The following is a 288,358-nucleotide window of genomic DNA, read 5'->3' as shown; positions in this document are numbered from 1 at the left end:
ATACAAAAGGCTCTTTAAAACTGTTCAGTTAAAGTTTATTTGAGTTTGGGTTTTCTTCCCCCATACTTTTGACATTAATGTCTTGATAGTTCACACTTTCCATCCATTCCCAAGAGATGGCTTGTGAAACATTTCTAGTGCAAGGATGTGTCACAGCAGGTGGCATTCATAAAATGCAGTGTCTAACTGTCTAAAAAGAGCACAAAATGTGGTCTAGAAAGCAGCTGCTGAGTGTAAGCAGGGGCAGGCAGTGAGTTGCTGCTTTGAGTGTACTAATAAACGTGAGCCAAGTCAAATGTTTCACAGACTGCTCTCTCTCCCTTTCCGCCTCTCTCTGGTCTGTCACAGCAAGGGAATAGGCTTCGCCTTAGCTGGAGCAGACATTTGGCTGTTACTTCTTCTGCCACCTGAGGTTGGTGTTAAAACCATGATGCACTGCTGCGTTCAAAGACTCACGTCTATGCTGAGTGTTGGCGTTCTTCTCCACTTCTCCCACGCTTCTCCAGTCACCTGTACTGCTTCACTGGCTATTATCCTTCACTCTGATCTTGTATCTGGTGGGGTCCTGTGCTTACACTTCAGATGGATCCAGGCACACATTTAGATAAATTGTGAGGTGCAGAACCTCTGAGATTTGAGCATTTCTGCATCTAGCTATCTTTCCACTCTCATCCCCACAGTTTACTCACATAGATGGAGGTCAAACTTCTTTACTGTCTTAACAAAACAGAATGAGCCAAGAGCGTGATCTCACATTATCTGATGTGATGAGAGCTTCCATGAACTAGATAGGAAGGCAATTTAAAAAGAATTGGATTCTATGTTGCCTTTGTTCCTTACTTTTTTCTGAGCATCATGTCATGGCAGCCGTTAGTGCTTTATGAAGGCATTGGAAAATTAACTTTGTGGTGCCAATGGCCTTATGGAGAATGAGGTGAAATTTAGGAGTGTCTTTAAGCAGTACAAACGGTTTGGCAGTAGACAGTTTCACTTAACCAGGTTGGCATTTATTTATTTGAAGGGAATGCGAGGTCTGGTGGAAAAGGGTGATTATTTGCTGCTTTTTACCAGAAGATGTGAGATTTTTTATTTTGGAAGAAATAAAAACCAGCCAATTTTTGTCCAGTGATAAGAAACCACAGTGGCACAACAGGTTAGACTACTGAGCTGCTGAACTTGCTGACTGGAAGATTGGCACTTCAAATCCACAGCGTGGGATGAGCTCTCGCTGTTAGCACCAGCTTCTGCCAACCTAGCAGTTTAAAAATATGCAAATGTGAGTAGATCAATAGGTACTGCCTCAGCAAAAAGGTAGACAGCGCTCCATGCAGTCATGCTGGTCACATGACCTAGGAGGTGTCTATGGACAACACGGGCTCTTTGGCTTAGAAATGGAAAAGAGTACCACCGCCCAAAACTACTACTACTACTACTACTACTTCTTCTTCTTCTTCTTATTATTATTATTATTATTATTTAGGAAATAATATATGGATTTGGTTCAGAATATTTAATTGTACATTTATTAATAGATGCTCAAATCTATTAATAAATGTTCTAACAGATGCATGTGTGTGTGTTGGGGGAGGGGGGACACAGATTAAAATGCAATGGATAAACAGGATATGACTTCTGATAACATTTATAACCTTTGATGCACCCCAACTTTAAAAAATATTTTGTCATGGTATGGGGAATATTTTGCTCCAAACTAACCCAGGTAATCCCCAAAATGCATGGAAATATATATATATAAATGTATCTATCCCCTCTCACAATTAACTTAGGATCTTGTACTATCCCCAAATATTTTTCCTTTGCAGTTCCTTCCAAAATGTCAACAGGATGCCACTTCCTGTCATGATTTTGCGAGGGATTGCAGAGAATAATGCATGTATTTGGGTGGGGGAATGGGCCTCTTGCCCTCATGCAGATGACCGTCTCTGTGTTATAACTAGAGCAAAAGTAGACAAACAAAATTATAACTAAGTTAGAGAAAAGAGTTTTGATGATATTTTATTAGAATGACAAGATAGAAATAAAGTCTGACCTGTACAAGCCTTGTGATAAAATGTACTGGATTGGGGTGGAGGAAAGGTTTGTTTTTCTTTGTCCCTTTGAGGAATTAATCATAATGATCATGGGAACTTGAAAAAAAAACTTGTGTAAGATTCTTTCCACTGCCTATTAGTCTTGATCAAACAGTTTGGATTGTTGCTTGCAACATTGCATAGCATTCGCCTATTCAATCAATATGACCGGCTGATCTCCCTTGGATGCCTTTTGTATCCCAGGCCTGAGCTACCTAAGGAGTATCATTTGCTCCGGGGGACTTTGAACTCATGCCTGGCCAATTCCTTTCACTTTCTCACTTTGGTATTTAATATAGCTGCAGAAAGAGGGGCTGTTGATTCTCAGAGCTGGATGCTGCTTCTCCCTGTATGAAACCAGAAGCATCTGCTTGCCACATCATGACCATTACCATGGCAACAGGATTCGGCTTCCAAGAGGGTTAAGGAACATTCTTCTGGATCTAGTTATCAGGACTTGAAACCACCATCGGTTGCTTGCTCAGATACATGTTTCTATAAAATTGAGGCAACTGGTGACTCTTGTGTCAGTGAGATGGTGAACCTGCTGTATGCTAATCTATCCAACAAGCTGAACTTATCTTGGAAAGAGTATTCAGTACCTTGGATAGCTCCTTTCAAACATGAATGAACATTCTGCACTGATTCACTACTATGCTGGTGCGGAAGCCTTCAATTGCCACTGTTATAAAAGCATGCAAACAACTTCTCTCTGTTCAAGATGTCAGTCCTCTGTGGGTAAGGAAGTGGGATGATGTTAGCTCAGATATGCTAAGGGATCCTTCTCCTAATGCAACTCTCATTCTATTCTGTTGGAGGATAGACTGTGACCTATCTGGCAAAGCAAACCCCTTCCCCATATGTTTACCAAAATCTAGTGAATACAAGCCTGGGTTGAAATCTGGACTGAAGAGTGTCCCCCCTTAAGGTACTCAGGAAAAGGATGCAGAAGAGATCACAACTCTTCTAGAGTCTGAACTTCATTAGATAATTGAATAGAATGGGAATCTACGAGGGTTCTCTGGAAAGTATGGCTACAGGGTTGTTGTAGGTTTTTCGGGCTGTATGGCCATGTTCTAGAATAGTGGTTATCAACTTGTGTGTCCCCAGGTGTTTTGGCCTACATCTCCCAGAAATCCCAGCCAATTTACCAGCTGTTAAGATTTCTGGGAGTTGAAGGCCAAAACATCTGGGGACCCACAGATTGAGAACCACTGTTCTGGAAGCATTCTCTCCTGAAGTTTCACCTGCATATATGGCAGGTATCCTCAGAGGTTGTGAGGTCTGTTGGAAACTAGGAAAATTGGATTTATAGTATGGTTACAAGATTTTTTAAAAATACAAAAAATGAATATATTTTAATAAAACTTACATGGATTGTAGCATAGGTATTGTATTATTTTTCCATATAATCACCATTCAGTTCAATACACTTTGTCATCTGCAGGATGATTTTTGATGCCTGTGTCATAGAAGTTTCCCTCCGCTTTTTTCAGACAGTTCGTCACTTCAATTTTCACCTCATCATCATTGGAAAAGTGTTCTCCACCAAGGTGTTCCTTCAGTTTAGTGAACAGATGAAAGTCACTGGGTGCAAGATTGAGGCTGTGAGATGGGTGGCTTAAAATATCCCATCCAAAGAAAGTCAACAACTCTTGTGTTGCATGAGCAGTGTGCGGACGTTCATTGTCCTGAAGGAGACAGGCTCCTGCCATCAGTATCCCACAATGTTTGTTTTGGATGGCTCTGTGAAGTTTCTTCATGGTCTCACAATATATTCCATACCCATTTTGTCACATGCTGTCTTGGCATTATGCCCTCTCCATAAACTGAAATGATTTCACGATGAATCACAGTGGTGTTCATGCCCTTAGCATTTAGGTAGTGCATTACAGCATGAACTTTGTACTCGGAGGGAAACAGAATGAGGATGCTCATCTCTAAACTTCACCACAATGCCAGTCAATGAGCTACTGACAACTGGCACTGCTCATTCGCTTCTGCTGGCTTCCCGCTACAAGGCAGTGATACCAACTTCTACTGTGAGAGCTACGTGCCTTGTAACCTTACTTTCCGGATAACCCTCGTAATAGCTAAGGACTGATAAATACAAAGAGATTGAATAAGAAGGGATGTGGCTGCCAGTCAGGAAGTTGGAGATTAGTAAATTTGGGTTGTGAACAACAAAATTACTGAGGAAACTGGAATAACAGTGAGAAAGAAAGGGCAGAAAGCTGAGGGGAGGGGAGAGAAAGTTATGTATTTCCCTCCACTATGCTCTGTCTGAAAAAGAGAAAGGACAACCTTGTATCCACAGTATCAGATCAGGGGCATTCTTAAAAGTCAAGCAGACCCTTCCTTCCTTCCTTCCTTCCTTCCTTCCTTCCTTCCTTCCTTCCTTCCTTGCTTCCTTCCTTCCTTCCTTCCTTCCTTCCTTCCTTCCTCCCTCCCTCCCTCCCTCCCTCCCTCCCTTTTTTCCTTCCTTTTAAAAAAGAGTCTTTAATCTATTATAATAAAACTTTAGAGAGTAGAACCTGCTAGAAACAAACACAGAAAGCAAGTTCTAAGTTCCCCTTACCCCTGGAATCACCTAAACCCAGTTCATACACTTAGAATAGAGAAGAATATACCACCAGACCCTGGACATTTTAGTCTTTTGAGACCCCAGGCATAGTTCTTTCTGGAAAGGGTCCAGGAGAATTGCTGAGCCGTGCCTTAAGGTGTTATTTGAGGCTATGGCTGAGTCACTTCACATTCCCTTCCTCTTCCTCAATCCAAAAAGCAGAAACCGAGGCCTTCTACACTGCCATATAATCCAGATGATCAAAGCAGACAATCCAGATTCTCTTCTTTGAACTGGATTATATAAGTCTACAGTGCCCTATAATCCTGTTCAGAGCAGATAATCTGGATTTTATATGGCAGTGTAGAAGAGGCCCAAGTGGGAGGGTAGCTCCCCCTGCCGCCATTTTCTCCTCCTCCCTAGTAAATAGGTCACAGCTTGTCTCTTGTACCAAATGGAGTTTCAAGGGGATGTTGTGTAATATATTGCTTTTAATTACATACAATTGGAGGAGGAATTTTGCACTTGGATGGGGCTGTTTTGTTAAATGGCAGGTTTCCTAGTGAAGGGGGCGTGAGTAGCTAGTTGGAAGCTGCACTTGAAACACAAGAGTAACATAAAGCTCAAGGAGCTTGCCAAGAGCTTTTTGCTTAAGGATGTGGTATTCTGGTAAAGGCAGAATAAATCAGGGAACAGGTTGTTCAGACCAATGCAATGCTATCTCTTCAGTGCCCCCTCCAATTCTGCTCATATGTTTTGGAAGCATTGTTGACCTTGGCATGTACTAAAGCATGCCTAAGTTTGGACAATATGCACATTTATTTAAAATTGGTTAAATTAATTAAAGGCTTGATGATTAGTCAATGGTGTTTTAAAATGGTCTTTGTTCTCCTTTCCAGGGAAGAAGGCATACTTTCAACCCATCTCATCCCAAACTCATCATTATCATTACGCATATATGTATTCACTTATTACTAACAGGGCTAATGTAAAATCATTTCCATTATAAAATGACAACAAAAGCCAGGATGATCCTGATGCTTTTAGCCACTTAGTGACTATTCTTCATAATGCCTAATGCCTCTGTGAGATCCAGGACTGATGCAACATTTCTTATTGCACATTGTGCCCCAAGCCAGTTATGCTACACTAGGCTCCTGTTGTTTAAGAGAGAACACTAGCTAATGCCATTTTCGTTCTTTCTTTTTAAAAATATTTATTTAAAAATTACATTAAGAACTACAGAAACTGAAAAAAGAATAGAAAACTAAAATACAGTAAAATAAAAATTCAAAAGTGCAAATCAAAAAGAAAAAGAAATTCAAAGAGGAAAGAGTAACTTCTGATCTTCCTTTCAGCAGTTAGATCTGCATGTCTTCTTCTTCATTCCTTACTAGGGCTGGGAAAGGTTTAGCTGAGGCCAATGTGGCCAATTCCGTCAGTCATATCCAGCACAGTCAGTGTTGAGGGATGATGGGAGTTGCAGTCCAATCAATATTTCAGGAGCCATGCTTTCCCTGACTCTGGGAGAGGGATTTAACAGTGTCTTTTTGTGTGCTTTTACATTGTTTTTTATTTATGGTGACTCCATTAATATCATAGAGCTTTTTTACGCAAGGAAAACTCAGAGGTAGTTTTGTCAGCTCCTTCCTCTGAAATATAGCCTCCAGCACCTGGTCTTTGTTGATAGTTTCTAGTAATGATTGTGCTTAACTTTCAAGATTGGATGCCTTTAGTGAAGTGTTTCTCAAACAGTGCTCCTCCAGGTGTTTTGGACCAGTTTCCAGAAATCCCAGCCAGTTTACCAGCTGTTAGGGTCCTTTGATCATGAAACATGGAGCCCCGGTGGTGAAATGGGTTAAACCCTTGTGCCCACAGGACTGAAGACTGATAGGTCAGAGGTTCAAATCTGGGGAAATCACAGATGAGCTCCCTCTGTCAGCTTCTGTTCCCCATGCAGAGACATGAGAGAAGCCTCCCACAAGGATGGTAAAACATCAAAACATCCGGGCGTCCCCTGGAAAATGTCCTTGCAGACAGCCAATTCTCTCACACCAGAAGTGACTTGCAATTTTTCAAGTCGCTCCTGACACGGAAAAAACAAACAAACAAAAAACTCCAAAGCAAGCTGTTAGGAATTGTTGGACCTGAAGATCAAAAAAATCTAAAGAAGCTCAGTATGAGAGTCTCTACTTTAGGGTATTTTGGTTCTGTAGAAGCCCTTGAAATAATTTTAGGTCCCAGGGAACCCCTGCATATGAGTTTTACTTACAGCTCAATCCCCCAGCCCATTATGATATTTCATGGAAACCTTAAAATTCAAGGCAACCATCCATGAGAAACCCCAGAGTGCAGAGATTCAATTAACTATTGAATGGAGAGTCAACATGTATTCCTTGCAAGCTAATCAAAGCAGTGCTGGATTACCTAAGGCTGGGTGATCCACAGTTTCCTGACATTTTGAATGTCTTTTATAATAAGTACTTTAATCCCAGTCTTTTGCTAAACAAGTCTTAGTGAGTGTGCCTACAAGATGTCTGTTTGCTTACGGCAGCCCCATGAATTCCATAGGCTTTTCTTAGCAAGGAATATTGGTTTACCTATTTCCTTCCATGAGCAGGGCTGAGGAAAACAGTGCAATTTGGGGGTGTTGACCCCTCCATCTTGAATCTCCCTCTGCTGTTCATACATTTCTTTTTTCTCCCAATACCCATCCCAAATTGCTTCCTTTGCATCCAAGTTTGTGTTCACCTGGGAATTGTCATTATACGGCAACCCCAATTTTTATACATTTTTGGTCATCCAAACCTGTAAATGATTTTGGTTCTTTGAAGGGTGTTGTAGTTTGGTAGTATCATGAGAAGAGATGGCGGTAATGCTTGGTAAAGTGGAGGGCAGTAGGAAGAGAGGAAGACTGCACTCCAGATGGATGAACTCAATCTAGGAAGCCACGGCCTTGAACATGCAATACTTGAGCAGGGCTCTTGACAAAAGGACAATTTGGAGGTCTCCCATTTGTGGAGTTACTATAACGCAAATTTAATTAGATTTATTTATTTATTTTGTTTCAAAAGCATTGCATAAATTAGTATAAAACTGATAAAAAATAGAAAGAGCACAGGTGGCTAAATATCTTTTGACCAAAAACAGCAATAGCATTGTCTGTAGCCTCCAACAATTCGTCCTCTGTACATGAGACAGGGCACAGTGGATAAGCATACAGATGCAGAGTTGTTTGTTCTGCTCCATAGTCACACAAAGTGGGGATTCTTTTAGGTAGTGCCATTTTGCCAGATTGTCTTTTGATCTGCCCACTCAGCTTCTGAGTCTGTCCAGGGCTTCCAAGTTGCCTATTCTTGGTTTGCCCCTGGAGGAAGACCCTTGTGGGGGGCCATCCAGTTGGGATTTTCTGGTTTAGCTGCCCTGAGGGATACCCTTGCTGTTGCTTGGAGGATGCCAAGAAGAGTGGTAGTTCTCATAAAGCTTTTCCTTGATTTGAGTCTACTGGGAGGAGGCTGGTAGCCATGTAATGGATGGCTTTCACAGTGTTCAACCTTATTTCTCTCACATTTAGCAACAACTTCCCATCGCACATTGGGGTGGGGTGCCAGCTAGCTTGTAGAGCTTATCAACTGGTGTAGGTTTGAGACATCCTGTGATTATTCTGCATGGGGGACACAGAAAGAGCCTCCTCGAAGACTGAGTAAATACAGTCAGGCGTTCCCCGGGCAACATTTCTTGTAAACAGCTAATCTTTCCAAACCCCAAAACATTGCTTATTTAAACATTTAATTTGATAGCAGGTAACAATAACAAAACTAAGGGCACCAGAGGTAACTCATAATCTGCTCCAATGTAGAATGATTTCCAAATTCAATTTTGATTTGGAATATTACAATGGTCTGGGGGATTGAGCTGCAAGTAAAACTCATATGCAGAGGTTCCCTGGGTCCTAAAATTATTTCAAGGGCTTCTATAGGACCAAAATTACCTAAAACAGAACTTTAGGCATGTTCTCGGAAATGACTGATTTGCCTAGTTATATATTGCAACCTCTTCCTTGCCTCAGTGGCTGGGTTTTTGCTTGGCTCACACAGGAGGCTGCACTCTGAAGCTTTCACTGGTTCCCTCAGGAGGCCATAATGGGTTTCTTTGGCATTGCTAACTTGTTATCATAAGGGAGAAATCTGCAGCTAAGTGAAGTGTCCTGTTACCTCTGAGCAGGCCTGGAATGGAGAGTCCTTTTCCCTCCACTTTTCCTAGACAAGTCCCAGGAGCAAATGATACGGCTTCACCACCAAGAAGGTGGTGAAGTTGTTCCTCAATTTTCATCTCTGTAAAGCAGCAGTTCTCACTCTGTGTGTGTGTGTGTGTGTGTGTGTGTGTGGGCTCCCCTCTGCTCCACCCTGCCTAGTAAGCATGTGGTCTGCGGGTCCTCCTTGCTGGCACTTTAAGCTTTTCCTGCATGCCAGAAACAGGTTGCACTGGGTGGCCCCTGGAGTTCTTCTTCTTATAATTATAATTATTAATATAATTACTCGTAATATTATTATTTCAAAGGCTGGATGGTCATCTGTTGGGGGTGCTTTGATTTGTGCTGTTGCTGCATGGTAGAAATAGGTTGAACTGGATGGCCCCTGGGGTTGCTTCATTATTATTATTATTATTATTATTATTATTATTATTATTATTATATACACAACAAGATTAGTACACAGCAAACACGATCACTATGCTGGCTTTTGTATTGGGTCATACGTCGGACACTTCCCAAGTGTCTAGGACTATGTGATGTATCAGCAAATAATGTGTGCAGATCCGAGTAGGGTGGCCTTTTGCAGCTGACAGATGGTGATGTTGTCAGTGCTGATTGTTTTTAAGTGCTGGCCAAGGTCTTTAGGCATTGCATGCACTGTGCAGATCACCACTGGGACCACCTTTACTGGCTTGTGCCAGAATCTTTGCAGTTTGTTATTTAAATCCTCATATTGTGTAAGCTTTTCCAGTTGCTTCTTGTCAATTCTGCTGTCGCTAGGGATTGCAATATTGATTATCCATATTTTGTTTTTTTCCACGATTGTGAGGTCAGGAGTATTGTGCTCCAAAAACTCTGTTGTTGTTGTTGTTGTTATGGCTAGGTAGCCCCGGGGTCTTCAGAAATCCTGTTAAGTTTATGTTGGTTAAAAGTGTTCTTCATTTTAAATATTATATTGTTCTTTCTTTCTTTCTTTCTTTTTTGCACTGCAAATAAGGTATGTGCAGGCCAATTCCATTCCAAACCCACCAATATTCAAATGTTGGTATATTGGGTATGGCTGCCTAATTTGATGCAGATCCATCATTGTTTGCATTCACAGTGCTCTCTGGATGTAGGTCAGTGGTCCCCAACTTTTGGTCCTCCAGATGTGTTGGACTTCAACTCCCAGAAATCCCAGTGATCTTACCAGCTGTTAGGAACTGTGCAGGACCAAAGGTTGGGGACTACTGATGTAGGTGAACTATAATTCCTATAAATCAAGGTGAACTTCCCCCAAAACCCTCCTGTATTTTTTCTTGGTCATGGGGGTTCTGTGAGCCAAATTAGGTCCAGGGCCATTGTTGGTGGTGTTCAGAGTGCTCTTTGATTGCAGGTGAACTATTAATCCCAGTATCTACAACAGCTATAAATCAAGGTGAATTCCCCACAAACTTCTCCAGCATTTTTCTTTGGTCATTGGGGTTCTGTGTGCCAAATGTGGTCCAGGTCCATTGTCAGCGAGGGTCACAGTGCTCAGGCTTGATGCAGAGTGAACTACAACTTCCATCATGTGAAGTCAATCCCCCAAACTCCTCCAGTATTGCTGATTACTTCTGCTCTGTTTGCTGTGCAGAGTTGAAAAGAGCTGAAAATAGTAGCAAAGGGTTAAGGGAGAGGCAGTGGGTGGGATCATGCAAATTCCACACCAATGGAGAGAGTAAGAAACACTGGGATGTTGCATGTTATAACCTGTAATGTCATTAGAGGGAGGGTTTTGGTGCTTCCTCAGCACTGTGGGTTAAAGCTGTTTGTGGAAGCGGGAACCCCAGCCACATACACACATCCAGGTTTTCACAATTATCAGGTATATAGATAAATAAGATATAGAAGACAGAAGATATAGATTCTCTTCTACATCTGGTATGATCTTGGTCAAGTCACATAATTCATATGCAATGAGATCAACAGCTTTTCAGCTGTGTCTAAGAAGAAACAGGGGGCGTATTCATTTATCTCCAGAACATCATGCCTCCCCCCCCCTCCCAAAATGTGTTTTGTTGAAAACCAAGATGCTTATCAAGGGCTAGAGATTTTAAAATGCCAACAGCTGGAATAACAATATGCATGAAGGCCTACAAAAAAGGCTTTAACCTTGGAAAAATACAAACAAAAAGGGTGGGAAGAGAATAATTTAAGAACTAGTAACTTTCCCTTTCCTGAAAGGTGATTGGCTATTGCCTGAAGAAATTCTGTTAGAAAATGTATTTAAATATAAATCTAAGGGGTGGTTTTAAAGTTCAAAGTCTATATGGTACTTTAAGGGTTCCAACTGTCAGAAAACGGAGCTTATGAATAAACATAACTCTGGAGGCAAATATACAGGACACAACAAATATACAGGACATGGGCAGATTGACTTTTTACTTTAAAAAAATGAAAAAACAGCAATGCTTGTTAAAATATTTCTCAGCCAAACTCTGCGTTTCAAAACAGAACTACCGGTAACAGGAATACGTCTTATGGTGTAGTTGACACATGAAGACTTTGATCTTATTTAATGCTGATGCAGGTTGTAGGACATTCTAGAGGACTATTCTGGAGATTTGGGGGGAATCTACACATGTCTATGCAATCATGGGAGTTAAAGCGCTGAAAATGTTGTTGTTGTTATTATTATTAATAATAATTATTAATTATTATTATTATTATTATTATTATTGCAATTAATAAATGATCCAGTCTCTGTTCTCCTATCTCTTCCTGCTTTAATATGTCTAAATGGCTGCTTTGTAGGCTCTTCCTTGCAATTACCTTGATACATGTGTGCTACCTGTGTGTATTCCAAGAGCTGAATGGCTGGTAATTAACTCCATAACTCAAAGGAAGGGGGGGATCCGGCCACCCTTGTATTGAATGAATGCAGGTGAAAAGACAGCTCAAGGAAGGCTGGAGGTGAGGCTGCAGAGACCCAGGGTTAGCACTCATGCTGGCTCAGCAGCTAAGATGAATCCTTTTGCTTCATTTAGGATGGTTTCAGCAACCACAATTGATCAGGTAGACCAGATACATCTAGGGTAGCCAGACAGAAAAGGAAGACGAATGGAGTGCCCCCTTAATAATAGCCAGTGTGGCTCTTTCATTTTTTATTTTTTGACCCACCAATAATAACTCAGGACTTCCACTTTATTAACCACTGTGCATAAATAGAGTTGAAGCGGATGAAAGGATGTGCATGTTTCATCTGCTTAAATTCACTGACAAGACCTAGGAGCCATGTCTTCTTTTTGTGGGTGTATCAACCCTATAGTCCCTGGAGTCCCTGGTGGCACAGCAGCATAAACCGCTGAGCTTCTAAACTTGCTGACCAAAAGGTCGGTGGTACAAATCCGGGGAGGGGTGTGAGCACCCACTGTTAGGCCCAGCTTCTGCCAACCTAGCAGTTTGAAAACATGCAAACGTGAGTAGATCAATAGGTACCGATTATGTGGGAAGGTAACTGCGCTGCACCACTCTCCAGAATTGATATGACTGGACTTCATGTCAAGGGAAAAGCTTTCCCTTATCAATCTTAGAGGGAAAAAGTGCTCTTAAACACATCAGAAAGCAGATCTAATAACACTAAACAAATTCATTTTAAAATAACCAAGATACCCACACCCAAATAAAATCTCTCCTTGAGTTAAATCTTTTTGCCAGAAAGTCTCTAGTATGGTCACTAATACAATGCATTGTTCAAGTCTATCAAAATAAGGAAGACTGAATCCTGTCTCTTGTATGTTTGTATGTTATATCACAAATGTTCTGGAGATCAGATGCGGTCTGGCAGAGGGGAAATGACCAGGTCAGTCAGCATCGTCACTCCCAAATAACAGATCCAGTGCAGATTTCTGTTTATATGTAAGAAGTGTTCTGGCACAATGGGAAGATGTGGGGGAAAGAGCCAATTCTGATTCAGAGCGAGAGCTGGGGTCAGAGTGTGGTCACTGTCCCAGCCATTACCTCCTTGTCAGAGAACAAGCTCCCTGCTTTTGCCAGGTTCTAAACAATAGCCTAAATGCCCACGAATCAAGGCAATAAAATAAAAACCTTGTATTCCCTCTCAGGCATGTGTGAGCTTAAAAGCTTTCATGGCGCAGCTTGGTAAAAATAACTCTTGTGTGCTGCTTACAACTGTTGGCTGGTTGTGCACGAAGGCTTTTCACATAGTTTTGCAATTAACGGGAACAGATATACAACAAAAATGTTGCGCAAGGCTATGACATGCAGCTATACCCGCTCATATAACCCTGTCCAAACTGTCTTTCAGAACCCAGCTTTCGTTTCCTTAAGAAGGTGTGGAAAGAATCCTCATCTGAGCTGTATAGAGAAATATGGGGAGTGAGGGAGGGAGGCAGGGAGAGAAATCTTATTTAAAGACTCCCACCTGCAGTGTGTATACGTAAAGAGACAGTCAGGGACTGGAAAAAAAATGAACTGCACTGTTTTATGCTCCTCACTTCAGTTAAGACTTTTTATTCCAAACCATCACAAATACATCCAGATATTGTCGAGAATACAATAAAATATAATATTTTTAGGAGACAATCCTCCTGGGATCCTTCTTTCCCCCTTGGAGTCCTTGAGATTACGGATGGAAAAGAATTTGCCATTAGGAGAGATATTGTGTGAATTTTATCCAGTTGGTGATCTGCAAGCCTATTAACAAAAACATGTCTGTAACTCCTGGTATTCCATTATTCTCAGTAAACTGCAGGCATCCGAGTTCTTGTTTGTTAGTTTTAAAAACATCTATGCTAGTAATATGTGTAAGTAAAAGTCTGACTATTTGAAAAATATACAGACATACATTAGAGTTAATTGTGATGGGATGGGTGGGGATTGGGGAGAGATTGCAGGCAAAATTATTGACAACTTTCCAGGAGAGGAGAAAATATATCTTAAAATATTTACATCCTGCTTTAAATCTGAGAATCTCAGGGCTGAGTACAATAAAATCAATTTGAACAATTTAAATTATACAAGTAAGGCTAAAAGCATAGTGAATCAATTAAATACTTAGAACAAAACCATGCTTTAAAAACAACAGTTTATAAAATGACCCCCATATTTTCTAGTGCCGTGATCCTGGGCTTTGCATGGATACCTAAAACCACAGACAATAGCAAACCATTCCATTAGGACTTCTCGTCCAATATTACCATAGAGTCATGCTGAAACATCCAGAGTTTCGGGGTGCGGTGTCATCGGTATGTGGATGATGTCCAACTCTGTCACTCCTTCCCACCCACTACTAAGGAGGCTGTACAGGTCCTGAACCGGTGCTTGGCCACTGTGATGGTCTGGATGAGGGCGAACAACTTGAAATTGAATCCAGACAAGACAGAGGTACTCCTGGTCAGTCAAAAGGCTGAACGGGGCATAGGGTTACAGCCTGTGCTGGATGGGGTTACACTCCCCCTGAAGGTGTAGGTTTGCAACTTGGGTGTGATCCTGGACTCATAGCTGAGCCTGGAAACCCAGGTTTCGGCAGTGACTGGGAGAGCATTCGCACAATTAAAACTTGTGCGCCAGCTGCTCCCATACCTTGGGAAGTCTGACTTGGCCATGGTAGTTCATGCTCTGGTTACATCCCGTATAGACTACTGCAAGGCTCTCTACATGGAGTTGCCTTTGAAGACTGTTTGGAAGCTCCAAATGGTCCAACGGACGGCAGCCAGGTTGCTAACAGGAGCGGTGCTCAGTTGCGCCAGCTCCACTGGCTGCCAATCTGCTACTGAGCACAATTCAAAGTGCTGGCTTTAGCCTATAAAGCCCTAAACAGTTCTGGTCCTTCTTCACAGGTTCAGCTGGCGGGGACGAGAGACAGGGCCTTTTCAGCGGTGGTCCTATAGCTGTGGAATGCCTTCCCCAGGGACATTAGATCAGCCCCCACTCTCTTAACGTTTCGTAAAAAAGTCAAAACCAGGCTATTTGAGTAGGCTTTCCCAAATGCTGTGTTGCTGACAAACTCTGATCTCAGAATGACTGGACAACGCGACTGGATAACGATTTTGGTAATAGATGCAGAGGATTTGTGTTTTTATTGGTTTTATTATTTAGTGAATTTTTATCTATGTTTAACTGTTTTAACTGTTTTTATATTATTGTGGGCATCAAATTGTGCCGTCCTGTAAACCGCCATGAGTCACCCTCGGGCTGAGAATGGCGGTATAGAAATATAGTAAATAAATAAATAAATAAATAATGTTGTTGAAAAATAGACCCCAAATGGTGAACCCCATAGTCCATGATGAATTAGGGAGGCTGCATGGACTTCATTTCCAATTTCAGATTTATTTTCATTAAACCGCCCCTGGAATGTCATGCAGAAACCGTACACACCTCAGAGGATAGCAACACCTTAGTTAACATAATCCCCCAGACCCTCTGGTGATAAAGTAGGTTAAACCCTTGCGTTGCCAGGACTGCTGACCGAAAGGTTGGCAGTTCAAATCTGGGGAGTGGGATGAGCTCCCATCTGTCAGCTCCAGCTTCCCATGCGGGGACATGAGAGAAGCCTCCTACAGGATGGTAAAACATCCGGGCATCCCCTGGACAACATCCTTGCAGACAGCCAATTCTCTCACACCAAAAACAACTTGCAGTTTCTCGAGTCACTCCTGACACACACAAAAAGCCAAAAAAAAAAAAATCCCCTCACAATAACCTAGTAAGACATATACAACATGCAGAGGGCTTACGAAAGAGCCTCTGGGTCTTCCCCTCTTTTTCCCTGATCTTGTTTATTCCTGGAAATGTTTCCTCATTTCTATCAACTAATCGGACACCCTCCTGGGGTTCCCACTGAAATTATCAACACTCTGAGTGCCTTTTTGTTTACCCGACTGGCACCCATTATATTAACCAGAGCTGAAATATCAAAATCCATTTCAGCTCATTATCTCTTGGCACACCATATTCCTATCTGATTGCACCCCTCTTCTGGATGGCTCAATAAGCAGACACAAATCTTCAAAATAATCCAATGACAGTTCATTAAACTTTCCCGCCATGGCTGGGACCAACCAGCAATTATGTTGGACGGAGCCCCAGACCAACCAGGGCACAGATCATAGCTGGCTACATTTTGGACCAATCAGAAGCTGGCAAGATAGTCTTGAATAGCTGTCAAAGTGCTACAAGGATAAAAATATTTATGTCTGGTAGTAGCTGTGGAGAGGAAGAGCTTGAGAATTACTCTGAGTGGCATACGTGCAATTTACTTTTTTATTTTGCATCAATCTGCCTGAAGCTGAAGTGGAATAATAAATAGCAACCTAGGTCAAGCAAAGCATGCACATCTACTATGGTACTTGACTGCTGTATGCAAATCTTCCAAAGCTAAAAAGTAACATTTTAATAATCCAGCAAGTAATTAATGTTTTCAGACTATGATATCTTTTTTGTTTAGTTTATAACCTTGCCACATGGCCCTTTTGGGCTGTGCCGTTTTGCTGGTGAAAGGGAAGGTGTGTGGGGCAACTCGTGGTAGCTCACACAGCCTCCCTCCTCCCTTCATCACATGGTGGGGACAGGAAGGGTGGCAACACGTGGCAACGTGCATTGCCCTGCCCCCATTTTTGCCATCACATGGGGATTTGGGGAGGGAAGTTGGAACTTTTCTCCCCTGCTGCTTCACCTCCACTTTGGGAGGAAAGTGGGTGGGGCTGGCTGTGTGTCATGTGATGGCACATGGCAGGCCCCATCCAAGCCAATGAAATAAAGTGGCAAAATGGGGCATTTTTACCTCAGTTGAGTTTATAATGGCCTTGATCCTTAATATGCACACATTGCTTTTCAGTATAATGGGAAGACTGTTATTCATTACTAAGAATGTGCCTACACTGTAGAAACAATGCTGTTTGACACCACTTTTGCTGCCATGGCTCAATGCTTTGGATTCCTGGGAATTGTAGTTTGGTGAGACCCTAAATACTCTTTGGCAGAGAAGACTGAAGTCCTTGTAAAACTATTCCTCTTGTGACTGCTCTACTTCTAAAGTTATTAATGATGGAGAACAGGGGCCTCTGGAAAAGTGTCTGGCCCCTCCTACACTGCCCTATATCCCAAGATCTGATCCCAGACTATCTGATTATCCCAGATTATCTGGTAGTGTAGACTCATATCATCCAGTTCAAAGCAGATAATCTGGGAACGGATTCTCTGATATAGGGCAGAGTGGAAGGGGTCTCAGTAGCTGAAGACACAGCAGTGATGTCATCATATGTTGCCTCCAGAGAGGCTCATCATGCATGGGGCTATTGCAATGGTTCCAAGTCTTTTTTTGACCAGGGACCACTTGGACCAGGGACCACTTTCCAACATCAGTACTAAAAGGGTTACAAATCAGTTTTTGGTCAACTTTAGATTTGGTTTGGGGTGCTGATTCAGAAAATTGCATTGGATAGACCACATCAGCTCTAATTTCTGATATAGAATATATACCATGGTCAGTGACAGGGAAGGAGTGGCAGGCAGTGAGAAAGGAGTAGAAATAAAATAAATAAATAAGTAAATAAATAATGATGAAGGAGCCTCAAAGACCAGATTTTCATCCTCGCAGCCCACTGGTAGTCTGCGGCCCACAGGTTAAGAACCACTGGGCTATAGAGACATTGCCAGCTGCTTCTCCAACATCCCCAAGTTACATATGCAGGCAGAGGTGGCCCTAGGTAATTTTCAATGGTAAGCAAACAGTATTTTGGCTCACCCCCCCCCCCCCCCAACCAATCACTGATATATATTTTCTATTCGTCGTGGGAGGTCTGTGTGCCATATTTGGTTCAATTCCATCATTGGTGGAGTTCAGAATGCTCTTTGATTGTAGGTGAACTATACATCCCAGTAACTACAACTTGCATATGTCGAGGTCTATTTTCCCCCAAGAGCACCTCAAGAGCGCCCCTGAGCAAAATCAACTATACTGCAAATGCTTACTTTGCCTAATGAGTTGAGCCACCCCTGTATGCAGGAGTAAACCAGAGTATGCTATTAAGATTATTACTGCATTGTCAAATGGCTCTTATAATCCAATGTATTTGGGGGGGGGGGGGGTGTAGTGCTTACTCTTCTGCTAAATATCATTTTTCTGTGAGGAGGAAAGAAGATTTTTCTTAAGTGAATATGCAAGTGAATTGTTAATAATCAATTATGAAAAAAATGATTGCCTGAAAAGATGAGAAATAACATTGGTGGAGTACAAAAGATGAGAATCTGATTGCAAAAGTTAAATAACTAAAATCTCTACAGAGGGGTAATTCTATAACAGAGGATGCCCTATCCATTCCTTTTTGGACAAATAAAACTTTTTTTCTGAAGAATCAGATGTATAAATTTGTATTTGATCCAGACGTTTTAAAAAATCATTTCTCTTTTTGAAAAGAAAGGAGCGGAATCTCATGTGAATGGTTGTCTATATGATTTTGAACAAGGAAGGAAGATGAAGAATGTCAGAGAACAGAGAACTGTCCGTTATAAAAGGATAGGGTCCTGGCTTCGCTATTTTTGGAATGAGTAATCACAGTTTTTAAAAAAAATTATAAAAGATAGCGGCCTCAACTCAGTTGTTAGTTGTTAGTTTTGACTGGATTCAGCACATCAGAGTAGTGAAATATATGTGTCAATTTGTCAAGTTCCTTTTGATTCAATGAATCTATTTTAGCCGGTATTAACTGTTGGATTTAAGCCATTGGGTATATACTGGACAGAGTAATTACGTATGTTATTTGATTGTATTTGGCAAGCAGAATGTCCTGCTTTTTTTTACTCTATTAGTGAATGATTATTATGGCCTCCAGTCAAACCCTGCTCATGACATCAATTTAGATAGCTAATACCCCAGAGGATAGGATCAGAATCCAAAATGAGCTTCACAGATTAGAGAGCTGGGCCAAAATGAATACAGTGAATTTCAACAGGAGAAATGTATGGTAATACACTTCGACAATAAAAATGAAATTCACAGGTATAGGATGAGTGATACCTGGCTTGGAAACACTCCATATGAAAGTCTTTGTAGACCATAAGTTAAATATGAGTCAACAGTGTGATGCGGCAGCAAGAAAAGCAAATATTATCCAAGGCTATGTCAAAAGGAGGAAAGTAATGTGTGGAAAGAAAATGCTGATAAAGCTTGTACTGCAAGAGTTTGCCTTCCCCAATTCTTCTAGTATGCTCAGAGATTGAAGTTTTGACTTTTTTGTAGTAAGACTATACTTTTTTGTGTATTTTCTTATGCACAATGGAAGTAACAGTCCCACTCTGCTCTGCCTTGGCCAGACCTCACCTGGAATCCTGTGTCCAGTCCTGGGCATCACAATTCAAGGAGGATATTGACAAGCTGGAACGTGTCCAGGAAAGGGCAACCAAAATGGCCAAAGGTCTGGAAACCAAGCCCCAGGAGGTATAGCTGAGAGAGCTGGGATTGTTTAGCTTGGAGAAAAGAAGTCTGAGAGCATTTTAATTAAATCTGTGAATAATCAAATCTGCAAAAGTTGACTGATGGAGGGTGACCACAGAGTCACATTGGAGGATCTAGAGATTTCTAGAGAGGTGTTCTGTCTGGTTAAAAAATAGAACTTATTTTACTGCATTGTAATAGGTGGTCTGTGGTTTGCTCTTCTCCACACTTGCATGTCATGGAATCAACTTTGTAGCCCCATTTCTTAAAGTTAGCTCTGCATCTGATGGTGCCAGAGTGCAGTCTGTTCAGTGTCTTCCAAGTCGCCCAGTCTTCTCTGTGCCCAGGGGAGAGTCTCTCATTTGGTATCAGCCATGGCTTGAGGTTCTGGGTTTGAACCTGCCACTTTTGGACTTTTGCTTGCTGAGGTGTTCTTGTGAGTATCTTGGTAGATCTTAGAAAGCTGTTTCTTGATTTAAGGCATTGGCATGCTGGCTGATATCCAAACAGAGGATGGTCGGAGATGTCACTGCCTTGGTCCTTTCATTATTGGCTGCTACTTCCCAACTGGTGTCAGGTGGAGCAATACTGGCTAAATAGTACAATTTCTCCAATGGTGTGGGGCACAAACATCCTGTGCTAATGTGGCATGTCTCATTATGAGCCACATCCACTGTTTTAACATGGTGATATGTATTCCACACTGGGGGTGTGTATTAAGCAGTAGAGTAGCAAAGCACAAGGGCAAATGTCTTCACTGTATCTGGTTGTGATCCCCAGGTTGTGCCAGCAAGCTTTTGTATGATATTATTTCTAGCACCCACTTGCAGTATGCAGCCATCATGGTGTAGTAGTTTGAGTGTTGGACTACAACTCAGGAGAAAAGGGTTTGAATGTATGCACAGTCATGAAATCTTCTAGGTCACCTTGGACAAGTCAAACATTGTTTGTCTCAGAAAACCCTGTGATAGGTTTACCTTAGGGTGTGCATAAGTTGGAAATGACTTGAAGAAACACAACAACAACAACAACAAAATAACAATATATATTTGTGAGAAGGAGAATCAAAACTGTCTATTAGGAATATTCATTGGTTGGCACCATTTGATATTAACCCATTTCAATTTCATTGAGGTTTTCACATTGCTACGCATGCTGGCGTTGGGGGAAGCGATCAGGAATGAATGTTAGTCACAGCTTTATTATAATCATTTAACAACAGTAAATGGCAGTCTTTATTACTAGTGAATAACATTTCCATGAGGCGCTGTACCTATTTTAGAGAGCCTTGGCTCATGTTCCAAAAACAGCAGATGCTTTGGAAAGTCTACATCTAATATCACTGTCATCTGGGAACATTCGTTAAACGAGTTCCGCCAGAGCAAAATATGAACTTTTCAAAATGCATAAATGGGTGATCAGTGATTGTAACTCGAGGAAGAATATAACTTCATCTCCAATTCCCTCTGTCTTTTGCACACACATTCATCAGCCAATATGTTCTACGGTTTTAGGCAACTGTTCTTAAATATCATAAAAGGGATGAACAACCAGAGCTCTGTCATTGGCACAGAATACACCCCTAATTAACCGCTCTCTCTGCAAACATAAATTCAGCTGTTTTCTGATGAAGTTTCAACATGACACCATCTGTCCAAAGTGGTTCATATTACTTTCTTTCATATCATGTAAGACATCACAAAATACTAAAGATAAATACCATTGGTTCACCCTGGCGGATGTGCCCTCCTCTCTGCCTTATTTATCTAGGCAAGTCAACATTGCGTTCTTCCAGACTAATCTGAAGAAGTGTGACTTCTCATAATATACATCCCTGGGTTTTGTGGCATTTTGCCTATTGTTGTTGTTTCAATGTTAACTTGTTTCATTTTGGGTGGGGAGGCTGGTTGGAGAGATTGCCAGGATTTGTACTAAGGCTTTTGCAAATGTTTTTGTTTTTGTCTGTTTGCTGAGGTAGTCCTATGTTTTGAAGGGAAGATGTTTATCTTCGCTGAATGATTCCCCCCTCCCCCCTTAAAGCTACATGTTTCAGATTTTTTTTAAAAATCCACTAAAAGATGGGAATAAAGCATTGAAGATGGAGCCAGGAATTGTCAGAAAATAATCTGGAACAACACAAACATCATTTCAATTATTTTAAGTACCCCTGAGAACTACAGCATTAAATACCACAATTTCACAATAAATTTGCCTCACCTGGAGGAGGCCACATAACAACCAATACAGCATTGTTACAGCTCAAATTAACAATGAGATATAATAAGTAAGACATAAAACATCTAGTGCAAATAACTTTGGTCAAGGAGAAGGATATAAGCACGTCTCTTGAAATATCTTTTTCTGGAACTGTAGATGTATGAGAGGAAGTTGAAATGAAAATAATGCCTCTGCAAAGCAACTCATCTGCTCTGTACCCCTGAAGACCTAAGTTAATGTTAGAGTCCACCTACTCTGTAGAATTAATGTAGTTTGACATTACTTGAACTGCAGTGGCTCAGTGCTATGGATTCAGGGAAGCTGTAGTTTGACAAGGTATCATCTGCCAAAGAGTGATGGTATTTTACCAAACTAGAACTCCTAGGATCCCATAGCATTGAACCAGTTAAAGTGATGTCTATTGGGATTGGAAAAGCAATGCCATTATGTAATGGGTTAGCTGAAAAGGGATGTGTCAGCAGCTGATTGGCTGGGCATGCCAGAAGCTAATATTCCGATTGGCTGCTGCCTCTGGCTAGCTGCTGAGACCAACGGTTCTAACTGTCATTCTGCCATTTTCTCACTTTGGTCAGTGAAGAAAAATTGCTGGCTGCCAACTGTCTTGATGACCAATGATTTTAAGGCATGAGGCTTATTTCAAAGACTATTTAAACGATTTTATTCCTCTGTTTCTCTGCCTGAATCCAAAGAGACTGAAATATAAATTGTTACCCTGTTTTAACTTTTGAACAAAAGTAAATATACTGTTACCTGTTTCACAAGCCTGAGTGACATTTTATTATACTGCAGGCTATATCTTGGTTTAAATTATGTGGTAAAGCTTCTGCTTATTCACATTTACCAACCATCACAATGTCAAGCTGCATTAATTCTACAGTATAGATGCACCTTAGTTTCCCTGACATGATTTCTCAGATTCTGTTCATCCAGTTTCGAAGGGGTCCATTTGAAGTGTGTAATAGTTTGATATTGGTTTAGGAGTCTGGGAAACCTCACTTGGCCATAGAAACACAGTGGGTGACCTTGGGGAAATCACACTCTCAAAGTCTCAGAAGGCAGCAAAGGCATCCTTCTAAAGAGATCTTGCCAAGAGAACCCCTTAGGATCACCTTACATGGGAAGCAATTTGAATGAACATAATAACCACCACAAGTAATCAACAGAACAGAAATATTTCCACTTTAATCTTGTGATATAGTCTGATAATGTTTATTTGCTTCATGCAGACAACCAAGATTGTGTTTAAATATTTTGTAAAAGGAAAAAGGGAGCAATCCAGTGTGGTGTCTAAGGGAATGAAGCATTGATTTTTATTTTGAATCATATTGAACTACTGACTTTTGCTAGATGTCAATATCTATTTTAAAAACCAAATTTCATATCTAGTTTTCCCACCTAGAGAGTTCAGGAAGTGTTAATCTTTAGGTTGCAGTCCTTATGCTCCTACAAGGGAATAAATGCTGTGACCTTAAGGGGATTTATTTCTGAGTAGACATGTATAAAATTGCACCATCAGTATCTCAAATACAAGAATATTCACAATCTGTAATGCTAGAAAGAAGCTTGTTCAAATTAGAATACAAATTAGAGGGTTGGCAATAAATGTTGAAATATAAGCATTTAAGAATTTTGCTTAATAAATTCTTTCATTGCAAGGCTGGGCAATTTTCAAATAAGCATCAAACAGGGGCACCAGATTGAACATGGGATGAGCTTTAATTGTTAAGAGAGCCATGATAATATTTGATCAGGAGTGGAAGAATTATGATACATCTCCTCCCTCACCCCACAAAGCCCAGATCTGAATGGCTGCCATCCCACGCCCCCACCCCATACAGCCATTTATTGGCTAGTGGACACTGGGCAATGTAGTAGTTGTAGAGAAATGTCCAGCGCTGTCCCTATAGCTGAATCCAGTTATGCTACCTTTTCCTGATGTGTTGGCAATTATGTGTGGGTCTTGGTTCTGCCTTCTCTCCCCTGCTTCAGTTCCCAATAGTGTAGTTACCTTCCTCTGCATTCGTTTTTGGGTGGAGCATAAAAACATCCCTCGGAGGCCAGTCTTAGTTGGTCTATTCCTTTTCCCTGCACAGAGCTCTTTGCTGGACTCCTCCTTCTTTTCTACAGTAGAACTATAGAGGCTTGGATACTGCTTGGATTCTAGGCCTAGCAATCCAAAACAGGCATTGTTAGCACCTGCTTTTGCTGCTGCTGCATTTAGCAGTATTTTTTTTACCACCAGTTCAATGGACAAAAGAAGCTAATAACCAGCCTAAGCTTCACATGAAAGAAGATTAAGACAGTTTAACCATTGCTATGCATCAGAGGCAGGAAAGATCCCAGAAAGATGCCTTCAACCAGCAAGTTCTCCTTTTATAATGTATTGTTTTAAGTTACCTTATGATAGTCCCGGTTGGAGTTAACCCTTTATTCATCTTGTTTGCAGTAAACTCATTTGGTTATCTTTTCACCTTGCCTCAAAGTGCCTCTGTTTGCTAAGGATTTTGATCTCAACAGAAGGTATACAGATAGCCCCTGAGTAAAGCCACACACTATAGTTTTCCCATAAACTCGGGCATGCCATAACAAATTAGAACTGTAGGAGCCAGGCCTGTAGCGAGGGGGTGGTTTTAGGGGTTCAACCCCCCCCCTGAAATGTTTCAGATTTTTTTAAAAAAACCTGGTTTACTCATGAATTTTAACTGGTTAACCAAATCCCCATGCTAAGTCTATGAGATGCAAAAAATTAAGAGTCCCTCCAGAACTGTAAGCACTATCTCAAGCAAATATTGACAATTTATTCACACTGTCATTTCTTGCAACAATAGCCGATGTAGTGAAGCAACCAAGTTGGGGTGTGTGTGTGTTGAATGCTCTCATTAAGGAGTCCAGACTGGGTGGAGGTGGTTGACAGGGGTGGAGCTGCAGGCTATGGAAGGTTGCTCTGACCCCTGCTGTGCTCTTTGCTTCAGCGTGAGCTAGGAGGCAGGTTTCAACCCCACCCTCCCCCCAAATTTTCAACCCTCCCTGAAATTGTCACCCCCCCAAACTTTCAACCCCCCCCCCAAAATTGTCAACCCTCCCCGAATTTTTTTTCTGGCTACGGCCCTGGTAGGAGCCCTGTCCCATATGCAACCTGGAAACCCAAGAGCCAAAAATATGTGTGAATAGGATATACATAGGTTTAAAACACGTGATTACAAAGCTGGTGGGACTGCTCCCCCCTTGAGTTTTCCATCCAAAGGTTTGAAGTTGTCCCAGGTAAAAGTCAGTCAGGAGCTGGGGGGAGGGGAGGGGAGGGGGGAGGGCTAGGCATGAATGGCATATATGATTCCATGATAGAAGATCAAAAAATCATGGAGATGGAAGAGATCACAACAGCCTTCCAATCCAACTTCTGGTCATTTAGATCACTCTTGACAGATGACCATCTAGCCTCCTTTTGAGAACCTAACTGATGTTGGAGGGCCGCTTTCAGCCTACGGGCCTCAGTTTGGAGACCCCTAGTCTAAAGCATTGGAAAATAAGCTTGCTGCCTCCTCAATAAGACATCCTTGCAAATATTTAAACCTCTTACCTTCTGTTCTCCAAGCTAAACATGTCCAGCTCCCTCATCCACTCCTTATAGAGTATTACTTCCAGACGTTTGCTAAAGAGGAAGAGATATCCTCAGTTCAAATTCAGGGAAATTCTGATATTTCAGATCCAGCACTAGAATGTTTGGACAACTGAACAAAACTACTATACTTCACTGTTAGAATCACAAGCCAATTGCTGGTCTCAAGTAGTGTAGGCTCATTGAGTCAATTGTCGAGTGGTGAATCAACACATACCCAAATCCCATTGATTTTATGGCTCTGCTTTTGTTGGGAGTAGCAATAAGATTTTCGTCCCTTTATGCTGCAGCACATTGATAATGCAAGACATCAAAGATTTAAGATGATTCAGAGGCTCCTACTTTGGGAGCTTTTAAACAGAGGCTGGATGGCTATCTCTTGGGGGTGCTTTGAATGTGATTTTCCTGCTGCTTGGCAGGGGGTTGGACTGGATGGCCCATGAGGTCTCTTCCAGCTCTATGATTCTTTTTTTATCCAGAAAATGTTTCTGTTGTGGTTTTAAAAAGAATCGCAGAGAAAAGACGGATAGGTACAGAGACATGAAGTGTGAATATAAAAATGTGACCATGAGCAATATTTGAACGGTCACTGACAAGTGTTTGAAAAACTATACCTTCGAACTACAAATTCCAGGATCTCCAGGCCACATGAATTCTAGACTTTTCCCCATACTGATCACTGCTGACGGCATGGAATTGTCCTCCCTGGCACGGCCTCCTCGCTGCTCCTGCAACATTGACAGCTCCTTGTCTGTTCATTGCAGAGCCTGCAGCTACTCTTTTTAGATGCAGGAAAGTTACTATTGAACTTTCTAAGATTTGGCTGGAGTTTCATTCTCTAAATAAATCACAGGCTTGAGCAGCAACGGCAGAAGTCAAAGGCTCTGGTTGTGCTGAGCCAACAAAATTGTCTGGGTGTATTGCTTTGCCTCTGCTCTTTCCTGATAGCTCTTGCTTCCCTTTCAGCTATCTCCACCCTGCCAGTTTGTGATATTAAAATAAATCTGTAAATTGATTTATCTTCCATTCTATGACACAGGAATTTAAGTTTCCCCCCTCTTATTTTCTTCCACCAACCCCCTCTCTCTTTCCTAAGCAGCTGGCCTCAAGAGACATGTTGCCTAACTTTTCTGTCGAGTGCCCATTGCACAGTGAGGCTGTGTGAGTCAGGGAGGGACCCCATCCCTCTCTCTCCCCTCCCTCGGCTTTCATGTATTAAAGATGGCTTGGCTGACGGAGAGCCAGCTCATGGCCTCAATAATTGATGCATTGCAGTGCTTACGTTCTGTGGGCTCCTCCTGGGTGCCTGCCACAGCTGTAGCTGCAACACTCTAACAAGTTCAGAGCGATGGATTTATCCTTCTATGGCTACTTGCAGGAACTGAAGGGGGCACAAAGGCGAGTAACCGAGGATACTGAAAAGGCCTTGTAAGAATCTCTTGAAATGGCGAGCTCCATCTGATGTGTTTTCAGCTACTTTCCGTACTCCCCAAGGCCAGCTGGAAACATTTCCTTGCTTGAGGAGAAGCAACAAATGGCACTCAAGGAAAGCATACGTATTACTGAAGGCCAGTCAAGCTAGATTGGCTCCCCAGGCAAAAGATGTCATAAAATGCACTCCTTCCCCAAACAGCGCAAATATAAATACTAATGAATTTAAGGACAATTTTATGACATTTCACAGGACTCAAAATCATCTGCCTTGCTTTGTCTAACTGTAGAGCTGGCTCTATTGAGTCTTGTTATTTTTTAGTAAATTAGAGTATCCCACTACTTTGATAACTGAGTGTTAATGAAGGACACTGAGGACTCAGATTGACAGCTAAAATATAGATCTGGAGCTTCCAGATTTCTTCGAGACGGCATTCTTCGGATGGGTGGCGATGTTGAATGGAAAGGAGGCCTATACTCCAGATGTCACTAAATGATCCAGTCAATGGGAATAAATTGGCAAATAGATCTCCATCAGGCGAATCAAAACAAGCCTGGAAACTTAAAAAAAACTTACCAGGCCACCATTATGGTGGTCCTTCCATTTTCTGGCATGTAAAAATGATCAGCAGGAGACTTGGGCGGGGGGGTATTCCTCCTAGCCTCCCCCCCCCCCCCCAGTCTCCTGGCATGTCATTTCTACACACCAGGAGGACAGAAGGACCACTATAATGGTAGCATGGTATGCATTTAAAGTTTTGCTGGAGGCGTCATTTGGGGGAATTAGTAATTATTACAAATATTCTTTCTTTTTTATATATTTATTCATATCAAATATTTATTGAAATTATTTACGTTATTTAATATTATTTATTTTATTAGTTACAGTTATATCCCATATTCTTCAAAGTAGTTTACATTAGAGTTGAAATGAGTGATTGGCTCAAGGTTTCATGAGTTTCATGGTTCCCTGAGAAGTAGAACCTGAATTTCCCAAGTCCTAAACCAGTATTCTTGTCAACACCCCAAAGTCTCTGTAAATGGAAAACGTTGAGAAGCAATAAGTACCCAAACTTTTTATTTTGATGATGAATCTAGATGCAGTTAGAAATTAGTTTAAGAGCATGAACATATAAATGATTTGCATGCACTCATGCATGCCTTACTTTCCAGAGTGGTGTTCCTTGGAGCTATTTTATGTAAAATATAATTAATAATGAAACACCATAAAAGCCATGGGTTACTTCTCTGGACACTTGGACACTTTTTATCAAAGTACGTTTAGGAAAGATGAGGCTCATATTCTTATCTTTCTAATTCCATATCTGTAGTAGAACATTAAGTCTAGGGCTAGTTCACTCACAGATTCAGACAGTTTTGTTCTATGGATTATTCTACCAAATTAACTACTCGAAAGCAATGATTCCTGAATGGTAGAGCTCCAGATGTTTTGGACTTCCACTCCCAAAAACCTCAGCCACTTTGCCCAATGATCAGGAATTCCGGGAACTGAAGTTGAAACAATCTGGAAGATCAGAGTTTGGGAGACACTGTTTGAAAATAGCAAAGCAATATCACATAATGCAGGGATGGAAACTGTGGTCTCCTGATAGTAGTCCCTAGCATTCCTCACTATGTACTTATGCTGGCTAGAGAACTGTTAAGAACTGCAGGTCAATGACAACATCTGAAGAGCTAGACAATTTCTACTCTGATCTAATCTGACTGAGCAAGAGACAAGCTGTCTTTCTGCCTCTTCTTTCTCTCTCCTGGATCCTTACTAATTTCAACCAGCTTGTATTTCAGAGCTGCCCCCTCCTGAGCCCCAGTGCCCGCCTCATATGCGCACACACCAATGGCCCAGGTGGAAATCAGGTTCTAACAAGCAGCTTCCTGTGGATATTCTTTTAAAACAAGACTTCAAACATTGTTATTCTCAGCTTTCACTTCCCTGGGTTTTATCTCCACTACATCGCAGCTAATTTAGGAGAACTGCTGTGCTGGAGGGGGGAGAGATTTCCTTGGGATCCAAATATGCTTCTGAATTGGTTCAGACTTGCTGCTTTGCTTCACTGTACTTGTAGTGTACACAATGCCAGTGAATAAGACAAACATTCAGTCTTACCTTTCTTGCTCTTGATTGAAAATGCATCTCTCCGTATTGAGATATGGCCTGTAGAAAATATGTGCCATGACTCAATCACCCATCACCTTTGGGCCAGTCTATATCAACTAATCCCGTAGATCCCCGACTGTGCAGAGGATGACAGGATCCTCAGAGCTGCTAGTCCTTTGTTTCAGTTGCCTGGACATTATAATCCTATTGATATGGAGCCCCCGGTGGCGCAGTGGGTTAAACCCCTGTGCCTGCAAGACTGAAGACCGACAGGTCGCAGGTTCAAATCCGGGGAGAGGCGGATGAGCTCCCTCTATCAGCTCCAGCTCCTCATGTAGGGACATGAGAGAAGCCTCCCACAAGGATGATAAAACCATCAAATCATCCAGGTGTCCCCTGGGCAACGTCCTTGCAGACGGTCAATTTTCTCACACCAGGAGTCACTCCTGACATGACAAAAAAAATTACTATTCATCATCTGGCATGACTATCTATACACCAGGAGGTTATGCTATGTTCTCCAACAATGACCTTTCCCTTTCCCAGGAACAGACCACTTAATCCTATCAACATGGACAGTATTTCTCCTTTTTGACTCAATGGACAGCAGTGCAGGAAGTGCTGGACCCATTCACTGTGGACTCATATTGCAATTATCTTTGCAATAAAGTAATGGGACCTGATGGCCCCCTTCCTTTGCCCCTTGGCCTGATCCCTTCAGAACTGTTTGCATTTCTTTGTCTTCTGGACTGATCTCCCCCTTTCCACCATTGGAGAGTGGGAATCTGCATGGGGAGCGGGGAACACTCTCCTATTGGTTGGTGGGCACCACAATCCCACATCTGCAGGGAATCCTCCCTCAGCTGTCCCTGATGTCAATGGAGCCCAGCCGATCCGAGTTAGGTAGACATAGTCCAATCTTATCTTCTACATGATTTCTGATGGACTTTGTAGGCAGCAACAATGAACTTATTCAGACTGTAGAAAGGAAGGTTTTTGCCAATGATTCTATATACATACTTACCTAGGGGAAAACACTATGTAATGTAAGGCGACTTACTTCAGAGTAGACATATATTGGGTCCACATAAATAGCATTCTCCCAGCTCATGTTTCTTTTCCAGATCCTATCTCAGTGGGATTGAATAAAAGGCAGTTGTGGAACTCAAAAATCCACTTGGGGTTCTTTAGAGATGCTGGGTCACAATTTTGTCTTGAATCCTGAATGACATTGCTTTGTGTTGCAGTGCTGAGTGGTCACAGAGATTCACTCAAACATACGAAAGGCTTAATGTTCTGAACCTTGGTTTATTCATCTCATTTCTCCTTTAGGCATTTTCAGTACTTAGCAAATGTGAAGCCCTCTGAGGGGCAAATTAAAAGAGCAAGCATGCTTAGCATGTCCCCCTCATTCCCTTGCAAACTTTGCTTTTCTGCCAGTGTGCTTCTTAGTCAAAGAGCACCTCTCTAACTCCTGCTGCATTAGGACACAATTTTTAAAATAATGGATTTAAACATTTTGGAATGATTATGAGTTAGTTTGAGTTAAAGGCACAAATGGAAAGAGAAATGAATTGGAATTCAAGCCTATGGAAATGTTTTATGTAAGGTATGATGACACAGTATTGTTCATTGCAGTACCACAATTCCTCTGAGCATGTCAGTATTACTTGTACAAGGAGTAAGCCTGATGCTGCTTAAACTGCCTCCTTAGTCCAAAATCATATATATATTTAGATTTGATAGTAAGACATAGCAGGATGGATATTCAGTATACAAAAAGTTAAAATGATGTAAAATAGAACTTAAAAATATCTTCTCACGGGAAAAGAGTAGAGTTTGGGGAACTTACTCTCTGGGACTATCATTCCCAAAATACTCAGCCATTAGGGAATCCTGGAAGCTGTAGTACAAAAGGTAACATTTTCAAGCTCAAAGGAATAGAAGATGGCAATGTAAACAGAATGAGCCTGGAGGAGGGCCATAAAATCAAGGGGTCATTCGAGGGAATGTGAATTCTTTTCAGTTAACATGATCCCCCTAGGAGGCAGGCAAATGCCTTGGCAATGAGACTTCTAAACTATTGCTTATTTTCTAATGATCAACTGCAAGAAACAGAACATGTTAGATACAAATTGCATAAGTAAAGAGCCTTGTGCATGATAATAAACAGATGTCTTCCACCACTTGAAGGAAGAGCTTTGCTAAATGCATGCAAGGCATATCGATTAGTTTGATCTTGAGATCAAGGATATTCCATTACAAAGGCCCATCTCATCTTGTTGATTCTTTTTGCTGAGTATTTAATCAGTTCAGTTTGTTTAGTAGGATGTTATAAATTTCATAGCTGACTGTCACATTTGTCATCTTCCCAGTAGTATTAGTAACAGAAGTAGTAACAATCAATAAAGCCAAGGACCTAAGTCTGCAAGACCTACACAGAACAGTTGGCTCACATTCATGGGGTTAACCTAAGTCAAAGTTGACTTGAAGACAGTTCACAACAAATAAAAGAAACACTATAAAATGATACCAGTTACAATAAAATATGTTTAGAGTTACAACAACAAACAACAACAATTTTATTACAGTCCATAGACCCATCATTTAGGGTTACAGCCTAAGTAACTGTAAACCTTTTTTTCTGAGAACACAATTCTGGGGACATAGGAGTAACTGAGGGAGATCCACAACTTTATCACATTGGCTGCTGGAATTGCCATGATTCATGGTGAATCTGGTGGTACCCGTAGGGAACCCGTTGCCCCATGCAATGCATTGCTTGACTTATGCCAAATTCCATCCTGTGGGGGAAGCGTCCACCACTCGGTTTCCCCCATTGATCCCAATGCAACATAAGAAGCCTCCTGCATTGCCATCCTCTCCATTTACACCAAGGAGCCCCTCCAAAAATAGCTCTACATTGTGGGATGGGAGCCGACGGGCTCCATGGGACAAATGGAGAGGAACCAGTGAATGCTGCTGATTTTATGCCTGTTTGATGAGGTTGAAAGTCTCAGATTCTACTATTGAAATTTCTGTGGAGACTGAGGCAAAAAAGGTGTTGAGTAGCTCTGCCTTTCCCTATCCTTTGTTAGCATTTCACCACCTTCTCCCTGCTGAAGCCCCACCTTTTCCTTTTTCCTCATTTTTCTACTGACATAACCAAAGAACCCCTTTTATTGTTTTTAATGTCTCTTGCAAACCTGAGTTCATTTTGTGCCTTCACCTTATGAACCTTTTCCCTACATATATTGGTTATTTGTTTGAATTCTTCTTTTCCATTTCTTTGCTTAGTTGAAAGTACTTTGGACATCCATTCAGGTTGTTTTACACTTCTCCTGGTTTTTTTTCTCCTTGCTGGCACTGTTTACAATTGTGCCTTCAGTAGCTCACTTTTAAGAAACTCCCATCCATCATTAACTCCCTTCTCTTTTAGTATTCTTGTCCATGTAATCACACTCAATATTTCCTCAAATTTCCTGAAGTCAGCTCTCCTAAAGTCTAGAATGCATGTTTGACTTCTCTTAGTCTCACCCTTCCTTTTTATCACAAACTCCAGGAACACATGGTTACTCCCACTTAAGGATCCCACCACTTCCAGTCCATTGAATAGATCCTCACTGTTGGTTAGGATCACATCCAGAATAGCTGATACCCTTGTTGCCTCTTCTACCCTCTGTGAAATAAAATTGTCTGCAACACAAATGAGAAATTTGTTGGACTTTGTACTTTATGCAAAGTTTGTTTTCCAACAAATATCAGAGTAGTTGAAATCCCCATCTATATATATAAATTTGTTAGGGGCATCCAACGAGGAAACAAAACTCAAAAACCCCCCAACGAAACTTAACCAAAATTCCCATGCCCATAACACAACCCACAAGGTACAAACATATCTACTCAAAATGAAAAACAACACAACAACACACTCACAAAACGGCAAAACAACAAAACTCAAAAATCCCCCAACAAAACTTAACCAAAATTCCCATGCCCATAACACAACCCACAAGGTACAAACATATCTACTCAAAATGAAAAACAACACAACAACACACTCACAAAACGACAAAACAACAAAACTCAAAAATCCCCCAACGAAACTTAACCAAAATTCCCATGCCCATAACACAACCCACAAGGTACAAACATATCTACTCAAAATGAAAAACAACACAACAACACACTCACAAAACGGCAAAACAACAAAACTCAAAAATCCCCCAATGAAACTTAACCAAAATTCCCATGCCCATAACACAACCCACAAGGTACAAACATATCTACTCAAAATGAAAAACAACACAACAACACACTCACAAAACGGCAAAAGAATAAAACTCAAAAAAACCCCAACGAAACTTAACCAAAATTCCCATGCCCATAACACAACCCACAAGGTACAAACGTATCTACTCAAAATGAAAAACAACACAACAACACACTCACAAAACGGCAAAACAACTGAGCATGCGCATTGGCGCCCAGCCGCAAGTTCCCTGGCGCGCGCACATGCCCTTCCGGCCAACGTTCCCTCTGCGGAAACCATGCCCACTCCAAGCCTCGCTGCGCCGCTTCCCGCACACACACACACCCCTGTCGCACACACACACACAACCCCACATTCCATCACTCCCCCCGCCGCCGCACACACACACGCAACCCCACTCCCCCCGCCACCGCACACACACACACAACCCCACACTCCATCACTTCCCCCGCTGCCACACGCACACACGCAACCCCACTCCCCCCGCCGCCGCACACACACGCAACCCCACGCTCCATCACTCCCCCCGCTGCCGCACGCACACACGCAACCCCACTCCCCCCCGCCGCACACACACACACAACCCCACGCTCCATCATTCCCCCCGCCGCTACACACACACACGCAACCCCACGCTCCATCACTCCCCCACCCCAATCTTACCTCCTTTTACTTCCTTTTACTTACTTCCTTTTACCTCCTTTTACGCCCCCTCCAAACCCCACCCCGCCCCTTCCCGCCCTGTCAAAATCTAGGAAAGACAGGAAGGAAGGAAAGAAGGAAGAAAGAGAAAGGGAGGTAAAGAAAAAGGGGGAAGGAAGGAAAGTTAGAGAAAGAAGGAAGAAGAAAAGGAAAGGAAAGGAAAGATGGAAGGAAAGAAAAGAGAGACAGCAGAAAAGAAAGAAAAAGGGGGAAGGAAGGAAAGAGATAGAGAAAGAAGAGGAGAAGGAAAGATGGGAGGGAAGGAAGGAAGGAAGGAGGGAAAGAAGGAGAGAAAGAGGGAAGATTGGCCACAGCAACACGTGGCGGGTAAAGGTTGTTATTTCTATTATTATTATGATGATGCTATTGTTCCTATGAGACCCTTTTAGGGGGAATGGGAGAGGTGTCAGGTCCCGGAGGCAATGCACTGCATTATTGTTATTGTTATGATGGTGGTGAAATAAAAGGAAATAAAAAGTGAAAGAAGGAAGCAAACAGGGAGGGAAGAAAGGCAAAGGAAGAAAGGGGGAGGGAATGAAGGAAAGAGAGAAGGATGAAACCAAGTAGTGAAAGAAAGAAAGAGGTAGAGAAGGAAGAAAGGAGAGAAAGGGGGATGAAAAGGGGGAAGGAATAGGTAGGTACCTCTCTTTCATAATAGTCCAGATATCTACCTCAACTTTGATAAGTTTTACTATAGGCCACAGCAACGCGTGGCAGGGCACAGCTAGTTACTACTATATCTCTTATTTCTGCATGTTTAGTCATCCGGTTAAAAAAAAATGCTTCATCCAGTTCTTCTGTCTGGCTTGGAGGTATGTAGTAGACCACCACAACTACATCTTTTTCAGTCCTTGTTCCCTTAATTCTTATCCAGATGCTCTCAAAATGGTTTCCAGGATTGAAGTCTTGCATTTCTTCAGAGGTGTTATTATTTTTGACATATAATGCTACTTCCTACCCTCCGTTGTTTGGTCTATTTCCCCAAAATATGTTATGCCCCTTCATTGCTACATTTCAGTTATAGAATTCAGTTATGCCTATTACATCTTAACTGTTTTGTTATGCTAAGAGTTCAAACTCATCTTGTTTATTTTCCATGATCTGGGCATTAGTGTAAAGACATCTAAGCCCATGGGACATTCCCCTTAGCTGTTTATCTGAGATTACTGTCTCCTCGCTGCTTGGTACTTGTTGCGTTTGTCCAACTCTCTCTTTAGCCTTTTGCCCGTTTACTCTGAGCCTTGATAAACTACTGTTCCCAAAGATAATATAATAAACCAAGGACTGCTGTGTGGTTAGAATCAGCCTCAATATTGCACATGTAAGTGACATGGGTATAGGAGAATGGGTATAATTTTCATGCAAGCTTGAACCTCAGTTTTGCTCATCTCACTCTGCCTTTCAGATTTTACAAAGTGCAGGGACCTGTAAAATCATTATCCCGCTAAACTCATTAACTTTCTCTTGTCATTGCTGCAATGAATCATGTACTAGGCCTCTTATGAAAAATGCATGCTGAGAACTTTACAATTAAAAAGCTATAAGTGTTTAAAAGCTCTGGAATGGGCAGGAGTGGTCACCCTCCATCAATATTCCAGCCCCATTATTCGAGTTATGTAAAAGCTTTGTTTTGCAAAACGCTCCTATTTCTGACCCTTGCCTTTGTCACACCAATCATGGTCAAGGCTGTATCGCAAGGAAGCATCTGTTAGCATCTTTCTGGGATGAGTACAAAAGTCAAAGCTTAGACTACAACACAAACTGTTCTTGATATTAGGGTACCAACTGCTGGCATAACAGATCCCACTCATATGCCATTTTCTAGCAATGCTGGTTGGATGATTCTTAAAGTTATATTAAAACATAGCTTTCCTAAGTTCTGTTTTCATGTGTGCTATTGTGGCTCCAATGCCAATTTTTGTTCTTATATGCCTTCATGTCCTTTTGACCCTGTGGTGGACCTGTCATTGAATGGTGAATCCACATCAGATTCTAACCCACATTTTAAACATGGAACAATCCAAGGTGTTGAACTCTATCCCAAAAAGAGATGTATCCCCTTTAGAGTTTGGACTAAAATTTGAAACATACTCACTTCTGACATATGCTTTGTGTGTGTGTGTGTGTGTGTGCACGCGCGTGCGTGCGTGTATGCATTGAGAGCATACTTACAGCTATAGACATATGTATGGTTGGGATAACATCTCCTATTACAGAATAGAAATGACATGAGAGTTTTATTTTATGTTTTTTTCCAGCTTGCTCTTCAGACAATAGAGCCCCCAGAGCAGCCTGCAAATGTCAGAAATGAGTCAGCTGCTGCTTACAGTTGCAAAGACACCCTGGAAGAGGGCTGGGGAGAAGGGAGGAGGAAAACAGCAGCTCCTGGAACTAATTTCTTGGTTCCAAGGTTCAGCAGGTAATGCACTCAGCAGGCTGTGTCTCGATGTATGATGGTGGGGCTGCCAAGTGTTTGCGCTTTCTCATGTGGCTGCAGGAATTGCAGTTGGCAGCAGGAGGGAAGGAGGCTTCCAGCTGGAGCTGAATCCAGGCACCATGGGTGGCAACCGAGTGCCCTCCTTCTCCCTCTGATAGCCCCAACAATGGCATTCAAGCCTTTAAAGGCCAGATTCTGGAGGAGGTGGTGGAGAAGGTGCTGAAAAACTATGGAGGTGCAGAATAGCTTTTCTTTTTTTTTATCTGCACTTTTTCAGAGTTCAAATACTCTGGAATGGGGAATGCTGTTCCTTTGGTTGCATCTCAAGTGGTCTGGAAGTACAGTTATGTGTGTGTGTGTGTGTGTCAAGGTAGTGGAGACCTGGATCAGTTATGCATTTTCATCCACACAGATATTATTTTGACGAAAACAGGTAAAGTTCATGTTGTTCAGATAACAGCAAGAAATCTACAGCTAGACCATCCCTGACAGGTGGCCATCCAAATTCTATTTAAGAAAGAAAAGTCTTTCTGGGACTCTGGAGAGGATCATAGTAGGGAAAGTTCTGCTTGAGTGGAAGGCATGGGAAATAAAATGTGAATAGATAGTCCCTTTTAAAAAAAACAGTCTGGTGTATTGTATAGTGTCTCACAGATGGTAGCATTTGTCACAAATGTTCCACAAAGTGCTGAACAGCTAAGTTGCTCTGCTAAATCTGTGTAAGTGTCACATCCTTTAAAATCTGAGAAGGGCCTGCATTAAAACCTGCTTCATGTCCATTGCTCCTCAGCTCCATTTCCTTTCTCTGGCATTTCTGTGAGACATTCTATATAAAGGAGAGGTACGGGAAACCAGAAAAAGAATTTGACAGCTCGTACCAGCTCAGGCTGCTATTGCCAACTGAGAGTGGGCTTGGACCAACACCTTCTGAATCACTTCCTTTGTTTTCCTCAGGCTCATTCCCCAAACCTACTCAATATGCTGCCAGCTCCATCTTTCAACATCACCAAAGCTTCCCAGACTGCAGTCCTTCCAAATCATATTAGGGAATGCTTGTCTAATAATTATGTTCTCCCTGTTTGTGTAATATTGTGAGTCTGCAGAACGCAGAGCTCATCAGGAGGTGCTCAGTAAGGACCATCAAGTTTTCAGATGACACCAAATTGGGAGGGATAGCCAATACTCCAGAGGACAGGAGCAGGATTCAACACGATCTTGACAGATTAGAGAGATGGGCCAAAATTAACAAAATGAAGTTCAACAGTGACAAATGCAAGATACTCCACTTTGGCAGGAAAAACGAAATGCAAAGATACAGAATGGGGGATGCTTGGCTCGAGAGCAGTACGTATGAAAAAGATCTTGGAGTCCTCGTGGACAACAAGTTAAACATGAGCCAACAATGTGATGTGGCGGCAAAAAAAGTCAATGGGATTTTGGCCTGCATCAATAGGAGCATAGTGTCTAGATCTAGGGAAGTAATGCTACCCCTCTATTCTGCTTTGGTTAGACCACACCTGGAATATTGTGTCCAGTTCTGGGCACCAAAATTCAAGAGAGATATTGACAAACTGGAATGTGTCCAGAGGAGAGCGACTAAAATGATAAAAGGTCTGGAGAACAAGCCCTATGAGGAGCGGCTTAAGGAGCTGGGCATGTTTAGCCTGAAGAAGAGAAGGCTGAGAGGGGATATGATAGCCATGTATAAATATGTGAGAGGAAGCCACAGGGAGGAGGGAGCAAGCTTGTTTTCTGCTTCCCTGGAGACTAGGACGCGGAACAATGGCTTCAAACTATAAGAGAGGAGATTCCATCTGAACATGAGGAAGAACTTCCTGACTGTGAGAGCTGTTCAGCAGTGGAACTCTCTGCCCCAGAGTGTGGTGAAGGCTCCTTCTTTGGAAGCTTTTAAACAGAGACTGGATGGCCATCTGTCAGGGGTGATTTGAATGCAATATTCCTGCTTCTTGGTAGGGGGTTGGACTGGATGGCCCATGAGGTCTCTTCCAACTCTTTGATTCTATGATTCTATGACCTCATCAGACAGACAGGGGGAAAGTGGTGGGGAACATGCTCCTTCATTCCCTACTATCTTTCCTTCTCTTCCCATCCCATGTCATTTCCTATTGTTTTTCATTGTTTCCCCATTTCCGTCCCATGTTCTCCTTTCCATATTCTCAAAGGCACTCTGAACTCTGTTTTTTTATGCTGCTGAAATGGAGTCTCGGGGAGTCCCGCCAGAAATTGCCTTGCATCATGTGATGGACTCTGTGGGACTCCATCTTGACAGCATGAAGAAACATGGAGAAGATGCAGAGAAGACTGTCTGATGAGTTTGAAAGTCTCTTGCATATGGACCCCTGTGCTCTTTCTGCAGTTTTTTGGGGTACAAAAATTCCTGACATGACCATGTTGCCAGTGCAGGCAATGGGAAAGCAGGTGCTTCATGAATTCAACTCCCTCCCATATAGGTGCCTATCTCACCGATCTCAAGTACTATCCCTTAATGTTGAATATTGTAGAGCTTTGAAAAATTACCTGTGGAGACAACAGAGGTGGGAAAGAGGACATGGATCCAGTAAGAATGTTGACCCTTCCAATGAAATCTTCCTCCAGTTCCCCAAATTCTAGTTTTGCCACAAAATCACTGGCATCTAGAATTTTTATACTTGTTGTATCTACATTCCCTTGGTCATTTTGCTGGTCCCATTTCTTTGGCTTTCTATGATGCATTTTAAATGTGCTCAGTTGAAGTTCTAAGTTGTTGCAATGTTAGAAAACTGGAAGCTGAAGGCAATTTTTTATTGTGGGTAAAACTCTTATGTGGTGGAATTGATCCCATTTTGCCCCCTTCCCCCCACAGCTACACCCCACTGAAGACTATAAATCCCAGCATCCCCCAGCTAGTCAAAATATCAGCTATGCTGGCTGGAAGACTGTGGTAGCAGCCTGATTTAGAATGAAAATGACTTTGGAGAAGATATCATTATGTACCAGCAGCTCTCAGAAGGCACCCTAGAAATATTCCAAGCTCCTTTCTTGTATTTTCAGCTTTAGCGTACCACCTCCTTTGTTTAAAACAATGAAAGCAACAATAGATATTTAAAGTGAAACATGGTAACTGTATTCTACCCTGTTTGCTCAGCAAGAAGTGCTGAATTTCACGTGTTTGGGCTAATGACTGCAGAAACTGTCAGAAATCATTTTTACATGTTTGGATTAAAATTAACTTGCATTGTTAAAATTATGCTCTAAATGGAATAACTTTATATATCTGAACATTCTGGTAATGCCTACAATGACACCCATCTCTGTGGTGGGCCTTTAAAGTTTACAATGACAACTCTTTTTCATCTGCCTTAATTGTACTCTCCCCCTTCCCGACAACAACATTTTTGACACAGATCCCTCTGTTTTCCTTTTGGCAGAGACTCCAGCCCGCTGTTGGAGAACAGACTGTCTGAAGCTGTCTTCTGAGCAGTTATTAATGCCAGGTATTGATCTGCAATTTCAGAAAAGGACTACATTAGCCAGGACTGGAATTAAAAAGAAAGCCCCTAGATTGAATGGCTAAGAAAGTCACTATGGTCACCCATCCAGATTAATGCCTCCCTCGTTATGGGTAGCACTTTTCTGTAGAGAAGTCTTGGCTTACAAGGTTTAGTCATATATCTTCCACTGCCATGCAGAAATCTTTTGAACGAAGGACCATAATCCCAAGAGTCAAAGATTAACAGAATTGTGATGGGCCCAAGTCCCTGGCAGTACAAGCATTTACATTTAAAGCATCCCTGATGGGTAGACACTAAACCTCTATTTAGAAAGAAAAGAGAAGAACTTTCCCAATTTTCTGGGATAGTTCATTCCACTTTCAAACAGCTCTCACTGTCAGGAAGGTCTTCCTAATGTTTCTTCAGAATCTCCCTTGTAATTTGAACCTGTAATCTGGAGTAGCAGAAAATAAACACACTCCATCATCCATGTGATTGTAGTTCATTGTTGGCTTTGACCTATGAGGACCTTAAGAATGAAAGACCTCCAAGACCCTTAACATCCATGCTGATTTCCTGTAGATTCAAGGCTGTGGCTTTCTTGATTGAGTCCACGCATCTGGAAGGCATTCTCCCCATTCTCCTACTGCCTTCTTCTTTACTTACCACTTTTCAATGCCTTTTTGCTTCTCTCTTAACAATATAGTGATGCTCAGCAGTGGGCAATAGGTGGCAGCCTTCATTGGACCCTCTCAAGAGCTGTCTATCAAAGTGCTGGTTTCTGATGATTGCCTGAAATGTGTCTCCTTCCTTATTGAGACAAGCCTGAGTAGACCTTGCACTGCTGGGGTGAATGAGGCACTGCCTTTGGAAACTGGAGAAAGAGGTTTTGTGCTTCTCTTTGGAGGAGCCCATAGGTGAAAGCACAAGGGAGAAGAACAATGTCAGCCCCCCACTCCACATCTGTTCTTCCCCTCTTGCATCATGTTTACCCTCAGGCTAGTTCCCAGGCAAACCTCCCCCTGTAAGAACACAGCTAAGGTTGTTCCAAGGTGTCTTTATCACAAGCAAAATGGTGTTCACTGAGGTTGAAGATACAGTTTCTCCAAAGAGGGACAGAGAAGGAACTTGTTGTCCAGCTGACTCTTTGCAATAGACGTTCAGTAATTATCACAGTATCCATAAACACAGGCAGATACTATATGGGGCAATATGAAGTTTGAAAATAAAAGTTTTTTTTTATTTATTTGATTACATCTTTTGTATATAGTATCAAGAGCTTATCATAGTGACTGATTAAAGCCAGATATACCATCCTACTGTTCGTTTGTTTGTTTTTAAAAATAGGTTTATACTAAAAGGCAATAGGTAACACATTGTTAAGATGTTACCTTAACAACCTTACCAGCATAAGGAAGAGTACAATAGCTCTTCTGTTAAGAGAGTTGGAGGTTGAAAACTGGCTGAGTTATAAATATCAAGTTACAGAGCTTAAGTGTGGATAAGCTCTTCAAGGACTATTGTTTTCAGAGTTTATTTGCTCACTGGGGGGATTTCAGACATTGTAATTTTTCCAAATTCTGCATTCTCCTAATGATTGGAAAGAAGTGGGGCATGGGGCATTCTAGATGTTGTTGGACTCCAGGTCATATGCGTTTCTGGAAGATAGGATCCTGTTTGGTCTTCAACATCCCCCAAAATAGTCCTGAATGCTGGAAAACATTATTTGGGTTTTCCCTTCAGCTAGAAATATCCTCTTGGGGCACAGGAGGTACTTTTGACCCTAATGGCTGTTTCTGTGGTGCCCACTTGAAATAACCTTGGAAATCACTGGAAAGTATCAGGAAGTGATTCCTAATTAGCCCAAACATTGTTTCTAGTAGCAACTGGGAGTAATGACTGCAGCTTTCCATGCATATAGAAGAGCCTAGTATGGCCACCAACATACCAACATCTTAGTTCATGCCTGCTCCTACTTTATATACCATTTACGCATTGGGTTCTGGGATGAAATTTTTCAAGTTCTTCTCCCTGCTCCTGCAAGCTTTTGTAACTCTAAAAAGAGCATGTAGTTTATGAACTGGAAAAGAATCTCATTCTTTTCCATTGTCAGTAAGCTGCCAAAATATTTTTAGGTATCATGGATGAATAATCAAGAAAACAATGACCATGACTTTCTCATTTATAATCATTTCGCACAGCTAATTAAAAAGCATTAAACACTGACACACAACCCACTAAATCTGAGGTTGTCATTTTTTTTATAAATTAAGGTTAATAAGTATATGTCTGAACATGCAATAGGGACATTTATTTTTCTTAAAAAATTGGACAAGCTTAAATTCATGATATAGCACCCTTGCCCAACTGGGTTCACTGTTCTACAATGCCCTTTAATTGTTGCACTGTAGTCCTAGAACACCTTTTCACCCAACAGCACACAATGTTCAGATAATCCAATAAGTAAAAGTTTAGTAATTAATAAGTATAAAAGGAAAAAGGCAAGCCAGAAAAGAAGCAGCAAATGTACAAAAATGAATTCCCAGTGAAATCAAGAGTTCATCAGCTTTTGAACTAAGGCATCAAAAAGCAATCCAAAGAGAACTGAGTTAACACAAAGCCAAAGAATACGTAAACAGGGTATTGTTCAAAAGTTATATCCATAAACATAAAAAGGGACACAAGAAAGGAAAAACCAGCAAGAACATGAAGTCATAAACAGGAATCAAACCAAGAGTCTTGAAATAGAGGAACCAGGAATATAGGACTAGAAACTGGGAGCTGTTTCCCCTTTTTACAACATTGTTCCCACTAAAGGCCTGAAAGCCCAAAAACTACTAAAAAGACCTTGATCCCTCCAATGACATCATTTCACACATACCTGTTTTCTCTCTCCTTATCTCTAAGCCTCTGAGAAAAACGAGTTTGTCTTTGTTTTGCATTCTGCTTCCTAATTTCAAGGCAACTCAATCTGGAAAAACCTTCCTCTCTCACATTTTCGTCTGAAAACCTCTCTGACCTATTCTCATGGGAACTGATATCATTTTATTCCATTGCCTGGGAATGGCCTGGAGATTCCAAAACATCTCCCTCCAGGCTCCTGCTATCTTCCACAGACTCCTTGGAAATTACAGGTTGCAACCCATCATCTCCTTCCTCATCCTCTGAGCACTCAGAAAGCTCATCTGATGCTTGCCAGGTTGCAACATTAACACTCATTGGCATACATACTTTTAAGAGCTCTTTGTTGTTGTCATTGTTGCTGTTATGTGCCTTAAAGACTTTTCCAACTTATGAAGGGAAAGTCTATCAAAGGGATTTCTAAGACTGAGAGTCTGACTTGCCCAAAATCACCCAGTGGGTTTCCATGGCCAAGTGGGGATTTGAATCTAATCAACACTGAAATTATTATGCCATTTTGGCTTCCTTAAGAGCTCTAGAACTAGATAGTGTTCATCAGGGCCACTTAAAACAAAGGAATCTCATGCTTCTTCCCATCTCCTCTCAACTAGAAAAATTGCTTGGCTGAAATTTGGACAGATAGAATGTGAGAATGAGAGAATAATCTTCCACCATATAGTTGAGTCATATCTTCCACTTCTCCTCTAACCAGTGCCACAGGATTATACCAATGAATTGTAGAAAGTTTAAGACCTATTATTTACATTCAGAAAAAAAAACTACATGGGATTTTTAATCTGTGGGAAGCTCTCAGCCATTAGAGCCTGTCTTCTTCTCAGGACAAATTAGATGTGAGGACTGCTTGCCATCCTAGGTTGCCATCTCTGCCACAGATGTTTACACAGGTCAACAATCATGTCTGGGCTATCATCTTCTTTCTTCTACATTTGCTCCCTGGCTGTTCTGACAATAATATCTCCTGAAGGGGATATTTAATCATATCTGAGCCCTTCTCTCTCCCTCATCCCCCCAAGAGAAACTTATACCACTCCCTGATATGCAGCACTATACTTGGCCTCTCCTCACTGGATATGTGGCTGTAGCAGCTGAGTAAGAGAAGATCAGCTTTGTCTCAAAGGCATCATCCTTTAGCTTAGTGCACAGGGTAGGCTCACACAGAGAGCTCCCATAGCTTCTTCAGCAGCATCCATGTCATGACGAGCTCAACATGATAGGGGTGTGGTTACAGAGCTCTCTATGGTTACAAAAATCTGTGGATGCCCATTACATGCAATGGCACAGTAAAGTGGCATGCCCCAAATATTAAATGCTGGAAAGAGTTTAAGGATCTCAAATAATGAAAGGCTATAACAGCTTCTGGCTGCACATCAGTTTAGTGTTCAACATGAAGCAAACTCCAGGTTTAGTTTCTGGATTATTTTTCTCAGACTATTTTGTGGTGTGGTTAGTTGAATCTGTGGATATGGGAAACCAGCCATATAATGTCTCTGGCCAATAAGATGAACCCAGGTGCTGACTACATAGAAGCTAGTGGCTACAAAATGTCAATCAAGACACCTACCTGACCCTTCCCTGTGCCATGTACCTTGTGAGCCCTTTCCATGCTTACTTGCATATGTCTCTCTGTAGATGTAGTATGTATGCATGGAAAAGGCTCAGATCAAAGTGTTCAGAGCTAATCTGATCCACGATGTTTAGGAAAATTGATGAAAGAAGGCATTTCTATAGATAAAGTCAACAATATCTATCTTGTAGGAATGTGACAGGAATTGTCTTACACATGTGGGTTGGCCACAACTTGTGAGAGATCATAAATTCAATTGGAAGAGGCAGAGCATTAGAGCATCTCTTTGGTCTCTTATCTGATTATTCCTATAGTTTTTGAATATATATATATATATATATATATATATATATATATAGTTCTAGAGGAAAGGAAAACATTTTTGCCTGCTGCTGGGAATTGCCAAAGAATTGTCCTTGATAACATACATGTTGTTTGCTATTTCCCACTCCCATACTAGAGCTTTAGACATTGTTACATGATGTCTATTTTTATACTGTTTTCTTCATGCAGCCTTTGTTGGCATTTCTGAAAACAAAGATCAGTTGTAAGTCTTTCAGGAGCATGAAAGAGACAAAAACTGGAGGCACTCAATGGAATGCACAGGTTTTCCCTTTCAGCACCATGGACAAAGCTTATGGGGCCCAGCTGCTTTTCTTTGCCAGTTCTGTGCTCAAAGAGAGCTGTTTGGATCTCTCTGGCCTTCACCCCTGAGCTGAGAAGTGGGGAAAGGGAGGGGAGAGCATTTCTTTCCCTTTGAAAACACCTGATCAAGCCTATCTCAGGACTTTATTTCTCCCCTTTGCTATCAGAATAGCACAGTGTTCTTTCTGCTTCTGTCTTCTCAATAGCACCAGCTTCATTTATCCTTCTGTTCATGTTTTGACAGGAGTGGGCCCTCACAATTTTTGTGTTATAGTATTTTCTTATTATGCTGAGTCCTTCCCTTGGTCAAATCACCACTGATGATTAAATGTTAGTCATTTAAACCCGGGTTCCTTGCTCAGCTTGTTTTCCACTCCTACACCCACATCTGCCATGAGTGAAAATTGTGCTGTGTTCAGCCAGTACTCTTTCCTCCTCTTCTATATTTTCTCTCCATGTTCCTTGACCCACAACTATCACGAACTGCTGGAAGTGAGCATGCCTAGCCTCTCATTTTCAAGATTTAGGGAAGGGATAAGGCTTTATTTAAATGGTCAGCATAATCTTCAGTGTTCCCCTACAGCTCCCTTTGGCATTCAGCAAGCACACAGGTGGCATATCCACTTTGCTTATATTAGAATTGTGATTTCCCCCTGGTTTTCTTTCAACCTCTTTCACATCCATTCAGCATTTCATTATAGATGTAATCTTACTGTTGTAATCCAACAATGATTTATGCCAGCTTTGGGAATTTATTACATCCATGGGCCATGTAGAAACATGCAATAGGCGAAACAAGAGCTTGAAAAGTAAAACTAGATTATACCAGATGGGAATGTGTATGAATCTAAGAGAAATAATCATTGTAGTTCCATCTGTCTATGGATGTGTGCAAACATTGTTAACATTATTTCAACACAAATGTAACCTGAAAAACTGCTCATGTTAGCATCACAATTACTGTGAAAACTTGTGTTATGCTCCTTACAGGAGGTTACTCACTGGTTATTGGGGACTCTTGCATGCAACTTAGGCAGCTGACTTTGCAGAATGAATAGTGATGAATGCATACCACAAAATACAAAATGAGGAACACATGTTTTCAAAATACCCTCCAGAAAAGTGTGCTGTGAAATGCAAAATGTCTCCAGAGAAATGCAGCTTTTAAAAAATGTATGCTGAGAAAATGCACATAAATCAATACACAAGTTGAAAAACACATGTTTTCAAAATACATATGGAGAAATACTAAGTGGAAAGTATAAAATGTATTCTAAAAATGTACATTTAAAGACAATCTAGTGTAAGATGGGGAGAGGGGGCACTCTTCAGTATTCAGAATTGAGCTAGAACCAACGTGGAGTGTGATCAGGTCTTGTCAGGCCTTGTTGTTCCATTTCTATTGTGATATGGCATAAGGGCTAATCAATAAAATTACTACTACTACAGCTAGAACCAAGATATTTTAAAAGGAGCTAAGATATGTGTGTGCCTAATGTGAGATGGAAGTTGCCTATTGGACTGGCATATTGGACTGCCAATGGAATCATTTGAAAATGGGGCAGGGGCCTAATGGATTCACACCAAGCTTTATTCCAGATTATACAGGAATGATCCAAGGTGCCAAACCCTATCCTTTAAATTGGGTCAGCATCTTGGATAGAACCTTGAACATCTGGAAGAGGTTTATTCCCTTTCATTCTGGAGTTGGATACTGAGCACAATGATATGAGATTTCTGATCATTCCATTTGAGTCATATCGCAATGCCATCCTGGTTTAAATGGCTGGATCTTTGCCTGACTCTCCAATTAAATTGGATTTGGTGTGCACACTGATGTCATGATGTCTTTCACTTTCAAGATAATGCAGGAGGTGAGGTCGCTTACCACATGTGCCATACTTCCATTTGTTGACACTTTTGCTGACGCTTGAGTAAATTCAAGGGTTTACCATTTAGCCTGTGGATGACAAGAAGTTTGAGCCCAGCTATTGTTGACTAACCTGGCCTCCTTCTGCTGCTGATAACAAAGGGAAACAGAAGTGGCTCCTACAAAAGTAAGAATGTTCCTTAGTGGGATGCCTCCCAGGGATTGCACAGAGCTTGGGAAAGTTACTTTGGTGACTACAAGTCCCAGAATTCTCCAGGCAGTCATGACCATGTTGGCTGGGGGTTTACAAGAATGGGGTCCCAAATAATAATGATAAAACAACAAAAACAACTTTAATAATATTGGAAGTTGTCCCTACTAGAGCAATAGCTGAAAAAGCACCAGATCACTGGATCAGGCAGTGAGATAACCAGTTCAGATCATTGACATCCAAGATTAATTTCTGTAATTAAAACTGAGAGACAGCTATTATAAAGTTGAGGGGTGTGCAATGCTCGGGTGGTGGAGAGGAAAGAGAGAAGATGGCATGGTGGCTGTGTTTTGTAAATTACAATGGGAAGATGATTTCTCCAAGGAGTAAAAATTAAAATCCATCTCTCATTTGGCTGTTCCACACACAGATCAGCTGCATCTTCAGTGCACAACTCCTGCCTCTCCCTTATGTTTGAAGGCCTTGTTGCAATGTACTGTTATTTGGAGACCTGGGTTTTCCAGCTGCTTCATTGTGTTCCTGGATGGTTGTCACCCTTTGATCTGATTGGAAAGCAGCTGCTTTCCAATCAGTCATACAATACATCACGTCGATTAGCCTGGGAAGAAGTTTGGGGAAAGACTATTTTTAAATATGCAGCTGGTAACCCTTGGTATAATGTTGCCATTGCTGGGTAACTGGGATGGAGACTGGTGATGGGAGCTGGAGGTTGAAATGATATTTGAATCAAGCTATCTCATGAAGCTGAGAGATTGGCCCATGAGAGAGCATTTAGTTAACAACTGGCTCTACAGTGTGCTTTCTATTCCATTCTTAATCTCATAAAAGAAAGACTCTGCCTTGCATAAGAAAAAATGAGGAAGAAAGAGTAAAGAAGACAAAAATGAGGCACAGAGATTCCTAGCTATAAGGAAGGACTGACATACAGGCAGACTCCATTGCATATTATGCAAGACAAAACCATTTAGCACTTTGAAATCCCCATGGATTGTTTGCACTTGTCATCTTTCTGAGTGTGGATGATTCTGGCAGAGCTTGGAAACATACTTTTTTTGGATGACAACTCCCCAAATCTCACAGCAGCATGGCTTTGGGCTTACTGGCTGGTAGACTCTGGCAGAAGTAACCTTTCTAAACTTTGGATTTTGGAATTGTGCTATCTGAATGTGTCTTCCCACTTCCATGAGATCACGAACAACACACATTATGGAACTAGAATAATTTGACACCACTTTAACCACAATTCTACGTAATCCTAGGATCAGTAGTTTGGTGAGGTAGTTAGAATTCTGTGCCAGAGAGTTCTAGTAGCTCCCCATCCTATAAATCCCAGGATTCCACAGGATGTTTTCATGGTAGTTAAAGTGGGATCAAATTGCTATGAGTGTTCATTATGAAAGAGAGCTGAGATAGTGTGTGAACCATTTCTCTCCTCCCATCATCTCTTATGAAGGAATGATGCTTGTGTAGGCTCCAGTGACCAAACTTTGATGGATTTTGATCTAAATCACCTATTTACACAGTTTTAGCCATTCCCCATCTGTCACAGAAGGTGCTCCAAGGAATGAATTTGCCAGAACAGGAAACAATGGTTTAGGCCCTCAAAAATGGAAAGTTGAAGGGTGCCATTATTTTTATCTCACACCCTTATGCTTTATGAGTTAACAGCAGTGGGTCTCTTCATAAAATCTGAATCAGCCACTTGAACTTGAAAATGGAGTTATGAAGAATGCTTCCATTCACTACTGCAGAGAGAGGGAGAAGATTAGGTGAAAAGAGAGATCTTGTGGGATATAAAAGAAGGGAAAGCTTTAGGTGCTTTCTTTCAACTCTCATGACGCCCGACTGTGCTGGGAGATAATTCTTAAACTTGGTGTCACAACAGATGATTGAATTAAGAATTCTATACATTATTTGATGGAATTAATGCATTGCTGAGTCCAAAGAATCCACCTGCAGAGGTGGCTCTTAATCTTGCCTCCTTTGAATCAATCTCCACTGGGAGGGAGGATACTGCCAAACCTCCACAGTATTATGGAGAATGAGGTTTTCCATGAAGGGCAGAATAAAGCTCTAGTCCAGTGGTTCTCAATTTTCCTAATGCCACAACCCCTTAATACAGTTCCACATGTTGTGGTGACCCCCAACTATAACATTATTTTTGTTGCTACTTCATAACTGTAATTTTGCTCCTGTTATGAATTGTAATCTAAATATCTGATACGCAGAGTGCATTTTCATTCACTGGATGAAATTTGGAACAAATACTCAATATGCCCAAACTTGAATACTGGTGGGGTTGGAGGGGGATTGATTTTGTCATTTGCAAGTTGTAGCTGCTGGGATTTATAGTTCACCTATAATCAATGAGCATCTTGAACTCCGCCAACAATGGAATTGAACCAAACTTGGCACACAAAACTCCCATTAACAACAGAAAATACTGGAAGGGTTCGGTGGGTACTGACCTTGAATTTTGGACTGTTAGTTCACCTACATCCAGAGAGCACTGTGGGCTCAAACCATGATGGATCTGAACCAAACTTGGCATGAATACTCAATATGTCCAAATGTGAACACTGGTGGAGTTTGGGGGGGGGGGGGAATAGACCTTGACATTTGGGAGTGGTAGTTGTTGGGATTTATAGTTGACCTGCAATTAAAGAGCATTCTGAACCCCACCAATGATAGAATTTAGCCAAACTTCCCACAGAGAACCCCCTTGACCAACAGAAAATACTGTGTTTCCTGATTATTTTGGTGACCCCTCTGACACCCCCCTCATGATTCATCCCCCAGAGATCTTGACCTTCTGGTTGAGAAACGCTGCTCTAGTCAATGCTGAATGCCTTCTTTTTCTTAGTGGGTTAAGTAAGCATAACAGCACCAGAACTGGGCAGATACACAGGATTATCAGTTCAGAGGAAACTCTTTTATTCTGAGGGAGAATAAATGGTCTGCCAGGGACAGTATTGCCAATGCAGACCCCTTTTTTTAACTTCAGCTTTTATTCAACTTCTGCTAGCATCTCTGTTCTACTTTAGGCAGTGGCATGATCAACACATTTGCTAACAGAGTTTGCTGCTCCCAAAGTGTCATTTAATATGTTTGGACAGATACAAACACTGGAGACACAACTGCTTAGTGGGACATTTGCCTCTCTATCTACATACTAATTATTTTCTTGGCTGCAGACTACTGTTTGCCAAATGATTCCTCTTTTTTCAAAAGTTTAATTATCAGATTTCACATGAAGCATGCAGATTGAATATATAAAGGGACTATTTAAGTCTGAGCACAAGATTAGCCTGTAATTGGAACAATAAACAATGGTCTGTAGCTGCAAAAGTTTTTTTGAACTCCTAGAATCCCTAGCCATTGGTCACTCTGCTTGGGATTATTGGAGTTGTAGTCTAACAAGTATACTTCCAAGTCCAGGCCCACTTGTGTCCTCTAGATTAATACCAAAATTATCGGGAGAATATTTTGCTTTAAAACACACATAAACAGCTGGTCTCTCAGAGACTTTCTAGAAGTATGAGTCGAAAGCTAATTCCCCAGCAGCAACTTTAAACAATTTCAACCATTGTTCCATTGTCCAGCATAGCAGATGTTTCTAGACTTCATTTGCCTTGACAGGAGGCTCCTGTTCAAGCCCGTACTGCTGCCCCTCACTTCCCCATCCCTTGATTGAAATGCTATGTGCCTGCAGCCTTTCCTCCTGATCATGTCAGCTAAACCAATGATACAAAATAATGTGCAAATGTGGTCTGAAGCAAGCCTTTTTGTAGAGGAAATTCTTCCTTGTGAGGAGGAGAGCAGGGATACTTCTTCACCCAGAAAAGCCTATAGGATGTCATAAAATGTGGGGATGACTATTTGCTTAGATGGCTTTAGAACAATGTCACCTGGTGGTTTTAGTGCCAATGGGCTGGTGATTACGAGTCTCAGTATTGAAGCAGCTACTCAGGGTGCTTAGCCCCAGCTCCAAAATAGATTCAGAACCTTGGAGAGATCCTTTGATGTACTCACTATAAGCCAGGAAAGCTCCTTTGACAAATAGATCAAGAGAGGTAGAGGAGGAGGAGGAGGAGGAGGAGGAGTGTGTATCTAGTCATTGGCCAAGCAATCTATACGGACATTCCTTGTGCAAAACCAGTTTGAAACTGATGACCACGGGAAAAAACACTTAAGGGTTATTGCTTTTGAACTTCTCATCAGCATCTGGTTGGCTACTGTGAGAAAATCAGAGAGTATTATATTACAATTGATGGAGTTTCTGGTTTGAATAATTTCTTATGTTTTACACTGAGGGCAGTGATTCTGTGAGAGGTGAGTGCTGAACCATTTTTGCCATGATTTTCTGCTAATGTAAACCATGCATATCTTCAAACAACTGCCCGTTAAATCTAGGGTTGGAGGTGAGGAACAGCATATGGAGGCTATTGCACTAGAAGGGTGATTTATGCTAGAGAAAATCTCATTTCCCTCAATCTCAAGTTGAAAGAATAGAAATGGAAGGGGTCTGATGCTAAATTGAATTCTAAATGTTTAATGTGTGGTGTCATGTCTAAATTGGCCCTTAGAGTTTTCTGCAAAAGCGAGAAGTTGAGACCAGTGGTACTTGCACTTTTATTGGTATGGTCTTGGGATTTGCAGTTTTGGATTTTCAGTCAGAGAGCTCTAGGGCTTCACCAAGCAACAAAGCTCAGGATCCCATTGGGTGCAGCCAGGGGAATTAAAGTATAATCCTAGTGTTATGATTATATCATACGGAGGATGCCTGGCTCAACACATGGGGGACGCCTGGCTTAACAGTAGTACATGTGAAAAAGATCTTAGAGTCCTCATGGACAACAAGTAAATCATGAGCCAACAATGTGATGTGGTAGCTTAAAAAGCTAATGGGATTTTGGTCTGCATAAATAGGAGCATAGTGTCCAGGGAAGTCACGCTACCCCTCTATTCCGCCTTGCTCAGACCACACCTGGAATACTGTGTCTAATTCTGGGTACAACAATTGAAGGGAGATGTTGACAAGATGGAATGTGTCCAGAGGAGGGTGACTAAAATGATCAAGGGTCTGGAGAACAAGCCCTATGAGGAACAATTTAAAGAGTTGAGCATGTTTAGCCTGCAGAAGAGAAGGCTGATAGGAGACATGATAGCCATGTATAAATATGTGAGGGGAAGTCTTAGAGGGGAGGGGGCAAGCATTTTTTCTGCTGCCCTGGAGACTAGGACTTGGAGCAATGGAGTCAAACTAGAAGAAAGGAGATTCCACCTGAACGTTAGGAAGAATTTCCTAACTGTGAGAGCTGTTCAGCAGTGGAACCCCAGAGTGTGGTGGAGGCTCCTTCTTTAGAGACTTTGAAACAGAGGCTGGATGGCCACCTGTTGGGGGTGCTTTGAATGTGATTTTCCTGCTTCTTGGCAGGTGGTTGAACTGAATGGCCTACAAGGTCTTAACCACTCTATGATTCTATGATTCCATGAAAAGAGGCCTTGATCAAAACATGCTGATGCTCTAAACTGTGTCAAATTTTAGAGGCTGCATAGCATTAACAAAGCAAATGTGATTCGCTTTAATAGTCATGTAAAACTAGAAATGTAGTTGTTGGTATTTTTGCTTCTACATGCCCCTCATAATTTGAGGCTCTGATTCATAGTGTACTTTGTTGGTATGTAAATCTGGCACTGGGCACAGCTGCAGGCTAGTATAAAGAAGTTCTTGTTCTTCTAAAATGTTTTTCTCATGGGGTTCAAGTTTATCATGGATGATCACTGATGCCAGAGGAGTTTTTTCTCCTTTTACTTCCCACTTTATGAGGGATGAGGAGGTTGGAATGGAGGAGGGGGGTATTTGAGTGCTGGACCACCCACTCACTCACTCACCCTGGTCCTGATCTGGAGTCAGATATAAAGCTAGCTACATTTTGGGTGCCTTTGAGTAGGATCAGCGTTGGTGCAGGATGAGTAAAGAAATGGCATGGCCAACATGCCATCACAGATTTTAATAAAGCAGAGAAGCAGCCATTTGGATACCCAGGAAAGTATTGCTTTGGGATTTTGCAGATAACCCAATCCCAGAGACTGGACCAGGAGTTGGACTTTCTAGTCTGTTAATAATCATAGGCTTGAAATGGGTCAGCAAGCACATCTAGAATTGCCATTCTCCAGTAGCTCTTGGACTTAATTTGTAGCAGCTCAGAGTAGCTAATATATTATCCCACATCCTTGAGATGTGTGGCCTCAGAAGACAAACCAAGCACATTTATCCATAAAAAAGCCAAACTTTAAAGAGCTGGGCATGGCTAGTGCAGGCATTTCCCCCATTTTGTAGACAACCTGACTAAGATATCAAAAGATATACAACAGCCAATTAGAGTTTTCAGGATTCAGACTGTAATGTGCATATATATATATATATATATATATATATATATATATATATTCCCAGAAAGCATTCTGGACCAAGGAAAATTTCCACACTTAACATCCAAGTAATATTAATAGAGATGTCAGATGCATGTGCCAATAGAAGATGCATGGCACCATCTTAAAGCTGCTGGCTGTGCTAAGCCATTTGGATAATCTGGAGAAGAGAGTTTTTCCTTTACCTGCCACTTCCTTCACTTCAGCTCACTCACAAACATTCTGCTTTATGGCTATCTTGATTTTGCCTTGCAGCAAAAGACAGAGATTTGTCACAGTAATGGCTAAAATTAATGCACCATCTATTTGGAATCTGCCATCCATATGAAAGTAATTCTTGTCCACTGGGTTAATTGTTTCTATTGGCAAATTTCCATCTTAAAATTACGTTCCATTACAAGAGTGCGGATTGTACAAGAGTGCCGCCTAAGCTTGTACCGCCTAAGGTCCACATGGGAACTGTTTCAGGATCCAGTGTGATCATTGGCTGACTCCCTGGGTCCTCCAAAGGCCCTAGCTCTCCCTAATTTTTTTTTTGCCAAAATAATTTGGGGACTGGGAAAAATTACATTTTAGGTTCATTATATTTATCTGTTGTCAAATCAACTGAATGATAGTGACCCTGTGAAGAAGACCTCCAGGTCACCCTGTTCTCAGTTGTCCTGCTCAGATTCTGCAGACTCAGGACTATGGCTTCTCTGATTGTGTCTATCCACCTGGAACAGAGTCTTCTTCTCTTTTTTACTATTCCTGTTCTTAACAAGCATTATTCTTTTTATAAGAAATCATGTCTTCTCATGTTATGTCCAAAGCACTACAGTCTTAATTTAATCATCTTGTGTTCTAGGAAGAATTCACACAGATTTGATCTTGTTGTTGTGTGTCTTCAAGTCATTTCTGATTTATTACAACCTTATGGCAACCCATTATTGCTAAGATTTGTTCAAAGGGGTTTTTCCTTTGCCTTCCTCTGAGGGTGGCAGAATGTGACTTGCCCGAGGTCACACAGTGGGATTTCATGGCTGAGTGGGGATTCAAACCCTGCTCTCTAGAATCCATCCTCATGTTGCCTCTCATGAATGTGTTGACTCAAGTCCAGTTACATCATTAGCCACAGTGCTATCTGTAGTTGGCCTCTGCTGCACTGTATTAGCTTGTTGAGTGCCTTCTGCCTTGGGCATGACATCTTCTCATACTATCTCTTGTTCAATTTTGGATAGTCTCATCATAAGGTTTTCATGGTAAAAGATATTCAAAAGGAGGTTTACCAATGTCCCCTTCCACATCATCCTAACAAGTATTACTTATGGTGCCACTGCCATTGCCTCTAAGACAGTGGTTCTTAACCTGTGGGTCCCCAGGTGTTTTGGCCTACAACTTCTAGAAATCCCAGCCAGTTTACCAGCTGCTAGGATTTCTGGGAGTTGATTCTGCTGCCAGGTTGCTGTTTAGCATATCATTTCTGCATCCCTAACAAAGATCTGTCTGATATGGGTGACCCTACTAATGACACTGCTACCATTGGCAAAGCCTCTTGCCTCATAGGAGCAAACAATCTCCCCACCATGGAAAGTAGAATTGTAAAATACTGTTTGGGGGACTCTCCATCCTGAAACAGCTACAGCACCCCAACACTGACCGAAGAGATAACCAGAAGTTATTATACATTATTCTTCAGTCACTCCAAATGGCAGCCCTCTGGAGTTCTGGAAGAGCTGAGAATGGGGCTGTGCAGTGCTATGGGTTCTGGACCACAGGCACCCCTACTCAATACTTTAAGGACAGAGCTTCCCAAAATTGGTGCAGTCTTGCTGAAGGCTTTCATGGCTGGAATCACTGGGTTCTAGGTTTTTTGGGCTGTATGGCCATGTTCTAGAAGCATTCTCTCCTGATGTTTTACCTGCATCTATGACAGGCATCTTCAGAGGTTGTGAGGTCTGAAGCAGTCTATTATAATGCTCTCCTGCACCACAGGATGGACAAGTCTTGCCATTTCAGTCAGAAAATAAATTATGGCAGAAGGCAGCTTCAACTTGTAGGCTGCCTCAGAAAGCCAATGCTTCTGTGCAGTCATCCTAGATGCCTATATTTTCCTCTATTAACCTCTACTTAGCGGCAGAAAGGAGCAGCAGATAATTGCAGCTCTACTTCCTCTTTTCACGTATCTGCCTTGCCCCCTTTTGTTTTTGCATTTGCTTCAAAATGAACAGTTGGAGCACTGTAGTGTTGTTTTTCCAGTTCCCTGGGCAGTGACAGCAGCTTCATAGAACAAATCCTGTTAGCACAACACCATGGGCTATAGGCTTGTTTCTCCCTTCCTCTGTTCTATGTGCCTGCTTGCTCAAAGCCTCACAGCCCTCTTCCAAGTGTGTAATCAGCAATTTCTGTATTTCTTTCCTCCTTAATGAGATTATTAAAACAAGTTTCAGCTCACTGCCAGCAAAAGAACTGCCTTCCCTTTGACACAAAGGAAAAACACCACAGCCTTCAGTGCAAAGGAAAACTCTTTCTATCACCAAGTCTCTGTCCAAATCGATTTCCAAGGAAGCTTTGCCAATTTTACTCCTGCTTCTATTCTCTCCTTACAGTAGAAAGTCATTAGAAAGCAGAAATCCTGGCTTAAATTTTTATATTATCCCTCTGGAATTTGAGATCTGGGTCTTTTGATTTTGCTTATAAAACCTACATGAGAAATAGCTTTCATTATACATACATTTAAATGTTTTAACCTACTCCCTTTAGCAACAATTGAGTTCCTCCTCCCCATTCCAGGCAACCTTCATGCAAGTGAGAACCATCGCTGGAATGGGTTGCAGGAGCCCACAAATGCACTGCTAAAGCAAAGGAAGGCCTTTGTCCTATTGCTGGTCTCAGCTTCAATAGATTAATTCAATTAATCGGGCTAATTTACACATTGTTCAGAAACTGAGAAATTGCCAGTGGTTTCGGGCATACCTAAATGCCAGTGTACACCTGTACATACACATGCACACACACACACAGATGAACATCCACCCAGACAGCATTGATTCAAAAGGAAGCGTGAAAGTGATGTGCTGAGCCTCAGCAACTTCACATGGCAAAAGAAATCGGGGAAAATAAGTGTGTGCATAAACATGGACATAACCTTTGACTAAAACATGGAAATATGCTTGATTCAGTTAATTAGCCCAGTGCGTTCTTAGCTGTGTACCTCTTTATCGTCTGCTCCATTTGGTAGTAGACTCAGAGGGTTTTGAAATGTCAAGCTTAGCCATTCTGGATGTGTATTCACATCATTGACAATCTGCAGCATGTTATGTCTGTGACAAATTTACTCCCCCAGTTAGCCGTCATGGAAATTTTCCATGGATAAGTGCCAGGATCCCAGTCAGTTTCCTGGCTGCCTTCTTCCCCATTCCTGGCTCCAAATGGACCAGAATACGTTTGTCTGAATGCTGGGACTGGTGTCTCAAACAAAAGGTGCATATCCATGTGACCCTGAGTTTGAGAAGCTGTCTTCATCTGGGAGGGCTTGGGGAGGCAAATATTGATGGATTGCAATGCCTATCAACCTCTGTGCCAGCTCATGCGGATGCATACTGCAACTAACAACATCTGCAAGGCTACAGTGCTCAAACTCTCTCTATAGGCTGAGTGGCTGTGCCCATATTTTCCTGGGTGTAAAGCTCAATGGGCCTTAAATTATGGTGAGACATCTTTACGGTTCCATTGTAAAGCTGCAGTTGGTGGCTGCTATGATATTCCTCGTGCTAGGGTTTCACACTTTGTATAGCTTCTTTAGAGTGTGGACTAAAACACACATGAGAACTGGCTGCTAGTGGCTACATGTGTACCTTAGAAGAGATAAGGATTACAAATCTGCAAACTGTAGTAATGATAGCAGCCCATCCCTCCTCTGAGCTATTTTGTTATACCTGCAATAGCAGGACCTGAGAAAACTGCCTTTGTGTTGTCGAAGGCTTTCATGGCCAGAATCACTGGGTTGCTGTGATTTTTCTGGGATTTATGGCCATGTTCCAGAAGCATTCTCTCCTGACGCCCCCCCCCCCCCCCTGCCCCCAACCTGGACATTCCACAGATATACAAATCTCACTTACTTAGTTTCTAACAAACCTCTCAACCTCTGAGGATGCCTGCCATACATGTGGGCAAAACATCAGGAGAGAATGCTTGTGGAACATGGGCAAATTGCCTTTGGATTACAACTCCCAGAATCCATCACCATGCCTGGGCACCTTGACTGGGAATGTTGGAAATTAGCAGAAATATTCAAATTTCTAGGGGCTAGAAATCCCATAATTCTCAACTACACTGCCATATAAAATCCACATTATCAGCTTTGAACTGGAATATATGAATCCACACTGCCACATAATTCAGCTCAAAGCAGATAATCTGAATTGTATATGGCAGTGTACAAGGGGCCTTATTTCCACTCTGCCTCCCTTTTCTTACTTTTTCTTTGGCCTTTCTTTTTTTTTATTCCTCTTTCTACAATTTTTTTATTTCACCAAGAGTGCATCCACACTGTAAAATTAATGCAGTTTGAAACATTTTTTTACTGGCATGGCTCAATACTATGGAATTGTGGGAGTTGTAGTTTTACAAGGTCTTCGGCCTTCTTTACCAAAGAGTGATGGTACCTCACTAAACGACAGTGTCGGGATTCCACTGCATTGAGACATGATAGTAAAAGTGTCCAACTGCATTAATTTTACAGTGTTGATGCACCCTAGGTATTTGCTCAACCAGCAAGCTGTTTTGAATAGTCAGAGGGTTGTTAAATCCCATCTCCCAAGATGGGATCACTGACAACTCGGCAGCTCGCTGTAAATTTATTTATTTGCTCAGTTTTTTTGCAGACAATGTCGCTCTGATCTTCTCCAGCTTGAGTACCATGTTAATGGCAGTCTCTGGTTTTGATGGATTTATTTCAATTGGTGTAGCTCGAGCATGTGGACAAGATACTTGGAGAGGCTAGAGCAACCACATGCATCTGAGACATGCAGCCCATCCTGTCTGGTAAAGGAGGCCAGAGGGGGTTTGGCAGGGTGGGTGAAGGTGGTAGTTAATGCCGCCTTACAGGAAGGCAACATTCCAGTCAGCTTAAAACAAGCTGTAATAAAACTGCTGTTGAAGAAACCACCACTGGACCCCACTCAATTTGTTAACTTTCAACCAGCTTCCAATCTCCCCTTTTTGAGCAAAGTCCTGGAACAAACCTACAGAACCTATCTTGTTCGTAACTTGAGGACTGCCACCAAAAACAGTCCTATCTGATGAGGCAGCTAGTAGGAATCAGGGCTCACCCAGCTTAGCTTGTCTGAGAATTAGCCACACTGAACTCAATAATTTTTTTGGTACAGACATGTATGGAATTGTACTGTACATGTGGCACAAGCACATGTATGCATAGTAGTGAATGTGATTGTATTACACAGTATAAACCATTAGATGTCACCTGATGTCTGGTCCTGCCTTCAGAGAGTTGCACCTTTGAGCTGGGACCTATCAGCATAACCTCCTCACCAAGGAGATCACCTGATTGATTGCAAAGGGTCTAATTGAGCACTCTTGCCGATCCTGTCACGGGGAGCAATTGTCCCTTCACGGTTATCAAATTTGTTTTTCAAAGTCTTGGGTCCTCTTGTTATGCCTGAGGCCCAATTGATCCAATGAAGACACGCAAGGGTGAAGACAGGAACAAAAAAAAAGTTGCTAATTGCCAAAGTGGATGCCAGGGGACACTGTGTAATCCCAGATCTCACATGACTCACAGTCACAAGCATGGACATTTATAGACATTTCACAGACATTTGGAAAAGTGGAGAACAGTAATGGTTGGTGAGGTTTCAGAATCCACAGTTTGATTGCTTAAGGAGGTCATCTGTTCCTGGACACTGACTGGCTGAAAATGTAATGCTCCGTGAATCTTGGCTGATGATTGGTGGAGAGGTTTGGCGGGAATTTCAATAAACTGTCACTGGTTGAACCTGAAGCTGTTTGCTGCCTGGTATGTCTGCTCTCTCTGCAAAGGGATGGTTGGGAAAGGAATACAGGTTGTGTCACGTGGGCAATGGATCCCTTGGGATATTTATATTTTGATGTTTACATGTGTGGCACTGAATTTTTGCTAGATATGTAAGCCACCTTGAATCCTCTCCAGCGTCGAGAAAGGCGAGGTAGAAATGAAGTAAGTAAGAAATAATAAATAATAATATTAGTCTGAGATGTCTTGATGGGTCTGATGGTTGGGACAAAAGGTTTTTGTTTTTTTCATGTCAAGGGCGACTTGAGAAACGACAAATTGCTTGAGAAATGGCAAGAGAATTGGCCATCTGCAAGGACATTGCCCAGGGGATGCCTGGATGTTTGATGTTTGATGGCTTGTGGGAGGCTTCTCTCATGTCCCCACATGGGGGACTGGAGCTGACAGAGAGAGCTCATTTGTGCTCTCCCTGGATTTGAACCTCCAACCTGTCAGTGTTCTGTCCTGCCAGCACAAGGGTTTAATCCATTGTGCCACCGGTGAAAAGGTAAGTTGATGAGTTTATCTCACCGGTGAGATAAGGATATTGGTTAATGGTCAACCCCTGTTTACTGTGGAAGGTGCAAGTCAGGAATGTGTGGTTTTTTGGGTTACATAGGGGAAGAATAGTATTGCTGGATTTTCCAGGAATTTCAGAGTGCAGTCAGGGGACCTTTCCAGATCATCCATCTGGACTCCAATTGAGATTCTATTCACTCTTTTAAAAAAATTTTTTTAATATAAAATGGCTAAATTGTAGCTTGCTTTTTGGATTTTTAAAATATTTACAACTGTTTATAGTGGAAGTCATGGCTGTAGAATCCATGGTGGACCAATTGTATGTTCTTTGTAGTAATTACAGTCTTTATCTCTTTATAGGAAGGATATTTGTAATTTGTTATCCCATGTTTCTGTAGTTACAAGAGATTTCAGATTTCCTTGTTGCAGAATTTAAAGTAGGGGTACTGACCTCTCCAGGGGGCTCTGATCGCACGTGAGGAGATGTGCTACAGTATTTAGAAACTGCCAAACGTGCTCAGATATTTTTATCTCCCTTTTTCAGATGCTTCGTATCTCTATTTAAGCATTTCTAGTTTACAGTTATAAGAGTTCACACATCTCTTCTTGAGATTAAAACATTGCCTTCTCAGGCATAATGCGGGTGCTCAAATGCTTCAGTATATATCCAAATCCTGTTTTATGACATCGTGAAAACTACCCAAATGTGTGTTACTGACACATCGTATTTCATTTCCAGAACCTCGCTCCCTTGTTGCTTTGAATGATCAGTTTGAATAATGTCTTTTCATCTTGTTCCTGGGTTAACCAGGCAATGACTCATAGGTTACCTGGCAACTTCTCCTGGAGGCTAGTGAACTTCGCATGATGCCAAGGCAAGTTTCTGAGTGTATGAATAATAAAATGACCATTGAATCCTCACTCTCTTTCTCTCCCCCTCTGCCACCCCATGAAATGACAAGTGTGTTTTAATCAAAACATCTGAATAGAAGCAATTCACTGCAGTTTTTCCCTTTGTACCATGTTTTCTTTCAGCTCTGTTGGTACCTATCGGCTCACTGTTACCGTGGTGACTAAGACCCTGCAACCTTGATTTCTTGCCAAGTACCTGAGCTCTGATCACTAAATTCTACCATCGTTTTACATGTGAACACTGCCGCCTTTCGATATGTATGAGCTGACATCAGCTGTGCAGTGGGAGCTCAAATTCTTGTGGGTATTTTTGAAATGCAAGGCTACTGTTTGTCTACTTTTTAGATGTTGACCGAAATGAGTTGCTTGATTCCAGGTGGAAACAAGCTGTGGTACCTTCTCACCAAGAACAAATAAATTTTGGCCCCAAGGGCTGCTTTGTTACACTTTCTATTTGTGTGGACTGTGTACTGCAATATTCTCTCTGTGTAATTTTCAAAAGTATCTCCCTAGGTTTCTGCAAACCTTCATCCGATAGCATGAAATAAACAAAAACATCTGCTGGGATCCATAAACAGGAGAAAGGTGTTTAATGCTAAGGGCAATGTTGTATTCAAACCCAGGAAGAGCAAGAAAATAAGTGAGGCTGGACTTAACAAAGACTACAGTTTGTTAATCCAACATCTGCAACATATAATCTGTATATCTTCCAATATATCATAGATGAAAACTGGGGCACGCATGGCTGAGACACGTCAGAATGGGATTGAAAGAATGTGACCAGAGAAGAATATGCAGAATGACCATTTTAAGCATCTCCTCTCCCCAAGATAATTGAGTACAAAGTACTTTTACACTTTGAACTCAGTTTGCCTCAACTGAAGTAAGTCAAGGACAAAGGAGTAAAGTGGGATGAGGGGAGACAAATTGGAACAGTTTCAAAATGGCTGTGAAAATGGGACAGCAGAGGGCTAACAGACTATCCCGGTCAAACTGGAACATTTAGAGGGTATGAATCTGTGGCTTGAGACATTACAAAACAGAGGCCACAGTAACTTTTTGACACTATGGCTTAATGACTGGAAGCAAATGCCTGAATTGCTCCTACAGTTTCTCAGACCCATATGCTAACTGTGTTTAGGAAGGCTGTCCCTCTTATCTTGGCCAAAAGGTCTAATTGGGTGAGTCAAGCATGCCCAAGCAGGTTCAGGTCTCTGCTCACAGAGATTCCAGCCTTAAGCACTTGGTAAGGGGAAGAAACCATAAGCACTTGGTAAAGGGAAGCTTTCTTAATTGTTCTAATACTTCAGGTTCAGAACATTTTGACCAGGAAGAAGACAAGGATATGAGGATTACTGGAAAAGTTGTCCAAAACAGTAACTGTTACCAGCTCTGTTGAGATTGCTCAGCTAAGGGTAATCATTTCTCATACCTTCTCCGCCCTGCCCCCCAATCCCAGTTGCCTCCTGGTTGTGCTCACTTAAACTCAGATTTTGCTTGAACAGGGATGACCCTAATAAACGTCTGTCTTCCCAATCTATTGTAGTATAAAATATGTGACAACAGACTCCTAAAATCAATAACCAATGCTAGTAGGGAGAAAGTAAAGGAAGGATTAGGGGCCAAACCATGTTTATATCAACAACATTACAATCATACTAAACAGTATACTGAGTCCATGTTTTCATCCTCTATTCTGATAGCTAGAGGCAAAACTGGAAGACCCATCTTTTGGAATTGGAAATTCCAACCATATCTTAGAGATGATTGAAATTCTATAGCAGTTCCAGGAGGTTCCAGTAAAGAAAGGCATTTTACCTGAACATAAAGTACTTTTCTGAAAACATTTTGTACAGTTACAGCAGCATGTCATATTAGGGTTTGTCGCTCTTTTTCCAGTGTGGACTATGCTATCTTCCATAAATTCTGTAGTTTCTTCTCAGAGTGCTAGCTGAACAAGTGCATCCACATCCTCCTCCTAATTAACATGCCTGAGCTTCAAAGGTATAATAGCCTTCTGGACTGGTGCACCTAGACAACTTCAGGGACCTTTCACAGTCTTCCTATATACCTGGCTTCTCTGCAGGTGTCATTTTTCCTATTGTTCCTAAGTAAGGTTGATGTAAGAGGATACCTGCTAGAGTCCACAAGTCATACTGGAGTTGACACTTTGCTTTCCCTCTGTCACCCTCTGCTATTTAGCATCATTCCTATGCTTTGCCAGTACCCCCTTTTAGTACTTATGTCCCCTGGTAGCAGGGGGAGGAAGTGGTCTATGCATTCCTGCAGTTGCCAAACGTTCAGCTGGACTGGCAGCTGAATTTTCCTCCAACCCTAATTATAAAATTGTGTTTTTTCTCCACACCTCAAGAAAGCAGGCTTTTAGATGGTGCAGAGATGGCATGCACAGTTTTATCCCTCAACAGAGGAGCATGGCTATTCACCACAGAAATGCTCTCTGTGGATTTGTGTGACAGTGGTGCCCCCAGCACCACTACCTAGATGGCTACCTCTCTTGGGCCAGCCCTGTGTGACTTAACAGCAAAAGAGAAAGCCTCCTAGCCATTGTTGCACTTAGCAAACAGCTGCTGAGTAGGAAAGAGGCAGCATTTAAGGTTCTTATTAGCAATAAGCTTGAGTTAGTCAAGCTGAAGAAGCAGGAACATAAGGAACGATTTACTGCTGTTTGAAAGCTTTTAAATAGGGTGTTAGTGCTTCCAGAAGTGTCTGCTGGCTTCCTGTAAACTAGAGCAGCAACTGACTATGAACAGTCACTCAAACTCTATTGGGGAAAGGCGGGTGGGGGAAGAAATTGTCACTAGATTTAAATACAGCCTCAGAGGGAGGAGGGGAAGATTTGATGTGGTGCCAAGACCTACTTCAGGACACTGATGGTCATCTATGAATAAATAATGACCTTTTTCTAGCTATAGTGACAGAATGTGTGGAGTTCACAACAGGATTATTATCACTGCACTTCTAAAGTCTGCACTGAGCTGGAAAGAGGCGACTTGAAGACAGTTTTTCAGACATTCCGTGGGATATTATCTTTAAGACTTGGACTTCTCAACACCATTCCTCTTCCCTCCACCCCAACCTTCAAAGACAAGCACAAGGGATGCCTTGGTGGAGCCTCTTTTTTTGGAAATCGTCTATGTACTTGAAAGAGAAAAAAAAGGAAATGTGCAACCTTCCTGTGATAAAGAAGTAAGGTTCTTGTTCTTCTCTTTTCTACTGACGTAAGCAAAGAAGCCCGTTTTGTTGACTTTAATGTCAAGCCTGAGCTCACTTTGCACAAGCCTGACAAGTCTGAGCTCACTTTGCACTTTAGCCTTGCAAACCTTTGCTCTCCAAACGGCAAAATCACCAGACAACACCATGTTGCGGGTTAACTATGGACAAGATTTATTATATGTTACCTATCTATCTCTGCGTGATCATCCAATACAATTTAAAATCAACATAAACTTGAACATGAATTTGAACTTGAATTTGTTATTAATCAGATGAGGTGGTGGCCCTGCATGACCACGTCATCTTCCGACAAGGGCTAGACACCATAATTCCCAGATGCAACCCACATGTTGCTCCCATTGGAACTCTTCAGGTAACAGGTAGAGACTGTAGCATACTCCCCCTTCCTGTGGTGCACACCAGGACCTGCATGTGCCTGCCATATGTTTTCTGCCTATTTAAGATCTTCTCAACCCAATTTGCCCTAAATGTGCAGTGTAGATTAGGCAACCCCCCCCCCCCAGAACATGGGGGGGATTCCTACCCGGCCCCTAACGGCGACCCTTGACAAGTACACTGCAGTGGTGGTGGGTGGGTGGGTCAACTTCTTCAGGCCAAGTGAGGTGGGCTAGGCTCAACTCACCTAGGCCCTGCCCACAACAAGTCCTTGCTGGGACTTTTAACTCTTTGTCTTCCCTTCGCCAGAAGGGAGCAAAGTGCTTCCCCATCCTCATGCTGAGGGTGGGAAAGGTGTTTCCTTACAGGAGTTGATTGTTCATTTGAATTCTTTGGTGATTTCTCCCCTTTTCCACTTCTTGTGTATGTCTCTTTTGAGCTTTAGCCCAGTTAGAAGTTTTTTGGACATCCATTCTGGCTTCTTTATGTCTTCTTTTCTCTCTCTTTGTTGGCACTGTTTGCAATTGCACCTTGAGTATTTCACTCTTGAAAAACTCCCATCCATTGGTAACTCCATTATCTTTTAGTATCAGCATCCACGGAATGCCACTCAGCATTTCCTTCGTTTTTGGGAAGTCAACTCTCCTAAAGTCCAGAATGTGGGTTTGACTGGTCTTAGTCTCAGCCTTCTTTTGTATCGCAAACTGCAGAAGCACATGGTTACTAGCCCCTAAAAATCCAACCACTTTGACTGCATTGATCAGGTCCTCCACATTTGTTAGGATGAGATTGGTTGCCTCTTTTATCTTCTGGACCATAAAATTGTTTGGAAGGCAAGCAAGGAATTTGTTGGACTTTGTACTCTTGTCTGAATTTTGTTTTCCAGCAAATGTCAAGATAGTTGAAATTATCCATGACAAGCCGCCACACTGGCAATCTTTAGGAGGAATTTGAAAACCTGGTTATTCCAATGTGCCTTCAGTGATTGAATATAAGATTCTCTCTGACCACACTTTGCACAAAATGTCCTTAGACACACTTTATTTTATGGGTTGTGCAATGAAATCCTTCCACATTCTTGGAGCCTCCACCTTATAAGTTGCACTGTCCTATCTCCCAGTGTTTTTAATTTTTTTTATAATTTTATCCATGCATCTGACCCTGCCCAGTGAAATTCCCTGTGTTTTTAATGTTTGATTTTATATTGTTGTGTTGTATATTATTTTGATTTTGCATTTTATGTATTTTGCTTGTTTCATTGTGTTTTGTGTTATATTGCTTGCATTGTATCGATGGGTGTGGCCTCATGTAAGCCGCACCGAGTCCCCCTGGGGTAGATGGAGTACGGTATAAATAAGAAAGCTTCACTGAGTTCTTCATCCTGGCTTGGAGGTCTGTAGTAGATCTTTTTGAGTCCTGGTTCCCATGATCCTTATCTAGATGCTTTCAAGCTAGTTTCCAGAATTGAAGTCTTGCATCTCTTCTATGGTGTAACTGTTTTTGACATATAAGGCTACTCCCCCTCCTCTCCCCTTTGTTCTGTTTCTGTGAAAAAGGTTGTAGCCCTCGATGTCTAAATTCCAGCAATAGGAGTCATCCCACCAGGTTTCAGTGATGCCTATGTCATCATAAGTATGGTGTTGTGCTAAAAGTTGAAATTCGTCCTGTTTCTTTCCCATGTTCTGTACATTAGTGTAAAGACATGTAAACCCCTGGGACCTTCCCTGAGCCATTTATTTGAGATTATTGTGCTCTTGCTACTTGGTCTTTGTTGTGTTTGTGCAACCCTCCATTTAACATTTTGGTGATCCCCTGCGGTCATGAATAAAGTACTGTTCACAAGGCTGTTGTCCCCCTCCCCCGGTGGACTTATTTAAAGTATGTCTGATGAGGTTTTGCGAGTCTGTGAGCAAAAAACATGTTTTCCTACTTGTGTGAGATGCACACCATTCCTTGCCAGGAGGTCATCCTCCTGGATAAGCAGGCCATGGGTGAGGAAGCCAAAGCATTCCTCCTGACACCATTTTCTGAGCCAGCAATTGGCCTGTAAAACTTTTCTGGCCTTTCTAGGGCTGTGTCTTACAACAGGGAGGAGGGATGAAAATACCACCTGTATATTACATGGTTTCTCATCCACCAAAAGCAGGCCTGCACTTCCCATTGAAATACTAGTAAGTTTCTTCATTTTATTTCCTATATTTTTGCACTACAAATAAGATATATGCAGTGTGCTTAGGAATTCATTTGTGTTTTTTCAAACAATAGTCCTTCCTCCAACAGTCTGAAGGAACGTGAACCAGCCCTCTGCTTAAAAAGTTTGAGGATTCCTGGTCTAACTTCTTTCTTCACACAGTATTTTATCTTACTAACAAATGCAAAACAGTTTACCTGTTTTAAGGGATCTGGTTTTCAGATAGGCAGAAATCATTGCTTTACACCTTAGGACTAATAGAGTAGCTGCTTGACAGATCTGCATCAATCTCTTTGATTGTTCATAGCCAATGTCATGGTTTGCTTTATTCTGTATCCCATTATATTCTGATCCCACCCCACAAAAATCTAACCACTTAAATATCCATGGCATTAATTTTTCTATCAGTGTATTTTAAGACATGAACTGAAATCCATGAATTCTCCCACCAAAATAAAGCCTCAATTTAATCTCAAATGTGCTGCTAGACCTCTTTTCTTTCCATTTTTCTTTTTATAGTTCTCTGAAGAGAAACTCAAAGAATTACCAACACATACTATTTGATCACTTTGCATATCAAAATTAATTAGGCAGCAATTTAAAAAGTAGCTATTCCTTGGGTGTGTTCAATTTTGTGTGGTTTTCTTCCTCCAGCTCCATTCTTCCTGCACTTCTAATATATGTTTTAATAGATATCTTTTATAGAAATACATTTAATATGTGTATTTATAGAATCTTCACAATGTTTATGTGTTTTAACTATGCTGTAACCCAACTCAAGCCTCAAGAAGAGGGATAAGAAATAATAATAATAATAATAATAATAATAATAATAATAATAATCTTCAGTACTTTTAGTATTTTAGAAAGAGGAATCTGGGGGTCCAAAGATAATATCTTCCACTTGAACATCCTTTCCTCCAAAATCCATTAGAAAAGGCAGAATTGACTTCATTTTCCATGTTTCAGGATTGAATTTGGGTTGACTCCACTGTTAGGTAGAGTGAGGTAGCCACCTGAGACAACAGATTTCAGATGTCATGAAAGGGTAGCAGATTTTTAAGATATATTTTTTTACAATTTTACTGGCAAGACTGTGGAGAGGTGCCTGTGGAATTTCCCTCCACACATACCAACCATGCCACACATGGTTGGCTTTAAGTACTATTTCCCCCCTTTATTTGAGTGTATGGTTGAGATACCATTGCCATTCCATCTCAGGAAGCAAAAAGTATTGATTTGGCTGTAGCCTAAACCGTCCTGGCTTTAAAAATAAAAGGCAAAAGCACAAGGGAACTGTGGAAGCATCAACAAGAAAGAATTTCTCAAATGAATTGAAAATTTGATACAGAGACAATTTTTTTTTTTGCAATGGGGCTTCATCCATCTGTTCTCTCTGGGGCACTTCCTTGAATTCCTCTGTCATTGCCTCTGAAAAATGTTTCACATAGTTATTCACCACAGCCAAGGATTTTGTTCTTTTTTCTTTTTCTTTTTGGAAACAAGGCAATGAAAAATATTTTGCCACATTAATTGATAGGAAGGCAGAATCTGCATCCTCCTACTGTGGTGACCAAGCCCTATGGTAGAACAGATTGATTTAATTCTGGCCCTGGGAATGAATGGGGATACTTTAGCCCTAACACACTGTGATGCTCTTTCAAGTATGTTTTCATTTTATTTTGTCCCTTTTCACATCACTTCTTAATTTTTTAAATATTCATGGCAGCTATGTTCTAGTGAGTGGCATCATGGGCTCATCCATACAATGCAACTGGAGCACCTATGGTTCCAATTTAATTGCTGTGGCTTCATTCTGTGACATTCAGGGGTCTGTAGTTTAGAGAGGAACTAGAGGGTCTTTGAACCAGCTGCTTTTGTTTGGCTTACCGTTTGTTTTTACTTTTTATTTACTTGTTTTTTTAATTGTAATAGGGTTTCTTTTAGCACTTTATATTTGTCCACTGTGTATGGTATTTTAAAGGATGAATTGAGATTTTTATTAGTTCAGATGCCTTAAAGAACTTTGTGAGCTGACTCAGCAAAGGTCTTAAGTTTCCTTTCTTACAAATATTGTTAGGCTGTAATTCCCATCATTCACAGTAAGTGGTGGAGGCCAATAAAATTGTAATCCAACATTATATAGAGTGCAAAATGTTTGCTAGTCTAGGCAGGCTTTGAGAAATTTCTGGCAAAGGCAAAATGCTGGAGACCATGCTGGGAAGGGGAAAGGACCAGAGCATTTCGACTAACTGTTGTTGTTGATTTCCATTCTGCTCTAATAAGCAATTCTCAATGTTAGCATCAGGGCCAGGTGTAAGTTTCATGATTAGATTCTTAACATTGTTTATTTAAAATATACCCTCTCTTTCCACTAAAAATGGTTAACAACACTGACTAAATTCTGCATCGGCAGTGGTAGCTAGAATATGCTTTGTTGTTGCAGGTACTTCTGCAGATGTGCACCATAAAATACCTTCCTCCTAAACCAGGCAGCATTCCAGCTGAAGGATTTTCAAGATCCTGCAGATGGAGCATTGGGAAACCATGGCAGAATAACTCTGCTCCTTCAAGCACATTGAGTCAGGGAGTTGGAGAGACCCCATCCCTAGGTCCTGATGCAGCCGGTTTTTTAATGTGTCCTGCAAGTGGGAGAGTGCTACAGTCATTGTTTCCCAATGCCATAATCTATTGTGCCTTGGAAATCTTTCACTTCCTGCTTTTTGGCAGAGGTTTGGACTGGATGACCCACAAGGTCTCTTACAACTAAATGATTCTATGATTCTATGACTTGGGGTACTGCCTGGCTTAAGAGGAAGGTCTGGGGGAAGGGGGCATGTTTGGTTGTTAGTATCTATAAATGTGAACCCAAGACCTACTAGATGGTAAGTCAGGCTTTTGATTGCATTACTATTGAACACAATGCCAGTTCCCCTTCCAAAACTGAATTAAAGCATAATTTGGTTTCTAAAAATCAAATCTAATTAATTAATAAAAGACACAGGACCCAACCAGGTAGGTGGACCAACTTTTAGAGACAACCTAGTATCTCTTATCAAAGCATTTAAAAGCCTGGAATGGACAAAGCCATTTCTTATGTTCCCATTAGATATGGCTCTTCAAGAGGAGTATTAAACATTCACAAATTTGTATGGGAAAATGGAATCTTTCAAACAGACATTTTCCAAGCAATCTAGCACAAAGCTGAGAGAGACTTACTATCTCAAATCTCATCCAGTTGGTGTCCAGGTTGGCGTGTTTATCTAAGTCCATTTACTAATATTGTATTCAGCAGAAGTAACTTTAGCTCATCTAAAGCCTGCCTTTATCAACAAAACTAGTCAGGATTTCTGAAATTGGACACTTTGAGGGTAGTCAACACCTTGTTGCATTCTCTGCTTCCATGTCTCCCTTTGCCTTCTGTCATTATAACGGATGTTTCCTATATTAGTTTAACTTCCTGCCTCTTTTTGGAAAACATCAGTTCTCTCAGCAAATCATAACAAAACAAAAACTGTAAGTTTTTTTAAATCACTTTAAAAGGTAATGTTATGTTCAGAGGAGAATGACAGCCATATCTTCCCTCCGTCTTTCCAATAGGTGGGGTGGCCTTTGTCCTTATTCATTCATGAAGTGGTTCCTCCAAACCTGTGGTCCCTCTCCCTGGCAATCTTTTGTGATTATCCCTAAATGTGGTGAGGCTACAAAGGAGTCTGTTGTACAAAAAAGTATGTGATATAAGCAGTACAGTAATCCATTTATTCTGTTATATACAGATTCAACCACAGGCTGAGACATTAAATTATTTTATAAAACAAAGGTCAGCACACAAACTGCCATGTGTTCTGAACATGTCTCTTTCTCTAAAGCTCAAGGGGACCTGCCCCATCTTTTACAGGATGGATGGGATTATCTCTGCTTTTTTTCGATTCCCAGCTCCCATCCCTAGTCCAAGTAAAGTGAAAACTATGAAGAAATAAATGTCACAGAAGGGCTTTGAGTCCCCGATCACAGTTTTGTTTCGTTCAGAAAGTAGGTGAGATTAGAAAGGCAACTTTAAGGTCTAACCAGAGTTAGAATCAAGAAGACACTTGAGTCTTGGGAGGAAGCCACATGCAGCATGTGCCCCCACAATGTTATGCTCCACTCAGTAATGTGCTTCCCAAGAAGAGCCCCCTCACTTAGTCAACTGCTGCATCCTCTTCTTCGCTCAAGCCACTGGACTCCAGTTCACAGCTTATTAAAGGGGGAAAAGGCTGGCTTTGATCAAGGTTGACATAGGTGACATTAAGATTGATATAATGCTCCCCCTTTAGGCAGGCTAGAATGTGTTCCACTTCTTCGATCAAGATAGTGAAGGTTGGCCGCTCCTCGGGAGTTGGGGTCCAGCAATTCAGCATTATGCTGTAGCTACACAAAACAAATAAATAGTTGCATTAGAAGAATACAAGGAAGCACAAGGAGAATACCAGTCCAAAAACTCTAGCACCAGATCTTAAAGATGGTGCAGTATTTTGGTGTTCTTTAGTTAGTTGTAGTGGTTTGTGTGTTGGGTTATGACTCTGGAGATCATGGTTCGAACTCCCACTCAGCCATGGAAATCTACTGGGTTACCTTTTCAAGACTTGGAGAAAGGCAATGGCAACCCTGTTTGAACAAATCATGCCAAGAAAACCCTGTGATAATTTGACCTTAGGGTTGACATAAACTGAAAATGACTTGAAGGCACAAATAACAATAACCAACCATATGCCTTTTCTTGGACATTTCCAAGTTAACTAATGGAAGAGTCTCTTTCCATGTGCTATGCAACCCTGTTTTTCTCCCCTCAGTTTTCATTCTCCTAAGCACCCTGGCCCACAGGCAATTGCTAATTCATATTCACCTTTTGTATGTTGTTTCCAAGGTTTTTTGTTTTTTTTTTAAATGCAAATATGTCAAATGGGTTTGAGAAACAAAAACACTGGACTTTTATACACTTCACAGTTATAGCATTATCACCTGTCTAATTAACATGTTTCTATCCAATGGAATTCTGGGATATTCATTTTAGGGAGGGTAAATTAGAATTCTCAGTCAAATATCTCTAGGGCCTCTTCAAACAAGAAATCCCAGGTTTCCATAGGAGGCAGCCTTCGGATTTGAAATGAAAAGATAGAACTATAATTGGATATTGTGTAAGGGTTCAGTATCAGAAAACAGATGGTAATCATATGGCTCTAGAATACTTGGAAAAATAGCCCAAATAACTGATGTGAAAGACTGTGAGAGGGAATGCAAGGAGGGTAACAAAGAATTCAGCCCATAAAAATCCAAGAAATATTGTGTCTGACCTTAAAGTACATTTTTGTGGACCTTAAAAGACTAAGGGCCTATATCCCAGGATCTGATCCCAGATTTTCTGTTTATCCCAGATTATCTGGCAGTGTGGACTCATATAATCCAGTTTAAAGCAGAAAACCTGGGATCAGATCCTGGGATATAGGGGCTGTCTGGAAAGGCCCTAAAAGAAATGGTCTCAATTATTTTTAACAAAATGTCTCAGCTTTTTCAGTTTACCATATGTTTACATGTAATTCACCCTGTCTCTTGCCAACACTTAATCATCTGTCAGATAAAACACATCAAATCAAACTCTTGACACCAAAATATCCAGAGGGATCCTATCAAGAAGATCTTGTCAACTGGCGACCACAACTACCACCTCCCTATGCAAGGAATCATCTCAGCTTTAACAGCTCTTAGAATTTTGTTTATTTAGAACATGAATGGGGGCAAGTGAAACCTTCAGACTTCGTATGACCTCCAAGGTTGTTTATGAGCCCCCTTCATCCCGCTAAATATCGAAAAAGTAGAGCTTCTGCCAAAACAAAATTCCCATTGTACCCACTGTAAAGAATGAGGGCATTTGAAGCAAAATTTTAAATATTTTTAAAGAAGTAATGGCTGCAGAAAGGTTTGAACAAACAAGGCTAATGACAGTTAGAATTTTTTAAAAACAGAGTCATCTGCTTGTGTCCTCCATATTTTCATTTTCTATATTAACCTATATATTTGCTCTATCTCATTTTTTGCCTTCCCTCTTTCATGTTATGTTTTTTCCAAGTGAATCAGTAGTATGCTCTTTTTAAAAAAGACTGATTTGTGGGTATCTTGCATATACACAGTTAAAGATAAAATTTAGATCCCCGCATCTTTCAGATATATGACCCAGGAGATTTGCTTGTTTGCGTCCTGCCATAACTTGATCTAATCTATTTTTTCCTTATAAACTCTTATCTTCTCTTTGAGGGAAACCAGCTGGAGCCCATTACAACACTGCTATCACTCCATGTGGCTCAAAGGGCCGGGGAAGCCATCCTTTCCTAAAACAACATTTTTAGGGTCCAACTAAAACTTTATATATACTCACAGAGAATCTGGACAGTATTCAGGCTGGGGCAACCTCCTTCCTTTTAACAAGTAGCGAGTCATGTCATATGGATCGACTTCAGGGTAGGGAGAAGCCCCTCGTGTCATCAGCTCCCACATAAGGATACCAAAAGACCACTGGAAAGAAAAGAACAATGCAGAGTTGGAAAACATGTACAGCAGAGTCACTGGTGGCAATCGCCTCCACAAATGGAGTGAAAACAGTCCTCTGGGTAAGCATTGTCCATTCTCCAACTTCCAACAAGCAATTGCATGCTCTCTAGAAGGGATTGTGATGGATTTCCCCCATGTGTTTTGCCCTTTAAAACTAGAAATCAAACAGCAAAACTTTTGTTCCCCCCTTCCATCTCAATCCATTTATCTCTTGTATTCTACCTTTTAAAAAGAGAGTACTATTTTCTTGGTTTTACTCTTAATATGTTGTCTTTCACGAGGGCAGATACCCTTATTTCCTAAATAATTGCCAGCTCAAATCCAAGAAAACTCAAGAAAATGTAGCAGGGGCTTTCTGGTGAATTTTCCTTCCACCTTGCTATGGAACAGAGGTTGAAGAATGTGTGGCTCTTAAACTGCTATGGGTTTGCAGCTCTTATGAGCCCTAGATAGCATAGCTAATGGCGAGGGATAGTGCAAGTTGCAGTCCACCATATCTGGACACCCTCAGATTCCCCCATCCCTGTTATAGAGATTACACAAGCAGGATGGAAAATGCTAGCCAAAAGCTTCTAGCTGCTCGTTTCCCACATTTATGCACCGCCCATTGCCTTTGCTTGGACTTACTACATCAGACTTTGTGGTAAACTTTTGGGTCTGCAAGCTCTCCAGAGCCATCCACTTCACAGGGAGCTTTGCTTGGCGATGTCGCTTGACGCTGTAATACTCCTTATCAAAAACATCTCTGGCTAGGCCAAAGTCTGCCACCTTTACTGTGTAGGTCTCATCCAGCCTGGAAAGCACAAGGAAGAAAGGGATGGATGTTAGGTGAAACATGGCGGCCATATATACTATATCCCTTTTGAGATGAAAGCCTCTTTAAGCATGTCAGCCATTTCCATCTTTTGTAGAAAAGCCTGCTTACAGAAATTCAAGGCCCACAAATACTTAGTGGTTTTTCATGTAGTTTCTGGAAGAGACACTTCCATAATGTGTTAACCACAAGACAAACTTGAGTATGAAACTATCATTGCAAAAAGTTCTTTTCACAATTAATACAAATGCACCGCACTGATGGACATACTACATGTTACGATAAATACATAGGATGTAGCCAGCTAAAGATCACCTTTGTTTTAATCTAAAATAAGCATTTCTGGCCTTGATCCTCATCAGAACCTGCATGTACAAGCTGGTGGAGTTTACCTTTCCCTTAATCTAATTTCTACTTTAAAATGTTATCCCCAGTCAATTGACAACAACAATGCTTGGTAAAGTGGGAGAGAATGATTATGTTACAAATGGATTGAGTCCACCAAGACAGTTGCAGACCTGAGTTAACAAGGCCTGAGCTGTTGACTATGGACTTCATGCCAATTAACAACAATATGAAGTTCATTCCAGTGGCTAGGCATTAGGTGAGAAGTTTTAACTGGCTAATATTGATATTAGACTTGCTAAGGAAATATGGATGGGCTTTGCGAACAGATCTGTTTTAACCAAGGTTAAGTGCAAGAGGAAAAGAAAAAGGCTAACTGTCACCACAGAGAGAATTCAGTATGAAAAAGAATATTGTGTGACCTTTGGGATTAACTGAGAGAAATAAGTTGGTAACATTAGATTTTGTAGACTAAGTCTACTAAATACTGGAGGTAAATCTCACCCAGAGATGCATACCTACCTCCACACACCACAGGGTTCTGTGTACACCCACAATAATACTTACATACAATTTCTAGCAGCAAGGTCTCTGTGCACAAACTTCTTCTGGGCCAAATATTCCATTCCTTGAGCTACCTGCAGTCCAAAGCCTATTAAATCCTTCACAGTAGGGTTCTGAAGGTTAAAAAAAAGCAAATGCTTAGGAAAAATAAAATTAGTTCTCCATCTGACTCAGAGGTTTATGCTCCTTGCAAGGTCTTGAGCCACTCCTCTGTAACTCTGTCAAGTCAGCACAAATGAAGCTGAGTTCAAAGCTATTCAATACAGGACAAACCTTCAACCCAGAGTTCAAAGACAAAACTGAGTATATCCTTATGCAAAGGGATACTGTAGCACTTTGGAGATTGAGAGAATGAGGTTGGTTCCATAAGGGCTTATCTACATGGCCAAGCAACCCATACTCATGGTGAATAGACAGCTGGCAGTCTTCATGATGCACAGAAGCTTCCTGTGGGTACCCCAGGGTATTTTTTAGCTTTGGTTTAGGCAAAGTTAGAGAATATTGTAGAGTTTGCTTGAAACTCTAAATTATCACAGGGCTTTGGGGCAGTCTGGACAGCTAGATTAGGTCCGATTTGGCCCAATCCCAGTTCAGATGCACACTGTTGTCACCACCCTTTCTCTGTTCTGAGTGATGCATGAAAAAGAGAATGGCTTATACCCAAGTTGCCACTGCTCCTTACTGGTCACAGAATTCTTTCCGAGAACTTGGCTCTTATAGTCACATCTCTGATGCCAGAATGGGGTGCATGTGCAACTGGCAAAGAGGGAGATCACCCCTCTGCTTCTTGCTGATTGTGGGGGTGCCCCATTGATATCGGCAGAGGTCATTGCAGCAGCCAGATGTTGGGATGGTACTCTGTGGTCAGCTACAACCAGCGGTGACATCAATAAGGTGACTGCCCAGCATAGCTGATGCAGTTCCAGCCCATCTGGATAATGACCATGTACTGGATCAAAGGTTGCTCTGGGCCAGATTTACACTGGGTTAACTTGTCCAGTGTAGGTGACTCTTAAGTTTATGTCTCCAGATTCATGGAGTGAAGTGCCTCGGAAATAACCTTTATAAGCAGACTGTGCATGTGAATAACCATAGAATACAAAACCTGTGGCTATGGTCATTCAGGGACGAGAATATGCTGTATGTATACTCTCCTTCATGGTGAGCACATTCATCTATAAATATAGACATGTGACACGATCTTTCCCCCAATTATTGCGTTCCTCCTGCTGAGGGCATGTGGGAAAGCAGACAGTTACTCATAAACTAACTAGGTATGCATATAAAGCCCTACGCAGCATTGATATCCATGCGGGAATTCAGTCTTGTGTGAAGCTTCTCTTTTGCAGTTCCAGTCATTTCTTTTATATATGTATGGCTGTACAGCCACCTAGTGGGTAGATGTTCTCACTGCCTGTCTATCTGCATGCTTGATATGTGTTTTCTCACATGTCCCTCCAGCAATGTTTACACAGGGTGTACATTCAGTACATGTTGAAAGCATAGGAGGGCCTTGCTAGTATTTTTCTACATCTTCAAAAAGTCACATGCTTCTCTGCAGTGGGCGTAAAGGAAAGATGGGAATAATCTCCATGCTACACCCCTCCCCTACTCTAAACATTAAAAAAAACTTGGCATGACAATTTGAAGTAATTAATTGACTACAAAAGGTGCAAGGAAGGAAGGAGTTTTGTTGCTGATTGCTTATGACACTAAGGAACGCATGTAAAAAGGGCCCAAGATATGTACAAAATGGCATTCCACCCTGTGTTTTTAACAGCGCTGAATGAGCTGTCTGAGCGTGAACAGCAGAGTGGGATTGATGAAGAAATCTTCCTTTACCCAAGGTGCAATGACTATAAACATGTTCTACTCCTAAAACTGCAGCTAACGTGAGGCAAAGCATATGGATGTCAAAGTAAACACTGTTCATTTTAAGTGCTTTTCTGTGAAAGCTTCCCTCTGTGCCTCCATCCCAGAAGCCTTGATAAGTGACTACACGCTGGAAAAAAAATTCAAGCCTTGGCTTAGATGCACATTGAAATTCCAGTCGCTGCACATAATCATTCATTAGAAGGGGTCATTGCCTGAGGGTTTGTTCTCAAATTCTTGAGAAGGATGCAGCAAGACATTGCAGAGACTACAGACTCAGACAAGATGGCAGTGGTATGAAGTGTCCGTATCAATCTCATCTTGAAACCTTTCTTGGGAATAAGTTGTACACGCCAAAGGACATGTTGTGTATTTTGCAACATTCCACATATTCTATAATTACAGAAATCATTCCCATGTAGAGAAAAGCAAGAAATTTCCAGGAAAACAATGCTATGTGCATGCGCAGTGAAAGATGCACATTCAGTTCTTACATCTCTGATCATCTACATGAAGATTTCATGCTACGGGCTGCATAAACATGCCTTGCATTTAAATTATGGTACCATAGGACAGGAGGATAGCTTTTAAAACGAAAAGGTATCAAGGCACTGATGGTCAGTTTCACTGTGGGCCCTTCCACACAGCCATGTAACCCAGAATATCAAGGCAGATAATCCACAATATCTGCTTTGAACTGGGTTATCTGCAGAGGCGGCCCTAGGTAATTTTCAATGGTAAGCAAACAGTATCCCCCCCCCCCCCCAACCAATCACTGATATATATTTTCTATTCGTCGTGGGAGCTTGTGTGCCATATTTGGTTCAATTCCATCATTGGTGGAGTTCAGAATGCTCTTTGATTGTAGGTGAACTATACATCCCAGTAACTATAACTCGCATATGTCAAGGTCTATTTTCCCCCAAGAGCGCCTCAAGAGCGTCCCTGGGCAATATCAACTATACTGCAAATGCTTACTTTGCGTAATGGGTTGAGCCGCCCCTGGTTACCTGAGTCCACATTGCCATATAATCCAGTTCAGTGTGGATTTTATAGAGCTGTGTGGGAAGGGATGTGGAACTATATCTCTTTCGATTATTTTGGGTTTATAAATATAACTTCCAGGGGCCCCAGTCAGCATGATAATGAGTTATGCAAAAATACCTGAATAGCCATAGCAGATCAAGGCAGAGATCCAATTTTTCCACCCACATCTACTTCATCCTCACAGTTTTCAAGGTATATTTGAACACTACTGAACGTAATGCGAGAACTACTTTCCCTCAAAGCTGATGTCTGGTTTTGTTGCTCATAGTGATATGCAATACACTAATATGTTTATGTCAACTCTCAGGCAACACCTAAACATCTGAAGAAGCTCTGCTGACTATGACAGAATGAAAATGATCAGCTGACCTGGAGGGTTAAAATGAGAGAAAACCACAAAGCTACAAGAACCAGACACCCTTCTGAGTATATGAGATAGAGTTCTGTGTGAGTGAGGGCAAAAGGCTATTGTAAAAATGTGCAACATCTTTCCAAACAGCAGCAAAGGTATTGATTTTTCTGCATTACCACCATGCCACTGATTTGATCTTTGCAAATAGCTATGCTGCATATGATGAAAGGAGGAGAGCTAGCCACTTCAAAGTGACTCTAGTGTGGTTTTAGGTTTGCATTTCCAAAGTGATGGTGGTTAGCGCAATCAGAAGAAAAGTGAAGCCCATTCCACTCTGAGCAGGATGGGAGGGAGGTGAAACTGAATTGTGTGCCTCTGTGGCAGCAAATGCATCAGCCACCAGCTCACGTTCCTACTTTTTAAGAAACATTGGAGTCAGCAAAATCATCCCCCCAAAAAACCTGCACACAAACCAACTTCTGCTGTTGGGGCCCTGGAGCTCCCACACCCTGCTGCTGCAGCAGGAACTGCTGCAAATAAAATAGTTTGTATGTATGAAATGCTTGGAAGAAACCAGAAAAATGCTTTCGCTAGCAAATTTTGCTTCCTGCAGGATGAAGTTCATCGCTTTTTTTGCCCTCCACACCCAGAAAAAAAGCTTCACTGCCTATCACACAGTCACAAACACATCACAAGAGAGGTGTGAGTGCAAATCCTATACTGATTAAAAAAGATGCTGCAATATGTGTGAGTATAGCATGGTAACAAGGTCAAAAAAAAAACCAAAGAAAGACCATAACTGAAAAAGAGGAAAGAAATAATAAATAATGTATTTTCTTTACCCAATCCTAGAGAAAAAATGATACTCCAGATGTGAGTGAATTGCAGTTTCCATCCACCCTTACTCAGTGGCAGGCATGTAGCCGGGGGGGGGGGGGGGGGGCTGAGGGGCTTCAGCCCCCCCCCCCCCAAATTCTCATGGTGATCCGTGAGAAGGCCTTACTGGTACATTATTTAAACTGTTATGTTTCTTCATGTCATGATCTGATCACCATGCTCAATATATCCCATATGCATGGGGGTATTGGGGTAACAATACAAAAGGTTTGCTAGGGTAGACCCTCTTTCACTCAGACTCAGCCCCCACCGAACCAAACTCACCCCCCCCCCATCAAAATCCTAGCTACAGGCCTGCCCAGTGGTGAGGCGTGATGTGAATAACAGTTCCTCAACATCTGGGGGACCTGAGATAGGTTTAGGATCAAGAAGTCAATGGATTGACATAGAGAAAATTGCCATTCAGAGGCAAGGGCCCTAAATGTTGATCTGATGTGGAAGGCAATACTCACCCTTTCCCCAGAACGGATAAAATGTCGCAGATCTCCATGCTTCATATATGGCAGCACCACTCGAGGGAGTCCCTCCCTAGGAAGGGCAATCCCAATGAGATGGAGGACATGAGGATGATGGAAACTTTTCATCAGAATCCCTTCTTTCAAAAACTCTTCCACTTCATCCAAATCAGTGATGCCTGGGGTGGAGGAGCAGAAAAGAGACAGTGTAAAGACACTGAAGAACATACCATATTTTTGCCACCTCACAAGTGCCAAACCACCAAAAAATTATTAGGAAGTTGTTACTGAAATGTATGAGGGTTCGATGAAGCACAGAGCATTAATATGAAACCTGGACACTGGAGATATCTTATTGGAAGTTCTCATAACACAGGCAAGAAATAAAATCCTAATCCTAAAACCCTAAAGAAGTAATGGACTACCAGAGTTAGAAAACAGAGATTCAGAGATGGATCAAGTTGGTACCTGTGTCTCTCTTCTTTCTAAACTCCAAGAGATGCTTGGTTCATAACAACAAAGGGTTATCACTCAAAGCCCCGAGCTAGTATGAACTCATGTCTCACTTCAGATGAATGAGATACAAGAACATCTCTATCTCATCTCTATCTATCCACTGATTTATCTAGATCTATTCCGACTTTCTCCAGAGGAGGACCAAAGGCTATTTACAAGGGCAGTTTACTGAAAACATTTACAATAAAAATTTAAGAACAATTAAAATCATTCCATTATATGCTCTCTATAATTGGCCCTGGTTAGCATTCTAGCCACAGCCTTTTGGACATGCTGAAGTTTAGAAACAGTTTCCAAAATCAACCTGATGTAGAATGTGTTACATTAATCCAAATGGGATGCAATGCATGGAAAGATTTGGTGTCTTAAGGAATGGCATGGCTGGTGCAGAAGATTATTATTATTATTATTATTAAACAAGATTAGTACAAAGCAAACAAGATCACTATGCTGGCTTTTGTATTTGATCACATTTCGGACGCTTCCCAAGTGACTAGGACTGTGTGATGTATCGGCGAATAATGCATGCACATACAAACAAGTAGGGTGGCCTTTTGCAGTTGACAGATGTAATTATGTCAGAGCCGATTGTTTTTAAGTGCAGCCAAGGTCTTTAGGCACTGCACCCAGTGTGCCAATCACCACTGGGACCACCTTTACTGGCTTTGCCAGAGTCTTTGCGGTTCTATCTTTAAATCCTCATATTGTATAAGCTTTTCCAGTTGCTTCTTGTCAATTCTGCTGTCAGCTGGGATTGCAACATCAATGATCCATACATTGTTTTTTCTACAATTATGAGGTCAGGATTATTTATTATTATTATTGTTGTTGTTGTTATTATTAATACCCTGCTTTATGTCTCTAAAGGGGACTCAAAGTGACTTGACATAAAAGTATTAGTATAACATTTAAAATAAGCAAATATACAAACATTAAAACAGAATTAAACACAAACAGCACTAAAAAAAATCACTGTTAAAAACTATGCAAATATACTGATGAAACCTGGGCATCCTGGTTCAGAGCTGACTCCAGAAGGAAGCAGAAAGTGAGAGCCTGAGATCCAGCCCAGGGAGAGTCCTGCTCCCTGCTCCATCTTTTGAATGACTAGGAGTACCTCTGTCTTGTCTGGATTAACTATCAGTCAAAATTTGGATATTATATATACATGAATAAGGAGGAGGGTTACTCACGGTTGAGAGATTTAACAGCACAGCGTATCTCTCTCTGAGATGAATCTATGTATGTTCCATGATAAACACGTCCAAAATGCCCTGGGTATGGACAGAAATAACAAGCTGTACTACACACACGTGCGAATGTGGAAATCAGCACATCCTGCACAATCTACTCCCTTGAGCTTTTGCAACAGGTTGCAATAGAGAGGCTTTGAATACATATAATGAGAGAGATACTCAGCATTTCGTTCTGGAAGTACTTGGACATAAAATAATAATATTGCAATGGGAATAAAGCCCGAGAGTCTAGTTTACCCGGCCAACAACCATTTTAAGTGCTATTCTCTTTTAACAGATATGTCTGAAGGGCAGTTTGATGAAACCACAAAGTTTGCACTTTCAGCTCTTCAAACAGGAGTGTGTCTAATAAAGCTTCATTTCATTTGCTGCTTTCTGCCCTTCTGCAGGAACAAAATGGTAACTCCGAGCCATCATCAAGCTAATAATTAGCAGGCCCTATGTTATGTGTTTGTTTATTAGTTACTTGCAAGAAGAACATAAAAGCTAGTTTCATACATTAGAACACACCTTTCCTTCCCATCTTCCTCTCCTGCCTTTGACATGGCTGGTTTGAATGTGTAGGGATTTTTTTAAAAATGAAGGCGCCTTGATACTCCCATGTACGACTTCAGCAAAGCAATACAGTTATAATAGAGACACTGATGATCATATCCTTTCTCTCAAAAGTTCTGGTCTTTTATAAAATCAGGCATATTCTGGATCCTCAGAGCAACTAAAGAACCTGGAATTCCAGGTTTGAATCCTGCCACATTGTGCTCTCACAAAAGACATTGTTATTGTTGTGGTTGTTGTTGCTCTTTATATTGCTTTTTCTCTGCAAGAAGACTCACATTAAAAAGTGTAACAATGTATGAATTGAACCCTAACACATACAAACATTAAAATAAAATGAAACATAGAAATATTAAGAATACATAGTTAAAACCAATAAAATTAATCTATTAAACTACACAAAACAAAGCACTCTATGTGCAATAATCACCACCAATATAAAAACTTCTATGTAAGGTATTACAAATTATTATGCATCAGCAGTAAACATCAATGGAATAGATTTTAGATAGATTTCTTATTGCAGTTCAGTTTTACAGATAGCTAGAAGCAATACTTAGGTTTATAGGGAAGCATAAAAAGCCAAGGAGTGATCTGAAAATAGTGCAGAAATAATCAGGCAGTGAAGAAATGGCAATTATCAGACATATTTTAATGTCCTCAAGTTACACAAAAGTTGTTGCACTGAGAAAGTGGTTTCTGGGAAAGATACAATATGCGCTCTATTCTAAAACAATGTGATATTCATGCTCTACATAAAAGGAAAGGCTAGGGTACCGGTATATTAAAATTTGGTATGAGCAGGAATAGCTGCTGCAAATGCATTGTTCTATTGTATTTAAAAGGTTAAGGGAATGAGAAGTCATAAAAGGGAAAGAATTCTGTGTTCCCTTGTATGACAGGGTAATGAAGAGATAAGCAATACCATTTAATGATGTAGTTAGGGGATACATTGTGTACAATTTCTGCTGTTCCAATCATTCAAAGTCAGATATTTAGATAGACTAGATATTAAGTACTAGTAGAGTCTCTGTTAGATAAGCATTTCAGATAAACTGTGATAGATGAGTTCTTCATTTAATTCTCTCTCAGCTGCTAGGAGAATAAGAGGATATGATAAAATTCCAGAAAGCAGAGTTGACATTCCCAGGGGCGCTGCTGTTTCTTCACTTCCAGCATATTTCCAGTGCGAAGGAGAAGGAGACACTGGCAGAGAAGGTGGGGCTGAACGAGGCTGCCACTCCTGTGTCAGGCCAAGGCATACGAATTTGCTGGTCTCAGCCTGATGGAGGGGCACAGGCAAGGCTTTGGCACATGACTGTAATGTGCCATTAAAAGTAGTGTGCACCTTATTTTGGATAAGCAATTTAGCCAAAAAAGATGTGTGTTACATTTGAGTAAATACTATAAGTTCATCTTACATTGTTGTGTGACTTCAAGTTGTTTTCACTTACTGAGATCTTAACACAAACCTACCAGGGGATTTCTGGGGCTGAGAGTATGTGACTCACCCCAAGTCACCACGTGTTTTTCCATGGCCAAAGGATCTCAAAATACCTCTTATGCCTGGGCATATTTGTTTGATGCAGAGTTGCAATGATTAAAACCTTTGAAGTCATGGCTCTGCTGTGATAGCCCCCTTCCATGGCCTTCATATGGAAGTAGAGAGGATGGGAAGGGAGCCAGAAGTTCCTCTGATCCAGCCCCAGTTTCCACCAGGCATGGAATGGTCTTTCAGGAGGGCTATTGCCACAAAACCATGAGAGTGGTGAGTGGGAAACTGTAGTGGAGCTCCACTTGTGAATTATTACACTATGCTGTGTGACATAGGGGTTTGACTTCCAAGTAACAATAAATAAGCACTGTCCCTCTTTAAAAAGTCTGATATCATGGGGTGTTCAACATTTAGACAGCTTTAAAATGTCCTTGTTCACTGGCTATAACCAAATCTTCAACTAGTGATCTTTTTCCTGCCAATGCAGAGGTCAAAGCTGTTAAATGACAGTGCAGTACCACAAACAATGTATTTTTGGGGGAAAAGGGGAGCTTCTTTGAGAGATGTGGGGATGCTGATCCAAACCAATTTATGAACTTTAATATGCCACTAAGAATAAATAAAATGTTGCTATTGTTAATGCAGCATTCTTTATCAAAGAAAATCTTTATCAAAGTTATTGACATAAGTTGACAGGCAACTAAAAGTTATGCACACACCCATTCATTGCTAAACAAAGAATTAGAACAAATATAATGACACTGTGGAGACACTGTGTTAAATGCACTGATAGAAATGTTGATAATAAAATTATGTACAAATTCCCCAGTGTGTTACAGAGCTAACACAGACCAATCCTTGCCATTTTGAATGGATGCAGAAAACAAAGAAACAATGTCCAGTACTCTTAACTTTTTGTTAGATATGCTCACCAAACTTTAGTGAATGGCTAGAATGAGGAAATGAGGGAAGATGTGCAGAATGTTTTTTAAAATTACAACCAGCTAACTGGGACCTGGTAATAATTTCCAATGATAAACCATGCTTTTGGAAAGCAGTACAGAAAACATTTTTCCTGCATCTATTCAAAGCAAATAAAGCAGCTAAAAAAGAAGAAACAATTTTAAAGCACAAACTTATGATTGCTGTTTGATCTTTTGAGGCACCTAAATGAATTACCAAGGTTTTCATTTTCAGACAAGAGTAGACAAACAGACAAGTGGTTGTATTATAAGATTACTGACTGTAAACCGTATCAACTTTTAATCTTAAACAGTATAGTGGCTAATTACTGCTTTGAACAAACTGGGGAGCCCCATCTAAGGATGTGGATTAAACCATTTGATAACTAATGTCCCTCCTTATACCCCTTGGTTTACTCATATCTCTCCTCCCTCCCCCCAGTTAGATTCAGCATTAAACCAGAGGTATTAAAAGTTAAAGAGCATTTTGTTTCAACAAAGTGGTAACAGTGGGTTGTTGTAGGTTTTTCCGGGCTATATGGCCATGTTCTGGAGGCAATTTTTCTCCTGACGTTTCGCCTGCATCTATGGCAAGCATCCTCAGAGGTAGTGAGGTCTGTTGGAAGTAGGAAAAATGGGTTTATATATCTGTGGAATGACCAGGGTGAGACAAAGGACTTTTGTCTGCTGGGGCTAGATGTGAATGTTTCAGCTGATCACCTTGATTAGCATTCAATGGCTTGGAAGTGCCCGGGGGGAATCCCTTGTTGAGTGATTTTATGTGCCTGTTTGTTTCCCCTCTGTTGTTTTGCTGTTGTGATTTTTGAGACCTTTAATACTGTGATCACTACAATCTCTCTAAAGGAACTATCTGGCTCCTGGTGCCATGATTTTCTTGGAGAAATACATCTTGGACTAAACAAGATAAGTGCCAATTCGTTCAGGCTGGTATTGTCGCTGCTGCTCACATTCTTTTCCAATCTTGTGTCAAAACACTGTTTATTCCCAAAAATCAAGTAAAAAAAACTTCCAACATTTTCTCACTGTTCTGGCCAAACAATGAAGGCTACAGGGAATTCCAGTGAGTAGAGCTACCACTTGCACTACTTCATTTGCCTCAAAAAAACTCAAAAACCAACGAGGAACAATAGGAAATGGCCAAAGAAACACTTAGCAGAGAAAAAACAGATAATGTCTACAAGAGACGTTGGTGCTCACCTTTGCCAATGATCTGGTCCTGATGCATGACCAACCGCTCTTCTGGGATTAGAACATCCTTCACTTCTTCCAAAAGCTCTGGCCGAAAATTTTTAATGGAGTAAGATGGCACTCGCATGAAGGGCACAAAAGAGCCATCACTGCTCCCTGTGTAAGAGACGCTTCCAAAACGTGCATCTGAGGAGGCTCTATGTGGGGACTCTGTTTAGGTCATTTCATCCAGGAATAATGGAGAGAAGAATAAAACTAGATGTCAGTAAAATCTATCCCAAATCAATATATTTATTGCCGTTAGTCATAGCCTTTTGAATAGCAAAATTTATTCATTGCTTGATTTCATTGTTTCTGGGAAAAAAAATAATAATCTGCATGTTCCAATAGAGCACCATTGGTTCCTCCCATCAAGGAAGACAAAGGAACCCAGAGAGGATGACAATCATTAAGCTAGCTATGAGCAACATGTTGCCCTTTTTCACATATTTCTAATCATGGCAGCAATACAAGACAAGGGCATGCTCTGTGTGTATGCCCTTCTAGCATGCTTCTAGCCTTAGTTATGTTGTCTGCTTTAAATCAATTCTCATAACTTTTTACAATGGAAGTTATTATTCCAGAAAGCTATTTGCTTCAACGGTCACTACAGTAATAGGAAATTCAGCAACAGTAGAGTGTGTGTGGTATCCAGTGGGTACAAGGGAATAATGGTGCCTCCTGATTTTTCCCCAGTTATCCTTTCTTCTGCTGGACAATGAAAGTATCAGGTGCTCTAGTATAGCGATTCTGTTGTTTCTAGAAACATGGCATGGATTGTTTTAGAAGTAGAACTGGTTCCATGAATCCTGGCATGAACCTGAAACACCACTTAGGGTGCAGAGCTAAAATCACCACTTCATTAAGCCTGCTGGAGCCCCCGGTGGCGCAGTGGGTTAAACCCCTGTCCTGGCAGGACTGAAGACCGACAGGTTGCAGGTTCAAATCCGGGGAGAGGCGGATGAGCTCCCTCTACCAGCTCCAGCTCCTCATGCGGGGACATGAGAGAAGCCTCCCACAAGGATGATAAAACATCAAATCATCCGGGCGTCCCCTGGGCAATGTCCTTGCAGACAGCCAATTCTCTCACACCAGAAGTGACTTGCAGATTCTCAAGTCTCTCCTGACACGACAAAAAAAAAAGTAAGCCTGCTACCCATGCTGAGCACATCCCCTGCTAGAAGTCCTAGACCAGGGCAATGGCTGGCACAGCTGTGAGTTTCATTTCATAGGGTTCCACCATACCTGTTTCAGAATACTAATAGTAATTAATTGCATTTTAAAGGCAGCTTTACCAGCAGCATCCATACAGCCAATGCTGACAGGAAGAAGAGGAATGCTTGGTGTGCCCCTGTTGAGGCTTGAAAGTCTTTCCAAATTCTCAGTTCCTGCCAAAACAAAAAAAAGATGCACCAATCAAATAGCATCCTGGGATTTCCTAGTCATGTTTGTTTTGTCTGTTGCCTTCTTCCCACCATAATCACCTGACAAACCTAGCTACTAAGGCCCCTTCCACACAGCTGAATAAAATCTCACATTATCTGTTTTGAACCAGAATATATGGCAGTGTGAACGCAGATAACCCAGCTCAAAGCAGATATTGTGGGATTTTCTGCCTTGATATTATGGGTTATATAACTGTGTGGAAGGGCCCTCTCACAGGTTTTCTACAAACCAATATCCAGGTCAGAGTTCACAGTTCGATTCCAATTAGTGCTCACTCGGAGTGAACAAAAGCCTTGAGATTTTGAAGGAGTTTGTCCTGGACATTTTGGGATTGTTAAAAATATTCATATAAATGTACTTGCTGTTATTGCTTACTTCTCATGAATTTCTGAGACTAACTGCAACTTTTTCAAACTCTTGCGGATTGTGGGGTTTTTGTTTTCTACCCAGGGAGAGTTTCTGATACAAAAGGAGACATTTCCCCCATCTGTTCCTTCACTAGTTCTGCATGGTCTCATTGAATGAGGATGTGACAAATATTTTCCTCTGCCATTCCTTCCCTCATTACATTTCCAGTTACCAAGTCGAACATTTCCATTGTGCTCTGCTGCATTCATGATATGATCTTTTTTGCTTTCTTCCCTTGAGTTTCTAGAAATGTAATGCTAAAGTGCATGGTAATTTACCTCTAGAACACTTCTATACTATTTAAAAAAACGTGCTGGTTAGAGAATGGGAATATTGTGAAAAGAACATGGAAATGTGAGTTAATGAAAGGGGTTAAAGGGGAAGGAAGGAACCCTCACTCACATTGCAGTTAACCAGACCTGAAGCAGGAATAAAAGGATGGATAAAACCCCAATGCATTTAGGGTATGACTGCATACAGGCATGGGAACAACCCTTATGAGGTGCCACAAGGTATGAAACCCTGAATCAAAATATCCCAACATTAACCAGATCTATTACCTGTCTTCTTCTGTTGGATATATTTTATGAGCAGAAATGTCATGAGGCAGAGGACTAGGAAGGCTAAAATAGTCCCAAAGATAACAGCAACTGTGGAGAAGGAAGAGGCCACCATCACAATGCCTAGGTCCGTGCAGTTTCCATTGACACAAATCTAGAAAAACCAAAAGATTGGTTGGAAGTAGGTTATCATTCATGATAGAACATGACACCTAATGGCCAAGAAGGAGCCAATGGCCAGCAACCCAGTCACAGAAATGGCAAGATTGTCTTGTTAACACACTAAACAATTAGACACACTAGTGAACTTATGCTCCTGCAGGAAACAGGATGCCAGGCGGACAGGGGTTATGCAGACACTTGCAAAGCAACTGTATTGGTTACCTAAAGCTTCTGGTTCCTCTAGGCATGGGTGCCTTGTATGGATGCACTTGGCAGTATATTATGTCTCTTGTGCTAACAAAGTTCATCTTGCCTGAGAAGTTTTCTCCCCAAATGGTAACAGAAGCAGTATGGATCAAGAGAATGGGGTGAGAGATCATGGGAAAGGGTTGGTATAGGGATCCATCATTGCACGGGAATGGTTTGTGTTGGGGAAATGTCTCTTTTCTCTTTTGAGGAAAGAAGCATAGTTGCAGGGAGGGATGGAGTAGTTATTCTCAGTGGTAATAAAAGCATTAAATGACTCTTTCTCAACATCAGGAGATGATGAATGAAAGCCAGGAGCAAGTCACAGAGCATACCCCTAAAGTAGTCAAGATTAGAAGTATTTGACTGCTCCTTCTGGTGGAATTTGATATCCACTCAAAATTCTGAAAAGGGCAACCAGACAAGAAACATCTTTGAGAGACACTGGCAAAAACTGATCCAGCAAAGGCATCTGCAGTCACATGGGTGTGTGTCCAATCCATACAAGCTGTGACATCTGGGATGTGGGTAGTGAAGTGATACCAAGCTGGACACTGTAATGGGTTTCAGCATAAAGTTATACTTCCATAATGTTGTAACTGACTACCCAGTTCCAAGTGCATGTCAAAAGCCCCTAATTAATTGCAGACTAGGATACTATTTTCCCAATGATAAATTATTTTAACTATCAGTGCAAAAAAAAAAAAAAAGCCCGGAATATTGCCCAATATATTGCAATTAAAAAAATCACTTTGGCTTCTTTGGTCTGGAAAGAACAGGCAATTCTTCTTCTTTTCCCTTTTTGACAACTTTCATTAAAGGTCAAAACTAAGTCTGTCCCGAGTTTACAAGTGGATAAGAATATCGGGCGTCATAAGGATGTTCATCAGATTTATTCCAAGATGACGTGGATGAAACCTCAACATGACTTGTTTTAAGGGAATTTTCCCCTCATCTATTCCCTTCACTCTTTCCAGAACATGCACTAATGGATGTGTGAGGAATCTTTTTCAGCATGAATTCAGTTTCAGAGAAGCATGAATTCAGCATGAATTCAGTTTCAGAGAAGTGTTCAGAGGTTGCATTCCAGTAGTAGGAGTGGTAAAAGCCAATGAGATAGGCCCCAAACTCTCAGTAAATTTGAATGAAATGCTCTTACTATCAGACACTGAGCCAACAGCCTTAGCATTTTAATTATCTGGAATGGGAAAAATGTGTAAGAAGGTGGAGAAATCACCAGATTTTGTACCATGGGAAGGGAGTATAGCCCTGCAATGGATTGGGACCCTAAGAAATCTAGGTTAAATCCCAGGGTCATTCTATTCCACATAATGGCATATGCACATAGAAAAGACAGACCTGTAACATTATGTGGACAAATGTAAATACCATCCAGAGAACAGAACATTTCTGACATGTTAAGCTGCCCAATAGCAGAAGCTAAACCATGGACCAAAGGAAAGAGAGTTAGGGCAAGCAGAACAAACAAAATGGGAGTAAGCGCCAAGCAAAAACAAGGAGCACATTGCATGAAGAAGGCCAATGCTGAGGAGGTAGGGAAGAGGATAACAGGTCATCATGACATAAGAAGTAGTTATGGAAAACTCTTGATATACCTGTGCTGGCACACCGTCCGGAGGGATGACAAGATTTTTGGGGATTCGGCATGTGACCTCATTTTTCAGCACACTGGGGTAGCAATCTGCGCTTGCCACTGTCATAGAGATTGGCATGCAACCAGTCAGAGCATCCAGTCCTATGTGCTGTACAAATATATTTTTGAAATACAAACATCACTTGATTAAGAGAAACGATCATCTTTGTCCTGTTCTCAACATTATTCCTAGATGATTTGGCTAACGTCTAAATTACACTGTTAGTTCCAACTTAATCTTGCTCTTAATATATGCCTTTGTCTCTCAAGAAAGTACTCTATGCCTAGTAACATCCTCATTCCTAATTGCCATTTGCTTTCCTCGAGATGAAGATATCTCTCATGACAATCTCTTCCCTTTAGTATAGGGACACCTCTGTCAGCAAGGCCTTTGAACAAGGAAGCTTCTTTTTTCAAATTATGAAGTGCCTTGTCATTTTATTTAATGGGACTTTCCTCACTATACACCACTTGCTTTCTTGGTACCTATTCATCACATACTGTTAACTGGCATCAAAGTGAATAAATATCAGCTGATGAAAACACTGTACACAGGAAGAGCAAAACGTTTAAGAAGTTTATACACACTGAAAACCTGTAATAAGCTTCATTGAGCAGAGATTACCACCTAAGCAAGCTGCTTTCCCCACTTTTCTTTCAAAATTATTGGCAAGAAACACTGTATTTTCTGATTCAGGAATACATCCTGTTGCATCTAATGAGGTTTGTCTTTAAATAAGCATATAAAGGACAGCACGCTGAGTTTCTCTGACATTACCTTTGCTCAGGTCTTATAAGTTACCTTTTCATGCTACCAGTGCCTGGAATTTCCAGCAAGAACGTCCAGACAAACCATTTGTTTATGCGTATTGCCTTCAATATGCTTGTTGACATGCGGCAGCCTCATGAATTTCATAGCATTTTTCTTAGGCAAGGAATACTCGGAGTGCTGTGTTAGTTCTTTCTTTCAAAATATATCTTACAGTACTTGGAATTCCTTGGTGATCTCCCATCCAAATACTAACTAGACCCTGCTTAGCTTCTACAATGAGATAGAATTTATATCTGAATCACAATTAGCTCTTTTCCTCAGGTTACAGTACATTCCTACAAAAGGGCTAGAATTGGGGCAGGGAAATACATTACTTACATGTATCTCAATCTCATCCTCCCCTTGATTAAGTATGTACAATTTGTCTTCATGTTCAAAGGGGTAGATAACTGGCCTGGGGTAATAGAGGATGTCAGAATGCTTGTACCCAGGAACGCCATCCATCAAGATGTTTAGATCTCCAAGTGTACTCCCTGCCTTGTTTTCAGATCGGTAGGCAGGAATTTGGCACACCAGTTTTTCTGCAGACAGGTGGCCCTCACACACCTGAAGACATCACAGTAGAAAACAACATTTAATTTCACCTGAAGTAATTATTGGTCTGTTCACTATCAGAGTATTAAGTTATTAAAATAAGTGAGACCAATGGGAAGATAGGCAAGAAGGCTGCAATGCCTCATGGCTTGTGGGAAGACTGCTTACTACAGGAATGTAATACCATTTTAGCTCTGAAAGCTGTGCCTGGTGTCAGCTGGGGTCCACATGAATGAATACATGAACACAAAGAGAAAGAGAGATGCAGTGCTCTCCAACTTTCCAGCATCTCTAGAAATGAGAGAGCACCATTGCTTTGATCAGCTGGGCTGCTGAGAAATTGTGTGGGGTCCTGCAGTTATAGAAGTGACATCAGGAGGTCCTGGAAACCATCTTGTGCACCCCAAGTTATGCCTCCTGTGAGTAGCATTGTTTTTTCTATAGTTTATGAGTGTGATTGGTTTCCCTGACTTAACTATTTAAGCATGCAGAAAAGAAAAACAAAAATAGTGAAAGATAGCAAAGAAAAATAAGAAATACACATTACATTTAAAAAACAACAACATGTTATTACAAAAGAGAGAATCAAGCACAAAAAGTACATATTTTCAGGTGTAGCTAGGCATTTGTGTGGGTTTATGGAAACATATGGAAAATATCGATTGGTTAATTCACATAGAAGTCCTACAGAACACCATTAAACTCACTGTCTAGTAAGTACATTTAGGGTCACAGACATGCAATCATATTGTGTTTGCTTATCTCCATGAGGTTTACTCACTTTAGCCATGGTCTTTATTTTTTTAGTCACAAATTGAACTTTTGTGCTATACACTGAATCCAAATTGGTGCCAAAGATGAAAAGATTTGATCCCCTGCAAAAAAACAAAAAACCACAAACCATCAGAAAACTATTAAATGAAAGAAAACAAAGAATTCCATAACAAGAGATTCTGAAGGCACATACTGTTTTTAATTAAATGTTTATTAAAATTTATAAACGTGATAAAAACACACAGTACACGTAACACACATGACATCCACACTACAACATGCAAGTCACCCCTCTTGCCCACATTCTACACAAAGTTAACCCTTATCCCACACACCATGCACCCTGCACCTTGACTTTCATCCCTAGTCACTGTGGTACCTATAATATTACTTATTTACCACTCAATCTTGTTTGCCCATAAATTCCTCTTGGGACTATTTATCATTCACTTCTTTGACTCTCTTTCCAGATATGCCATTTCCATCTCTTTAGGAACTCTTCATTATTTTTGCCTGCCAAGTTATTGGATATCTTGACCATTTGCATGTAATCCATTAGTTTATCTTTCCAATCCTTTTTAGGTTAATACTTTTTTCCCTTTCAAATTCCTAGCAATTATAATTCTTGCTGCTGCAAAACTGTATTGGGTTATTCCTTTATCATCTCAATGGAAGCCTTCCCTGAATAAGTCCAGCAGACACATCTCTGAATTTTTTAAGCTTATTGCACAACATTTGTTTCCTAAAATTACTTTACTCCAAAATCCTTGAACATTCTCACAGGACCATCACATATGAAAGAAAGTTCATCTCTGCATTTTTCATCTCCAACACGTATCTTGTTTATATTTATCTATTTTTTGTGAGTAGGACTGGTGTTGTGTAACTTCTATAAAACATTTTGTATATTTTTTCCTAATTGACCCTGCTATTGTAAATTTGAATTCTTTCTTCCAGAGTAGTTCCCAGGTTTCTAGATCTATAACTCTCCCTAGATCTCTAGCTGAAATGATCGTGGTTGATTTTCCCCTATTATCATCTAGACTGTAGCCTAGTAAATATTTGTAAAGTCTGGAGATTAATCCTTTGCTCCCTTTTTCCAGTAAAAGAGAAAGCAATTGGTAACAAAGATAAATAATAAAGGGGAAATAATTACAGACATGAAATGAATTCAGAATATATTTGAAGATTATTATAGAAATATAAAAAAGAACCAGGAAGATGTTAGTATGCAAATGTTAGATGGAAGCCATGAAACTAGACCTAAATATGGAAATCACGCTAGAGGAACTAGCTAAAACAATTGACAAAATGAAACTAAATAAAGCTCCTGGACCTGATGGCTTCCAGGCCTTGTATTATAAGACTTTCAAAGAAGAGCTGGTGCCAATACTGGTTTCAGTTATGAATATGGCTTTGAGTAAAGGAGAGCTGTCAGAGTCCTGATCTGAGTCTATAATAACATTAATCCCTAAACAAGATAGGGATATGGATCAGATCAAAAATTATAGACCAATATCACTATTAAACTGTGACTACAAAATATTTGTGGTGACATTAGTGAACAGACTTAAGCAGATATTAACAAGGACACTACATGAGGACCAGGCAGACTTTCTGCCGGAAGGTACTTTATTCAGTGGACCCTCCAGACATAATTGGACTTTGAATGTGAGGATGATTTTAAATTTATTAGAAGTGACTGAAAATTATCCAAATAGAGATCTGCAGGCATACACTGTTGATGCAGTAAGTCCACAAAAGTACCAACGTGCAGTCCTGCCAGATATGGCCACCCCACAAATATACCAGCTGCAGTCTTATGCAAAAGAGTCCTACATGAACCCATGGTACTTATTTCTAAGGACTGAAATTTTAAACACAGCTCTCTTATTTTGTTAAATGGGATTCTTGCAGTGTAATCTCACATAAGTTTTCTAAAAAGTAAATTTTCCACTGTGTCCAGAGATTATTCCTCCCATGTAAATGGTATAGGATTGCAGTTTAATGGCTGAGGACCTTAGAAACTATGCCTTGAATATTTCTGCCGGAAATATTCGTATTACATGACGCATGTCACAGTAGAATACAACAGGGAGTGCAATGGGATATACAATAGAAGAAAAATATTTCCTCAGAAATGTAATTATGAATGAAAAGGCTGACTCACTCATAGCTGCAGTTGGGGGAGACACTGTGTATCTGGGGGTTTTCTCTGTAGCGGAAGTGCTGTGGAGAAACAAACGTGTCTTCATCAATTATTACAGTCACAGAAGCGTTGGTTAGGTACCTCGCGGAAGGGGTGGTGCAGATGATGTCTTTCTCTCTCTGGCTGGGAGAAAAAAAGATAAATGTGACTGGTTGGCTATATACACTGTCCGCATGTTAGCAGAAGTTTCATATGTCCATTCAGTCCAAGAGATTTTAGGGTCTCACAATCTACAAAGACTGAATTAACACAGTACATGTGTTCTGTGTGGTTCTGATCTGGTTTAGAAGAAGCACTGCAATTGCTTGGGAAGATACGTTTTCTGATAATATCTAGTCTGAATGGACTTCTACATAGAATTAATGTTCTTTTTAACAAGGTAAATTGGTAACTTGCTCCTAGATAATTCTTCATTTTTAGGAGACCTGTTAAAATGGATTAAAGATGGAATATTTCTTTCACAGACTATAGACAGAAAGTACTTGATAGAAAGCTACCATGATCTTCCTCAGAGGCCTTTACTGAGAAAAACAATAATTATGGTAGCCTAGCTCATTCAGAATAAAATATGATAGCAGAATAGTATGACTGGACACTTCCTCAAAACAATAGTCAGCTCCATTCCTTTCACTTGCTGTAACTCACTAGGAAACTATGAGACATAACGTAGCCAGTCACAGTTTTGCATATGAAATAACACAGGAAAGACTTATCTGTTGCACCATCAGAGGTTAGAATGATATTTTTGTACTTTAAAATGTCTGGCTACATTTAGGCAGCGGGCAAATCTAGCTCAGTTATGTGACTTGCTTCCTTTTCAGAGACACAGCTATAGAGTAGAAGTCCCCATTCATTTCTGATATGTCACAAACCATCCCAACTGATACTACACTGTTACAAATTAGGCATATCTAGCTACTATGATTGTGACTATTCAGAAGGGTGCTAAATAGGAATCAACCAATTTTCTAAATCTGTTTGGAACACAGCTCCTTTCTAACAGGTTTTGAACCCAATTCCCCACCTGACAAGTCAACTCAAGGTGCCAGTTCCAGTGCTTAGCATACCTTTCTCTGCTCACCAAGGGACAATCGAGGCCATTTATCAAAACTTTCCTTGTGCCTCCCACCAGGAGATTTTCTCCTTGGATAGAGATCTCTGTTCCTCCAGCCAATGGACCATAAGCAGGGTGAATGGAAGTTATTTTTGGCAGCTGTTGATGGTAAAGAGAACAAACTTTAAACTCATTGAGTCAAGGTCAAATGGCAATTAATTCAATCTGTGTTAAAGAACATTAGGTAAACTATTACAGCAAATCCTGACTACAAATGCAGAAGCAACACATATTTCTTTCTGATTAGTTATCAGCCTGGTAGAGGTTCATAGGGGTGCATCCTGGCATCTTGTAGATAAAGGTAAAGGCTTTCCCCTGACATTAAGTCTAGTCATGTCTGACTTTGGGGGTTGGTGCTCATCTCCATTTCTAAGCCAAAGAGCCGGCGTTGTCCGTAGACACCTCCAATGTCATGTGGCCGGCATGACTGTATGGAACACCATTATCTTCCTGCTGGGGTGGTACCTATTGATCTACTCACATTTGCATATTTTCAAACTGCTAGGTTGGCGGAAGCTGGGGCTTACAGTGGGAGCTCACTTCAGTCCCTGGATTTGAACTGCTGACCTTTCGGTCAGCAAGTTCAACAGCTCAGCGGTTTAACCCATTGAGCCACCAGGGGCTCCAGGCATCCTGTAAGATCTTAGTATCTACAGCTCTAAAATTCTTTCTTGCCTTTACAGTCTGTGAAGGAAATTAAACCTCACATTTGAAAATAAAGCTGTACAGTATAACATTAAGAAGAGTATAGAGAATGGTAGTTCAAGAACATTTGGAGGCCCACATGTTGTCCACTATACACAGTATGAGTGAAGTAGCTATGGCCATGAAGCTCAAGTAGTGGAAGAAATCAACTCACCATAAATGCAAAGCCAGTGAGTACTGAAGTGCCATTGATATAATATGGGATAGCTTTCTTCTCAGCAATGGTGAGCATAACCTCTTGTGGCTCCTGAAGCTTCTCTTTCCCTTTTGGTGACAAAGTGCAGACAATAGCCTCAACAAAATCCTTCCTGTGTGGCACTTGGCTGTACCTTGTAAGCAGAAAGGATGAGAAAGTGAGGTGTGCTCCAAAGGACATGAAGGCTGAATACATTTTAACCCCACAACATGATTTTGTATTCGAACCGTTTCATTTGAACCCTGTAGCTAGCTGGGAGAAATAATTACAAGGCACATGACCTTCTATTCCCAGCAAGTCTTAGGAGCAGAAGGCTTGACTAAGGCCAATGGGTAAAAAAGATATGAGCCTCTTATGTTTTGGGAACATTTCGATAGTAAGGAAATTATTGATATGAAATGCTATTATCTCTTTATTTGTCATAAGCTCATCCTTCTCTGATCTCCAAGGTAATTAGAAAGATACTCAAAAGAAAATCAATATACTTGTGAGATTCTAAACATTGAGCTTTAAAAACTAAACGTCATCAGGTAGGATGTTGCTTGGATTTAGAAAAAAATAGATTTTAACAACAAGAATGCATATGGAGAGACTGGATCATTTTTGAACTATTTATTGGAAAACAGGTTTGGTTACAATAAGACACAAACAGTGTAAATCCTATTATTTCTTCCTGTATAACTATACAAAGAGCTGCCAGACATCAGGTCCAGTTGGCTTGCTTGCTGGTTTTTTAAACTCAGATCAGAGTTCAGTAGATGACTGTCCGTCTGGGACAGGTCATGGAGGTAAAACCCAGTGCTTTAGAGAAGAGCTGACATTGCTGCTTCCCTTCTGCTGTTGAAAAGCTGCCAATGTGTACATTGTGACACGCAGCAACGTCTCCTCTCCTGATTTCAACATCATGAGTGTAAGACTGCTCCTATGTTGCAAAATAATAGCTATGACATCATCAGGGCACTTCACTACAAAAAAATATATCAGAAGGACTTCTAAAAAATTCTATATTTTAACCATAACCGCAAATTTTGGACTATTTTCATCAAAATGTGAAAGTCATATTCTACAGGTTACACGCATAAGCTAATGCTGTATGTATGTTTCTTCTTTTTTGTACAATTCTAGTTTTTACTATTTTTGTAAAGGGCTGGAGGACAAAATAGAGTGAAATATTTTGCAAGAGGAAAGAACACAAACTTTGGAGCGATATGGCAACATTAAGGCAAAATTAAGTAAGGGGAACCAGTGCCCCAGTCATGGAAACAATTTCTTCATTGAAATGCTAATACCTCTGCAAACACAAACACTAGAAACGTTTTATTTAAGTACCAAGCAATTCAGAATTCTGTATAAAATGTAGAATTTCAAATTTGACAACAGAATTACACTCTTTAGTATACTCCTGTTGATCCCGAAAGTTCCAGATAAATACATTTTAAAACAGCAATGTTCTATTTATATTACAATTCCTGCTTAATGGTGCTTGGAAAGCTGTCAAGAAAATACAACACCAAAAAGCCATTTAAGATGAGTAGCAAAAAATCACCCACAAAGAAATCCAAATCTAGGAGCGAAAAAAAACAAGACTATTCACCAAAGCTTCCACACAGCTATATTTTTATAGCTGTCATATGACTAATGCCACCTTCCTTCATGGAGACACCAGACAAAGGATTTTGGCCTTGCATTTAGAATCCGTAAAATCCTATAGTTGGAAGAGACCCCAAAGGCCAATCCCTGTCACACAGAAATGCATAGGCTCCATCTACATTGCATTTAATGCAGATTCAAACTGCATCACACAGCACTGTAGATGGGGCTACAGACAAAGCACTCCTTAGAGATCTTTATGGACTAAAACAAAGGATAAGCTGAGAGGCACTCATTGAGAGCACTATGCTCTTGTCAGTTAGGCTAAGTTCATCCCCATTGAATCTCTTGAATTATAATAAAATAAATTAAAATAAAAATTCTTACTTAAAACCCATCTTTCACCTCAACTTCTTATTTCCCTCAACTCTTAGCTGTCTAAAGGCCTCTTCTGGGGAAAAGGACATGAAATTGTTGTGAGAAGTGTTTTGAGTGTTGTAAAAATGGAAAAGAAAATGAGATGATTTGAGAAAATTGCAAAATTTTCTCAAATCAATATCCTGGAGTGGTACATGACTGATGGACAACACATTTCTGACACCTGGTTTATGATCTAGTCTTTTTGTAAACGTTCAAGGTGGCTGACAACCACCTTAAAAATGGTCTGTCCTTCAAAATTAAATCAGAATAATATTTATCTAATTTTAACACCACTTTTCTGCTTGACTACAACATCTCCACCCCAGTAACCCAAACAGATTTATTTTCCATGTCAGGAACGACTTGAGAAACTGCAAGCTGCTTCTGGTGTGAGAGAATTGGCTGTCTGCAAGGACATTGCCCAGGGGATGCCTGGATGTTTTGATGTTTTACCATCCTTGTGGGAGGCTTCTCTCATGTCCCCACATGGGAGCTGGAGCTGACAGAGGGAGCTCATCTATGCTCTCCCTAAATTCAAACCTCTGACCTGTCGGTCTTCAGTCCTGCTGGCACAAGGGTTTAACCCATTGAGCCACCAGGGGCTCCCAAACAGGTATGTTATACAAATTTACCCAAAGATGCTTAGGGATTTTAACTGAATTTTTAATATCAATGATATTTAATTCTGTTTTAATGTTTGTATATTTGTAGATTTTAAATTGTATGGAAATGCTTATAATGTAAGCTGCTTTGAATCTTCTGAAGGAGAGAAAAATTGGGGTATAAATAAATGTAAACAACAACAACAAAATGATAATAATAATAATCATCATCATCATCATCATCATCCCTGGTGGCAAAACTATCCTTAAAAGACATCCTTAAACGAGGAACAATAACTGACAATCCTCTCAATACTACAAATGGTGATTCTCTATGTATCTATACATAAAATTAACTATAGGAATAAGAACATGAATTAGAGAGAAGAAGGAGAGACTGTAGAGTCTTTGATTTCTAGTTGTTACCTGTTCGCCAAGCTCTCTTCAAACAGCACAGTGCATTTCCTTTGACCCACTGTAACCTTGTAGTCAGTGGGCTTTACCTGTGGAATATCAGTGCCTGAAAAATATGGCCGTGACTGAAATCCCATGCCACAGAGAGTCACCTTTGTGCGGCCGTAAGGTGGGGCATTCCTAGGATGAAACTGTAAGAAGAGAAGATATACAAACCATTATTTGTTATCATCACCAGATCATAACATTTTCTCCTCAATGCCAAAGTCCTGAATATAAGTGAAAACCAGCTGTTACTCCCAAACAGTGGAAAAGGCATACTTGTCTGCACAATAAAAACATACAGATTGACGAGAAGTTATTTCCCCCCCTCTTTCTGACTATTGCAGAGGAGGGAGGGAAGGAGGGAAGGAAGGAAGAAAGAAAACAGAAAGAAAACATGTATTGTCAAAGGCTTTCACAGCTGGAATCACTGGGTTGTTGTAGGTTTTTCGTTCTATATGGCCATGTTCTAGAAGCATTCAAATGCTTCTAGAACATGGCCATATATCCCATAAAACCTACAACAACCCAGAAAGAAAACATTCTAAATTATTATGCAATTCACTTTAGGGAAAGAAACTAAAATAATTGCTTATGTTAAGCTCTTCTTGCTAGATATAGATTAAAAAAATGTATACTCTAGTTAATTATTAAAGTTAATTATTGCTTACATCATAGCTAATCACAATTGTTTTACCTTAATTATTTTAAATGTTCATTACTATTATTCCACATGTGACTTGAGGAATTGGCTTCTATTATAACAGCATTACAAAGAGCCATAAACAGTGATGAGGAGATAACTCAGACAGAATGGAACTCACTTGCCTAAGGCCACCTGGTCAAATCAAATTCAAATCAAATTCAAATCAAAATCGGCATAGTATTGTCTCTATTTTGAACTGATTATAGGAAACTTGACTATATAAATTATTCCAAAAGCCACAGGTAAAACTTTCCATTTTCACACTCTTAAAATATTTCCTAATAAAGGTAAAATGGAAATGCAGATTTGGGATTTTTCCTTCATGGACCAGCACAGTTGCCTTTGCTGTTTATACATAAACTAAGAACTTATAAATGAAGGAAGCATTTGAATCCATGATGGTTTACAGGTTTCCCTTCAGTTACAATTTTAGTTGAAAATGTACAACGGGAAAGTTATTTGAAATTTAAATGATTGAAATCAATTTCTTTAATAAAGTGTTTGTATCCTCCTTTCTAAGTCAAAGTAATTTAGCCTGCTGGCGCCTTCTGATTATCCAAAGTTTACGTTGCTAATAATTATCATCTTAGGTTTATGTTGCTAATCATTACCATTTTTGGTTGCCGAAAAACCAAAAGCTGGACTGCCCTGGGCAAGTGAAGGGGCTGCATCTTGGCAGTGAAGTAATTCTCTATGGATATCAGGAAACCTTTCTAAAAATTCAAGAGATGTGTGAAGACTACCCAGTCCTAAAAGAACCACTGGACATTAATGATCTGCTATATAGAAAGTCAAAACCAAGATGCACTATACTTTCTTTAGTCTTGCTTAAGAATAATTTTCAGAGCCCTCTTCACATTATACAATTATTGTGTTATAATTCCATTTTAACACCCATGATTCCAACCTACAGAATTGTGGAAATTGTAATTCTCTGCAAGAAGTGTATTGCACGTTAAACGAAAAATCCCAGGAATTCACAGAAGGTAGTTAAAGCAGAATCATAGTGCTATAACAGTGTAGTGTTAAAGGGTGTGAGGGAAATAGAGTCAATAATTCCAAATGAGTGAAGTGTGAATGTCCAATATAAAGATTGTACAAGGCCTTAAACTCTATGAGTTGCTTACATCTGTGAGGACTGGAGGGCAGCTCTCCTTGTCCCAGTTCTGCTTGCACTCTTCCCGACGGGTGCATGAATTTCCACACCAGCCACACTGCATAAAACGCAGTGCCTTCACGCAGCGGAGGCAAGTCAGGAAATGTTGGCAGCCTGGACCAATCTTGCTTATCTGGAAGACCTGAAAGATGGACAAGGAGAATTCAGGCTTGCAAAGGGAATGACAGCTACTGTTCTTGCCAACTTATTGACTTATTTATTTTAAATATTTTCATATCACTTTTTCATCATTCTCTTATGGTTGTTTACAGGAGAATTAAAAAATGGAAGTGTTATTAACATTTCTATCCAAATAGGACCTCTTGTAAATAGGGCAAGCTTATGGGTTTGAACATTAAGGCAATAAAAGTATGCAGCTTCATAACATTCTGGTCTTAATAAGGAGTCTTCATCAGATCCTGCACTCTGCTTTACAGTTATCTGTCCAGAACAAGGATTTTCTACAAACTCTAGAATTGCTGGAGATTTGGCAAACCAATAAGAAGCTGGGATGGTAATCATGCACTGTGGAGAGTGAGGCAAAATCAGTGCTGTGTTGAAAATACCAAATGTTCAATTGTTGAATATTCTAGGAGTAACTACCAATGGCCACAGATAATCAGTTTCAGGCTGAATCTACACTGCCATACAATGCATTATATAGTTAGTGTAAACTCATATAATGCAGTTCAGTGCCATTCAAACTGGATCTACAACATAATATAGTGATTTGAGTGTTGAACTAATACAATGTGAGACAAGGGCCCAAATACTGTCAGCCATGAAAACACAGTGAGTAAAACTAGGCAAGTCACATACTCACAACCTCAAGCAAAAGCAACCCTTTCTGAACTAATTCTGCCAAGAAAACACTGAGATAGGTTCACCTTCACGATGCCATAAATCAGAACAAGGATCAGTTAGAAACATTAAGAATGTGTATCCTCCAAATGCAAGTGGTTGATTGGCTTAATATTCTCCCACAAATTCTCTATGATTGAAAACTTTATCAGAAAAAGACCCCTTTAGCCAAATTTTCACTGAAATTAATTCATTTTCTGCATGTATGACTTTTCAAACCAAGTGTGCATGTTTAGCTACAATAATATATTGATTTTGTATCCTACTGAGATATTGGGCAAAAAGGCTCATCACCATTTTTAAAGGTTTCAGAATAATTTATTTCCAGAAATTGGAATCTCCAGCCAGATGAAGTTTTCTACAGTCAGGTGTAAGTGCTTCTTATTTCTTACCTTATTTCCTGCTGCAAACAACAAAGAGTCGTGAAGTTTGCTGACCTCGCGCAAAACTGGCAATTTCTCCCCCAAAGAGAAGTTGGCCACTCTGATTGGGTAAACACTGGATCCCTGAAGCACTATCTGGAAACACAAACAGATGTTTTGATTATAGTAAGGAGAGTTGCAGGGAACTTATTTACTAATTTGGCAAACTTGGACTACTAATAAAGCCAGATAATTGTATCTCCATGTGTGATCTGCTCTGAATACTGAGAAGTGCTATGAGATGCTAAAACAAATACACATTACCTTTGTAATGTAAGGATCTAATCTCCTCATTCTCACTGGCCAATAGTCCAGCATCTCCAGTATAACCCATAATAGCAGTATTAACTAAGTATTTGGTTTCCAGTCATATAACACAAAATATATTTAACACCTTTGAGATAGCTCATAGAACAAGAGGTTCGCCATTATATCAGCACAGCAGATAGATGGGCATATAGCTATAGTACAGTGTTGAAAGTCTTGAGTTTAACTGACCTGCAATATACGTCCATCTGATGTACCGAGGTGACCCACAGTCACATCATCTATTACTGTTACATAGATGGATGTCAGTAGCACATCAGACATATGTCCATTGAAAAGGTCCAATCTGAAGCTATCTGTAGCAATATAGGTGGGCTTCCTCTGGCAGCTGGTGTCCACCACTGCAGCTGAATAGTTGACCTGGTATAACAAAGAACAGAAGTACTTTTAGATAACTGAGAATGTAAGACATTGCAGTGTGAATAGGAGGCTACATCCGCAGAATCTCTTCCTTCTACATTGCAATTAAAGGTGCAAGGGTACATCTGTAGTATGTGCTAATTTTAGTTAAACAAAGGGTTCTGATAGATGGACCCTCAACACCTTATGACCTGTACCAGCAGGGAGAGTTCCTTTGCTTGACCTCTGAGGTGTACAATGCCACACATCTAATGCTCAGAGCCTCTAGCAATCCTCTGTCAGGTTAGCCATGCCAGTTGACCTGGAGAACTAACAAAAGCCTAGCTGATCTTAAGCAGGCACTGCTCCACATTTATTTCCCAGTCTGAGCAATCTTCAACTAGTCCAATGGGCAGCAGCCAGGTTACTAACTGGAGTGACATACAGGGAGCACACCACCTCCTGTTGTGCCAGCTTCACTGGCTGCCAGTACACTTCTGAGCACAATTCAAAATGCTGGTCTTGGCCTATAAAGCCCTATACAGTTCCAGCCCAGCTTACCTGTCCGAACGTATCTCCCTCTACATCCCACCTCATAGCTTAAGATCATCTGGGGAGGCCCTGCTCTTGGTCCTGTCAGCCTCACAAGTGCACTTGGCAGGGACGAGGGACAGGGCTTCTCCGTGGTGGTGCCACGCATGTGGAACTTGCTCCCCGGTGAGATCAGGTCAGCTTCTTCCCTCCTTTCTGCTGTCCAAAGGACCAGGCCTTTGGACAGCAAGCATGATAGTACCTTGGATGCTGAACTGGATTGAAATTGGCTATATGGTTGATGACAATGTTTTAAACGTGTTTTTAACTTAATGTTTTATTTATGTTTTAAACTGGTTTTTTTAGATATTTGTGTTTATATTTGTATTATATTGAGGCTTCTAATTGTGGCCGGTTTGTAAGCCCCCCTGAGTCTCCGCTCAGGGGTTGAGAAGGGAAGGATAGAAATATTGGAAATAAATAAATATTCTTTGTGAGAGAAGTTGCCAAATAGACTCCAGGCTCACCTACTTGAGTGGGAATTTGAGTGAAAAATTATCAATCTTAAAAACAAGTGAACTTAGTTCATAGTCTGCCCTAATTACACTAACCACCTCAGCTTTTGGAATATTGTCCACCTAATTTGGCATCTGATGACTGAAACAGTTTGCTTCTGATTCTGCAAGATCCTTACACTGAGCTGAACACAAAATATCTGTTCTTCCTGTGCTGAGACTACAGAGGATAAGACAGATTTATCAAATCCCATCATTTACTTCTGGAAGCTTTGTCAGGAAAGAGCTTTTTGTTGCTTTGGATGCCAAGTAAGCAACTACCTCCTTTATCCCATTACCTAGCAGCCTATATGTTGCTTACCTTTGCACTATTGCAGTCACCCCTCAACATTTGTGGTTTAAACTACTGCAGATTTAATTATTCACAGAATTCCTGCCTTGATATTCTGAGATATAGGGCTGTGTGAAAGGGCGCTGGGAATCTCTAGTCCACCAGTGTGATCGGCTCCCAGTGGAAGTTAACCATAGGATAATGCTGGAAGACCTAGAAATTCCAAGAAAAATGTCCTCTCAGGTTTAAAAATGTGGTTTATTTGTGGTTTTTCATTTTCATGAAGATCCCGTGGCCCTAATTCCAATGAATGTTGAGGGCTGGCTGTAATTCGTTTACCAAGCACTACCCACAATACTACTATCCTCCAAACCCAAATCACCACAACAAGAGGCTTTTGTATATCATACTACATTTTATGGCTGAACTTATTAGAATTCACACTATTTGTTGGTTAAAATATCATAACAAGATCACAATAGCAGGCCAAATATAAAATGTTTCAGTGGCAAAACACTCCTGTCATCATGGTATCTGTGGATGACTGTACTGTCATTTATTATTCTGGTAACAAATAACAAGCACAATGCCCTAGGGCATTATCTTCCAATGTATGCAGCTTAGTTCATGGTCTTGGTATTAATCCTGAATAATATTTGTGATTTCTAGCACACAAATAACCAAAGGGTGTTTAGCTAGAGTCAGAGTCTGGAAAACATTTAAGCAGCAAGAACAATTGCTACAGAAGAGAGCAGCCAATTACTGTAAATAAACACAGCAAGCTTAAGGACACAAAAGTTACGCAAGGTTCTGTTGTGAAATGGAAAAGACATCTGGGGTTTCAATTAACTCTATATCAGATTAATGAGACAGAAGCAGAAACCAAAGTAAAAGGAAATATAACCATACTAATGACAACCACAGAAAAGAAGAGATATAGAAATTTGAGAGAGGAAAAATAAGCGATTAACTTAATAGTAATCACAGTAATGCAAAGCCACATAGCCCAATTTTTTCTGAAAGAAAAAACCCACAAATAGGATATTTTACAATGTTACTGAACAACAAAACTTGTAACAGTATCATGGAAAAGATCCAATCCAGAGGTAATAAGAAACCATGGTTTCTTGCTATGTGGATGAACTATGGCAAGCCGTCTCTTCTGCAGGCTAAACATCCCCAGCTCCTCATAGGGACCTTTGGACATTTTAGTCACCCTCCTCTGAACCCCTTATAGCTTGTCAATATCTCTTTTGAACTGTGGTGACTAGAATTGGACAAAGTATTTCAGGTGAGGTCTAACCAAAGCAGAATAGAGGGGTAGCATGACTTCTCTGGATCTAGACTTCTTTTGATGCAGCCATTGGCTTTTTAGCTGCTGCATCAAACTGTTGGCTCATGTTCAGCTTGTTGTCCACTAAGACTCCAGTATCTTTTTCACATGTACTGTTGTTGAGGCAGGCATCACCCATTCTGTATCTGTGCATTTCATTTTTCCTGCCTAAGAGAAGTATATAAATTTTACCTTGTTGAAATTCTGTCTTCGCTCATCTTTTTTTCATGTATACATATAAACAATGGACGTTGAACCTGAACTTTGATTTTTTGCTTTTAAATATTTTTTAAAAAAATTCCTCCTAGACTTCAGATATTGTGGAACCCGTTTTATTGTTTCAAATAGGAAGTTAACATTTTCAAACTCTGTGAAGGTTCAGAAATGGGTGTCTATCATGCATAGTGCAATTAATTAAATAATAATGACTCAATGCTAATCAAGCTTGCTAATTGAAACATTCCCACTTGCTTCAAACACACAAGCATTCTTTCTTTCACCCTGGACATTCCAAAGATATATATATACAAACTCCACTTGGCTTGTTTCCAGCAGACCTTTAAACAAATCTCTGAAGATGCTTGCCACAGGTGAAGGTAAAATGTCAGGAGAGAATGCTACTGGAACATGGCCATACAGCCTGAAAAACTCACAGCCACTCAATTAATTAACTTATTAACCATAATAATAATAATAATAATAATAATAATAATAATAATAATAATAAATAACTTTATACCCCGCCACCATCTCCCCGAAGGGAGTCAGGGTGACTTACACATAGGACAGTAAGTCCAACAGACATAAAAGCAAGCAATTCATTAAAACAAAACAACCACTAAAATAAAATAAAATAAGAAATCATAAAATACAATTGTGCATATGTATGTAATTAAGCTCTGACACGACAAATAAAAATACGTAATTAAGCATAGGAGAAAACAGCAGCATTGAGGTGCCATCAGACCAGGTTCAACAAAAAACCAATGAACATAGTTACAAAATGGACATGACCAATCTATAAAAGGCTCAAATATCACATTGCTTTCCACTAAACATCTAGATTGTTTACTTGGATGCTGAAAATGCAACTGTTTTTTAATCAAAAATTTGTCTTTGGTGGTTCCTCACATGAAAGCATAACGATTCCTACCTATGTTATGGAAAGAAGCAGTTTTAAGAAGAAATTGTCATAATATGCCTTACTTTTATCCAGACTTTTCAATAAACCTATGTGGACAGTGTTAAATCACCCTGAGAAAACAACATTTAAGAAACCACAGAAAACTGACATTCTGAATAATCTGACATTCTAACAAGGTAACCAAGGGTATAATTATGGGATGAAGTAGTTTGTAAAAACCTCAATTGAATGAATGAGTTTCTCAGAGGGTAATAGGTATTCTCAGCTGGAGATCATTTCACAGAGAGCCTACCCACTTCTGCTCCCAGGGAAGCTACTATCCTTAAACCAGTTGCAGTCTTGTAGCCTTCTGCCAGTCACAATTCTCTGCTGACTCAGGGCCTCGCCTTTCTACACTCTGGAATGTACCTGGGCTTTCCACTCCCATTTGCCAACTTTTCCATTTCTCCTTGCTATAGATCAGTGCGTTAGAACTGACTGAGACCCATAAATCACAATACGATCCAAAAATCTGACTCTTACTCCACCAGACCAACAGGTTATAACAGAGGGCAGACTTGTGCTCTCTTGTCCCCATGGATTTTTTTAAAGTCACTAATATTAAGTAAGATTTTGTCCCTAGGGATGCTGATGACAAGAGGACTTCAGAAGGGAGGAATGTCAGCATCCCTGGGTGATGATTTAGAGCAGTGGTTCTCAAAGTGTGCTCTGCAGAGCTCTTGGGGCTTTGCAAAGAATACTGAAGGGCTCCTCCTCTCCAAGCTTTCCCTCCTCCGAAAGGGGTATCTGAATTATTTCCACCGAATAATTCAGATACCCCTTCTCGCTCTCTGTTCTCATTTATGATAGATATACATAGTCCTCTTCCCAAAATACACTACTTTCTGTGCTTCTTCACCTGCTATCTGGTGTGCCCGTGTTACACCATGGTCCCTAAACATTGTGGGTTCCTCTTTTTCAACTCTTTCATATTGCCTTTCCCTGTGTGCCAGGCATCCTTTATACAGCAGTCTACAATGATTGCTAGTTTCAGACAGGGACATTTCCCAATCCTACCTAGAAATGCCAGGAAGTGAACCTACCACCTTTTACCTAAAAAGCATGTGATCTGGGTCCTCCCTACTTTTTTTATCAGAACAGTACATAGTAGTGTAAATGTCTTCAGAGCTTTTATTTTCAGTCCTTGTTCTAGTAATCCTCAACTGTGACCTTCACTGTCATAAGCAAACAGTGGAAGCAATGACATTTTAAGGCATTTCCCCCAGTTTGGCCTCTTGAAAGGCTGAGCTGCTAGTTTTTGTTGTGTTGTGGTTGACTTGTTATTTTCATATTTTATTTTGATTTCGTGGTTGTTTTGTTGTGAGCTGACACACATTTCTGCGTAGAAAGTCAGACAAGATTAAAATAATTGAGCAAACAGACAAAACAGTCTTTTCATTCTGATTCTAAGGTCTCTGGGGCTGTTAAAGATAATCTAGTTCATAGCCAGACAGGCATGTAGGGGGGGGGGGGGGGGGCTTGAGGGGCTTCAGCCCTCCTGAAATTCTCATGGTGGTTTGCGAAAAGGCCTTACTGGTGCATTATTTAAACTGTTATGTTTATTCATATCATGATCTGATCACCATACTCAATATATCCCATATGCATGGGTGTATTGAGGTATTGATACAAAAGGTTTGCTAGGCTAGACCCTCTTTCACTCTGACTCAGCCCCCCCTGAAACTCAGCCCCCCGAACCCCCCCTGAAAAAAATTCACACCCCCCCCCCCCCCCCCGAAATTAAATCCTGGCTACGGGCCTATAGCCAGAGACTGGCAAATTATTTTGGGGGATTACATCTCCCAGGATCCTTCACCCAGCATGACTACTTGCTATGCTAGCTGAGTTTGCATTAAAAAAACTTTTCCAAGTTCTAGTCCCTGAAGTGTAATGTGAAGGCAGAATTGTATATGTTCTACCACAAACTATGTCTTCAATCTCATCTGTCATTCTGTTGAGAAATCCCAAAGGCAGAAGAGATAACCATAGTTGGAAGGGACCTCATCAGCCATCAGATGACACCTCCCATTCAAGGCAGGATTTCAAGCCAGAGTGTCCCAGAGAAGGGAACTCTACCATCCCTCTAGGCCAGTGGTTCTCAACCTGTGGGTCTCCAGATGTTTTTGCTTTCAACTCCCAGAAATCCTAACAGCTGGTAAGCTAGCTGGGATTTCTGGGTGTTGTAGGCCAAAACACCTGGGGACCCACAGGTTGAGAACTACTCTCTAGGCCAGTGTTTCTCAAACTTTGCTCCTCCAGATGTTTTGGACCAGCTCCCAGAAATCCCAGTCAATTTATCAGCTGTTAGGAATCTGCTGTGAGCCGCCCTGAGTCCCCTGTGGGGATGAGAATGGGTAGATATAAATGTAGTGAATAAATAAACAAATTGCCACATTCTGCCTGATGGCAAGCCAATCTGGGCAGACAAACATAGGTGAAACATCAGGAGAGATTGCCTCTAGAACATGGCCATATAGCCTGAAAAAACCTACAACAACCCAGTGATTCCGGCCATGAAAGCCTTTGACAATACATTGAACATAGGTCTCTCACCAGTATCAAGTAATGTCAAGTATCCATGTTTTGAGCCTGTTGCCTTTGCCTAGAAAATATAATGAGAATAGCAAAAGAAATTTGTATTTAACCTAACCCATAAATTCTTTCTTTGCCTTCCTAGAATTGATAAAAAAAATAATTTGCCTACAGAAGCAAACGAATTCCCTTGGGTTTTAAAATGTTTTTGTATCAAAAAAGTGGGGAGAGAATTGTAACTCTAGCAAGAACCACTAATTCCAGGACCTTACACAGTCCATATCTTTAAAATGAAGCATCTTCACTGCCACCTGATTTCACCTCGGTGTTTAGATAGATAAAGCATTTTGAACTGTTTTATGTTCTATGAACCAAGATGCTTTATCTTACCAACCCTATGTATGGTGCTCTATAATGGGCTACTTATGCCTTATAGTAGGCAAGATGAAGATAAAGCCAAAAGTTCAAATTGATTTTATTCATGCTGCTCCTGACACAACAACAAGGCATGGTTGAGAAATTAGCAAAAGCCAAGGGCTGTATTTGCCTTATAAAACTCCCAAGGGCTACTATATTTTGCTCTTGAATAGCCAAACTGAGCCCCAAGGGAATGTGATTGTGAGGATTGACACACCACCCTGGTATGCAGGTTTTACTTGTGGCCCTTCCACATTGCCCCTATATCCCAGGATCTGATCCCAGATTATCTGATTATCCCAGATTTTATGGAAGTGGAGACTGATATAATCCAGTTTAAAACAGATTATCAGGGCTCAGATCCTGGGATATAAGACAATGAAGAAGAGCCCTTAGATGCTATGCATGCCATCCAGTGCCCATCTGAACCATCATTTGGCCTGGATTCCAAGCTTCTTTTCTTTTTCTTCTAAATGTAAGACAATAGCCCTTGTAGAAACCAAGATATGAGAGAAAACATGTTAGCATTCTTACATTATATACAGATCTCCCTTTCAGGTTCAGAAAAATGGGGTGGGAGGGAGGGCAGGGATTAAACCAAGGAGGTAAAGATAACAAGGATGCATGGAGAAGAGTCCTATGCATACTGTGCATAGTTTTTTTTAAATGTCAGGAGTGACTTGAGAAACTTCAAGTCACTTCTGGTGTGAGAGAATCGGCCATCTGCAAGTATGTTGCCCAGGGGACATCCAGATGTTTGATGTTTCGCCATCCTTGTGGGAGGCTTTTCTCATGCTCCCGCATGGGAGCTGGAAATGACAGACAGGAGCTCAACCCAGTCTCCCTACATTTGAACCACTGACCTAATGGTCAGCAGTCCTGTTGGCACAAGGGTTTAACCCATTGCACCACTGGGGGCTCCACCAGGGACAGTTAAAAAGACAAATAAGTGGGTTCTTCGGTTAATCAAGCCTAAAAGCCATGATGACTAAACTGAAGGTATTGTACTTTGGTCATATCATGAGAAAACATGACTGAAAAAGACAATAATGCTGGGTAAGATAAAGGCCAGCCATTAAAAAAGGAAGATGAATACAGATGGAGAGACTCAATGAAGAAAGGTGCAGCTATGAGTCTGCAAGCCTGAATAAGGTGAGTGATGATAGGGGGACTTGGAGACCTTTAATTCATAGGATTGCCTTAAGTCAACAACAATGGAAAACTATGTGAGTGAGAGAAGGAAGAGTGTATGGTGTAAGCAGCAGAATGCAAGAAACAAGGATGAACACATTGCAAGTGTGCAAAGAGAGGTGAGAGAAACATAGGAAAAATTGGAGAGTGGGCAGTGCCAGGAACAGAGCACAATAAACAAGGAGGGAATGCATTGTGAAGGTATGAGGAAAGGAGAGAAAGAGAGTAGGAGTAACAGGTCAGGGAGTGGTGTGAGATGCAGGGTGCAAGAAGCATGGGAGGGACACATGGCAAGACCATGGGGGAAAACAAGAGAGGGAGTAGGAGAAATGGGAGAGTGGGTGGCGTGGATGGCAGAGATCAAGGGAAGGATGAATTGTGGGGGTGAAAGGAATACTTTAAAAATGGATCTGATGAGAGTATTACTGGGAGTGTCTGCAGAATGCTAATACTGTTGTTCTTCTGCTTGCACTTCACCAGGAATGAACATGCTCATTTTATATGATTTTCAATTAATTCTGACAGTAACTCTATAAGGTAGGTATTCTAACAGGTAGTGGTGGCTCAAAGGAACATTGGTAAATGCCATGACCAAGCAGAAAACATGGGTTTTCCTGTTTCAAATCTCAGAGCAGTTGTGACTATAAAATATGGTTGGAAGCATTAAACACAGTAGAAGAAAAATGCAACAACATACCTATTTTACAAAATTAGAATTAGAATAATTTGTATAACAATCTTTAAATTAGTACATGAGATTTGAAGAAATGGAATACGGCAACCATAGTGACTTTGTCCTATATCCTCCTACCGAATCTGTTTTAGGCCAGTTTCAAAATCATAAGTGACAGTATCAGACTACAGATGCTTAAAGAAGATTTACATCAAAGTGTAGATAGGATAAAACATTCAAAACATTCTATATTAGCTTCAAAAATCTATAACTCTTAAATGTGCAAACCTATTAATACTTTGAATGCTCACTATACAGGACATCATCACTGACATGCAAAGGACACAGAATATAATCTGGGTTTTTTTTTTTAAACTGCTTCCTATGCTAGGTACAAAGGATGAAGAAGTCAATGTGTTGTTTATGTTTCTTTGTGAATAAAAAATATTTTCAGGCAATGAGTCCAAGGAAAACACCTGCTAATCTGGCAAAGGCATCAGTATTTGTGTTCTAAATGGACTGAAATTACAGCTTCTGATTACTAAGCCTTTAAGTAAACTCTCACTTTCTACCCCAAATGAGCCAGTTTAGGTTATTTGTACTGTGCCAAAATTGTTTTTTTGTTTTTGTTTTTTTGCTTTCAGAAATCCTAAAACTCAAGCTAAGGATTACACCCTGTAGCCCTTTTGTCAACAAAGAAGTTCAACTCTCTCAAAAAGGTGATTACAGCATCACATTACATCCCATTTGGGATAATAAAGTACCCTTTGGAGAAGTCTCTGCTATTTTTAAAAACCCAATGACCTTCATTTTAGCAGACAGGTCTGTTGTGAAATTATATTTTGCAATACGGATTACTTCCCATGGACACTTGTTCTATAACACAGATAAAGAAATAGGCACAGATGGGTTGTTAACTCTCATTGCCACCATGACAGTTTGGAGTCATCTGTCCAAACAATGATTTCTAGCCACTTGTACCTTGCCTTCTCCCATGTACTTTTCATGACACAGTACACATGAGAGAAAAAGGCAGAACGGGTACAGGAAAGAAAGCAGGTGGAACAAGCTGGATGTGTGATGCCATGCTAAATCCAGAGAACTAAATTGTGCCCCTGCTAAGTGTACAGGTCTTCTTTTCTGCAGCATAGGACACACCTATCTGTAACAATGGTTGCATATTCATGAAAGGGATCTATCAAAGTTAAATGACAAATGTAAAAGATAAACATCAGTGGCAGGCATGTAGCCGGGGGGGGGGGGGGAGCTTGAGGGGCTTCAGCCCCCCCCCCCCCCCCAAATTCTCAGGATGGTCCGTGAGAAGGCCTTACTGGTAAATTATTTAAACTGTTATGTTTATTCATATCATGATCTCATCACCATGATCAATATATCCCATATGTGTGGGGGTATTGGGATAACGATACAAAAGGTTTGCTAGGGTAAATCCTCAGCCCCCCTCCCCGAATCAAACTCACCCCCCCCCCCCAATCAAAATCCTGGCTACGGGCCTGATCAGTGGCCAATCACTATTTCAAAAAGTGCCACTTGTAGTAATGCTTGCCTCCTAAAGCTGCATCAGCTGAGGAAAAAAATGACAATTTTATAATACCCTGCAAATGTGTGAAAATTAACTGTGGTTTCATTCCTGCATATTTCATGTGGAAGAACATTAGCTGAAACTAATGCATCTATTACATTTCATAATCTGGTCAGATGCAAGGCAACACTTGCATTACCAGTCACCTTCTTCTCCAAGGAAGGGCTTTTAGTAAAGTGGACCTCCATGCACCTTTATTTTTATAAAAGTTAAGACTCTATGCACATGCCACCTCTTTTCTGGAAAATGTTAAGATTTCAGACAAAAACATGATCACATCAAATTCTCAGGCCTATTTGACAGTCTATCCTGTTTCTTGATAGCACCAGGAGGGATCGTGTTTCCAACTGACCAAAAAATAGGAAAACAAGCATTATCCATTGACATGGATATTTTTCTGATTCTCTCCTATGAGAGTATCTCTTTGTGCCAGGCTTATATCACCCATTAAATTAGTAGATTCATCCACATTAGAAGTGAGCAAAGAAAATGCATACAGAAATGGTGAGCACACTTATACCTACAGATTCTCTCTACAGTTGAACATATATTAAGCATAGAATTGGGAAATAAGGAGATATCATTGCAACTTCTTTAACATAGTAGCAATGAGACGTAGAAAAATTACAGTTCCAAAATAATGTAACAAGTGGGAATAGAAGGGGATTTGTAACTCTTTCTTGCTACTTTTGTAAAATGTTGCTTTTTATTGTTAACAACAAGAAGTTGCTGGGTGGGGGCTTTGCTGTGAAATACATACTGAGCTGTTTTTAAAAAAATACATGGCAAAGTTCTGATTTAGCAGAAACTGTAAAAGAGTTAACTGTGTTTTAGGGGCTGTTCACATGATTGAAAAATCTGCCCAAAGGTCCCCATATCATGTGCCTTCAGCATGCATAAATGCACAGGCTTCTATACATGTGGACTCTTTCACAAATTATGGAGCCAGGCAATGGGGAAGGAATGTCGGTGTTGAATTCTACTTCTGCTCTACTAAGGATGTGAAAAATGCTGTGTTGACTTCATTGCATTTTCCATATGCTGCCTGTACTCCCATTCCACTTTTGTTTATACCAGATTACAAGATATTTTTTCTTCTTCAATAGTAATTCAAATGCATTTTCTGAAACATGTGCAAAAATCAAATACATTTTAATGTACTTCTATTAATATACAGATTTTCCTGGTTTACTAAGGCATATTTGTGCATACTTTCCTACTAACCATTCACATTTTAAAATGTGTGTTTGTCTCAGGAATGGGAAGCAGAACGCGAATCCAACACAATATGTTAATTTCTGAGGGAAAATGTATTTTGTCTCATGAGTCTTCAGAGACATAAAATGGGTTATTTGAAAAGGTGAACTGAAATTCCAAGCCGTAAGGTCACTCTGCACATTTACATAGAAGATATAAAGCTATATTTCAACCCATTCTTGAAATATAAATTTATTTACAAGTATTGCCCTTCTTCAATTGGCTATGTAGTTGTCATATTAAGACCCCCAAAAGTGGTCTCAATTTGGTTTAGCACCAGATTTTTGCACTCTTCCTTCAACTGTTTCGACAGGCTTTTAATGTTTGATATTGCCATTTTTAAATTGTTTTAAATTGCTTTTAAATTTTGTTAGATTTTAGCCATTCTTGTAAGCCGCTCCAAGCCCCAGAGGAGTGGCGGCATATAAGTCCAAATAATAAATAAATAAATAAAACTTCCTAAAATGGGACCCAGTCTCATAATGTAGCTAAAATCTTTTTGTCACCACATTACATCATTTGCTAAAGAAAGACACACACCAAGTTTATATAGATAGATAGATGGATGGATAGATAGATAGATAGATAGATAGAGAGAGAGAGAGATAGAGAGATAGAGAGATAGAGAGATAGAGAGATAGAGAGATAGAGAGATAGCTTTGTTTTTTGGGTGTAGCACACAGGGATTTCACTCTCATGCTGTTCAGGAAGAAATCCATGTAAGGAATTGGAGGTGACTAAGGCTTCTTGCATAATTCTCAGACTACAACCACAAAGTTGCATAGCCAGGGAAATTCATTCATCTTGGCAACAAGTTTGTTTTGGTTGTGTAGACATTATGAGATAGGAAAGGGTGTGCATTCCTCTGGTTTCAACTAGCCAAGTTCTAACTTGAACATTCCAGCTAAAGCTGATTCTGTCCACAGAACCTGCATCTCAAAATACTTTTTTTTAGCTGTGAAGTATTAAGCTAAAACAAATCACTTAGAACTATGTTTTATACAAAAGTTAAAATACAAATTGAATAGCATTAAAAGCCATTTTAAAAAACACACAAATGCAGACAATACAGCGCACACTATTAAAAGTGTCTCTCTCCCCCCCCCCCCCCCCCCATCATAAGTTCACTCCCAAAGACCTGCATTAATAATAAATGTCTTTGCCTGATTCTGGAAAGTTACCATGGAGAGCGCCAGTTTGCTCTTTGCATGATTCCACAATCTGGAGCCCCTTCCCCACAGCTGAATAGAATCCAACATTTTCTGCTTTGAACTGGAATATAAGGTAGTGTGGACTCAGTTCAAAACAGATATTGTGGCATTTTCTGCCTTGATATTCCGGTTATAGGGCCCTGGAAGCCACCATCAGGAGGACTCTCCCTGTGTTTCCACGGAATGGGATGGAAAGAAGAGCCTTTTCTAAAGATCCTATGAGATGCATAGGCACACAAGGAAGAACATGGTCCTTCACATGACCTAGACCCATGCCATATGGGGGTTTATAGAGTGTAACGCACATACTGAAGTCTGTCCTGAAACATATTTAGTGTCATAGTTTCAACAAAGGGATTATATACAATATGAAGGCTCCACATATGTCCTAGGAAGTTAAACTCTGATGTTTGTAACTCAAAAATGTTTGCTGTGGTACATTTGGGAATTAGTAGAAAGGTTTTAAAAAACCAACAATCATGGATGGCATTTTTAGCATCTAGCAATATAAACTTAATAGTTACTGGTTATCCCCCCACAGTCCAATATAAACTAGAATGTATTGTTGAAGGCTTTAATGGCCAGAACCACTGTGTTGCTGTAAGTTTTCCAGGCTGTATAGTCATGTTCCAGAAGCATTCTTTTCTGGTGAAACATCAGGAGAAAATGCTTCTGAAAATGGCCACACAGTCTGGAAAACTCTCAGCAACTCTTAAACTAGAATGTTTTTTCTTAATTAGATTAATGAAATGCCTTAACTCTTTCCCACAGCTTTTCTGTGGGATATATAAACTTTCAAATACTGTCTTGTTATAAACTGTAGCTACCTTAAATTGAGAAACAAAATTAGTTCCTGAGAATTATTTCCACGGTTAGAAAATACTGTCTCAAGCTTTTTAGTCCTGTAATGCAACAAGTAAGGATGCATTTTGAAGAAACCTGCCCCAAGAGGACTGTGGTGTTTCTCCTCAGTGCTTGAATCTGCTCTGTTTCCATGCCACCCAGGAGAACAGGATGTAATGAAACAGCAACTAAAGTATAATAAAGGTAATAGGAATGCTATAAACAGAGTTCAAGCAGAAATGCTGCAGTCTTAAATCTTAAAAAAAAAATAGACAGCTGCAAACAGCTGGTTAAGGCCTCAAACATGCTATTTATTGCTTTCATTTGCAAAAGTTATGTATGTGTTTCTAATACCTGGTGTTCAGAATGTAACTTCTCTAAATATATGGAATTCTAGATTCCAGTCCTGGGTGTTGCTTTCATTTTCTTTCTTCCTGGTGTGAGGAGCATGACCCTCAGAAATTTGTTTATTTCTGTTAATGATCTGATGAGTTTTATCTGAGATCATTAAAACAAGATCCAAAACTATAAAAATCTACAGTATTTGCAGCAATGAAACCACAAGCTATTTTAAAAGGCCTAGTTTTCATCCACTTCCTTCTCTTATAAGAAGAATGCAAAATTATATTGTGCAGTAATAGCAATGTAATAGAATGTTAGTTGCCATGATTCAATCTCACAGAAATCTGAGATTTGTAGTTTTCTATGAACTTCCCTAAACTATAGCATTAGAGCTCTTTGGCAGCAAATTCTAAATTTTTCCCAACACGACAAATCCCAGGATTGTATAAGATAGAAACAAGGCAATCAAAGTTTTACAATTATGCAGTGTGGAAAAGCCATATCAAGATAAACATAAACCAGGAGGACTTTGCAGGTTCCAGACCCAGATATTTCCATAGTGCGTCATCTTAATGTTGAACATTCAAAGATGCAAATTTGGTCAATATGAAAAAAAATGGTATCCCAGAGATTTCAATTCTAATACTATCATGTTACTACAGGCAGAAAATTTGCAGTTCAAATGACATGGAGACAAGAGTATCACCTGAACCATTTTTCATGTGCATTAGGACTGCCCCTTCTAGCTGCTTCTCTAGATATCTAGTGACCAAACCAAAAAAAAACTGCATACATTCAGCAACATTGAGGAACAACATGGTAAGTAATAATGAGAAAATCCATATAGGTGTAATATCTTTCGATGGATTTTGTTAATATAGATTTTTGAATGGCCAACCTTTGTTTTCAGTAGAATGCAAAGACAACTGTTGTCTTTTGAATTCCCTTCTAAATCTTCTGTCCAATTCAGAGCACACACACCAGTTGCACATTCCCACTCCATCCCAGTCAAAAGACTTGGCAAGGGAGAGGCAGATATGATCTTCCAACAGCCTACGCCTCAAAATGGGTGTGGGCCTGGATCTCAGTCACCACTACTGACATAAGTGTTGTTTAACCACTGGATTAGTATTTTTTTACCGACAAAACCGAGCTTTACAAATATGGTGTGATAAAATTCCTCGCCAGCATTCAGTCAGTGTCTTCCATTAAGGAACTCCTTTCCTGCTGCTTTGTACCTTATACCTTTGGTGAAGACTTTGAAGAATGCTTTATAAAATGTCTTTCTTCAGGGCAGATAGTTAATGCAATTATTTATGAAATCTATAGCCAGTCTTTCCTCTCATTCAAAGCAGCATTTATAGTGCTTATTTCCATTTTTATCCTTACAACAACCCTGAAAGGTAGGCAGGGTTAAAGATAATGACTGAGTCAAGAGTGATTTACATAGCTCCATGGGATCACCCCAGTTTTGTTTAACTTTCAATAGTCTCAGTTTTCTTTCATTATATTCATTTTGACAGTGCTACTTTGTTGTACATTTATTTGTGCTTTAACAATAATTCACTTTTTTGAAACCCAGGACAAAATATATTGGACATACTGAATCAATAAATATATCCTCTAACACAAAAGCCTCATTTTTAGTTTCAAAAGCAGCATGTTTATTCAAGTCAACTCTGATTTCTGGAGACACCATTTTAGGATATACTTGGCAACATTAGTTCAAAGGGGGTTGCCACTAACTTTCTCTGAGGTTGAGAGAGATTTGCCCGAAGATTTGCTCCTTACTTACATGAACTCTAAGATCTTCCAGGGAGGCCCTCCTTTCACTTCCACCACTGTCACAAGTACAGGGGACGAGAGAGTGGGCCTTCTCGGTGGTGGCCCCCTGCCTCTGGAATGCCCTTCCAAGGGAAATAAGACAGGCCCCATCCCTCCCCTCCTTTCGTAAGAGCTGCTTACTTTGTATGTTTTGGTGATGTTACTTGGAAACCGCTCTGAGTCCCCCTCGGGGACATGGAGCAGTGTATAAATAAAGTATTATTATTATTATTATTATTATTATTATTATTATTATTATTATTGGAATGATAGTGCTAAAGCAATATAGCATAAAAGTACCCCCATCTCCAGTAGGAGCTGACCCTCCATGAGTTATACATTGCCTAAAGAAAAGCTAGTTTCTTCTTCAAAACTAAATACAAGAGCTCTTTTTGAATCCACTCTGTGCGTCATTTACCTTGAATATTTTTTTCCTTGTGGTTGCATAACTTCTTAAAATCCCTACACTGACATGTATCCTGACTGACCATTCACAAAATCTGGAATGAGCTCCTGTAATGCTGGACTATGCTTCTAATGCCCAGATAATCTATGTCTAGTCTACTATTGCTTTTGCTTATAGAGTCTGCTGGTACAAATGGTCCAGGAACAGGGCTAATGTGATCTTGGTTTACCATTACTTAATTTATCATTTTTAAAATGAACAATGAATTAAATCCTGTGAACATTTAATAGATTAAGGCATGTCTATAAGGGATTAAAACAATGACATGAACCAAAATTAAGAAGCAATGCTGAGGTTACACACAATTGTACCCCTCAATGCAAGATGATAGGAAGTGTTTGCCTTGGGGACTTACGTTATGTGGACAGTACTCCGTATCCTGGTAAAACGATAGGCCTCGAAAGATCTTGTCATGGAAACTTGAACTGCAGCATTTTGTCATTCCACTGTCAATAGCTTCATTGATCTTGCTCACAGGAAAAGCACAAACTGCTGAGTACTTCTGGGGCACCTGGCTTTCTGCCTGGCTTTCAGCAAATACTCCAAAGAGAACCAGTTCTGAGACACTAAGAGTAAGCTCTTCAGCCAGCTTTGAGCCAGGTTGGGTAGCATGGGCTGCCTGTAAGACATTAAAAGTTACCTCCCTGGTGTTCATTTCAAGGCTCCTCTTTCGCTTATGTCCAAAGCGGCACTCCAAATTCAACTCACGGTAATTGCGTACTTCACTCTCTTTACTGTTGAGCCGTGTTATCCTAGTGTGGTACACTCTGGAGTTGAGATTTTCTCTTTGGACGGTCAGGAAATATACATAGTCCTCATCGTTAAAGGAATACACATAGTCAATAGGGTATGTGTCTTGATATTCAGGCAGCACAGTTAAAGAGTGGAAAAGATGGTCAAATCCATCCTGTGAACTCTTCAGTCTCCGTATAGATATTGATTTAGGGCTGTATGTCTCTGCAACACTCACGTTGATAGTAGATGCAATGTAAAAGTATGCAGAAGACTGATCGACAACTACGACTCTTGTTCCTAAGGGACTCGCCACACAATCTGTACACACAGAAGGTTTGTTAAACTGAGCTGAATATAAGCATGAGGTTTTTTTAATTGAAGTAATGTTGCCCTCTGTCTCAATATTATGCAGGAAGCAGATTCCATGTTGTGAACTCCCACAACTGTAAAGCCAAGGTTCAAAAGGATCCAGCACCAACACTTTGTTATCTGTGTCTTCATAATCCATTGGTCCCTTCACTGGGCACAGGGCACAGATTGTACAATTGGGACTGCCCCAGGGACCAGTCACGATGGCAGAGAGGATTTTCATCTCTGAATTCAATATGTAGATCTTATTCCGAACTGCAACAAAGATAGCATTAGCAGGCTCATAGCTTACTATGCTCTGGATGGGACTCTCTGCTATGAATGTAGGAAAGTTGTACTTCACTGAATAATTACTAGTCAGGTTATAGGAAATATATGGGCATTTCCAAGTGTTCCCATTGATTTTTATGGGCAGCAACCCCAACAAGACGCTAAACAAAAATAATGTTCCCATACTAGAGAAGGAAACAATAATAGAGTCCCAAGTGCCAGATGCTACCTCAGTTCTTCAGTTCTGTGCGGATCTGTAATCCCGTTGGTATAAGCTGTCATTGCATTGGAGCTGGAAAGGACAGAAAACACAAATGAGTAATGTGGCAGTGATGTTTACATTTAAACAGTGTTGAACTTTTGGTATAATAGATACATTTTAATTACAGAAAATGATACAATAAACAGAGGCTCAGATTTCCTTGTGTGAAAGGATCAGTTCCAAAGAACTTTCTACATAGAGATTTATTTTTAACTAGCCGTCCCCTGCCACATGTTGCTGTGGCCCAGTCTGTGTATATGAGCTTTGTGTGTGTCTGCGTGTGTATGTGTGTGTGTGTGTGTATATATGAGTGTGGTTATTTTTGGCTTTTTAAGTCTCTTCTGCTGTGTTTTTCAGTGTTTTTATATGTGATGGTCACTTGGTGGCCTGATATGTGTATTGCGTCCAAATCTGGTGTCAATTTGTCCAGTGGTTTTTGAGTTATGCTAATCCCACAAATATTACATTTTTATTTATTTAAAACTTTTATATCCCCATCTTCTCTACCTCTATAGAGGGACTTTATATAGAAGATCTCATATTTGTAAGATTTATCAAACCAGTGCATTATCTTTGTGGATGTAAAATAGCACAAGGTTCAGAAAGTATTGCAATGTGTCTGTAAGAGAACACACAGGAAGTAGCACTAATGGAATATTATCTCTACATAGTCCAGAAAAGAGAACTTTATCCTTCATAGTGTTGTAACAGCCTATAAATTAAGGCCTTTGTCATGTAGCCCTCTACAACTTCCAAGATTCTTCACTGTTGGCTGTGTTGTTTAGTAGGTCAGTGTTTCTCAAACTCCGCTCCTCCAGGTGTTTTGGATCTCAACCTGTGTGTCCCCACATGTTTTGCCCTGCAACTCCCAGAAATCCCAGCCAATTTACCAGCTGTTAGGAATTGTGGGAACTCTGGAGAAGCAGAGTTTGAGAAACACTGGTCTAAGGCTTCTGTGAGAGGTAATCTGGATGTTTATGGTTGTGTAGAAAGGGCCTGAGTTGCATTCAAAAATGTATGAGGGGCAAAACAATTCTCAGCACTACTACAGATACAGCTAACTTTATACTTTAGATTGCTGCTTAAACACTACCGTGGAAGAAGTGGAAACCTAATTTACCATGATAAATAGTGTCATCCAGTTGACAGGATGATATTATTTCTGTTTTTTTTTCATTTACCTTAGTAAATGGAAAAAGCAGAACAAACAGCACAGGCTAATTACACTAATTGGATAAAGGAAGAGATTTTACTTTGTCTGAGCAACTAATGATTCTGCGCTGGCTCCTTGCAATAGTCTATGCAAATTAGTTGCTGGGAGTAAACAATACAATGAATGACATGCAGGGGAAGCACAATGTGTGCAGGATTGATGCAGAAATGGGGTGTGGTGCCTTATTACTTCGTTTTACATACATCATATTAATTTTATTTCTGTTTTAGTTAATGATTGCGAAATGGACAAAACCAAAACTTAGGTCAGCTTTTTCCTTAAAAAAATACAAATAAATATGCTCTGCTTGGTTATAGATGAGGGGTGCAGTTTTGTGTGCACCTTTCCAAGTTATTTCAGAAGTTTTACCATAACTTCTTCGAATTGGTTTCTTTTAAATATTTCTATTGCCACTATGTGTTCCATAGTAATGTGAAACCTTATCCTGGTCATCTCATGGCTCTTCAGGGCCACAGTGTCTGCTTAGTCATGTTCGGAATAAAGGGGAGGGGAAGCAGAGTGCATGCAAGTATATCCGCATGCCCTGATAAAGGCATGTATTGTGTGCTGGCATGAGAGAAAGGTATCAACAGGTAGATTAGAAGGAAGTGGTGTTCACATAAAAATACATTTCTTAGCCCACATCATTGTGAAAGACTCATGAAAATTAAAAGAAAACACTTTCTTTCTCTGCAAAACTTATGTGAAACAGGGGAGAGGTTTATGTCCAAAACTTACCCAGTGTCAAACGTATTTTTCTATGCCCACAACTGGAATTTTAGGCCTATATTAATTAGAATACTAGCCAATTTTGAATCACTTCTCTTTTATTCTCTTTCTTGACTTAACAAATGATATGATAAGTAATCATTAAAATGATAATTCTGAGTCATCAATGAGAAACATGTGCACTTGTATTGTATACATGCCGGAAAGGCACCTGTGCAAATGTGTGTTCTTTGGTGTGTCTGGTAAGTAAAAATGGAACACCCAGATAAAGTTTTAAAAGTGACTCTGGGTGTATTTCAATTAGCTCCAAGGCCCAAATCCAGGTACACATCCTGGAGGAGAACCAGTAACTCAGTGGGAATTATTTAAATATACATGAACCGCATTCCAAATGTTTAAACGAGTCAACTCTAAATTGGGTGCAAGGGTCTCCTATGCAAATTCAATCAGAAGTGTCAAGAAATTCAGTGGAAAAGACTATTAATTCAGCAAGTATAGACCTATGGCCAAAATCACTAAGAACTTTATCCAGCACACAACTGAAAAATCATAGGGAATAAAAGTGAGAATAGGTTTACATACAAGATAAAGGTAAAGGTTTTCCCCTGTCTGACTCTGGGGGTTGATGCTCATCTCCATTTGTAAGTCAAAGAGCCTGCGTTGTCCCTAGACACCTCCAAGGTCATGTGGCCAGCATGACTGCATGGAGTGCTGTTACCTTCCTGCCAGAGCAGTACCTATTGATGTACTCACATTTGCATGTTTTTGAACTGTAAGGTTAGTAGAAACTGGGGCTAACAGTGGGAGCTCATCCTGCTCCGTGGATTTAAACCGGTGATCTTTTGACCAGCAAGTTCAGCAGCTCAGCAATTTAACCCACTGCGCCACTGAGCTTCCCCTTCACAGACTACATCACCGTAAATCTTGATTTGCAAAAGAGTTTTACAGTAGCTGAAAAACCACAACTATCCCAAAGTTCCTTCAGAAGCACATTATACCCGGTATTCCCAGATGGTCTCCCATCCAAGTACTAACCAGGCCCAACCCTGCTTAGCTTCCAAGATCAGACAAGATCAGGCGTGTTCAGAGTGGCATGGCTGTAGGCTTCAGAAGTATACAATTGCTATAGGTGTGATTTCTGCCTCACTTTTCAGCTGTGTTCAAGGGTGTGCAAATGAATATCAATTTCCCCACAAAATCATAAATCCAAGCAAAGAGCACCACGTGATCTGAACAGCAGCAGTTTTACTACACATGTTGAGAATACAGAATTCCAGGAAGTCCAGGGAGAAGCTTTCTTTTTCAACTGTTGTCCAAAGGGCAACTATCAGAACTGCCTCCACTCTGCTTTTACATTTAGAGTGTAATGCAGGAGTCTAAGCATTGGATTAGGACTTCGGGAGGCCAGGGTTCAAATCCCAGCTCATCTAGGGGTGGCCTTGGGCAAGTCATGCCCCTCTCAGTTCAGAGGAAGGCAAGGGCAACTGATCTGAACAAATCCTGCCAAGGGGAGGGTCACCATGAGTTGGGATCAACTTGAAGGCACAGATGCACAGGCTTTACACATGTGGGTAAAAAAGGTAAAGGTAGTCCCCTGACATTAAGTCCAGTCATGTCTGACTCTGGGGTGTGGTGCTCATCTCCATTTCTAAGTCAAAGAGCCAGCGTTGTCCGTAGACACCTCCAAGGTCATGTGGCCGGCATGACTGCATGGAGCGCCGTTACCTTCCTGCCGGAGTGGTACCTATTGCTCTACTCACATTTGCATGTTTTTGAACTGCTAGGTTGGCAGAAGCTAGGGCTGACAGCGGAAGCTCACGCCGCTCCCCAGAATTGAACCTGCGACCTTTCGATCAACAAGCTCAGCAGCTCAGTGCTTTAACCCACTGCGCCACACATGTGGGTCCAACCTGCTAAAAGACTGCATGTTTCAAAAGGAATCTCCAAGGCAAAGGGGAGGCTCTGCTCTGCTCTGCTCTGAAGGGCACGATTTCACCCATTTCTGGGAGCAACTCTGGCACTTTGAAAAGACTTTGTGCTCTTTACAAATCATAGAATCCTATAGTTGGGTGGGACCCCAAGGGTCATCCAGTCCAACCACATTCTACCATGCAGGAAACACAACCAAAGCACTCCCAATAATGGCCATCCAGTCTCTGTTTAAAACCCCCCAGAGAGAAGCAGCATGTTCTATTATCAAACAGCTCTTACTATCAAGAGATTTTCCCTAATATTTTGATGGAATCTCCTTTTCTGTCATTTGAATCCATTGTGTCCTGGTCTACAGAGCAGCAGAAAACAAGCCTGATCCCTCCTTCATGAGACATCCTTTCATTAGATTGCTGTGAGTTTTCTGGGCTACATGGTCATGCTTCAGAAGCATTCTCTCCTGATGTTTCACCTACACCTAGGACAGGCGTCCTCAGAGGTTGTGAGGTCTGTTGGAAACAAGGCAAGTGGGGCTTATATGTCCGTGGGATAATGTCCAGGCTGGAAGAAATAACTCTTGTCTGCTTGAGGCAGGTGTGAGTGTCGCAAATGGCCACCACTGAATGTCCTTGCAGCTTCAAAGCCTGGCTGGTTGCTGCCTGTGGGTATCCTTCCAAACACATCCTTTCACTACTTTCCTGGGGCTGAGGTGGGAGAGGACCCCCAATTGAACTTTCGGCCTCCTCTAAAGCAACCAGTGCCAAGTTTTAAAAGCACCCACTTCTCCTCCACCCCTCTTCCCCAGTAAGGCAATAAGAGGCAAAAATTTAGCCCTGACCAAGGCAGTAACCTCTCTGGTCCCATTCCCTGTTCAGATATCAGCCAACAAGCCAACGCCTAAAATCAAGAAATAGTTTTCTAAGATCTACAGAGAGGCTTGCAGGAAAATCTCAGCAAGCAAGAGTCCAAAAGTGGCAGGCTAATACCTGTAACCTCAATCCATGGCTGATAGCGAATGAGAGACCCTCCCCTGGGCGCTGAACAAACTGTGCTCTGATATCACAAGATGCAGAGCCAACCTTAAGAAATGGGGCCACAAAGTGGAGTCCACAACATGCCAGTGGGGAGAAGAGCAAACCACAGACTATCTATGTCAATGCAGCCTGAGCCCTGCCACATACACAATGGAGGACCTTCTCACAGCAACACCTGAGGCAGTCCAAGTGGCCAACTATGCTCAAAGGACATTTAGCATCATGCCAAGTTTTAAAACTTTGTGTTTTTTAAACACATGACAACGCTACCCTTGGTTCGCTTCTGATACGAGAAATCAATCGCCCTGATCCTGTCCGGACCCGGCGGAGAAAGGCAGCCGAAAGGGGACTCAGGGCGGACCTCGGGAACCAGGAGAGCGGCCGCGCTCTTGGGCTACAAAGTCCTTGTAAAAGTAGAGCCATAGCATCGAGACACGAGGGCTCATGTGGCGCCAAACTGCATTCAGGCCACAATGTGGACGCACCTTCCGAGCCTCGGCTGGGGCCCCAAGCCTGATACTCACCCGCCGCGGCCGTCCTGAAGGGCGCTCTCTGCCGCGCCACCTGCCCAGCAGGAAAAGAAAGGAAAGGAGAGGAGAGGAGAGGAGAGGAGAGGAGAGGAGAGGAGAGGAGAGGAGGGGGCCGGCGGGCGGAGAAGCCGGCGGGCGGGGACCGGGCAGAGGCCGCCCCTCCTCCTCCTCCTCCTCCTCCTCCTCCTCCTCCTCCTCCTCCTCCTCCTCCTCCAGCGCAGCCTTGCCGTGCCCCAGCCCACTTCTGGCGCTCTTGCTCCTTGGAGGCAGGCTCGCCCTTCCCCTCCACCTTTCGCCCCCCAAACTGGCAGTAATGGAGACCTGGCAGGTGTGGATTGGGCTACTGCTTCTTACCAGCTTGGAAACCCGGCTCAAACTTTGGCGGGTGGGGGACATGAGAATAAAATCATGAGTGTGGGTTTTGAAGGTTAGTATGAATTGATGGCACCAGGCACGGGCAGACTTGGGCCCTTCGGGTGTTTTGGACTTCAATTCCCACCATTTCTGGCCTCAGGCCCTTTTCTTTCCTCAGGCCAGGAATGGTGGGAGTTGAAGTCCAAAACCCCCGGAGGGCCGAAGTTTGCCCATGCCTGTTCTGGAATATAACAGCTATTTTCAAAGGTTTTTTTTGTTCAGATTTGTTACATTATCCAAAGGGATTGTAGCCTATAAGACAGGCCCTGGCCAACTTGGGCCCTCCCTCCAGGCGTTTTGGACTTCAACTCCCACCATGCCTAACAGCCTCAGGCCCTTTCCTTTTTCCCTCATCCACTTAAGGAAAGGGCTTAGGAACTGTGAGAGTTGGAGTCCCAAATCCCCTGGAGGGTCCAAGCATGGTGTCCTGGCTTGAGCTCTGGAGATTTAGGAAGCTGTAGTTTTGCAAGGTATGCCATGGCAGTTCAAATGGGCACAGTGGAGATTCACTGTGGAATGAATGCAGTTTGCGCCCACCTGAACAGCTATGACATCATGGGATTTGTAGTTTGGTGAGGCAACAACATACGTCAGTAGAGGAGGCTGCGCTGTACTGTCGAAGTATGGAATGAATGCAGTTTGCGCCCACCTGAACAGCTATGGCATCATGGGATTTGTAGTTTGGTGAGGCACCAGCATACTTCGGCAGAGGAGGCTGCACTGTACTGTCGAAGGCTTTCATGGCTGGAATCACTGGGTTGTTGTGCTGGAATCACTGGGTTGTAGTTTTGCAAAGAATGCAGTAGGCTGCATTCCTTGCAAAACTACAGCTCCCGTGATTCCACAGCATTGAGCCCATGGGATGCCAAAGGGGTGTGAAGCTGCATTAATTCAACAGTGCAGATGGACCCCTGCTTGGAGACTAGGCTTTGAATCCTCAGGGCTTGGCCAGGAAACCCACTGGGCCACTTTAGGCAAGTTGCACTCTCTCATCCTCAGAGGAAGGCCTGCCTCCCCTTTGAAGAGATCTTGATAACCTCCCCCTGCTCCTTCTTCCCTGCGAGCAACAGCTGGCTTTCTAGAGGCACATCCGCCTTCAGCTAGCTTGGTATTCCTTGAACACATGAGGCTAGACTTGCTACAAAATCCCCTGGAATTTTTCCTTCCTCATTTTCGTGTTGAACTCCTTCCTCAACATCGATTCATAAAACAAAGTGTTTCATTGGGAAGCAAATTCCTGGGTGAGAATGTGTTCAAAGGCATTCTTGTTTCTCATTTCATAATCCTCATTCCTGATTTCCCAGGATGGCTTCTGAAACTATGCTTTGCTCAAATAAATAAACATCTTTAAAATGGTAATCCTACAAACCCATGGCCTCTTCTTTCATGGCCACTGTCTCCCACCGGGCTGCTGGGATCAATAAATGGAGGTCACCATGTTGGGAGGAAGGGGCAGGAATGAAAACTAGACCTGAGAACCTGACAATCCACCCACCCAGAGCCTGAGGGGTGGATGGGGTTAAACCGTGTGTTTCCACCCTCCCTTTCTCTAGCCAGGCACGGTTTGTCTCAGCATTGCGTAAAGGGTTGTAATATGAGCTGCAGAGTCATACCCAGTGTGGCGAAAAATGTTTTTTGTTTGTTTCCTGCATCCACCACAAATTGTACGGGCAAAGCCGTCATGTTAGAAAGGGAAACGTGTCAGAAAGGGAGACACGAGGAAGAACAGTTAAGGCATTTCCTGGCAGGCTTGCCCCACACGTGCTTAGAAACAAGGCACATTTTCCCTCAGACAAGGGAGATACCACAAGAGTAGTAACCAATGTGAAATTACTGGGGTCTGAATATAGTTTACAGTTGAAGGAGATGCCCTCTAGATACTGGTTTTATTTTTTCTCTATGTCAGTTCTGGCAAGCTGCTTTAGCTCCTATAAACTCCTGGCTCTTTACTGCTTCCTCATATTTCATGAGGTAATAATTGTACTTGCTTTGGCCACACCGCTGCTAGTATAAGTCAGTGGCTCATATCCGCTGACTGTGTGGAAGCAAATATTACTCACACTTTATTTTTGGATTTTTTAGGGGTTTAGGGGTGTTGCAACCAAGAAAGAAGCCTGCAAAGTCTGGACATCCTGTGAGCTGAAACAATGGACCACAAAAAACACTGGGTTTTCCTCTGCTTAGCTGGAGTTGAGAAGAGACCACAAAAACTTGTTGGTATAGTCTTGAGGGTGGAAGACGGAGTCATGTGAAGAGCACAATAACACATTAGTAATTCATTTTGTCTAGGTGTGGAACACCAGTAATTTTCTTAAAGATATCTCAGCACCTGGAAAGTCCTTGCTAACTCATGTCAAATTATTTATATACATATTATATTTATATCCTGCTCTCTCTCACCCCACAAGGCACTCAGACCGGCTTGCAACTTGGCAATATTCAATGCTGCACATTCAACAAACAATATAAGATATCATATAATAGAACAATAAAACATATAAACAGCATAAAACTGTTAAAACACAATACCCAATCCTCCCACTTTAACAAGCTTTATCGCTATTTCTGATGACTCATGTCATCCAATGAGGGCCTCAGTTTGATCATTTTGACTTCTAGGAGGAGTTCTGGATTGATTTGCTCTCCGATCTATTTATTTGTCTTTCTAACATTTGATGTTCTCCACTGAGCTCTTCTCCAACACTACATTTTAAAAGTATTTATTCTTAGTTTTGGGCCGCCTTCTTTTGTCAGGAGCCAAAAACCCTCCCAAATTCTGACATCTGCTGTGTAACCTTGTAGTGCCAGCTTCCTGTTTTTGAAGAAGAGCAAAATATGCTTGTTCTCATACACTTTTGATATAAAACGTTTAACATTCCAAAAAGCACACTTGATTGTTCACAAAACATTGCAGTAGGATGTGCACTTTAGCCAAGAATTTCAACATTTTATGACAGCACCCCTGTATATGGGAGGTAACAAGTTATAGTGGAAAGAGGTCCGGCAGCTGAAATCACAACTACCTGTACTCTTTCTCTCACCTTTTGAATGGCTGTAGCTTCAAGATGCTAGCTTTCTAGAAAGCATTTCCCCTTGGTTGTCCCTTGTGCACAGGTTTAGTTCTATTGTGCAATGGAACTAACACACTCACATATGCTGTAAATGCCCTTATGTTAACTACAAAAATATTGGAAAAGCTAATTTTGGAATGAACTCCTGGAACTTTTTGTCATTACATTTGGCCATATGAGTCTGAGTCTTTACTAACTCATGAGAGTTTATTTCTGAACTGGTTTTGCCTAGTCATTAAATAACAGGTTACTAATTAGGATTGTAATTAAGAAAAAAATAAGTGACTAATAAGTGTATTCCCATATAGAGGACTAAAAGTAGGTAAGTAGAAATTTGGTACTCAATAATAATAATAATAATAATAATAATAATAATAATAAGCTCAAGTTCTGCCACTGTGAAAACCTCTGAACAAAGTCAAATACTCAATCATCAGCAATAATCGTCATGTCTAGTGAAGTGTAAAGCACTTATTTTTGTTGTTAACCTCTATCTCGTTGACTTTGACTTCTAAGTAACCTTGTCATCAACAGCCTGTTCAGGGCTGGACATTCAAATCCATATATACTAGGGAAACTGTGACTTTATTTTTATTTTTTAAATTTAATTTTGACATAAACAATCTAATTTATTATCATACACACACACACACACACACACACACACACACACATGAAATAGAAAAAAAGAAAAAAGAAGAGAAAGGGAGGGGGAAAAAGACATGCAGTGAACCTTTGGTAGGTATCCACAGAAGTTTGGTTCCAGAACTCCCATGGATACCCAAATCTGTGGATGCTCAAGTCCCATTACATTATGTATAAAATGTATTAAAACAGTGTCCCTTATATAAAATGCCAAGATCGAGATTTTGCTTTTGGAATTTTGTTTGGAATATTTCCGAGCTCTGGATGGCTGAATATATGGAAACAGAATCCAAGAATGCAGAGTGCTGATTGTACAACTAATAGAGCTCTGTCATCAAAGTCTTAATTGTAAATGAAAGAACAGTAAAAAACAAACAAACAAAACAACAACCCCTCAGATACAATTAAATAATTCTACTAAAATTACTAATAACTTTAATTACATATCTTTAATTATCCTTATAACTCATGTTTATTTGACCAACTGGGTCAAATTGGCAATCATAACTTTCAATTCTTCTGTCTTTGGTGCTTCAGCCCTTTTCCAAATTTGAGCAAACAATATTTTTGCTGCTGTTTTCATATATTGAAGAAGTAAACCATATGTACTCTCCAGTTCTTTATCAATAATACCTTAGAAAAATATTTCTGGTATTTCCGACTCTTCATGACTTCATGGACCAGCCCACGCCAGAGCTCCCTGTCGCTCGTCACCAATCCCAGCTCCTTCAAGGTCAATCCAGTCACTTCAAGAATACCATTCATCCATATTGCCATTGGTCGACCCCTCTTCCTTTTTCCTTCCATTTTCCCCGCATCTTTGTCTTCTCTAAGCTTTCCTTTCTTCTCATGATGTTGCCAAAGTACTTCATCTTGGCCTCTATTATTCTTCCCACCAATGAGCAGTCAGGCTTTATTTCTTGAAGTATGGATTGGTTGGATTTTCTCGCTGTCCAAGGCACTCTCAGAACTTTTCTCCAACACCACAGTTCAAAAGCATCTATCTTCCTTTGCTCAGCCTTCCCTATGGTGCAGCTCTCACATCCGTAGGTGACTACGGGAATACCATTGCTTTTACTATGCGGATCTTTGTTGCCAGTTTGATGTCTCTTCTTTTCACTATTTTATCAAGATTGGTCATTGCTCTCCTCCCAAGAAGTAAGTGTCTCCTGATTTCCTGGCTGCAGTCTGCATCTGCAGTAATCTTTGCACCTAGAAATACAAAGTCTGTCACTGCCTCCATGTTTTCTCCCTCTATTTCCTAGTTGTCAATCATTCTTGTTGCCATTCTTGTTTAACTGCCACCCAGCTTTTGCGCTTTCTTCTTTCACCTTGATTAGAAGGCTCCTCAGCTCCTCCTCGCTTTCGGTCATCAAAGTGGTGTCATCTGCATATCTAAGGTTGTTAATGTTTCTTCCAGCAATTTTCACCCCAGCCTTGCATTCGTCAAGCCCTGCACATCGCATGATGTGTTCTACATACAATCTTGAACTAGTCTGTTGTTCCATGGTCAGTTCTTACTGTTGCTACTTGGTCCTTATACAGATTCCTCAGGAGAGAGAGATAACATGATTTGGTATGCCCATACCACCAAGAACTTACCACAATTTATTATGATCCACACAGTCAAAGACTTTAAAATAGTCAATGAAACAGAAATAGATGTTTTTCTGAAACTCCCTGCCTTTCTCCATTATCCAGCGGATATTGGCAATTTGGTCTCTCGTTCCTCTGCCTTTTCTAAACCCAGCTTGAACATCTGGCAACTCTCGCTCCATGTATTGCTGGAGTCTTCCTTGCAGGATCTTGAGCATTACCTTACTGGCATGAGAAATAAGGGCCACTGTACGGAAGTTTGAGCAGTCTTTCGCATTTCCCTTTGCTGGAGTATTTCTGGTAATATTCCAAAATCTCTCTCTCTTTTGATTCACATATGCATATTGGATCAATAACTTTTGCCTTCTTACAAGTCCACAACATATGAAAAAGGAGTTATCCTTATCTTGACATCTTTTATGTTGGTTTTAAACATTATGAGACAGTTTGGGGGCTAGACACCATCTATATATCATCTTACATAGTTTTTCTTTAAAATTACAGCACAAAGTATGTCTTACATCTTTGGCCCACATTTTCCTGCACACATACAAATCCACCTTATCATGTAATATTTTATAGGCCCATCTTCTGTCTCTAGTAAAACAAAAAACTAACAACAGTTTATATACTTCTAAAATTACATGGTCATTACACAACTTACATAAAGCTCATTTTCTCTAACTTCTATGGTGGCATTTCTCTTATCTTGATTAAATCTATCATTGCATTGTATATAAACAAAGCAATTAAGATCTTTGCCTTCCTTAAGAATCATCTTTCAAGATTTAAATTTCAAAACACAAGAGATCATCATAAAACAACCGTCTCCAAGGCAGCAAATATTATCTAAGTAAAAATCTCTGTGTATTACACCAAATTTATAGGACAGCCTTTCTAATACAATGAATTTTGTCTGCCGGACCTATATTTTCTTCCATTGCACAAAAGGTGTTGCATTTGTTATAATAAGAGTCACTTGAAAAAGAAATAACAGCTTTGACATTTGCTTTTATTATTTTATCCAAAACAATACATGTAAATTTCCATATTTTTCTAAGTGACTTTTAATTTCTTTCCAGATTTTTCATAATTGATTTGAAAGAATAAATGATCATTGAAGGCTTTCATGGCTGGAATCAATGGGTTGCTGTGGGTTTTCCGGGCTGTATGGCCATGTTCCAGAAGCATTATCTCCCGACGTTTCGCCCACATCTATGGCAGGCATCCTCAGAGGTTGAGGAGGTCTGTTGGAAACTAGACAAGTGAGGTTTATATATCTGTGGAATGTCCAGGGTGGGAGAAAGAACTTTTGCCTGCTTGAGGCAAGTGTGAATGTCACAACTGGTCACCTTGATTAGCATTGAATGGCCTTGCAGCTTCAAAGCCTGGCTGGTTGCTACCTGGGGGTGTGTGGTTGCTACCCAGATCTATTCCTGTTTGGAATTCCCCTGCTTTTTGAGTCTTACTCTTTATTTACTGTTCTGACTTTAGAGTTTTTTTAATACTAGTAGCCAAATTTTGTTCATTTTCATGGTTTCCTCCTTTCTGTCCACATGCTTGTGGATTTCAATGGCTTCTCTATATAGTCTGGCACGGTAGTTGTTAACAATCAACAACTTACTTAGTTTCCAACAAACCCCTCAATCTCTGAGGATGCTTGCCATAGATATGGGTGAAATGACAGAAGAGAATGCTTCTGGAACATGGCCATAAAGCCCGGAAAACTCACAGCAACCCAATAAATGATTGTTCGTTGCCAAATACCTAATTCCACTTTAAAATGTGAAAGAGCAGTTAGTTACTTCATTGTCCTCTTCTGAAGCACATTTTAGTCAGCAATTTTCTTTTGTTGTAATTTACTTTAAACATGAAGCATATCTCAAATACCTTAATTGCTTCCATAATAACCTTCATTAAATTAAATGGGTTTTCTGACATTACCAACAAATTATCTGCAAAAACTCTCACCTTGCACTTTTCTTTTGTTTACTCTCACCTCAAAGAGTCTATCAACTTGTCTGATAAAATAAACAGTAAAACTGAGAAGGGACTCCCTTGTCTGGCCCCCTTTTGTATTCCAATTTATCAATTGCATTGTCATTTACAAGATCTGGGCCTTTTGAATTGAGAGGATTGTCTTCATTGCCAGAAAAATATTTTCACCAAAGTTGATTATCCCCAATACTTGAAATAAGTACTTCCAGGAAATATTATCAAACATGTTATCTGCGTCTTAAAAAATGATTAAAGGGCCTTTTGTCATTATGGTGTTAAAACAAAAATGACAATTCTCACATTATTCCTTATTTGTCTAAAGCAGGGGAGGTACCTGCTTTAGATACCTCATAGATATTCAGAGAGGTATATTTTTACAATCTTCTTGCATATTTCTTACAGTCATAATTTAGCAGCGAGGTTGATTTATAATTCTTTCTTAATGTCTCATCTGTATTTCCTTTATGAATCACTATATTATAAGCATTTCTTCAATAATATGACATTTGCTCTTCTTATAATAACTCATCAGGAAATGTAACTTTGAATTACCATGAAGTAAACTGATGAAATGCATTTGTTATGAATATTCTCTTTGGATCTTTTTTAAAAAATCATGTTTATTACCACTGCTCTGAACCATCACACATCCAGCCCTTTGCTGCCATCATGTGGCTGCTGTGTATCCAGACCTCTAGATCAGGCATGGGCAAACTTGGGCCCACTGGCTATTAGGAATTGTAGGAGTCTGAAGTCCAAAACATCCTGGAGGGCTGAAGTTTGCCCACGCCTGCTCCAAATGCTGTTCTCCTTGTGCTGAATAAGATTTTCCTTAGTCTATCATTTTCTTATTTGCTCAGAACACCCTCATACAAATTCTCATTTTTCTCTGCTGTCCCAGAAGGTAGAAGGAGGTCTAATGGTTTGAAGTTACAGAGAGTAGATTTCAATTGAACATTAGAAGGATGTCTTGACAGTGGTTCGGCAATGAAAGCAATCATCTAGAGCAGGGGTTCTCAAACTTTTCCAGCCACTGAGCCCTTTTTGAAGCAAAAGTTTCTCATGGAGCCACAAGAAATGTTATATGTGTGTGTGTGTGCACGCGCATGTGTATCAGGGATGGGCAAACTTTTGGACCAGAATAAACTTGACAGTATTTCAGTGGAAGACCCCTGGGACCATCCAGTCCAATCTCTGCCATGCAGAAAAGGCACAATCAGAGCACCCACAAAAGATGGCCACCCAGCCTTTATGGTAATAGGAGCTATCCCAGGGGCCATCCAGTCCAACCCTTTTCTGCCATTCAGGAAACGCACACGCAAATCACCCCCTGAGTCAAAGGTGGAAAAAAAGGGTTTTGTAAAAAAAAGCAAGGAGAGAGGGAAAGGATCTGGGTGGTGAGGGAGGTGAGGGAAAAGGCTTTTGGGAGTGAGGGAAGCAAGGAAAATGGCTTTTGGTGGCAAGGGAGGTGGGGAAAGGGAGGAGCAGGAAAGATGAGGGAAAAATTGGAGGGGGAAAGAAGTGTGGAGCCCCTCAGTATGCTTTGTGGAGCCCTAAGGGCTCTGCAGAGCACACTTTGAGAACTGCATCCTTTTAAATTAAAGTATTTCCTCAACCAAACAGATATTGGCTGGTCAAAGGAGCAGCAATCTTGCTGCTTTTATGCCATCTTTAACTATGTCTGATTTGGTCATTTTGTTGCTACTTCCTTTAGCAATATTTTCAGTTAAAATGGCACTTGACTGAAGCCTAGACTAAGCTGGTTGCTTACAAAGCACTTTCTTTCTCCTTAAATTCTGGAAGCAATATCCAGAGAGGAAGAGGAGTGTTGCTAGACTTACTATCAGGCACCAGCATTTTTATAAAAAGCAATGCAGTCACATGGTAGAGAGAATGCATACCCCGAAAGCCCCTTACCTGGGGACTAATCAGACCCAGCAGTGTCTCTGGAAACAAGGTTATGTGTAAGAAGAAACTAGGAGAAAGGGCAGTGGGTGAGAAAGGATTGAGAAGCATGTGATATGAAAAGGAAAATACGTGACTGAAACTGTTTCTACTTTGAGTTTCTGGAAGAACAAATTGTCTGAAACAGGGATCCAAGGCTATGATACTTGCAGAACTAATGGCTGTGTTTCATCTGAAGTAAGTCCAGCTATCAAACTCTCCGCTACAAGGAAATAGCTCTAGCAAATCATTAAGCAATTATCAATCAGATATTAAATCATAGAATCATAGAGTTGGAAGAGACCTCATGGGCCATCCAGTCCAACCTCTTGCCAAGAAGCAGGAAAATTGCATTCAAAGCACCCCCGACAGATGGCCATCCAGCCTCTATTTAAAAGCTTCCAAAGGAGGAGCCTCCACCACACTTTGAGGCAGAAAGTTCCACTGCTGAACAGTTCTCACAGTCAGGAAGTTCTTCCTCATGTTCAGATGGAATCTCCTTTCTTGTAGTTTGAAGCCATTGTTCCATGTCCTAGTCTCCAGGGCACCAGAAAGCAAGCTTGCTCCCTCCTCCCTATGACTTCCTCTAACATATTTATATATGGCTATCATGTTTCCTCTCAGCCTGCTCTTCTTCAGGCTAAACATGCCCATCTCTTTAAGCCACATAGGGCTTGTTCTCCAGACCCTTGATCATTTTAGTCGCCCTCCTTGTCAATACATTCCAGCTTGTCAATATCTCTCTTCAATTGTGGTGCCCAGAATTGGACACAATATTCCAGGTGTAAACATACAATTGCCAGCTGAGTATGTCAATCTGCCACTATTCTGGGACAGATACCACATCCATCTCTATCATGACTGGTTTGCCTTAGTTAATTTCAGTTCCCTGTAAGGAAGACTTGAGGGTTTAAGTTAAAGGAACCCAGATGTCGCCAAGTAAAAATGTGTTCTCCGAATTGGAAAAGTGAAAAGAGACATACTCTAAAACCAATTGCTAGAAGTAATTTTTTGTTATTTCTCCCCAAATGAATAGTGTGGTTTTGGGGAGAAGGGAGTAAAAACACTTACTGCAAATTCTGCTGTACTCAATTCACTCAACAAAGTTGCAAAGCTCAATTCATATCCCATCGAAGATGAGCACCCAGGAGAACTGGGCCAGAAAACAATATCCATTGACTGAATGAAAAGTAGACCATGGAGGCAAGGCCAGCATCTTCTCAGAAATGAAGTTTGGAAATGGTAGAAGGGACACTTTATGATATTTTTTTAAGGTAAACAGGTATATTGCTAGGACACCCCTGAGTTTGTTCCAGGAGAAGTAGTCTTCATGTTTTAAATCAAGTGCAAAACAAAATACAAAGCTCCTTTTCAGATGTGGACAGAAGGTTCTCCCATCCCTATACCTACTTCTTCCTTATTCATTGCTGTGGGTGTAACTTATGTCGAAAATAGAGAAATTGACTAAAAAGAGAGAGAAATACAGAAAAAGTGGGCAATTTACCATGGTCTGGGGGTGCATATACAATCCTCACCCCTGGACTTTAGCTGGCAATATTATGTAGCTCCCACCGCTGCTTTTTTCCCCTTTTAACAAAAGTTTAACTGAAAAGGCCTCTCATGCTTCTAAGGCACATGGGGGTCATTCTGAAAGAAGGAAATGAGAATGAAATGAGCCATTCTTTTCCACCGTCCTCAATGACATGCTAAAAACTGCCCTCAACAGCCCTGAGAGGTTGAGGTGGAGTGCTTTTTCATTCCTACAAGTTGAGACTAAGGAGGCACATTAGAGCCCCTGAGTGTGTCATGTTGTTACCCTCTTATTTGGTCCTGCCAGAGGTGCAAAGACATTATTTTGCAACTTCACTAGTGCTGAGAAAGAGCTCAATAAATTTGGGTTGGAGAGGACAAGTCAAGTGGTCAGTAAGTCTGTGGTGATAATATAAAGAGCCGGTCTTCTTCCTTGCGGATCCATTTCATAAGTTTGTTGACAGCAGAGAGAGCTGTTGCTTTGGTTCCCAGGGGGCTGAAGCATACATAGAGCTCAAATGCACTTGTCACCTAGAGAAAAGAAATGTAAAACTGAATTATGGCATGCCATCAAAGCAAAGAAGCCACTCAAGTGTTTTTATTGACTATGTTCTGAACAAGTAACCCCCAATTCAACTTGTACATAAAGAGCTGTTACCACATCGGTTATAAAGAATGGTTTGTAATATTTTCAACTGTTCCACCTGTAGCTGAGTGAAGGGGGAAACTATGGGAGATTTTGGGAAGAATAGTAAAAATAAAGGTTTTCACCTGACATTAAGTCCAGCCGTGTCCGACTCTGGGGTGTGGCTCAGAGTATAAACTGCTCTTATGTGGCGCTCATCTCCATTTCTAAGCCGAAGAGCCGACATTGTCCGTAGACACTTCCAAGGTCATGTGGCTGGCATGACTGCATGGAGCGCCATTACCTTCCCACCAGAGAGGTACCTATTGATCTACTCACATTTGCATGTTTGTGAACTGCTAAGTTGGCAGAAGCTGGGGCTGACAGTGGAAGCTCACACTACTCCCTGGGTTTGAACCTGCGACCTTTCAGAACACTGATGCAAAATCCTATGCTTGTAAAATGCTAGTGGAGTTTAGAGTTTAGACCTTGCAGACTTTTTAAGCAATAGAACTTTTAAAAACCATAATAATAGGAGTTGCTGAAAATATTCCTTCAGTGAACTGATTACAAACATGCTACAAACATCAAAAAGCTTGTCATCTTTTGATCAATGACACATCTGTATAATGAAGGGGTGCACCAGTAAGAAAGCAAAGTTACACATCCAGATATTGCTGGCCTTGAGATACCATAATATCTTAACATTATTAGTCATGCTGACTGGGGCTGATTGGAAATGAACTCCAAAACACCCGGATGGCCAAAACTTCCTCCTTTAGGAGTTCCTGTTCCTGCTTTTACTACCAATTCTCTAGAAACTACAGCTGAATCACAGCACTGATGAAGTGAGACTCTCACCCAAGCGAGGAGATTTTCATTTGATCCAGTATAATAGATGTTATGCAGTGGACGGGAGGAATTATGGGCCCGGCTGTGTAAATACTGATACAGTCCCAGAAGTCTTTCTTTTTCCTCCTCAGTAATATAGGGAGCATCAATCTCCGGGCTGGAAAAAAGAATTTGGTTAGAGTTACTTATTATAAAAGATGTGAAAGAGGAACAGCTGCTTCTTGGGGGACAAACATTTATCTCAAGCAGAAGGCTGGACAAGTGATCCTGCTAAATGCTCTCCATATTTCAGATGAGCTATAATTGAAATAGAACATCTAATTAGTACAGCTACAATTTCATTTATAATGGACAATGTTAGGTGTCACTGGGGATCGGGGACTGGAGACTCTCAAGAGATCTAAAATGCATTTGTGCTGCACAATCAGATGTGCTATATTGGTGCCATGGAAACGGTCCTTTAGCTGGAACTGCAACGTGTTCTTGTCATTTAGAACACCCCATTTCCATTATTTATCCCAGAAAATGTTACTAGACTGGTAATATCCTCTTAATAATTATCTCTCACAGCTAGATGGTTGAAACAGCATTTCAATAATCCATCATTTTATGCCTAAACATTTTAAAAGCATAAACTGCTATTATTTTTGCAAGCCCAGAATAGGACATATGCAATCCCTTCAGAGTATTTTAACTCCAGACTGTTGAAACAGGGGAAAACCAAAGAGCAATGTTGAGCTCAATTGTCCAAATAGCAAGTTGTATCACTATTAGGACAGGCAGCAACTTGTCACATGATATCTGTGTTGGATGGGGTTACACTCCCCCTGAAGACTCAGGTTCTCCGCTTGGGAGTGATCCTGGATTCATCACTGAGCCTGAGACCCCAAGTCTTGGCCATGGCCAGGGGAGCTTTTGCATAGTTAAAACTTGTGCACCAGCTGTGCTTGCACCTTGGGAAGCCTGATCTGGCTACAATGGTCCACCCTCTTGTTACATCCTGAACAGATTACTGCAATGCACTCTACGTGGGGTTGCCTTTGAAGACTGTTCGGAAACTCCAACTAGTCCAATGGGTGGCAGCCAGATTACTAACTGGAGCGACATACAGGGAGCACACCACATACAGGGAGCACACCACCCGCTCCACTGGCTGCTCCACTTCCGAGCACAATTCAAAGTGCTGGTTTTGGCCTATAAAGTCCTATACAGTTCCGGCCCAACATACCTGTACAAACCTATCTCCCTCTATGTCCTGCCTTGGAATTTAAGATTGTCTAGGGAGGCCCTGCTCTCGCTTCCGCCTTCTTCGCAAACACATTTGGAGGGGACGAGAGACAGGGCCTTCTCGGTGATGGCCCCCACCTATAGAATGCACTCCCTAATGAGGTCACCTCCATCCCCTGTCTCTTTTAGAAAGAAACTAAAATCACAGTTTTGGGACCAGGCATTTGAACAGTAAGTTTGGCAGCAATCATAATGTTTTGATATCTAACTATGACAGGTTTGGACTGGGTTTTTGGTTGTTGAATCAGATTTGGATATGGAGAAATGGTGAATAATAATGTTTTAAATGGGTTTAGCTTGATGTTTTTACTTATTGTGTAATGTTATATGTAATTGTGCTTGTATGTTGGTGGCATCAAATTGATGCCATTGTGAGCTGCCCTGACTCCCCCCTCGGGGGTTGTGAAGGACGGGGTATAAATGTTGGAAATAAATTAAGAAATAAATATCTGGTACAGATACTCAAAAGCATCTTGATGCTGCACAGCTAAAGAAAGATGCCATCCTGACTGATATGGACTACTTTGAACAAAGAGAAGTAAAATGGCCCCTGCTCTCAGCAAGGCAACCAGAGAAGTTGCTCAGGAGAGACTCTTACCTGGTGAAGAGCCCCGAGCTCTTGGATTTGTAGATGAAGTGCCGGAGGTCTGGGATTCCTACTTGGGAAGCACTGTAGAAAGGTGTGTGCAGTGCCTCCAAGAGAGCATGATAAACACCACGCTTCTTCAGGCGCTCTTGGAACTTGCGCTTACAGTCTGACACAGTAAAAAAGTCCTCACGGTCTGTGGAGATCAGAACCAAGCACAAGTCTGTGTTTTGTTCCAAGTACGAAATGTGGGCATGGAAGAAGCCACTGGAATTGAACTTGGGCAGGCAGATGGGTGTCCAGGCCTCTCCTTCTCTAAAAGAAGAGGAGGAACTGATGAGGTTAAAGAGTAAGTGGAGGTCAATTGGGTGTAGGAATTGGTCCTTTTTTCTCACTAGAGACACCAGCTGGCTCTTGGACAGGAGGATGGAAAACACTAGACTTTTGGCTTTGGCTTGCTGGAGGCAGGAACTCACTGCATCCCGGACTGCCACAGGCATAGGCAAGCAGCGGGCAGCTCCCATCAGGAAGCTGGGGTCCCTGGCCATTAGGTCTATCAAGTTGTTTGTAATACGCTCTGAGCCTGCCAGCAGTCTCCTGAGGTCATAGTTCTGCTTCTGTTGGAAGATGCGGTTGAGCTGGGTCCATGTCAGAAGACTGACAATCTGATAGTAAATATAAAGGAGTTCTTGAGCGATTTCTTGCTCGGATTGTCTTGTTTTAGCCACAGCGACCAGCACCAGTGGACTTCTGCGCACAAACACCACCTTATATCCATCTGCCAAGAAGGAAAGGATAGAGGTGAAGAAAAAATGGTAAACACCTGTCTTATTATTGTGCTAAATCTCTATCAGGAAGCAGTGATGGATTTTTGGGTTAGAATGTGTAGCCCACCAGATGTTGTTTAATTGAAGCTCCTATAAACCTAGCCCTTGGGATAACAGTCTGAAGTTAACATTTTAAAAGGAACTGGAGGCTTCTAAGAGAGACTATTCCTTCCCTTTCTTGCCTGACCAGGTCCAGAGGAGTGTATGAAGGCATTGGGGGCCATAAAAATCACCCTGGGAATTGCACTTGTCCACTTTGGTTGTATCTGGTGAAAAGGCTGCCTTGTTATGTAACAGTTCTGTGAATGCACTGTTTTTAATTGAAGTTTATATTGTAACTATCCTGTTGAAGCTCTTTAGAGAGCTGGCTGCAACGAAACGAGTGGGATAGTGACTAGAGAGATGCTGGTGGAAAGCTTGGGAGTAAGTCTAACCAAACTCTGGATAGAACCTATTTGAAAGCCTATGCCAGACATACCCCAAGGTGGGTCTGACCAAACTTGGGATGAATTGGACCAAATTCGTCTTAGAACCCATTTTAAAGCCTGTGCCAGTGATGGTAAACCTTTCAGAGATGGAGTGCCCAAACTGGGGTGGAGGTGGGGGTGAGCAGTGAGCACTCAGAGGAGGCGGGCGGGCAGCAGGTGAGCAGAGTATGAGCAAAGTGAGCAAGCGGGCAGATGGTGGGTGAGCAAGGGGGGTGGGCAAGCAGATGAGTGCTTGAGTGAGCAAGGGGGTGGGGCAGCAGGGAGGGAGACGAAAGCTTATGTGCCAGGAGAGAAGGCGCTGTGTGTCCCTTCTGAAACATGTGCCATGTGTTTGCCACCACTGGCTTATGCTATAGCATTGCAAGTAGCATTGCATCTGCAAAGAGACATCCAGAGGAACTGTTTCAAGTAATTAGGGGTCTTTTACAGCCTAATCTACAAGACAGCTGAGAACAATCCATTGTAAAGGATTTAGAAAGCATTTTGCAGTTAAAATCACTCATATTGATTTCAGATTGGGCAAGGTCTGATGCATCTAATTCTGGCCTTTGTGTGAATAGTTTTCCATTTATGCAGTGGACAGGAGAGGAGAGAGCTACCACCTGGACACCACCTAGCTTATTAAGCATGCCACAGGACAAGTGGGTAAAGACATTGGATGAGATAGATTGTCTAGATCAGACCTGCACAACAGTCTGGGGGCAGATGTGGCCCTCATAAGGATTTGGTGCAGCCTGCAGAGGCTCTGAGACAAAACCTTAGAGAGGGAGGTCACACACAATGCTACAGCAGAGTAGCAATTGGACCCCGTCATTCCCCCTTTCAAGTGTTTTATCTTGACACATTTCCTTTCTGTATGCACTAAAGTTAACAAACTAAAGTGTGACAAGGGACACCACTGGGATGCTGGAAATGCTGAACTTGGAAATACAGCCTGGGGCAGTTGTTGACTCAGGTTGGAGTTGTGAGGAGCGGAGATGAAATTTTAAGGGGTATCAGACTTTTATTCAGGGAGGTTGGAATCTTGGTTTATGTTCAAATTAGAGTGGCCTTTTTTGAGGGAGAAGGGGGTGGAAAAGGCTATTAAAACCTTTCTCGAGCCCAAAAAGGTTTTAGCCTATTTAATTTCCGTCCCTTAAGACCTCAAAGTCATGCAGACCTGTTGTAGGTCCATCTAAGTCTGGTTTCTAGCCTGGTTATGGATGGAGACAGATTTGGAAGCCTTGGTTGATCATCTGCTCTGATTTGGACAACAGGAATATCTCTGTTGGTTCTGCCAATCTCTTGCAGACTTTCAGTATCATCAACCATGGTAGGCTTTCAGCCTGGAGATACTTTTACAATGGTTCTGTTATTTGATGGAAAAGAGAACTAAAAAAAGGTTCTGGGGAGATTTGTGTTTAATTCTTTGGTCATTAGCCTGTGGGGTCCATCAGGGTCCAGGTTTGCTCCCCGTGCTATTTATTGAAATTTCTAGGAGAGGTTGTCCAAAGTTTTGGGATCAAGGTGCTCATGATACCTGACTTTATCTCTCCTTCCTACTTAGCTGCAAGGTTTATGTACTAAGACAATATCTGCTCTCAGACAGGATAGAAATTAATCATCAGCAACATACAAAAGCATTTCAAAGATGGATAAAACATATTTTCCATTAACGTAAGAGGTTCTGGGAAAAATACTTTTTATCTAAAATTCTCAGAATCCTCGAGCCTACATGTCAACTATTATTATTATTATTATTATTATTATTATTATTATTATTAAACTTTATTTGTACCCCGCTAGCATCTTCCGAAGGACTCGATGCAGCTTACATAGGCCAAGGCCTCAAAACACAACACAACAATACAACACCTAAAGCAAATTAAAAACAGTTAAGCAATATTAACAACAAGCAATAAACAATACATCAAGACACTATAAAACTGGGCCGGGCCAGAGTAATGGGTACAAGATTAAAAGTGCTGATGTGGCAGGAGGTATGTAGGATTATAAGGTAAGGGAATTCTGAGAGTTGGTCTCTTTAAGTAACTTTCCTAAGCTCTCGGTATATCTTGGAAGAAACCCTTTTTCAATGTGATATTGGATACCTGCATGAATAGACCTGATGGCATTCTTCTCTGCTTCTAGGAAGGACACTAGAGCCATCATCACTCCCATGGTGCTGGATAGTGCCTCCTCAGACCCATAGCGGGAATACACTGGCTTTCCTGCCTCGCTTAGAACAAACACGTGCTTCTGGTGCATTCGCCAGGCCTCCATGGTGACATCTTCCTCCTCCTCTCCAGATAGGACTGAATCTCGGCGTGAAGCCTGTGGTGAGAGGTCCAGCTTATCCTCCTCATTCTGCCGTATCTCTTCTTCCAGATCCAGCGCTATACCAGTGAGCTGCGTACTTAACTCGCTGAAATCCTTGCTAATCTCTTCCATCTTTGTCAGCTCATCTTGGGCCCCTTCCATCTGATCGGGTCTCCGGGGAATGACATCCTGATTATCTGTGCCAGTCAGGTCCTCATAGGACTGTGCATGAACAAACATGGCTCCCTCCTGGCCTGCTCCTTATAAATGATACCAGAATGATTAGTTAGTTATTCATCCTCAGAAGACAGGCACACACACACACACACACACAAAGCTACAGCAAAGAAGCGGGCTCTGAAATGCACATACAATGACACAAGCTAACCAAGGTTTTCCTCAACTTCATGCCCAGGTATTGGAACCAGATAGCACCTCTCCAGGCATTTCTAGATCCTCCATCACAATTCTATGGTCAAATTATGATGGAAGTTGGAGGACCTAGAGATACCTAGAGAGAGAAACATTTTAGGTGCATATAAGGCAGCAGAAGTCATCCAAAAATAATAAATTCTGTGACTATTTAGCCCCCAAATGTGCATTTTAATAATATGAAATTTAAGCCATAGTGGATATCAGATTCTTGAAAAAACTCTAGTTCTATAGGTTTTTGTACAACAAAGAAACCCTAAATGCCTTGAACTGTAAAATTATGGAAACTATTGCTAGAGACATGACATTGTGGTTCTCTTTCATGTATTTGAAATTAATTATAAATTGCTTGTACTAAAGAAAATCATATGCATTCTTCAGATATAGTTGGAATTTCTCACACAACAGCTTGGTTCTTATAACTGTGTAATGAATAAAGAATAGTACACTGAATTTTGAGAAATGATTAGAAAAAGAACTCAACTATTTACGGGTTAAGCTTATTCCCAGAAATATGGCATGAGGAGGAGGAAGAATGATTCTCATTGTTCAAAGCAAAATTTGTTCTCTGGAATAATGACAGATGGACCTGGGTTGCATTGCAATCAAAGGGGAGCCTCAGCTGCTTCTACAAGACAGATAATATGTCTGTATCAGGATGGCCCACTAGGGCTTCAGAATAAACACTCAACTGTAAGAGAATCAAACTTGATGGTTAGGGTCTCTGAGCACTAAATCCCCAAACACCATAAGGTGAGCAGTTTCCTTACCTTCATCTATGTCCTACTTTGTATCATCCTTTGCCCCACTGAAATGCAGAAGTTAGCAGTTTCTGTGGCTTCCATTTCCTTTGCCCAATGGAATGTTGCATATACAACGGCTGGCATAAGGTGTTGGTTTTGTGGTTTGGAAATGGTAGTTACAGCACAGTTCATATACAATGTATTGTCGAAGGTTTTCATGGTCGGAATCACTGGGTTATTGTAGGTTTTTGGGCTGTATGGTCATGTTCTAGAAGCATTCTCTCCTGACATTTCACCTGCATCTATGGCAGGCATCCTCAGAGGATGCCTGCCATAGATGCACGCGAAATATCAGGAGAGAATGCTTCTAGAACATGGCCATACAGCCCAAAAATCTACAACAACCCAGTTCATATACAATTTTTTCAAAATAATACAAAACTGCTTTCACCTCAGCCTGATAACCATGATGTTTGGCTATATTTTAGTATATTCTGGAGAGGACCAGAGACATATAGGAAGCCAGGTATAAGAATCATAGTAAATGATTATCTTATATAATCAGTTGAAAAAGTAATAGAAGGCTCTCAAAAGTGGTTCAACCATATATACAAAAAGGAGAATTATAAGGAGGCATTGTCTATACTAATTATTTTATAATAGCTACCACAAAGTTATTCCATGCAGAAAACATTACACCAGCATGATCAATTCTTTGTCTTTTTCTGGAAATAATAACTATTCCTATTTTGCCTTGAGGCCAGGTATTGTGGCCCTCCCAAAGAACAGCAAATCCCATTGTTCCCTTATCATTGGCTAGGGCTGGCTAGGGCTGGTGGGAGTTACAGTTGAACAACTTCTCGACGGCCTTATGTGGCCCCTCCTGCTGCAAATCATCACTTGAGCTGGAGATCATCATCCTGTTTACTGATATTCCACTGAAAATGCACAGGTAACGAGGCAGAAGGTCTCTGTATCAACTAAAAAATCAGGAAGTGTTGATCATAAAACTACATACAAAATGCTGGAATTACTTTCTGCTGAAACCTACCTGGCTCTGTTCCCTGAGCCAACCCTGGTGTAGGACTTTCTGATCTCTCGACATGTTGTCTGTCTGGTGGGACTAATGATCCATTGGGCACATCTCCACTTTTCTGCTTGTAAACATCAGCAGCCATCACCAAGAAACTAGAGGAACCTGCAATCAACAAAGCAGAAGTCAAATAAATCAACTAACAGTCTTTATTGTCTCAACATAATGCAGAACTGCTCAGTCTGAGTGAAAAGGAAAATAGGTCGGAGCTTTTTCTTCTTCTGTTTATTTGTACCCTGCTTTATTTGTCCCAAAGGAGACTCAAAGCGCCTTACATCAAAAAGTATGATCACACATTTAAAAATATACAAATATGCATCATATTTATACAATGGTAAATTTTCAGTGTTCGGTATCCCATAGTTACCATGGGAAATGGTTCCATAAAGGATCCTTGCTACCATTTTTTAATATTTTTGACCTGTGGTTGATTGAATCTGTGGTGCAGAATTCTAAATACCTCATAAAACTATCAATCCTAGGATTCCATAAGATGAAATTCTAGCTGTTGAAGTGATATTAAAGCACTTTGGACCAGGATACTATGTTGGTTCAGTTTTGGAAATATCTGCCAGCAGTGTTACACATACAACCCCTACAGTGAATACCAACATAGTACAATGCATGTGGATCAATGGCCAGTGCACATGGCTGATAATTCTTTGTGCAACTACAATGCACAATGTGCAAAGGTAATGCATAGAGGCAATCACATTCACATACTACCTTACGTACTGTGGGCCTTTGCTGTCCGCTGGGGTTTGGTTCCAGAATCCCACTACAGATAGCAAAATTTGTGGATGCTCAAGACCCACTATATCCAATGTCACAGTAAATCAGTGTCCCTTATATAAATTGGAAAAATGCAATACATTAGAATTTTTAAAAAGCATGGAGGGCCAGCTAGACTTTAATGCCACAACCATACAGTGCTTTTACCACTGTCAGCTGGATACAGTCATTGAACACTATCAGAAAGAAAACCACCTCACAAGAATAGTGTAACTTGCACCTGCAGATGTCATTAACAAAGTGGTTCTGAACCTTCTTAATAGTGCAACCCCTTAATACAGTTCCTCATGTTGTGGTGACGCCCAACCATAAAATTACTTTTTTTTTTGCTACTTCATAACTGTAATTCTGCTAGTGTTATGAATTGTAATGTAAATATCTGAATGTATTTTCATTCACTGGACCAAATTTGGCACAAATACCTGATACACTCAAATTTGAATACTAGTGGGGTTGGGGGGGATTGATTTTGTCATTTGGGAGTTGCAGTTGCTGGGATTTATAGTTTACCTACAATCAAAGAGCATTCTGAACTCCACCAATGATGGAATTGTAGCAAACTTGGCACACAGCACTCTCATGACCAACAGAAAATACTGGAAGGGTTTTGTGGGCACTGACCTTGAGTTTTGGAGTTGTAGTTCACCTACATCCAGAGAGCACTGTGAACTCAAACTATGATGGATCTGGACCAAATTTGTCATGGATACTCAATATGCCCAAATGTGAACAATGGTGGAGTTTGGGGAAAACAGACCTTGACCTTTGGAAGTTGTAGTTGCTGAGATTTATCGTTCACCTATAATCAAAGAGCATTCTGAACCCCACCAACAATATAATTGAGCCGAACTTCCCACACAGAACCCCCATGACCAACTGTGTTTTCTGATGGTCTTTGGCAACCCATCTAACACCCCCTTGCAACCCCCCCCCCCCCCCGGGGCCCTGACCCCCAGGTTGAGAAACGCTGGACTAACAGGATGTTGGGCACAATGTAGAAGAAACTTAATAAACATTTATTACATGTAAATTATATTCAGAAGGCATCTGCCTCTGACTGTCAAAAATCTAATGATAAACATGGGCAAGACATTTTCGATTATGAGATGAGAAAGATACATTACAGAAAGTCCAAAAGCAATACATTCAGGGTTCTTTTATTTGCCCTGAGTTTTCAAGACTATGGAAGCATATGACATCCTTATGAAGTAATGCAGCTACAACATTTCTACTGTTGCTGAGCATCTGAGGAAGGACATTGTTTGTGTTTCTATTAAATGAGGTCTTACTGCAAGTTGCACTATTTTTAGTTTTGAAACCATTTAAAAACAAAATGAACAGAATGGATTGCTCTGAAAACATTTCCTCTACATTGTATCACAAAAGTTAATATGTTGATAAATTTTATACATTGTAGAATTGTCATCCCTCAAAGATACAAAAACAAGCATAAGGGTGGGTACACATTTTAAATTGCATGAATAAAAAGAAAATTGAAATTAGATTGGTAGTTGTAGTCTATTAACAGTTTTATATGTCATAACCTGTCTTGATCATGTGTACAAAGCATTTGTGATGGGATGATTTAAGCATTTCAACAGGCTCATGCTACAATCTAGTGCACATTTATATAAGAGTAAATCCCATAAAACAACAGATGGAACTATTTTAAGTAAATATGCTTTGGATCAAGTTGCAGAAAAATAATTAGCAAAGTGCATAGAAATTTTCCATAAATCTCTGTTGCACTAAACTGAAACATTTACAATTATATTGGTTTTTAATAGAAATTACTTTTCTCACAAATACTTAGCAAAATTCATATACATGTGGAGAGGGAAATCTAGAGCTAATTTTAGACTTGGAAATTGCTTCTTCTGTTTCCTTGTCCCTTAGCTTCTCCTACTATTTCATCAGCATTTCTTTCTACCCCAAAACTGAGTTACACTGTTTTCACACTTATTTTATGGTTTCATCTCCTTTTGCATCTCCATAGAACATTGAATACTGAAAATTTCTGCAATTTTATATGGCTTTCTTCAGGAAACAGTACCATTTAATTCCACTGACATGTTATTGCTTAAGTAAACAAGTACAGATTCAAGCTTCAGCTTGTTTCAGATTCCTAGACATGAGAACCAGTAGCGTCAGCAAGAGCTATAACCGAAACTCTGAGATTATGATTGGCTGATAGGAACAAAAACCTAAATTCAAACAAGCCATTGAGATCTTGGAATTTAACTCACAATTTCTCAGTCAGTCCTGCAAGGATTTTCAAAGTGTCTTCCAAATGTTTATATGTTTAAACTCTGTTTTAATTATCTGTAATCATTTTGAAAACTAATTCAGTTTTACAAAGCAGAAAGATTGAGAGAGGATACAATTATTCTTGTGTTTCCTGTACTTACTTGTGATTTACGGTGACCATAAAATGACCCTACCTAGCTTTCACAATACTTAACTGGCGGCTGCAGCAGCAGCAGCCAAGGTGTGCCACCTTCCCCCCAGAGATCTCCTGTTCTAGGGATTCCAGAGTAATCTCTCTAAACAACAACTATTCTTTGAATTTCCTGAGTCACAAGCAAGCAATTTCATGACATAAAATATGGTCAGGACAGCACAACTAGCATTTTTTAACAGTGTATAGAATCAAGACATCAATTATCTTGCTCATTTACTGGTGCTCTCTCGGGTGATCAGTAAATCCCTGGATTAAATCCAAGTAGACTAAACCCACTCAGTCAGCAGACACATAAGATCTATAAATGGCGAATTACCAGGTTCCCATTGATTCAGTGGGTATGTCCTAGCTGAGAGTAACAATTTAGGCACCAGTATCCAGCTATGAGGAAAGGAATAGCTGACACTGTATAATAGTTTGAAAAAAAAATTGTGGAAGAAGTCTGTACGTCTTTAGCTCATAACTCTATTTCTTTCAGGAGGGCTCAGTCCTGGTGACAGTGCAGGTGAACTTCTGTTAAATCCATGGCCCTTGGCCTGGAATGGGGGGTCCCTCAGGATTTGGTTCTCCTCCCCTCCCCTATTCTATTTGGAATCTAATAATAATAATAATAAACTTTATTTATACCCCGCCACCATCTCCCCAAAAGGGACTTGGGGCAGCTAACATGAGGCCAAGCCCAAAATTACAGTACAACAAAATAAAATACAAAAAGCAAAAATACCATCAAAATAAATACATGAAATAACCAAATAAAATAAACAGTTTCAAAATAACATGATAGAGAAATAGAACACAGTGGGTGGGCCAAATGTACTAGCAATAAAATTGATAAAACCCTGGATGAGATATGTAGAATCTACATGAAACCATTAGGAAAAGCATCCTCAGCAGACCACTAACCAAGGAAATCCTACATATTATCAATGTCAACCTTTATTATTTTGTATTACGGTCCTTTTGGGGAGCCCCTGGTGGCACAGTGGGTTAAACCGCTGAGCTGCTGAACTTTCTGACCAAAAGGTCACAGGTTAGAATTCAGGGGCAGTGTGAGCTACTGCTGTCAGCCCCAGCTTCTGCCAACCTAGCAGTTTGAAAACATGCAAAGGTGAGTAGATCAATAGGTACTGCTCCGGTGGGAAGATAACTTCGCTCCATGCAGTCATGCCGGCCACATGACATTGGAGGCATCTACAGGCAACGCTGGCTCTTCGGCTTAGAAGTAGAGATGAGCACCAATCCCCAGAGTCAGACACAACTGGACTTAATGTCAGGGGAAAACCTTTACCCTTACTACAGTCCTTTTTAAGTACATTTTCATGGCTCTGAAGAACTCACTTGCCAATCTAAGATTCAGTAAACAGTAATTAGTCAGGCTATTACTGCAAGTCTCTTTTTTAAGGCCACTGAACACCTTATCTTCAAATTAGGAAATGTTAATTTCAGCAGTAGTTTTCTAATCCTGTTGCAATTCACATTTGATACCTTGTTCTTCCCTTGGTTCATTAGCATATCTTTTGTGTTGGGATTTAGAAGGAATTTCACTGCTCTTTTTAAGTGCTTGTGTAATACTACTGTAGCAGAGCAGGGCTTCTGAAACTATTTCCACTCATGACCCAGTTCCACCTGAGACATTTTTACATGTCCCCAAGTATATAGGTATATAAAATAGATATAAAATCAAACCTTGACCGATAACAAACCAGCATTTACAAGGCTTGCATTTTTTTAATGAAGTACAACCGAAACATTTTCTGCCAAGTCCACTGTAAATGCTCCATGATGTTGCTAACAGATTCATGTAAATTGGTGGCATTCAGAAACCGTGCAACTATGCATGTTTACGCAGCGGTCAATTCCACAGATTCCAATAAGCAGTACTTCCAGGTAAATGTAAATAAAGTGATCTCTATATGAGGTTGGAAAACTCTATTTTATTGTCTCCAGCTTCTTCATCACCATGGAAAAATACAGAAATATAGCCTGTCTTACTATAGGGCTTGGAAAAACTATTTTTGTGGTCTACAACTTTCATAACGCCACAGACAGAAAGACTATCCAAAAAGGGAACATTTCCAAGCTCAGTTTCTAAATGACACCTCTTTGATTTTGTAACATAAACATAAAGAGACTGCATTGAAGAACAAACCTGAAGACAGACAACAAAGGTCCCCCTAAAGCTGTGTCTCCAGTTGCATCTGATTTGCATTCTTTTTCATTTACAGTATATACTCGAGCATAAGCCAACCCTAATATTATTTATTTATTTAAAACATTTATATTCTGGCCTTCTCACCCTGAAGGGGACTCAGGATGGAGCACAATATATAAACAGCAAACATTCAATGCTGGGACATAACTTGACTGTACATATACATAAACATTAAAAGTAATTATCTCAACATTAAACCCCACTGTCTATACCAGGGGTCCTCAAACTAAGGCCCGGGGGCCCTCCGAGGTCATTTACCCGGACCTCACTCAGGGTCAATGCAGCAGCTACTGGTAAATTTCAAAATAACAATAGATATCAATAAAATTACATTAACTGAGGCATATCTTATATCTGGTAAATCCTCTCTTCCTGACTGTAGAGCACGCTCGCCAGCATTTCGCAGATGAAAACTGGGACGTGTGTATCCAAGCAACATCATAATGTGATCAAGGTGGCAAAACTGACCAGTGAGAGTGAACATACAAGCTAGGAGAGGTTGAAGCTGTTTGCTTTTGCTTGAGCCTCTTGGGAAGAGCTAGATTCCACCCCATCTTCTCTTTTCCCCTTATTGGGTTAATTGGGTGAAATTTTGTTTGCACTTCAAAATTTTGCAGCAAACGAGTAAGCTGTAATAAAGGGAAGGGTTCTGGAGAAGAAAATATAAACTGGGACATTTTAAAAGCAGCCGAAAAACTGGGAGGACAGGTTAATAGAGTCTGTCCCCATCAAATTGGGACAGTTGGGAGGTATGAAACAGACCTGTTTGGGAGCAGTGGTGGGGAGAATCTGCTTTCCCATCCAGATTCTGCTATCAACATGGCCAAATCACATCCCAACTGTGATTCAGTACACTTGCTCACTTTCTTCTGTGTAGCTGAATGGCCATCATGCTTCCCGAAGGACTTCAACCTGGCAGACCTTGGTTCAGCTCTTGCCCTTGGTACAGACTGAAACTTAGAACAAGCTAGCTTTCATGTAAATTTACTATACAATGCAATTATGGGTATTTCTAGCAACACTGTAAACACAAAAAAAAGGTTGTAAAGTGCTTTGCTACTGATAATGCATAGCATAAATATTTTTCAAAACACAGCACCAATGCTCTTCCCAATACGGCTAATGCTTGCTGGTGTAAGTTGTTCTGAAGACAAATGGTTCAATATGTTTCCGTAAAACACTTCTGTTATTTTACACTATCCAATTATTATTTATGACAAGGACCCAGGCTAGCAGACTATTCAAACCGTGCTAACGCATAGCTACTTCATCTACCCTGATTGTGCCTGGACTATCCCTCCATCAAATACATACTTCACATTCTGGCTAGCTCTCCATGCTTTCATTTCTGTAAGCTGCTCTGAGTCCCTCAGGGAGATGGGCCAGAGTATAAATTATTATTATTATTATTATTATTATTAATATTATTATTATTCTGACACAAAAACACAGTATGACACAGCAAATGACATATATATGCTGGATTTCATGTCACAAAATCATAAGACAAATACTTCTCAAGTGTTTAGGACTTTGTGATGTATTTTTGAATGATGCGCGCAGATCCAAGTAAGGTGGCCTTTTGCAGTTGACAGATCGTGATTTTGTTAATGTTTATTGTTTCCAAGTGCCGGCTGAGATCTTCTGGCACGGCACCCAGTGTGTCGATTACGACTGGGGCCAAGTGTACTGGTTTATGCCAGTACATATTATTTTATTATTATTTTAAAAAAACTCTTCTTTAAGGTGCCTCAAAAATCTTAATTGGTTATTTTTAGCAGAGTAAAAACTCCCACAGTATCTTGATTGTTCAAGCCGTTATGAAAGTTCTGGTTTATGTTTATTGTCTTTGGTGGCATTATCGACTGATTCAATAAACTGAATTTCTTGGGAAATTACGTATGGCTGCATTTTTGTGTCCTGACTCCACAGCGGAGTAGCGGTTGTGTTGTGTCCTAAGAACAACACTGAAAACATGTCAAATTAAAGAGGCCTGCCCTGTGCCTGTCCCTTCCTGTTTGCTCTTTACAGCCCCAGCTAGCAAAAGCAGCCGCACACAAAGGGTACTTACAGCTTTGACAGGAACAGGGGGAGAGCACAGTGTCAGTTGAGATGTGTGGCTGTTTCTGCTGGTGCTGGTGTTGCCTAAGCAGAAAGTGAAGAGCCTGAGACTGCAAGGGGAGAGGAGGGAGGGTTTTGGTCCTGCTGCTGCCGCTCTAGCCTTAGCTCCAAATGTCACTGCAGCCCTGGACTCCCAGCCAGCTGATTCTGTCCTTGCCGGTTGCAGCCAGGAAAGTACTGTGCACTACCTACTTCTCAGAGGTCACTTTTGACGTGCCACAACTCCCAGTGCATCTTGGGGGTCGTAGTCCACAAATGCAGCTTAGTCTTTTGGTCGATGAAGGAGGAAATTCATAAATGACGGAAAATAATCAGAGTTAATTCACATCTTCCAACACTGGGGGGTGCATCTCCACTGCAGAATGTATGCAGTTTGACACCACTTTATCTGCCATGGCTCAATGCAATGGAATCCTTGGAGTTGTAGCTTGGTGAGGCACCAGCACTATTTGGCAAAGAAGGATGCAGACATGTGACAGCTCCCAGGATTGCATGGCATTGAGCCATGACAGTTTAAATGCATAAATTCTGGGAAATCAAAACCAGCCAGAGTGAACCTTCCTGTCATCCCAGAAATCCCTACTCTCTGTTTGATGATGATTATTATAGTACAGTAATAACTTATAGTACAGTAACAACCGCATAGTCAAAGCAATGGTATTCCCCGTAGTCACCTATGGATGTGAGAGCTGGACCATAGGGAAGGCTGAGCGAAGGAAGATAGATGCTTTTGAACTGTGGTGTTGGAGGAAAGTTCTGAGAGTGCCTTGGACAGCGAGAAGATCCAACCAGTCCATACTTCAGGGAATAAAGCCCGACTGCTCATTGGGGGGAAGAATAGTAGAGGCCAAGATGAAGTACTTTGGCCACATCATGAGAAGAAAGGAAAGCTTAGAGAAGACAATTATGCTGGGGGGAAAGGAAGGAAAAAGGAAGAGGGACTGACCGAGGGCAAGATGGATGGGATCCTTGAAGTGACTGGATTGACCTTGAAAGAGCTGGGGGTGGTGACGGCTAACAGGGAGCTCTGGCGTGGGCTGGTCCATGAGGTCACGAAGAGTCGGAAACGACTGAATGAATGAACAAGAACAACAACCTTTTAAGAGCCCCCGGTGGCGCAGTGGGTTAAAGTGCTGAGCTACTGAGCTGGTTGACTGAAAGTTCGCAGGTTCAAATCTGGGGAGCGGCGTGAGCTTCCACTGTCAGCCCCAGCTTCTGCCAACCTAGCAGTTCGAAAACATGCAAATGTAAGTAGATCAATAGGTACCACTCTGGCGGGAAGGTAATTGCTCTCCATGCAGTCATGCCAGCCACATGACCTTGGAGGTGTCTACGGACAACACTGGCTCTTCAGTTTAGAAATGGAGATGAGCACCACACCCCAGAGTCGGACACAACTGGACTTAATGTCAGGGGACAACCTTTACCTTGACCTATCAACTTTTTTAAAAAGTGTCTTGAGCCTTATATGTAGATTATATCACTAATTCCGTCTACAGCTACTCTCCCATTATGGTTGAGGATGAGGGATGAGTCTCTTTTCAGACTATTAAAACCTAAAAAATGGTATGTTCTGTAGTTTTCAATAATATGCAACCTATTTTTAAATGTTATGTATAAAACTATCAGAATATTAGCGGCATAATTTCTTGTGAGGAAGTTTCATGGGGTACATAGGAACCACCAAACACAGCATTGTCCAAACACGAATCAAGGAACATGAAAGGCATTGCACACCAGGACCGTAGCCAGGATTTTGTTTCGGGGGGGGGGGGGGGGGCTGAGTCTGAGTGAAAGAGGGTCTACCCTAGCAAACCTTTTGTTAGCCATAGCAGAGCACCTGATGAACCAACCTGGACACAGTATATTATTTGATAACACAGAAATGCTGGACCACTGTAACAACTATCATGTCAGACTACACAGAGAAGCCATTGAGATCCACAAGCCTGTGGACAATTTCAACAGAAAGGAGGAAACCATGAAAATGAACAGAACCTCACTACCAGTATTTTTTTAAAAAAAAAACCCTCTAAAATCAGCACAGTAAATAAAGAACAACACTCAAAAACAGGAGAATTCCAGACAAGAAACAATCAGGGTCAGCTAATCACCTCCCAACTAAGGATTCACTCAGGCAGCAAGCAGCCAAGCCTTCAAGTTGCAAGGCTATTCAAGACTAATCAAGGCAATCAATTGCAACATTCACACTTGGCACAAGGAGACAAGAGCTCTTTCTCCCACCTTGGACATTCAACAGATAGATAAACCCACTTGCCTAGTTTCCAACAAACCTCACAACCTCTGAGGATGCCTGCCACAGATGTGGGTGAAATGTCAGGAGAGATTGCTTCTGGAACATGACCATACAGCCTGGAAAACTCATAGCAACCCAGTGATTTCATCCATGAAAGCCTTCAACAACACATTAATGGGGTATTATTACCAGAGCTGGGGACAATTATTTTGGTCTACAGCTCCCAGAATCCAAGACTCCACGTGACCATTAGTTACTGTAGTTAGGAGCCCCCAGTGGCGCAATGGGTTGAACCCTTGTGCCAGCAGGACTGCTGACTGAAAGGTTGGTGGTTTGAATCCGGGGAGTGGGCTGATCTCCCATCTGTCAGCTCCAGCTCCTCATGCGGGGACAAGAGAAAAGCCTCCCACAGGATGGTAAAACATCTGAGCATCCCATGGCCAACGTCCTTGCAGAGGGTCAGTTCTCTCATACCAGAAGTGACTTGCAGTTCTCAGTTTCTCAAGTTGCTCCTGGCACACAACAAAAGTTAATTTGGTTGGGGAATGATGGGAGCTATGTTTCAAAATGGGAACTTTTCCAGGATCTGGAGATTATACAAAAAGTATTTCCAAGGAGGTTTTTATGCTGAGCCAGTGGAGCTTTTTGTTATACTGTACATTTCAGAATTTCTTAATCAGATGTTGAAATTCTTTAATAGATAAGCCATACAAAGCCTCAGTGTACCTTCTCAACACTTCAACACTAAACTCTTTTATACTATGATCCTATTTTTGGAAGGATCTAAGATTATAAAATGTTTAATTCTGTTTTTCCAAACAAATATTAGCAGGACAAATAAATGCTGTAAGTGGCAAAAATTATATTCAGGAACAAAATGATACTCTTTGGAAAAACTGCATCCATACAGGTTATTTCATCAATGATGTTTTTTCTGGAGTAAACTTTATTGTTTGCTTTAGCAAACATTGACAGGAGAAGTCTATAAATACTGTACTTCAGTTGCTCCAACTTGTCCAACTGGGCTGTATTTCCAATTTAAATGTTGGAGCATACAATCAGAATCAGAGGCAATGTTTTTCGGGAGTGCACACACATGAAACAGAAGTACCAGATTATTCTGAGATTCATGGCTGTTTACAAAACAAAAAGTGATACAAATACAGTAAAAACCATATATAGCTAAAAAAATACCAAGTTAAGTTTATAACAACAATTTTATTTCTTACCTGTCTGTCTTCATGGCTTGAGGAGGGTAACAACATCACTAAAAACACATAATCTTCTAAAACATTCTATAAAATATACATATTAAAACATATTCAACACTCTTGTTGTAGCCAAAGTTAGAATCAGGACCGCAGATAAGAGGATCCATGCCTGGCAGGCATTCAGGCTAAACCCAAATAGACCAGGACAGAGAAGTCACTCACTAGGGTGAAGACAAGCCACAGAGGTTTATTCGATCTGTCCAGAAAGGACGTGTGTGCAAGCTATTGCTTTCAAAAGTACAACATAACATGAATATAAAGACAAAAGGTTTTATGCATTTGACAGCTATTCAAACCTCCCTCTCCCTCCTGATAGGTTGAAAGAAGAGCCAGTTTGGTTCTGCACCCTGATTGGAAAGTACTCTGATAACGTTACTGCCTCTAGGCAGGAACAAAAGGTGACGATTTCTTTAATCAAGCTTTGGATGTGGAATAAAGGATCTGCATATTCCAAACTTCTGTTTCCACAGTCAGCAATCTCTCAGTCCAAGTGAGATACTTGACTGACCAAACATTGACTGGCTTTGTGAGATCAGGCACAGAAATGGTCTATCATTCCACATATACACACAATAGATCTTGATTATAACCTTTGTCATGGATAGCTGGGGTGATCAGCCCAACTGCTCCTGTTCCAGGAAATGTCTCTGCAAAGTGAAGGCTTCTGAGGCTCGTCTCATTATGGTTTTGCATAAATCGCATATATTATATACACACAGATAGGAATAGAAATAGCATTAAAACATACAGACAAAAAAGGTAAAGGTTTTCCCTGTCATTAAGTCCAGTTGTGTCTGACTCTGGGGGTTGGTGCTCAACTCCATTTCTAAGCTGAAGAGTCAGCGTTGTCTGTAGACACCTCCAAGGTCATGTGGCCAGCATGCCTTCATGGAGTGCTGTTACCTTCCTGTCGGAACAGTACCTATTGATCTACTCACATTTGCATGTTTTCAAACTGCTAGGTTGGCAGAAGCTGGGGCTAACAGCAGTAGCTCACACTGCTCCCCGGATTGGAACCTGTGACCTTTCAGTCAACCAGCTCAGCAGCTCAGCACTTTAACCCACTGTGCCACCGGGGGGTCCTTACAAGGTAGGCATAAAGTTGAGTGAAAAATTACATTTTCTTAATTGTTTTGAAATAATTTAGCCTTTGTGTGGGCATTGCTATTGGTCTGCTTCTGGTATCCTCCTTCTCCATAATTTTGGAAGTCCAAAGAAATTTTTTTAAGGGATACAAATTATGTTTTTATTCTGATACCCTTGGGAAACCATAAATCTTGGGGGGGGGGGGGGGTATTTTGTTTGACAACATTGGGGCAGCCAATGAAAAGCTCCTCCCAGTGGTGAAAGTGACAGATGCCTGTGTAAAAGGACAAGTAAGTTGCAGTATGGAATACTCCCCATCAGGATATATTTAATTTTATTTTATTTTGGGATTTTTTTAACAGAATTTAACAAAGAAAGCATCAATGCAGAAATATATTTGAACAATTACATAACAACACAGCACATTTCTACTCTAATTACACGTAGTTCTGTAACACACACACATACAGAGTATACATGTTATCAAACTGAAAAAGGATCCCCCTACCTTTTATTTGTTACAACAACTCAACTGGGACCTGCAGCAGGGAGTTCCACAGGTCATTCCAAATACCAGTTGCTAAGGGTGGCTGCCTGCTGCCAGGCAGTCCCAGCAGCAGCCAGCAACCTCCAGAAAGACCTATAATTCCTTTTTTACAATTTAAACTAATAAAATTAAAGAAAGAGACTGAGCTCTCCTATCTTTCTTCGTTGCCTCTGTCTTTTTCACATCACAAGGTTCAAACCATGTCTGGGTTCTCACTGGCTGAGGAGACCCAGAAAAAAGCACTGCAGATCCACTGCAGGGTCTGCACCTCTCTTCCTTCACACAGCAACATTCTATCAAGTATAATAGAATACACACACACACACACACACACACACACACACACCTATATATATCTGACCTTTCCAGGAGTAAGGGGCTGCATCCCTTTAAACCACAGATATGGGGGCCCATCGTCTCCCCCCCCCCCCATATCTACGATCTGGGTGCCAGGGGTCTCCCAGACTCCTCTACACCACTCATCCATGCCATATGTTCCTAGGAGCTCCGCTTCTCCCGATAGCCCCCTTTATTGCCCTTTCTGTCTCCCCTTCCCCCACTAACTAACTCATTATCCCCTATCTATCTCCAAAATCCTAGTACCAACTGGGCTGTTTTCTCCTAGGCTGGGCCTGGGGACGCCAAAGGCCCCCACAGAATCCCCAATCCCCTGTGTATGTTTTCCCAAAGTCCCAAGGAGCCACCAAGACCCCTGGAACCCCTCATGTCTCCCTAGGTTTTCCTTACTATATGCTTATTTTTCTTCCCCCATGGGTGATTTCGAACCTGTAAAATGTATAAAAGTGCATGTTTTTCTGTATTTTGTATCTCAGCTAAATTTTAGTGGGCTACTGAAAGCTGTTAACACTTCAGCTGATTTTAATAAAAGCTTTGGTGACTTCTCTCCAACTTGGTGAGCATTCTTTTGTGGGATTAGCTTCCTTTGCTCACCAAGTGCTGGATCCTCAAGCAGCTGGCTGGGTGCCGAGCCATCCTCCACTTAACGGGCTTGGTTCCTGGACCTAGTTTCCGTCTATCCATGTCCCAGATCTCATTATCCGTGGTTTCATACATGAATTCATCTTTTACTCATCTTTTCTGCTCCATTATTAGCCAGTACAGTCAGTCCTCCATATACACATTGAGCATCCACAGAATCAACAATCCATTTGTTGTTGTTCATTCGTTCAGTCGTCTCCGACTCTTCGTGACCTCATGGACCAGCCCACGCCAGAGCTCCCTGTCAGCCGTCACCACCCCCAGCTCCTTCAAGGTCAGTCCAGTCACTTCAAGGATGCCATCCATCCATCTTGCCCTTGGTCGGCCCCTCTTCCTTTTGCCTTCCACCTTCCCCAGCATAATTGTCTTCTCTAGGCTTTGCTGTCTCCTCATGATGTGGCCAAAGTACTTCAACTTTGTCTCTAGTATCCTTCCCTCCAGTGAGCAGTCGGGCTTTATTTCCTGGAGGATGGACTGGTTGGATCTTCTCGCAGTCCAAGGCACTCTCAGAACTTTCCTCCAACACCACAGCTCAAAAGCATCGATCTTCCTTCGCTCAGCCTTCCGTAAGGTCCAGCTCTCACATCCGTAGGTTACTACAGGGAATACCATGGCTTTGATTAGGCAGATCTTTGTTGCCAGTGTGATGTCTCTACTCTTTACTATTTTATCAAGACTGGACATTGCTCTCCTCCCAAGAAGTAAGCGTCTTCTGATTTCCTGGCCACAGTCTGCATTTGCAGTAATCTTTGCACCTAGAAATACAAAGTCTGTCACGGCCTCCACGTTTTCTCCCTCTATTTTCCAGTTGTCAATCATTCTTGTTGCCATAATCTTGGTTTTTTTATGTTTAGCTGCAACCCAGCTGTTGCGCTTTCTTCAACAATCCATAACTTAAAAATATTTTTTAAAATCCCATCAAGCAAACCTTGATTTTGCCATTTTATATAAGGAACATAGTTTTATGACACCATCTTATATAATCACTTTGATGATCGTAACTATGGGGATCCTGGATGCAAACCGCATTGGATAGGATACAATGGGCCCACTGTATGTAGCGAACAACATATTATGGTGTGTAGAGCTTTCCAGCAGGAAAACAGAACTCTAAGAAAATAGCGTCAGAGAAGAAACGTTTTAATGTTTAAGTGAAAAGGTGTAGAATCATAGAATCACTTTTGGAGGAGACCAAAGGGCTGTCCAATCCAATTCCATTCTACCATGCAGGAACAGCCAATGAAAGCGCTCCCGACGAGTGGCCAGACACCTCCAGAGAAGAAGAGTCCACCTTGCTCTAAAAGTGTTTCTACCTGGTGTAACTGATAACTGTGGTAGTTGTCTGTTAATAGTACAATAGGACAGATCTGGGGCAAAGATTAGGAGACTGAAGGAGAGACAGTCGCTTAGGCCAAGGACAGGTAAATGTGGGGCTGAGGCTCTATAGACTGTGTGGATGAACCTTCAAGTTGCCTGTGGATTTGTGCCAAATCTTGAATTTCAAGATTCAAATTTTAAGAGTTCCCCACCCTTTACACACATTTTCCACCCAAAAGCCACTTTTAAAAAACTGTCAGAAAAGAAACAACAATTTTCTCAACTGTCTGGTTATCCAATATGGCTAATTAATATGGTTGAGAAAATAAGGGATTTGTTTTGGAATATGTTGCAAGTTACACTTTTCAAGAAGTTTATTTCTAATTTTCTTTTCCTCTCTTTTTTGGGATGTATATTTACTGTTATGAAGTCATAGCAGAATTGAGAACAAAGAAAAGGGCATACGAACCCATGCGTTCACTTCGGTCATCTGGAGAGGCCTTGCTTGTGATCCCGCCTGCGTCACTAGCGCGCTTGGTGGGGACTCGAGACAGGGCCCTTTCTGTGGTGGCCCCCTGACTCTGGAACACCCTCCCCAAAGATCTTAGACAGGCCCCTACATTGGCAGTCTTCAGAAAGAACTTGAAGACCTGGCTGTTCCGATGTGCCTTCCCAGATTAGGAAATCTCCAATATCAAGTCCCATAAGCATTCTACTAGTACTAAGATTGCTGCACGCTGCACACTGCACTTGCCCTATAATGCCTTATGTACCACCTGTCACATCAGCACTTTTAATCCTGTACCCCATTACTCTGGCCTGGCCCAGTTTTATTGTGTCTTTGTGTATTGTTTATTGCCTGTTGTTTATATTGCTTTAATTGTTTTAATTTGTTTTAGGTTTTGTATTGTATATTGTGTGTTGAGGCCTTGGCCTTTGTAAGCCGCATTGAGTCCTTCGGGAGATGCTAGCGGGGTACAAATAAAGTTTAATAATTAATTTTAATAATAATAGTCATATTTCTGTATCTCAAGCCTTTTTTGAATAGTTATTTCTCTGTCTATTGCCTATAAACACAGAGCATCTATAGTAGAAAATCTTATTTTAAACAAAGGATAAAATGTTCATTCCTTACATATTTGTAAGATGCAGGCCCAAAGAATCTATTGCAATTTACATGTGTCCTAAATGTGGTTTTATTGTTACAATTGTAGTAGCAGCAGGAGAAAAAAAGCTGGTTTTGTACAATAATAACATAAACCATGAACTCCTTAATTTCCAATAAAGTTTCATCACCAAGAGAGAGAAAAAGAAACAACAATTCTGTCCTGCGTCAGAATAAGGAGGCCACGAGTATGGTTTTTTTTGACGGCAAGATCCCCATTGTCTGCTTTGGGCAGCTCCCACTTCCGCCTCCGAGGCAGGCGGGAGGGAGGGGGGAAGGAAGGAAGGGGGAAGGAACCCGGATGAGAAGCTTGACCACTATAGTGCCTTTGGGGTGGGGACGCCCTAGCCGTCACGACTCTATGGCCATGCGGGAGGGGCCGGCAGGTCACGTGGTTAAGTTCACCGGAACTTCCGCTGTCTTCTCGGATCGGCGCCGCGGCTTCGCAGGAGGCCTGAGGCGCCCGTTCCCCGCCTGACCGACTCTGGTAGGTGGCTCGTACTGGAGTGAGGATTCGTCTGGTGGGTTTGATGCTCCTCTTTGCGGGCTCGGAGGGGTCTCTCTGTCATGTCGGGCACGCAGGGCCCTCCTTCTCGGTTCCGGCGTGCAGGAAAGGGCTGCTCTGCTCGCCGGAGGGGAGGGGATGCCAGGCGAGGCGGGAAACGCTCGCCCAGCACCTGGGGCCTCCTCGGCTTGTGGCGCCTACGCGCCCCTTCCCTCCTGGGCTGAGACCCTGGGCGGCATCTGTTTTCTTCCCGAGGCGGCGGGTGACGTCGACAAGCTCAACCAGAGGAGGCGGGCGGAGGAAGGAAGAGAGGGAGGGGAGGTAATATGCAGGGCATACAGCTGCTGGAAGAAACATTAACAACCTTAGATATGCAGATGATACCACTTTGATGGCCAAAAGCGAGGAGCAGCTGAGGAGCCTTCTAATCAAGATGAAAGAAGAAATTGCAAAAGCTGGGTTGCAGCTAAACATAAAAAACCCAAAATTATGACAACAAGAATGACTGACAACTGGGAAATAGAGGGAAAAAACGTGGAGGCCGTGACAAACTTAGTATTTCTAGGTGCAAAGATTCCTGCAGCCAGAAAATCAGGAGACGCTTACTTCTTGGGAGGAGAGCAATGACCAATCTCAATAGAATAGTGAAGAGTAGAGACATCACACTGCCAACGAAGATCCGCATAGTAAAAGCAATGGTATTCCCCGTAGTTACCTACAGATGTGAGAGCTGGCCCATAGGGAAGGCTGCATGAAGGAAAATAGCTGCTTTTGAATAGTGGTGTTGGAGGAAAGTTCTGAAAGTGCCTTGGACTTCAGGAAATAAAGCCCAACTGCTCATTGGAGGGAAGGATATTAGAGGCCAAGATGACATATTTTGGCCACATAATGAGAAGACAATGATGCTGGGGAAAATGGAAGGAAAAAGGAAGAGGGGCCGACCAAGGGCAAGATGGATGGATGGTATTCTTGAAGTGACTGGCTTGACCTTGAAGGAGCTGGGGGTGGTGACGGCCGATGGGGAGCTCTGGCGTGGGCTGGTCCATGAGGTCACGAAGAGTCGGAAGCACCTGAACAAGTGAACAACAATAACAGCCCGCCTGGCTTTCCATTGGAGAAAGAGAGGTGTCACTGTAATAATTAGAGCTTGTCCTTCGAAAGTATTACTCTAGCCACTGTCCTTTAGCATGTCTTTGGTCAAAGGTCTCTAATGTCAGTCTCACCATGGAGAACTGCCATTACCTATGCAGCTGAAGGCTACATTTGGCCTGGGCAAGTTTTGGCTCTCTGGATGTTTTGGACTTCAACTCCCACAATTCCTAACAGCCAGCTGTTAGGAGTTGTGGGAGTTGAAGGCCAAAATACCCCGAGGGCCGAAGTTTGCTCAAACCCGTTAACTACATGTAACATGTTGCCGTCGTGAAATGTACTGCTTTGAAATTGGGTCCATCATTTTGAAATGCCCTGTGATGCTTTTTCCATGAATTTCTTTCACATGTTGATTATCCCTTTTCCGGAAGGATTGATACTAGAACTGTTTTAGATTTCGCATTATTATTGTGCCATGGAATTTAAAGTGCACTGCTTTTTAGTGTTGTGACTGCATTGCATTTCAAACAAGACCTACACATGGGATACAAATATTCTTGTTATTACATTCTTGTTATTACAATACATTCTTGTTATTATTCTTTAGGGTGGTACATAATGACATATTTTGGAGATGAGACCCAAGGCACAGCTTGAAATTCATTGGTGTTTCATAGATGGGGAACTGGGCATATTTGGGTTGTAGAAAAAAGGGCTGAGAGGGGACATCCTTGCCATGCTTAAATATTTGAAAGGATGTCATGTTGAGAAAGAGGCAAGCTTGTTTTCTGCTTTTGTGGTGACTAGGACATGAAGCTGTGGATTTAAATTAGACCTAAACATTAGGCAGAACTTCCTGACAGTAAGAACTTTTCGGCAGTGGAATATGCAGATGTCTGGGAACCTGGTGGAATCTCCTTCTCTGGAGGTTTTTAAGCAGAGGGTGGATGGCCATCTGCTGAGGGTGCTTTGATTGTGTGTCCCTGCATGGCAGAATGGGGATGAATAGGCCTTCTGGTCTCTTCCAACTCTATGAAAGTAATTTTCTACAGTGTTTTAATGTTGTGCATGAAATTCTTGTGTACATTGAATCATTAGAAAGCAAAGGTTTGTCACTCTCTTAGCAACCCATATGGAGATTTGGTGGTATTTCTGAATTAAGGAATGCGGAATCTGTATTGTTAAATTTCACCAGAACCACTACTACAGATAAGAATTTGAAACAAAGATACACGCTTCCTAACCCTACCCCAAATAAAAATCGAAATGTCAGGAAAATTGTATTTCAGTCTAAGTAAATGCTGCAAAAGTCAATAAAACCATATGATCTTAATAATTATTTATTTACAGTATTTATATACCGCTTTCTCACCCCTAGGGGGACTCAAAGCGGTGATACTTAGTCCAGAGATGGGGAAAGTGCAACCCTTTAGTCCATTAAAATTGGTCCAGTAAACTGAGGTTTTTATGCTGTAGTTAGAACTTGATAATGTTTATCCTTCAGTTGTCTTATAGAATTGACCAGTAATTCTATCCCCAGGTGTTTTGGTCTATAACTCCCAGAAATCCCAGATAGTTTGCCAGCTGTTAAGATTTCTGGGAGTTGAAGGGCAAAACATCTGGGGACCCACAGGTTGAGAACCGCTGGAATAGACTGTCTTTTCTATTACCCTTCTATGGATATCTGTTAACATAGTGTAAGTTTCCCTTCAACTGCTTTATGTTTTGTATAAATTTTAGCTGTGAGTTTTTAATACCATTTATATTTAACTAGCCATCCCCTTCCACGTGTTGCTGTAGCTCAGTCTGTGTATACATGTTTTCTGTGTGTATATGTGTTTGTATATATTTGTGTATGTGTGCATACATATGTGTGGTTTGCGCATGTAATTTTTGTTTTTTGGCTTTTTGAGTCTCTTTTGTTGTGTTTTTCAGTGTTTTTATGAGTGATGGTCACTCATTGGCCTGATGGGTGTATTCTGTCCAAATTTGGTGTCAATTTGTCCAGTGGTTTTTGAGTTATGTTAATCCCTCAAATGAATATTTCATTTTTATTTATATAGATTCTGTTTGTATATTTTCAGATTTTAAATTGTATTGAAATGCTTTTAATGTAAGCCACCATGAGTTTTTTTGTGGAGAGAAAAAGTGTGGTATACAGTAAATAAACATAATAATAGCAATAATTACTACAATAGCATTATAACCATACAGATTTAGCTTGGTTTTAATATTTTTTGAATTAATTAATTTCATAATTTAATAAATTAATCTATAAGTAATGGATTCTTGATTTCCAACTTGGTAATTTAGCCTTTCTTCAGAAAAAGGCTAAATGCAGTAGGTCCAGTTTCAATTAACAATGGTATATTGGTGCTGCAGTAATACTAGAATTAGTCAGGGCCTGAGTTCTGTCGAAAAATGGGAGGAGAAAGTATTCAGAGAAGAGAGGTGGAAGATAAAAGGAACAAAGTGAAATGTCCATGCACAGTAGACATTTTTAATACATTTAATGCATTTACCTTGTTTTAATTTGTATTGTGTCATACTTGTTATCAACTACTTTTGAGTCTCTGTGTTGGGAAAAAGGTGGGATAAAACTAAATTACTTTCACAGGGGTTAGGAATGCGGGGTCCCAAGAAAATGGGAGAAGGGCAATATTTAAAAAGCTTTTTTTTTTTTTTTAAAAAAAAAAACAAACTTGGCAGAACATCTTTCTAGGAATATCTAAGTGATCCAACATTGACCATAAAATCCTGCTAGAGTACCAGGGACCACTCTCCAACATTAGTACCAAAAGGGTTACAAATCAGCTTTTGGTCAACTTTAGATTTAGTTTGGTTATTTGGGGTGCTGATTCAGAAAAATGCATTGGATAGACTACATCAGCTCATTTCTGATACAGAACATATGCCATCCAGTAGTTTCCATCTGCTTGCCCCCAGAAAACAATATTTAATAAGCCTTGGCACTATACGAGGGTTTTGCAAGACCAATTGCTCTCGTTGCAATGTTGTAGTAACTGTGATGCCGCGGACCATATTTTAGTTCTTGCGGACCACTGGTAGTCCACAGACCATAGATTGGGAACTACTGCCATAGTGTGTAGAGATTTTGAGAGAGAACATAATAAAATCTGTAAATAATCAAATTCTCAAAAGTTTAACCTGCAGATTTGAAGGATTTATTGTACTGATCTTAATTTTACTGGCAAAACCCAGAATGACCTCATATTTCTCCCTCAGTTGTGTAAAGAATGGGTGAACACAAATTTAAATTAAAGTATTGTGGCACTATCCTTTTAAGTTAATGAATGCTTGGAACGCATTCTTGTTGGATCATGTTTGTTTGAGCATACTGAATTAGAAGATTAGCATATTGAACTTAAATTAACAAAAAAGCCGAAAGAATTGTTAGAACAACTACAGCCTTGCTGGTATCCAGCACTGTTGAAGTTAAAATAATATATTTGCATGGAACTGTGCAGCCATACAGCTCCCAAAAAGTGACTTTAATAACAAAATATAACTTTGTAGAAATCAAATAAATAAAATAAATAAAACATTCAGATAAAAATGCACAGGAATCAATTCTGCTTGGTAGGATCAAACTATTCTGTTCTGGGAATGAAAATGTTTAAAATTAATTGAATAATATAATAATGTAATAAAAATAGAGAAGATATCACATTAACAGTCAGAATAAAGCACATGCGAATACAACTATGACTCATTAATTTTATTGTACCTATTTTATACATGAATATAAACCTATTTGTAGATTTATCTATTCAGGACACTGAGTTTCTGTATATTTTTTAATCATAAAATTGCTTATGGTCATTTAAAATAGTTGTTAAATACCCAGAATCAAGTAGTAACTTTCTTTAAGGACAACACTCTATTACACAGGGACCATTGACTGCAGTTTTAGCAAAATGTTTCGGGATTTTGGTCTTGTCAGTTCAAATTGGCTGTCTCTTGCAGTAATGATTGTGTTCAAGGACCAAAGCAGCATTGGTTGAATGTGTTGACAAATGAAATCAAAAAGGGTTTATGTAGGTTTTTTGGGCTATATGGCCATGTTCTAGAAGCATTCTCTCCTGACACTTCGCCTGCATCTATGGCAAGCATCTTCAGACCTTGTGAGGACCCAACAACCTCTGAGGATGCTTGCCATAGATGCAGGTGAAGTGTCAGGAGAGAATTTATTTATTTATTTATTTATTTTGTGCATTTCTACCACACCTGTCTCCCCATAAGGGTACTCAGAATGCTTCTAGAACAGTGGTTCTCAACCTTCCTAATGCCGTGACCCCTTAATGCAGTTCCTCATGTTGTGGTGACCCCCAAACCAAATTTGGCACAATTACCCAATACACCCAAATTTGCATACTGGTGGGGTTGGGGGGGGGGGAGTTGGTTTTGTCATTTGGGAGTTGTAGGTAAAAGATTTCCCCTGACATTATGTCCAGTCATGTCTGACTTAGGTGTGGTGCCCATTTCCATTTCTAAGCCAAAGAGCCAGTGTTGTCCGTAGACACCTCCAAGGTCATGTGGCCAGCATAACTGCAGGGAGCATAGTTACCTTCCCACCAGAGCAGTACCTATTGATCTACTCACATTTGCATGTTTTTGAACTGCTAAGTTGGCAGAAGCTGGGGCTGACAGCGGAAGCTCATGCTGCTTCCTGGAGTAGAGCCTGTGCCCTTTGGGTCAACAAGCTCAGCAACTCAGCGGTATCGTTGTTGGGATTTATTGTTAACCTACAATCAAAGAGCATTCTGAACTCCACCAACAATGTAATTGAAACAAACTTGGCACACAGATATCCCTTGACCAACAGAAAATACTGGAAGGGTTTGGTGGCCACTGACCTTGAGTTTTGGAGCTGTAACTCACATCAGGCGAGCACTGTGGACTCAAACAATGATGGATCTGGACCAAACCTGGCAAGAATACTCAATCTGCCCAAATGTGAACACTGGTAGAGTTTGGGGAAATTAGTCCTTGACACTTGGGAGTTGTAGTTGCTAGGATTTATAGTTCACCTACAATCAAAGAGCATTCTGAACTCCATCAACGATGGAATGAACCAAATGTGGCACACAGAACTCCCATGACCAACAGAAAATATTGGAAAGATTTGGCAGGCATGGACCTTGAGTTTTGGAATTGTAGTTCACCTACCTCCAAAAGCACTGTGGACTCAAACAATGATGGATCCAGACCAAACTTGACACGAATACTCAATACGCCCAAATGTGAACACCGGAGGAGTTTGGGGAGGGGTTTGACTTGACATTTGGGAGTTGCAGCCGAGGCAGCCTTCACACGAGCCCCTCCTGGGCTCCCCCGCGGGCTCGCCAAATGGCGAGGCCGCAAAGGAGCCCCCGGCGGCCTCGCCATTTGGCGAAGCCATGAGGGAGCCGAGGGAGCCTTCGCGCGAGCCCCTCCTGGGCTCCCCCGCAGGCTCGCCAAATGGCGAGGCCGCAAAGGAGCCCAGGGAGGACTTGCGCAAAGGAGCCCCCGACTGTCTCGCGGCCTCGCCATTTGGCAAAGCGGTGAGGGAGCCGAGGCAGCCTTCGCGCGAGCCCCTCCTGGGCTCCCCCGCGGGCTCGCCAAATGGCGAGGCCGCGAAGGCGCCCAGGGAGGGCTCGCAGCCTTGTGGGCGGGGCCTAAGGAGGCGGCCTCGCGACCCCTCCGAAATGGCCAAACGACCCCCTGGGGGGTCGCGACCCCCAGGTTGAGAACCGCTGTTCTAGAACATGGCCATATAACCTGAAAAACCTACAACAACGCAGTGATTCCAGCCACGAAAGCCTTCGACAGTACATTGAAATAAAAACGTTTCATACTTTCTAGAGGAAGATGGAATATAAGTAAAATAAGGATCTAATGGTCTCATTTATTATTTTTGTAGATTAAAAGCAGGGCTCTAAAAGGATGCAGTGGTTTGACATTTTAAGATTCTGCACTAAAGGAAAAATGGCTTTTTAGCCTCACCTGTTGTTTCCTTTAATTTGCTCTCCTTGTGTTTTAATTTTTTTTATATATAAGGTATATTCTGAATTTGTGGTTGTATTTTTTTGGATAATTTTGGTGATGTGTTTCATCATACCAACTGGGCAAGGAACATTTGCACTAGGAGAGTTAAGAGTATATTTTTATAATGCATTAAAATTTATTAGTAAATTCCACTTCACTGGCCTCTTAGTCTTTCTGCCACTGAAATATTTTTGCTTGAGTACTGTGAGCTTAAGGGCAAAATTGGAATGTCCTCAAATTTAAATACCCTTTTATCTATATTAATGTTTCTGTTTTCTGTCTTTTTATTTATATACAAAGATTATCCTGTTTGCATTTTTATGTATCAAAAATGTAACTATTCACAGACTAGAAAGAAGAGGCACAGAATTCATCCTGGAGGAACGCAAAGAGGGGGTTGTATATGTCCTGCACTAGGGACTCTTATTTTGACAGACTGTTGGACTCCTAAGGCCCAACTCTGCTGCTTTACATAGCTGGAAGTTGTGAGCAAAGGTTCCAGGGCTTTTCCCCTCCCGTATCCCTTGATTGGACTTTTCATTTATGAGAACCCCCTTCTCTCATAAATCCACCTATCCCTCCAAGCAAAAAGGTTGTTTTAATTTGTTCGTTTTTGTTCTGAGGTTAGCTAAATAATCAAACAATTTACAATTTATTTCATTTTTTATAATGGCAGCCTAACAAAAACAAATGAAAACAGTATTAAAATAATTTTTAACCACATTAACTTTGAATGAAAGTTCATAACAATTATTCATCTTGATATACCTACAAGTCTTTAAATGTGGCAGTTAATAATTTCAGTGCAATCTTTGAGTTTGTTTCATGGAGCTGAGTTTTTTTTAAATCAGGTTCAAATGAAGAGTCAAGTCCGGTTTTGAAACTCTTTTTATCTAAATTGTTAATGATGGTCTGCACCCTGTTCCAAATATAAATTAACAGGATTGATTAAAAATAAATTATTTTAAAGAAAGTATTGAACAAATGGAAATTTAATTTTTAAAATGTAAACAATTTCAAAATTTCTTTAAAGGGCTAGTAAAAGTGAGTGTAGTTTGAAAATAAATAACTAAACAACTTGTAATGCATGCAGTAATGCATGAAGATGAATGGCAACCTGAATACTTTGATTCTGCAGTTAGTGTACTGTATTTTAAATGTGTGTTCTCTTCTCTTTCTTAAGGTTCTTTCCCTCTCTGACTAGAATTATTATTATCATTATTGTTGTAATTAACTTTATTTATACCCTGCTTTTCTCCCTGTGGGCACTCAAGGTGGCTGACAATCCCACACTAGAGAAGTTTAAAAAGTGCAATACACAAGTTCAAAAAACAATTTAATAGTAACAGTGTGATAAAACAGAATTTAAATACAAGCAATACACCTAAAATGGCCTTTAAAACTCATACCCCACAGTCCCATCCAACATCCCCAAAGCCTGCCCCTTATCCTTTTCCGAATGCCTGTTGGCAGAAAAATGTCTTGACCTGTCTGCAGAAGGCCAGCAGGAACCAGCCATCTTAGTCTCCCTTGGGAGGAAGTTCCACAGTCTAGGAGCAGCCACCAAAAAAGCTCTCTCCTTTGTTCCCGCCAAACACGCTTGAGCGGATGGTAGGACTGAGAGAAGGCCTTCCGCAGTAGATTGTAGACACCTCCCAGGTTCATAGAAAGAGATACAGTCCTTCAGATAACCTGAACCAGAGCCATATAGGGCTTTGTAGGTCAAAACCAGCACTTTGAATTGTGCATGGATGTGTGTTGTCAGCCTGTGGAGCTATTCCGACAGAAGAGTTGTACACTCCCTGAAGTCCCACTTAGCAGTCTGGCTGATGCTCTTTGGAACAATTGAAGTTTCTGAGCACTTTCATGTAGAGTGTATTACAGTAGTCCAAACTGGGATATGACCAAGGTATGGACCACTGTGGCCAGATCTGACTTCTCCAGGAATGGATGCAGTTGGTGCACTGACTTTAACTGTTCAAAAGCACACCTGGTCACTGCTGATACCTGGGCGTCCAGGTTCAGAGCCAAATCCAGGAGTACTCCCAAACTGCGAACCTGCATTTTAAGGGGGTGTATGACCCCTCTAACGCAGGCTGAATCTCTATTCCCAGATCTGACCAGGAGCACTTCTGTCTTGTATGGATTATGTTTAAGAGCAAGTTAATAGACAGAATATTAAGGGCTGGATTAATCATTAAGCAAAATAAGCATGTGCTTATGGCATCAAGGGAAATGGGGCACCACAGAAATTTTCCATTGCTGGATTTACCACAGACCATATGGTGCAAGACTGCAATTGGTGCAGCTGAATCTGGTTCCACAAAAAGGGTGCAGCTGAATGAGGTTCCTACAGTAAAAGACTTTGCAGTTAGAAAAAATAGGGGAGGACTTTTCAAATTAAATAAAGTGGAAGTATATAAAAAGAAACAGTATTTTCCATCTTACTGTAAGTAAAAAATAAAATTTTATTATTGTTGATATTTGAATAATATATATATGTTTTGTTGTTGTTTATTCGTTCAGTCGCTTCTGACTCTTTGTGACCTCATGGACCAGCCCATACCAGAGCTCCCTGTTGGCTGTGGCCACCCCCAGTTCCTTCAAAGTCATGCCAGTCACTTCAAGAATACTATCTTGCCCTTGGTTGGTTTTTCCTTCCATTTTCCTCAGCATCATTGTCTTCTCCAAGCTTTCCAGTCTTATTATGTGGCCAAAGTACTTCATCTTTGCCTGTAATATCCTTCCCTCCAGTGAGCAGTTGTGCTTTATTTCTTGGAGGATGGACTGGTTTGATCTTCTTGCGGTCCAGGGCACTCTCAGAATTTTCCTCTAACACCACAGTTCAAAAGTATCTATCTTCCTTTGCTCAGCCTTCCTTATGGTCCAGTGCTCACATCCATATGTGGGGACACCAAAATCTTTTAATGGCTTAGAGCCTCTAAAAGTCTTAATCCAAGCCTGAGAGCATTTGGGGAGATCTTTTCCCTAAGTTTAATTTTTCAGATATGCATCAAAAACCACACGTAGTGCTTGTTTTTCTTAAATCACAGCATTTGCCTTAGAAACCTTGCCTGATATTTTAAGTTTACCTATTTAGATTTTATAGAAATGGATTAAAATTAATTTTGAAGTGTGCATTTATCTAAAAACTAACATAGTTAACAGTTCAAAAATCCATGCATATGATCAAATTATTGCGTTTTTGAGGTAATGAAAATAACAGTTCAGAAAGATTGCTACCAAGCTTCTAGTAAAACCTACATCTCTGAACATTTTGTAAGGTTATATACTAAATTTTGATTTTAATAGAAGTGTGTTAATCAATTGTTTTAATTGCTGTTTTAATATTTTAATGTACTGCTGATTGTTTTATGATGTTGGCACTGCATTGTGCTTTTGTGAAGCCGCCCTGTGTACCCCCTCGGGCAGAAGAAGGGTGGGGTTTAAATATAGGAAATAAATAAATAATAAATAATATTTTATTCCCTCTGTTGCAGACTAGCCTTTTCCTACACTTTTGAATGTACCTTATGGCAGTGGTTCTCAACCTGTGGGTCCCCAAATGTTGGCCTTCAGTTCCCAGAAATTCTAACACTGGTATACTGGCCAAAACACCTGAGGACCCAAAGGTTGAGAACCATTGCCATATGGGATTCCAACTGGCTAAGATTTTTTAACAGTAGAAATGTGTGGTGCCTGTTGTCTTAAAGGATGATGCCTAATTTTGACTCATGGAGTTAAATAATTAAAATATCTTGTATTTTATCTCATAGATTCTGCAATTAAGCAGTAGAAAGAACAGTGTGGTTGTCAATCACATACAAAATGTGGGGAAATCCTCGACCGGCTAACAGAATTGGTCCTTTTCGGTAAGTAATTTAATGTGAAATCATACTTGTACAACATATACAAGTTGACAAATCTATCATATTTTAATAGCTTTATAAGGGTAACACCAAAGATATTTGGCAATTATAGGTGTGCATTAGTTTGGAGAGTAAAACAGTTGCCTGAACAATACTTTGCTTCAGGGGTGACTTAAGTAGAATGCAGAAGAGGACTCATTAAAAACATTTTTGTTCCATATGTCTTTAAATTACTCACTAGAAGTTATATACCAGTTTATAAACTTAAAAACAACAACCACACAACAACAGAAATTGGTTTTTGGAGGATTGAATTGTACAGAATGTTTATGTGCCAGAAATAAGGGGCTGTGGACACAGTACAGTTTCCAACTCCATGTTTTTGCTAAATACATGGGAAAAATGATCAAATAGTCCTTGTTTTAAGCTCTCTTTTCATATTTGAACATAGATAGTTATTGGTTGAAATATTTTTCAGAATATTGCAGTCTCAGCTTTGTAGAACAATATAAATAAATAGCAATTCTGATTTTTGTGACTGACTTTAAAATAAATATTAAATTTGAACAATCTGTCATTCCCATACCCATGTTCTTCATAATAAATAAGTTTCAGACGAACTGAGAATAAAGAAGGTAATGTGATAATACTTTCTATACCATTATGCATTCCTGGTAGAACATGTAATTACAGTAGAGTATTGTTCAGTGCTGGGCTTTGGTACACAGTATTGAAAAACCAAACAATATAAGTGAAGAGGCTGTGGATAGCATTCCTCCACCTATGACTGGTAATTGTATTTTTGACAAATGATAATATGGTCTAGAAATAGTTGTCATACCTTGGAAGATACATGAAGTAACAGATGAGCAATAACAGGAGAACCAAAGTGAGGACCCTTTTAAGATAGTAGTAGAAGTTGAACTGATGACTATTCCACTGATTCAAGAAGCATGAAAGTCAAATGTAGAGTCGTTTTGGAAACAGCTCTCTAAAGGTTCCAGGTTGCATATACTATGAAACAATATGTATTGTTGCCTTCATTAACACATTGCTATTTCAGGTATTCCATGTTGAGTTCTTCTGGAAATTATGGTGAAATGAGAGTGCACAAGTTTACTTATCACATCTGTCGTACACTACCTGCTCTTATGCTACCAAACACCACTATCTTCTGCGGATCTAACTGTTGAACAGCACTGTAAAAAAATTAGAGAAGACATACTGATGTTTTCTGATTTCAAACTCGGACATTATGAATAACACTGTCTTTATTTCTACAGTGGGAGCCAAGAAGAAAGATTTGCTCCCGGGTGGAACAGGGATTACTCTCCTCCTCCCCTTGATAGTCTTGCTCAAGAAAGACACTCTGGCAACTTCTCTGGCAGAGAATCACTTCCTTTTGATATCCAGGGAGTCCCAGGCATCCTCAATCCTCAGTTTTCCAACAGAGAGGAACCTGCTTTCAGCTTTGGAGGTAGAGATGGACCACGTAGTGACTTCAGAGGTGGGGAGGGCCATTTGCATGATTTTGGAGGCAGAGATTACCCACCTTCTGACTTCCAGAACAGAGATGAGTCACATTTGGACTTCAGAGGCAGGGTGCCACTCCTTCCAGATTTCAGAGGCAGGGAGATGTATCCTGGAGATTTCCAGGATAGGGAAGGGCAGTCAGTGGATTATACTGGAGGAGACATTCCCCCAATGGATTTCAGAAACAGAGAGGCATTCCGTACAAACTACAGAGATAGGGAGGCTCATACTATGAACTACAGGGGCAGAGATGATGCCTCTGCAGAATTTCATGCAAGGGGAACATTTGATTTAGATTTCAGAAATAGAGATGGATCTCATCCACACTTTAGGGTAAGAGATATGGCTGAACAGGAGTATAGGGGTAGAGACCAGCCATATTCAGATTTTAGGAAAAGAGATACTCCTGATGTAGACTTGAGAGGTATGGGTACAGCTGACTTAGACTTCAGAGATAGGGATGTACCACATCCAAACTTCAGAAACAGGCCAAAACCCCAAGCTGATCAGGATTTTAGGAGTAGAGATATCCCACCATCTCTGGAGTTTGTAGACAGGGAAACCCGCTTGGCAGAAGTTAGTATTGTTGACTACCAGCATTGTCAGTCTATAGGTTCTCTGCAAGAAAGAGAATGCAATACAGAGAAGCCTGTTCTTGCTATTAGAGAGAGGTCTTCCATGGGTATGCAGAATGAGGAGTTTCCACAGTCAGAGCCAAGAGCCAGAGAAGAAGAAACTGACGGACACAATCTTGAGAGTGAATCTTCAGCAGAGTTCAAAAATAGCTGCGGTCCTCTTCCTGCTCTTCAGGACCAAGAGAACCCTTCACAGGCCTTTGTTTCCAATCCGGAGCTCTCTTTGGCTGAACAGCTAGTGTCTGAATCATCTGGACTTGGAGTGAAGGAAAAAAGTGAACTGGACTTCCTTGGGAGGCAGGATACAGACTACAGAGGCATTGAGTACAGAGATGTAGATCATCGATTGCCAGGAGGCCAGCTCTTTGACTATGAACATGGCAAGGCTTTTGCAGAAGGAAAATCTTGTAAAGCTTCTCAGCCAGATCTTCAGGTATGTGACTTACTGGAGAAACTGGTTACAGTTCATAGCAGTAAGCATGTTCATGAGTCCCCCGCTGGGGGGAGTAAAGCGGTATACAAGTGAAATAAATAAATAAATAAGCTCTTTCAAGGAAGATGATATTATGTTTTAATAGAAAGCTAGACGTTCCTTCGGCTGTTAACTTTATCTATTCCCCTAGTGTGTTGAGTAGTTTAGATATTTTAGAGTGATATTACATAGAGATCAGTAGCCAAATCAACATTTTCAAATCAACATTCCTGTTTTTATCAACAGTTAATGGTGATTAAGATGTTATACAGTTTATTTCTAAGGATGCTGTCTTTGAGTTTCTTTGAAATAATGATTTAGGAAAGTAATTACTGCTACTGATACTAAATCAAATGTTTTAATTAACTGACATACCTCTGAGCTTTACATCATACCTTTCATCTCTTTCATGACTGTTTTTTAAAGTTCTTCTGATTTTTTTTCAAGGACCAGGATTACAGAACCGGTCTCAAAGATGTAAAGCCAAGCAAGCTGATTCGACTAGAAAGAGTGCCTGAAACAGCCACAAAAGATGATGTAAGTAGTATTTTGTTCTATCCCCTTCCTTATCACATTAGCAAGTAATTAGGATTTGTGGTTTCTACTGCATTATTAAACAGGTTAAGTATTGCTTATCCGGAATTCCAAAGTTGTCCACACTGATGACTAGCATGCTTTTTGATGGTTAAATGTACCCAAACTGTATTTAATTCACAACATTATTTAAAATTTTCAGGCTATGTGTATAAGGTAAATTTGAAACAAATTAACTCCATGTTTGAGTCTTATCTCAAAGACATCTCATTGTGTATAAATACTGTATTTCCTCTCATAATAGTAGCCACCAAATAATAGTCATACCCCCATTTTGGGAGTGGCAGAATTGGTATTTTTGTGGTTGTACCCTTTATTCATTTGCCTGTGCCCTTTCCAGCTATGAGACTTTACTTGGCTGGCACCAAGTGAAGCTCTGCATAATAGTCACCACCATATAATAGTCACACCACAATTTTTTCTTCAAAAAAAAAAGGGGGGGGGAGTGTGATTATTATATGATGAAATCTGGTGTGCAAATGCAGGTATTCCAAAATTATCCCCCCCCCCCCCCCAGCATTTCAGAAAAGGGATACTCAACCTGTAGTTGCATTTGGGCCAGAGAGAATAGTCTTTCTGTGTTGCATTGTCAGTTTATAATGTATGTTTTGGTTTTGCTTCTGTAGATTCTCCATGCTTTCCAAGCAACTGCTGGATTTCCTATGAAGAACTTGAGATTAAAAGATTATACTACAGGTGAGGTTTTCAGTGTATATTTCCATTTTGTGGGTTTACCTTAAAGGCTCTAAAACATAGGTCTCTTTGTCGGCTTTTCTTGCTTACATTCTAATTACTCATTTATATATTTTTGGAGTCACCTAGTTTCCTAGCTCTTCTCTCAGATTTATCAGGCACGGGCTTAACAAATAAACAGTAAATCATCTGTGCCTCTTTTATGCTATTCATGATACACCTATGAAAGATGTAAAACAAAGCTCTTACAGGAAAAAAAAATTAACTGATAGCATTTTTCTCCCTGACAGGCATTCTTTATTATGTTCTTTCATTGAGGCATTTAGCAAGCTTTGCCTAAATAGGTGTTCAGAGTTTCCATTGTATCACTAAAAGATGCATCTCCTTTCAATATCATCAAATCTTGATCGCTCAATTTGGCTGAGTAATAAACTTTATATAAAGGATTTTAGTTGTTATTTCAGAGGATGTTTGTTTACAGCATCTTGGCTTAACTTCACATATTCCTAACTGGCATCCAGATGAATTCTATAACGGAGTAATTAGCAATTTTCTGTGCGGAAATAAACTATGCAAAGCTAGGCAGGTAGAATGGAAAATTCAAAGTGAACTAATGTAGGAGGAACATGGAGAGGTGGTTTGGAAATATATCATTTTCCAGTGACATAAATCTCCATATAGATTTAGAGCCTGAAATATCTAAATATTTTGTTTAGCCTGTTAATGCGTGCCTCATCACTGTTACTCCTTGTTTTCTAGGAAGCTAAGATTCATTGGTGTCCAGTAACTTCCTTACATAGCTACAGTCCGAGTGTGGTCACTGGGCATATTCACACCGTTTTTTTCTTTTCAGAAGCTATCCTCACAGTACTCCTCAACACACAGCTTTCAATATTCCTGTGTTTGGAATCAGTTTGGGGAGTTGGTATAACAGCAATTTAAAAGGGATTTTGAAGTAATTCTCATGTTTTGGGCTGTCCCATTAATGTTATTACTTTTGTCGTAAACAATGGGGCTGTTCAGATGTAACACCAAATTATGGTTTAGAGTTCTCAGCATAAAACCTATGGTCATGAAAAGTCTTTCTCCCTTGCATGTGGAAATCAGAAATATTCAGTTACAATTGATGACAAAGTATAACTTTGTTGTTGAGTTCAAATCCAAAAAAATGCTTTGTGGAAACCATATTTGTCTGGTATCTAACATTGTAAACAATGATCTGCAGTGTTGGGAAATCGCTGGCTGAAAATCATGGTCAGAAGTTTCTAATAGCTGGATCTGTGAGGATAAGAAAAAGTGCAAGCCCAAGGCATGGCATCAAATATTTTCCAGTACTGTCTGAATAGCTTCAGTGTGCATGTTCTGTTGGATAAAAAAAAAACATGTTTATTAGGAAGAGCATACCTTTATTTTACTTCATTTTTGTTTTAAGTTATTCTTCATATGATACCTATATGTCTCAGTGGCCACTAAGTTGTCCTATGTGATATTTTCTAAGTGGGGTGCAAATCTGAAGAAAATTCCGTATGTGTTCCTTGGATTAAACATGATTTTGCTCAAATGTAAGACTTACATGACAGAAACAGCTACACACCTATAGTAATTCATTTAAATATTTAAATTATAATGTTGAGTACATTCCAACCGAAAGAGTGTGTGATTTCACTCTTCCTGCTTTAACTTCACCATGTGTCCCCAAACCTAGCTCTGTAGGGCTTAGAGAATCCTCCAGGGCCAGTAAAATAGCAAGAATAACTAAAGCATTTCAGGTACATTAATTTTCATATTTTTATGATGTCATAGAATGTCTCTTTACAACTAAATGAAATAGAAATAAAATACTGGAAAATGTTGCTTGATGCTTTAGAGAAACATGTTTGGAAGTAAAATTGGAAATGAATAGAAATTTAAACATGAATACAGTTGTCTCTCCGGGATTCAGTAATTTTATCATCTCAGCTAAAGCAAAACACATTTTAGAGGAGTTTTATATACTGTATTTCACTGCATAATAGTCACACTCCCCCCTTTTCTCCCTTCAAAAAAGGGAGGTGTGAGTATTATGCAGTGAAAATTGTGAGGCCTACACTGTGGACCTCTCCCTCTGGTGCATGGGTGAGCTGTCCTGTAGCCTCCCTCAACTGATGAAAGCCAAGGAAAGCCTCCTATCTCACCCTCTCGCACTTTCACCTGTCCGCATGCCTGCTCCTCAGAGGTATTGGGGCTGCTCCAAGGGGTAGACCACAAAGAAGGGTGTCTGAATATTATGCAAGGAATACAAAAAAACCAAAACCGGGATCCCCCCAAAAAAGCTGTGACTATTATGTAATGCAATGAAATATGCGTATATATAAAAAATAGTAGGGAAACAGAGCAGATCTTGAGAGAAAATTCATCCTATTTTTAGCTATCAAGAAGAAAATACCTCTGCAGATCCACTTTATGAACAAACAAGCACATTTATAATTGTCTGTGCATAGAAAAACTGTACCAGTACATATGTGTGTGCTGGTGATTAAACGTGCCAAAATGCCATGAATTTTTCCGTTATTTATATCCCAAGGGTTGAATTTCTTCACTCAGTGAAGCTCTCTCTTGAGCCTGAAATGTGGCACAACCATCCCCACTGGCTCCAGAAAGTGCAGGGGCATTCTTAATAAAACCAACACTTGAAAATATGGGGGGGGGGGTTGTATTGCAGGGTCTTGTGGGCCTCAAATGGCCTTGTGGGCTGCATTTTCCCATCCCCGCTGTACCGTGTTTCAGAAAATGTTAGCTTATGTTGTTATCATGACACCCCTGAATAAAACATCCATTTATTTCTGTTACATGCAATTGGGGGGAAGTTTATATAGTTGGCTGATATTCACCTATTTTGTCCCCACATGCAATTTTCCATACGTTTATTCCTGATGTGGGAGAATTTTTTTTATTTCTGTGTAGTTTTCATTTGAGGTAGAATACATTCTAATTTTTTTTAAAATATATAATTGTGTGCTTAAATATACATGTCTGAAGCTTGCCGCTGCTCTTTGTTGTGATGCATAAACAATGATTTAGCTTGATATCTAAACATGACTCCTCCGTAGAGGAACCTAAGCTGGATAAACTCAGCAAACTATGGTTAATGATGTAGCATTGGATAAACAAATCACCTGGGAGCTAGAACAGAATGCTACAGTAGATCTTCCTTCTTAAAGAGAATTGTATAAATGAAGATCCTGCTCAGATCGTCATGCAAGATATAATGCCAGAATGTGCAAATAGTACTTTCTCTCTGTAAATTGTAATCTATCTATAATTTTGGTAAAATATATTTAATTGCAGAAGAGGCCTGTTGGATTGGGGAAAAAGCCAATTTCTTGTAGGGGCCAACCAGATTATTTTTGTCTTGTATGCACAGAATTGGGATTAGAATCATTCAGGCGTCCAGATATTGCTTGACTGCAACACTCAGTTTCCCTCACAAGTAATCAGGATAACTAGAGCTGCTTGAATATGTGCCTTAACAGCATGAAAAGGGATGCATCGTTCTCACTTCCAGCACAGAGGCATAGTCCACAAGAACTCTTTCAGAAGCCCTATAGCCAGTATGCCCAATGGCCAGGAATTTGGGAGCCGAAGTCCAAAACACCTGGAGGGCCACAAGTGTGACACCACTGTTTTAGATTCTTCAGGGACATACTAAACCCAGATGTTTTACCATTCAGCGGGAGACTTCTCTCATGTCCCCGCATGAGAAGCTGGAGTTGGCAGAAGAGAGCTCACGCTGCTCCCCAGATTCAAACCACCGACCTTTTGGTCAGCAGGCCTGCCGGCACAAGGGTTAACCCATTGTGCCACTGGGGGCACCTGTTTGATAATATATAGTGTATTTCCTTTTTCGCTCCTATGAACGTTCATTTACCTTCATTGAGTAACTGAGCTCAGTCATTGAGTTTAATGGCAAAACATCTTCACATAAGACATCACTCTCTATATTTATATATCAGGCGTGCCTTCTTTTTGATGGCCCGCTGCACCCTAGATGTCTTATGTTTTCTCATCTTTGAGTAGTAAAGATTAATTCACAATGAGTTAGTACATGTGTCTTTCGCAACATTTAGTTTTGCTACTCCGTCTTGTACTAAAAGTGTGGTAAAACATAACACAATACAGCTGCTTCATAGTTTCTTAGGCAAAAGAGCTGCTTCACAAAAACTTGTTTTGTCAGCAGGAGAAAGGGGGCTCACAACAGTTTGATTTGTAGATAGTCACTTTATCTTGTACAAGATATCTTGATGAAATTGATGACAATCATATGTGCAGCTGATTCTCCAGTTCGAAGGTTTCTTGTGGTTTTCGGCTTGGCTATTCCAGTTACTTGGGTGGTGGTGAGGGGTTCTGAGAAAGTGAAAGCTCAAGCAATTTTCACACTATTAATAGAAGATTAGATTGGAAATGTTATAGAATCTTGCAGCTTGGTGCTATTTTGACTGTAAACAAGTAGTTACATCTCATAATAGTTTTGACATTACATTTTGCATTTCCTTCAGTAGCCACTAATCAAAAGTAGGGATGAACACACAAGAATCTGCTATTTGATGATACCCCAGTATGGGCATCTATCTCTACTCGTTATAGAGAGAGAAGGAATTGTTTCCTTTGTGTTCTCTGGACCAATAGATCAGATGTCCAGGCATACTATGCACAGGCATAATTTAAAACAAATTGTTACTGCTGTGTTGATAGTTATCTCTTGTTATAGATAAATGAACAATGAGATATATACTTAGATATCTTTGCTTGTTCATATGTTTTACAAATATGAACATGTATGCTGGATTCATCAGATATAGCACCTATTTTGTTTTGTAGAGTTGTTGTGAAAGGCCATCTGTTGCAATCAGGACAGTTCATAATGCTAATGCATGGGTTTGCTGTGGAAAGATTGGAAGTATCTGAATAAATAAAGCACTCAATACACATGGTTCTTTTCAATTTTGTGATATGTTATAGCAATGCAAACTAATTCTTATAATTTCAGTCACAGAAATTATAGGTGTTCCTCCCTGCTTTAAGTGGCACATCTTGATCTGAGTAAACTTTGTTTTTAATCTAGGCGGTTATGAATCTGTAATAGCTTCAAAGTTGAGGGTTTTTTTATGTGCCCTGCTTAGCTAAATTTCAGGCAGATGGATGCATTCCTTCTTGAAATTCCTTTCATCAGAAACAAATACATTTTTTTCTAAGTGTGGGTAATGAATGATCCTTCTAGGGGGGAAAAAGATGATAAATAACTTCAAGAATGGTTTGGCTCTTTAATCTGGAATGGTTTTAAAGAAAGGATTAATATATTTTTATAATTCTCTATAAATATTTGTGTCTTTGAACTGCACTAACCCTGTTTATTAAAAGGGATAGGGTTGGTTTTTTTTATATTGTACAATATCCTTGAAACGAAATACATTTCCAGAATTTAATGCTGTTCCAACCACTGCTGAAAAGATAATATGAACTAAGAAAGTCCTTCTTTTTCTAAGCGCGCTGTTTTAAAAATATTGTTCTTGGCAGCAGATGCTTATCCATTTTTTAAAAAAACACACCATGCTTTTTAATAGGTTGAACATTGGAATGATTAGTGTTTCCTCGATTCTGTGCAAATACACCCTTCACACTATTGATCTTTTTTTAATGGAAGTCCAAATCACGCAATGTACTGTATAGATCCATAAGAACTAAACAGGATTGTGCGTTTCTTGCCAGGTACCATCAAACCAAAGCTTCATTTGGACCTGAGTTTTAAATATTATCAGCTGCTGCTTTTATCTTGTTTTGTGGGAAGCATGGTGGGGTGGTAGCTGGGTGTATGCTGAGGGGAAATTAGGTACTGAAAATAATGGCTTTCTGGCACTAACGCAAATCCCGTCTGTATTTAAATGCTGTCCCCAGGTTACAACTATGGCTATATCTGCGTGGAGTTTTCCCTCTTGGAGGAGGCCATCGCCTGCATGGAAGCCAACCAGGTTGCTTTACACTTCGGTCGAAAATGCTGCTAGAAGAATATTTTTGTGGGGAGGGGGTACACCTAGCAACGTTTTTGAAATGGAGGCTCACAGGAAGGATTTTTATTTTAAAATGTACAGCATGGAAATTTAATATGCTGATGTTTCCCAGAACTCTGGAGAGGCTTAAGCTTAATATTTCATGGAAAGAGTATATTTTTTGGAAGAATCCGTCCCTCGAGTTGTACACCCTTGCAGGCAGGGCAGCTTCTCAGTGCAGTAGTGAAGAATACCATTTCCAGTTCTGGAGATTGTCCTTGTGTGTTAGGTTGTATCGTGGCTTTCAGGTACAAGGAACTGGTAACCGCAAATGTTTCTCTTTCTTCACTTTGTTCAGTAAACCGAATCTATACTTCTTCTAGGCAAACTGATGATATATTTGAAAACACACATATGCCTCTTATATCTGATTGTTCAGGCTAGACCCTTGGTATGCAGCTCTGAATGAAAGAAACTGTGTATATGCCTCATTTATTCCCGGTGGATATGTACGGGGCTTTGCCTGCTTCCTTTCATATTCATTTTGCACTCCAGGCATGATGGAGCTGCTTAAGAGAGGTCTGGCCAGTTGTTGATGCGCCTGGTTAATTTGATTTCTTTAGAAATGTTGTTCTCATTAACAACAAATTGTAGTGTGGACTAGATTTTTAAAAGTAAAATTATAATGAAAAATATGGAAAAATAAATCAGTCAATCTTACGTAATCCAGTTGAGTTTTAACTTCGACAAATTGGCTGTTGTCAGTTCTAAAGTAAAAATTTGGTTTCATACTGAACTTGGTTGCATGAACCTAAGAAAACAGACTAGCTTTCTCAATAAGTGTAATTACACTTGTCAGATAAATGTTCATCCCCTTTAAATATAGGATGAATCCCTGAAGAAAAAAAATCATTTTATTCTGGGAAAAAGCCAATATTATCTCCCAGGATTAAATTCTAATTTTCAGTGTCCTGTAGATTCTCAAAACCATGGCTGAATGTGAATCAAGTAGTCAGATAAGAATTCCTTTGATTGATGGTAGTTTTTTTCTGGGCTATAGCAAGTTTTTTCCATCATTTCCTCTCTTTTGCATTCATTTTAGCAAATAGCCCATTCCACTCAGAAGATAAAATAAATACAAAATTGGATTCACTAATCATCTTAAAAACATAGAGTAAAAATGAAAAAGTCCTCTTCTAACCTGAAACCTTTTCAAGTAGAAAGGTCTTGAGATGATTCATAAATAAGCTTAGGCTGGGGACAGAAATGTGAGCTTCCAATATATGTGTAAATGCAGGAGCAGTGGGGTTTTAACTTTCAATATTATGTACATTGTTTAAAAGTTAAAAACTACCCAACAGAAGTCCTCAGCACAGTGTTGTGTAACACATGTCAGTGATTAAGTGATGTTGTACGATGCATAATGTGCAGCACTAATGCACCATGTACAATCACAGTATGCTGTTTCCATCACTATGAGCAGAATAAGACTGTTGCAATATGATGAAAAAATTGCCCTGCATACATAATCAGACATATGCTATTAATAGGATGCCAACCAATATTGGTTTCCCTTGACTACTAACTTTTCAAGCCCTTGGATTGTGAGTTTCAAAAAGTTTCAAAAAGCAAATACTGTCCAGTTTTGCTTTCAGTAGTGACATATTCAAAATGTTTTACTTAATGAACTGACCAGCAGATATTTGTTTCATAAATTCAGCTAAGTGCCCCACATCATAGCCTGGAAGAGTTTATTTTTCCCTTTCTCTGTCATTTATATTATATCAGTTTAGCCTTATTGCCAGTAGTTTGGCAATTAGTTCAATGTCAAGAAGAGGGTTTGTGTCACTGAAGCAATGCTGTCAAAGTGAGGAAAAAGAATAGGGAAATATATATATTTTAAGGTAACTGAGTTTTAACTACAGTAGAGTAGCTTAAGCTACCCATTACAAAATGAATCACTTTTACAGAAATCATTACTATTCCTGCAGTAATAATTTGGAGAGGCATAAAAATGGGTGGCGATTAAAATTCCAAATATAACTTACATATTACAGCGTGTGACCAGGCTGGCCTTCAGTCTGTTAAATGATGGCAATGTGTGTGCATTCTGGATATTGGGAGAAGAAATTCTCTTAGATAACATTGTTTTAAAAGTCTCCCTCTTCCTTTCCAGCTGGTGGAGGGAAGTGTGTACTATTTTGACCCTTCAGAGTTTTGTAGTCAAAACAGTTAAAATGCCCTATGATGTTTGACTAAAATACAGTACATTAATAAACAGACTTGAAATTGATCTATTGTCAGGCAAAATTAGCAAAATCATCAAAACAATAGGCCGTTCTGAGTCCCCCTTGTGGGGAGAAGGGCGGGATAGAAATATACAAAATAAATAAATAAGTTAGGTCTACTAATTTTGAAATGGCTTAGATCAGGAGTATTAAACTCATTTTTGTCAAGGGCCACGTCAGCCTTACGGTTGCCTTTAAAGTGTTGTTGAATGGAGACTCTGTGGATACAGAGAGCCAACTATAATTATTTTACATAGTGGTCAGTGCACTTGTGGCTCCGACGTTGCGCAAAGGTTAAAGGGTATTTTAAAATCAGGCATCATATCCACAAGTCTTATATCTAAATATAAACCCCACTATCATGGCTAAACAGAACAAACTGCAGCCTTCCAAGTGTTACTGTATCTCAATTCCCATCAGCTGTAGTAATGAAGTTGGATGATGAAGAATACAGGAGTTGTTGACCAGCTTTTGGAGGGCCATGTAAAATTACATGGTGGGCTGAATTTTGCCTGTGGGCCTTCTGTTTGACAAATGTGCTTTAGATAATCAGAGGTATTTAGATACTTCAGAGGTATATATTTGCAAATTTAGGAACTTGTGTCATACTATAGCATCGCTATTCAACAGAGGGTAGAAAAATTCAGCCAAATTGATTGATGTTTGTGCCTTTACAGCAGAATATGTCTTCTGATATACTGAATTTATTGACTTCACTCTGTGTGGGCTTTGAAAGGTTTTGATAATGTGTCTTGATCCTTTGGTAGCCTGTTATCTAGGTTTTGAGATCATTTTTCTCTACTAATGTGGTTACTATTGTAACTGAGAATGATATTGCTTCTATCTTTCTTATTAAGAGGAGGTGCAAAAGTAATTGGATGATTATTTTTCTGGTTGAATTGCTTCCATGGACTAAATAAATTGTTATCACTAAAATTATTGCACCATTGGTGACTCAGTTCTTGATACATTTGTATCATGAAAGCAATCTGACAGCCATACTGTGATTTCTAAATTTCTAAGCTAGAGGATTTCTAAATTTCTAAAATAAGTGCCAAGTTGGAATCTGGTGTAGTTTTTCACAGGACAACTAGGTGCACAAGAGATAGCAGATGTGCTCTGTCTTTTGCACTACCATTTGCACAGCAAATACAGAATAACTATGTCACTAGTTTTCTCTCTGGAAACATTGTACTGACTAGAGCTGAGTGTACATTTTTTTCTCCTTTCTAGGAGTCTTTCATTTTTGGGAGGTTAGTTCTCAATATATCGTATTTCATTGCATGATAGTGGCACTCCCTCCCCCTTTTTTGTGGAGAAGGGGAAAGGGTTGTGTGACTATTATGCAGGGAAATATGGGTGTGCGCTGGTGGGCAAGAGCTACAGGGCCCCATAGCTCTCCCTGGCAAGCGCACAGGCAGGTGAAGAATCATAGGCCTACGCTTCTGCTGGACAGCTCTTGGAGGTCTTTCTCGGCTGGCTGCAGCTAAGAGAAACCTCCTAGTTCTCACATCTTCACCCGCCCACACACCTGCACCTCGGAGCTATGGGGCTGCTCCAAAGGGCAGGCATGTGGGCAGGGGTGTGACTGTTGTGCGAGGAATAGAAAAATACTTAAACTGGGACCCCCAAAAGGGGTGTGTGACTATTAGGCAATGGCGAAATACAATGAAAAAACTGTACTGGCATATAAAATATTTATCAGCTTGAATGCTTATGAGCTTTCATTTAAGTAATCCGATTGGAAATGAGGGAGACAAATAAGGTAACAGAATGTTTCTTATTTTGGATCTCTTTATGTGTTGATTTGCAGTTTTGATGGCCTAAAGGTTCTGGCCTCAAAACGTTCAATATGGCACAGTAGATTACATTGTTTTAACACTTGCATATTTCTCAGAAGTGGAGATAACTAGTGACTGATTAAAAAATGAAGGATGCTCCTAATATGCAATGGCAGATAACGTGTGATATGGCATGTATGGTGTGATTCTAGTGATTTCATTGCCAAAATATATCAAGGTGTAGGCCTATTACTGGAATATGTTGCAGAGTTGTTTTATTGATTTGTATTATGGAATCTAGTTCATTTTGGCAATAATTTTTATATTTGGGAATATACATTCAGTAAATAGAAGTACTTAGAAATTTTAGTGCATTGTTCCTTTGAAGTAACTGTCTTTTTCTTACCATGTTATTGGTTATAGTTAAGTCATTAGGATTTGTTAGAGGTCTTTCAGGGAGAAACATTAAGAAAATGTGAGGGGTTGGACTCGATGGTCTTTGTGGTCTCTTCCAACTATAATTCTATGAAATGTAAATAGAGTTCTTAGTCTACTAAAGAGATTTGCTTCTTGTTGTCCGTCAACCTATTTTGAGTATTGAGGGACAGCTGGTTTGAGCTCGTTTCTTAGACAGAAGATGTTACAGCCAATAAACTTTGCTATGAGGTATTTGTTAATTGTCATCATAATGGGACCCTGTAGTGGAACAAAAATGGCTCTTTAATTTTGTTATCATGTATTGGTGCAAAGTGTATCCTCTTGATACACTGGGAGATAGTCTCCTCGAAGGAAGGTGTTAACTTGCATTAGACTAGGAGGAATGAAGATGTGAAGATCTATTCTGTGCTGATTGGTGTGGTGTCTTGTTTACGTGACCTTAGTTTATGGCAGGAGTAATTGGGAACTGTGCTAGTCCAGCTGCTATTCTGCCATTGTATAAGGAAGAAACCAGTATTGTGGTTTTGCCACCTGGTTGCAACACCTTGGTGCCACTGCACACTCAATGCAGATGGCCACTGATTGATCTTGGAGGTGTTCTGGGAGAACTCCCTTATCATATTTTTCTCTCAATCTCAGAAGAAGTCCATTAAAAGAACTTTATGATCCTTTTGCTTCAGATACAATTTGAACCTGTATGAGGAACTTCTGAAGCTGCTGTTCCTATTACTTCTTATGTCTGTAGTGTTGTTGTTTTGACCTGGGTACTCTGTTACACAATAAGAAAATATTAAACAAGGAAGTAACCAGTACAGTATTACACAATAAGAAAACATTCAAAAGAAGAATGCCTGTGAAAGAAAAAGGAAGTCAAAGCCATGATTGCAGTTCTTGGACAACTGTTTCACTTATTGTATGAGGTCACTATCTTTTTCCAATAAAAATGCGCCTCTCATGAACACTTGAGGTTCGATCTTGATTATGTATTGGGCATTTCGTGTTATGTGAATCTGCGGAATTGGTCAGAGTTTTGAAGCTCCTTTTGCACAAATTGCAGGATTTCTGAGCACACATTTATTTTCAGATAGTACACCTCATATTGCATATGGAAAGCACACAAATATTCTGTTTCTTATTGTTTGAATATAAAGATCTAACATAATATATTTCTTAGATTTTCAGAGAACACATTGCATTTGTGTACAGAATTGTTCCTAATGTGATTATTAATTGCTCTATTTACTGAGTGGAAAATATGTAGAAATGCATTTTACAGCTATTTCTGCAGATGAGATTTTTGCTTATAAGGAAAATTATAGATGTTCTGCATAAAGGAGGAAAATTCCAGCTACCCCTAACAAAATGAATGTCAACGTGTAGAAATGTATGGTACTACACTTAGTAAAAATGAAATGCACAGATATAGGATGGATAATACCTGACTTGAAAACAGTAAAGATAAACAAACAAGCAAAAAAGACATGAAAGTGTCTTCATAGACCACAAGCTAAACACAAGTCAACATTGTCTTGCGGCATCTTAAAAAGCCAGTGTGATTCTAGTCTGCATCAATTGGGGCACAGTGTCTAGATTTAAGAAGTCATAATCCCACCTTGTTCTGCTTCGTACGCACCCCACCCAAAATACCATGTCTAGTTCTGGGCATTGCAATTCAAGAAAGATATTGACAAGCTGGAATGTATCTATAACAGGGTAACAGAAATGGTCATAGGGTTAGAAATCAAGCCCTACCGGGAACAATTAAGGGGGCTGACATGTTTAGTTGGAGAAGAGAAGACTGAGAGAGAACATGATAGCCATTTTTAAATATTTGAAAGGATGCCACATTTTATTTTCATCTGTTTGTAAATTGCGTCTTGAAAATTGTGCAGTTTGTTTGACAAGCTGTGTAACTTGTGTAAAAAAGCTAGTGTTTCCCATCATTGCGCATGATGGCATAGGAAGGGGTTATTTTAAGTATCCTTTTACGAATTGGGAAAACTGAGACTCACTATTGTCAGTATATTCTCGCTTTATATTGAAAATTACTTTGGCATTGTAGAAAATTGCTGAAATTAGCTTCATACAACAATAATTACTGCTAGGTTTTTCAAAACAAAAATATATGTGCTACTTGTTATTTCTGCGTAAAAAAATAGTTAAAAATACTTTGTTCATTTATTGTACAATGGTATATAACCTCTAGATTGGACTATTGCAATGCTCTCTACGTGGGGCTGCGCTTGAAGACGGCTCGGAAATTCCAAATGGTTCAACGGGTGGCAGCCAGATTATTAACTGGAGCGAATTACAGAGAGTGGTCAACCCTCCTGTTTAAGGAGCTCCACTGGCTGCCATTTATTTTCCAGGCCCAATTCAAGGTGCAGGTTTTGACCTACAAAGCCCTGAACGGGTTGGGACCCGCCTACATGCGTGGCCGCATCTCCGTCTACGAACCCACGTGACCACTTTGATTTTCTGGAGAGGTCCTTCTCTCGCTCCCGCCTGCATCGCTTGCGCGACTTGTAGGGACGAGGGAGAGGGCCTTCTCTGTAGTGGCCCCCCGGCTCTGGAACTCACTCCCCAGAGAGATTAGACAAGCCCCCTCGCTGGCAATTTTCAGAAAGAAGCTGAAAACCTGGTTATTCCAATGTGCTTCAATGATTGAATGTAGGACACTCCCTGTCCAAAATGACCTCAGAAGCACTTTAGTTTATGGCCCATGCAATTAAATCCTTCCTCATCCTGGTTCCCCATCATGACAATCCTACATTGCCTATCTCCCGTTGTTTTTAAATTTTAAATTTTTTATTCTGAAGTGGCCCTGCCCTTGGAATGTCTTGTGTTTGATGTTTGATTTTATATTGCTGTGTTGTTTTTTATATTGGTTTTTGCATTTTATGTTTTGTTTATACTGTGTCTATTGTGTTGATGGGCGTGGCCTCATGTAAGCCGCCCTGAGTCCCCCTGGGGGAGGTGGAGCCGGGTATAAATAAAGTTATTATCATTATTATTATTATTATTATTATTATTATTATTATATTTCTTAGAGTTATTTGCTCTTGGTGCACTGGAGTACGATATTCTTGGAGAAAAACTTTAGTTTGTATTGAATTAGCAGGCAGTTCCAGTCTAGAGCCAATCGTACTTCTGTCTCTTCAGTGAGACAGAACCTTCCTTGAACTATCTCATAGAAAAAACAGTTAAAAGAATTGGAGGAAGAAAGGGAAGATGGTAGTGAATCCTTTCTTGTTGATGTTTTATTTTCATTGAGTTTAACTGTAGTTTCAAGACAGTATGTTAAGTTATTGGTTTGCCATTATCTACAATCTATTTGATTTGTTCTTCTTACGTTACAGAATCTCGACTAAGTCTTGCACCCCATACTACTTCCATTGATTACTTATTTGCTACAGATTTGGTTCAAGTTGGTGATATTTAGTAAAGCTCTTAAAGACTTAAGACTTTGGTGAATAAAGAGCATCTTTTTTTCAGTATGGATCTATCTCAGTATAAAAATCAGCAGTTGAGTTGTTTCACTGTTTTATTGTGACCAGCAATGCTGTAGGTGAACACAAGAAAGAGAGCTTCTGTCCTAATTGACCCTAAACCAGGGGTGGACAATTTCAGGTAACATAAGGTCATACTGATCTCTTATTATTGTTCTTCTGGATTTGGTATTACATTGTTGATTCCCTAAGTTGTGTTTATTTTTAAGCTTGTTTTTTTTATTATAATGAAATGCCTGAACCTATAGACAAGGCCTGTACTCCCTCTATTCACTTTCCTTTTTAAAAGTATGAAATCTTTTTTTCTTGCTTGAGTAGGTTTTACATACTCATGTTTAGAAAGTCCAATGATAATTATTGGATTTAGGAGTATGGAGAAGATGAAGATGCATGTAGGCTGGGCATGTACTTTATCTTTTCTTTGGGAAAGATAAAGTGGGGTATGATGATGATGATAATGATATAACCTTCACATATTTCTTGAAATCTGTAAAACACACATTCATATGTAGTCAACACAGTGAAATCATCTGATCATATACAAGGCTGAAAAAATAGAAAAAAATAAAAATTAATTTATACGCAGATGACACCATAGTCCTTATAGGCACAATGGAGGATTCTGTAAAGGCAGTAACAAAAGTAATATAAAAAATTGAAAAGATTTCAGGCCTAGCCATTAATATTGAAAAATGAGAAATTTTACTTTAAAACCTGAATTAGAAGGAGTTAAAAGAAGCCCAGTCTAGTCTATGAGTGAAACTGGGGGAAAAGAAGTTAAAATACCTAGTTGTTTATAGCCCTAAAAACTTAAATAATATAATCCAGATAAACTATAATCAATATGGAAAAAGTAAGTAAACAAATCAACAAATGGAAAAAAATGGAATTGGGATATCACAACTAGGCTGAAGGCATGCAAATGATGATATTGCCTAATTTTTATATCTATTCCAAACCTTTCAATTTAGCATCCCACCTAAAATAATCAAGAATTTTTGTGTGTGTGTCAGGAGCGACTTGAGAAACTGCAAGTCGCTTCTGGTGTGAGAGAATTAGCTGTCTGCAAGTACGTTGCCCAGGGGACACCTGGATGTTTAATATTTTACCATCCTGTGGGAGACTTCTCTAATGTCCCCACATGGGGAGCTAGAGCTATAGACAGGAGCTCACTCTGCTCACCGGATTTGAACCACCAACCTGTTGGGCAGCAAGTTCACCCAACACAAGGATTTAACCCATTGTGCCATTGGGGGCATCAAGAAATGGGACAACTCAATTAAAATGTGGATAATAGGCTCCAGTAAGAACAGAATTGCTAATCCAATATTCTTCACTCCACAAGAAAATGGAGGATGGGGAGCACCTTGCCTCTAGAACTACTTTGAAGCTTGCCTGATTACTTGAACTGGACATTAGCGAGCCCAAAAGATGGGTCTGATTAGAGAAATTAATAAATGGATGGAAATACTGATCATGTCTAATGGGGAATTTTTTTTTAAAGTACAAAAAATCTAAAAGTAGGTCCTTTTACCTTAACAGTGGTATGTTAGGAAAAATGGCAAGTCAAATTTCCAATAAATAAAATAGACATGTTCCCAATAGGATCCATGGAGAATCGAAAACCCCAGTTATATCGGAACATGTTAAAGAAAATGGAAGAACATGGCATAACAAAAATTGGGGACCGATTGAAACCTGATTGAACAGTAACACAATGGAAGGAGTTGAAAGATAAGTGTGGGCATGGAAATTGGCTACTATGGGGAGGGTTGTCTAAAAGTTAACAGAATGGAAAAGTAAGGAAACCCCAGAAACAGATCTTGACAAAGTAATAAAATGGAAAATAGAGAAAGAGAAAGGAATCATGGGATTCATATACAAAATAATTATGGGAAAACAATACAATACAAAAAAATAACCTGATAGAAGTCTGGAAGGAGGAACTAAGTTGCAGCGAGAGAGAAATAGATTATTGGACAAAATCAATTAATAAAATAAATCATTTAAAGATCCAAAAATGCAACAGAAAATACTGCCATAATGGTATAGAACTCCTGTGCAATTGGTTTACATAACGAGAACCTCCCCAAAACAATGTTGACAAAACTGTGGGAAAGCAGGAACATATATCCACATGTGATGGGATTATGAAAAAATACAAAAGTTCCATAAAATAATTAAGAAGGAAATGGAGGAGCTATTGGGGATAAAAATAGATTGGAATAAGATACAATTTTTGTCCAGAAAATTGAGGGCAATGGGGGATTTAAAGAATGGGAGAGAATAATAAAACATGTTAGATGCAATTAAAGCCTCAGTCGCCCTGGACAGGAAGGACCAAAAGAAATGGGATACAAAAACTTGGTATAAATATTTAGTAGACTACCTCCTCCAATACTATATTTGTGAAGGGAAAAGTTATTATAAGAAGGGCCAAATCAAAAAGCCCAGGGAGGCAAAATGGAAAGGTCTGGAAATAAAGAAGAAAGATAAATGTAAGAAATTAAACCAGATTATTCTCATGATTGAAAATTCTTAATAAGTATAGCAAAATGAGTAAATTGTTCCCAGGAACAGCGGGGAAGGAGACAGAGGGGAAATGATGTAAAACTGGGTACAGGATGATGAAGAAAATAAAATGAGTAATAATGTCCCATAAACACCAAAGCAACTAAATAGTTAAAAGAGCAAAATTCATTGCAGCAGGCTGTAACTCAACATTATGCCTGCAAGTCTTGTAAGAGTTGCCCTGGAAAGGGCTTGAGTAACGCAGAAATAATACTCTTTAGTTTCACTTATTTTTGAGAACCTTATGCTGATTGTTATGTATAAGATTAATGAGACTTTTAGTTAGTCAATTTATTTTTATTGTGTTTAAACTATACAACAGCCGGAGAAACCAGGGAAAATTATTATATGCTTGATTACACTGAGATATAAATATTCAGTAGTATTCCTGTACCTTTGATTTTTTTTTTAAAAAGTCAATACAAAAAGTGACTAAAGGCAAACCAGAGGCTTCTTCCAAAATGTACTTGGGCTGACCTTTTACTCTGACAGCCTCCATTGTTCTTGTAATTTCTATTTTGATGGCTAAATGCATAAATCTATGTTTTTTCTGAATGCTGGATGTAACTGGTGGACAGGTCTCTATTCTCTTTTCTCTCTGTTTTGTTATTCACACATTCTAAGCCATCTTGAATCCCATCTGTTCGAAAGCTGCAAATAGTCCAACGCTCTGCAGCCATGTTGTTAACTGGGCCATCACATATGGAGCATACAACCTCCCTGTTGCAGCAACTCCTCTGGCTGCCTGTTAGCTACTGAGCACGATTCAAAGTGCTGGCTTTAGCTTATAAAGCCTTAAACAGCTCCGGTCCGAATTTCTTGTCTGAACATATCTTCTTCTATAAAACAGTTTGTAGATGAAGATCTTCCGGGGAGGTCCTGCTCTCGGCCCCACCAGCCTCACAGGGCCTTATCGGTGGTGACCCCATGGCTGTGGAACTCCTTCCTGAGTGAGATCAGGTCGGCCCCCTCCCTTCCGACCTTTAGGAGACAGCTAAAGAACTGGCTGTGGAACCAAGCGTTTGGCTCATCATAGGAATATTTAAAGTGAAAGTGAAAATTGAAAGTGCAATGACCCAGGACTGTCTATGGACAACGGCTATGTCTTTGTGTGATATGTGATGTTATTTTATGTGGTATGTTGGATACTTTTTTAAATCAATGGCAATGAATTATTGCCAACACTGAACCGCCCTGAGTTTTGGGGTTGAGAAGGGCAGTATACAAATAATGCAAATAAATAAATAAATAATCAATCAATCTTGGGAGAAAGGTAGGGTATGAGTTTAACAAATAAACAAACAAGGGATTTTGAAAGCAGCTGCTGTTTATAACTGGTTAGATGGGGTTAAGTGGCCACATAGAGTTATTACAGGATCAGTTAGAGAAGAATCTCATTCCATTCCAGTACAAGCTTTATTGCATCATTTATAGCAGGCATATTTCTGCAACAGCACTGTATTTCTCCAGGCTTCCTCCATTACCTTCCACATGGTGTTCCTGCTAAACTGATCCAGCTAGATGGAAGACAGGGAGGAAAAGAGAGACTTGGGGGGTATAAGAAGATAGTAAAAGAAGCGTGTCAGTGGGTCCTTGGTATCCGCTGGGGACCCCTTAGGGATACCAAAATCTATGGATGCTCAAGTTCCATTGCACACAATGATATAGTAAGATGGTGTCCCTTATATTAAATGGTAAAATCAAGCCTTGTTTGGGTTTTTTTTTTTTAATCAAGCTGTGAATGGTTGAATTTGTGGATATGGAGAGCCAAGTGTACTTCCAGATATTTTAACTGAAGTATGCCTGCACTTTTTAATACCATTCACGTTAGTTGGAAGAGCCCGATTTTGCCTTTTGTAATTTAGCACACTCATTCCAGATCTATCAACATTTTATTCTAGAGGAATACTATCATTAATACATTTTGTAAATGCAAGGATTTGGACAGAAAAAAAACTTCAGTATTAAATCATGTTGGTTTTGTATAGTCAAGCTTTGTGTGGCTGTTAGTAACAACATAAATGATGAAAACTTGCTTTGGCATTGAAGGAATTTTGGCAGATTTTGCATCCTGTTTTGTACCAAAATTTTGGGAGGAAAGTGGTATAGGTGTCTTTTTCTCAATTTAGTGGTCCACATTTAGCATTGTATTCAATCTCTTCCTTCCAACATTTGTAAATTAATTATACTGAGAGTAGCAACAATAACTCATGTAGTTCTACTTGCCATATGTGGTGAGACTCTTCCAAAGTAGCGGGCATTTTGAATGTCTGAATGATTCTTCAAAACGTGGAGGAGATGGCCTAGTTGAAAGTTTGATCCAGTAGTAATGTGTGGTGTGCAGATTGGTTCAGGGAAAGAACTAAATTCTACTGTTCTAAAACTTTCTGATAGTGCATTGTTTTTCAAGTAGCTATTTGGCTTTTGAGCGGTTCAGTGGAGCTTGTTTCTAAATTTTAATCATTCCAGAACGTTAGATGAAATCACACATTACTCAAAGTAGCAGAATTCTTTGATTGGTCAGCTAAGCAAGGAGAAGATGGTTGTTCATGGTGAAGATGAAAGTAATTCAGGTGTTTTGGGAAAGAATTACCAATTTGCTCCCTGGCTGTTATAATATGTGTTAGAGCAGTGGTTCTCAACCTGTGGGTCCCTAGGTATTTTGGCCTACAACGTCCAGAAATCCCAGCCAGTTTACCAGCTGTTAGAATTTCTGGGAGTTGGATGACAAAACATCCGGGGACCAACAGGTTGAGAACCAATGGGTTAGAGACTTACATCACTTCAGAGGAATATCAACTTTTTGAAGACATCTTTCTTGGTTTTAGAGTTAAGCTTGTATGTTAACGTGGAGTAGATTACTGCTAATAGTGGTACTAAGAAATAGGTATCTTCTCACATCTTGTTGGAAAATGAATTATCTTGCAAATTTTATATTAAAAATCCCTATAAATAAATCCTAAAAATTGATATCTTAATACTAGAAGGGAGTTTAAAAAGAAGGAACACTGAATTCACAGTGACATAAAGATCTTCAGAAATCATATCTTGAGTAGAATAGGAAATTTTTTTTAGCTAGACATGTTCGGAAAGTTATGTTTTTTAAACAATTGTGGTTGAATATGACAGTTGCCTTAAGTCTGAAACAACAACAATCCTAATTAACTTGACTATCTCATCAGCCAAAAGAGTTTGTGTTGGTTAAATTGTTCTTAATTTTACATATTGCATTGCTCTTTTTATTTTATTTTTTGCACTACAGATAAGATATGTGCAGTGTGCCTAGGAATTGATTCATGTGTTTTTTAAACTAAAGTCCGGCCCCCAACAGTCTGAGGGACCGGGAACTAGCCCTCTGCTCAAAATGTTTGAGGACCTCTGACCTAGACTGTTTTTGTAATTTTGTAAGTACTTATTCAATATGCCTAAAGGGAAGATGTTTTCATGTAAAAGATAGCATATTGCCAAATGTGTATGACTTGGTTAGAATAAAAGATTTTCCTTTTAAAGATTTCATTCTTCCACACTCTTTCATATACCTGTTTGGTGTGTGTGCACACTAGGATTCTTATCATGCAAGGAAGGAGAGGAAGAACTTTTGCAGGGTCAGAGATAGAAAGTGAAAATTATTAGTTACTCAGTAACTTTACTGCTTGTACAGATTTAAAAACCGTGGATGGTGGCAGTTAATCTCAAGGAGACCATTTTCCAGTCAAGAGATGGAACTAATCCGTGTAGTGAGCACTCACTGAGCTACTGCAATATAGCAGAGGACAGTTATGTGTATTCTATAGCTACTAACTCAACTGGATTCAAGCCAAAAGAACGTTCAGCTGTTGACATGCTCAGAGATTAAAGGGAGAGTCTGAAGCTGCACCACATATATTATGGGAATATGGAATGTGAGAAGCATGAATCAGAGAAAGCTATACGTAATAAAACAAGAAGTGGAATTATAAATACTTATTTATAATTTATTTAGCAGTTTTGTATACCTGTCTTCTCACCTCCATTTGAGGGACTTGGGGTGAGTAAGCTTAAATGGACACTTCGAGTCAAATATTTCACTCAGGAAAGTATAGTAAGAAATGGTGCGTTAATCGTGAGGAGATGTAGCAAAAGCAGTTGGAGAATATAATACAAAATCATATTGATGCAACTTGAGGGAAAACCCATAAATATTACCATAATCCAAGTTTGTTGTCCAGCTGCAGAGATTAAGAAAAAGATAGTGAAAAATACTATGTGGAGTCCCAGAGGAACTTGGTCAAACATCAAAACAAAACTTATCAAGAGATAGGTGGGATTCGGGGGGAGGGGTGTGAATTTTAAATGATATGTTAAGTGTATTTATTATATTCTAAGTATATTTGAAGCTAAATTCACATAGTGCTATTTAATTGTCTTTGTTTTTTTTTTTGTATTTTGTATTTGCTTTGTTTTAAATTATGACCAAATTATGTGATAGTTAGCCGCCTAGTCCCGATGCAGGGAAAGGCATGTATAAAGTAAATAAATGAATAAATTAGCAATGCAATTGTAAGAAACAGAAAAGAACCAAAGATTTTAAGAAAATTTGGCCTAGGAAATGAAACAGGAGACCTATTGACTGAATTTTGCAAGTCCAACCCTTTGTTAATTTTAAACACATTATTCAAGTCCCCAAAGAATTGATGAATATATAGATATGACATAATGACCAATATAGAAATAAATTTACATAATTGGAATCAAAAGATGGAGAAGCTCCATTCTCTGCAAAAACAAGAACAAGAAGCAGTTTGTAGCATGGACCATAAACTGCTAATATGAAAAATTAGAGTAAAACTGAAGAATGCTACATCAACCAGCATGCCAAAATACAACCTGAAGAACATCCCCCAAGAATTTAAAGATATTGTAAGAATAGATTTTCACTATTAAGTATAATTGATCAGAAGACCCCTGGACTGAAGCCAGGAATATTGTCAGGGAGGACTGAAAAAAGATACTATCCAAAGGGAAATCTCAATGAAACTCTTCAAGAAATTAATGACAGTTGGGAAACAAAAGTTAAATGTAATAAATACAAGTCAGAACCCTGAATACAGTTGTTAATGACTTTTGCAGGAAAACTACTATAATGTAGAAACATAGAAGATGACATCTAAAAAAGGAAGAATGAGAGACCTCTTCCAGAACACATGACAAATCAAAGGAAAATTTAAATCAAGAGTGAGGATGCTCTTATGATCAGATGGAGAACACATTACCTGAAGAAGTAGAAATAAAATGATAGTGGAAACAATACAAGGAAGAACTATATAAAATAGATGAAAGGGTGACAGTCATTCGAGGAAGAACCATATAAAGCACTTTCAGCTTTAGAAAGTGAAATAAAAGCACCACCCAGAGCATTTGGCAAAATAAATCCCCAAGAACAGATGACATACCAATAGAGATGTATCAGGTTAGAGAGAAAGAATCTGCTCTAGTTCTAACTAAAATCAGTCAAGAAATATGTAAACCAAGACAATTGACCACAGAGTGAATATACTTCCAATCCCCTCAAAAGGGAACATAACAGGATAATTGTGTTAGTTTTTCATGTGTGAACAGTGATGCTCAAAATTCTACAACAAGGATTTTGAAAATTATATATGGAGTGAGAAATTCCAGGTGTTAAAAAACGGTTCAGAAAAGACACCTGCACCTAGGGATCATATTATTAAAATTGATTAGGTAGTGAAATATATGAAAGGCTTTCAGAACAAATCTAATCTGTTCTTTATAGATTACAACAAATCCAGTTATTGTATAGATAATGAAAAACTATGGATTGCTCTTAAAGAAATGGAAGTGCTGAAATATTTAAATGTCCTAATACATAAACTATACTCAGGACAAGAGGCCACTGTTAGGATAGAATTAAGCTACGATTAAGACATTGAAATAATTCAGAATTCCCATACCTCAATTCAGTCATGTATTAAAATGGAGCATGTAGTCAAGACATCCTAAGAACACTAGGGCTTCAAAGGGCATTTATAAAGAAACTAGAGAAGACCCTGAGCATCAAGATAGGCTATTGAATACTAAGTAAGGATTGTGCATGGCATTGTATTCCCCATGTCTATGTACATATGGCTGTGAAACTGGATAGTGGAAAAAGCTGATAAGAAAAAAAAATGTTCATTCAAACGGTGGTTTTGTAGAAGAGTTTCGCAAATGTTGTAGATGGCTACAACAAATAAATGGGTCTGGTAGCAAGTCAAGCCTGAACTCTTCCTAGAAGCCAAAATTATTAAACTGAGGCTGTTGTACTTTGATCGTATCATTTGAATTCATGACTTATTAGAAAGCACGTTCATTTATTCTCATGTAAGGAGTGACTTGAGAAACATTCATATTTAATAAGGTAAAAAGCAGCAGGAAAACAGGATAACACATTCCAGGTGTATAGTCTCAGTCAAGGTAAGCCTAGCCTTGAGTCTACAAAGCCTCACCAGAGCTGTTGATGATAGATTACTTGAATTCGCTCATTCACACGGTCACCTTAAGTCGAAGTTGACTTGATGGCAGTTAATAGCAACATTCTATATAACATCTACCTTCCATAGTAGTGACATACCTATTGCTGGCTCCTCTTTTGAATAGGTCTATGTATTAGGCATTTGGGCTCTGGTCTACAAATATTTAGGCTTTGAGATGCTGTATAGAACCTGAGATCCTCAGTGTCTAGATCTAGGGAAGTAGTGTCTAGATCTAGGGAAGTAATGCTACCCCTCTATTCTGTTTTGGTTAGACCACATCTGGAATATTGTGTCCAGTTCTGGGCACCACAATTCAAGAGAGATATTGACAAGCTGGAATGTGTCCAGAGGAGAGCGACTAAAATGATAAAAGGTCTGGAGAACAAGCCCTATGAGGAGCGGCTTAAGGAGCTGGGCATGTTTAGCCTGAAGAAGAGAAGGCTGAGAGGGAATATGATAGCCATGTATAAATATGTGAGAGGAAGCCACAGGGAGGAGGGAGCAAGCTTTTTTTCTGCTTCCTTGGAGACTAGGACGCGGAACAATGGCTTCAAACTACAAGAGAGGAGATTCCATCTGAACATGAGGAAGAACTTCCTGACTGTGAGAGCCGTTCAGCAGTGGAACTCTCTGCCCCGGGAGTGTGGTGGAGGCTCCTTCTTTGGAGGCTTTTAAGCAGAGGCTGGATGGCCATCTGTCAGGGGTGATTTGAATGCAATATTCCTGCTTCTTGGCAGGGGGGTGGACTGGATGGCCCATGAGGTCTCTTCCAACTCTTTGATTCTATGATTCTATGAGTTTCCTTGGGCAAAGCCTTGGGACAAGGGGGAGGGAATAAATGGGAAACTAATCACATTAATTCACAAATGTTAGAAAGTAATGCCAATGGTTAGCTGTGGAAGTCTTCCATAATGTAGGCAACGATTTTAAATGACTCATAGCTTCATGTTTTTATACTCTTAGTCAAAACAGAAGGCAGGCTGCTCTTTCATGAAGAGATAAATATATAGCAGAAACGACAAGGAAATGTTAGAATAATTATATTTAACTGAATACAAAATTTGGAGTTGCTCTTACGAACTCTGAACATAATTGATATGATGGTAGCTAAACTTCCACAGTAACAGAAGAGATGATCTTAGCTTTCATACAGTAAAAAACATTATTATGGCCCAGTGGATTCCCAAAGCCTTTGTTTGGGGTATTCACTTGGGTGAGTAGTCTTCTGCTGATGGAAGCATTATCACAAGGTCTAAGAATTGTTAGTAACTTCCCAAGCTGCTATGCAAAGGACCTATAAGTTAATGTTGCCTTTCTAGCAGCATTCTTGGCAACTATGGTAGTAATATCTATTGAGGTTATTTCTTAATACACATGGTATTAGTTAACACAGAATGTTTTATGGATTGTTTGAATTTCTCTATATATTTATAGAAAGAGGTGAGATATCTTTTCATATATGTATGTTTGAAATCTTCAAAACAATTCATAAAGCATTATATGTGTATATATGCGCAATCACTCATGGCCGAGTATGATGGTCTTCCAAGGGTAGGGTCTTGGCGATTTGTCCATAAATGACTATAGATACTTATTCTGGATCTACATGGTCTGTCACAATGAGGACATAGGTTTCCAAGTGGAAGGCTGTCCCGACAAGGACTCTCTTGATGTGCCTTCCTCTTGGCACGTTTCTCCCCTTTGCCCTCTATTTGTGCCTCTTCAAAATCTGTAGCACCATTGGTAAAAACTGGCCTCCAGTTGAACGCTCAAGGACTAGGACTTCCTAGGACTCAATGTTTATTCCACATTTTTAAAGGTTAGCTTTATGCCCATCTCTAAGTAAGTCTCTTTTGCTGTCCATTGACATTCTGTTTTCCATTCTTGAAATGAGAATATAGTACCTATTTTAGGAGATGCCGCTTCAATATATTGCTTAGAACTCATTGCCTCAGTTTTTGAGAGGTACATGAGTATCCTTTAACTGGTATTCCAAAATATTCCCAAATTGTTCACATGGGTAGCTGAGTTAGTGACATCTTTGCTTTCTGATGGTTCAAATAGTGGAAAAAGCTGATAAGAAAAAAAATTGTTCATTCAAACAGTGGTTTTGTAGAAGAGTTCCGCAAATGTTGTAGATGGCTACAACAAATAAATGGGTCTGGTAGCAAGTCAAGCCTGAACTCTTCCTAGAAGCCAAAATTATTAAACCATGTAGCTGTGGCTTCCATAGCCATTATCAGCGTGGATCCTTTTTACCTGGTTTGTTGTCTTGCAAGGTTTGACACAGGATTACAGGAGCTGGGAGGCAGGCTGCTATTTTTGAACTAGACCTTTTCTCTCCTTGCACCATCTCCTTCCCTGTCCTACTGGATAATAGAGTTCATTTTCCGATCCCAGTTCACGGTACAGGTTATCACCTACAAAGCCCTGAATGGTTTGGGACCCACCTACCTTCGCGATCGCATTTCCTTCTACGAACTTTTACAACCTCTTCGATCTTATGGGGAGGCCCTCTTCTCACATCCCAGCATAACCTTGTCCTCTTGATGCACTTTACCTCATTCCCTAGTGGGTAATTAAACCCCAAAGCTTGTCCCATTTGTACCTCCCACCAGATAAACTACTTCATTTTCCTTTCTCACCCAATGTCCCCTATTTTTACCCTTACATCTGGCCCAGCCCACCTTGTTCCATTTTTTGTTTTTAATTTCCTGTTTTTAATTTTTCATCTTACCTCATACCCAATGTTTTATCCTACTGTGTTTTTTTATTTTATTGTTCTGTTTTATTTGAGTTATTATCTACTGTTTGTATTTTATTGTGTTTATTGTATTGTTGGGCTTGGCCTCATGTTAGCCCCCCCTCCCCCCCCCCCAAGTCCCTGAGTGGGGAAATGGTGGCAGGGTATAAATAAAGTTTTTTTTAATAATAATAATAATAATAATAATAATAATAATAATTACTATGCCTTTGCCTCTCAGCATTTACCCTACAATTTGAGCTGTTTCTGCCCATGGCGATTTTGGCATGAATTTCATAGCAGGGCATATGGGGAACATCCAGCTTGTGGGAGATTTTTCTGTATTTAGATGACTTTGCGCCCCACTTTACGCATTCTAGTCCCAGTGGTGTTAGTTTTAGGAAGAATTCATCCAGTTCTGGAACAGGTGAAAGGGTTTATAGAAATATATTTTTTAAAAGCTTAAATAGTAACAACACATCCCTATTCCCCATCCAGGATTTTGCTGTCTAGTCAGCAGAAAGGTAGCAAAACACATTGATTCCCTCAAATCTATGGGCAATATTTTTCCAATCCCGGTATAGTTACACAGACAAAGATACATATACCATAATATAATAAGGAAGGTAATGTTTGAGTGTTTGGAAGGAGGTAAGTATAATAATGTTTGTTTGACTATTAACCATATTTCATAGAATCATAGAGTTGGAAGAGACCACATGGGACATCTAGTCCAACCCACTGCCATGCAGGAAAAGCACATTCAAAGTACCCCCAACAGATGGCCATCCAGCCTCTGTGTAGAAGCTTCCAAAAAAGGAGCTTCTAGTACACTTCAAGTCAGAGAGTTCCACTGTTGAACAGCTCTCATGGTCAGGAAGTTCTCCCTAATGTTCAGGTAGAATCTCCTTTCTTGTAATTTAAATACATTTCTCCGAATACTAGTCTCCAGGACTCATAGCAGTGGGTTCAAATTACAGGAAAGGAGATTTTATATTATGGGAATTTATTTGAAAAGAAGAAGAAAATTGCTACTGAGGTATATTTCAAAATATCTCTGGGTATCAACATTTTCTGGAAATGGAAAACAAAACCAACAAGAAGGGGTTTTTTTTGTCTTTATGCTTGAATAATGGTGTGTAGAAATATGTATATGTGAAGCAGAGGGTGGGCAGGAAATAAGGGGAGGGGTAAATAAAAACAGTATTAAATGCATAATCAAGTAAAATATTAAATGCCTAAAACACGCTGAGTAACGGTCCTTACACTACTGATAGAGGTGCTTAAGCTTTTAGTCTTTATAGAAAAATAGAAAATTATTTTTAACATACACACTGAAAAACTGTTCTGCCCTGTCATTATAAGAAATTTGTGAACTGGTTAATAGAGTTGTTGATTCTTCAACATTTGTGGTATTCAAGATCAATGCAACATAAATCACAAAGCCTCTATTAAACATTTTTTTAAAACAAAGAAAATCTTGATGCTGGCAACTGCAGTTTGGTAAGTAGTAATTATACTTGTTAATCAAGTAACTTAAAAAAACATTTAGTTGATAATTTGGCAGTATTATAATTTTATTACTTTTGTATTTCAGGAGATGAGATGTTTCCAGATTGGAATCCACCTTCCATTTAGAAATTCTTGGAGGGCAGAGGAGCTATGATCTTCCGACTGAGAAATTGAACTTGCAACCTCCATTTAAAAAAAATGTATAAAGAATACGGTCAATAAAAGAAATTAGAATGTTATTGTTGTTAATTTAAGATTAGTCTTGATGGAAGTGTTTCACACAATTTAAGATGATCAGTAAAATTGTTATAAAAACAGATGCTCCTTGGTTTTTTATTTCACTTGGAATTGAATAGAAAATCAAAGCAACGAAAAATTGAGTAATGAAATTTGGAAGTTGTTTGTTTTATGGTTTATAGTTTATACATAACCAAAACATTTGGTGTGTTACAATTTTCATTGACATTTCAGTGGCATCGCTCCAGAATGCCATTTAAGACATAGGTTATAAATATTTCTAGGGAATTGAAAAAAAAAGTGCACATAACATCTGGTAGGGTAGGTTGAAACACCTGTCTTGTCACTTTCAGTAACGCCAGGAAACTGTAGGTCACTATTCAAAACACTTCAGATACTTCCATCATGGACACGTTTCTCTGCAGTTGTTCTTCTAATGAATACTCTGTTTTCAGAAAACAAATTAGGATTTGTTTGCATAGGTCTTGATACTATGAAAGAGTTGCAAGAATAGGCATCTCGGTGTGTAGTTGAGGTTTTTCTTTGATTCTGAGATTAGCAACATCTAACCGCTTTTGGGCTTCTTTCTCTTGGGGACCAAAGGGGACCATTTATGGATGGATAAATGACATAGAGCTTTCAACTGACATGATTATTTGGCACTTTGTTGTTTAGGTTTTAACATTTATGAAATTTTTACAAAAAGAAAAACTTGGTGGCCATGTCAGCTTTCTTTAGCTGCTGAAACTTTGGCATGTCTTATAACATTGCAAATAGTTCACAGTCCAAGAAATGCTTCCTTTACCTATACATTGTCCATTATAGACATTTGCTGGAAAGTTGTACTATTTATTTATTTAACTCTAGCAAGTTACTAGCTGTAGGTCTCTGGGCAGCATACGATGTATTTAAAAATATAAAATGCAATCATAATACAGTGGCTAAATAAACTAGTTGTTGCCTGAGTAGTTGTGATGACAGATACCATTTTGTAATACAGAATGCCCTGTTGTTGAAAACGTGGGGAGTAGGGAAGAAGTATCACACAGCACATGTTTAAACAGTGGAAATCACTGTCCAAGATGCCAGCTTGGATGGCTTTAAAAGGAGGTTGTGTAAACTGGGGAATGCGAAATGGCTGGGTGCAGTTATGCTCATGTTCTTTTGACAGTGTTCCCTTTTGGACAAATAGGTGGTCACTGTGAGACTACAAAAGAATTCTGTCAATGAGACAATATAGAGGGATAAAAAAAAAATCATAAAACGAAATCTTTCATAAAACCAGCCATACTAACTTATTTATTTATTTATTTATTTACTTTATTTGTATACCGCTGTTCTCAGCCCTTAGGCAACTTACAGCGGTTAACAACAAGAACAGCAAAAATTCAATGCTACAATAGCACGGTATAAAAACAGTTAACAACATAACACATTATACAATAATATACAATTAACAACAATAGCTATTCACTAGCGTCTCATCCCTAAAAACATGATCCAGATCCGTCGTCCATTGTTCCATTCCTATGTTCATTACACTCATTGCACTTAGAACATTAAACAGAATGCAACCGGTTTTCTCCTGAACAAAAATTAATATCTGAATGAAGCTTAAAGAGGCCTTGCGCAGTTGCAGTTTGGGATATAGAGAAATGAATTCAGATTCGATACTGAAATTTTGCTACACACACATAGAAGAGCCCTACTTTTAAAATATTTGACATTCTGCAGATGTATATAATGCTTTTAAGCCCTGGTGCTTTTTAGTATAAGAATCTGCTTTAGATCTTAAGTATTCTTTTGTGCTCCCTGCCCCCTCCCCCTGCTATATTTATATTCCTCCCTGGCTAAAGTACTAGAAAAAATGCACCCTTGTTCAGAAAATAGCCTGGTGGGCTTTGTGGAGCTTCTTGAGTACACATGGTCAGGGCTCCACTATGAGTATGGGGTCATGTAGTAAGACACTCTATGAAGAAGCGTATCCCATTTTGTTTCTTATGGGGACTTGTGTTTTGTCCGTTCTTGAGCTATTCTTGCAAGTTTTTAGTACACAAAACAAAAGAGAGAGATGGGAAACAAATGACAAAACAAAGTGTAGTTTTACCCCAGCCTCTTCCTCCTCCATACCCTGAACAAATCTAACTGTTACCTCCTCCACTAGTTGATAATTTAGCTGTATATTGTTGAAGAAATAAACGGGCACAGTCTTGGTGAGGTTTCTTCTAAATGTAGAAGACCTGAAGAAATCAGGATGTCAGTAAAACTCTTAGGGCCTGAGGGAATGTATTTAGAAGAGAAGAAGAAAGTTCTGGTGAAAACATGAAAAGGTAAATAATATTAAAAGAGTGCCTTCAAGACAGTTAAAATAAAGCCAAAATGCTGTAAAATTGCAGTAATAGTAATGTTATTAACATATTTAATCTTTCTTTCTGTAGTATTTAGAAATTATTATAGTTACTGATGGCTACTTATTTGCTATCAAGTCTGTTCCAATTTATGGTGCCTCTATCAGTGAAACCTTCAATCGATCACTTGCCAGTAATATTTTCTAAATTGTTGTCACTTGAAAATGAACTTTAGGACATACAGTTGTTGTATTCTAATTCTTAATATATTTATTCAGAAGATCAATTAAGATGGATTTCAATAAAGGGCAATGGGTTGTAGTGTAATTTTTGATTAAATGTTTGTGTAATCTGTTTGCGCTCATTAATTTTACTGTAGTGTCCAGTTTGATGCACACTGTTTCTATATTTTGTATATGTTGTCAAACAATCTAGGGGAAGTATTTAATGCAAGTTCTAAATAAATGAAATAAGTATCACCTACAGAATGACTAGGCCTCACCGACTACTGACCAGCAATGAGATATTTCAGAAGGAGGCAAAACGTTGTACATCCGTTTCCTTGTATGAAAATGACTGAGTTAAAGATCCATAAACTAAGCACCTGCTGTTTTTAGAGCATGTATGATCAAAATTCAGTTTCCAGAAATTGGGTATAGCTTTCTGTACAGATTTGCCTGTTGCCTGTAGGCTGTTGTTGCACTTCCCCACTTCTATCAGCCGTAAATACCAGTTGAAAAACACCTCCAGAAGATTAGAGGGAATCTACCCAAAAGTGTAACAGTGTATTTTATAGCGGCAGTAGAAGGAGAGAGTCACCTGTAATGGGCCAGAGAGTTTTTTCACTATTCCTGCATGTTTCCAGATCTCTAAGACTAAACTGTATTATTCAGTGGAGTTGTGTATATGTGTGTAGGTGGTGGGGGATGGGGCTGCAGAAAAGAAAGAGAAAGATGAATTGTGAAAATTCCTTCTCTGCTCACACACAGTTGCATATATTACATTTGCCTGCTCCAAAAGACAAGCTGAAATATAGCTTCCACGTTTCTAACTTTTCAAAAAGAAAAATGTCAGAACAATCATTATCTCTAAGTAGCATATTCTAGAACTTCAGAGTGTAGTTTGCCTTATTAGAAATATTCTCATTTCCTTGGATTTAAGGGGAAGTGTTTGCTTACAGGCTTTTGTCATGTATAGTAGACTCTCAGTTAACTGTAACTCAAGCAACCAGTAAAAGAAAGAAAGAAAGAAAAGAATAATACTGCATTCAAAAAGCTGTTTTTAATACTGTAAAACTATGATACATTAAGTTACATTGTTAAGTTTGTTCCTATTTGTCTTAATTTGATTTTAATTACTGTATTTTAATTTAATATCAAGTCAATACAGAGTGTATGGTATGGTATAATATGGGGTATAATATTAGGCCTATTTTTAATAGTAACTCTCAAGCAACCAGAAACTATACATATCCAGCACCTACCTATCCCCATAGGTACTAGTTAACAGATTAAGCATTATGTGTATTATTATGTGTATTATGTATTATGCCGAGGCCATTTTTGCTAGCAATCCTTTCAGTGTGTCAACAAAACCACACTAAAAGGATCATTTGTTCATACTTTTTTCCCAGAATAATTTTCCAAATTTATTTGCTGTTGAAACTTTCCTGGATGTTTTAGGCGACAGATAAATATATTTGTAACGAGCCATTTCCAGACTGTAAAATGGTTTGGAAATGTTTATGTCAATACCCAATGACACATAATTGTGTTGATAATGATGAAAAGCAAAGAGAGGGCAGTATCTTACATTGCAAATAAAAGAATAACAGATTAACTCCATATAATACCCTTTGCATAGGCTTACCGATTTTAATGCCCAGTATTTCCTGCATTGATTCTAGCTTGTGGGTTTGTTTGTTTGCATTATAAAATGAATTATTAATTAGAACCTAAGGGCCCTTCCACACAGCCATATAACCCAGAATATCAAGGCAGAAAATCCCACAATATCTGCTTTGAACTGGGTTATCTGAGTCCACACTGCTATATATTCCAGTTCAAAGCAGATAATGTGGGATTTTATTCAGTTGTGTGGAAGGGGCCTAAGTCTTGCATGCCAGAAAAAGTAGTTTGTTAGAAGAAAACGTAGCTATATAAAACAGTTTTCTTTCAAATATTCCAGTTAGCCAAGACGTATCACCAGAGAAGCACCCTGCCTCTGCTTTAACAAGAGATATGGATCTGGGAAAACAGTACAGTTCATACATCCCTTTTTAAATTGGAAGACTTGTATCCGTTGTTTTTCTGTACTCATGACATTAAAGGTAGATTTATTTCAAATGTCACAAGCATATTATTTGTGTTCAGTCTGGAAACCAAACATGTCTTCTCAGTAAAATAATTTGAGAGTAATCACAATGGTACAACTTAAGGTCTTACAACATATATGTTAAACCTAATGTCAGAAAATCTCCATGCAGTTTGTTGCATTTGCAAGCGAGATTAGGATGAGTGGTACAATTGTATCCGAGTTCACTACTCTTTGCTATTAAACATCTTTTGTCTTAGGCCCAGTCTAAGCTAGTTCTCACATTGATTCTTTGCCCTTTGCTCAATATTCCCTCTAGAGCACATTGGCAGTAGCATTTTCATGCATCTTTGGCATAACAGAAAAATCCCCATTTGACCTCTGTTTTGCAGAGTGAGTGTCTGGGGTTTTAGTCTGTGGCCCACTAGCAATATAGAGCCAATGTGCCTGGGGTGCAGTTGTCATGTTACCTTTATTTTTCATCAGCTTTCAACATTTCAGGGTTTAAAGCAGCCACAGCTTGTCTTTTTATTTTCTGTGACGATTAACATGTTAACTCCCCCCACCCTCCCTCTCTGACCTTTTTCCATCAGGGAATGCTTATGATTGGCGATAAAGAAGTGACTTTGGAATACTGCCAGGCCCCTGAATTTTGGATGTGCAAGCAGGTGAGTGTGTGGAAAGAGCCATGTGGGTTGTTGCAGATATTTCTAATGGCTTGTTGCTTTCTGAGCGAGAAATCTCGAGCCAGTAAGAATTGTAGAGGGATATTCACACTTTTTCATATTAGAGAAAAAATAATCTCTGTGTGAAGTATGTGTTTTGTTTCAGTATAGATTCTCCCTTTGCCCACACCCTGATGTCAGGGCTAGGGCATTGGCAGGAGGAATGCATGCATATAACTGGAAAATTCTTCACCTGAATTCATGGAGGGGGACTATTTTTTTGATCAAAGACTTCATTGCCTTAGGGGTAATCTGATATGGCTATGTACTAGTGGCTAGTGGAACTGAAGCCATGGATCAGAGCTAAAGGTTGTCAGTTCTGCTCCTCTATTTCTGCCATCACCTTCTTTCTTCTTTGCCATTTTCCCCATGTTGTGGGTTGCTGTAGATGTCTTTTGAAAATTGGCCAAGAGTTACATGTTGTTGCAAGTGAACAGATTCTTTCTAAATCACAGCCCAGTATTGGGATGGAAAGTGTGGTCTTTGATGTGTGTGTGTTTTTCAACCTTCTCCATTTCTGTAGATCTTGAATGCTTCATGTGAAAAAGTAAAAACAAAGACAGTCACTTACTGGGTTTGAATCCCCAACTTAGCCATGGAAACCCAGTGAGTGACTTTGGCAAGTCACTCTCGCTCAGCCTCAGATGAAAGCAATGGCAAGCCACTCAAGTAGATCGTGTTGAGAAACTCCCCAGTAGGGTTGCCATAGACCAGAGTTGACTTGAAGAAACATAACAGCAACAAGACTTCATAGCACTTTAGAATGTTTTGCAAAGTAACAACTTATGTAAATAATTAAAAATAATGTTCTGCTTGATAGACGGCACAAATTTTATCTTTTTTTGAGCAGTATTGACATATACACTGGGTTGAATTCTCTGTGTCCCTATGAAATGGCTGAAGCAGAGTTCCTCGCATTTCTTATGACTATCTTTATTGGCTAAGTTAGATGTGACTTTGAGTCCAGCAGCATCTGGAGAGCCACTTTCCTATTCACTACTTTATTGTTGTTTAGTTTTCATTTTTCATCATTGTTAGCATAATTGTCATCATTTTTTTTTAAATTTAAAATTAGCCAGAGCAGCAATAAAGCAGCAAAGCAATAATTGCATCCGGAAACAGTGTTAGTTCAACCACTTTCATCACAGGCTTTTATCCCAGTGACTTACATAGCCTGTGAATGACCATATTTCATCACATAATAGTTGCCATTACATAAAAGTTGCAACCCCTTTTTGGGGAAGGCAAAATTGGTATTTTGCCCTTTCCTGTGTAAAAGTTGCACCCTTAGTTCATTCCCCTGGGCGAATGAATTAAGAGTCCGATGGCTCTTTTGGCACTATGGGGCTTGACTTAGTTGGGAGCACAGTTGAGCCCCACAGTGCCAAGGAAAGAGGACAGGCAGGCCTACTTGTCCCCTCCAGCTACAGAGAAGCTTAGAAGGGAGTGGCTAGTGAGCACTTGTAGCTTAGAAGGGAGAGGTTTGGGGGGGGGGTAGTTAACTTCTCCCCTCTGTGCTACATAGTTTCAGAGCTCAGAAGGGAGAGGCGGGCAGATGGGTAAACTTGCTCACCCATATGTCCTTCCCTGCAATTATTCTTTGAGGGCACAACCATATGGATGCCTGCTCACACAGCTGTGTCCTCACATGGGGTTTTTCACTGTGTTATAGTCGCTGCCACATAATAGTCACATTCTCTCCCCCCCCCAAAAGGGGGGGGGATGTGACTATTATGCAATGAAATATGGTATAATCTCTTTGAGATGTTGCTTCTTCCAGTTTAGACCTTTTAGTGGTTGCACTTTGCCTACAACTCAAAGTTAAATGCTATGAGAAGACACAATTTTTCTGCCAATCTACATCTCCAGTAGTGTATAGCAAAAATGCAAGAATGCATAATGTAACATTGAGTGCTTTCCTCTTCCCTTGCCAACCCTTACTATTTTAGTTACCATTTCCAGAGATTGTGGGGATGTTAATGCCAAATAATATTTTTCAGTTAGATTAGGGTTTGGGAATGTGAGTCCTGTGTACTACATTTTTATGTATTTATTTATTTCATATACTTGTACCCTGCCCTTCTCCCCCCGAGGGGGGACTCATTGACCTTGGAACTTCTCTTTCCTTTGTTCTCGTCAAAATCACTACTTTTTTTAAAAAAAAATAAAAAGACACCCTGTTTCCTTCCTTTTCAAACATGCTTAAAAGTTGGCTCCAGTACTGCCCTCCCGACTCTAACCATAGATGGGAAATGCACTTTCAGTCAGTGCAAATAGGAGATGTAACCATTGCAGATTGAAATGGGGTGGCCTAGTTCTCTGGGATTGGGAGCAGGCCCACGCCTGAACGTTTACATCTTGCTATAATATGTAGTTTGAACTTTGGTAAAGCAATAGATTTTGTTAACCAGAATTTGTTGATATAAATGGTAAATTGGCTTAGAGGGACTTAGTGTAAGCATCTTTTTCTTATATTGCATATTTTTGCATTGCAGTGTAAAATACCCAATGTAGCTCATCGTTCCTACTGCACTGTCTGCAAACTACCAAAAACTGGTGAGATTTCTTTTGTTACAATGTTCAGTTGGAATTTTATGCTCAAGAAGTAGTGTGAATTGTAAATGAATTTTAAAAACGGGGTGCTTATATAGTATATATTCCAGTATAATTAGATAATGTACTGTGTTTTGCTGTGCTTTGCTGTAATGAGGAAAGCTCTTCCAAAATAGGAAAAGAATAGAGGTTGTAACATTTACTTTTGTGGGCTCCAACTCTCAGTCAATCTGTCCAATGGCCATATTGCTGACAGAGTGGAAATTGTCCCCAAAAGTAAAATTTTTTAGTTCTAAAAAATAGTATTCTTGGGCAGAGACTGTCCTTCAGTTTACTTGACCCTTTCACTTCTGGTAAAGGGTAAACAATTGTGTTGAAAAAACTTTTGATACTGTATTGATATGAGTAGTGTTGCCAAAGGGGTGGTGGTGGTGGTGGAAACACTGCAAAGAATGGTGGAAAGTAAATGATAAATATGTATAAGTAACCATCTCCAAATAAATAAGTAACCTGTGGCACTATTCAGTGTTTAGATGGAATCTCATATATAATTTCTGTGATCTAGCACTTTCCTCATTCATGTCAATGTAAAACTATTGTGTTCTTAGATGACAAGTCTGTTTTATAAAGAATGCAGCTAAATACACATCATCCAGGTCTATGACAGAATGGACTATTAAATGCTGGAATTGCTAATTTAATGTTATGTTTTTCTAGGAACTGAAGGAAAAATTTACAAGGAGAAAGAAAATGTACCTGAGAAACCAAAACCAGAGGAAGAGTCTCTTGAGGAGCCAAATCCCTCAAAGGAACCAGTTCTTCAGAAAGCTGCTCCTGAACAAGTATTCCAGCCTCCATGCTCTGAACCCAAGAAGAAGGATGAAAACAGGGAGCAGTATCCTTCACAGGAAAGGAGAAAGGACTCTGAAATGTACCCACCTCGAAAAGAAAATCAAGACCACGGTTCAAGAAAGACCATGGAGACCAAGCATCAAGATGATGAGAGTAAAAGTAAGTGGATTATACTTCCTTTTCACATGGATCCTTGGACTTCAGTGACTTTTTAAAAATTACAGTGGCGGTCCAGCATTCTCTTTTCTGTTCATTAGTTATATCACTGAGTCACCTTCATGTCATCCAGACCTATAAACATTAAGTGTATCTATCCCCCTGAAGTAACCTATCTTTGTTTCCTTGTGGTATTTTTCACAGCCCTTATGTTGAAACGCATCCCTCGCTTCACTCCACCAGAAGTGATTGTGGGGCTTCTGGCACCCTATGTCCGCCTCTCGACGTCAAGCGTGCGGGTAATGAAGAACAAAACGGGTCGGATGGGCTACACCTACGGTTTCATTGAACTGGACTCACATGCTGTATGTTATCATTCTCCCCTTATCCACATCATCCTTCTGCACAGTGTGGTGTTAAATGTAATAGAATTTATGCCATTGGCTTATTATGTAATGGTCGTTATTTTGGTTTCTTTTGGTTTACCACTTTCAGTTCATTATTTTTAATTCTGCCTCAAAGGCTGAATGCTGTTCTCAGTTCTGATATTAGAACTTTTAATCATGTTTGATTCTTTTACCTTCATTTTTCTAAAGCTAGCAAACAATGGCTTCTATGCCCATAGTATTGCCACATGGTATAGCATTATGACTATCAGCCTGTGTCAGCTTCAAGTTTGCACACTTTTAGCTGTAAGAATATTATTTCAGGTTTAACTGGAATTTAATTTTATGTCCAAAGCCACCTATGCTCTGATTAGTCTTAACACTGTACTAAAATGAGCGAGCTTCATAAAGCACAATTTGAAGTTAATTGGTTTTAATCATTCAAAGGTTTTAGCCACTGCTTGTTTCATTTGGAAGTGGATGCCTGGCCATGAGTTTCCATTGCTGCTATGGTTATCCTCTGCCCAGCATAATAATGGTCATGGTGTTTAGATCTGAATTTGCATATCAGATAGTTGTTTGCCAAGTAGTGTATTCTGTTGTGATTTAAGGTTGTATAGATTGGCCATTCACACTAGAATTTTAACAAGGAAACACAATCCGAACCTGATGTGTCTGGCCACATGATTCTAGGATAATATTGGTGAACTTCGAGTGGCTGCCATTTTTGTTGTGAGCTGCCCTGAGTCCCCAGTGGGGAGATGGGATGGGATACAAATAAAGTTGTTGTTGTTGTTGTTGTTGTTGTTGACATATGTCATATTGAGGACACAACCCAATTCTTAACCATTTGAAATAGCTCAGGCACAACTCAAAATTGTAATAAGGTGTAATACTCCTATTCTAACGAAACTCTGTGTGCCAGAAGGTAAGTGATCTCCAGAAATCTAAGTATGTGATTTCTTAGTGTATTTTACATTCTCTTACTCCATATATATTTCTTTTTCTGCTACCATAAATAGCTTGAATTTATTTTGGGAATAGGTTAAGTAACTGAGGTGGGCTTGTTAACATTAATATTTCTCCTCTAATTCTTTTTTACAACTTTATCCTGAACTGCTTCAGATAGTAAGGGCTCGGATATCAGTGCAGTTGTTTTCAGAGGTGCTTAATGGCTCAGATAAAGGGTGTGTCTACACTCGACTTATAGTGTCATGACTCAGTGCTGTGGAATTATGGGAGTTGTACTTTGGTGAAATGCTAATATTATTTGGCAGAGAAGGCATGGGCAAACTTTTGACACTCCAGGTGTTCTGGACTTCAACTCCCAGAAATCCAAACCAACTTACCAGCTGTTAGGAATTGTGGGAGTTGAGGTCCAAATCACCTGGAAGGTTGACATTTGCCCATGCTTGCTATAGACCATGTAAAGCCACAACTCCCAATATTCCATAACATTTAAAATATTGACGATCAGCATTACTTCTGAGTTTGATGAACCCAAAGATGATAAAGCTCACTAGTTCTACTTGGAAAAGCAGTGGGAATTGCTTGGACTTGAGAAGTATGTGACACCTTGCTTCATGTATCAAATTTGTCTCCTTTTCGTCTTAAATTCTTCTCTTCTCAGGAGGCACACCGGTTAGTGAAGCTTTTACAAGATCTTGATCCCCCAATCAGTATTGATGGCCGTGCAGTGGATGTTAACCTAGCCACAGGAAAAAGGAGGTAATGGTTTCCTCTGTAAGCCATTTGCTTGTAAGAGTTCTGTGTTATGTTTTACAGGATATATCTACATATGCAGATGAATGAGATTTGAGGCACTTCATTTTTGACAAAAATGGTGACAGGGCTGTATGAAGCTGCATCACCTTGATAGTTATCTGCAATACTGAATTCAGTCTATAGTTCTTTCTTTCACATTCTAACTGCTTATGAGATCTTGCCCCCAATTTGTTTTTGGTGCCTACATTTAATCAACACAGACAGCAGCAGAGTGGATAGCAAACAAGCTACAAAGGTAATTGTAGTATCATGTTTTCCATAGAAGAGCAGTGTCTTTACGCTTTCCAACAGGAGCTCTACAGATTTTGGAATTTTCTTTGTCTTCTGGTTAAGAATATCCTACTATTGTATTTTTATTCAGTTTCTTGATGGCCAGTTGACCTAGTACTATTATGAAATAAAATGAATGCTTGCCATATTTGCAATACATTCATAACCTTTTATTAACTCATTATTAACTGTGATTAACTCTTATTAATTCAGGTCTTATTCTCTTTCTAGAAATGAATATGGAGACCAGGGAGACCGCTTTGGCCAGGTACACTTGTAGTGTAATCTGTGATGACACTCAAGGTAGTTAGCAATTTTCTTTCAGCTATGCTGAGATTGAACAAGATAATAGTTATACATTTTTGCTGGCATTCTTAAACATTGTACAAAAGTAGCTGAATTCTGAGTTCTGTTTTCCTTCTGTTGATGTGGCTACAGAGTGTAAACAGAAAAAAATTCAAACATGATAGGATAATATCATTTGGAAAATCCTATTGAAGCCATAGCAGGTAGTGGTGAAGTTTGCATTATTACTGAATTAATATTTATTTTAAATCTCTGTATGTGGTGATTTCATAATTCTTTCCAACTTATTTTGCATTCAAAGTGTAAAGAATAAACATGTGTGTGCGCTTAGGCTCATGGGCATAAAGTCTCCAGTAAAAAACTGGAGGAGAGCGGCATTGGGAAACAAAACAATGCCAAAACAGAAAAATGTGTCCCTTAATATATGAACTGTCAAGCTGCCCTTCCTTCCCATATCTAAACAAGACCTCTTCATAACAGTTAATCTATCTTGCTTGGAGGAGAGGTCCCACTCTTCCATATGAGCTGTAAAATGGTATTCCTGTCATACATATTTTGCCTGAATGAGAACCGTTTGGTGTAAATGCATGAGTATCTGCTGGCTTTGTGCCTGAAGCTCACGTAAGCATGTTTGCACTCTGTACATGGTATGTTAGTGCCATGTGAATTAGCTTGGAATGCTTGTGGTATGGAAATGTTCAGCAGATATTGTGTCTCCAAGCTTGTATTTTCAAATGTGCTTGTATTTTAGGGCAGACGGGACAGAAATGACAGGAGAGGCTCTGACTCACAGAAACGGCGATCAGATTGTAAGACACAATTATTCTTTGCTCTTTGTAGTTACTAATGATGATCAGTCACTATTCTATTTAAAATATGTCTTGCATAAAATTATTGATGATTTGAATCAAAACAAAAAGCTCACAAACATACCTTGATTTTAAAATGGCTGAGCCTTAAAACAATTAGAGAAGTTCAAGCTAGGCTTAGTTTAAGATGTCTGTCTTCTGTGAGAAAGCAAATGATCTTTCTCTTTACTTATTTCTCTTTAGCGTCTTCGGATGTGTCTACATTCATTTATGACCCAGACACTGGAAACTATTTTGATCCCATATCAGGGGTGTATTATGACCCCAATACTCAGGTAAGAGTATGTGCATTTGTCCTCATGTTGCCTTTTGTTTACCAGGAAATATTTATCTGGATATGTTTACTGAATGTCTCCATCCAGAGAGAAATACCAATGGGCCGAGAAGCATCTGCATCACCACCACCTCCACGTAGTGGAAGGAGACGTAGGAGCAAGGAAAGGTCAAATGAAAGAGAGGAAACCTACAGCAGAGATAACAGAGAGAGAAGAGAGAGACACCGAAATAAAACAGCCAAGGTATAAATCTGTGTCATAAAATCCTGTTATGAATCTCATGACCTACAGAGACTGAACTTATTGCGAGAACTGAGAAAGCATGCTAATTTAGCTAAAGTCGGTCTGTGAAACTTGATAAGTTGAACAATTTTCAAGAAATGCATTGGGTAGTATCGTGCCTTTGTAAAGACTCTCGTTGTTTAAGCCCTTTTCATTAGAGGGGATTAGCATTTCATGTAGGTGAAGAGGGAGGGAGGCCAGAAAGGTCTACAAAATAGCACGTCCAGATTAAGTGATGTTGGAGCCAAGTCAGAGACATTTCAAGTTAAAGTAAAAGTTAGTTCAGATCAAGCATTGTTCCAAAAACAGACAGATACTAACAAGAGAAGAAACAACAGAGAAGTTCAGTAATTCAGAGCCTCTCTCTCAAGGACTTTAACACCCTTACAAGGACTGTGCCAGTTAGACCCAGGAGGAGAAAGGAGTTGCAGCCTTTTTATAACAACAACAACAACACTTTATTTGTATTCCGCCCTTCTCATCCCAAAGGGGACTCAGGGCGGATCACAGTACATATACATGGCGAACATACAATGCTGCTTGTATAGACAATACACAGACAGAACAGAAGGAGGTGGTTTGTTTCAGCTGTTTTTGGTGGCATGGAAGGTTGGGCTTGAGTCCAGGGGGTGCTGTTGCTCTATCCTCTATGACGAAGAGCCGTCAGGACTTCCTCCTTACTTTTGGTTGCCCAGCATTTTCTGATCTTCTTTCTTTTATGGTGTCATAAAACACCTCCCCCACTTTTAGCGGTACCTAATTTTTCTAATCACAGCTAAAGCTGTTTTCAAATTGCTTAAGTGAACAATGAGCTAGGCTGACAGTTGGCAGCTCACGCCAACCCGGGGCTTCGAACTTGCAAACTTTTGGTTGATAGATCTTATAATTGCTGATAATTTACCAGCTGTATTAAGTTACTAAATTTTGTTAACTATTTGTCTAAATCAGTTTACCTTCCAAGCAGTTAGATAGCTTGGAAGCAGAACAGTTAGGGCTTTTCTGAAACCATAAAAAATCCAGTTTCCAGTTATAATAATTCTGAGACACTTACTTAAACTTGCAGGCTACTGTCTGAAATGACTCACACTCTGGTTTTCCTGTTAAACAGCCTGAATATATTGCAGAATTATCTTGTTTCATCTCTTTTGGAAATGTAAACAGGCCACGACATCTAACAATGTTTATATGCATCTGCAATAATGTGATTATAAAAATAGAGTTGCAATCGGACAATATTTAAGTAATCCAACTCTTATTTTTAAAATCTGATGAATCTCATCACATTCTAAGAGCTACTGAACACATAGATACATTGCACTTCCCCTTGTTTTAAAGGATGTTATTTTCCTCAGTACGACATGAAAACACTGAATAAATTATAGGGTGGAAACCAGTTTAGAAGAAAATCTTAAAGTGTGGCATTTTGAAATATTTTTTCCAGCACCGGAATGTGTAAGTGAATAGGTCATAACACTGGATTTGAGCACCTCTTTGATGTTTTGGGAGTCTGGTTACTTAGCCACTACACAGTCACATCCATATATCTCTCTAATCTTCATCACAGCTTGCCATTTTGAGAGTAAAAGGTGTAAAGTGGACACTGAGAAGGGAGAGGAAAAGGGAATGATAAAGAATAACTGAGTTGTAAAGCATTGTGGGTAGTTGCTAAGATTTGATTTTCATTCTTGTTTTTTTCAGAATGAGCCCCAAGAGGAGAGGCTTCCTGCAGAAGATGTCTTTAAAAAGCCACTGCCTCCAACACTGAAGAAAGAAGAGACCACACCTCCAGTAAGAAAACCTTATTTGGCATTTATTTACTAGAGTGTTTTCTTCCGCAGGTTAAGGGTTTTCCCCCCAGTAATCTTAACCATGCTGAAGCATATCTAGTGTGAACAACAGTAATGAATAACAATTCAGAGCTGAGCATGTAAGAGAAAATATGATCTGAGAACTGTACTGAACAACACTGGGTGGTTTATAGCTTAAACCATCCTTGGGTGGCTTCTAAGGATTCCTCCATAAACTACATCATATCTTCAGGTTAACTATAAAGCTTTCATGATTACATGCAAGTTGTACTCCTTTTTCTGTTTTCAGCAGCCAAAGGTAGTGAATCCTCTCATAGAACTCCTAGGGGAGTATGGTGGCGACAGTGACAATGAAGAGGAGGAGGAGGAAGAGGAGGCAGAAGAGCAAATACAGGCACAGCCACAGCCACAGCCACAGCCTCAGCCACACACCCCACGCCTGCCAGTGCAACAAGAGGAACGGACTCAAAGGGCTGAAAATGACGAAGATAAGCTGACTGACTGGAATAAGTTAGCTTGTTTGCTGTGTCGGAGGCAGTTTCCAAATAAGGAAGTGCTAATGAAGCATCAACAGCTTTCTAATCTTCACAAAGTAAGAAGGGGAACCATCCAGGGAAAGTCTGCTTAATTAATCTCTTGACTGGTAGGAATATTAGAAATAACACGAGAAATGAGAAAGTTCCACGGCAAGGTGTTCCTCAGATCTGGGCCTTGAGCCATGTTACTCACAGATAGTGGACACAGCATACAAAGGTACCTGTTGACTTGAATTGCAGAATGATAGCATTACACATTTTCCATAATACAATCTTCACTTATCCTCTTATTTGAGAGCTTAGATGAAAATTTAAGACTGTAAGGGGAGTCTCATCTATGTTAGTGAGTAATTTCAGATTTTTTTTTCCTTGTAATTGTGACAATCCAGTGGTTTATGCCAAAACTACAATGCTAGTTAATAAGTCTCGTTAAATGCTGAAAATTCTTAAAAATATTTCAGGCTCATTATTTCAAGACAGCCTACTTTTTCTGCATCCATGTTCTAGGAGAAGGACAGTCTATAAGTAAATTAAATACTTGTTTTTCTTTTTCAATTTTTTTTTAAAATTAACTCTTTTTTTGCAGTAAAATCTTAGGGAATGGTGAGATGCAAACAGGGCCTCTGTTGATTATCTTAGATTTCAGATAGGATTTCCTGGAAGTATTCCGTCTTCATATATTCAGGGATCCCAAGTGTTTGGTCTTTATAGGTCGTGAACAAAGACTTGAGTTGGGCTTGGGAGCAAATTAAAATACAGGGAAGTTCTGGTTAGATTAGTGTTATGTGGGATTTAAAATCAACACCTGGTGACAACAATATTGCTGCCCTGTTTTGCACTAAGTGTAGCACATGAACACTTTTCAAGGACAACCCATGTACAGTGTGACTAAAATGTGCTATATTGTAGCAGATTTTTGTTTTGCTTTATCAGGTGTTATTTCTTGTCACAATTAAAGAAATAAACAGAAAACACCTTGTTGAAGGAATCATGGAGATATATAATTTCTGCTTTTCTTACCAATGTAAACTTTTGCAGAAAGGGTAATTTTAAAAAATACTCAGGAGAGAATGGTGCATGTGAGCTTATCCTACTTTGTTAAAACACAGTGTGGCTATGATGTACGTTTTTGGATCATGTGATCTTAATATTTTTTATTTATGTCTTATTTTAATGGTTTTAACTCATGTAGCAATAATATGTAGCAATTAGTATTATGAATTCTTTGTTTTGAATTTTTGTCATTAGTATGTTGTAAACTGCCTTGAGTCCCTCCCCCCCCCTCCCCCGGGGCAAGAAGGCAGTGTATAAATACAGTAAATTAATTAATTAATTAATTAATTAAAACAAAGACTCAAAAACAGAATTCAACTAATATCATCAAAATATTTCCAGTGGAAATAACAAGTTAATAAATATTGGAAGTATAAAGTCACATGTCTGCAACACAGTAAGATGTATTAAATGCTTTTTGAACAAACCAGAATTTTGCCTGGCATTAAAAGAGGACACTCACATGTTTAGTCTCTCTAGGAATTGCATGTATTTATTTCAGAAATTCTATTTCTAGTGGAAGTGTACCAAACTTGTAATGTGTAGTAGTTTTTCAATGTTAGAAGATTTTTTTTTCATTTAAAATATTGCGGCAACTCAAAAGTGATTTGTTTGTTTTACTTAATTCTTACAGCAAAACTTAGAAATACATCGGAAGATAAAACGATCAGAGCAAGAGCTGGCATATTTGGAAAGGCGAGAGCGAGAGGTGACTGGGGATTGGGTGCCTGCTTTTTATGGTTCTGGATTGTTGGGGCATTGCTGAAAGAGAGGTCTTGATATGTAAACAAAACAACAGTTTGTTGTGAATATTTAGCTTGAGTAATCTTTCTTTGCTGTATGGAAAGACTCCTCAAAGGCCATCATACAACAATGTAGGGCTTAAGCTTTCTTCTAGAATTGCAACAGATAGAATTCCCTATCTCTCTGATAGGGAAATACGATAGGGAAGAAAGATGAAGCTGATAAAAGATGTGGTTCTGACTACACAATTCAAACTCAGAAGAGAAGACTGTATTTCAGAATTCACCACTATATTGAGAGCCGAAGCTCAGACCCTATTGCCTTATTATACTTAACATCTTTCAAACAGGACCCCAAATATATTATAAGTTAGTGAGATGCTTTCACTTCGTTGCTGATGGAAGATTACACTGTGTACTCAAGTATAAGTCTAGAAGATTTTATTAAAAAAAATAACCTTAAGAAGCTCTACTTTCTCCACTGCAATGCCACCTCTGCCCTTATTGAATGCTTGGGCAAGGAAAAGGTGGCAGCAGCAGCCAAGGGTGGCTGGTCCCCTGAGATAGCATTGGTGCTGTTCCCTCCATGAAATGAACCTGAAATTATCCATGGGATATATTAAAATTGATAAGTTTGGCCCCAAAACCTGCCCTCAACTTATACATGAGGTTGACTATACATGAGTATATATTATAAATGACAAAGTGTTCTGCTTGGAAGCCCTTGATACTAAATTATCAATTATTTAAATTAAGTTTTGGGGTCCATAGCAGGGTGTGTGTGTGGAGGTTTAGAGATACCATCTTTACTAACTGTGCTTTCTAATAATAAAGGGAAAGTTTAAAGAAAAGGGAAGTGACAGAAGAGAGAAATTTGAGGAACGGGATTCACCAGAGAGAAAGCGGCCAAGGCCCTTCAAGAATTCTGATAGGTAATGGCATCAAAGAAAGTGTCCAAAGTACTGACACAACTTATTGTGATTACTGTAAATAAGAAATGAAGCAGATTTTTTTGTGTTATGCATGCTTTTTAAAAACTATGTATATAATGCTTTACATCAAAAACGTTAGGCGTGCCTTGCAGAATTTGGGGTGGGGTGGGGTAGGGTGGAAAATGGAGTGTGGCTCACAGATCTTCTGTAGTTGGTCACACCTCCTTTAGAACAATCAGACCACTTTGCATATATTTTTGTAAGGTTTACAGCATTGTACAATGGGTCCTTGCTTCCAGAATCCCCCATGGATAGCAAAATCCCAGAATGCTCAAGTCCTATTATATGCAGTGGCATAGTAAAATTGAGTTTTTCCTATACGACAGCAGAATCTTAGGTTTTCCTTCCCTTTCGGCTAAGAGAGAATATAAGTGAGGGGGATTCATGCAGTGTTATTTGTAACATTGCATTAGGTTTCATTTTTTAAGTTTTCCCTATTTATAAAGTTATATACAAATATCAAAACATGATCTTCACATACATCTGATACATTGGAAAGATACAGTTTATAGGAATGTATATTGAAGCCCAAATTTCCGTTTTGTCTGTGAAATGTGTTGTTGCTTATATGGTTAGTATTCAGCTCTCTGTGTTATTAAGAATCCTTCCATGTTAATATTTCTTACATTTGTTTGCAGTGGTTATAAACCCACTGGAAAAACGGAGAACAATAACAAAGGAAGCCGTATGATGCAGGCCATGGGCTGGAAAGAAGGCTCGGGTTTGGGGCGCAACGAACAAGGAATGACTTCACCAGTGGAGGTATAACTCCTGTCCTTTACAAAGGCAGCTGTTTTTGAATGGGCCCACAACCAGTATGTCTGCATGAACCTACATTTTGTCTGAGACATTTATCAATAGAACTGTGCCCTTGTGAAAAATTCTGGCTTTCTGTGGCTCTTAAATCACTAGAATTAGTGGAATGAAGCAAGGAAAGTGTGCTGTTCTATAATTTGAAGGAGGGTTTGTGTCTGGATATGTTGGAATGTTAAACCACAAGAGTCTTTTTCATCTCGACGAAGTCTCCATCTGAAACTGAATTTAGTTAAATATTCAGTTGTAGTGTCTTTGATGGGGAGCAAAGTAACCGGTTAGAGAACCATGCTCAAATAATTGTCATCACTGGCTGTACTGGGTTCTTATCTAGAGTGATTAATTTTCAACATTTTTATCAACAACTTGGACGACAGGATAGAAAAATGCCTTATCAAGTTTTCAGATTATACAAAACTGGGAAAGGTGGCTAACACACTGGAAGAGAGGAAGAGAAGACAGGGGGACCTAGATAAACAGAAAAACCTAATAAAACAGATAAAATGGGTTTTAATAAATTAAAATAGAGACAAATGTAAAGGGGCATACATGGCTCAGCAGTATTAATGGATTATTGATCATACATTTTAGTGTGAATTGAAGGAAGTGTTGTTTCCAAGTCAAGGGAAGCAATAGTCCCACTATATTCGGTTTTGGTTACACTTCATCTGGATTACTGCATTCATTTCTGAGTTTTACATTTTAAGAACGATATAAACAAATTGGAGCAGATTCACAGAAGGACAACGAGATAAGAGGCACGAAGGGCAAAACAAAGGGTTTGAAAGGAGCTAGGCATTTTCAACCTAGTAAAGAGAAGACTGGAGCAGTGGCATGATTGCTCTCCTTAAATACCTTAAGGTTGATCATAGAGAGGAGGAGGCAAGCTTGTTCTCTGCTGCCCCAGAGGATAGCAGCAGGTTTAATGGCTCCAAGTTACAGGAGAGTAGGTTTCAACCGAACATTAGAACAAACTTATTGATAGTAAGAGTGGTTTGCCAGTGGAATAACTGAGAGTTGGTGGGATCCCTTTCTCTGGATGTCTTGAGAGTCAGGAAGCTCCCGGCTGGGATGCTTTAGCTGGAGATTCTGCATTGACCAGGAGCTTGGACTAGATGGTTCATTTGGGTCCTTGCGAGCTCTCCCAATTTGACAGCAACAATGTTGATAATCCTGTGTCACACCACTTTTCCAGCTACTATTAAAATACCCCAGGTTCTCATCTCATTCTCGCTTTCTCCCTTGCTGCAAATTGAGCTTAAAGGACATAGTTTTTACTCATCTTGACTTTGCACATGGAAGAAGAGAGGAAGAGGAAGAATCTTGCCCTTCCTGGTAAACTCGGGCCAAAACAAACTGTAGCCTCCTTGTTTTTGTGCCACATGAATAACTTTTGCCATCTTGGATACACTCTGATGTTGCTTTGCCACATGTCATTGGGTTTGCCTGTGAAATGCGGGAGGATATTAAAACATGTCAAACCTGTTGTCATGGCTTCATGTCTTGACAAGATGTTGAGCATTATAGTGGATATGCTTTTCATCTTATATGGATTTTCTCCCTGTGCTTCCAAATTTGAAAGACATCTGAAGGATCTGATTTGTTGAGGAAAGAGAAGCAGTTTTTTAAAAAAAAATAAAAATGTGGCTCTGGCTGGGCACTATTGGGGCACATTATATAGTGGGGTTGGGACTGGGATTCAGAAAGAAAACCCCCCAAAGTGAAATTAGTATACCATTTTTTTTACAGCTGTAAACACTTAACACAGTGTCAGATAAAAGCAGTTGGTTTTGAAAGATTTATCAATGTTGTATCCCTCCTATTCAAAGAAAGATTCTTAAGTTCTAACAATATTCTAGCCAAAATATATTTTCCTTACATATGTGCGGAGTGTCTTTGACTGGCAAAGAAATGTAAAGTTGGTGAAATGCTCTATGTGGAAATACTTGTGTGTGTACTACTTTTCAAAATATTGCCCAATTTTATTCCAGCCAGAAAATCGGAAGCGGGGCGCTGGCCTAGGGACCCAAGGGAGGGCCAACAGAAGGCAGTCAAATGAAACATACCGGGACGCCGTGCGGAGAGTCATGTTTGCTCGCTACAAAGAACTTGAATAAACGTGGAACAGATCCTTACTGCAACCAACACACCCTGTACCCTCTGGCCCATCTTTGTGTCTGTTGTTTTTTGAATCGATGTTCTTTTGCTGCTGAAGTGTGTTTTTGTTTGTTTTTGGAATAAAAAAATGAAAGGTATCTGGTCTTTTTTCACTCTTCCTTGATTTTTATTTATTATTATTTATATTTATTATTTATTTACAACCTTTATATGTCACCCTTCTCACCCCGAAGGGGACTCAGAGTGGCTTACAAGTAAAAAGTAAATACAATATATTATATTATTATCATAGCACTATATTATTATTATATATTACATTGTACTATAACATTATACCGTAATATTATTAGTAATTTTACATTTAATATAAAATATATAATTATAATATCATTTTATTAGTCATAGTAGTATATTGTATTACATTATAATATTATCAATATTATATGTATATACAAAATATATTACATTACATTATATTATAAGCACAGTGCAGGAGACAAGATGGAACTGCCTTCCTGGCCCCTCTCTTTTTGAGCTAAATAATCAATAGGAATATTCCAAAGTTTCTATTTAATTCCTATAAATACTGACTATATCATCTATCTATCTATCTATCTATCTATCTATCTATCTATCTATCTATCTATCTATCTATCTATCTATCGATCTCTTTCTCTATAGCAGGCATGGTCAAACATCAGCCCTCCAGGTATTTTGGGACATAGAATCATAGAACTGGAAGAGACCTCTTGGGCCATTCAGTCCAACCCCCTGCCAAGAAGCAGGAAAATTGCATTCAAAGCACTCTTGACAGATGGCCATCCAGCCTCTGTTTAAAAGCCTCCAAAGAAAGGAGCCTCCACTACACTCCGAGGCAGAGAGTTCCACAGCTGAAACTAGCACCTTTTGAGCCTGGAGCTGAGAGAAAGATTGGTTGTGACTAAGTGAAGTGGCCTTCGATATCACTGAGCAAGAAATGGTGTGTAAGGGAGGAAGAAAGGAGAAAAGTTAAGAGGGAGGGAAGAAAAAGGAAACAAAGGAAGGGACAAGATAGGGAAGAGAAAGGGAGGGAAAAGATATAAGAAAAGGAAAAAGAAAGGGAAGGAAGAAAATTGCCAGATTGTTGCCATGGAGACAATGGGTGGTAGGTCTTCTCAATGCTGGGGAACGCAGAAAGCAAAGCGGTTAGTAATAGTGTTTTTTTAAATTAAAATAATTCTTATCTGTCCCCATGGAGGAGCATACGTACAACAGATCAAAAAATAACACATTTGAAAATGTTACATCAATTGGAAACACGTAACATCAATGTAAAATGCAGTGGGACTGGCTAAAGTTGTGGTTTATGAGTGAGTAAATGAATTTGCATAGGAAACACATTTTAAAGGAAACTTGAAATGCAACTGCTTGGGTTTTAAAATATAAAAAGCAATTAAGAGACAAAACTCTATGAGCGCATAGGGCTGTTAGGAATGGTGGGAATTGAAGTCCAAAACACCCGGAGAGCCGCAGTTGGCCCATGCCGGCTAAAGGTGGTCTAAGAAACAGTCTTGGGCACTCCCATGGTGGGAAAGTGGATTGATGATACAATCCACAAAAAAAGCCAATGGGATTTTGGCCTGCATCAATAGGAGCATAGTGTCTAGATCTAGGGAAGTAATGCTACCCCTCTATTCTGCCTTGGTTAGACCACACCTGGAAGACTGTCTAATTCTGGGCACCACAATTGATGAGAGATATTGACAAGCTGGAATGTGTCCAGAGGAGGGCGACTAAAATGATCAAGGGTCTGGTGAACAAGCCCTATGAGGAGCGGCTTAAAGAGCTGGGCATGCTTAGCCTGAAGAAGAGAAGGCTGAGAGGAGATATGATGAGGGCCATGTGAGAGGAAGTCACAGGGAGGAGGGAGCAAGCTTGTTTTCTGCTGCCCTGGAGACTAGGACGCGGAACTGCAGGAAAGGCGATTCCATCTGAACATGAGGAAGAACTTCCTAACTGTGAGAGCTGTTCAGCAGTGGAACTCTCTGGCCCGGAGTATGGTGGAAGCTTCTTCTTTGGAGTCTTTTAAACAGAGGCTGGGTGGCCATCTGTCGGGGGTGCTTTGAACGCAATATTCCTGCTTCTTGGCAGGGTGTTGGACTGGATAGCCCAGGAGGTCTCTTCCAACTCTTTGATTCTATATACCGTGTTGCTGGCCCCAGCGGCGACCTCACCTGGGCCTTTCCAAACGGGCGGAGCGGCTCCCCGCCTCCTTCCTCTTCCGCCCGCCATTTTGAGAGGGAGGGGAGGCCGCTCCATTTTAGGCGAGGGCGTCGCTCCGCCCTCCATCCATTTCATCAAACTTTCGATCACCGAGTAAACAAAATGGAAGGGGAACGGTGCCTTCCGAGCCTCAGCGACAAACGACTCGGGAGAAAAGGCCGAGAGGAAGGCCCATCCCCCCCCTCTCTTTCTCTCTCGCGAGGGAAGCCTATGGGGGCTTCTACACTGTGGGATGGGTGGATGGAGTTTAACACCCCTTTTGACTGCCTCGGCTCAATGCTATGGAATCCTGGGAGCTGTAATTTGGTGATGTGGATGGCCCTTCCGCACAGCCCTATATCCAAAAATATCAAGGCAAGAAATACCTGATTACACGAGGGTCCTTCCACACAGCCATATAACCCAGAACATCAAGGCAGGAAATCCCACAATATCTGCTTTGAACTGGGTTATAGAATTATAGATAGAATCAGAAGAGTTGGAAGAGACCTCATGGGCCATCCAGTCCAACCCCATTCTGCCAAGAAGCAGGAATATTGCATTCAAAGCACCCCCGACAGATGGCCACCCAGCCTCTGTTTAAAAGCCTCCAAAGAAGGAGCCTCCACCACACTCCGGGGCAGAGAGTTCCACTGCTGAACAGCTCTCACAGTTAGGAAGTTCTTCCTCATGTTCAGGTGGAATCTTGTAATTTGAAGCCATTGTTCTGCGTCCAACTCTCCAGGGCAGCAGTAAACAACCTTATCTGAGTCCACACTGCCATTTATCCCAGTTCCAAGCAGATCATGTGGAATTTTATTCAGCTGTGTGGAAGGGGCCTCAGTGTGGACTCAGATAACCCAGTTCAAAGCAGATATTGTGAGATATTCTGGGATATAGGGCTTTGTGGAAGGGCCCAGAGAAGGCTCTAAACCTGGTCAAACTACAGTTCCCAGGATTCCATAGCATTGAGCTGTGGCAAAGTGGTCTTAAAGTACGTCCATTCAACAGTCCAGACGCAGCCTGTGGGGCTCAGTGCGGAGTAGACACAGGATTTCGAGCCTCGTCTTTATTTATGGCTGATTCCAGAATATGTGGGAAACTCATTTAATGACTCTTGCAGCACAGGGCCCTTCCACGGAGCCATATAACCCAGAATATCAAGGCAGGGAATCCCACAGTCTCTGCTTTGAACTGGAATATATGGCAGTATGGACTCAGTTCAAAGGAGATCATGTGGGGTTTTATTTCAGCTGTGTGGAAGGGGACAGAGTATTTGTGACCCCCCCCCCCCTTTCCTCAAATGTCTATCGCAGCGTCAAAAAAGGGCAAAGGGAAATGAGGGAGAAAGGTGTGTCTTGTTCTCTTTGCCCTTCATGAGAGAGCGACTACAATGATCAAGGGTCTGGAGAACAAGCCCTATGAGGAGCGCCTTAAAGAGCTGGGCATGTTTAGCCTGAAGGAGAGAAGGCTGAGAGGAGACATGATGAGGGCCATGGATAAATATGTGAGAGGAAATCAGGGAGGCGGGAGCTAGCTTGTTTTCTGCTTCCCTGGAGACTAGGAATAGGCTTCAAACTACAGGAAAGGAAATTCCATCTGAGTATTAGGAAGAACTTGACTGTGAGAGCCGTTCAGCAGTGGAACTCTCTGCCCTGGAGTGTGGTGGAGGCTCCTTTGAAGGCGTTTAAGCAGAGGCTGGATGGCCACCTGTCGCGAGTGCTTTGAATGCGATTTGCCTGCTTCTTGGCCGAATGGGGTTGAACTGGATAGCTCATGAAGTCTCTCCCAACTCTCCGATTCCTCTCCCCATTTAATATGCGATTCTGAAATCCACCCGTTACATGAAATGGCCGTGGGATTGCCAGCGAGGGGAAGCCCTCAAGATGGTGGTCCGTCCAGCAAGGCCTCCCCAACGGGCCTGTTCCCACAAAGGCCTCGCAGTTGGTGAAAGGAAGAGACCTTGCTCATTAATCACAATGGTGGTAATAATAGTGGTAATAAGTAGGGGGGTTTCTACACGGGAAAATGGTCCTATTCGATGTACTTTGGGTTGTGAGAACATTCAAAGGGAGTGCGAGGTGCGGCGTGGGGCTCTGCCTTTGGGAACGAGGGTTAGAGCCTCTCAGCCTCGAGCAAGTCTCAGAGGAAGGCGCCGCGGTGCTCCTCCGAATAACATCATTCGGGAACGGCTCGAAGGCGCACAACAATGACCTATTCTCCCCTCCATTTGCCATAAAAACTACGCCTCCCAGCATGCAGCGCGACGCTGACGACAACGGGGGCTTGTTGCTTGGCTGGAAGCTTCTAGGAGGGCGGGGCGGAGGCGTGCTCGCCTGCGCGTGCAAGTGGCCGCGCTGAGGATTGTGGGTAGAAGACAGCCAGCTCTCTCCCGGCGCCATTTTGTGGTGGGTGAGAGAAGCCGTGGCGGTTGTCGCTGCATCTGCTGCTGCGGTGAGAGCAGGAGGGCCCTTTCCCCCTCGCGGTAAGGATTAGCCCCCAGCTTTGCCTCACAGGGAACATGGTTTAAGTTAGGTCACGGAAGGGGAGTCATTTGTCTGGTCGCTTTGACAAATTGAGTTTCATATTTGGCCCTTTCCAGAAGAGGTGTGTGTGTGTGTGTGTGTTGTGGGGCCCTCTCTTGGAAAGGTAGCCGCCCCTTGTCTGCTGAGGTGGAGGGAGGGGCTTCCCCATCATTTCTGTTTTGTCTTTCTGCGTCGCCTCAGTTTTAGACGCAGCAACCGCTGTCTTAGGCTCTTCATTTTGTAGTTGTCGCAGCGACAACGCTTCGATCGCATGGTGGGTGGTTGCGGGTGCGGCTGATGGCATTGTCCCCGCCTCCGCTGCGGAGCCTCGGCCGCCATTACGCGCCCCTCTCCCGACTGCCGTTGCCCTTGGTGCATTCATATCTCCCTCCCCAGCGAGGACATTGATCTGGGTTGCGTTACACACAGAAGACGCTGCCAGCATCGTCACCCAGCTTGTTTTTCTTGATACGTACATAGAAAGGTGATTCTACGCAAGTTGAATACGGTGCTCGGTTTAGAGATAACGGGTTGCTTTATTTTTTTTTCCCTGTATAAATGTTGTTACATCGTTATGCTAGGTTTCTGTATGTGAGGCATTCAATTTTGCCATAATTACGTTGGAAACAGCTTTGAGACCCTCGCTGGGGTGAGAAAAGCGGTATACAAGTGAAGTAAATAAAATATTAAAATAAATACTAAATAAAGCAATCGGTTACCGCAAAACCTAGCACCATAGGTTTTGAGATAATCTACTTGGAACCTTATAAGTATTTAAGTCACTGGACTTTTTTCTGACTTCTAGATTCACACTTTGGTATACTTGAAAAAGAACTGAAGAGGAGCCATGGGTTCAGACAAACGGTATGTATTGTCAAAGGTGTGGGTGTGTTATGTCATAGTGGCTGCGGCTCTGGAAATATATGCTCAAGACGGGGTGGGTTTGTTATGAACACTTGTCTGTGCTAAAGAGGGTCTTGGAAACCTGAAGAAGATGGCAGAAACCCACCGCTTTAGAAAGATGGCTGAAGGGAAGTGGCTTAATGCCTCCTTTCATGATGAGGAGCTGCAGATAAGGCACTGAAGGGAAAGTTAGAGCCCCTGGTGGTGCAATGGGTTAAACTCTTGTGCCAGCAGGACTGCAGACCTTTCCTGCCAGAAAGGTTGGCGGTTTGAATCCAGAGAGTGAGATGAATTCCCGCTTGTCAACTCCAGTTTCCCGTGTGTGGGCATGAGAAGCCTCTCACAGGATGGTAAAACATCAAGGTGTTTCCGTGCAGATGGCGAATTCTCTCACACCAGAAGTGACTTGCAATTTCTCTAGTCGTTCCTGACATGGGGGAAAATGGGTTTGATGGGCTAAAAAAGTAAAGTATTTTAAACAGTCTGTTAAGTAAATAAAATTGGTTTATAAAATAGTTGGGCTACAAAACACTCATCTTTACAACAAAAAAGAATTGTGTGTTTTAATTTTTTTAATTGTATGTGGTCTGTTGTGAAGATTATTTGTGCAAAAGAGGGTCTCAGAAACCTAAGATGCCAGAACCCCCCCCCCCCCAACCCCTTTAGGAAATTGGCTGAAGGAAAATGGTTTAATGCCTGTAAAGGTCTCCTTTCTTGGGGAGGAGGAACCTTATACGTGAAGAAACCTTTTGCTTTTGCATGGTCACTTGGAGCTGCAGAGATGGCACTAAAGGGTGGAGCTAAGGTTTTGATGGGATGATGGAATAAAAATTAAATGGCCAGTTAAATAAAATTAGTTTATAAAATATTTGAGCTATAAGACACATTCATCATTAAAACAAAAATATGTGTTTTTTAAAAATTTGTAATCATATATGCCATGAATTAAACGAAGAAAGGACAGTACAGATAATTAAGAGTCAATCAAGTCTACAAATTGAGGGAAAATGAACAGTTCACCATTTACAAATACCTTACGGCTATTAAGGTTACAGAAGTGAATTATGAACATACCATGTTTGATCATTCCAGTCATTTCTGAAAACTAATGTTTTTTGCAAAACACATCATTATTACTAACATCATTGCTTCACCTCAATCCTTCCAGTTTTAAGGAAACAAGTATTACTCTTTTGAAAAAAATACTGCATTTTTGTAGATGTTAGAAATTAATAATCTTACTAATATTTGTTATCCATTCCAGAGTGCAGTCTTATACTATGGATTGAATGGGCTTACTGTTTAATACATTCAGGATTGCAGTCTTGAAAGCTCAAATTCTTAGAGGATATTATCCATTGTGATTTGTTCAGTGTAAAACAAATCAGGTGCATGTGGTCTTGCATGGGATCTGCAGTTTATGTCAGTCAAATGATAGATTAACATTCACTTTTGAGCGGTTAAATATTACTGGTGTAATTTCATTTTTATATTTATTGCATTTAAAATTAAAATGCCACCAGCCTTGTTTTCCAGCTAGAGTGTACCCATGCAAGCGATTTTTAAAAGTGAACAGGAGCATTTCCACAAAATCAATAACGTAGTAGTAGTTTGTACCATGCTGATCTGGAAATTTCTCTTAGCCGTAGTAATATCTGTTGTAATGTCAACACTACATAAGATATAGAAAGGACTTCTTACAAGGGGATCCTTTACAAATATTATTTTATCTAAAGATTCGTACTACAGTTCCACTATACATTTGCTATATAATACAAACAATCCCTTTGTACTACTGTGGCTTTGTGCTATATAATTTTGGGGTTTGCAAGATGGAGACTGAAGGAATCCTACATTTTTCAAGCTTTTTGTCTTTTCAAATACTTTGTGCAGTGTGAGCAGAACTGAACGGAGTGGAAGGTATGGCTCAATCATAGATAGAGATGATCGTGATGACCGGGATTCTAGAAGCAGGCGGCGAGAATCTGATTATAAAAGATCGAGTGAGGAGCGCAGAAATGACAGATATGATGACTACCGAGATTATGATAGTCGGGATTACGATGGCAGAGATTATGATGGTCGAGATTATGACAGTCCTGAGGTGAGCAAAATATCCTTTGTATACTTCTCAATAACATAGGAAGTGTAAACATTTGTCTATTGTTATATATCTATTCAGTGGCATACCTTCTGGTTGCATTTGTTATATAGAAAAACAGCCTGAATTTATATTTTATTTGCTATATCAGAATGGTTAGAAAATGTATTTTCAAATGTATTTTTTATTTATTTTAAAATTTGTTTTATATCCTACCCTCTCTTCCTCAAAAAATAGCAAGGAATTGCAGGAAATTGGAGCCATACTCATACAATTAAGACTTTGTGGTAACTGGGAAATTATTAGATTTGTGTAGATTTAACACTATTCAGTATCCCTAATTTTTAATACACCAACTGCTTATCTTGTTATGCCATAATTGTTAAACTGCCTGCTTATTTGGCAGAGGGAACGTGAACGTGAGCGACGTAATAGTGATAAATCAGAAGATGGGTATCATTCTGATGGAGACTATGGAGAGCATGACTATAGAAATGACATTAATGATGAGAAAGAAAGCAAGACCATCATGTTACGTGGCCTGCCAATTACTGTTACAGATTATGATGTGAGTAACCTTTTATTCTTGATTTAAAATTTTTAAATTGCATAAGAGAGATTAGGAATTGTATCCTTTAAATAGATAATTTTTTAAGTTTCTACATAGCGATTTTCTGAATAATTTGCCCCCCCCCCCCCCACAAGTTTCCACATCTTGAATCTATATTTCCTATTATCAGGATAGGTTGCAGTTTCTATTGCTAGGTTTTCATGAACTGGATGTGAATGAAAGTGGGAGGAGCTGATGAATGGGTCCCCACCCCCAGATTTGGAAATAATACCTTTGTACATTCCTTGTATAACTTTCCATATTATTGCAGGTTTTTTCTGATTAGTTTTGAGCGGGTAGCCAGTACAACATGGTTGGGAATCATACATCTCTGTAACTGTTGGATTGTAACTCCCAACATTTACTTGGCTCTGGCTGATTGGAGTCCAGAAACTTCTTTGAGATCAAGTGATTCTCACCCTCTTATGTAGACTTCAAATCTTGGTGTAATAATTATAGATGTCTATAGCCCCTCACAAGACATTGGAGGACCATGCCCTTTACAGCTGCTCTTCCTGCCTTCCCCCTCCTATTAGTAATTTCATTATTTTGCTCTTCAGGTGCTTTCTAAGAGACATTCTCACACATTATTTCTTCTACTATAGTTTTTTTAATACTAGTTCCATCATATTCATGAGTAAGGAATGAGAAGGAAAGGCATTTCTACACCTGAAGATTAAAATGTCCCTAGTTACCTTTAATTTAATGTTTCATTATCGATGTTTCATTATTCATGTTTATGTTTTAATTTGGTTAGGCTTTTAATGTATGTTATATTGTCTTGCTATTACGTTTTGGTTTTCACATGTGTGTACGGCATTGAATTTTGCCTTTATAATGTTGGAAAACCTCTTTGAGTTCCCTCAGGGGGAGAAAAGCAGTAAATAAATGTAGTTAATAATAATAATAAATAAAATTTTAGGCACTTGCTGTGTAGCATTTTTATCTCATGTAGCAGTGGTAGGCGTAAAAAAACTGGAAGAAATTCTGTTGCTCTTCTGTAAACTACCTTTCCTATTTGAAATAAAACAGCTTTCTGTGTACTTTTTTGAGGCATTATTCCGTTACCTATAGTCCCCTATTTCAGAAATAATTGTCACAAATTTTTCTAAATAGTAAGATATAGCATTAATCTGAATACTTAAAAATTTATTATGAAAATAATTATTCAGTGTATTTTGCGAATGGTTATTGGAAATGTTAAGATCTAAATGTGAGAATGAAAAAAAGTTAAGTGGCTTAGATTAGAAACTCTGATTTTCTACCATGCTAATCCTAATTCGCTTTTGTTTGTGAGTCTTGGATTCCTAAAACTCATTTGAAGTTTAAGAATTGTTAACTAAAATGTATGTTTTATGTTGAAAAGCATTTTTATTTTCATTGGTTCCTAATATGTTTTTGAATGCCAATGGTATTTTATTAAACATGCATACAGATTCGAGACATCATTGAATCCTGTGAAGGCCCTCGGCCTGCAGATGTGAGACTGATGAAGAGAAAGACAGGTGAGCACATTGATCTGATCTTTTTGCGTTAGTTTCCTTTTCCCCAGGCTTAAAATATTTTCCAAAATTGCCCTCATCTGCAAGTACAAAGCAAAAAAGAAAGGTTTGCCATGGGTAAGGAATTCGGCCTTTTGAAAGGTCATAGATAGTGGAAGAAGCCTTCATTTTTTATGTATGTTAAGAGCTCCTGGTAAGTACTGTAAAAATGACATTTAAATTTTAGTAATCCATTGCATGGTTAATTTTGAACGTGGATCTCATTCAGGTGGAATGTGTCCTGTTAAGGCAGCTTGGTTTCCTTGCCATGGCAAAACAAGAAGCAAATTCAGAGTTGACGTCGCATTTATAAAACTGCTTTGTCATGAAGTAATGAAGCAGTTGGAGAGAGATTCACCTGTTTTAAAGGAACTGACTAACACAAGTATCCCGTCTATATCTGAATGCTGTCTCTAGGTGTAAGCCGTGGTTTCGCCTTCGTGGAGTTTTATCACTTTCAAGATGCTACCAGCTGGATGGAAGCCAATCAGGTTGCTTCACTCACAAAGTCTAGATTATTCCTGAAAACGGAACAAGTCTGTACAGTTTTTAAAAAGGAATAAATAAAAAAGCTGAAGGAGTGGTTTGTCCCAAAACTGTGACTTTCTAAATACTAAATGCTTTGTATATATTAAAATTTTTAGATGGAATGAATAGTCCTAGAGAAACGCAGTAGATTTTGCCAAACCATCTTTTATAGAATGAACAAAATCTCTGCTAGCATATCATTTAACCTTCTTGATATTTTGTCTTTATTTTCATAAGCTTACATATTCAACAGACTTTTATGACTGTTGCAATTATTTAGATATATAATTTATACCAGCCTTACCTGAAAAGATGCCATTTGTGAAACTTGCATCTGCAGTTTTTTTGTAACATGTATTTTCCCTAATATTACTTTATAGAAAATTATATGAATGGCAACTAAAGGGTTGTACATGAAAAATATAAGTAACAAAATGACAAGCTAATTTAGTTCCTGTTCTGCATATTTGCAGTTAATTGATATGCTTTTAATCGATCATAGCAAAACTACTTTCCCACTAAATTGGTATAAAATGATACCCATGCTGCTGAAGGATATACTAAAATTCTAAAGATTTACAGTAACAAACAGTATTCTTTTTTGAGAACAAGGCTGAAAAAAACCCATCATGTATGGTATTGTATTATTTTCTGATGCTGCAAAATAGTTTTTCTTGGGGTTATATCATGGGCAAGTGCCTCAGCAGTTAAGCAAAAATAAATAAATGCGAACATCTGCTGAATTTCATACTGTAGCAAGCGTGGATGAGAAACATTTGGGTTTCTAAACTATTGGTAAGCTGCAATCACAATTTTAATGTATACAAAGCTGATCTTGGTTTTCAGTTTACTTGAATCAGTCTTTGGCTCACTCCAAAATAACCATACTCTAGTTTTAGGGAAACAGTAGTTGAGTCTCCCTGGTGGCCCTATTGCTGTTAATTGTCGGACAAACAGGATCTACTGTAAAAATGCCAACATATTTTGTTTGTGTGCATGACCCAGTTTGTTCTGGGCCCTTCAACCTCTCCCTCATTATTCTAATCCAACAAATAAAGGATAAAATCAGTTCTGCCAGACCATCTATGGCTCTGAATGCTTTTTTATATTGGAACAAGCTCTCTCAAAATACATTCTCACCTAAACTTAGATTTGATCCTTGCAAGTCCAGCATACACATTCCCTGGGCATGTTTAAAAGGTGCATCTCTCTGAAGAATAATAAAAAAACTTACGGAGTTCTGAATACATGGGAATCAGTAAAGTTTAAAGTTCAGAAACTTGGCTTCTTTTAATAGATTTAAACAGCTATTTTAATAAATGGTAATTTTGAACGGGCATTGGAAGCAAAATGAACTTGTGACTGTATTGATGAAACAAGTAGTAAGCTAGTTTGAAGAAAGCTACTTCCTGAGGAAAACCTATTTGTATTAACACAAGTTTTCATACAAACTTGAATTTATCAGAACTACTCAACTTGTGTTCAGTTAATAATTGTAATTCAGTATCCAAGATATATAACAAAGTCCTCTTGAAATGATTTAGTGTACTTTCAAGGGGTACATCATGAAGAAAGCAACTGAAAGCAGAGCATATGTTTTGTGGTTCTAAAACTAGGTGGTTGGGAAGAAGTGAAGCAGTCACTTGACATTGTTTTAAAGAGCAGTGTGTCATTAGGACTCTGTCTCCTTTGAGACACTTCCTGGTTCCATAACAGCACTTAGTTCTGGCAGCCTCATCACTCCCTGATTCCGTTGACATCCCATTTTCTTGCTGCCCGTGTCCTCCTGCAGGATTGGATGGGCAGAGTGTAGGTGGCGGTGGTTGGTTCTCTACGTCCTCCCCATGTGTTGTCCATTCAGTTCATGAGCACTGAATCCTCCGAAGTGTGCTCTGCCATGGGAAAATGGACACCTGCTGTGGTACTGGAATAACTAAATGTGCTTTTTTTGCAGAAAATGGTGATTCAAGGAAAGCAAATTGCAATGCACTACAGCAACCCCAGGCCTAAATTTGAAGATTGGCTCTGCAACAAGGTAAGGGGGTGTTTCTGCAAAGGGGGGCTATTTGATTTGTTCCATCCTTGTTAGTCATACTCTGGGAAGTGAACAGTGTGCCATTTTCCACTCAGGTGATGCCAATGGTATTGATATATTACAAGAAATGTAAGGCATAGTCTAATAACTGGAAAATTCAGGTCAACAAGAAGTACAGTTTGAATATCTCTTACCTGCAATGCTTGAGACCAAAAGTGTTTTGAATTTTGGATTATGTTTCTTTCCATATATATACACAATGAGACATCCACACTGACAACATAAGTCACTTCCAGGATTTCCTAGGTAATAGTTGCACAGCAAAAGTTGATTCCATAGCAAAATTCTGGAACCAGTTTGAGACCCAGATGGTGCTTACAAACCCACAGCATTTGTACACATTTAGGGCTTTCTTTTGTGTGCTTTCATAGTTTCGAACTGCAACAAATGGTCAGTGTAAATGAGGCCTTAGAGATGGGATCCTAATTTAAACAAGACATTCCTTTATATTTCATACAAACCTTATTCAAATAATGTGATGATATTTCAAATAATTCTGTGCAAGAAACAAAGTTAGTGTACATCAAATAACTAGAAGACAATGTGCCACTATCTCAGCCACCCATGTGGATTTTGAATTATTTGGTATATTGGAATTCCAGCTAAGGGATGCTCAACCTGTACCCCACTTGCTTAGAGTATTGTAAATAATAGCAAATACCGAAATGTGCAGTAACATAATAAGACCTTGTAGTAAAAAGTATGAAGTTTACATGGTATTTGCAAATTAGAATTTCTGCCTTGATTAGAAGTGGAAATTGGCCAGGGCATAATCTGGAATTGAAGCGCTTCAGCCAGTGATAACAAAGTTTTATAGACCGAGATTAGAATCTTCTTGGTAATACATCATGGCATAATGGTGTTACCTGCATAAATACTTCACTTGGTACTGTACAAGGCAATGCAGCACCTCCTTGTTTGGGCTTTTTGCTCATCTGCCATGGGTTTCACATCCATGAAATTCTAGTGTCATAGGATTACAGATACTGTATCCAGGCATTTTCCTCATGTGGATTCAAAATGTGTAATAAATCTTTTCAAAGTGGAATTTTTATTAAAGCCAAATTCAGTAATTCTTCAGGATTGTAGTTGAAAGTTGAATAGACATTGCTGAGAATGTTGCCTGTCTAAAACTTGCATAGAAATTCTGCTTTTGTCTAATCCAGATGGGTCATGTCCAGTAAGACCTTTGTATCTGTGGGTCCGGTACCCATAGTTTCATTTCTCTATATCCAACAAAATACGTCTCATCTAGGCATCTTGCGGGTCCTCCTGCATGGCTATTTTTTTGGGCTGGAGGTGTTCTTCATTTCAGTAGGGCTCACTATTATCCACAGATTCACATACCTATGTCTGCACCACAGCTGCTTTACTTTAAAACTGGTATAGGTGCAGTGTCTCTTAGAGCATATTTGATCAGGCGAATAATCTAAAATGTAATTGGTTTGTTTGCTTGTTAGTGCTGCCTTTACAACTTCAGAAGGCGACTAAAATGCTTCCGTTGTGGAGCAGATAAGTTTGGTAAGTTCTGTTTGTATAAGTTACATTTAAAGACAAACTTTTCTGTTGTGGTTAAAACCCTGCATGCAGTTTTTCTGGCATGGTAGAGTCATCTTGATGTAATAACTTAAACTTATTTTCCTGATTTTGTAATGAAGACTCAGAGCAGGAGGTACCACCTGGAGGACCAGAGGCTGTTCAGTCTGTGGATTACTACTGTGATAGTAAGTAAAGCCTCTTTGCATTTTGCTCGGGGATTGATTGGCCTAAGATTCATTACATCTATCATTTTCTCTGCAGAAGTCATTGTGCATTTGTTCACTGTTACTAGGACTTGGACAATTCATTGGGTGCATTTTTTTTAGTTAGGTGTAAGCTTAGTCTCCATCCTAATAATTATTAGTGGTTCTTGCATTCCGAAGTAACTTTTTTTCTGACTGATCCTTCTTTACTGCTGTCTCTTGCAACACACATTCTTCTCCCCTCCCCCATGCCCTTCTTCTACCTGAGTAGGAAAGTGAAAAAGTGGCCATCTTCACGTTACATTTCCTAGTACTGTGTTTTTTTTTCTTCAGTATTGAGTGAAAGGGCTCTTTCTTTCTCTTTCTCACAAGTAAATCCAGGAATATTTACAAAATAGACAAGCTTTTATCATAGACTTATTCCTCAGTATCTGCTCTCCTGCAGCTACCTCTTTTTGACGTTTATATTTTCACGTCTTTGTCACTCACAGACAAAAAAGTGTTGCCCTCTGGTTAATTGTCATGGAGTAATAGCAAAAAATGTAACGAGATGTATAGTCAAATGATTAGTTTAAATTGGCTGTTGGTTTAAAATGGTGTATTGTGATAATAGATATAATGCATGCACGACTGGGTGATATTGATTAAAAATGCATCGTGGTTCTTGTGTGGACAATCTAGGGCCTTAGAAAGCAGTGTGTAATGAAATCTTTTCCCTCCTATAGCTCTCATTCTCAGAAATATAGCTCCTCACACAGTAGTGGAATCCATCATGACTGCTCTGTCACCATATGCTTCACTAGCAGTTAATAACATCCGGCTTATTAAAGACAAACAGACCCAGCAGAATAGAGGCTTTGCTTTTGTTCAGTTGTCTTCAGCAATGGTAAGGAAGTGTTTGTTTGCATTAATTTGAGTGTGTTTATTAGGGGTGGGGAGAGACACTGATTCCTAGAAGTATTCCAGTGCAACACTCAATGCACCTTTTTGAGAGATGGCGTTGCTAGCTCCCTTTGAAATACCTTTTTGATAGCTTACAAACTGAATTTAGGTCAGAATAAGCAATGTTTCTCCCAATAGACATAGTTATAAAATGTGAAGCCGATTGGTTCTCACCTTGGCTAAACACTTGCATGTCACATGCTGACCTTTGGGTTAGTTTTCTTACACATCCTTACAGTGTATATACAATTTATTCTGGATAGTAGCATTGTATTTTTGTGTTCAAGCTTTGTTCAAAGAAACAGCTTTCTTTTCCTTTTTAGGATGCATCTCAGCTGCTACAGATTTTGCAGAATCTTCAACCACCTTTGAAAATTGATGGCAAAACAATTGGTGTGGATTTTGCAAAGAGTGCTAGGAAGTGAGTTGTCATTTTATCAGATCCTCTATTGAGTGGCATAGAATTACAAGTCTGCATACTCCTTTGTTATAGTATTAAATGTTGGTGTTTATGGAGTGAACTGGGGACAGTGTTTTAGCTGTGATAACTCCAGAATTCGGGGGGGGGGGATCTTACATTCAATCACATGATCAAAGGATTAGAGTTTTCTGAGCTGGTACTGCAGCTTGGTTGTATCTAAAATGCAACTGTGTTTTGTAGATTCCTGTAATATGCAATTATACTTAATTCCTTTTTTGCAGGGATTTGTTACTCCCAGATGGCAACCGAGTAAGCGCTTTCTCTGTTGCTAGCACTGCCATTGCGGCCGCCCAGTGGTCATCCACTCAGGTAAGAAATCTGTCTTAATTACTAATGACAGGCAAGGTTATTAAAATATCCTTTTCAGTCACCATTTGAACAGACTGTGTATCTGTTTCAAATGTTTAATACTGTTTTTTAATCCATAGCCTCAGAGTGGAGAAGGTGGCTCAGTTGATTTCAATTACCTCCAGCTAGGTCAGGATGGCTACAGCCAGTATAATCAGGTGAGTAATAATGGTATTTTAAACAACAATTTTGATCCTAAGACAAAATAATGAAAGGGAAAATTTCTGTTCCTCACACGCTAAATCTGAAGAGACCCATGACTTGCCAGATTTGCTTTTTATGACTTTCACCCAGATTAGGAGGGAGAGTGTAGCATCCGAGACAATTACTAAGTTTCTTAAGTGTTACACTGCGGTTTTTTTTTTTAAACTATAAAATTTTTAAAAATCCTGGAATTTATGTCAACAAGAACTCCAGAATTTGCATGATGAAATGTTCTGCAAAATTAATAAACCACTTAATAAATACAAATGCTAAAATAATGAAAATGACACAGGAAATGTGCAAAACAGTAATCAAAAAGTGCTTAATAAACAAAGCCTTTTCAGTGCCATCATTAAACTTTTGCTGAAAGAAATACAAGAACATTCTCTGAACTATAGAAATTGATACTGATTTCATTTATAAATGATCTTAGGTTACGGATAGGCACATACAGGCTTTATATATCTTTTCATTCCATTATCATTGCTTAGTGGTAACTTTGGGCTGCATTCTTTGCATAATGTTCACAGGATTATCAGCAATTTTACCAGAATCAGACAGGAGCAGTGGACACAGACACAGCTACAATATCAGGTAACAGTTTTTGTAAGAGTTAAAACTCTGCTTATACACTGAGCCCTCAGTATCTTCTGGGATTTGGTCCCAGGACCCCTGTAGATATGAAATGCTTGCATACTGAAGTCCCACAATATATAGTGTTGCGGTAAAATGGCATCCCTTTGTAAAATTGCAACTCGGATGAGTGCCAGAAAGCCTGAACATTTGTAAAATGGCGAGAGGCTACAGCAGAGTATGCCCACATTTTAGCATAGTGTTCACTGCATGGGAAAATGAATTTTTTTTTATTTCCCCCCGAATATTATTGAGCCATCGTTGGTTAGATCTGTGGATATAGATCTCCTATATATGGAGGGCTGACTGTAAGGCCAATGATCTGCTTACATAACTATGGGTTTTCTGAATGAGACAGAAATCTTTATAAATAGAATAATGAAGTGTAATTGTAGTTTTTGAAAAATGTTTTTATGCAGTGCCTAATGAACTGTGTGTTGGCAGGTGCTCCAGTGACAACTGCTACTACAGCAGCTGTGGTTTCCCAGAGTCCCCAGTTATATAGTCAACAGGCCAACTCACCTGATTCACCGGTAATTACGAATGTCTTTATTGCATAAAGTGTTTGTCTTAGAGCTGTTTTTGTATATTTGCATAATAGTCTGAAAACAATTAACAAAAGATGGTTCTTGTTGCAGTTTCATATATTTAATTTCATTATCTATTTGTATGTGGTCCTAATTTGTTTATATAGATATTAATGGATACTGATGTATTTGAGGCATCTGTCAGCTGATTAGAATTTGAGTGGGTCCTACCTGATATTTTAAAACCTGTTGGTTGTACATGGGTTCATATAAAGAATCTTTAGAGGCAGTTGACAGACCTGCATTAATGTGTGTTCTGACATGTACAGTAATATATTTGGCAGAAAACTTCAGATGTTTTGGAAATCCTGTTTTCTTAATTGTGGTTTTCTTTTCCAGACACAGGCATCACAGCCCAGCACAAGCACACAAGTGCCAACAACTTCTCCAACTGGTGTAGTCCCTGGTACCAAATATGGTAAATATGTTTACCAACTAAATGACAGCTGAGTGGGAATGTTTAGTTTCAGATGAACATGTTTTATCTGCTACAATATTGTCCTGAAGGAAATAACCCTAACACCCCTTTAACTGGTTAACAGAATGAATAGATAAGAGACCAGAGACATCAAAGACAGCAAGATAGAAAATATGTGTAAACAGCTGTGTACAGGCTGATGTTATAACTGTTGGAAGTGTTGCATAACTGTTGGAAACAACAGTCTTCACTAGGTGGTGCTGTGTCTCACAAATTCACCTGGGGTCTATCAAGGCCTTTTCTACAGATGAATTTTATTAGGCTAGGAAAATGATTTTGTCTGGGCAGTAGTCAGTGATAAATAGTGTTCTTAAGTGTTATGAATGTTTATTGTTTAGGTACCTTAGTAATATTTCACACTTGCTCTTTGCAGCCGTTCCAGATACTTCTACATATCAGTATGATGAATCATCTGGTTTCTATTATGATCCTGTGACAGGGCTGTATTATGATCCCAATTCCCAGGTAATTCCCTGCACTGTCTTCGTGAACTCAAAGTACCTGGAGTTTTAAAAGCTCCATGCTGAGGTCTTGCAAGTTCCATTTCGGAAACAGAATGCCATTCAGAACTTTCTGAGGAACTAGAAAGGCTAGTCCACGTTTGACAGAAACCATGTCTTGGCCAGTGCCTAACAGTAAGAGACTATTGGGATAGGTGGCCCAGTGATCTGATTGGATGTTCATTTACCAAGTTGACATTTGCATGTTCCTTTGTGGTATTCAAAGTTGCCATGTGGCCATTTGATTAGTTCATCTTCACCATTGTCTGTTGGATATCTAAAGCAGCCCTGGCATAAAATGGAAGCTGCAGAGGTTTTTCTCTTAGTAATATAAACATATTTGCTTGGTAGCTGTTGTGACTCAGAGCCCAAAGATTGTCCAACACAGCTAGTAAGGGGTTAACAAAGTCTTTAATAGGTCTTTAACAAAGCTAACAGCACTTAAACTGCAGTACCGATTAGCAACACAAAAGCCTTCAAGCAGGTAAACAAACGGGGAGGAAAAAACGGGATGTCCCAGAACTCAGCTTCTCAAAAAGAAAGCAGGAGCAAAACTGGCGATGGCAATAGCGTAGTTAAACAGTCCTAGGTCAAACATGGAGAGAGGCAGCAAACGAAGTCCAGAAGGCAAATGGCGTGGTCCAGAAACGTTCCGTAGTCAAGGGGCAAGACGAAGTCACTCACATAGTCCAATCCAGAGTCAAGGCACACAAAGACACGATAGCTGTATTCCCAGGACCCAAACAGAGGTAAGGCAGCACAAAACACCCGATACAACGCTTTGTCCTCTGCAAAACTACCCATCCCAAAGCCCTCATTTTATCAGCAGTCGCTATCACTGGATTGGCTCTCATCACTTACACCTGGATCATTATCCTCAGCTGTGACCTCATTACCACGCCAGCGCTGCCAACGTTGATCTTGTCCAGAATCTTCCCAAGAAGTACCTGCCTGCCATGTATCATGAAACTTCTAGAATTCATCACTAGATGTGGGCTGTGTGCATATGTCCTGAATTTCCCTAACCCGAGTCCAGTCCAGCCCCTCTTCCATATCCCCATAATTGGATCCCTGTTCATCCGAACTGCAATTGTCAGCTACGTCTTTAAGACGCTTGCTCATTACTTCTTCATCACTGTCAGTCTCACTGGCAAAACGTTTTACTCCCCTGTAATCCAGTTCCTCTAAGTCTTCGGGTCCAAACCCTGCAAAGTCCTCAGAATCACTGGGCGCCATGATAACATCCCGAATGCGTTTCAGCTGATGCTGTTCCTCCTCCAACTCTGCATCGCTCCTTCTCCTCCTACACCCACTAGTAGGTTCACTGCCCGGACGCTGAGTTAGAACAGTAGCTTAATCCAAAAACTGATCCCATAATTTGTTTTGCGTTTGAAAATAATGGTAGCTCTTTGTAAAGTTAGCCAGAAGAAAGTGTGACATTCTTACTTCTGTTTCAGTACTACTACAATTCACTGACACAACAGTATCTTTACTGGGATGGTGAGAAGGAAACTTACATGCCTGCAGCAGAGGGCACCACATACCAGCAAACTAATGCCCCACCTAGCAAAGAAGGGAAGGAGAAGAAAGAGAAGCCTAAGAGTAAAACTGCTCAACAGGTGATATTTGAAATGACAGCTTTCGTTGATAAGATCAAAGCCTGTATGAATGAAATAAAGGACACACTTGCTGAATAATAAGGATTTCATAGTAAACTGAGTAATTTAAAATATGTGACACTGCAGACAGATATGTACAATATGCATTCTGGAGAAGCAGAGGGCTTCTAGAAAGATGTAGTTGTGGGTTCAAAGATGTCATTGTATACTGAAATCTCTAGCACAGTAATGTTGCTTCTGGAGCAATAGGAAAGTGTCAGCCAGCTTTTTAAGTAGTCCACAAGATGCTGATAATCAAACTGTTTTCTGTGGTACCTTTAAGGTGAACAAATTTCTAATAGCCCCTGCTTCAGCATATCACCCGGGCAATTATAAATGTGTCAAGTCTTTAGGTGCCATAAAGCTCTACATAGGTTCTGCTGCAACAGATTAACTTGGCTACCCTTTGAAAAACATCTCCTTGAGAATTCCAAGGAATTTTAGAGATTAGTTTTTCACACTCTACTGTACTTGACTTAGATTATTTTAATTCTGATATAACTTAAGTCCCATATGAGTAAACTAATGGAATGATGAGGATGAGGGAGAAATGGCATTATGTTTTATTTGTTGTATGTACACAGTCTAAATTTAATCTTTTTCCAATTAGATTGCTAAAGACATGGAGCGTTGGGCTAAGAGCCTAAACAAACAGAAGGAGAACTTCAAGAATAGCTTTCAGCCTCTGAATGCAAGGGAGGAAGAAAGAAGAGAATCTGCAGCAGCAGATGCTGGTTTTGCTCTCTTTGAGAAAAAGGTAAGAATGTTTGGCTTAGTAGCATTTGGTGTACCACATTTAACAAGGTAGATGTGTTCCTGGGCATTACTCCTTTAACAGAAATGTTGATATCAGAGTCAGAAAAAACATTGAAACAATAGGGATACATTCCTATACAACAAAAAAGATGAGCGCTTCAGAAGATTTCAGCAAACTTTATCTAAAACGGACAACATGCATTAGTAAAATGAAACAGGTCAGGTCAGCCTTACATAAGTAAACAAAAGTGTTTTACATCTAATGGAAACCACTTGAAAGCTGCTTTCAAATAACATTTCAGGTATAGTTTTTCACCAGCTTTTCCTTTAATATCTCGATAGATTTATACTCTTAAAAATAGTGTGGATTACTGGTAAGGCAGGCATATCTATTTGCCCCCCCCCCCCCTTTGTATTTTATGCATGCTTAGTAGGAGGTTTTGGAAGGAGCTGTTTTACTCTGTTGTAGGAAGGTATACACAACTATAGTGGGATTTCTGTAGAGTAAAAACTTGTTTTTTTTTTCATCTTGGGTTTTGTTGCATTGTTTGCTTCAGATATGCTTCTGCAATTTGAGACACAAAATCTGTGTTTCTTTAGTGCTCCTTCACCATGCTTCTAATGTAGTAGTAGCAAATTTTATTGATTAGCCCTTAGGCCACATCAAAATACCAAACCAAACAAAAAGGCTTGATGAAACTTGATTACTCTATATAGTAAGTAAAACATTTATAACAATACACTAAATAAATATGATAAAATTGAATATATACATCTCGTTTCCGTATCACCCCTATAATTCACCATGTTGCAAGTTGCTTCTGGTGTGAGGCGACTGTGCTTGGTGTGGTCCATACTTCTAATGCTAATACTGCTAAATACCTTCCAGTTACATAAGAGGATGAAGCTGGTCAGGCATAAAACTACTTTGTTAAAAGGAGGTTTTTAGTCAAAGGTTTTGTTAACAGGAACGTGTGTACAAAAGGATTTTGTTTGCTGTCTTTTAATTCATGTGTTTGTTTTTTTTCAAGGGTACTTTGTCTGAGAGACAGCAGATAATAACAGAAGTAATAAAGAATGGTGATGACGATAACCCACTGAAAGTGAGCATATAGAAATCTTACTTGACTTTTGTAATACCTGCTTTATGAACCCCCTTTCAATGAGTATAACTTATGTACACACTTGCATTCTCATCATCGGCAAATGTTAAACCAAACTTCAGTTAATAGTTTGAACAACGACAGGTTTTTATGATATTATTTTTTCTACCTGCAATGTTTATGTGACCCTGGAATATAGAATAGGCATAAACATCAAACATTTACTGAAAATATATCAGCATTTGCAAGGCTTGCTAAATAGGATGGTCCAATTTTTACACTTATTTAGCATAGTAATAATGGTGTTCTTTGTGAAGTGTCTAAAATCCATGTGGAGTGTCTAAGAAATGTCTCAAAATATAATTCCCCACCATCACTAGGTTTTAATAGAAGAAAAGAATAGTTTTCTGCTGTTGTGTATCAGTAATACATTTACATCCGGTTTTGTTTTTCTTCTAGCGTGGATTGGTGGCTGCTTACAGCGGAGATAGTGATAATGAGGAGGATTTTTTGGAAAGGTTGGAGAGTGAAGAAGAAAAGTTAACAGATTGGAAAAAGCTGGCCTGTTTGTTATGTAGAAGACAATTTCCAAATAAAGACGCTCTGGTTAGACACCAGCAACTCTCTGATTTGCATAAGGTAACCACCTGCTTCAAATTATTTATTTATTTATTTATTTACCTTACTTATATACCACTGTTCTTCAGAATGTTTATAATTGCTGCCTAGGGTCTTGTTTTGAGAGCAAAACAGCAAGGACAGCTTTGCAAAAAGGAAAATTGTCCCCTTTAAATGAGCAAAATAACAATGAGTCTCTGAACTATCAGTTTTCATTGCTCATAAAAATGAATTTGATAAAAAATGGCATTTTTCTTTTAGTAACAAAGTGTAAATTATTTATAATCACAGAAGATACAAAAGATGGACATGCCAAATTGATTGGTCAAGATGTTACATTTTGTCCCCTTTTCTTCCCTTACAAAGCAAAACATGGACATCTACCGGAGATCTAGACTATCGGAGCAAGAACTTGAAGCCTTAGAAATGCGTGAAAGAGAGGTTAGTGACATGAGAAGGAAGCCATAGCTTACATAGTCCCCAAGTATCCTTAGTCCTCATACCTGATTAACTCCTCCCTCTTTTTTGCATGATGGGGACTGTAGCACATTTTTGAGGTTGATCCTGAGTTCAGAAGTTAATAAGCATTGGTTTCATTTCAGATGAAATACAGAGACAGAGCAGCTGAAAGGCGTGAGAAGTATGGCATCCCAGAACCACCAGAGCCAAAGCGGAAGAAAGTCTTTGATGCCGGCACTGTGTATGTACTTGAGAGTTGATGCAGTTGCTATTGAAACACATTTTCTACCATTTTCATTAGCTTAACCTTTTGTTGCTTTCCTGTAGGAATTATGAGCAGCCCACTAAAGATGGCATTGATCACAGCAATATCGGCAACAAAATGCTTCAGGCCATGGGGTGGAGGGAAGGCTCCGGCTTAGGAAGGAAATGCCAAGGCATCACAGCCCCCATTGAGGTAGGCATGGATACATGTTGAGAACAAAATACATTTTCTGCGTGACATGGAGCTGGTGCAGGGGTTCAAAGCTCAAGATGCTATTGCTATTTTGATCATTGTCTCAATTCCCTTCATTCACAGGTTTTTTTTTATTGTTCTGCCTTGCTAGCTGGTCATGTTTTACCTTCACTTGAACCTATTCACAGATTTAGAACAGATTCCTATGGAAGGAGAGCTGAAAAACAGACAAGAGAGGTGGAAAATCAGAAAAGTTGGGAGTAGCTTCAATTCCAATAAGGAGGCAAACTATATAGGAAATAACAACATTCTGCGTCTGACTGTGAAGCAGCAGATTAGGAGTCAAGGCATTAATTATATTACAGTCAGAGAAGCAGATTGAGTTGTTCTTCTCTATGCAGTTTGCTTCTTTTCAGGTGACTAATGCCCTGCGAGTCAGTTACTAGGATGAGCAGAGATGCAGTAAACCAAAAATTAAGTCCTTATTTTAAAAGCAGGGTGAACTGAATCAAGTGATGCAGGAAGCACTTCCAATGGTAATGTAATTAGTTCATTGAATGCTAATTTAACAAAACAACGTAATTGTCTGAGTTTATTTCAAAGGAATGAGTTGTTTAAATGAATAGGGCAGCTAGTTACCAAATTTAATAAGTCCAGTGGCCAATTATTTCCAAATCTCAAATGTAGCGGTAAGTGGAAGTAAGGAAGTAGAAAAGGAAGATCCAGCACAAATACACCAGAAGGGGAAGCTCATGACAGACAGGAAAGGAAAATGGAAGAATAGAGTAAAGGGTGAAGGGAGTGGAGTCAACAGTCAAAACAGACAACCTTGGTCTTTAAACACATTGACATGCAAGAAATAGCCCATGAGTGAGTGGATTGTTCATCCTGCCATCCAAGAATACATTTTAATGGTGAATACCTATCACATTCTGTACTTCATTTAAAGATCTCAGAATTTTATTTTTACTGGTTGACAGAGAACCTGCCAACATCTAGACATAACTGATTGCCAGTGTAATTCCTCTGAAGTGGTTGGAGATATAACTTAAATAGAGGATTTCTGCCTTTCATGTCAGCTTGACACAGTTCTTCACTTCCGGGGAGAGATAGGGCAGAATATAAAGTTTTTTTTATTATACTTTGTAAAGAAATATTCAGAATATCAGTTAGGAACTAACACACCTGACAAGTATTTTACAGGGGTAGTTCTAGTTCATTTAAATTTAAGCCTGCCTTCCTCACACGGAGGCCTGATGTGTGCAGGAAGCCACTGAATATTGGGAATCTTTCTGTTCCAGCTTTAAATATAACAGACTGTCTGCTTCCCTTTTCAGGCTCAAGTAAGAATGAGGGGCGCTGGACTCGGAGCCAAAGGGAGCTCTTACGGTGCCTCAACAGCAGACTCATACAAAGATGCAGTACGGAAAGCTATGTTTGCCAGATTTACTGAAATGGAATGAGATCCATCTATCTTGCAAAGATGAAAAGTGGGGAATATCATCTGTCCTTCCGGCTGACTGTTATATACTTTATGACCCCAAAGAAAAGTTATGGCTTGGGGTTAACCACTTCTGTTCCTGGTTTTCCTTCCAGTGTAATTCTTCCATTGGTGGATCGTAGGATGCAAAATGCCCCAGTTTCTTCATGTTGGAAGAACCATAACTAGATAAAGGGAGGGTATTGTCTGTACATTTTTGTATATAGTGTAAATTAAATGTGTTGTGTCATATATTTGAATAGTCTAAAAGCCACTTCTGTCCTGTGGAGCAGTTGGAAGTGTTATGACCTGACACTGCTACTTTGTATTGTTTTTCTCATTTTTGGCAAAAAGTTCGTGTACATTTTGTAAGATAAGTATTTGTATAGAATTTTTCAAAATTTTGATTCTAGATGCCAGGCTTCTTTGAGCAGGAAATAAAACCTAAACCAACATTGCTTTTTCATGGAAGAATGAGTTTGTGAGGCAGAATAAATGACTTGAGTCAAAGTGTTTAAATTAACTTTGCATTCATAGTACTCTTAAGTACAATACATTTTGGGTTGTAGGTTTTTTCGGGCTATATGGCTATGTTCTAGAGGCATTCTCTCCTGGCGTTTCGCCTGCATCTATGGCAAGCATCCTCAGAGTTAGTGAGGTCTGACCTCACTACCTCTGAGGATGCTTGCCATAGATGCAGGCGAAACGTCAGGAGAGAATGCCTCTAGAACATGGCCATATAGCCCGAAAAAACCCACAACAACCCAGTGATTCCGGCCATGAAAGCCTCCGACAATACATAATACATTTTGTTTTCTTATGTGGATTTTAAACTTTGGGGTATTTAAATACAAATACTTATGAAAATTGCAAGTTCCCATAAGGCCAGGAAGCCATCTTTCAGAATTAAGTCTTCATATTTTGTGCTAATTGATACATTCTACTGTAGTTTTACAGTAGTTGCTCATTTCTCCAGAACTTGTTCTTTTCAGTTCTGTCATCTGAAAATTATAGAGAGATCATTTTTAGCATCTTAATGGTTTTGCCAGGAAAAGATAGGTAGTCTATAATGAGCTTTATATTATGGTGATTTGCCTAATTTACTAGATTGATTTTTCTATTTACTTCCACATCTCCACTTTTTTCTCACTGGCTGGAACTTGTTATAATTGTCTGGTTCACAAACATGCCCTTTTATATTCTTGATTTACTAGCTCTCCTTTTGGAGGATATCCATAAACTATATAAATTAAATGAGCACAATAAGCTCTCATCACTTAAAATTTAATTTCTTGGTTTGTAACTTAAGACCTTAAGTAACCATCCGAAAATGGTAGTATGATATAAATCTTATAATTGTAGCCAGTGGGTTTTTAAAACAATTTTGTTTCAGTCTGTATCTAGTCTGACTTGTAATCCTGAATGTTAGCATGTTACATCAGCTGGATATCTATTGGGAACAGAGCATTTCTGTTAAAATAGGAATTCCAGGAAAGAAAAAGGGGTCCACTGTGAGGTGTGCGCTGTGCGCCTTTCAATTGTTTGTTGGCCCTGAAGACAGGAAGGATATTTCATTGGTTCATTAAGCTAGTTTTTTCATTGAAGAAGCCTAGTGTTATTAATTATGTGTGTGTGCAGTCACTGAAGGCATGAATATACTGAAGGCACCAGATCCTGTCTTAGCTTGGAAGCTAAGTAGGATCATCTGGTTAGTACTTGAATAGGAAATGACCAATGAAATCAAGATGTTGTAGGTTATATTTCAGAGGGTGAAACTGACAAAAACACCGGAATATTCCTTTCCTAAGATAAGACCTCCAAAAGGTATCTGAAGGCCACAACTGACTGCAGAGAATTTGTAAACCAACAGACTTTAGGATAAAAGAGGAAAAAAAAACACAAGGTATTAGTATGTGCACATACAATCCCACCGTTACAGCGAAATTGCATCTGATTATTAATATGCTAGGGAAGGGGAATAGGTTTCATCCAGGGGTCTATTTACCTTTTATGATTAGAATTTTCCTCAATTTTAAGAATTTTGTCAGAAACAATTTCCCTGCATAGCCATAAGGCAGTTCTTCGCTTCTGCAATTTGAAGAGGTTGAATCCACACAGTTTTGGTCCTCTCCCTCACTGGCTAGATTCAGAGAGGCAGCAACCTCCAAACAGATGACCCCTTTTCTTGAAGAGCTCTGCCTTCCTGTAAACACCACTCAATATTTCCTAAATTCAGACCTTGGTGTTTTCAGAATTTTCTTACCTGGTTATTAACTCTGGGTGCCTGCCTATAATTTTTCCAATGAAATGAGTAGAAAATCTACACTTAGTAACAAGTGGCTGACTTTTGAATCCTTATTAGTGTAAATGGAGGCAAGTGGCCTATCCTGAGCCTTAAAAAAGGAAGCCTGTTTGTGGAAATACAAATAAGAGTTCTGTCAAAGAGGAAAGGATATGCCATTATCTGTTGTCACCACCTCTGCTACATAAGTCAAATACTACATCCTACTTGATATTTCTTTTCTTAAAATCTACATTAGGTACATAGTGTCCTAGGTACACTGCGTCTCTTAACTTGACACACACACCCCTCCCAATATAAACCATAAAATCTAGGCAGACAGAAAGTAGACCTGTGGAACTGGTGAGCAGGATGCTGAAAGATCTAACTCTTTTGAGTGATACAACAAGCAGAAGCACCCCCCCCCCCCCCCAAGTCAGTGCCCTGCACACCAATGTTCCTCAGTGAAGTGGGTTTTGGATGCATTTGCAATTCTCAAAATGTTGCGACAATTTTGTGAGCACGTTACAAGTTCATAACCTGATTGAAGTAGCTGCTGAACAGGATAATGGCCTTTGTCTTTACAGTTCAAATCACAATGCAATATTACCTTGTGGGAAAGCAGTTTCCAAGAAAAATGGAAAACATAGCCTTTAGGTCAGACCTGCACAACCTGTGGTCCTCTGGGTCTTTTGGACTTCTGCTCCCAGAATTCCTGACTGTCAGAAAAGCTGACCAGGGCTTCTGGGACTCCTAAGCACCCGGAGGGCCAAAGGTTGTGCAGGCCTGATCTAGGTGCTGCTGGACTTCAATGCCCATCACCCTTCAGATATGCTGGTTAAGGATCAACAGCTGCAGTCCAAAAACAGCCTGCCCTGAAAACCACAAATGTGACAAAAGGATCTGTGAGAAAGCAAAGCCTTGAAACTTGCTGTAACCTTGACGTGTGTTGTGTTACAACCTGGAAATGGATTTAATTAGTACTTGACAAGAAATCATAACATGTACATTAATCACATCTACATCTCTACCTAGTAGCCCTATGTCTTCGTGTTTGGGCGTGTGTTTTACTATGGTAAATGAGCATTAAAAAGCCTTGCATTTTGTGCTGGTTTGATTCCAGCTAAAGCTGGTGCTATCAGTTCTCTACATTCCATCCCAAGCATATTCTATGTAGAGCCTAGGAGAGAAAAAAGGGGAAAACCAGCCTTTTTGCTTAAGTTAACAGCCTTAACCAGGAGCACAAATCCCAGTTTGCCCTATCACAACCACTTTGTAAGCTCTGCCCTCTTCCCCATGACTGAGTAGGCATGGCTGAGTGCTGCTACTTCTTGCCCAAGTGCACAAGGGAAGCCAGAGAGCAATCGGGTGTATGCTCTACTGTGCCTCCAGAAGTCAACAGGTGCCCCTGTGCACACACTACAAGCATGGAAGGGAGTTTACGGTATCCCCTGCAGTATCTAACTGCATAAGCCACATACAATATTCTGTCTAATAGGTGCATTAGATTTACCACTGAACATCTGTCTTGGTCCTTCCTCATTTAATGCAGCTGCCTTTATTTTGGGAGGAAGGAACTGGCGTGAGCATTCCTTGACTCAGAAAACCCTACAATGTTCATGGAATTATCATAAGGCACATCCACAGGTATCTAGAGCTCTTAAGCTTTCTGATGAGGACCAGCTATATTTTTCCTCAGACTGGTAACATAGTTGTACTCTGCTACAACTGTTTCTTTCATGGAAAATTGCTCTGGATTGAAGCCAACTACTCTGAGATCAGCACTGACTCAATGGCAATTCTTCCATTAGATGGCAGTATAGCTCCAAGAATGTCCTAATTCACTCCATTGGCTCCCCATCTGGAAATATATTGCTATTTGCTAATGTACATATTGCCTTGTTAGGGGGGATTGTCTCTGTTCGGGATTGCCTCTGGTCGCTTTGTACACAATTATTGGATCATTACCAAGAAACAATCTATTTATCACAGACAGCAATATTCACCTGATTAAGACCATTCTTCCCATTCCATTGAGGTTTGTCTACTCCAACTAAAGTATTCCCTGGTTACTACAGCTCCCAGAGGAACTTGGTCATGTGACTTCATCCTTTGTTTCAGTGTGTCTTTGCCAGCACTTCTTATACCATCAGATAAAAACCTGGGAGCCTTTTCATCACATTTATTGGTGAATTTTCAAATGCACTTACTTACAAAACCCCCCAAAGAGCTCTCTTTCTCGGGATTGTGGCGCAGCTGGCTGAGTGTCAGCTGCATTAAGATCACTCTGACCAAAAGGTCATGAGTTCGAAGCCAGCCCGGGCTGGAGTGGGTGTCCAGCCATTGTGTAGCCCGTTGTCGACCTTTGCAGCCCGAAAGACAGTGGCATCTGTCAAATAGGAAAATAAGGTACCACCTTGTGTGGGAGGCTAAATTTAACTAATTTATGAGGCCATAAAGAAAAAAGACTCCGAGGAATGTGGAATGCGGAAGAACTTCATCGGTGTCGCTGATGGATGATGAAAAGCAGCAGCTCCCCTGGCGGCCAGAAAAAAGTTAAATAGCCTTGGTGTATTTGTGTGTTAAACGTTGTTTGTCAAACTGGCATTGAATGTTTGCCATATATGTGTTGACTGTAATCCGCCCTGAGTCCCCTGCAGGGTGAGAAGGGTGGAATATAAGAACTGTAAATAAATAAATAAATAAATAAATAAATAGAGATCCTATGTGGCCTTAATGGTTTGAATGCTGGACTAAGGCCCTATCTATCTACATTGCCATATCAGGCTGCTTCATAATCCAGTTTAATGGCATTGAACTGCATTATATGTCTGTGTAGACTCATATGCAATGCAGTTAAACTGCACTATGAAAATGTGTTATATGGCAGTGTGGACAGGGCCCTAGTCCAGCATTCAAACCACTAAGGCCTCATAGGATCTCTATGTCCAGTTGTGTTTGTTAACGCAGGTAGAGTCACAATAGCCACAGCAGCAGTGGTTGCCATCACTAATCTTTTCCACCAATCAAGTAAAAGAATGCTTGGTTAATTGGGCGGCAAACAGAAACAGAACTAATCTCTTCCACCAAATCTTTCTACAAAACATTCCTGTTTCACTTTCATTCCAATGTAGCAATTAATGCAAAGCCCAGGCAATGGCGATTACATGCTTTTTGTTACATGACCATCTCTTCCTTGGTTTCCCTTCTGGAATTTCAATTTAGGCTCCATGGGGCCCAGTTTTGCTTATTTTCCCCATAGGTTGCACCAGAAAGGGGGCATCAGCCGAAGAAATCCCTTCCACGGTTCTCCATATGTTAAGGATAAGAGCCCTGGTGTGAAATATAACATCATTTGTCTGTCGGAAACAACTTGTGAGACAAAATCCAGCATCTCAATACACTTTGTCCTTTGTGCTCCTGTCTTATATTTTCTGATGCCACTGCTAAGTTTACTTAGCAAAGTACTCTCTGGCTTTTTATTTTATGCAGGAGATTGCATTTATTACTGCTGTGACCCTATCACGGGGTTTTCTCAGCATCATTTGTTCCAAATGTGTTGCCTTTGCATTCTTCCTCTGCAGCTATGGCTTGCCTAAGGTTACCTGGTAGGTTTCCAGGGTCAAGCTGAGACTCAAACCCTGATCTCCCAGTGTCCCAGCCAGAGCCCCTTGTGGAGCAGTGGGTTTACCCCTTGTGCTGGCAGAAGACCAACAGGTTGTAGGTTCGAATCTGGGGAGAGTGTGGAAGAACTCCCTCTGTCAGCTCCAGCTCCCCATGCAGGGTCATGAGAGAAGCTTCCCACAAGGATGGTAAAACATCCAGGCATTTCCTGGGCAATGTCCTTGCAAACAGCCAATTCTCTCACACCAGAAGCAACTTGCAGTTTCTCAAGTCGCTCCTGACATGAAAAAAAAGTGTCCTAGCCCAGTACTCAAACCACTACACCAAACTGGCTCTCAAAGTATATTTATACTCTCCCAGAACACTGACATTTTCCAGGAGAGTATAATCCGACCTTGACTGGATAGGTGATGATATTTTAGTAATACTTTCACCTCCAGCTGAATACTGTTTTTAACTTGAAGAGTGTTTCAAAAAACGGATCAGAACCATGAATAAATTTGATCCCAATCTTTACCCCATCTGTATATGTCAGGGTGTATTACAGGGTTGTAATTTCATGCAAATAAGAAGCCCAAGAGTCCAATGTTTGACTGGAGTACTCTGCTATCTAAATCTGACTGAGGAACATTTCCTTAAGCTACTCCTTTGTAGTGTCCCCATACTGCTTTATAGGACTCAGTTCTGTGGCTTATTTAAAAAGAATGGAGCTGTGCAATAACTTATTTGGCTAAAATACTCCATAAGTTGCAAATGGAAGTGTCCACTGTGCTTGCTGATGCCTTAACAATAGAGGCACCAACACTTTTAATCCTGGCCATTTAAAGATTAGCTGGAGGTAATTTTAGACTCTTTGTGAGGGTTTCTCTGAAACAGTGGGATGTAGACTTCAGAACTGCAAGAACCATGTTCTTACTAGAAAGATCTCAACCATCTAATATAGCTAACTACAAAACTATGAAGGGGAGGCCCTATCCGATCATTAACACATCTGACCAAGGAATTATGGGAGTTGTGGTCGAAAAAAAGTAAGTCTTTTAAATCCTCAGCAAAGGAACTTTGGCCCCAAGAGGTTATAAAATGCAGCTGCCAAGCTTTCCTCCCAAAATGATGCTCTACGCCTTTGAAAAGATCCCCCACCTGTCAGCCGATGGAAAGGACCATTACAGTCACTCCCCTGAATTTGGAGCACTGTCCCACTGTAATTCATTTACACTAACACAGAGTAATCTGTATTGCATTAACAGTTGGTTACATTTGCACTAAAAAACATTGAAAACCCATTGCATTGATTACGTCCATATTGAAAAGAGGATGTTTATTTTAATTAAATTGGCTGAAATTGGCTGGAATTCTTTATGACAGTTTGAAACTCATGCCTGTTTCATATTCATGAGCCCTAAGTAGACCATAATTTAAGGGTTATATAGGGATCATGAACTTTTGTATTGACAAAGGCTTTCATGGCCAGAATCACTGTATTGTTGTAGGTTTTTTTTTAGTTGTATGGCCATGTTCTAGAAGCATTCTCTTCTGACATTTTGCCTGCATCTGTGGCAAGCATCCTCAGAGATCATGAACCCCAAAACATCAGGAGAGAATGCTTCTAGAACATGGACATATAATCCAAAAAACCAACAACAATGCAATCATGAACCTTTCCCAATTTCCACTTACCATGAAGCAGCCACAATAATCAATGGGAATCTCTGTCTCTGGACATTGGATAGCAGCTGTCTGATGTTACTATCCTCTCACATGACTGATGTCTAACATTAAAAGGAACTGCAAAAGGGACTCTTATCTTTGTTGCACTGGAGATCACTCACAGGAGGAAGTGGAAACACCAGTAAGCTGCTTCTCAAGTGAACAGTGACAAATCCTTGTCAACTGCATAAGCTGCTTGCCAATAAGTGAGGATGGAGACCAGGATTTGCTATGGAGCACCATGACTACATGTCCACAAATATCATACAAGATGCTGGCCATTAATTCTAATTTTCCATTTAAATTGCATTGAGAATTACTGAAAAAGTGGTATGTCTTTTTAAAATGTCAACTATGTTTACAATATAAGAGGGATGCTTATTACACTTTGATTAAGTCTAACCTGACATTTAAACTGATCTTGTATTACTTCGTCAAAAGCATACCAGAATAATGGTAAAAATTCCATCTATGATTCCAGTCTTCCCAATTTCACACATATTTTCAGCTCCTTTACTAAACATAGTCATTTGTTTAGTAATGGGGTGAGCAAAATTACAAGGTAGTCAGGATGTATGTGGCCCAAGTTTTACCTGAAAATTGGCCATACAACCAATTATGCAGAAATTCCCCCAAACATGTGAAAATATGCAGAAATACTAGCACCCACCCGCCGCCCAAATCCTCCACTACACCAAAGCTTTCCTCTGATTGGTTTAGCAACATAGAAGGGGCAGCAGCTCAGCATTTTGCACCAGCTGAAGCTTCCAAACTATGTTCAAGAGTGGAGCAGCCCAGTTTAGCATTTATAACAGAGTTGTCAGTCCAAGGCACTATAAAAGGATGAGTGATGTTGGCAGGATCCCTTCTTTCCAGAAAAGAATGGAGCTGGCATATCAGATGCAATGGCTGATAGCCACCTCCAACCTTCTCTTTCAAATACCAAAACTTCAAAAAAAAAAAAAAAGAAAAAAAAGAAAAAAACAAAACAAACAAAAACAAAACAAAAGACAAAATACAAACCCAATACAAAACCCAAAAAACCAGGGAACAGGTTCCAGAGCTGTATTTTGGCTGTCCCAGAAAATAAAATGCCATTTTTAATTATTCTTTATGTTTAATATTGACAGATGTCTATTCAGTGTCATGATGAATATGCATATGCACATATGCTTGCCACTTTCTTTTAAGGTCCCTATAATTCATGAAAGGTAAATAATGGCTGCTTGATGACACAACTCTTTGTCAGGTACAGCTACTTACTGATAAAGTGTTTGACTTTCTGCCATATATGACTGTAGCTTCATGCTATAGATATATAGCTACTCTTAGGCTGGCATTCTGTTAGTGACATATGCAGGTGTCTTAGAGGCTGAGAGTTTGATTGTTGAGGAGGTTGCTACTTTCTTCTACCCATGACAACAACTAAATCCTCCACCTTGGACTCACCATTCAGCTACTGAAGCTCCCCCATGGCCATTCACGGGCTCTAAGTGGAATCGAAAACACATTTGGCTATTAGGCTTGGTTGATAAAAATGGTTCAAAACTTGTTTTGGATGTAGGGGGCGCTGGTGTTTCAATTCTAAAGTCAATTCTGATTTTCACATAATTATTTTTTCAAAACTTTTCAAAAATTCCGAGACTTCCGAATCCTTTTGTTAATGGTTTGAAAGTGTTATTTCCTGTTTCATTGGGTGGTCTTTACTTTGAAAGTAGTTGTTTTACTCCAGAAGTGGGGAAAAGCAAGCAGAGGAAATTCCTTCCTTCTTTGGTTTAAAACTGGCTTGAGCTGAGGTCAGAAAATCCCTTCCTTCTCTGGTTTAAAACTGGCTTGAGCTGAGGTCAGAAAATCCCTTCCTTCTCTGGTTTAAAACTGGCTTGAGCTGAGGTCAGAAAATCCCTTCCTTCTCTGGTTTAAAACTGGCTTCTTTGGCTTGAGCCGAGGTCAGGGACCAGAAGCGGGGAAAAGCAAGTGGAGGAAATCCCTTCCTTCTCTGGTTTAAAACTGGCTTGAGCTGAGGTCAGAAAATCCCTTCCTTCTCTGGTTTAAAACTGGCTTCTCTGGTTTGATCCGAGGCCAGGGACCAGAATCAGGGAAAAGCTCAATCATTTCCAACTCATTTCCTGGGTCATAACAAAATGGCAGAAAAAGCTTTGGAAGGGCAAAGGGATTTCCATTTTTTTAAAGCTTCGATATCACTTCAAAAAGGTAATTTTAACAAAATTATTATGAGCAATAAGTTATTCGAGCAACTCTATCCATGCCTACTGGCTATGTCACTGTAGCCGGATGTAAACTGATGACATCATCCACTGAGACCTATGGAGGATCCTAGCAGATCTCAGTGGATGATGCCTTCAGTTCACATTTGGCTATAAGGACATAGCAAGATGTTTCTCTGATTCATCATGGTGTCTACCATCCAATGAAAGCTCAGGGGAGGGGGTTGCAGCAGCAAACAATGAGTCAGGATGATAGTGAAGGGGAAATGTAATATAGCTTGAACTGTAGAAATGTTGTGTTATATAGGATCTCAGCCTTAGTATCCTATACTCATTATCAAACTAAGTTTAGCACCTCAATAAAGGAGTCTTCTGATTTGGTTTATACATGTAACTGACATATCCATAGTAACACATGAAATAATTTTCATGAATTAAGTACTCTTGAAATAATCCAAAGTGATGCCCCAAATTACTCAATTATGTCAAGCTTGTTTCCTCCCTGGAAAAAAGGATCACTGACCACACATCTTTGCAGTGCAGACATCAATAAGTAAACATGGTATAATATGACAGAAAGGGAAATATTTGTCGTTGACTTCAAGAAAACATTTGACTTCATCTGGCATCCAGGCTTGTTCCTTAAATGGCTATAAAACAGAGGTAGAGGCAAAAACATATGACCTCACTAATTCTGTGTATAGATCCATCAAATGCAGGATATGAACTGGAAACAAACAAATTAGAGACGTCAAACAAGCAAGGTGTAAACCAGAGAAGCATTCTCAGCCCAAGCTTCTATAAGAAATACATCATAATTTTCCAACTATCTTGAGCCATCCATTAAAGTCTGGAGAGTTTGTTTCTATATAGATCACAAGATTATATCTTAACATACAAAGGAAAAAATAACTATGATGTTAGCAGCAATTGATGCAATTGTGTGAGATGTGAGCCTTGCTCATAACTCCAGGGAAAACGAGGAATGATTTCTCAAAGAGAAGCCTCATACCCAAAGCTCAGCAAAGTGAAGTTACACTACAAAGGAATGGAGATTGGACACTTCTTAAATTATACATACCTGGACCTCATAATTAATGCATTAGGGAGGTATCAGAGCCCTGGAGAAGAAATCCCAGTGGTTTGTTTTGTGGCTTTGTTTTTACACAACAGCAGATATAACAAGGATAAGAATAATCCATTTCTATGCATGGTGTTGACAGGTGGACAGTGAAGAAAGCTGGCAGGAAGAAAATAAACTCATTTGAAATGTGGTGCTGGATCAGAGACCTATGGATACAATGGAACACCAAAAAGGCCAATAAAATGAATGCTTAAGCAAATCAGCTTTCCTTAGAAGCCAAAATGACTAAACAGAGTATATGGGCAAGAGGCCGCTATACAATAAAAAGTAATACAGTTATATAATCATAAGAATGAATGTAGTATCTATGCTATAGTACTACAACATGCAATGTACTAGCAGCTTGTACAAAGTATACTTAACAGCAATTCACAAGGCAAATCTCTTATGTGGGATAAACAATTAATTCCTACAGAAAAATACACAAGTTTGTGAGTCCTTTTTGAAAACCAAAAGGGTTAATCTCAAACTTTGATTTGTCATTGATAAACTTTTGGTTTTCAAAAAGGACTCACAAACTTGTGTATTTTTCTGTAGGAATTAATTGTTTATCCCACATAAGGGAATTATTTCAAGTTGGCCATTCTTGGTTTGCCCCTGGAGGAAGGCCCTCGTAGGGGTCCATCCAATCGGGATTTCCTGGTTTAGCTGCCCAGAGGGATACTCTTGTTATTGCTGGGGGAACATTATGAAGAGTGGTGGTTCTCGTGAAGGTTTTTCCTTGATTTGAGTCTCCTGGGAGGAGGCTGATAGCCATGCAGTGGATGGCTTTCGCAGTATTCAACTTTATTTCTCTCACAGTTAGCTCAATTATATTGGGATAGAACATCACTCTAGGTCCAGGCCATGTCAGTTTCACATTATGTCAATTGTTATTCCATTTAATTAGCACAACATATTGCATTTTTTTTAAAAGTATGAAATTTATATTTATGTTCTGTTTGCAACATACTCATTTTGTAAAGAAAGTTTTCTAATATGTATTTTGGCATATTTTTCTAATGTTGCCATTTTTTTCTTGTAATGTTTAGGAAGTGTAGATAATTGAATTCCAATTCTAATGAGTTTGTGCACTTAAGGGTATGGATTAAATAAAATCCCCCTTCTTTCCCCTTGGGCAAGAACAGATGGATCAATGCTGTGGCTCAGCATAAAGCAGTTTCATATGTTCACCATTTTGTAACTTAACATGGATTAACTGAAAGGTCTCAAGATTTTGAGGTGGATCCAGACTTAATCATATGTAGGCTAGACCAATTAAAATCAATGGGATTAATGTCAGTCTTGATTTATATAAGCCTGTGGAAGAGGAGGACTCACCTGAAGTCTTACTTTGGCTGTTCCCAGCTCCCTGGTCTCAGAAGGGAATGAAACTCAACTGCTGGCTTCAGTTAAAGCCTCTACAGAAAGGAAGAACCAAGAAGTCAATGAAAGATCGCTGATGGGGCTCTGAAGAGGAGGACCTGGGAAGTGGAAGGGGCAAGAGGGTAGAAGGGGTGCAGGCTTATGTTTTGGAGCTGAGTTGCAAGGGAATGAAGGGCTGCCACCTAGAACTCATAACACTTGCCCTGAGATCTTTCCTGGTTTCTAGAGTTAGGATAACATACCAAAGAGAACTGTGAGCAGAGATAAGATCTAGAAAGAAAAGAAAGGTTTAGGGATGGCTGCTGCAGCACACACTATTTTGCCTTCTCAGGCACATTTTTATATTTGGTTTATTCATCTTTTGCTTGTTCTTTGGCACTCTTACATTTTTTCAAATTATCTCTTGCTGGGCCCCTCACCTTACAACCACTGACTACGATCATGCTTAGATCCTTTTTGGATCCTTATTAGTGTACCATAGAAGCTTATTCTGCAGCAACCTTGACTGAAGGTCGGTGGTTCAAATCCACAAAACTGGGTGAGCTCCCAACTGTCAGCTCCAGCTTTCCATGTGGGGACATGAGGGAAGCCTCCCACAGAATGGTAAAACATCTGGAGGTCCTCTGGACAACGTCTCTGCAGACGCTCAATTCTCTTACTCCAGAAGCGACTTGCAGTTTTTCAAATTGCTTCTGATACAATAAAAAAAACAATATTTACTGGTGAATTATTTTTAAGTGCCTACCCGAGGAGTCTCCAAGCCTAACATAAGCATTCTTCTCCCTCTGTGAGAGGCTTTGTTGAAAGGGCATGTATGCTGTGGTTGGTTGGTTGGTTTTCCTCTCCCACTGAGGCAATGGCTTCTGTGACAAAGCTCCATAGATTTCAATAGGTCTAACTCTAAGATTAAATCTGAACTGCACCCATGGCTATATGGCCATGTTCTAGAAGCATTTTCTCCTGACATTTCATCTGCATCTATGGCAAGCATCCTCAGAGGTTGTGAGGTCTGAGGATGCTTGCTATAGATGCAGGTGAAATGTCAGGAGAGAATGCTTCTAGAACATGGCCATACACATGCAACTCCAACACAGGGAAGAATCCGAGTGAGGGGGGAGAAGATGGAATGCTAGTTACACATCTCCACTTTGGAAAAAGGCAGTGACTTCATTTTATGATTCTGAAATGGTCCCCACTTTGGTGGACTGTGTGTCTCTGGATTGCCTCAGTCCACAAACAATCCACAACCAATATTTGTTCTTGGGGGTGGTTTCTTCGTCATGGTGGAGATGCAGAATCTACATTTCAGACATGAGGTTGTGGAAGAAATGTACGCTCTGTCCCTGCAGATTAAGGTAACTTTGAAGAGATTGGAAAACATGTGCCTACATGTGTATGAACTGCTGCAGGCATGCTTCAGGAAGCTGCTATCAGGAAGCTTTTGGGCCAAGAGCACCTGCCCTGTCCATGTTGACAGAAAGCCAGACACACAGTAAGTGCTTTGATCCTCTTGGTGATTGTTTCTAACTGGAGGGAAATAATTTCCCTGTGAGGATTTCCCAGCATGGAGATTTAGCTGGTCGATAAAATGCATTTCCTCATCTCACTCCCTCTTTAAGTCTATTGATCTGACTCAAAAATATCTTTCTCCTGGCAAGGGAAGATGACAAGGCAGACCTTGAACTTTCCTTCTATAAAGTGAAGAAAGAAGATAGGGGAAATGAAGAAGGGGGACTTCAGGGAGTTTTCCCCATCTCCAGTCAGGCCATGCCAATCCGTATGATTCATTGCTGATGTTTTTTTTTTCATTTTCTTTTCCATTACTGATTTTTAATATTAACCAGAGTTTGTTTGTTATGGAGAAAAGTTACCAGCTCTTTTGTTGCCTGGACACTGCTGGGTTTCATGGAATGAGTGCCATATTTGTTCACACTGCCATTGGTACTGCCATTGGTACTGTGTTGACCCTTGGCCAACACACAGCATTAAAAATAGAATAGAATTGAGATGGGTGCCAACATAAAGCTAAATAAAGGACTTTGCCTTTGGGTTGTTGTAGGTTTTTCAGGCTATATGGCCATGTTCTAGAAGCATTCTCTCCTGACGTTCCACCAGCATCTATGGCAAGCATCCTCAGAGGTTGTGAGGTCTGAGGATGCTTGCCATAGATGCAGGCAAAATGTCAGGAGAGAATGCTTCTAGAACATGGCCATATAGCCCGAAAAACCTACAACAACCCAGTGATTCCAGCCGTGAAAACCTTCAACAAGACTTTGCCTGCCAAAATAGGATTGACCTCAAATACACCAAATAAGTTTTGCTCTGTATTTATGGACACGAGTATGTAAACGATAACTAGCCACCACAATGAAGGGCTGTTTTCTTCAAGATAATGAAATGTGTCAGCATGTATCTTCTGCTCTGGTCTCCCACATGAATGCACAACTTTAGCTGCCACAGCTCAATGCTATGGAATCCCGAGATTTGCAGTTTGGTAAAGCACCAGCATTCTTAGACAGAGAATGGTAAAGACTTTGTAGAAGTTCACCTCCCATGATTCTATAGCATTGAGCCTTAGCAGTTAAAGCAGTGTCTAACTGCATTCGTTCTATAGTGTAGAACGAATGTGTCTTTGTGTCTTTGCGTGACCATCTTTCTGTATTCCTCTAAAGCAGTGGTTCTCAACCTGTGGGTCCACAGGTGTTTTGGCTCACAACTCCCAGAAATCCCAGCCAGTTTACCAATTGTTAGGACTTCTGGGAGTTGAAGGCCAAAACATCTGGGGACCAGGAGCTTGCTGGACATGCAAGAAGGTGAAAGGATATTTTTTTCCACGTATGGTGGACCTGCAACATAGTTAAAGAATTCTGGAAAAAAGTGGTAAAAGAAAGAAACAAAATGATTAGCAAAAAATCAAGAAAACCCCAGAAATGTGCTTATTAGGAATATTTAGAAGTCATATTAGTGCAGGAGATGAAGAAATTTGTCAGTATTGTTTTGTCGCTGCAAGATTAACAATAGCTAAAACATGGAGGGGAGGGGGAGAGTTAACTATAAAGGATTGGAGAGATAAATTGGTAGATTATATCCAAATGGCCAAACTGACAAATAGCAGCAGAGGAGGAAATAATAAAGAATTTGTTATAAAATGGACTTTGGCAATTGGATATCTCGAAAAGAAGACAAAAGTAGATTTGAAGATCGCCATAAAGGGGATTCAGTGAAAGAAAACATGTGGGTAGTTGTGGGTTAGTTATGTGATCCACACAGAGTGGTGTCAGAGGTCATGGGGGTTGGGTTCACGGGTGTGGGGTTAGAGGGACAATAAATGTTAATGTATTATAACTGTACAGTCAACGTTGATTTTTCATATGTTTAACGGGCACTGACTGTATACTATTCTGTAAACTTGCATACTCTTTTGTATATCTTTTTTTTTCTTTTCTGTTTTTTTTGTTTTCTATTTATTTCTGTTTTCCTCTGGTGTCTATTTTGTTTTCTGTATGCACCATAAACCAATAAAAATAATTTTAAAAAAATCTGGGGACCCATAGGTTGAGAACCACTGCTCTAAAGCCACGTGCTTCTTCTAGTGGAGCATGGACAGGAAGAACACACCCTGAAAAATTGTCAGGGCACATAGCATTCAAAACCAGCAACAGCTACTATGGCACAGTGCTTCTTCCTACCTCTAATAGAAAAAAAAGACAATAGCTGGCATTCAGTGTTGCAGTTAGGGATTTGTAAACTACAGTTAGGGAACCAAAACACTCTGCATTTATTATGCAAAGCACCTTAGAGACTAATTAACAGAACAAAGTTGGTAGCATAAGCTTTTATAAAAATCTACTTCCTTAGACGAACATGGGCTCTATGTAGTCTTACTGCAAAAGTTGTGTCTTCAAGTGAAATGATGATGATCATAATCAGGACCTCATCTCAAGTCATTCTCACAGTCCTACTCACTGGTGGGAAGGGAGTAGAAATGCCATTCTTCTTGTGCCCGGGCTGGAAACTGAACAGATCTCCTTTGCCCAATCTGATAACAGGCTTTTAAGGTGGTGATGAAAAGTGGGGCAGTTACATTAAACAATAGCTGACAAATGATAGCAATTGAAATGGGTAACATTTTTTTCATTCCACCAGAAATCTGCTGCTTGAAGCAATGTTGTCTTCTTTCCCTTACCCGCCTTCAAGGGCAGCCCTGCAAACCGTGTTTGTCCACTTTCAGAGATATAAATATACAGTCATGAAAGAATAGGATAAAAGAGAAGCATAAATGGGAGGAATCAAATGCCAGTAACAGAACCCTGTGGAAACTTAAGTCTGCTGTTGCAATCAGAAGTCTTAATAAAGCAAAGCTGCTTTCATACAAATTGCTTCTCCTGCATTCCACCTCCTGGAGTTGTAGTGAGTCTTTTGTGAATTCTGTTCTTGCTTCAAAGGGATTTCACAAGTGACTGACCAAGAGAAGATGACCCCCCCCCCCCCAAGGATATAGATATTCCCAGTCACCCAAAGAAGAATTACACAGGATTCTGATAAGTGAAAAACCTTACTATCCCTTCTGGTTTTGGTTCCTGTTTCCCCATTTCCACCCTAAGTACTGTTGAGATTGTGGCAAATGATTTGTAAATAGCTCTTTTGGTGGCAGACCACCCATACACCAGTGAGTCATAGGGGTGCATTTGGAGATTTCGCCCATGAGATTTCTCCCCAGATTTTTCAGTTCAGTTAATGGCTTCTGAGGTTACACAATAGCACCAATACATTTGGTGTGGACTGTGTGTGTGTTGCTTATATGTAACTTCAAATCATTTTTGACTTATGGCAAGTCTAACTTATCATAGAGCTTTCTTAACAAGATTTGTTCAAATGGGGTTTGCCACTGCTTTCCTCTGAGGCTCAGAAAGTGTGATGTGTCCATGGGCACCAAGTGTGACAAAGTGGGGATTTGAACCTTGGTCTCCAGAATCATAGTTCAAATCACTACACCATATTCAATGCATTCATTATCCAGCACAATTGTGTGGTGTGTGGGTGTGCTTTTTCACAAACTTCCATCCACTCACTTCTGCAAGGGCTTCTCTCTCTCTCTCTCTCTTTACACACACATCGCTGGCTGCTTGCCTGGTGCTTTGGGCTTCTCTTCTTGGGCAAGTTACTTCTTATAGCAGCTTGTCACTCTTCTATGTTTTTCTCCTTCCTGCTATATCATGCTCACAAAGGTTGTGCTATAGTGCTGTAGTAAAATTCAAAAAATTAATTGGAGCTCAGGAGAAGTAGCAGCTCATGGACTGAACTTCAGTTGCAAAGGAAGGAAGCTCACCCTGAAATGGTTTATAAGCTTTCCAGGCTCATAAGTACATATATATCTAAATCATTCATGCATAGCATGACTTTACACTTGCTTAAGTTGTGGTTATGCTACTCTACCCTTTTGCTAAATACTAATGTTGTGCAAGTGGTTGCATGTGTGCTAGTGTGCTAGCTGTTTCTGCAGTCTCAATGAATTCAGCAACGCATTGAAGACCCTGGGGAATAGCTATGCACTATTCAGATATGCACAGTATATGTGCAACAGTTGACTCCTGAAGAACTATTATAAAATAAATACAGACTGTTATACCACAGCCAAAAAAGTACAGTCTTATAAGTAAAAAACAAAAAAAAACCTTTTAATATGTGCCAAGCAACCACAGCCTGCCAGTTGTGCTATAACTAAATGTGTGTGTGTGTAAATGTAAATTTAAAACATGTGGGAGAAGGAGGTATATGCCAGCTACCTCGCTCCTTTTGAGCTGTGAGTTTTGCTTTCCCTGGGGAATTCAGTATAGCCAGTGTGGGTATGGAGTGTTGGACTACAACTCTGGAGACCAGGGTTTGTACCCAATCAGCCATAGACACCCACATTCTCTCCGCCCCAGAGGAAAGTAAAGACAACAACTCCTCTTAACAAGCCTTGTCAAGATAAGTCTATAATAAGTTTGCCTTAGGTTTGCCATAAGTTGGAAACAATGTGAAGACAAACAACTTGAAGGAAATTCAGGTTGCAAGTTTCTGGGTGATGAGTTAGATTCATTTAGGCCCCAAGAACTGGTCACAAAACACAGATCTCCATCTGAAATCCAAGTCCCTAATGTTGAGCACTTCGGCTCCCGGAGTTCTGAACACTTCAGCCTTTGCTTCTTCCAGCTTGGCTCTTGTTCCTTCCTCTGCGACTCCCACCCTGCCACAGAGTGAAAAAGTCAAACAGAATTACAAAGTGCTGGCACAGTCCACATTCGCTCCACCTGGATCAATAGATCCTTTGAAGCTGCAGTAACACGTTGCTCCTGCTCCGTACAAAGTTGTGGCTTGAGCGGAGAGAATGCCCGGGGCCTTGGGTTTTCAAAGAGAATTGCAAACGGCAGCGCCTGCATTTGTTCAAGGCCCACGAGAACATCACAAGGCTTGTGACTGACAGCAAAGAGCCTTGAAATGGGAAGATCGGGTCGAAAACTTCGCAAACTTCCACTGCTAGTGTTGTGGTAACCAATCCAAAGAGCTGGTTTCTTAACCTCTCTCTTCTCAGCCACAAAAGGCTTGCGGCATCTGTTTCTAATGAAAGCCAAGGCTCTTACAAAGCATGTGACTCCTCATGCTGGATGTCTAAAGCACATATGCATCCAGGCTCCAATATGGCAAGCAGAGGTAGTACTGAAATGGAATTATTTCCCCAATTTCTTTTCTTGTCCTTCTTCTTTTTGTATTCTGAAGCTGATTATTTCCTGCATTTTTCATTCTGTGTTTCAGTACCAGCAGATTCCTTGGGCTGGACATTACTGCCCATTCAGTAGTTTCCTTTGTCTCCCTCTTCCTTCATTGATCTCCATGATTTCCTTCCATTTCTCGGGCTGGACAAGGAAACAAAATATTCCTAAGACTAATTTGGAAAGAAAGGCATTTCCCATTTACAATCCATTCAATATACTGTATTATAGAAAAACTCACAGCAGCCTAGAGGAAGACAGTTCACTGGGCAATGTATGATATTGCTACAGAATGGCTGAGGTAGTATTTCTGCAGATACAGCTATTCACATAGAGTGGTGGCAAGAGATGCCCATCACAAACAGCTCTTTCCTTTCCTTGGGCTCTTCCATACTATAAAATTATAGCACTATGATTCTACTTTATCCAGTTTCAAATCTTTTATTAAAAGTTTTTACATAGTAAAAAGTTACTAAACTGTTAGCAGAGAAGAAAGAAATCAAAAATGCAAGAAGAAAATACATAGAAATGATATATAAACAATAGATCTACTTCCGATCTTCTCTTTAATTACTATATGGCTATAAAAACAGAATTTAAATTTCCCTCTAACCAATTACATCATTCACCTCTTCTGGTAATTAATTCACATTAATTCTCAAAACCCACAATTACTCAATATTTTTTCTAGCCTCAGAAAAGTCTGTTAACAGTTTCCAAACTTCCCTTGCAACATATTTATCAATTTTTTTTCATGTCAGGAGCAACTTGAGAAAATGCAAGTCACTTCTGGCATGAGAGAATTGGCTTTCTGCAAGGACGTTGCCCAGGGGATGCCAGAATGTTTTGATGTTTTATCATTCTGTGGGAGTCTTCCCTCATATCCCCGCATGGGGAGCCGGAGTTGACAGAGGGACCTCATCCGCGCTGTCCCCAGATTCGAACCTGCGACCTTTCAGTCTTCAGTTCTGCCAGCACAAAGGTTTAACCCAATGCGCCACCTGTGGCTCCATATTTATCAATTTAACATTGGTTCATCTCTCCCTTAACTTAATAATAGAAGGATGTTGCCATGGTATTTAAAATGGAATAATGATGCTTTAAGTGTGTACTGTGAAAGGGCTCCTGGTTAAAAAGTTTGCGGCCATCACATATATGCAATGTTACTGAAGCCAATGATAGAATCACATATAAAATAAATAATTAAATATTAAATAAATAAGGACACTTTTGTGTTAAAATAATTATTAGGACACATTTTAATGGTTTTTGAGTATCCTGAATAACGTTTTAAATCCTCATTTAGATGGAATGGGCTCTATTTAGAATAATTAATACAGTAGGCCTATTGTCTCCATGAGATATTGATTTTGGGACCCCACGTATGGCCTGTCCAGACAATATCTTTATTGCGGTAACTCCTGTAATAAAGAAGGGGCTGTCAAGACAACATTCTGGACAGTCCAGAATTAATTCACCACAAACCAGGAAAATCTTGGTTTGTGGTGAATTAATTAGATAGATTTATTCCACGTCTTCTTGGAAGATGCAGGATAAACCCACTATTTCCAGTGTCTGGACTGCAGCCCAGATACCACTCCCACAGTTTTCCAGACTAAATTAGTTAGGAAAACTGTGGGAATACCCACCTCCCTCCCCCAAAGCCCCCAAACCTCTTTGAAAAGTAAAGAAAACTTACCCGGCCTCCAGTACACTTTTGCGGCAGTTGTCCCGATGCGTAGAAATGATGTGCCAGGAGAGGGGGGAGGGAGAGGAACTATTTTCCTCCCCTCTTTCCCCACTCTCCTGGCACATCATTTCTATGTGCCAGAAAAGCTGCTGCAAAAGTGTACTGGAAACCGGGTAAATTTTCTTTACTTTTAAGAGGTTGCGGGTTTTGGGGGAGGGAGGAAGGTCCCCAGATGTTCTGCTGAGGTAGTCCCAGCAGAACACCTGGACACCCATCCCAGAAAGCATCCACTTTCTGGGGTGGGTGCAGACAGCCCCCCAGGAACATCCGTGTTTTGAAAAGGCGAATGATCCTGGGATAAAAGGCTGTCTGGGATCGCTCATAGACACCAAAAATGTGAATTATTGTATCCATATTACTAAATGGCATCAACACGAATAGATACACTTAACTGTGTCCACATGCCATTTAATAACGTGGGGTGTGGTGATCTGTGGTCATTTGAATTTGTGGACCTGAAGCTGTAGATCCAGAGGATCCATTGTACTGCACAAAAATTAAACCTAGAAAATAGTATCAGTTAATTCAATAATTATATAATTAATTAATGGAAAATTATTTCCATGTGTTTTAAAAATGAATACATTTCTTTAAAACAACAAAACCAACATCCAGGTTGGGTCTATCCTATCTACGATTCTAAAAAGCTAGCAATTTAATATCTCATTTCTATCCCAACAAAAACCTGATAAACCTTTTGTGGTTTTTATGGAAGAAGGTGGTCGATACCTCCTTGCACCCCCCTCCCCGCCCAGAAAAAAACCCCAGATTGCAACTGGATGGGAGTAGGAGATTTCCAGACAACATTTACCTATTGTTTTGCTCCCAAGGAGATGGAGAAAACTGTTGGCCTCCAAGAGGTCCAGTGAGTATGCTGGGAGAGAATTATGCAGTCATAAAGATGGAAGCGACTGCAAAGTCTGCTTAGTTCAGACTCCTTCTATATAGGAATACCTCTGTATAAAGCATTTCTGAGAGACAGCCATCCAATCTCTGTTTAAAAACCTCCAGAAAAGGAGGTTCTGATCTGGAAAACAACAAATAATAAAAAAGGAGATTTTACAAATTGAAATTCATTAAAAACTACCTTGAAGGAAAATTAAGAATTGTTCAAGTATAAGAAGGTAAATTATGTTTGTGGATTACAATGAACATTTTCAAGCAGTTGCCACGACTATGAGGCAACGTGTTTTTAAATGCTCTTTTCTCATTCAGAAGTTAATGCTTGGGCAAATTCAATTTTCTAAGAAAATGTTAACAATGGTCTGGTTCTTCTATTTAAATTTTGGATGCCTATTTGTGCAGCTAATAAGAATAAGTGGAGGGAGACTCAGAGAGCGTATACAATGCACCTGTTCCGACTAGATCACCTCTTTTCTTGAAGCTTTAACCTTTATAACTCCATGAGCAGAGTAGGAGGGAGACCTTTGATTCAATGCTACAGACATGAAGAATCTGTTACAGAAAACAAGTTATTGCTATTGTATTGAAATGCCTTAGATTAGAAGAAGCGGATAAAAGATACCAGTGGACAAGTGTTTTTAAATAAGCTGCATGTTTTGCCCTGAGCAGAATCATCCTTGCATGCTGAGCTTAAAGAGGAGAGACCATTTCTTCTTTCCCTGGCTTCAACTCATCCATTTACAACCACTAAAAATAATGCTGTGAGCCCCCCCCCCCCCCAAAAAAAAAAAAAAAAGAATTGCTTTCACAAATTTCAATTGGCATAGAGATGGGGAAAGACTGCAGAGAGATAGAAAACAAAAAGATAAATATGGGGAAAGAAAAAGGCGGCATAGTTTATGCTGCATAGAGATGGGGAAAGGATGGCCTAGAAATGGAAAAAATGGCATGGACATAGGGATAGGAATGCAAAGAGATATGGAAAAGCCATAGCAGAGATATAGCAGTTCATCCATGGAGGCACAATGGGTTAATCTGCTGAGCTGCTGAACTTGCTGACCAAAAGGTCAGTGGTTCGAATCTGAGGTGTGGGGTGAGCTCCTACTGTTAACTCCAGCTTGTGCCAACCTAGCAGTTTGAAAACATACAAATGTGAATAAATCAATAGGTACCGCTTCAGCGGGAAGGTAACAGTGCTCCATGCAGTCATGCCAGCCACATAACCATGGAGGTCTACGTACAATGCCAGCTCTTCAGCTTAGAAATGGAGATGAGCACCACTCTCCAGAGTCAAGCACAAATAGACTTAATGTCAAGGGGAAACCTTTACCTTTACCTTATAGCAGAGATAGGTCAGCATGAGGGAAGAACTCAATACAGTTTTGCAGAACTGTGAATAACTAAACATTTCTAGAGTTTATTTTAATTTGTTGTTGTGGCATGTCTTCCAAGTCGTCACTGACTAGTGGTGATGCTAAGATGAACCGTAAGGAACCCTTTATATTGTGAGGTATTTAATTTTGCCATTTGCTTTGTTGTGAACCACTTTGAGTCCCCCTAAGGGTCGGGAAAAGTGGTATATAAATGAAAATAATAATAATAAATAAACCTATCATAAGTTTTCTTTAAAGCAAGATTTGTATAAAAGAGTTTTGCATTACCTTCCTCTGAGGCTGAGAAGGTATGACTTGCCCAATAGCACCCAGCGAGTTTCAATGGAAGAATAGGAATTTAGTCTTATGCCCTCATAAGACAAAATCATCCTAGGAGATTGCAACACAGCTGACTGATGGAGCCCCACGTCACCCATCACATGACTTAGGCTAACTTCCACTGGTGCTCCATGAATGAACTGGGGCACAAGAGTCCTAGGATGCTTGGCCCATATCATGGGAGGCTTCCCATATTTCATAAGGAACCACTTGGCCAGCGCAGGGGGAAGCCACCCAGTGACACTTCCCCACGTGTGATGAGGAAGTGTCACTGCTTGTGTGGCCGAGCGCCAGGATCGCACTGCTGCCCTGCTGATTCGCCATGGAAGCTAGCAAATTGCCCCAGGGGACCTCATCAATGTGATGAGGTCCTTAGGTTAGATCTACACAGCCCTATATCCCAGGATCTGATCCCAGGTTATCTGCTTATCTCAGATTATTTGGCAGTGTAGACTCATATAATTCTGTTTAAAGCAGATAATCTGGTATCAGATCCTGGGATATAGGACCGTGTAGATCCAGCCTTAGTCCAACCACCAAACTACTACACCACATTACTACTCAACAGCAAACTAGATTCCATAATGTGTGCTCTAATTGTCTAATTTTGTATTAGTAAGCTTGTATTTGCAGACTTCACAACCTCTGAGGATGCCTGCCATAGATGCAGGCAAAATTTCAGGGGAGAATGCTTCTGGAACATGGCCATATAGCCCAAAAAACTTATAACAACCCTTACTTATATTTGGTTAATCATTCTTTACAACTGTGTTTGCTGTACCTTTTAAATTTTAATAAAGAATCTACTCATACTTACCATAGTGAACCTGCAGAACAACACATTCACTGGTCACCATAAGAATTACCTTGAGACCCAAATACCTTATATGAGGAGGGATTTTGAAAGGAAAATTGATAAATTGAGAAAAAAGGGTTAGGAACTATGGAGGACCCCATAGCATTGATCCTAATGAAAGAAGAGGGTTAAAAAGGTAGCAGTCTGTTTTACATAATTTTTCACACTTGTCCTTGGAATAAACAGATGGGACAGATAACTACTTTTTCTAGTGCAAAGACTGGAGTATGAATGGGACTCACAGAAAAATCTTCTTGTTAGAGGGAAATATCAGTGCCTTCTGGAAATCAGAATAGCTGAATTGTTTTTTCCTCCCATGATAGTTTTCCACTGGGCACTTTTGGCAGTATATCCTCTGAAGTTCCCTTGTGTGTCAGTGGAAATACCTCCTACACTCAAATAGGAAACTCATTTGACTCCAGTGACTACAAGCTGTCATTTTTTAAAATGTCATTTTATTTAAATGCCCCAAGCACACGAAGAAGCATGGCTCGGCAGCACTGTGGGAACTTTAAATTGCCCCCTTGTGGGATGGAGCAGTAATGTTTTCATTTCCCAGGATACTCCAGGGTAGTGCTAGGCTTCTCTTCCATTTGCCTCCTTCTTTCCTTTTTTCTTCCCCCTTTTGCATTGTCTGTTATTTCTGGAAGCTATGGTGAAAATCAGGCTTCAGATGTTGTTGGACAATAGCTCCCAGTAGCCACACTCATCACAGCCAAATGTGAAGCATGCTGGAAGATGCAGTCCAAGATGTGAAAGGCTACATGATGCCTACCTCAGTGAGTTGTTGTAGGTTTTTTCGGGCTATATGGCCATGTTCTAGAGGCATTCTCTCCTGACATTTCGCCTGCATCTATGGCAAGCATCCTCAGAGGTTGTGAGACCTCACAAATGCAATTGTTCCATCAGAAATTTCTTCTGCTTGCTGATCCTTCAGAACTGCTAATGCTGTTGATAGAGTAACTTGCCAGCAGAACTGCTCTGCCGACTAAGTCCTGTTGGCAGAAGAGCACAAAAGCAGGGTTGAGTGAAGTTACACCAAAGAAACCTCAGGGCAATAGTGCCAGCAGAAGATCCGGGAAGGGTAATCCTGTTCCCCCTAATCCTAAAGCTAAGAGGAGTTTGGATTCAGTGCAGTTTCATCTAGCAGAAGTACATATAATTGGTCCTTAGTCACCTGACAATTTAGGATTGGGCTCTGATTCTCCTATACTGCCTCCCCCCACCAAAAAAAGGGTAAAGAAATTGAGATTCAGGTCCTGCTGTGAGTTAGGAAGACAGAAAAGAATACAGAAGGACATCTGCACATGTAAACTCTCCATGTTCAGTATCTGTGCCCTAGAGAAGTGAAAGTATGCCTGGAGTCTAACAAGCTGATTAATTCTGATTTCTGGGACAAGCAGTGGTTGGGGGAGGGGCTGAAGGCCTGCTTTGGATTTCTGACAGGTACAACACGCCTGGAACACTGCAGGCACCCTGTGGGGAGAACAGCACACACGTGCTTCTCAGTAACCCTCTTTGTTTCACCGTTCCCAGCTTCCTAACTTGATGTCTTTGACAGACAGTGCATGGCTGCCTTTGTGCAAAAGCCAGTGTGTGTTGCGTACTCACTTAAAAGCAAAACAATGAGGTGATTTGCAAAGAAACCCAGGGAACACAACATACTAACATAGCAGAGCTAAACTAGTCTCCATCTCCCCTGCATGCCCCCCCCCCCCCAGAAAATCCCAGCCAAAGCCTTATGTCATTGGGGTAAAGTGAGAGAGCGGTACGGAGTAACCATGGCCACAGAAATTAGTCCAAAATATTACTCTTCAAACATTCTATTTTTCCAAATGACCTCACAGCATTTTTCACCCGGCAAAAATGACTGGGCTATAAAGGCACATGACATGTAAAACTAGCCAGATGAAATTCCTCCTTCCAGTCTTCCTTGCAATTCACAATATAGCTGCTGCACATTATTATTAATTGTTGTTGTTACAGCTTTAAAAGAGGATTTAATAAAGCTGCTTTGTTTCCAGGAAAGCTGAAAGGAGTCCCAAGGTACAGCCAACATGCTAACTAGATTAGAGGAAAGTAAGGCAGGACTTCAGGTAGGATAGACTCAGAATTACTTAGCTTTGTTTTCCAAATCAGGGGACCTTTCTCTAAACTACATTTTTTGCTTTAATTGCACACTAACTATATAACATTCTTCTTGGATTAATTAGAGAGTGCTAGCCAGAGAGACTACCTGATGAACAGTAAACTCTTCTTTTTGAATGGATTTTGGAGAGAGCTTTTCCTCACTCAAACTAATTTTGCACAGGTTTTACAATAGCACATGAATTTTCAGAATCAGTCTTTTCATAATCTTTTAATAAAAAATGTAATTTTTCAGAGAGAAAGGCAACAACCAAAGCAGTAGGCTTTCTGTCCCTGAGATGTAATGCAAGCACAAATAATGGGAATCCTTTATAAGCTAGTAGTGGACAACTGTGGCTTTCCAGATGTATTTAAGAGGCAACAATAAGAATCCCTCATTATGTCTGATGAGGGCTGTAAGTCACAAACAGCCATGGACACAACAGGCTACTCCTGATATAGAAGAATACTGGCTTCTCAGGGAGCATTGTTGCTATAAGCTGTACTTGTGATTGTGTGGGATCTACCTTGCCAGCTCACTCTCACTTGTTTGTTTATATACTATCTGTCCACCCAAAAAACTTTTGGTTAGTACAGAAAAATAGTGAAGCAGCTTCAGAGAATCATAGAATCATGTTTCTGTGGGAGACCACAAACACATATAGTGAAGTCCCTTTGCTAACAGGCTGACTGCTACAAAGGTACCAACTCAAAGGTACCAACTCAATTGAGGAAGGTCAAATCGTGGGTACCCCTCCACTGGCCCCAACCTCTCCTTTCCTTTCCTGGCTCTTTTGCACTATGCAAAAAAAAATCTAATTACTTTTGAAACAGACTTTGATACCAAACTGGCTGTGTGGTATCAAGAATGGAGAATGCCTTTGCCTGTGAAGGTTGCTGAGCTGCATGGCTGCCTGTGGAGAGACAAGAAAGAAAGAGGTGGAGATTTTAATGACAAACATACAGTGGCTACAATAGGCATTGGTACAACAAGATATTTGTTGAGCGATGACCTGAATATAAGCCAAGGCACCTAATTTTACCACAAAAAAACTGGGAAAATTTATTGACTCCAGTATAAGCCTAGGGTGGGATATGCAGCAGCTACTGGTAAAATTCAAAATAAAAGTAGATACCAATAAAATTACAATAATTGAGGCATCAGTAAGTTAAATGTTTTTGAATATTTACCGTATTTAAAATAAAAACAGTAAAATAGCTCTGTAAGTGAAAAAGTAGGGTCAGCAAAAAATGGTATCATCAATAACTTAATAATAATAATAATAATAATAATAATAATAATAATACTTCATTTGTATCCCTCCCTTTCTCCCCATGAGGACTCAGGCCGGCTTCCAACATAGTAACAGGGAAACATTCAATGCCTTCATAAAGAATGCAGAGCTAGATATAGATCTATAATTATATATACTAATTTCCCATATGGATTTATTTCCCTCTGAAATGTTTGCAAAGCCTCTCTCTCCATATGTGCATTTCCCTCCTGCAATATTTACAATCCCTATACATCTGTTTATATATATCTAGACATTTCTGAGTGTGTGTGCATTTCTCCTGCAATATTTGCAAACCCTTTATATCTATATCCATATCTATGTAGACATGACTATATATATTTGTGTGTGCATTTCCTCCTGTAATATTTGCAAGCCCTATATATCTATATTCATATAGATAGATAGATAGATAGATAGATAGATAGATAGATAGATAATTACATCTATATAGAATTTGCAAAGACTTGCAAACATGTGAGGGGAAAATTCATATATAAAATTATACACACACACATACACACCCACAGATATACAGATATATAGGTACCTCTATAAAGTTATTGATATAGATGTCTATATAAGATGTGCAGAGGCTTGCAAACATATGAGAGGAAAATTCATATGTATAAAATAATGTATACATATAGATACAGATATACTGATACATGGAAATCTCTAGATATCTATATATATATAGGATTTGCAAAGATCTTCGAACATGTGAGGGGAAAAATCATATGTATAATGTATATAGATAGATAGATACAGATATATAGGTGCATAGGGATTGCAAAGGCTTGCAGGGGGAAATGCCTTATATATCTGTAGGAGAGATTAACAAATATTTCAGGGGGAAATGCTTTTATAAGGTTAATGGATATTCCTGACTTGCAAGGGCTTCTCTCCCTCTCGAGTGAGTGAGGGAGGATTTGGAAAAGAAGCACACACTGTTAAGGGAGAGGAAGAGGAGAGATAAATATGTCATATTGCAAGCAATAACCCCCAGGTTCTGCTGCCCAGTTTGACCCCTTTATAAACTGAGGGAGGCTTTTCCAGCCCCCAAGTATATACGGTACTTAAGAAAGGGTGACTATGTAAGTATTCACCAGATAACCAGGTCTATTCACCCCTTTCCTCTGAGATCAACATTTGGAGATTTGCTACTTGAGGAGGAGACTGCAAACAAATGCTGAGACAGCAGTCACCCATCCAATGTAGAAAGCTGCAATTGATGCATGACAGCAAACACTGTTTGCCCTATTCCTTGGGTCTTGACGGCTCCTACAGTGAAGAAAATATTTTGCCAGCAGAGACAATTGATGGAGCAGAAAGTTGTTCAATAATGTTGTTCTCTGTATGGCCAGTTAATAATGTTGGATCTCTGTGTTCAATAATGACGCTCTCTGTGTGTTTGCCAAAAACCCATCCATACTGTAATCATTTTGTCTACAGTGAAGTTATCAATGGGCAATTTAATAGTGGCCACCATTGCAACCAAAACAGCCTGGACGTTTGCATTTAAGTGCAAGAATAGCTTCTAAGAAACAGTACTTGGTGTTTCACATATGATCTGTACTGCTGTGGTCAGCACATGGCACCAGCACAATTGACTCAGCTTGTGGCAGCAGGGTTGGCCTCTTTCTCTGCTCACTTTCTGCTGACAGGCAAATATCTTTGTTTAGACATGCCGTTGGCTGTTTAGCTGGGGTAGCAGAAGGGTCTTTTAATGGCAGTGCTATACTTTTATGGTTTGTTGTTCAAATGCCTTTTGAAACTGTTTCAAGTTGGCATTTTAATAAGATGGCCTATTTAATAGTTTTCTATCTTCTGTGCTCTAAACTGTTTAGCTGCATTTGGTTTTGACCTATTTGCAAGCAGACTTAGGTGTTGTATTGGGAACAAAGTAGGGTATAAATTCAGTAATTAAATCAATAGTTACCATAAGGAAATCTGAGTGAAGGAAGATAGAAGCTTTTGAACTGTGGTGTTGGAGGAACATTTTGAGAGTGTCTTGGACCGCAAGAAGATCCAACCAGTCCATACTCCAGAAAATAATCCCCGTCTGCTCACTGGAGGGAAGGATGTTAGAGGCAAAGATGAAGTACTTTGGCCACATCATGAGAAGACAGGAAAGCTTGGAGAAGACAATGATGCTGGTGAAAATGGAAGGAAAAAGTAAGAGGGGCTGACCAAGGACAAGATGGATAGATGTTATCTTTGAAGGGACTGGCTTGACCTTGAAGGAGCTGAGGTTACCGCGGTCTACGTGGACTAATTCATGAGGTCATGAAGTGTTGGAAGTGACTGAACAAATAAACAAAAGCAAAAAACTAAATTAATAAACAGGAGGTTACATACACAGATTCTCTGAAAGTGGCATCTTCTACAGTCTCAAAGAATCATATGGAGAGGCCAGTTGTGGCCTGATTTTTTCAAACAAGGAAAACTAATAGTGCTGCCAACTGAATTTTAAGCATGGGAGAATGGCATTTTCTGGTAATGGTATGTATGGGGAGAAGAAGGGTTCCATATCACTGAGGCACTGAGTCCAGTTTTTATTCTGAACTTTAAGGGGGTTATATAAAGTACTAAAACTGTTTTGGATAGGGTTCCACACCTTTAAAATTAAGAATAAAACCTGGAGCCGATTCACTGCCTGGCTCCTAACACAGAGTGTATACACACTGCAGAGTTACAGCAATTGGATACCATATTTATTGCCATGGTTCAATCATTTGAAATGCTGAGATTTGTAGTTTTGTGAGATATTCAGAGAGCTCTGATGGCACAATAAACTACAAATCCCAGGAGGCAAAAGGATAGAGATATGACTGTTAAAGTGATCTCAAAGTGCTATAATTCTACAGTGTGAATGGGAGGATGAATATCACTAGCTGCTACTGTAGGGTAGTGTTTGCAATTCCATGGTCAGTTTTGATCTGATTCTCCTGGGAGAGAACAGAAACAATGCCAGAAGATGGAGGGGACATGGAGGAATGTATGCCACAGTGGGCATAGATGACGTTATCACACCAGGGTTTTAAACCAGGCAGCTCTGCATTTCTGCCACCTGCAGAATGTAGTTTGGGAAGGCGAGGACCACTAGCTGAAAATTCAAAAGGCCCTGCCCTAAACTACATTTCCCATAATTCTGCAAATGACAGAATTGTGTGGTTCTCTGCTTTAAAGTCCTGGTGTGATAACGTGTTTGACACAAACCTGACCTATAAAGACGCCTGTCCAGACTTGCTTTCTATGTATACATCTTATTTGATCATCTACAGAATAGGAATGAGGTTTTCAGAATTATTAGAGCCACAAAAGCTGGTTGTAGTAAAGATTTTAGTAGTGTGTGTGTCTCTGTGTGCCTTATTTCCTGAGGAAGCAATTCTGGACAGAGCTTTGGGTCTCCTTGGGTTGGCTTTAGGGCAACTGGTTGTCATGCTTGGGCTCAGTATTTATAATTTAACTAGTGGGGTTTTTTTTGTATAAGGTGAGCAGCATCAACTATTCTGCAGAAATGAGTTTCAGATTGTAATGCTACCTTGTAGCAGTTGGAATTGGTGTTGTGTTTAGATAGTTCCAGCCAAAATGTGTGTAACTGGATACATGTGTAACTGAAGCAGTGTGCACTTCAGGCATTCACAAAGAAAGTCTCACGGGATATTTTCACAAAGAAATTTGCCAGTGATTTTTGGAATAATGAGTAAATTTGAGAACGTTGGATCTGTTCACAAAGTAAGCCAGCTGCACAATCCAGAAGATCAATTATTCCATCCAGGTTATATTTGCTCAGCTGCTGCCCCTCGCTCTGCTTAGACAATTCTTCCATTTTAACACGAACCTCCCCCCACTCCACCATTAACAACCTCAATTAAGTGCTATGTTTCCATCTTGTCATCCCACCAAAAGACTGACCCAAAGGATTCCAGGGAAATCAACAAAAACTTGTCCAATCATTCTTCTGCTGCTTAGATCAGACTCCAAATCGACTCCAAATCCCCAAAGTAAGCTAGCACAATATCTGCCTGTGTGGTGTATATTAAATAAGTTATGCAAAATATATGCACAATGTCAAAACATATGATCAGTGGAGCCTTTCCATACAATGCTATAGGACAAACCAGATTTTCTGCCAAGGGGTTAGAAGCTCTAGGTCCCCAAACAAATAAACTGTATGAACTTGTGCTCATAGATCTTTTGCATTTTATGTATTTTATTTTCTGGTTTTGTTATGCTTTTGTGTTATATTGTGTTTTCTGTATTGATGGGCATGGCCTCATGTAAGCTGCACCCCTCGGGAAGATGGAGCGGGGTATAAATAAAGTATTATTATTATTATTAAAAAACCTTCCTTTGGATAAATCTCCCGGGCCGGACGGAATAACAGCAATATATTATAAGTTATTCTCCGAAGAACTGTCTCCACATCTGAAGACAATATGTAATAATGTATTGAACGAAGCGATAATCCCAGAAACATGGAAAGAGGCGACTATTACAATAATACATAAGACAGGATCAGAGGAAGATAATGTTAGGAATTACAGGCCGATTGCCTTACTGAATACCGATTACAAAATTTTCGCACATATAATGGCCAGTAGGATGAAGAAATATCTCAACGAGGTCATTAAAGAAGATCAAAACGGTTTTCTCCCGAGAAGACAAATGTCTGACAATATAAGAACAATAATAGATATTATCGAGTTCCATGAAATTAACCACCAAAGAGAACTGGGCCTCTTATTTGTAGACGCCGAAAAGGCCTTCGATCAGATAAATTGGGACTTTATGAAACATCTTGCCAAAGAAAAAGATATGGGTTTCCAAGTCAACAATATGTTACAGGCCATGTACAATGATCAAAATGCTAGGATAAGAGTAAACGGACATCTCACGGAAACTATAAAAATAGAAAGAGGTACGAGACAGGGCTGCCCCCTCTCCCCTCTCCTATTTATTTTATCACTGGAGGTTCTCCTAGAAGATATTAGGAGAGATGAAAATTTGAAAGGTGTTAAAATAAGAAAAGAGGAGTTCAAAATAAAAGTTTATGCGGATGATATCGTCTGTATAATATCAAACCCAACAGAGAATATAACAAACTGGATAGATAAGATTCAAGAGTACGGATTGGTGGCAGGCCTAAGAATTAATAAACAGAAGACTAAGCTGTTAACAAAGAACATTAGCAGAGCAAAGAAAACAGAACTAGAGAGAATCTCACACTTCACTATTGCCAGCAAAGTGAAATATTTAGGGATTACCCTGACAGCAAGTAATATTCAATTGATGAAGAACAATTATGAGCAGATGTGGAGAGAAATCTCTAAGAAACTAGACAAGTGGAAACAGCTAAAACTAAGTATAATGGGTAGAGTGGCCATGTTAAAAATGAAAGTCCTACCAAAAATGATTTTTTTATTTCAGATGCTCCCGATACTTAGAACTAAACATTATTTTGAGATTTGGAAAAAAGATATACAGGAATTCATCTGGCAGGGAAAAAGCAAAAGAATCAAATACACAACCATGATAGACTCCAAAGAGAGGGGAGGTTTGACCTTACCGGACTTTCAGCTATATTTTGAAGCCTCAGCATTGGTGTGGGTAAGGGACTGGGCCACCCTAAAAAGGAGAAAGCTTTTGAACCTAGAGGGCGCGGAACTACGGAGAGGCTGGCATGCCTACTTATGGCTGGGGAAAGCCAAAATAGAAAAGAACTTTACCAGCCATATTATCAGAGCGCCGTTATTGAAGGTATGGGAAAAGTACAAAACTAGGTTTTATGAAAAGACACCCTTATGGGTCTCCCCCTTGGAGGCCTTTCAAAAAAGAGAGCTTCCCAGTTCTAGTTGGTATACCTACAAGGAATTACTTGACAAAAACGAAAACCAATTCAGCTTAAAACCAATGGTTGTATTGAGGTCCCTAGACGCAAATTTCTCATGGTTCCATTACCACCAGGTACTGGATAGCTTCAAAGAAGATTATAAAATAGGTTTTGCTCCCGCAGATTCATTCTGGGATAAGATAATGTCGAAAGAAAAGAAGGTGATAAAAACTCTTTATACAAAACTGCTGGAATGGAGGACAGAAAAGGATCTTATTAAAGAGAATATGATTTCTTGGGCAAGGGACCTTGACCATACTATATTTTTAAAGGAGTGGGAAGACGTATGGAAGGTCAAATTAAAACTAACCAAAGCTGTAATTATTAAAGAGAGTTGGTACAAGATGTTTACACGATGGTACCTCACACCTTCAAGACTAGCTAAATATTATCAGGGAGTAAGTAATCTATGTTGGAAGTGTGGCACCAAAGTAGGCACATTCATGCATTGTTGGTGGGACTGCAGAAAAATTAAACTCTTTTGGAAGGAGGTCCACCGAAACATACAGGGGATTATTCAGATAAAGCTTGACCTAAAGGCGGAGTACTATCTCCTGCATTTAATGGACTTTGAGATGGAAAAAAATAAGGAGAGACTATTATTTCACCTCGCAGCGGCAGCACGAACCGTTATAGCGAGCAAATGGAAATCGAGGGAATTGCCATCTATGGAGGCTTGGATTCTCAAGATAAGAGACTTTATGGATTTAGATACACTATCTAATTTAGTAGATAATACTAACGAAAAGAGAAGAATAGACTGGAGTCCACTTAGAAATTATCTTAAAGAAAAGAAAAATTTAAAGGTGTAAGGTTTGGAAGATTGACGACTGTAATGACAGAAAATGTATAAAATAACTAACAAGTTCGAAGATACCCCCGGGACTGTTGGGAAGTTCAATGGATGTATGGATGTATGAGTCATGCTGCACAACCTACCCCTCTCCCCCACTACCCTTCATTTCCCCTTTTCCCACCCATTTTCCCTTCCCAATCTGTTGAACCGCACTATAGTTGGAAGTGTTTAGAATGTGGGATATGGTAAACTTAGATTGATAGAAGGTTTTTACTTATGCTTTTTCTTATTTCTACATCTGAGGTAATTTAGCGAATTTGGTTTACCCTACAGACGATAGTGATGATATTGATAATAGGGAATCCTATTGATGTAGACTGGAAAAGCAAGCTAAACAAAGTTACGAAGATTTGCTGTATACTATGTATTGTAACCAGTTTGAATTGTATGTTTGTAAGGTATGCAATGTAATGAAAATCATCTAATAAAAATTACTTAATAAAAAAAAAAGTATTATTATTATTATTATTGATCTGCATGATTCGCCCCTCCTCAAAATGAGAGTTTTGGCATAATTTGATCTTTCAGAAGCTTTTGGTCTTTTAGAAGAACTTGGCACATTGACCTCTGGGACAACAGTGGGACAGGTGGAGGAGTGGCATTGGAATGTGGAATCAAATCAAACGGTAGAGTTGAGGAATGTGAAGGGAGGTTGGGAGAAAGAGTTTGGTTACTGCAAAGAGAAGGGAAGCTTTTCTGCCCAAACACAACCCTTCCATAAATACATGTCACATGGGTTTGTAGTATATTAGAAGGGTTAGAAGGCAGGACCATCAAGTTTGCAGACGACACCAAATTGGGAGGGATAGCCAATACTTCAGAGGACAGGAGCAGGATTCAAAACGATCTTGACAGATTAGAGATATGGGCCAAAACTAACAAAATGAAGTTCAACAGTGACAAATGCAAGATACTCCACTTTGGCAGGAAAAGTGAAATGCAAAGATACAGAATGGGGGATGCCTGGCTCGAGAGCAGTACGTGTGAAAAAGATCTTGGAGTCCTTGTGGACAACAAGTTAAACATGAGCCAACAATGTGATGTGGTGGCAAAAAAAGCCTATGGGATTTTGGCCTGCATCAATAGGAGCATAGTGTCTAGATCTAGGGAAGTAGTGCTACCCCTCTATTCTGTTTTGGTTAGACCACATCTGGAATATTGTGTCCAATTCTGGGCACCACAATTCAAGAGAGATATTGACAAGCTGGAATGTGTCCAGAGGAGGGCGACTAAAATGATAAAAGGTCTGGAGAACAAGCCCTATGAGGAGCGGCTTAAGGAGCTGGGCATGTTTAGCCTGAAGAAGAGAAGGCTGAGAGGGGATATGATAGCCATGTATAAATATGTGAGAGGAAGCCACAGGGAGGAGGGAGCAAGCTTGTTTTCTGCTTCCTT

General features: G+C 40.1%; 4 protein-coding genes and 1 pseudogene across 6 annotated transcripts; 2 read left to right on the top strand and 3 right to left on the bottom strand.

Moving 5' to 3' along the window:
* Positions 1 to 70,314: 70,314 nt before the first annotated feature.
* On the bottom strand, positions 70,315 to 126,692 carry MST1R (macrophage stimulating 1 receptor). Its single transcript, XM_060765741.2, has 21 exons — positions 126,580 to 126,692; positions 119,870 to 121,180; positions 103,098 to 103,286; positions 102,570 to 102,695; positions 101,288 to 101,458; positions 99,425 to 99,603; positions 96,345 to 96,519; positions 95,439 to 95,584; positions 94,333 to 94,494; positions 92,170 to 92,263; positions 91,173 to 91,400; positions 89,985 to 90,131; positions 87,961 to 88,114; positions 86,842 to 86,934; positions 85,517 to 85,717; positions 81,224 to 81,304; positions 79,512 to 79,693; positions 74,895 to 75,004; positions 73,796 to 73,961; positions 72,996 to 73,132; positions 70,315 to 70,993 (listed from the first exon to the last, which is right to left on the bottom strand). Exons 2-21 carry the CDS (start codon positions 121,070 to 121,072, stop codon positions 70,765 to 70,767), a joined length of 4,173 nt encoding a protein of 1,390 aa, XP_060621724.2. The 5' UTR covers positions 121,073 to 121,180; positions 126,580 to 126,692; the 3' UTR covers positions 70,315 to 70,764.
* LOC132769497 (5S ribosomal RNA) lies at positions 124,079 to 124,197 on the bottom strand (annotated as a pseudogene).
* A 10,788-nt stretch (positions 126,693 to 137,480) lies between the features above and the next one.
* On the bottom strand, positions 137,481 to 162,865 carry MON1A (MON1 homolog A, secretory trafficking associated). 2 transcript variants are annotated; one of them, XM_067463635.1, is made up of 6 exons: positions 162,547 to 162,865; positions 146,973 to 147,119; positions 144,539 to 145,006; positions 141,146 to 141,911; positions 139,270 to 139,417; positions 137,481 to 138,314 (listed from the first exon to the last, which is right to left on the bottom strand). In XM_067463635.1, exons 1-6 carry the CDS (start codon positions 162,548 to 162,550, stop codon positions 138,174 to 138,176), a joined length of 1,674 nt encoding a protein of 557 aa, XP_067319736.1. In that variant the 5' UTR covers positions 162,551 to 162,865; the 3' UTR covers positions 137,481 to 138,173. The 2 variants fall into 2 exon arrangements, with proteins under 2 accessions (XP_067319736.1, XP_060621725.2); XM_060765742.2 differs by lacking the exon at positions 162,547 to 162,865 and adding an exon at positions 154,551 to 154,963.
* Positions 162,866 to 163,608: 743 nt separating this feature from the next.
* On the top strand, positions 163,609 to 227,614 carry RBM6 (RNA binding motif protein 6). Of its 2 annotated transcripts, none has more exons than XM_060765744.2 (21): positions 163,609 to 163,729; positions 174,661 to 174,756; positions 176,037 to 177,354; positions 177,841 to 177,930; positions 178,614 to 178,683; positions 184,612 to 184,685; positions 211,549 to 211,623; positions 214,176 to 214,236; positions 214,951 to 215,244; positions 215,446 to 215,606; positions 217,258 to 217,355; positions 217,914 to 217,950; positions 218,740 to 218,797; positions 219,041 to 219,132; positions 219,220 to 219,375; positions 221,113 to 221,202; positions 221,515 to 221,814; positions 223,446 to 223,520; positions 224,389 to 224,486; positions 225,185 to 225,308; positions 227,351 to 227,614. In XM_060765744.2, the coding sequence occupies exons 2-21, from the start codon at positions 174,713 to 174,715 to the stop codon at positions 227,474 to 227,476; spliced, it is 3,441 nt and encodes a 1,146-aa protein (XP_060621727.2). In that variant the 5' UTR covers positions 163,609 to 163,729; positions 174,661 to 174,712; the 3' UTR covers positions 227,477 to 227,614. The 2 variants fall into 2 exon arrangements, with proteins under 2 accessions (XP_060621727.2, XP_060621726.2); XM_060765743.2 differs by having other exon boundaries at positions 221,512 to 221,814.
* A 4,465-nt stretch (positions 227,615 to 232,079) lies between these two features.
* RBM5 (RNA binding motif protein 5) lies at positions 232,080 to 252,922 on the top strand. The gene is made up of 25 exons (XM_060765745.2): positions 232,080 to 232,203; positions 233,049 to 233,107; positions 235,040 to 235,250; positions 235,654 to 235,815; positions 237,293 to 237,362; positions 237,816 to 237,889; positions 239,881 to 239,961; positions 241,482 to 241,542; positions 241,680 to 241,745; positions 242,489 to 242,649; positions 243,029 to 243,126; positions 243,408 to 243,495; positions 243,615 to 243,692; positions 244,269 to 244,332; positions 244,816 to 244,904; positions 245,298 to 245,376; positions 245,810 to 245,901; positions 247,394 to 247,555; positions 248,205 to 248,351; positions 249,382 to 249,453; positions 249,913 to 250,092; positions 250,438 to 250,512; positions 250,674 to 250,771; positions 250,858 to 250,987; positions 252,325 to 252,922. Exons 2-25 carry the CDS (start codon positions 233,091 to 233,093, stop codon positions 252,448 to 252,450), a joined length of 2,481 nt encoding a protein of 826 aa, XP_060621728.2. The 5' UTR covers positions 232,080 to 232,203; positions 233,049 to 233,090; the 3' UTR covers positions 252,451 to 252,922.
* Positions 252,923 to 288,358: the final 35,436 nt, after the last annotated feature.

This window comes from Anolis sagrei, chromosome 2 (genome assembly GCF_037176765.1).
Source record: "Anolis sagrei isolate rAnoSag1 chromosome 2, rAnoSag1.mat, whole genome shotgun sequence".
NCBI lineage: Eukaryota > Metazoa > Chordata > Lepidosauria > Squamata > Dactyloidae > Anolis > Anolis sagrei.
This window is presented reverse-complemented; position numbering and strand designations above follow the sequence as displayed.

Excerpts from the sequence above, each read along its gene's own strand:
- RBM5 (XM_060765745.2), top strand. Across the intron at positions 237,890-239,880 it reads GCTGGATGGAAGCCAATCAG|AAAATGGTGATTCAAGGAAA; the intron begins GTTGCTTCACTC and ends CTTTTTTTGCAG. Across the intron at positions 241,543-241,679 it reads TTGTGGAGCAGATAAGTTTG|ACTCAGAGCAGGAGGTACCA; the intron begins GTAAGTTCTGTT and ends TTTGTAATGAAG.
- MST1R (XM_060765741.2), bottom strand. The coding sequence starts at position 121,072 with ATGGGAACATTATTTTTGTTTAGCGTCTTGTTGGGGTTGCTGCCCATA. Across the intron at positions 94,495-95,438 it reads CCCTTGGTGAGCAGAGAAAG|CCAGAGAGAGAAAGACATCA; the intron begins GTATGCTAAGCA and ends TTTTTCTCCCAG. Across the intron at positions 70,994-72,995 it reads GAATACTGTCCAGATTCTCT|CTACAGCATAATGCTGAATT; the intron begins GTGAGTATATAT and ends TGTTTTGTGTAG.
- RBM6 (XM_060765743.2), top strand. The coding sequence starts at position 174,713 with ATGTGGGGAAATCCTCGACCGGCTAACAGAATTGGTCCTTTTCG. Across the intron at positions 177,931-178,613 it reads AAACAGCCACAAAAGATGAT|ATTCTCCATGCTTTCCAAGC; the intron begins GTAAGTAGTATT and ends TTGCTTCTGTAG. Across the intron at positions 215,245-215,445 it reads TCAAGATGATGAGAGTAAAA|CCCTTATGTTGAAACGCATC; the intron begins GTAAGTGGATTA and ends TATTTTTCACAG.
- MON1A (XM_067463635.1), bottom strand. Across the intron at positions 141,912-144,538 it reads CATCAGGTCTATTCATGCAG|ATGGATATAAGGTGGTGTTT; the intron begins GTATCCAATATC and ends CCTTCTTGGCAG. Across the intron at positions 139,418-141,145 it reads AGCTCGGGGCTCTTCACCAG|CCCGGAGATTGATGCTCCCT; the intron begins GTAAGAGTCTCT and ends TCTTTTTTCCAG.